Below are 271637 nucleotides of genomic sequence, written 5' to 3' on the forward strand. Positions count from 1 at the left end.
CATTTTTATTGATCAGCGCATTTATTCAGGTATGAATTCCAGATGCAGTATGGATCCATTGGATGGTCAGTAGGTGCCACCCTTGGATATGCTCAAGGTGCCAAAGATAAGCGTGTGATTGCTTGCATTGGTGATGGGAGTTTCCAGGTCAGTCATAATCATAATCTAATGGAAGGTTTTTATATGTGGGCAAGAATTAACTGTCAACAAAAAGAGCTTCCATGCTAGAGAACCTATGGTTTTGTTAACACTGTTGCAGTTACCCCTATAATAGCTGTTTATTGGCCATTTACAACCAGTACTTAGTTTTTGGAACTGTAAAAATGATCTTTCAGAACAAATAGAACCATAAATAGAACCAGAATTAGTACCAAGTAGCCTTATCTCAACTAGTTGGGAATTGAGATTGGCTGGGTGAATCAAAGTATGATCCATCAAGGTCTGATATAATCACCTTTCAATCTAAGGTCAACCCTCTATGAACTAAGACTAACTTTCTAGAAGGCCAGTTGCCGGAGAAAGAGGCATTCACAATGAACCTTGACCAAACCTGTTTGCAGGTATTCTTTCAAACACTAAATTTTAGTGATAAACAATACAAATGCTGAAAAGAGGTTGCAGTTGCTGTTCTCAACATAAGAATGGTGAATAATAATGTATATTTTGCTGGTGTAACTGAAAGCAACATCACTCTGATCCTCATCCCAATTTTGAATCTTTTTTTGATGCTCCAAATATAAGACCTTTCTATTTTCTATTTTAAAAAAATACAGAGTATGATGAGTAAATGATTTCTTTCTATTCAGGTTACAGCTCAGGATGTTTCAACAATGATCCGATGTGGGCAGAGGACCATTATATTCCTCATTAACAATGGAGGATACACAATTGAAGTAGAGATTCATGATGGTCCATACAATGTGATTAAGAACTGGGATTACACTGCTCTCATTAATGCCATACATAATGGTGAAGGGAAGTGCTGGACTGCCAAGGTAAGCATGGGTAACATAATTCTACCATCTTTTATCAACTTGTGCTCCCTGGTATACCTTTTGGTGCACACACCTTTATTTGATCCATTGACACAGTTCTAATTCTTGTATTTTACCTTGTATTACAAAACATACATGGCTCATGTTGCGTATAATCAAAATATACTATTTATTCTGAAAATTAAAAAAAGAAAAATTAAAATAAAATTATTGTGCATAATTGCATAACTATTCATACAAATTTCTTTAAATGATTCAAGAATGGCAACAAATCATTCTATTTTGAGTTTTCATCGACTTTAAAATTCATTCATTTTGCTCACTCAGATTTATTTATTTATTTTTTTCTGCTGTAGTATTCGCCTGCTGCCACTGGCTTCTTAATAATTTTTTTTATGAGATTTTACTACTGAATTTTTTTCTCAAGTTCAAATCATGGAGCCTAATGATTCATAGTTTCTTTGTAAACAATAACCCGCTCATTTTGTTACAAACTTTTAATATTGGGGTAAAACAGGTACGCACTGAGGATGAATTGACAGAAGCAATTGCAACGGCAACAGGAGCACACAAGGATTCTTTATGTTTCATTGAAGTTTTTGTGCACAAAGATGACACCAGCAAGGAACTGCTGGAGTGGGGATCGCGTGTTTCTGCTGCCAACGGCCGTCCTCCAAATCCTCAATAGCACATTGGATTTTCAAGGGTCCAATGCTGCGGCAGGATCAGAAGCTGGAGCAGTGTGAGCTTTGACTGAGAACATGTACTAGAAAACTAGAAATAAAATAGAAGAACGAAGGTGATGTTTCATTTGCATGAGCTTTGTATAAGCCCTGGTGCTGCATGGCACTTTCAAATCAATGTTTAACTGTGAGAAATGGTATGTATCAACCATAAATAAATAAAATGTTTTGACTGTGTTTAGATACTTCTCTTTGGAGCTATATTTTATACATGGTTCAGGTGGATACAAACTACATTGCAAAGACATGTTTGTATCAGGGTAGCTGTGGACAGTTGGATTAGTAAATGGAAACCCTTTGTTTGTTGGTGTTTGTCTGCTGGGTCTTGGATTTTCTTATGGAGTTCTGAAAATTTTGCTTCCATTTTGTAAATGGAGTTGATTCAAGGCTTGAAGGCATGGTGCTTGGGTCTTTCTATCAAATTGTGCCCTTCATTGTTTGAGCTGTTCTTTCCTAAGGATTTCCTGTTGGAACTTCTCATGCATACTTGAACTTTCTGTAAACTGGGGAATGCGAAGAAGAATAAATAAGAGCCCATTATTCTCTTGATTGGTCTTTGGTAAGAGAAGTAGATGAGCATAATAGAGATTATGATAAATTATATGTTATTTCATTGAGAAAAGGAAAGTAAAGTCGAGAAAATAAGTGGAGGAAAATTTTATTTGGCAAACCTTCTTGAATTTTCTTCTCTTGTTGCCAAACAAGCTGTAGGGAACAAACTATTAGGGCCTACTTGGTATAACCGTACCTTTCAATCAAGAATCAGTTTGTTTTTACATGGTGTTTTGATGCGGTATACAACACATTTGGTAGTGGTTTTAAAAAGTACTTATTATCTTAAGACTTAATTTTTTTTTCCTGAAAAGTAGGCATTTGACAAGATTTTAAAAAACATTTTTTGAAAATCTGTGTTTTTTTTAATGAAAAAACACTTTAAAAAATTTAGATCTATAAAAAATATTCGTAAGTGTATCCCATGGTCCTCTCCAAAACACCCCTTTTTCGCTCTTCCTTCCATTTTCCACCGCTCAAAAGATACCTTTTAAACTTTGCAGATCGATTTTGGTTGCCTTAAGGGAGTTTGGTGAGGTCTTTTTTTATCTTTAAGGTAAAAAGTTCAATTCCTATGATCTAACCTGAGAATAAGAAAGGAAAAATGAGAGAACTTTATTTTTGAAAGTTAAAAAAAAATACATAAGCTAGATGATTCTCCCTTTCACTTACAATGCCTATTCAATAAGAGAAAACATAGCATTTCATGTCCATGATCTCAAGAATCAAACCTTATTGATCTATGTAATTGAAACCTCCTAAAATTATAATGGTCAACTAATTCTTAAATGTATTACCCTTAATCATAGGAAGGTATATAACATTCCATTATCCTTGAAAGAACCTTGACCTCTAGGTTTGAAGTGAGGAAAGAGGCGGCTAAGTGGTTCCAAATCTTCTTCCAAATCTTCCCATGAGGTATCCTCTGAAAATGAATTGGACCAGTGAATCAAGAATTGAGTCTTAGGGTAGTTGTTATGTTTGACAACATGATGATCCAAAAATGCAAAAGGTTCAAACAAGACCCATCTGTCTTTATTAATTGGTGGCAGCTCGAGTTATGTAACTAATTGTTAGCCAATCTTCTTTTTTAGGTAGGAAATATAAAAAACAAGGTGAATTTTGTAGGGAAGAGATAGTACTAAATGATAAGCAACAAATTTAACATGAGTGAGAACTTGAAAAGACCCATAAAATTGAGAAGAAAGTTTTTTAGTTTTGTAGAATGCAAGAAAAGATTGTTAGTATGGTTAGAGTCAAAGATACACCATATCCCTCACCTCAAAGGATCTTTTAAAATGATGTTGATCAGCTTGTTGCTTCATACAATGTTGAACTTTCTCTAACTTTTCTTTTAGTACCCACATTATGGCATTGCAATCTTTCAAGTCTTGGTCAACAATTGCCATATTAGAATCGTGGGGGGTATACATTGGTAAAAAAGGAGGAAGTTGACCATAAATTATTTCATCTAGTGTAAGTTTAGAGGTTGTGTGCAAAGGAGTGTTGAACTGCCATTATGCCAAAGCGAGCCAATGTGACTATTTTTTTAGGCGATCACTAGTGATGCAATGGAGATAATTTTCCAAACAACGATTAACAACCTTTGTTTGTCCATTAGATTAAGGGTGATGTGCAAAGCTCATGCACAGTTGAGTGTCTTGCAACTCAAAAAGAGTATTCTAAAAAGTAATAGTGAAAACAGGATCTCTATCACTAACAGTAGTGGTAGGCATGCCATGTGAACGGAAGACATGGTTCATAAAAAGTTTAACAACGTCCTTGGTTGAATAGAGATGACTTAATGTTATAAAGTGAATGTATTTCCTAAGCTAATCAACCACCACAAAAATAACATATTTCCTTATCAAATGAGGAAACCTTTTAATGAAATCCATTGAAATGTCACTCTGATTTCTAGTAGGGATTGGGAGAGGTTGAAGCAAGTTTAGAGAAGCAACATTTTTCAAATTTATTGTGTTAGCACACATCACATTTAGCAACATAATGCTGGGCATTTCCTTTTAATCTTGACCTATAAAACCTCGCTTGATTCGATGATAAGTTTCATGAACCTCAAAATGTCCTCTAATGGGATTGTTATGATGTTCACATAAAATTGCATTTTTTTAGGGAAGAATGAGTGCTTAAGACAAGACGATCTTTATACTTGAGTTGATCATTTGTCCAAGTATAACCATGCTTGAATTGTGGATCAAGTCTAAGTGTGTCAATTAGTGATTGTAGTTAAGAGTCTTGTTGTCACTCTTCCCTTAATGTATTGATCCAAGTAGAAATAGGACTTGATAGAACCATTAGTTATGCACCTAAATATTGTGAACCAATGTTGGAATTTCCTGTAATTTGGGAAAGTGCATCAACTGCTTTGTTCTCATTGTCATTACAATAGACAACTTCAAAGTCATAACTCATTAATTTAGTTAAAAAAAAAAACATTGTTGTGCATAGGCGCTAATGCTTTGTTCTAGCTTATACTTTAAACTCAAATGATTTGTTCGAATTTTAAAATGATGCCAAGCAAGGTAGGAATGCCACTTACAAACTACAAAAACCATTGCCATCAATTCCTTCTTGTACGTGGACATGCCAAAGTTTTTAAGGAATAATGTTTGACTAGAAACTGCAATTGGATGTCTCTCTTGCATCAGGACAACCTTAAGCCCCACACCTAATGTATCATATTCAACAATAAATTCTTTGGAAAAATTAGGCAATGCGAGAATAGGTGCAGATGCCATAGCTTGCTTCAAGGAATTAAATGTAACTTTACTTTCTGTGGACCATTGGAATTGATCCTTCCTAAGGAGCATAATAAGAGGTTGACTAATTTTTCTGTAATCTCGAACAAATTTTCTATAGTAACTTGTGAGTCCAAGAAAGTCTCGCAAACTCTTCAATGTTGTGGGAGTGGGCCATGCAAGCATAGCAACAATTTTTGTTGAATATGTGGAAAGCCCATCTTTAGAAACCAAGTGCCCTAACTATTCCACTTGTGATTGACCAAAGTTGCACCTAGATTTCTTGACAAAGAGCTTATGTTGTTGTAATACTTCTAAGGTGGTAGACAAATGATCCAAATGTTCTTCCTAAGTGCAACTATAAATCAAGATGTCATAAATAAATAAATCGACAAAGATTAGACCAAAATACTTCATTCATTTGACTTTGGAAGGTAGTTAACTCATTTGTTAAGCAAAAAGGCATGACAAAGAATTTATAATAGCCTTCATGAGTGTGAAAGGCTGTCTTGGAAGTGTCTTATGTATTGACTCATATTTGGTGATAGCCAATGCACAAATCCAACTTTGAAAAAACTTGTGCTCCGTTTAGTTTGTTAAGAAATTCATCAATCAACAGTACAAGAAATTTATCCTTAATAGTCTCCTTATTCAAGGTTCGATAATCAATACACGTATGTCAAGTGTTGTTCTTTTTACAGACTAATAGTACTGGGGATGGAAAAAGGCTTACATTTGATCAAATGGTACCAACCAACTACATTTCTCTCACTATATTCTCAATTTCATTTTTTTCGCATAGGGACAACGATAAGGTCAAACATTTATAGGGTGGGCTTTGGGTTTTAATGGGATCATATGGTCATGGGATTGTTGTGGGGGTAAACCATGGGGTTCCATACTAATTTGAAGACATTAAAGTGAGATCAAACATGTATTGTGGTTTATTCATGAAATAATGATATGAGTTAATTTTACTTAAGATGACCAAAAGTATAATTGCTTGCATGTGTAGAAATTGGTGATTTTTTATATCTCCAAGACTCGATTTTAAATAGTATATATATAAATTATTAAAAAATGTTTGTAATTCATACAATAAATTGAAAGTGTGTGTAGTTAATATATGTAATCTTAACATATTCGAAAATCACACGAGCTATTTTCTATTAAAGATAATATAATAATGTCACATGAGGGTAATACTGCATACATTACACATATTAGAGGTTGATATATTAAGATTGGTAGAAGTAAGCATACCATATCAAACTTTTTTTATACTCATAAGTTTCGAAAAAAATGATGAAATTAATATTCAAGAAATAAGATGGGGGTGACAATATAACATATCTATTTACAAAAGCATTACCAACTACAACACTCATGAAGTTCATGTATAATATGAATATACGTAGATTTAAAAATCTCAACATTGATCTACTCATTATTAAGAAAACACAATAATAAGGATATTTAGGCTATTATTTTTTCTTTTGTCTAGATTTTTTCCAATAATATTATTAAAAGAATATTATATAATTATTTTTTCTTGTCATCGAATAAAATAAGTATTACAAATTTGAATGACGAGGCATGGATGACAATATTGTTATCATATATGCATAATTACTGTGCTTGTGTTATCCTTACCTTGTAATTTCTTTTATTTTTCTCTCTTTTATCTAAATGTTATATAATTTGTAATTATATCAAATTTTAACTAATTTAAATAATGTTTTATATTTTTTTTATAATAAATAAAATATTTTCAAAAAAGGATTATTTTCTTAGCACTGCTGTAAGCAACATAGCAATTGACTGGAGTTTGATGGTGAGTAGTCCAAATGTAAGACTCGTAACGAATTTTGTAAGGTGCACCTATTGACAACGGGGTAACAACCGAAGGTCCAAAACAAAAATTCATGAGCCAGGCGCGTGGGAACTACCTACCAAAAACGTCGTCGTTTTGGGTGAAGCCTGCATTTAAGCGGACTTCTCGAAAACCACACCTTTTTCTATTTCCTTTTATTCGCTCCCTCTTTTAAAGATCCCCCAACTTGCCCTGCTTTCCCTTGTCTCTCTAAGTCTATATATTTTCAGGGAGTGAGGGAGCCGATTTCGGAGTCTTCTCAATTTCTGTTTGTTTCTTCTCTCTGTAGCTGAAAATGAAGGCTTCGTTGTTCAGATCTGCAGAAGCTGCTCTAAGGAGGGTCTCATCCCCCTCCGCATCTTCGCATCTACTCCGCCGATCTTACTGCGTGGAATCCAAGCCAGAACGCAAGGTCGCCGTTCTTGGAGCCGCCGGCGGCATTGGACAGCCCCTTGCCCTCCTCATGAAGCTCAATCCTCTTGTCTCCTCGCTCTCTCTCTACGATATCGCTGGTACTCCTGGCGTGGCCGCTGATGTCAGCCACATCAACACTCGTTCCCAAGTATATCTCTCTTTCCCTATGCCCTTTTTGATTGACCTTGTTTCTTTTTAAGGTCTGTTTGCTTTCTGAGAAAAAGTAGGAACGGAAATGGAATTGAAATCTTAGATCCTTTATGCTGTGGTGATCTGAGGCATAAAAAAGATGGTTTTATTAGATTTTTAGTTGAGTGATGTTCTTTATACTCTTACTTTACTCTTTTTGGGCGACATATTTTTCCAGTGACCAAACCGAGACTTAAGCTCGGGCTCCGTTTGGCTGCTGAGAAAATTATTAAGATAGGGAATCTTCAATTTTGAACCTTTCATTTTCGGATCTAAAAGAAGTTACAAAACTATCTACTCAACTGAGTTAGTAAAACTACTACGCTTAGTGGAGTTGATTTATGGTTTTCATTTACGATCCGAATATACGAACATCATAAGACTCAAAATTTCATTTTCTCAGTGATCGTGTTGTGAATTACTGACCCCGATTCAACTTTCTTAATTTTTTTTTCCCCTTTAGGTCGCGGGGTACATGGGCGACGATCAGCTAGGGCAAGCCTTGGAGGGAGCAGATTTGGTGATTATTCCAGCCGGTGTTCCAAGAAAGCCTGGTATGACTCGTGACGATCTGTTCAACATCAATGCCGGAATTGTGAAGTCCTTATGCACTGCCATTGCCAAGTACTGTCCCAATGTGAGTCTCTTCCTCACAGTCATTTTGCCAGGATTTCTTCTTCATGCATTTAAAAATATTTTTTTCCTAATTGATTGGATCAGGCATTGGTTAATATGATAAGCAACCCTGTGAACTCGACTGTGCCAATTGCTGCTGAGGTTTTCAAGAAGGCTGGAACTTATGATGAGAAGAAGCTGTTTGGTGTGACTACACTAGATGTGGTTAGGGCTAAGACCTTCTATGCTGGGAAGGCCAAGGTCCCAGTTGCTGGTATATTAATTTTCTTGCCTTAATGAATTATTTTAGCTCTTCTTGCTTTGAGTTATTGGTTGCTAAGAATGTAGATGACAGGTAAAGACTGATTGTTGGGAAGAATTAGATTCTGGAAATGGCATTGAAAAATCAATATTGCTTTGATGCTCACATCACAATTATGTAGGTGGCTTTTTTACAATAACCCTATAGTTTATGAAACAGGGAAAGACCATTTCTTTTTCAATCTCTGCCCTACCACTTTCAGTGGAATTTGTAAGGGATACTGACCTGTTGATCTCATTTATGTGAATTATTTGATAGTATAGTTATTAGGTCTGCAATTTCCTATGTAAAACAATTCTAGCCAATGCCACTTATCCAAAAAAAAGAAGAAAAAAGAAACTCAAGCCAATGCTTTGAGCACACTTCTCCTGATTCAGCTTCCCATCAAATGAAAGAAACATAAAATTTTGAATGTTAATATTATTTTGAACAAAATTGCACTGTTTGGCTTAGTTACAGTTAGTCCTTCACTTTCTGATAGCTAAGACATCATGCAAAATCAGGTTCAAAATTTTTATTTTCTCCCCCAGCCACCTGTGTTTGGCGACCAAACAATTTTGTAAATAGATTGATTTTCTCTTAACATGTGTTTACTTATCTTGTGTAACTGCAGAGGCCAATGTACCAGTTGTTGGTGGTCACGCAGGCATAACGATCCTTCCACTCTTTTCTCAAGTATGGTTTGTCTTTTTATTTTTCAATGTCCCTTTTTCATTTGGATGAGAAAAAATTGGCATCTTTTGTGAAAATGTCATTGCTAGGTTGGAATTTTAAATGCTATTTTCTTATTTTGGTGAATCATCTTCATAGGCCACACCGAAATCCAACAATTTGTCAGATGAAGATATTGTGGCTCTAACAAAACGAACACAAGATGGAGGGACAGAGGTTGTGGAAGCCAAGGCTGGAAAAGGATCTGCAACCCTCTCAATGGCGTATGTCTGATCAATCTCATTTTACCAGCTGGACTTTTGGGTTTTATTGATTGAGATAATTTAAATGGTTGTTTATCTTGGTGATCTTGTATAGAAGAATATGAATGAGAGATTGGGATTACTCATAAACTTGGTTGGATTGAAATTTACTTAACTGTGTCGCCTGTGGTAGGTTTTTTGATTGAACAATCAAGAATCTCTCTCTCTCTCTCTCTAATATAAGAATAATGAGTTGTTTAGAATTTGATTTCTAAATGTTGGTTTAAAAAGTTGTATGCACTTATCCCTTTGAAACATATCATCATATTTAGCCCCCAAAAGTTGGTGTTTGCATCAACTTATAACTTTAACTGCTGTATGGATTTAGTCTAATATTGAATTTTTCCTCTAGTTTATATTTGCATATAGGTTTTACCCAAAATTCTAGAGGATTATCAGTGCTTCTTGAGCCTTAAGAATTTGTACATGAGAAGGATTCAGTGTGTATTGATGTATTGTTTCTGTTGGGATTCTAAGAAATTATCCTCAATTTAGTTGTGCTTTGAAATCATTTTGTTGTTTTCTTGGTCCTCTCTTTGTTCAAACCTTTGATTCTAGATCATTACTTGACATTTATTGATTGGTTAATAAGGAATCAGGAAGCTGTTTGGCTTATGGTTCTTTCTTTATTGGCCTCTGATATGCATTGAACTTCCTAGGTTGTGTCCTTTATACTTAGGTTTTTTTTTAGTATTTTATTTGCCTATCAAAGAAAAGATTATGAGTTAGATATTGAGGAGGATTATTCATTGTTGGGAATCCCTTAACATAATTCCAATTTGTTGCAAACACAAATGTGGTAAAAGCTAGAAAATATCCCTCAATTGCAAAAATGATAGCAACATAGTACATGATGGTATTTTGTGCCATTATGATAAACTAACATGTGCATTGGAACAGGTTTGCAAGATAGTGCTACCTGTTTATGAGCATTATCTGAATTTGGAAAAAGGAAACATTTATTTATTTTTAGTATGTATAGTATTCTGGTTAATAGTGGATCTAAATTTGGTTCATAAGGTAAGTCAGAGATCTGTTTGCCTTGCCACCTTCTTCTCTGTCTAATGGAGTTTCAGTTTTGAAGAAGAAAGTTCATGGAGGTTGCTTATATTCATATGGAGGTAGAATTATTTTACCTGTATGTTAGAAGAGGCAAATTGATAATATTTTAACACATCAGTAGGCAAGGAGGTATTATTGTTTGAATTGGGCTTTAGGCAAGTAGGTACTGTTGTCGACTTGGGCTTTAGGCAAGAAAGTATTGTTGTTTGAATTTGGCTCTGCAGTCACGTTTATCACCTTTTTTTAGTAATTCCATGTGCCATCACCATATCTATTTTGTTGTTGCGTATCTAAAAATCTAGACATAACTTGTCCATAAAGGTGGGAACTAAGAGTGTGTTCTTTTTTGCAGATATGCTGGAGCAGTCTTTGCAGATGCTTGCTTGAAGGGTCTTAATGGCGTTCCAGATGTAGTTGAATGCTCTTTTGTTCAATCAACCATTGTTCCTGATTTGCCTTACTTTGCCTCTAAGGTGATTACATTGGACTTTGGGGATCATGATGTATATTTTTTCAATTTTATTTTAGCTTTTTAATCTTATCCTCGTGCTCTAGTAATCTGCATGACTGAGTGTATGTCCTTGTAGCTTTTTTTTTACTTTCTTTGTCTGGGAGGTTTATCTTAGTCCATGTTATGACTTTTCATGCTCAATTTATAGTTAAGCATTAAATCACATGGCATGCAGTATGTATATGGAGGATCATACTACAAATGCTAGATCTTAAGATCATGTCTCTTTTAGCTTTGTCTGTTCTGTTTGTGATCAGGTCTCTTTGAGCTTTGTCTAATCTGCTATTTCATCCTTCAATAAGTTCATCAGCTCTTTGTCTCATGTAGTTCCTTATAGCTATTTAAATATCGAGTATCGGAATGGCACTGGTTTCTTGTATTTGTTAATGTTGCAAATGCACTTTGATAGCATTAATCTCTTCATGACTGAAGAATATAATACTTGAGAAAAAAAAGGTCCGGCTCTATGTGCTTTCTGCTAGCTCCCTGTTGTTGACACTCTTTGCAGTTTTTATTTTTATTTTTCTTAATTCTATTAGTTCTGTTATAACTTTAGCTGACTTAGGACAGTGTTGGGTGATTTACAACTTACGGATTATGCTAAGCTGGTTTTCATATCATGTTGCTGCAGGTAAAGCTTGGAAAGAATGGTGTGGAAGAGGTCCTTGGGTTGGGTCCTTTGTCGGACTATGAGAAACAAGGTCTTGAAAGCCTCAAACATGAGCTCAAAGCCTCAATTGAGAAGGGAATCAAATTTGCCACTCAAAGTTAAGTGTTTGAATTGTACAAGGCTTGTGGGTGCCATTATCACAAGCATTTATTTCAGAATTCATCACAGTTTTGTTTGTCACTATTTATGTGTACTTGGGGGAACCATTTGCCTGTTGTAGCTACGGGACCAGCTAAATCTGCTGAGGACTAAGCTTTATTGACTCGAGAGCACAATAATAAGTTTTAGCGGCCATCTTTATTGTGTTCTTGTAATAAAAGTTCATTGCATACTGGATCAACATGATCCTTCATTCAGGTTTATTAATCAATTACTCCACTGGCCACATAGTCTCCAGTGAATCAAAGTGATAGGATGTGAAATGGAACAAGTTCGTTCTTGATTTGTTAAATGAGCATTAGAATTTTTATGTTCAAATAAGAGAAGGACCGATAAAGCGAGGTGTATTAGGCTTTTTCGAGTGAGTATTTGATTTTTCTTAGGATTGTGACATGGATGTGGATAGTGTGGTGTGTGCTGTATTTTTTGTTCTAATGCGACGCCTCCATGTGAACATCAAAATCAGTATCTTTTAACGGTTTCGGCGCTTATTAGTGTCGCAACATCAGCTTCATCACAAAAAGTTAGGCCTTTTTTTTTTTTTTTTTCCCTTAAGTTTTGTAGCTGGGCTACATTAACTTCCAAGGGTTTGTTTATTTCCTTCAAGAACAGTTTTCTAATTTTAAGAGAAAAAAGGAAAAAAGAAAATAAATTTGTTAGAAAATAGAAAATAGTTTTTTGTTCATAATAACTATAAATATGACGTTTAAAAAAAATATTTTTTAGTTGTTTTTACTTATTTTAAAAAATAATTATACAAATATAAATAATAATTAAAAATAAAATATTATACATGAAAATTATTTTAATAACATATTTAAAAACATACTAAGCAAGTTAAAAATATTATAAGTTCCTAAATAGATATTTGTCTTGTAACACAATATTTTTCAAAAATTATTCTTAAAAATTATTTTTTAAAATAATTACCAAATAAAGGTTAAGTTTCCATGTATTGTAGCTATAATTGTCTTTGCAATTTAGGCTTACATTTTCCTGCTATCAGAGGATGAGTCCTCTTGCCTCTTTTTAAAGATTTCTAAATATTTTACGGATCAATCTATTTTTAGTGAAAAATTATTATGAAAATTCATTTAATTAGAGTTTTACAACCTTTGTAAATCAATATATAAATATATAAATTCATAACATTCATTTAGAAAGGGTTGTATTGAAAGTTCTAAAATAAGAACTATTAGCTCAAGGGTTGTATTAATCAAGTTTTAATGATAACAAAAAAAGGCCACTAACAATCCAAATAAAGTCAATCATTTCAGGTTCTATTTAAAGGATTATAGAAAGCTCAAAAAATTATAAAAGAAAATCAATATCTCGAGGGTTTGAATTGCTTTGAAGACTTATGTGACGTATGAATTGTTGTAAGGTTGTCACTTGCTAGTGCACTTGAATTTAGAAATTTTTGTGCACTTAAAGTTTCAAAATCATCATTCTTTGAACTTACAAAGATCATATTTCATTAAAAATTTGGATGATTTAATATTTTTTGATATATCCCTAATCTTATTTATTTCTAAACTTACTTTAAAGGGTTGTGTGAAAGTGAAGATATGTTGCATGAGGTTCTAGGCCTTGAACCAAAATTTTATTTTATTTTATTTTTATTTTTTCTTCACTTTACAATGCAATCAGTTGAGGTAGAGAGGATCCAGTTAGGCTCGAACCGGTTGAGGTGCATTTTATGTATTCTCTTTCTCTCCTAGTATCATATGTTTAGCCAATTGAGTTAGAGTCTTGACCAATCAAGGATCAATCAAACAATTTATTCAATCGATTGAGGTTTTAAACTCTAATAGTTATATAATGATTAGTGAAATGGTTGAATATTTTTTAAGATTTTGGGAATTTCGAGCTAGAAACCTATTAATTGAAGTGTTTAAAAGTATTTATCCATATGAAACTCATTACATTCAATTGCTAAACTATATATATATATATATATATATTTTTTTTTTTTTTCTCATTCAAAGTACTTTCAAGTGCATTCAATTCAAAACTTGCTACTTTCTCAAATGCACCTTCAAGTCCTTTCTAGTTTTCTTTTATATCGAGAGCTTTACTTGCTACTAGTATTAAAGTTTACTTATCCACCTACGTTTGTTCTTGTGAGAAAAGTTTTTTAAATGACTTGGATCACTTGAAGTATTTGTAACGTTCAATAGAACTTTGAAATTTAAGTGTACAAATTGAAGGTTTGTGGTTCAAGTTTTAGAGCTAGTAGATCCCTTACTCGGTTATGAATTTAAAAAGAGTGAATATAAACTATTTATTGAATCGCTATAAAAGAGTTTATACTTCTTATTTTATTTACTTATTTTTGCTTTTTACCTAATCATTATCTACTTCTCAACTTGTCCTTTAATTGATTTTTCCAAAAAAAGGACTAACACCCCATCCCCAATCCGGTGTATAACTAAGTTGAATTAGCTTGTTTTTAAAAACAACAATAAAATAAAGCAAAATAGCCACATAAGATTGAATAGCATTTACCAGTAATAACGTAGCTAAAAACGGTTATAAGGGGCAAATTAAAAAAGAGGGCAAAAAATTAGTTAATTGCATATTTGGATATATTTCCTTTTAAAAAAAAAGTTATTTAAAACACTTTTTAATTATTTTTAAAATTTAAGAAAATAAAAAGATTTTCACTTTATGATATTTAAAAAGAGTTTTTAAATACACAAGATATTTGTATTAAGATATCTTGTATTTTATAAAAGAGTTTCTATTTTTAAAAATAAAATACAAGAAGCGTATTCAAAATGATGATGCCTAAATTAAATTATTCGATGTTTTAGATATTAAAAAAAATCACAAATTTTATCCATTCATTTAAAAAAATTTAAAGAATTTTTCAAGAGAATTAGAAAAATAGTAAGAGATTTATTAGAAAATTTTCAATAATTTTACAACATTTATAACAATTTTTTTTTTTTACATTTTTCTAAAAATTTTAATAATTCTTTTAATCATATTAATTTTTTCTTTAAAAAAAATTATAAATACGTTGAAAAATATGAAGCTTTTGTTAAAGAATTATCTATAATTTGATAATTATCATTCTAATTTCCTCATTATTTAATTAAATATGAAAGTCTAAAATGTTTAAATATTTCAAAATTGATCAAAAACTTCCATTAGAAAAAAAAAAATTTAATAAAACATCAAACACAAAATTAAAAAAATTTGAATTTATTACAAAAAGTTACAAAAAAAGAAAAGAAAAGAATTTCACATAAACTAATGAAAATTAAAAATTTTAAATATAATTTATGGAAGGAAGGAAAAGCATATTAGGATAAAGACAAAAAAAAAAAAAAAAGATAAATAAGAATATTAAATATTTTATTTTTATTAAATTTATTTAAGATTAAATCCTAACATGTATTATATGAATTTGAATAATAAATTTTTTACTACAATTATTTTTTATTTTTAAAAAATTTAAATATAAGTTTAGGGGGTAAATTCTATCAATTTCTCTCTCTTTTAAAAGAAATTCCTAATAAATATTATTAAATATTTTTTTAGGGGGTTTTGAATTGGGTCCACTAAAAGTGGCATTTTTTCAATCACATGACTGTCAACACGTGCCACTCCGACTGGAAGAAAAAAAGGAACCCACAAAAGGCTAGAGTCTAGTCTCTGCACCAAAATCCTAGTGGGAAGACAAGGCTTCAAATTGTAGGTCGTCATGGTTTGGAGATTCATACTTGTCCTCATATTCGCTCACACCCAACAAGTCATTGGTTGCTACGAGTCAATCTTCAGCTTTGGAGATTCTCTGACTGACACCGGAAACCTGCTCCTTGCTTCCCCTGCCCATAACCTTCCGCACTTCGCCAAACCCCCGTATGGAGAAACCTTCTTTCATCGTCCCACCGGAAGATGCTCCGATGGCCGTCTTATAATAGATTTCATCGGTATGTACCTCTGTATTCATGCGTGCTCTTTCCCTTCTCATTTGCCTTTACTACGGTGTTGTTTTATTTTTTTCCAGCTGGGTTTCTTGGTCTTCCATTAATACACCCATATCTTGAAACTACGGATCCTCGCCAGAGTGTGAATTTCGCAATTGTTGGAGCCACGGCGCTCGATGATGAATTTTTTCAAGCAAGAAATATTCATATTCCTTATACCAACATATCTTTGGGAATTCAGTTGGGTTGGTTTAAAGATAAGCTGCTATCTCTTTGCCCCACATTTTCAAGTAAGAGAATTTCTTCCTCCTTTTTTTTTTTGAAAAATATTTTTCTCTTATTACGAAGGGTTTGGAAGATGATAATTCTTTTCAAATACGTGGTGGAGGACATGGACAATCATGACTGGACACGTGCATTAGCGTGGCTGTGGTTTTTCTCGGGAGAATTGTGTTTTGGGCCCAAAAATTGATAAAAGATCCTCATAAATTTCATATTTAAATCCAACACCTAAAGAAAGTCTACAAATTGAAAAGAAGGATATGAAACATTTAATTTTCCGAAAATGCCCTTTATTGTCAAAAAGAAAAAGAAAACAACTAACTTCTCACTCTCTTTCATTCCTTTTTTTTCTCTCTCTTTCATCATTGACCTTATCTTTTTCTCTCACATGTGGGACATGTAAATTAATTATTTTCTAGAAAGGTGTTACTATTTTCATCAATTATTTTTCTCCCAAAAACCATGCCTAATAAATTAAATATTGGTAATCAATGGTTGAAAAGGATTATTACTATATTTTTAAAGTAAAATTTTTTTAAATACCTCATAAAATATTTTTTTTAAACTTATAAATAATTTTTAAACACCTTAAAAAATATTATTATTCTTTTTTATCCAATATATATATAAATATCTTTAAGGTTGTAGACAATTATTTGAATATTTTCTCTATTTTTTGGACAATACATTGATATTGTTTTAATATATTATTTTGTAACATGATCATCTTTTAACTAATGGTGATAATTAATTTTTAATTGAATAATGTATTATAACTTAATAATTTGAAAAATATTCAAATGCCTTTTTAAATCTAAAATAGATGTGGACTTGACATGATTTAAATTATTAAAGTATGATGTCATTAAGTCAAGCAAATGTATCATATTAAGAGATGTGTATGTAAATTATATCATAATTTTCTCTTTTTTTATCTTTTTTCCTCGTACATGATATCTTTTGTATAAAGTTTTGTAGATGAAAAATAATAAAATCTTTTGTTATGTAAAGAGGTATAACAACACATTAAAATTGAAAAGAGAATATAATGGAATACAAATTAGATGAAAATCACTTTAAATAAGGATATAATAGAAAACATATAAATGTAAAAAAAAACAAGTTTAGATGAAATTTAAAATAAAAAATCAAAGAAAATAAATTAAAAGTAATAATATAAAAATCGTAGAATCTTTAAAACTATAATTACAACAAAAAAATTATTTTAAATTAACTTGATAATTTAAATTAATGATTTTTTATATAAAAAAAAATTACAAATGTTACAAAGATAATTTTTTATCCTTTTTAATTCTATTTAAATACGATTTTTTTAATATCTGCTAACATTATGTTTATAAAGGTAAAATAGTAAAAATATATATTTCATTCGGTTTACTTGTAATAAACACTTTAAATGCGATTAATTTTAATTTTATTTCCTATGTTTTAATTTTGGTAGAGAAGATCTAAATGACATAGTTTGGTAAAAAAAAATATTCATAATTTTTCCTCAACAGTTATTATATGTTGTTTATATTGTCTTAATTTATTTGAAACAATGACATTAATGTGTTATCCATTTATATTATTTTGATTTCACAAAAAAAAAAAAAAAAAGGTAATACCTAAATATTATGGTTAATTTTCCTTTATATAGGATGTAAATGTTGTAAGAAAAAATATTGTTAAAACTACTTAAATGAAATATGCAATTACAAATTTTGGATGATGAAATTTAAAATTTCAAATTAAAACAATTTTTAGGTGAATGAATGTGTGGGGGAAAAGTGTTCAATCCTTAGGTGACAAGAAAAAAAAAAGTTCAGAATTGATTAAAATCTTGCATAAAAGATAACCTTATACACCCTTGTATAATTAGTACATTTACCCCATACAGTTAGTACATTGCCTTACACAGTGAGTGGAATACTCTTTTATAGTTAGTGTAACACCCTTATATAATAGTGCAAATTTCATAAACAATTTATGGGTACCAAAAAAAATAAAGAAATGATTCAAAATCAACTAAAATCTTTCACAAATGGTAGCCTTGTACACCCTTGTACACTTAATACATTTCCCTTGTACAGTTAGTGTAACATCATTGTACAATGGTGCAATATATCCCTCTTAAGTTGTGTGTCCACGTAGATATATTAATCTTATTTCTAATGGTTTGGCTAACAAAATGGTGGATGAATTACGATTAAATTTTTTTTCCCCAAACATTATTACTAAGAAAAGTATCGAAATTTTCATGTGAAAGTTAAATAAATTGCATGACGTAGGTATGCAATCTATGGGTGACAAGGAAAATGAAAAAGTGATTCAAAATCGATTAAATTTTTTTATAGATGGTAGTCTTGTACACCCTTGTACACTTAGTACATTTTCCTTGTATACTTAGTACATTTCCCTTGTACAATTAGTGTAATACCATTATACAATATATCTATCCTAAGTAATATGTCCATGTAGGTGTGTTAACCATATTTCTAATAGTTTAACTAATAAAAGGATGGATGAATTAGGGTTAGTTTTTTTTTTTCCTAAACATCATTATTGGGGAAAGTATCGGAATTTTCATATGGGAGTTAAATAAAGTGTATGACATGAGTATGCAATTTGTGGGTGACAAAGAAAATAAAGGAGTGGTTCAAAATAGATTGAAATCTTTTATAAATGGTAATCTTATACACTGTTTGTACACTTAGTATATTTCTCTTATACAGTTAGTAAATACTCTTGTATAGTGACACAAATTTCATATTCCCGTAGTGCATATATGCCTATATTTGTATTAAACATGATTCTAGTAGTTTGATTAAAAAAATGATGAAAAACTTCAATCCAATTTTTTTATGAACATATTACATTTTTGTGGAAAAAATATACAATTGACCAATTCCTTTATTTAATTGTGAACATATTATATTTTAAAAATAAAAAAGAATAATTAATAAATGAAATTTAATTCTTTTTATTATCTTAGTATTAAACAAGGTCTTCAATTTTCATTTTTAAAAATATTTTTCATTTTTTTAATTAAATGTATTTTCAAAAAGAGACAATATAGAAAATTAAAATAATTTTTAAAAATAAAAAAATAATAAAAACTAGAAAAAATATTTTAAAACCAAACTCAAACATAATCTATATAATTTTCAACTACTTGTTTTTATTTAAAATGAGTAAACATATCATTTAACCCTTTTGTATAAGAAAAAAATCAATCTCTACTATACTATGTATTGATATAATCCATTTCTAAATACGAAAACATTTTAGTTGGATATTTAAAATAAAAACTCTTCATCTATCCTCTTTCTCTCTTTTTCTTTTTTCTCATTTCAATAAATTTTCAATTAATTCAAATCATTAAAAAAATTCCTTAATAAACAAATTTGGAACATTCATATAACTTATTACAAAAGTCTATGTTCAAAAAATTATTAAACTATGGAAATAAAAAAATTAAAAAAAAAAAACTTTAAACTTTTCATTTTATAATAATAAAAAAATAAACTTTAAAATACTTTTTAGTATAAAATAAAAAAAATAGTAAATATATTTATTTTAAATAGTGTTTTAATAATTAAATTATTTACTTGTAAAATGTAAAAAATAATTTTTATTCATTTAAATTAATATTTTTTTTAAAAGTATGTTCCAAAATAATTTTTGAATCATTAATATAATTTTTATTTATTTATAATTTAAAAATAGAAAATAATGTTGATTTTTCAATTATTTTTAAAGGAGTTTAAAAAATAATAAAAAATAAAAAAATGCTTAAATAAAGGAGAATTTTATGAATGAGGCATGTAAAGAGTGGTGGTATAAAGACAAAATGATAGGTGTAAGTAAAAAGGGGTATTTTTGTCTATTCCAACCTTATATCCTTACAATCAATTATAGGTGTTTGGAGGATCTTTTATTAATTTTTGGGCCTAGCCGGACCCAAAACACAATTCTCCCTTTTTCAACTCTATGTTGTGGGCCATCGAATAATGTTGATGGATATATGCTTTCCTAATCATAATCATCTATCTTTAATTTTTTTTTTTCCTTTTGATTTTTTTCTTGGGGACAATCATATTTGAAGGTTAGATGGGAGATATTTTTAGGTGGTGATGGTGGTTTGTTGGAGGGATTAGAGCGAGTACAAAGGGTTCCATACCATTTTGTTGTTGAAAGAAAAAAAAAATTTATGTTTTTAATTAATGACAAAACCCTGAACACCGAAACACAAAAATCATAAATTTATGTGGTTCCTGCTGATGATAGCTTCTTTGTCAATCCAATGGTGAATCACAGATTGCAATGAGCTCTTTAACAGCTCTCTGTTTCTTATGGGAGAGATTGGAGGTAATGACTACGGTTATCCATTCTTCCAAGGAAGAAGCTTAGAAGAGATTCGGACATATGTGCCTCCAGTTATTCATGCCATTGCTTCTGCCATCACTGTAAGATGATTGGTTGCATTATGCTTGTTTCTTTTGCTGACCTGTTACTGGAAGAAATTCATGCCATTGCAATGCAGGAGTTGATTGAGCTCGGGGCAGTGACACTCATGGTCCCTGGAAAGCTACCGACTGGATGCTCAGCATCCTACCTAACACTATTCAAGACTCCAAATATTGAAGACTATGACCCTGTAACCGGCTGTTTAAATTGGCTAAACGAGTTTGCTGAGTACCACAATGAACAGCTTAAGACAGAATTGAATCGGATTCGTGAGCTTTATCCTCATACCAACATTATCTATGCAGATTATTACAATGCTGCAATGCGTATCTATCGTTCTCCGAACAAATTTGGTACTTGTGATGTCACGACCCAAATTCCGGGCGACCCAAAATTTGACCCGTGATCCCAGGTCAAAGGTTTGACCCTAAGGGTTCCTCCTATTCCATGTTGGCAGTCAACCAAAACACTCTGGATTTTTTTTTTTTATACATCTCACTAGAATTCTCATAATTTACAATATCCCAAAACTACTCAAAACAACAAGATTAAATAAATATTCATTATAGTCCAAAATAAAAGTTCTCAATTAACAACTTAATCAAATAAAGCTTCATAGCAAATCCATGAGTCATAATTGCTAAAAAAAATCCCCAAAATCCAAAAAGGAACACAATAACAAATAAATGTCACGCTCCACTAGGCCTCTCCAGGAGCATCCTGAAGTCCTCCCTGTCCCACCTGTGGATTCTCAGGAGAGATATCTGCATCTAAAAAGGTGTAACAAGGAAGGGGTGAGCATTTCCACATTGCTCAGTAGGGTGCCTAACACCCAAGGGGTTAAAGGGATTACTAAGTTCAAAGAATACGAAAAGAACACTTCAACACCACAGGAACAATTCAACAGTGTCAATCAAACCACATAGTTTAATATATATAATTTTATACCCAATTTCACAATATTCAACAATTACATGAATGCACATGAACGTGTGACACACAGTCATACAATGCACTATTGTTCTCGGGCTTTCACCGAAGGATACGCGTCCGCACCCAAATACACTCCCCATTCGGAGTCTTCCCGGGGTAAACTTTTGGGTCTTTCACCCTAGGGATCTCTCTCCCTTCTTAATTCGCCTCACACGGGCTTCCACTTCTCATCTTTATTTCATTTTTTTCCATTTCATACACTTTTCACAATCTTCATGATTTTATTTATTTATTTATTTATTTTCACATAACCATGATGCAATGAATGCCACAATTCCAATGTTCCTCAATAATTCAACAATCTCAACATTCCCCAATAATCCAATCAAACAATTTCACACATTACAATTTCCGATAATATCCCAAATAAATATTAAAAAAAAAAAAATTGCATATCAACAATCTTGAGATTTTACCACACTTACAAAATTTTTCAACCATTATAATAATTTCTAATATCCAAAATTAACTAACTATTTACCCTAAACTTTTCGAAAATATTCTAACCAATGCCTAAAAATTCACAAATCATTATATTTAAAATTTATCCCAAATTTTGGAATTTTCCAACCCATCTAATAATTTTTTAACCTTTCAAAACAATTAATTATCAATTAAAATCAATTTCCCGAAATTCCAAAATTTCCAAACAAATTCCAAATATTCTAGAAAAATTCACACAACATCCATAATTCCTAATTAACTCATAATGACAATATCTATAATTTTTTTCCAAGGGAAAAACATAAAAATTTAAGTTTTAGGGTTAGGGTCCCCTACCTCAGATCTGAAAATTTAGCCGTTAAAAACAAAATCAGCCACCGCAGGCTTGTTCGTCTAGTCGAATAGAATACTTCCTCCGAATTTGGGCCGAAACGGAGATCGTTTGGCCGTTCAAACGTCCGATCAAAATTCCGGCAAGTGCCCTAATTTATGAACAGTGCCCTTTTCTCTCTCTCCCGCGTGCTGCACTTTTCCAATTTTCACCCTTTTCCTTTTTTTTTTTCTTTTTCTTTTTACTAACAGCCCAGCCACTTCACATGGCTTTTTAAAAAAAACCACCAGCCCACTTGCTCCAAGCCCAACTCAAAAACTAAGCCCAATCCATTATTATTGTTATTATTTCTTTTCTTTTATTTTCTTTTCTTTTCTTTATTCTAATTGTTTTATTTAATTTCCAATTCATTTTTTTTTTCATTTTAACACACAATTTTATTTATTAACACCAAATAAAAACTAATTTTCTTAATATTATTATTCATCAATTTACTTTAATTAATTAATTTATTTTTCTTAATTAATTCTAATTAATCTTTATTTATTTATTTTTCATTTTTCGTTTTCGTTTTTCGTTCCCGTAAATTTCCAATTTCTAAAATCCTAAGAATTTTCTATCCTAAGGCTGACATGGCATAAAATTTCAACTCGTTTAATTGACCGACGCAATAAAACGAAATTCACCAATCCGAAATTGACACGTGTTCTCCAAACGCTTTTCTTTTTGACTTTTCAACCATCACATAAATTAAGACTTTTCAAACTAAAATTGCTAACGTGACATAAAATACCCGGTCATTACATCCTACCCCCCTAAAAGAAATTTCGTCCGGAAATTTAAACTAGCTTACCTTAAAATTCGTAGAAGAGTTGCGGATAGTGTCGTCTCATTTCTTCCTCAGGTTCCCAAGTGGCTTCTTCTATCCCATGGTGTTGCCACCACACTTTGACTGCAGGAATCACCTTGTTCTTGAACCTATGCTCTCCAACTTCCAGAATTCGTAAAGGTTCCTCCACATAAGATGTATCTTCACTAATCTGAACATTTTGCATGTCCACTACCCAAGTTGGATCTGGAGTACACTTCCTTAGCATCGACACATGGAAAACATCATGCACAAGGGACAACTGTTGAGGCAAAATTAACTTGTATGCCACTGGGCCAACTCTCTTATCAATCTGAAATGGTCCCACAAACCTAGGGGCTAACTTCCCCTTCTTCCCAAATCGAAATATGCCTCTTCGAGGGGACACTTTTACAAACACCCAATCCCCTTCCTCAAACTCCAAGGGCCTTCTCCTTTTATCTGCATAACTTTTCTGTCTATCTTGGGCAGTCTTAAGTTTTTCCTTGATGAGTTGTATCTTCTCTGTAGTCTCTTGGACAATCTCAGGTCCCAATAAACGACTCTCACCCATCTCTATCCAACACAAGGGCGATCTACAAGGTCTCCCATAGAGTGCTTCATAAGGTGCCATGCCAATACTAGATTGGTAACTGTTGTTATAAGCAAACTCTGCCAAAGGTAAGTAATCTGCCCAATTTCCTCCAAAATCCAAAACACAAGCCCTTAACATGTCTTCTAAGATCTGGATCACTCTCTCTGATTGACCATCTGTCTGAGGGTGAAAAGCGGTGCTAAAATTCAGTTGGGTGCCCAAAGCCCTTTGTAAACTCTGCCAAAACTGAGAAGTAAACTTAGGGTCCCTGTCAGACACTATAGATACAGGTATCCCATGCAATCTCACAATCTCCTGTATGTACAACTTAGCCAAAGAGTTCATGGAATCAGTAGTTTTCATGGCTAGAAAATGAGTTGACTTAGTAAGACGGTCCACAATCACCCAAACTCCATTTTTCTTGCTTCTAGTTCTTGGCAACCCTATCACAAAGTCCATAGTAATATTATCCCACTTCCACTCAGGTATAGGTAAAGGTTGCAACAACCCTGCAGGCCTCTGGTGTTCAGCCTTCACTTGCTGACAAATCTGACAGTTAGCTACAAACTGAGCAATATCTCTCTTCATCCCACTCCACCAAAACTGTCTCTTTAAGTCCTGATACATCTTGGTATTCCCAGGGTGGATGGTATACTTCGCCCTATGAGCATCTGCTAGAAGTTCATTTCTCAACTCCACATCTTTTGGCACACACAATCTCCCTTTGAACCTCACACTCCCATCTTCATACATAGACCAATTTTCATCTATTTCACCTGCTACCAACTGGGCTTTAACCTTTTCTAAAAACTCATCATGAACTTGGGCCTCCACTATTCTTTGGATAACCATTGGTCTAGCTGATATGCTGTACAAGCATGGACCACGTCCTTCCTGACTAAGACATAGCTCAAAGTCCTCAATAACTGCATGCATCTCAAACTCTCTCAACCCCAAGTTAGACAACTGGCCATAACTCTTTCTACTCAAGGCATCTGCTACAACATTCGCCTTCCCAGGATGGTAATGAAGGGCAAAATCATAATCTTCCAATGTCTCCATCCATCTCCTCTGCCTAGAGTTCAAATCCTTTTGAGTGAAAATGTATTTCAAACTCTTGTGATCAGAGTACACCTCAAACTTCTCTCCATACAAATAGTGTCTCCAAGTCTTTAGGGCAAACACCACTGCTGCAAGCTCCAAATCATGTGCTGGATAATTCCGTTCATGCTGCTTTAATTGTCTTGAGGCATAAGCTACCACCTTGCCTTGCTGCATTAGCACACACCCTAGCCCCACTGTAGAAGCATCACAATAAATCATAAACAACTCTCCACTAATAGGAGCAGTTAACACTGGAGCAGTGGTCAATTTCCGCTTCAACTCCTGGAAAGCATTCTCACACTCCTCATTCCAATCAAACTTCACCCCTTTTCTAGTCAACCGAGTCATTGGTGCTGCAATTCTAGAGAAGTCTTCCACAAACCTCCTATAATATCCAGCCAACCCCAAGAAACTTCTAACCTCAAATACATTGGTAGGCCTTTGCCACTCCTGTACAGCTTCCACCTTTGAATGGTCTACTGCTATTCCTGCCTCAGAAACCACATGGCCTAAGAAGTTCACTTCAGTAAGCCAAAACTCACTTTTGTCTAACTTCCCATACAACTGATGCCTTCTCAAAGTTCCAAGGGTGGTCACCAAATGCTGCTTATGCTCCTCCAAACTCCTGGAGTAGATCAAAATGTCATCCACAAAGACAATCACAAACCGATCCAAGTAAGCACGAAATACCCTGTTCATTAAATCCATGAAAGCAGCAGGGGCATTAGTTAACCCAAAAGGCATGACTAAGAACTCATAATGCCCATATCTTGTTCTAAAAGCAGTTTTAGAAACATCTTCTTCCCTAACCCTCAATTGATGATACCCAGTTCTCAAGTCAATGTTACTAAAATACTTCGCACCCTTCAACTGATCAAACAAGTCATCTATCCTTGGAAGAGGATACTTGTTCTTCACAGTAACTCTATTCAACTTCCTATAGTCAATACATAATCTTAGTGTACCATCCTTCTTCTTCACAAACAACACTGGGGCTCCCCATGGCGATGTACTTGGACGAATAAAACCCCTACCCAACAATTCATCTAACTGAGTTTTCAATTCTTTCAACTCAAGAGGGGCCATCCTATAAGGGGATACTGAAATAGGATCAGTTCCTGGGTATACTTCAATAGAGAAATCAAACTCTCTATGCGGTGGTAAACCTGGTAACTCATCTGGGAATACATCCTGAAACTTCCTCACCACTGGAATTTCTGTAATGTCCTTCTGGGCTTTCTTCTTACCACGAAGGCAAGCTAGGAAATTTATTGATCCCTTCCTCAACACATACTGATAGCACGGATCGGACTGCGAAAAAGGCAAACTAACACATTTCCCTCCAACAAAACAAACCTCAAATCCCTCTGGCAAACAAAATATTATCCTGCGGCGATGACAATTAATAACCGCTCTATACACTGCCAACCAATCCATTCCCAAAATAACATCATACCCAGTCATATCCAAAATCCTCAAATCCACATTTAGTGCTCTATCTGCCAAGGTAATAACACACCCCTTGCATATTCTATCAACTCTAGAGTTCGTACCCATAGGAGACTCAATAAGTAACAAATTCTCTACCCTTTCCGATTTCAACCCCAATGCATTAACACAAGATGCAGAAATGAAAGAATGAGTTGCACCAGTATCAAACAAAACACGCACCCAAGTACTATATACCAAAATCATACCTTCCACCAAAAGGGCATCCTCATCTGGCTCTGTTGGGGTCAAGGCAAAAACTCTTCCTGCTGCGGGCCTTCCCCTACCTCTAGCATTCGACCCCTGAGAAGAGCGGGTCTGACTCGTGGTAGTTGCCCTGGTTCCCTGCGCTGCTGGGGGCAATTGTGGCATCTGATAGTAAGGCAACTAAAGTTGAGGAGGCTAGAAAGACACTACTGACTGTTGCTGAGAACTTCCCTGAGACTGAGGTCGTGCCTGCTGTGTGCCTCGCAATGGGCAAGCCCTCCATAAATGGTCTCCTGATCCACAACCATAACATACTCTATTAGCAGCCACCCCCTGAGCAATCTGCCCCCCTCCTGCATAGAACGAGGGACGCCTCTCAAACTGCTGAGTCCTCTGCCTCTGCTGTGGCCCCTGAGAACTTTCCCCCATTCTTTGTTTCCCTTTTCTGTCCCCCTTTTGCTCTCGAATTTGGTTGGTTTCGTCAATGTCCTGCTCCACCAACAAAGCCCTCTTAACCAACTCAGAATAATCCCTTATTGCCAGTGGGACTAATCTGTTCCTAATAGCAGGTCTCAACCCCTGCTGGAACCTCCTAGCTTTTTCTCCTTCCTCACTGATCATCCCCAAAGCAAAACGAGACAACTCTGAGAAACGTGACTCATACTCCAGCACTGACATGGTTCCTTGGATGAGGTGCTCAAACTCCATCCTCTTGGCATGCTTAGCCACTTCCCCAAAATACTTGCCTAGGAAGATTCTCTCAAATTCCTCCCAGGTCATAACCTCAGTGTCATACACCCTTTTCATTGATTCCCACCAGAAATCAGCTTTGTCCACAAGCATATATGTTGCCAGACCTACCCTTCTTTCCTCAGGTATGTCCAGTCCCACCAGAATTCTTCTCATCCTCCTCAACCAATGCTCAGCTGCTTCAGCACTGGGCTCTCCATTAAAAGATGGAGGCTGCACCACCATGAACCTCTTCATTGCTTCCATTTGGCTCATTACTGGCCTCTCAGTGCGGCTCCTCCTATGTGAGTGGCCTGAATCCTCATGGCCCTGGGTACCTCCTGCTCTCCTGGAACCCTGGCCTCTCATCAATTCAACAGTTTCTCTCAACTCTCTTCTTACTTCTCGGAGTTCTTCTCTAACTGTCTCCAACTCCTCATTCCTCTCTGATCTTCCTCCTCTGGTCCTTCCCGCCATTTCAAGTTTAACAAACCCTAATTCAATCACATTACTAAGGTGAGCAAAAATAAATTTCACATATACACACTTAGCAACTTCAACAATTATCAAAACTTTCACTTTCATACACTCTCAATACATAATTCAATTAATCATCAACTTGTTGATTAACACATACAAAAATCATAACATTACAACACGCATAAACACCCACAAACATTGATCCCAAGGTATTATTGCAACCTTGGCTCTGATACCACGCTGTCACGACCCAAATTCCGGGCGACCCAAAATTTGACCCGTGATCCCAGGTCAAAGGTTTGACCCTAAGGGTTCCTCCTATTCCATGTTGGCAGTCAACCAAAACACTCTGGATTTTTTTTTTTTTTATACATCTCACTAGAATTCTCATAATTTACAATATCCCAAAACTACTCAAAACAACAAGATTAAATAAATATTCATTATAGTCCAAAATAAAAGTTCTCAATTAACAACTTAATCAAATAAAGCTTCATAGCAAATCCATGAGTCATAATTGCTAAAACAAATCCCCAAAATCCAAAAAGGAACACAATAACAAATAAATGTCACGCTCCACTAGGCCTCTCCAGGAGCATCCTGAAGTCCTCCCTGTCCCACCTGTGGATCCTCAGGAGAGATATCTGCATCTAAAAAGGTGTAACAAGGAAGGGGTGAGCATTTCCACATTGCTCAGTAGGGTGCCTAACACCCAAGGGGTTAAAGGGATTACTAAGTTCAAAGAATACGAAAAGAACACTTCAACACCACAGGAACAATTCAACAGTGTCAATCAAACCACATAGTTTAATATATATAATTTTATACCCAATTTCACAATATTCAACAATTACATGAATGCACATGAACGTGTGACACACAGTCATACAATGCACTATTGTTCTCGGGCTTTCACCGAAGGATACGCGTCCGCACCCAAATACACTCCCCATTCGGAGTCTTCCCGGGGTAAACTTTTGGGTCTTTCACCCTAGGGATCTCTCTCCCTTCTTAATTCGCCTCACACGGGCTTCCACTTCTCATCTCTATTTCATTTTTTTCCATTTCATACACTTTTCACAATCTTCATGATTTTATTTATTTATTTATTTATTTTCACATAACCATGATGCAATGAATGCCACAATTCCAATGTTCCTCAATAATTCAACAATCTCAACATTCCCCAATAATCCAATCAAACAATTTCACACATTACAATTTCCGATAATATCCCAAATAAATATTAAAAAAAAAAAAAAATTGCATATCAACAATCTTGAGATTTTACCACACTTACAAAATTTTTCAACCATTATAATAATTTCTAATATCCAAAATTAACTAACTATTTACCCTAAACTTTTCGAAAATATTCTAACCAATGCCTAAAAATTCACAAATCATTATATTTAAAATTTATCCCAAATTTTGGAATTTTCCAACCCATCTAATAATTTTTTAACCTTTCAAAACAATTAATTATCAATTAAAATCAATTTCCCGAAATTCCAAAATTTCCAAACAAATTCCAAATATTCTAGAAAAATTCACACAACATCCATAATTCCTAATTAACTCATAATGACAATATCTATAATTTTTTTCCAAGGGAAAAACATAAAAATTTAAGTTTTAGGGTTAGGGTCCCCTACCTCAGATCTGAAAATTTAGCCGTTAAAAACAAAATCAGCCACCGCAGGCTTGTTCGTCTAGTCGAATAGAATACTTCCTCCGAATTTGGGCCGAAACGGAGATCGTTTGGCCGTTCAAACGTCCGATCAAAATTCCGGCAAGTGCCCTAATTTATGAACAGTGCCCTTTTCTCTCTCTCTCTCTCCCGCGTGCTGCACTTTTCCAATTTTCACCCTTTTCCTTTTTTTTTTTCTTTTTCTTTTTACTAACAGCCCAGCCCACTTCACATGGCTTTTTAAAAAAAACCACCAGCCCACTTGCTCCAAGCCCAACTCAAAAACTAAGCCCAATCCATTATTATTGTTATTATTTCTTTTCTTTTATTTTCTTTTCTTTTCTTTATTCTAATTGTTTTATTTAATTTCCAATTCATTTTTTTTTTCATTTTAACACACAATTTTATTTATTAACACCAAATAAAAACTAATTTTCTTAATATTATTATTCATCAATTTACTTTAATTAATTAATTTATTTTTCTTAATTAATTCTAATTAATCTTAATTTATTTATTTTTCATTTTTCGTTTTTCGTTCCCGTAAATTTCCAATTTCTAAAATCCTAAGAATTTTCTATCCTAAGGCTGACATGGCATAAAATTTCAACTCGTTTAATTGACCGACGCAATAAAACGAAATTCACCAATCCGAAATTGACACGTGTTCTCCAAACGCTTTTCTATTTGACTTTTCAACCATCACATAAATTAAGACTTTTCAAACTAAAATTGCTAACGTGGCATAAAATACCCGGTCATTACATGCGATCTCTAATATACTGCCTTTGGCCTGGATATATTTGTTGTGGTAGTGTGATGTAGCTACCAGTAGATAGTGCTGGGGTTGAAAGACTGCTGTGTCTCACACTGTGATTATGTAATCTCAGGATTTAAAAGAGGAGCTCTTACAGCATGCTGTGGAGGGGGAGGCCCATACAACTACAATTCATCAGTGGAATGTGGCAATCTACCTGCAACTTCTTGTGATGACCCTTCCTTGTATGTTAGCTGGGACGGTTTGCACCTAACCGAAGCTGCCTATAAATGGATTGCGAATGGGTTGCTTGAAGAACCATACACCTTTCCTCCCCTTAATGCCTCTTGCATTTCTGCAGATTTAAGTACTGCTGGATATTCTAGCGGTATGTAGCCAAGAAAACATAGGTTGTTATTGTTGGGCAATTTACTTCGAATTTCAACATATTCTAGTATTCCTTTTCCTGAATCCTTATCAACATGTGACTAATTTCACCCTTGAGTAGCAGGGCAAGTTTGTTGAAGGTTTCGTCCTTGGTATGAGTTTGAGCAATTCTAACTCCTAGGCAATTAGATAATGATGAAAAAATAAGGTTTTCGGGTTATCTTTTAAAATGCCAAAAAATCTCAATTGGTTGTTTCATTGATTACTTTTCTCACCTCAAGACGTGAATGAAACTATGAATACGAGAATCACTTTATTTACACAGTACAAGTGTCTTGATCTTCATTTTTATGGAAAAAAAAATCAAAAATCAAAAGAGAGGACTTCTATTTTTAAAAAAGAAGAATTGTATTCTTTCTATTCTTCAAGTTTTCATGAAGAGAGAGTAGAAAATATAAAGAGAGTAGAAAACATATTTTTTCTAATATTTTTTTATTTTAATTTTAATAGTGGTAGTTTTAAAACTGTTAGAAATTGTCTCCTAATTTTTTATTTTGTTGGGTCGGATCGAGTTAGCCCACTTGGACACCTAATTAACCCAACTCCAACAGATATAAAGATTAATAAAACACATCTCTCTTGCAACTAAAAGTGACTAACTTATCAATAAATCTAAAATAGATATAAAGATATTGTCTAAAAATTTTATAACACAAAGCCAATGAGAGCTCAAGAAAGAGTTTAAAGGGCTTGATCCGATTCTTCTTTATGGACAAAAAGTTTTGCTTTTCTTCCAAATGGTTTAAAATAAGCATGTAATGGCGGCTCTCCACAACTTCATATGCTTCTTCCCAACAAAAGTCCAATGTCAACTTAATAGTATTTTTCCAAGAGTAACATGCATTAATATTCTTATTTCATTTTAGCACAATAAAGGACATGATTAAGGATGACATTATGATGAAAATTTTTAGTGACCTTCCCACCCCTAATTAGATAGGTGTGGGAATAAATAAATGCGATAAGGATGAGTTTGAGATTTTTTTTTTTAATTTTTTTTTGGGGAGAATTTGAGTATTGTTTTGTCCTTCTTTGATTATGTATATAATTACATTAAAAATATTTTCATTTTCCCATTTTTAACACAAAAAAAGCTACTTTTCAAAAAAATAAGTTATATAAATTATAATATTTATTTATTTATAAAATATATTTATTTTTAATTTATTTAAATATTTTTGAAAATTTTCATATTAAAAAAAAAGAGGGATGGGGTGAGCCAGGTGTAATAATTTCCCATTCCCATGTCACCTAGTTTAAAATTTTTATTGGGATAGGGATGGAAATAAGTTTATGTTAATACAACAAGGTCTTCTCTCACAAGTGTTCCTCCTTACAAAGAATCTCTCTGAATTTTTCCGCTTCTCAAGTACATGTTTCTTGGAATGGTGAACAAGGACATACGTTATACTCCCAAATTACCATTAATTAACATTAGTCTTTCACCCTTTAATTGATAGCAAGCCTTTTAATGAAATTTTCTTTAATTTCCTTCCAAACTTCTCATAACTAAAGAGAAATACCTACCAGAAGACCTAAATTAATAAGAAAGAGCTCCCCCACTTTGCATCCTAATAGATAAGCTAAATCCTCTTAATGAAGGTAACATTTTCGAAAAGTATGGGGGAAGCCATAGAGAAGTCATGTAGGCTAAGGGCCTTATCCTCACCCAAGCTTTAATTTCAAAACCTTGAAGACCCATGATCCTTAGAAAAGGATCTCCCCAAGCACCTTGTCTCCTTGCTTTGAATAGACTTGATACACATCTCATTGATACTAACTCTTCATCCCTTGTTTCTTATAAAGGATCTTTAAAAGCATTTGTCACCTTCTCCTTTAATTTAGATTCTTGTAAGTGCCTTATCCTATTTTGCTTGCTTATAAGGTTCCGTTCGTGTGTTGTCATTTTATGAAAAGTTTTGATATTTTTATCCTCCCACTTGTTGAACTCGTCATCAGCCTTTTAGGGGCTCCACTTTCCTCATTAATAGGATTGCTTCTTTCTTTTTAGGATCCCAATAACCTCTCTTTAGAGCTTTTATCTTAGATGATGAAATTGAATGATCTCTTACACTATGTTTAGTTATTGGAAAGTATTAAAATAAAAAAAATACAAAAAAAATAATTTTTTTATATTTGATTTTCATATGAAAAATAATAAATAAAGTCAAATATAATTAAAATGAATAAGAAATTCATATCTTTCTAAATTATTTAATCTTTATACATAAAAGTTAAATAAATAAAATAAACTTAAAGTAAGGAACTTTCTAACAACCAAACATAGCATTAAAGTCGTACCTCATCCAACAAGAGTGTTGGTGCTCTTCTATATGAACAAAAATAAAATGCTTTGGATACAAAAATTCTCCTATTTACTTCAGAGCTTGGAAAAGTGCTTATTCTTAGGAACAAATAGCGAAAAATATTGTCTGGATAATGCCATTTGGGGCAAATCCAAAAATGGAACTCCATTTATTTGCAAGGTTGTGCTTGTACCCTTTAATGGCTTAACAAATATGAAAGTAAGGAAGCACATGTGAGGGGTACCGTTTGTATTTATATGTAACCGCTCTGCTCTAAAGGGCTGCTGAATCAGTTGGGAGTTGCTTTCCTTTAAAGCTCTACTGCTTCAAGGCCTTCCGATATTTAATCACAAACCAAACTCCACATCTTCCATTGATTCAACACCATTCACTATGAGATTTTCTTTCCTCATCCCCTTCCTTTTCATTCTATGTCGCTTCAGTACTGTGTCAACATGTGACAAGCGGTATGAGTCCATTTTTAGCTTCGGTGACTCTCTAGCCGACACCGGAAATTTCCTTCTCTCTGGGGCCCTTGCTTTTCCGGTCATCAGAGAGCTACCTTACGGAGAAACCTTCTTTAGACATGCAACAGGTCGGTGCTCTGATGGACGTCTGATAGTGGACTTCATAGGTATACCTCTCATCCCCACCTCTCTTGTGGCCTTCTTATTCCCAAATCAATGTCACTCAATTGTATAAGTTGGATATTGTTTAAAATCATACACTTTATTATTACTGAATCACTGATTGACAATACCACTAATGCAAACTTTCCCTTTAATGGGTCTTTTTTCTTGCTCTTCCCCCTTGTAGTTGAATCAAACTTCCAAGCTTCCCAACTTCCAACATTATGAATCTCATATATACACATACAAAACAGACATGCAGGCTAGCTGCATGGCTGACCTCTAACAATTTACAAAAATTTCTCCCTGAAAAGATTAAATTGTGGTGAATGTAGCTGAGGCTTTTGGGATTCCATACCTGCCGCCCTATCTATCACTTGGCAAGGGCAAGTCTTTCCGTCATGGAGTAAATTTTGCTGTTGCTGGAGCTACTGCATTGGACCCAGAATTCTTCTACCACCAAAAACTTGGTCGGATCTTGTGGACAAACAATTCATTGAGCGTCCAGCTTGGCTGGTTTAAGAAGCTAAAACCCTCCATTTGCACCACTAAAAAGGGTAACAATATAAGGCTATCTATATGTAGTACTTCACCTTGGATGTTCCTTTACATGAACATACTTTTCCGATTAACCTCATTTTACTTCTTCACACAGGCTGTGATAATTTCTTCCGGAAATCGATATTTCTGGTGGGAGAGATCGGTGGAAATGATTACAACTACCCATTCTTTGTCGGTGGAAGCATTAAACAAGTTCAAGCTTTAGTGCCTCTGGTTGTTGAAGCAATTACTAAGGCTGCCAGTGTAAGATGAGCATATCGAATTAATGTACCCAACTGTTTGTTCTCTCCCTGTAGCTATTTCACCTGTTTCCATTTTTATTTCTTTCGACTTTCCGGTGCTTGTATCGTGTAATTTGGATTAACCAGGTTCAAGGAACGTGAGGCCTGACAACTTCTTAACTTGTGGGTGATATTTTAGATGTTGATAGAGGAAGGTGCGGTGACGCTTATGGTTCCTGGAAACTTTCCAATTGGGTGCTCGGCGGTGTACCTGACTATATTCCGAAGCCCCAACAAAGCTGATTATGATGAAAATAATGGGTGTTTAAAGGCATTCAATGCTTTCGCTCAGTATCACAACACTCATCTCAAGCTGGCTTTGGATAAACTTGGACTAAAGTACCCGCATGCCAAGATCATATATGCTGACTACTACAATGCTGCTATGCCTCTTTTTCAAGCTCCTCGTTCATTTGGTGAGTTTTGTTTAACATTTTTTTCAAAAGCATTCTCTCATACAATATATAAATGTTATTAATTTTATAAAAAAATTATTTGAAATGTATGATGCAGGATTTTATAATGGGGCCCTAAGAGCTTGTTGTGGTGGAGGTGGACCATACAATTTCAATAATTCAGCAAGGTGTGGTCATATTGGCTCCAAAGCATGCAATGATCCTTCAAGTTATGCAAACTGGGATGGAATTCACTTGACAGAAGGAGCTTACAAGATTATTGCCACTTGTTTGATCAACGTCTCTTTTTCTTCTCCACCTTGAGACAGTTCTCTGAGCTGTGATATAATCACCATGAATAAAATGGTATCTATGTGTGCACTCCATGAAATTGGGATTGCTAAACAGCACACAAGTAGTTCTTACTCTTTATTTGTATGTAACTTGAAGTGAGTTCATTTTCATTCAAAAAACTGCTAGATGAGGTTATGTTCTTCTACGATGAGGTTTTGTTGGATTTACATGAAGGCATGCTTTACCAAATTTGAAGGACATGATATTAAGAAAGCTACTTAACAACTTTGAAGGACATGACATTAAGATATCTCTAGAGGTGAATTAGATCCCAGAAAATAAACAGAGCTGGCCAGTTCGCTAGGTTTTCATTTTTGGCTCTTAACTGGGCTTGAGTTGATCTAGTGGCATCTTTCATTTGGAATTGGACAATCAAGCCCTAAATTAATTGGTTCAATCTCTCAGACCCATTAAAATCTAGGGCTAGTAGGCCAAAATTTCAATCTAAACTAATGTACTTAAGGCAGATCCAACCCATGTGTTGCCTAGTGAGTTGGCCTTTGGGCATGATATCAAGCAAGGCTGAAGGCCAACTAAAACATATGGATTAAAGCCAATTTGATTCGAATTTGCTGCTCTCAACTGGGTTGAGATTTGTTTAGGTGGTGTTTGGTTTTTTATTTAATTTTAAATAGAATTTAAAATTAAATAGCACTTAATAGTGTTAAATATTACGTTATTTGTTTTTTTAATATTTTATTTTTATTAAGTATTAAAAAGTAAAAAAAAAAAAAAAACTAATATGTTACTTTTTCTATTTAAAAAAAATTAAACATTTTTGTTTTTTATATTCAATAAAAAATTTTAAAAATTAAATAATAAGTTGTGAAAAAATAGAAAAACAAATACCTTAAAATCTAAAAACAAATTATTTTTAATAAAAAACTAAAAAAACAAACGTCGTCTTAGGATACCAATGCTTAATAACATCTCAATCATAATGAAAGAAATTCACTGCTATCTTTCAAATTGGCATTATGGTTGGTAGATCTTCAAGTAGTGCTGGATATTTATATTTAGAAATATTTGGTTAAAAGGGATAAAATAATCCCTAAAATCGGAAATTTAACCATTTTCATGTTTTTCTGGAAAAGTAATCTATTTTTAACATAAATACCCTTTCCTATTTTAAATATTTATATGTAGGTTTTAAAAGAAATGGTTATTTTTACAAGAAAATAATAAGGATATTTTTGTCCAAATGATGGAAAAAATGGATGAAATGTTAAATTTCAAAAATTGGGTTTTGAGAGGCCCTTTTAATCAAATAACCCTTATATTTATTCAAAGTCTAGAGCTTAGACCCCTTAATTTATTGGATGATTCTTGTTCAAGCTTTTCTCCGCGGGCTCAGTCAATTGATCTATAAACTAATTAATACTATATGCTATTTTGGAACTTAACTGTTCCAGAATGTGACATTAAATAATATCTGGAGACCTGATTTCCCACAGTATGAATAAGATGAATATTGGTGTATGTGGGCGTATAGTGTAGCATAAATCAAGGGCACTGCACTAACATTCTGGCCTAAAGCATGTGGTTTTAATGTGAGAAAGCCTATGATTTCTTTAGAGGTTTCCCAAATTAATTTCCCTGCCATTGAGATTGATTACTGATTCCTGATACTAGATATGATCATAGAATTATTTAAATAACTACGAAGTTTGTAAATGGGATTGAAATTCCCAAAATTTAGAAGCTATCTATCAGCTCCCCTCGAAGTACTTTTATATGACAAGAACATATTTTCTTAACATAACTTGCAAAAGATGAACACACCATGTTCGATTACCACAAAGTTTCAAATGTCATTAAGATAATGGTTTAATTCTTCTACTTAACTTTGGTACATTTTGCATGATCCACACGTAAACTTATCAATATGGAGTTCAACAAGTTCAGCCTATGAATGTAATAGAAGATTGGTAATGAGCATATGTGGTATACCCTATGCTTTCTTCTCTATTAACCAGTTTGGTAACCCAAGGATGGGATCGCCGTCAGACACAGAGGATCTTACAAATACAAACCTTAATCCTTACGGGTGGCAAAGCTATGACAAGATGATGAACCATATACAGCTATATATTCATACCAAAAAAGCTCATGCATCCTTTGTAATTATCATCGGATTGTTTTTAGTCCTCAATGACGGCAGGAATATTACAGCTACTCCATTCTACAAGGATCTTCTTCTCTATATAAGGTTGTGTCAATGGATTCAAAAGCAATTTTGCCTTCACTGGAAACTCAACATTATGAACATGGAAGACGGAGATAGAGCTGTTGGTAGGAGCTGGAGTTGCCAAGGGGTTGCTTCTGAGGGTGATAGAGGCAAGCGTGATATCTCTCTGGCTCCTCGAGAGAGGCCTAAAAATGAGCAGAGTTGAAGGTGGGTATGGATTCCTTGGAGTCAGAAGATTAGTATATATGGATGTGTTTCCATTGTCCAATGCTTTAGAGAGGTCCTTGAGCCGGCGATCAAGCAGCCATTTCTGCAACTTGGATTTTGCTGATGAAGCAGACAAATTGGAGTGCTTGGAGGAGAAAGGAGAAAGCCAAGATTTGGAGAAACAAGTCCTTGTTCCGAAAGGCGATCAAATAAAGCAGGATGATGCACCAAAAGTAGAGAAACCAAGAGAATCTAGGCTGTCCATCATACTTCTGGATCAAGGATTGTTCACTGTCTACAAGCGCCTTCTTTTGGTTTGCTTGGCATTGAACATCACAGCCTTGGTGTTTGCAGCTACTGGGTACTTTCCATATGCCAAGTGCAATGCAGCCTTGTTTTCCATTGGGAACATACTCGCTTTGAGCCTCTGCCGGAGTGAGGCCTTCTTGCGGGTTGTGTTCTGGCTGGTTGTGAAATTGTTGGGGAAGCCATGAGTTCCTCTTCCTCTCAAAACTGCCACCACATCCTTTCTCCAATCCCATGGAGGAGTTCATAGCGGCTGTGGCATCTCGTCAATAGCTTGGCTTGTGTATGCCCTTGTGCTGACCATTAAAGACAGAGACGACACATCGGTAGAGATCATTGTTGTTGCCTCCACAATCCTCTCTCCTATGCATCACATCGTTGGGTGCATTCCCTCTTGTTCGCCATCTCCATCACAAAGTCTTTGAACGAACTCATCGATTTGCTGGCTGGACTGCTCTAGTACTTCTCTGGGCTTTTATTGTTCTTAAAAACTGCTACAATCCTACTCTCCAAGCCTATGATTTCTGAGTCTCAATGCTGCAGAAAAGTCAGGATTTCTGGTTCACATTGGCCATAACCATGATAATAATCCTTCCATGGGTGACAGTAAGAAAGGTTGCTGTTAGGGTTACTGCTTCTTCAAACCATGCATCCATTATCAAATTTGAGGGAGGTGTCCAAGCTGGCTTATTGGGTAGAATTAGCCCTTCCCCTCTCTCTGGGTGGCATACCTTTGGCATTATATCAGATGGAGAAAATGGTCATATGATGCTTGCTGGTGCGGTAGGTGACTTCACCAAGTCATTGGTCTCAAAACCCCCAAGCCACCTTTGGGTTTGGAAATTGCACTTTGCTGGCCTACCTTATCTTACAAACTTATACCAAAGAGTTCTACTGGTTGCGACTGGTTCTGGCATCTGCGCCTTCCTATCATTCCTCCTACAGCCCTCGTCAGCCAAAGTCTGTCTGTTGTGGTCGGCCAAGGGCATTGAGCAGAACTTCGGAAAGGAAAGTAAGCAGATGGTGAGTGGCTTTCCTATTGAAATGGTTATTGTACATGATACTGCTATATGTGGGCGTCCTAATGTGACAAAGATGAGTGTGGAAACAGCCCAGAGTTGGAAAGCAGAGGTAGTCATCGTCACCAGTAATCCTCAAGGAAGCAGAGACGTTGTTGGTGCCTGTAAGGCTGCTGGACTTCCAGCCTTCGGACCCATATGGGATTCCTAGAATTTTGATGCAGAACCTAAACTATATTGAATCTGGTTCTTCGTATCTTAGTTATTTGTCTCTGCTGACATTCTACAACTAGCATATTATTCTCTGTACGCATTCCTTAGTGGAATGTGCAAAAAAGAATAACTCAAGTAAATAATATCTCCGAAAGGATCATCTACAATTATAAATTGGACTCCAAATGGTTGCTAGTTTCACACGAATAAAATAGTTCTTTTTGTTCCTTTTGGTAGCTGAAGCTATTGAAAGAAAAATCCAATTCTAAAATACAGAGTCAGAATTGACCTCAACCTGACTAGGGCTGTCGCTAGGTTGGAGAAATGTTATTTTAACTCTTTGCCAGATGCATTTGGATTCGGTTCAGATTAACAGGTGAATTAATGTCATTTTTCTAGCTTATGAGACAGCATCTTCCATCCCCATGAGGTGGCGTGAAGATGACCAGTAATCAGTTATGGACATTAGAGATGGCCGTCAGAACATACTTGCAATCCAATTTCATTATCAAACAAAAAGGTCACATTCATAACATAGTTTTCAAACATGTAGACTTTGGTCTGTTAGCGCATTAGACTTGGTGTCTTTCTTCTGTGTCTTGAACACTGAACACTCACATTCCTGACCATATCTTATAAATTTGAGGGTAGGTCGAAAGCCAAATGGAGTTAGGAGTCCCAAATAGGACCAAAGGCAGGAATTCCTGCAGCCTTACAAGCATTGACGACATCCCTGCTCCCTTGAGGATTGCTGGTAACAATCACTACTTGAGCACCCCAATTCTTAGCAGCATCTACGCTCAACTGAGCAACATTGGGTCGACCCGACACGGCAGTGTCATGGACAATGACCTTATCTTTGGGATACCTATTCACCATCTCTTTAATTTCTCTCCCAAAGTTGTGCTCAATCCCCCTAGCCACCCAAACTAAACACACATCAGCTGAACATGGCTGCAAGAGGAATGAGAGAAATACACAAATGCCCGAACCTGTAGCCACCATCATGGCCTTGTCATACATATTGATGAGATAGGGCAGCCCAGCAAAGTGCACCTGCCGAACCCACAAGTGGCTTGGCGGGTCTGAAACCAATGACTTTGTGAAGTCGCCAACAGCTCCAGCAAGCATCATGTGCTCTGTTTTACCATCAGAAATGATGCCGAAGGCATGCCACTCGGACAAAGGGAATGGACTAATCCTTCCCAATATACCCGCTTTCACTCCTCCCTCGAACTTGATAACGGAAGCATGGCCTGAAGGCGCACTGACTTTGACTGGTACTCGTCTCACTGTCACCCATGGAATAATTATAAGTGCGGTGATGGCTAATGTAGACCAGAACTCCTGTCGTTTCATCAGCCTAGAGCCGAGTTGATTGCTGTAGGACTTTGACTTCGGATCGTAAGAGATTGTGAGGAGGACAAAGGCCCAGAGGAGGGCTAGAGCTGTCCATCCAGCAAAACGATGAGTCCTTTCGAATACATTGTGATGGAGATGGCGGACAAGAGGGAAGGCTGCCAAAGAAGAGAGGCAGAGAAGAGCAAGAATGGTGGAGGCCACGCCTATGATCTCGGGGGAAGTGTTTTCTCTGTCCTGAAGTGTGAGTACCAGGGCATATACGAGCCATGCTACGGAAGAGACCCCGCAGCCGCTATGTATCCCACCAAGAGATTGGAGGAGGGATGTGGTAGCAGTCTTGAGTCCGAGAGGCACCCACGACTGTCCCAAGACCTTCACCGCAAGCCAGAAGACGACTCGCAAGAAGGCCTCGCTGCGACACAGTGTCAAAGCAAGAATGTTCCCAATGGAGAAGAGAGCAGCTTTACGCCTTGCATATGGGAAATGCCCGGTGGCTGAAAGAACCAAACCAATAATGTTCAGGATCAGGCAAACCATGAACAGCTGTTTGTAGACTGTGAACAGCCCTTGATCCAGCAATATAATCGAAAGTCTCGACTCTTGCTGTCTCGCAACTTTTGCTGGTTGTTCACGTTTACTAGTGAATGAAACTGGAACTAACTTCTGCTCCTTCTCCTCATGAATATTGCCTTCTTCCACGTCCTTCAAATCATCCTCAAAATCATTTTCATCTATATCAAGATCACAGAAATGGCTGCTCCTTCTGCTCATACTCCTTCCCAAGGAATCCGACGAGCGTACTCTAAAAGGGCTATCCTGATTCCAAGGAAGCCAAAACCTGTTGCTGCCAGAGCGACCATCTACCACCACAGAAGTTGGGACGGCGAATGAGTCTGAATGAGGTTTAATCTCAAAAGCCACGCCTCTGTAGCTTGAAATCCTCGCAACCTTTTCTGGGCTTTTCATAGTTGTCTTCTTAGGAGCAAACAACTATGTCACAAAGTAAAGCGAGGGAAAGAGAGATTCAGCGAGAAGGCTTGTGCCCATGGCAAGTGTGGCTTGGCTTTATAAGCCTCCACAAAAAGAATTGTTGACTTAATCTCAATAGCAATGTGATTCACTTCATATTAGAGAGAAAAAAAAAATGCGATTGGTTATTTGTAGCAAGTGAAAGAATATAAAAGGACAAAGAATATAAAGGAACACGTAATGACAGATAGGACACATAATGGCATGAGGGAGGTGCACAGAATCACACACATGATGAATAGCCCATCCGATAAATATTTTCATAAATGAAAAGTAACTAAGGGAAAGTATAAATGAGAATATAGGACACAATGACAGAAAAAGATGCTCGTAATCAGGTCTATAATGATAAGAACCTATCCAATTAATACTTCCATAAATAAAAGGTAATAAAATATTTTAAGAAAAAAATTAAATAAATAAAAGAGGGACATAAAATGATAGGTCATCGAATAACAAAACACAGAATTGTAGGACATCGAATGAGAGGATATAAGACATAGAATGGTGTATATAGATTCTAAAAATGATATGCACAAAACCACATACATAATTATAAGAATCAACTCCAATCAATATTTCCATAAATTAAGAATAATTAGATATTAATGATATTTAATTCTCTTAATTTAAAAAATAATATTTATTTTCCTTAATTTTAAAATATTTATTATTCTTTTATATATATATATATATATATATATATATATATATATATAATTCACAATACATTCTTGTATAATTTTTTTAAAGTAATAATAAATGCATATAACTTTAATTACCAAATTATCAAACTCTTCATGGTATTAGAGTTTGGGGAGGAGGTTCGAATTCATGCCTTCTCCAAAAGTGGGGTCGACAATCATAAAAAGTTCAACCTGCTCTTACAAATTATGTCTTCCTAAAAAATAATAATAATCATCCTTTTTGTTATAGTTTTCCTTCAATGTTCTTTCTACTTTGATTTCAATCCGGCTAAACACCACAAATCTTCTATTATTGCGAAACCAAATCATCCTCTTAGTTTGTAGTGTTGATGTTCTCCAACATCTCTTAGGTGGAAAAAAAACTTACCGAAGAAATTCATGATGATGAGAGAATAAAAAATCCTATCTTGTAATACCAATTATGGATCAACAATTGATGAATTAATTTGTCATTTCATTAGTTATTGGAACTATAAAATAAAAAAATAAAAAAAATCATTTTTAATATGATCTTTGGTATTAACACGATTATGAGGTATGAACTTCTCTTTAAAAACACTCTCCAGTGTATTTTAAAAATAAAATTTGAAAAGTATGCTGATGACTCCCAAAAATAAAATAAAAAATAAAAAACTCAATCATGATCTTTTGAAGAATATTTAAGAGACTTCAAAATATATGTAATAATCTCGTAACAATGAAAAATCAATTTTAGACCAAGACAAAATTGTCAATTCGCTTATGACTATGGATAAAAGTAAGATTTTTTTTCCCCTTTAGAATACTCTTTTAGCCAATTCATAGTAGTTCTTCAGTGGCATAAACAATCACTTACTACCTAAACGGAGAAAAGAAAATGTTCTTAGAGCATGTACAAGTTTTTGTTTAGACAATACAATCATGGTCAGGATGGTTAAGAAAGTAGAAATTTCAATTTGAGGAGCTAGACAAGGTTTCACTCTTCTTATGTATCGCAATTCTAAAGTAATAATAATAATTTGATATTTTTATCAAGTATCTATCAAAAGATGTCTTTATCATATTTTTGAGACAACCTATGTAACGCCCGAGTTTTTTTTAGGGGTAATTTAGGAAAATATTAATAATAATTTAATTAATTAATTAATTAATTAATTAATTAATTAATTAATTAATTAAAATGAAAGAGGGGTAAAAATGTAATTTTTCAAATAAATACCCTAGGTATAAATTAGAAATTCTATTCTTCCTATTCTTTTTTAATAACATTTCTGTTCACAAAAATTCTAGAGAACTTAAAGTTGGAGTCAGATTTCAGGGTTTGAATAACAGATCTCTATAGGTAAGATTCTAACCCCTAAATTAATATCTTGGATTCATTAATTAATTTCAAACACATTAGATATTTTTTGGAAAATCCAAATTTAGATTAGGGTTAATTTTTTTTTTCTTTAATTCGTTTTAATATCAAAATATTGAAAATTTAAGATTTTGATTTATTGTTGGAAATTGGGAAATCTTAAGTTTTTAGATGAAAAAAAAAAAGATTATTTGAAATATTTCGATTTTAGGCTAGGGTTAATTTATTTAAAAAAATTATAGGTCAAAATATTGAAATTAGGAATATAGGTTGTTCTATTGATAAAAATAGGAAAATTCAAAATTTATTAGATGAATATATTTAAGTAATGAAATTAGAAAAAAAAAATGAAAAGTAATGCGTGTGCACTGGAGGAAGTATTTAAAAAAAAAAAAAAAAAAAAAAAAAAATGAAAAGGAACACATGTGCACTGGAGGAAGTTTTTTTAAAAAAAAGAAAAAAAAAATGAAAAGGAACACGTGTGCACTAGAAGATAGAAGAATGGTGAGAAAAAATAAAAAGTTGTGTGGGAATTGGAAGATAGAGGAATAAGGAAAATAATAACATTAATAATAATAAAAGACATGCATGTGGATGTGAGTGGGTGGATGAAAATAATAATATTAATAATAATAAGAGGCATGTTCGTGGAGTATGTGAGTGGGTGGATGATATGTACATATTTATATATATTACAATGATAATTGTGTGAGTGTTATGGTAGTTGTGTTTGAAAAATATGAAAGTGGTAGAATAAACTATATATAAATAAATAAGGTGAAGTATAAATTAGTTAAATTTATTGTATTATAATTAGATTAATGATAAATATTAAGTTAATAAGTAGCATAAAACACCTATGGAAATGTGATTAGACAGTCCTTGTGATTACAGTAACTTAAGGACTTTTGGATGCATTGCCCGTGCTCACCAAAATGAGGTAAACTAAAGCCTTGAGTTAGGAAGAGTATATTTTTTTGGTTATTCAAACGGAGTGAAAGGGTATAAGCTTTGGTGTCCTACCACTAAGAAATTCTTTATAAGCAAGGATATGGTCTTTAGAGAGTACGAATTTCTAAAGGATGACAGAGAAGTTTCCATTAGTGAAGAAAATGAAGAAGTCAAGGATAAGGTAGAGTTTCATGTGGAATTAGAAGATAATTGGAGGTGTGCACAATCACATTGAGATTGAATAATTGGAGGATTTCCTTGGATGCATGGTGGGATGGATACATTGAAAGGTAGGCGTGAACGTTTTGGGAAGAGTCCTCATTAAGGGAAGTGAGATCATGGCTTCAAATAGGAATCTGGACTGCATATAGATAGAGGAGATCACGGCTGAATGGAGGGTGGGAAAAGGAGATTTATATTGTTAAAAATAAAAAGAAAGGAATGGCCACTTTGTGCACAGCTGTAAGAGGGATTTCTTTATTTTTTTAAGAAGGAAAAGTCAACATGCTTGATCACTTACCAAATAGAACACGGATGCATCTTAGAGAAGTCTCCAAAGTGAGCCACATGCATACACTTTCTATATCCATTAAGAAAAAGGAAACAAGATATTCCATAAAAAAAAAGTGGGCAGTCATATAAAAGAGGAGAACAGAGCAACGGGCAAGGGGGGGTTTTTTTTTTTTATCATTATTTTTGGAGAGAACACGCAAGGAAGGAAGAAACAGATTTTTTTGAAGGAGGAATTTTTTGGCAAGGAGAACACGGAATAGGGATTTTTTTTTAGAGAATACGCAAGAGAGAATTTTCCAAGCAAAAGAGGACACGTAATATTCTTTTTTAAAAGAGAGAGGAACAGAGAATTTTCTAAGATGAGCCACTTTAACGCATCAAAAACGGATTTTTCTTTATAACACAGGTTAGTTTTTGAAAGAGTTTTCATTTTTTTTATTAGATATCTTTTTTTTTTCTTTTTTTAATTCTAATTTAATTTAGTATTAATTTATTTGTTAGTTTAGCTTGAATGAGTTTGTGTGTTTAATTTTGATTCATTATATTAGAAAAAAGAATGATTTGATCCCTATTTAATTTTGATTGATTGCATCAGATTGAAAACATTTGAGTTTTATTTATTCATTTATTCATGCATTTGCTACTCTTTTAATTGTTTGTATTTCATTTATTTATTTATTGATAAAGTTGATCTCATATTTGAAAGTTCATGTTTTTAGTATTCTTTGATTTAATGTGATTCATTTTAATTAGTTTAGATACTTTTATAATTTTAGTTCATTAATAAAATTGATTCTATATTTAAAAGTTCATATCTTTAGTTTATTTTTTATTTAGTTTAATTCATCTATTTAGTTCAAATACATTTATAGTTTTAGTTCATTGATAAAATTGATTCTATGTTTGAAAGTTTTCGTTTTTAGGTTGCTTTAATTTAATTTGATTCATTATAGTTAATTTAGATTTTTATTTGTAGTTTAGTTCATTAATAAAATTGATCCCATGTTTGAAAGTTTCAGTTTTTTTTAGTTTGCTTTGATTTAATAATTTATATTCAGTATTTTAGGTGTTTTTATAGTTTTAGTTTATTAATAAAATTGATTTCATATTTGGAAGTTCATATTTTTAGTATTCTTTGATTTAATTTGGTTCTTTTTAATTAGTTTATGTGTTTTTATAGTTTTATTTATTTATTGATAAAATTGATTCTTTATTTAAAAGTTCATGTTTTTAGTATACTTTGAAGGTGGAAGCTTTGCCTGAAGGAGTTGCCCAGATGGAGAGGGGTGCCTTGGGCTGTGAAGGAGCTTGTGTTGGTGACGGGCTTGGTGCTGCCCATGATGGCTTTGGGCTTGGGTTTGAATTTGGAGCCCAGGCCCAAACCTATGCTGAAGATGGAGCCCAAGGCTCTATTTAATAAATGGATGTGGGCTTAGGCTTATGGGCTTAGGCTTATGGATTTAGGCTTATAGACTGGGCTTGATGAAGATGGGGCTTATTAGTGGGTTTAGGCTTATGGACTTGGGCTTGATGGATGGATATTATTATTATTATTATTATTATTGTTATTATTATTGTTATCATTGTTACAATTATTATTATTGTTATTATCATTATTATTATTATTATTATCATTAATTCAAACTCTCAAAATCTTATTATTATTATCATTAATTCAACTTTTAAAACCTTATTATTATTATTATTATTATTATTATTATTATTAATTCAACTCTCAAAATCTTATTATTATTATTATTATCAATTCAAACTTTCAAAATCTTATTATTATTATTATTATCATTAATTCAAACTCTCAAAATCTTATTATTATTATTATTATTATTATTATAATTAATTCACACTTTCAAAATCTTATTATAATTATTATTATCATTAATTCCAACTTTCGAAATCTTATTATTATTATTATTATTATTATTATTATTATTATTAATTCAAACTTTTAAAACCTTATTACTATCATTATTACAAATTCAACTTTCAAAAGTCTATGGTCTCGCAGTTCAATTTCCTAATGTCCGTTTCTCATTTTCTTTAACAAATTTCAATTTAATTACCAGAGCTCTAATCTTTTAAATTTAATTCCAAATAAACTCCAATAATCCAATTTTCACTCGAATAGTTTTAATCCCATTTCAGTTCCTAAATAATTTTCTAATCTTCTTGATTTTACCTAAGCAATAGTGATTCCTTCATAATTCTAAAATACTGGATTTGTGATATTAGCTCATGAACAATAAATTGGGCTTTGTTGGGGGCCCTATGTTTGATCTCTATTGATTGTCAACTGTTGTGCTTAATATATTTTTCTTAATCTTCATTTTGCACTCCGATATGCATGAGCTATAATTTGTATTCGTTAATTGTGTACTAATCTCATTTCTTGATAGCGCATTGTGGCTCGTGGCCTAGGTACGCATACACTCTTATTCTGATACTTCACTATACATGTTCCGATTCTCATATGTGCATGATCATTCAAGATATTCATTGATTTACTCATCAACTGCCACATCAGCTTCACTTTATCAGTAGAGACCCGACTTTAGGGACTTAGAGGGGTGCTATGGTCTTCACCGTACCTTCACGATAAGTAACCTGACCCTCGAGCCTGATCCGATTTTTCGTAGATCACCTTTTCCAAAACCAAGAGTCGCACTTAGGGTTTTTCTTTCTTATTTTGTTTACCCTTTTAAAAATAAAACAAAAATAAGTGGCGACTCCAAGTCATTTTTAATCAACAAATCAATTTTTCAAATAAAAATCGAGCTCGCCATTCCAGTGGGAAATGCATAAGCCGAAATGCTGGGTCCACACCCCTACATAAGAAAATCTTTTCAAATTTTATTTTTGTTGCCACATTTGACACTTGTTGAAATCATGTCTATCTATTTTTTTAGGAATTATATACAAGATGTATGTGATAATTGATGATTCTGTATACTTTGATCACTTTTGCTATGCTAATTAGATAACGAGCATGCTAGGATTTCTATATTTTATTATTTGTTATCTAACCTCTCATGTTTTATGAAAGCACATTACAAGTTATCTATGATATCCAGATACGTTCCCTAATACCCACTTTCTAAACCCTAGGAATATGATTGTCATTGCGTATTATGCCCATGCTTGCTATTCTGTTTGATTGCCTTGATATATATTTGATGCTTGTTTGATTATCTTTGACAAATACACATGTTGTGTGATGTATCTCTATACTAACTCTTATGTTTTATGATAGCGTTTGAGAAGCAGTCCAGGTATGCACCCTAACTCTCCTTTATTGTAATTTGATCCTATTTGGCATGTTATTTTTTGAAATCACCTTAATCTATCTAGGTATCCCCAATTAATCAATTAATTGTCACATCTCCCCCAATTTAGTCAGTAGAGACTTTTATAGGGCTTAGAGGGGTGCTACCTTTTAAAGGTACCTTCCTAATAAGTAACCTGATCCCCGGACTTAGACTCGGGTTTTTCAAAGACACGTTTTTCCAAAAATTATGGAGTCATTTTTAGGGTTTTATTTCTTGTTTTATTTTCCCTTTAAAATAAAAATAAAATAAGTGATGACTCCAACTTTTTTTTCAAAAATTAATTTTTCACAAATAAATAATAAAAAGAGAGTCTCGTCGATCGAGTGGGGACGCACGTGAAAAATGTGGGTCCATAGCAAGTGGGTGTTTAAAAAGAAAATGAGGATCCTTCATGTAGAATCTAAAAGATTCAAGGCAAGATAGTTGCCAAAGGTTATACACAAAGAGGAGTAGATTTCAATGAAAATTTCTCACCTATGATAAAGCACATTTCCATTTGGGTATTAGTTGCTTTGGTGTCATTTTGGAATCTTAAACTTGAGTAAATGGATGTTAAGATGACATTCTTTCGTGGAGAATTAGTAAATGAAATTTTCATGTAACAACTAAAGGGTTTTTCAGTTAAGAGAAAAGAAAACTAGGTTTATTTGCTCAAGAGATCGTTGTATGGGCTAAAATAGTCCCTAGGCAATGGTATAAATGCTTTGACAAGTTCATGACTAGTGTTGGATACTCAAGGAGTAAGTTTGACAACTATGTATAGATGAGAAGGCTGACAAATGGGAGTTATGTCTATTTGTTATTTTATGCAGATGATATACTATTGGCAAGCAAGAACATAACAAAGGTAACTCATTTGAAGACATAACTACAATTTGAATTTGAGATGAAGGATCTTAGATGTGCTAAAAAGATTTTGGGGATGGAGCTGTACAAGAATAGATCTGTTGGTATTCTGACAATCTCCCAAAGAGATTATATGAAGAAAGTGTTGAAAAGATTTAACATGGATGCTGCAAAGGTGGTCGATACACAAATTCAAGCCCATTCAAACTTTCTTCTAATTTGTCACCAAAAACAGAAGAAGAAATGCAAGATATGGCTAATTTATCATATGCTAATGGCATAGGAAGTATTATGTATGTCATGGTCTGCATGAAACCTAACATAGCCTATGGTATGAGTTTGTTTAGCCATTATATGAGTAATCTTGGAAAGGATCATTGGGAAACCCTAGAATGGATTTTGAGGTATCTCAAGGGTACTGCAAATTTTGGGTTCATATACCAAGGAGAGCATATATCTCAACTGGTTTGGTTGAAGGTTATGTGAATTTAGATTATGCCAAGAACTTGGATAGGAAAAGATCAATAACAAGTTATTTGTTTACAGTGTGTGGCTGTACAGTAAGTTGGAAATCTACATCACAAAATATTGTGACTCTTTCTACCATCAAAGCTGAGTATGTAGCTATTGTAGAAGCCACTAAAGAAGCTTTGTAGTTAAAAGGTCTAGTATCTAAATTAGGAATGAATCAGAAAAGTGCAACAGTTTTCTGTGATAGCCAAAATGCTATTTGTTTGACAAAGAACCAAGGTTTCTATGGGAGGACTAAACACATAGATGTGAGATTGCACTTCTTAAGGATATAATGGAACAAGTACTGATGAATGTCAGGAAAATTTCAACTATGGATAATCCAACGGATATGCTTATAAAACCAATTCCAAAGGTCAAGTTTAAGCAATGCTTAAACTTGATCAATGTTGGATTTCTATGATTGTAACAACAAGAGGTAAAGGGAAATCAATCCGAGCTGAACTTGGTTTTCTTATTTTGGTGCTAAGGTGGAGATTTTTGTGATGTGATACAAAATATATAAGCCAAGCACGTGAGTTAGTCTATTTGTGTGGCAACCCTCTCAGAATAATATATACACATGACAGTTTATTTCTTTTACCTTCCAGCTGGAAGGTTGTTATGTGAGTTTTTAATCGGTATGATGACGGTGTATGCAAGCACACTTCTAAGCCGAAAAGGAGTTGTAAAAGGGTTGTGTGTGTGCTGAAAGGGCTGTGTGTTGTAATTTTCTCAGTTTTTCTCTCAGATGGATTGGTTCTTCTATTGCTCCCCTGGATGTAAGCTTGAACAAGCTGAACCACGTTAAATCTTGTGATGATGCTCTTCATCCTTTGTTTTTCTTCTCATTAGATCATTGATTGTTTGTTTCTTGAGAAGCATTATTTTTCTTGCTGTTTTAATGGAAATGGTTATTGTACGTGATACTGCTGTATGTGGCCGTCCTAATGTGGCAAAGATGAGTGTGGAAACAGCCCAGAGTTGGAAAGCAGAGGTAGTCGTCGTCACCAGTAATCCTCATGGAAGCAGAGACGTTATTGGTGCCTGGAGGGCCGCTGGACTTACAGCCTTTGGACCTATATGGGATTCCTAGAATTTTGTTGCAGAACCTAATCTATATTGAATCTGGTTCTTCCGTATGTTATGTGTGTATCTCTGCTGACATTCTACACGTAGCATGCATCAACTTGTACGGCATTCGCAATAGGCAATAAGAATAACTCTAGTAAATAGTATCGCCGAAAGGATCATCTACGATTATAGATTGGCCTCCAAATGGATGCCCCTTTCACACGAATAAAATAGTTCTTTATGTTCCTTTCGGTGGTTGAAGCTATGGAAGGAAATTGCTCAATTCTAAAATACAGAGAGTCAGAATTGACGTCAACCTCACTACGGCAGTCGTTAGATTGGAGAAATGTTAGTTTAACTCTTTGTCAGTAGCCTTTGGATTTTGTTCAGATATACAGCTGAATTTTATGCTACCTTTCTATCTTATGAGACAGCGTCTTCTTGGTATTGCCCTTCCAATAATGGTTCCTAGCATTCTTCCATCTCCATTAGGTCGAGAAATTAGAGATGTACGTACCTCCGAGAATACTCAAAATCTAATTACATTATTAAATAACAAAGTCACATTCATCACGACATAGTTTTCGAACATGTACACTTGGTCTGGTAGTGTATTAGACTTGGTGTCTTTCTTCTGTATGTCTTGAACACTGGACACACATTCTTGACCATATCTTATAACTTTAGGAGTAGGTTGAAAGCCAAAGAAAATCAAGTATTAATTTATGGTTATGAAGTTAGGAGTCCCAAATAGGACCAAAGGCAGGAATTCCTGCATCCTTACAAGCATTGACTACGTCCCTGCTCCCTTGAGGATTGCTGGTAACAATCACTACTTGAGCACCCCAATTCTTAGCAGTATCTACGCTCAACTGAGCAATATCGGGTCGACCAGACACAGCTGTGTCATGGACAATGACCTTATCTTTGGGATACCTATTCACTATCTCTTTAATTTCCCTTCCAAAGTTGTGCTCAATCCCCTTAGCCACCCAAACTAAACACACGTCAGCTGAACATGGCTGCAAGAGGAATGAGAGAAATACACAAATGCCCGAACCTGTAGCCACCATCATGACCTTGTCATACATGTTGATGAGATAGGGCAGCCCAGCAAAGTGCACCTGCCGAACCCACAAGTGGCTTGGCGGGTCTGAAACCAGTGACTTTGTGAAGTCGCCAACAGCTCCAGCAAGCATCATGTGCTCTGTTTTACCATCAGAAATGATGCCGAAGGCATGCCACTCGGATAAAGGGGATCGACTAATCCTTCCCAATATACCCGCTTTCACTCCTCCCTCGAACTTTATAATGGAGGCATGGCCTGAAGGCGCACTGACTTTGACTGGTACTCGTCTCACTGTCACCCATGGAATAATTATGAGTGCGGTGATGGCTAATGTAGACCAGAACTCCTGTTGTTTCATCAGCCTAGAGCCGAGTTGATTGCTGTAGGACTTTGACTTTGGATCGTAAGAGATTGTGAGGAGGACAAAGGCCCAGAGGAGGGCTAGAGCTATCCATCCAGCAAAACGGTGAGTCCTTTCGAATACATTGTGATGGAGATGGCGGACAAGAGGGAAGGCTGCCAAAGAAGAGAGGCAGAGAAGAGCAAGAATGGTGAAGGCCACGCTTATGATCTCGGGGGAAGTATTTTCTCTGTCCTCAAGTGTGAGTACCAGGGCATATACGAGCCATGCTACGGAAGAGACCCCGCAGCCGCTATGTATCCCACCAAGAGATTGGAGGAGGGATGTGGTAGCAGTCTTGAGTCCGAGAGGCACCCACGACTGTCCCAAGACCTTCACCGCAAGCCAGAAGACGACTCGCAAGAAGGCCTCGCTGCGACACAGTGTCAAAGCAAGAATGTTCCCAATGGAGAAGAGAGCAGCTTTACGCCTTGCATATGGGAAATGCCCGGTGGCTGCAAGAACCAAACCAATAATGTTCAGGAGCAGACAAACCATGAACAGCCGTTTGTAGACTGTGAACGGCCCTTGATCCAGCAATATAATCGAAAGTCTCGACTCTAGCTGTCTCGCAACTGTTGCCGGTTGTTCACGTTTGCTAGTGAATGAAACTGGAACTAGCTTCTGCTCCTTTTCCTCATGAACAGCGCCTTGTTCCAGGTCCTTCAAATCATCCTCAAAATCATTTTCATCTATATCAAGATCACAGAAATGGCTGCTTATTCTGCTCATACTCCTTCCCAAGGAATCCGACGGGTATGCTCTAAAAGAGCCATCCTGATTCCAAGGAAACCAAAACCTGTTGCTACCACAGCGACCATCAACAACCAAAGGAGTTGGGACGGCAAACGGGTCTGAATGAGGTTTAATCTCAAAAGCCACACCTCTGCAACTTGAAAACCTTGGAAACTTTTCTGGGCTTTTCATACTCGTTTTCCTAGGAGCAAACAACTGTCACAAAGTACAGCGAGGGAAAGAGAATGCTTCAGTGAGAAAACTTGTGCCCAGGGTTGGCTTTATAAGCCTTCACGAAGACCCATGAAGTTGACCTGATCATAATGGCAATGTGATTGACTTCATCAACATGAGAGAGAGAGAGAGAGAGAGAGAGAGAGAGACGCAATTGATAGTTGGCCGGTGAATTCTTGTATTTATTTATGTTAGTGTGGAATTAGAGTCATTACCACTGTACCATGGTTATCAACTTATTACTTGTCATGATTTCCTCCACAGGGAAAAAAAGAAGCAGTTTCTCGTAAAGTTACTTTCTTTTATCAATTTTTTATTATAAAATTAAATTTATGATTAGAAGAAATAAAAAATATTTATAAAATATATTATAAAAATAAATTAATATTATATTCATTAGATTTAATAACTAATATCATACTTAAATCATGTATTTCTTATTCTATCCCATTAATAAAATATAGCCTCACTACCCACTGGCTAAGCAAACATAGTCTTAATACCCTTGTGAGCATGGGACACCTATTGTTGCGTCTTGTATTCCTACTACTGAGATGTCGAATTTTGATTTGTAACATTATTATAATTGGATTTTGAGTGGGTCACCTTGGCATTTGTGGGCAGGGGTCATGGGCCACTATAGACCAATATCCGTCTTCTAATATGGCATCAAATCATTATGTTTGAAATGAGGTTGGTATATTATTTTGATTTTTCTATTGGCCTTATCTCAACGATTCAGCATAATAATGACTTGGAAATTTATGTGGACGATGACGTATCATCTAAAATGTTTTTGACATAACATTCGGAATATTTACCAGGACTCAAAAATTGACAGAAAATAAAACCTATAGCAGGCTTCCATTTAGGCCATCCTTGGAAGAGTGGTACGTTCTTAGTGGAGACACGAGAAGAAAAGAAAGAAAGAAGACGGCACACAGCCTCATAATTGGCACACATGCAGACACGGGTGGGCCACGGCTACCCAACTCGTACACCCACGATTGCCCAAGGAATCATCAAATTTCCAGTGCGTTTCTAGACTATATATCTTATTATCCAATCCAACTCTAGATTTTTGACTATCAGCAACTCCACATATCTTTCTTAACTTAAGAATTACGCACCACTGTAGTTTGTCAGACTTGAGCCTGAATTCAAAAGCAACTTGAATTGCAATTGATTAAACTGGACTTTGTTAAAGCTCAAAGCCAATAATTAATTAAATAAGCACTTCCATGGTGGCGCATGTATATTTGCCTTGGATTATTGAACTGATTTCTTAGCAGAAGCACTGAATTGTTCTTCAATGCCTTGGATTAATTCAATGACTTGTAAGGCGAATTCTTACAAGATTAGAAGCATTTACCCATATGTGGAATTATACGGCGGATGTATTAGCTAGAGTTCAAGTAAAGCAAATGTGAATGTAGAGACAATGCCTTATTTGGTGGTGGGCTGGTGTGTATGACTTTTAAAACCTGCGCCAAAATCCAGCTAGCTTTCCTATTTTTGCTTTGTTTTTTTGCCATTGAAGAAGATAGAAATTCACACCACTTTCCCTTTTCTAAGTGCACTATAAAAATTCACATCCTCGGGTTCTAATTGTTTTGGGAAGTTTTGATTTGTGATTGTGAATGTTAATTCTAGTACATTTCAAAATTGTTGTTTTATTAATTTTTGTAAGATTTTAGTACATGTATTAAAAAAAAATCACTAATTTTGACAAAACCCAAATAAGATATAAATTAATTTAAATGTTTTTATAAATAAAAGATAAAATTTTCTTTTAAGGTGGTGATACTCATTTTAAAATATAACATTAATAATTTAAAAAATATAACAAGTGAAAATTTAGTACTAAATTAAATATAAACATTTATAATAAGTAGTATGACCTGAGTGACATACACATGTATAATTCAAACAAATATATTGAAAAAAAAAAGATAAAAAATATTTAAAAATATTGTCAAATACAATTTTAAGCCAAAATAACAAAATTCACTAAAATGACCATGGTTTTAATGAAATTTATCAAAAAAAAAACACTACAAGCAATATTAGTAATTTTATTTGATGTCAAATTTTTGGAATCCACAATCAAAATTGATAATTGATATTTTAAACTCAACTTTCCAAAAGCACAAGAATTAATATTAAGTTATTAACAATTGTAATTCTATATTGACTTCTAAACCAATATTAATAATTGTGACTTTATGAAAAATAATAATAATAATAATAATAACCAAGGTTATTCACGTTTCTGCAAAAAGTAGCACTTTCCATTGTAAGCGTTTTCAAAGGATATTGACCATCTACACCTTGATAGAGCCAACAATTGGGTCCACATTAATTAACACAAAATTGAAACCTCAAAATGGCCCATATGAGGTGGCCATTTTTCTTCCTTTCTTATTCTTCTTCTTCTTCTCTTTTTCTCTCTCTCTCTCTCTCTCTCCAACAAGCACCACTCATTCTATATACATGCACATCCAAATTAGTTAACGCGTTTCATCATGCATGAGATTTGGGGATTCTCATATGACCCAAAATAAGGATCAAATATCCACACATATATGCATATACCCGATTGTCAATGCTTCCTCAATCAAAGACTCAAGGTCAATGCTTTGGAACGAAGGCAAAGTACATGGATTCTCACATGCATTCACATGCATTACGTGTATGAACTTAATTTCATCAAGTTTATATCTCATTTCCTCTTCCAAAATATCGGATAAGGACCTTCCCAAAAAAGATATATATCTTCACACAGAAAAACCATTTAGTTTCAATGTGTTAGGCTTGATGCGTTTGCTTTGTTAATTTATTTGATTGTTTGAGTAATTGTTGTTAGGCAGTCCATGTCTCTAACAAGTTGTGTACTATTGCAAACTTGACCTAGCACTTTTAGAAAAGATGAGCTTTCATATATTTCATTTTGATATCTCTAGATGGATAAAGGTTCTTACTCGGCTTAATGTTAATGACGCCTTCTTGCATGGGGTCACACTACATGAGGAAGATTATATGTCTCTTCCTCCTTGTTATCACCATGAGAGGGAGCCTTTACCTCCAAATGTTGTTTGTCGTTTGCACAAATCGGCATATGGTCTGAAACAAGCATCACAATGGTGGTTTTCCAAGTTTTCTGGTGTGCTCCTTGCCACAGGTTTTAAGCAATCTGCCTCTGACAGTTGATTATTCATCAAGGTGCGTTGATGACATGCATATATTATCATTGTCAGTAACACTTAGTAAGAAGTGGACAGTTTAAAGGTTTTTTCTAAATAATATGTTAGACTCAAAGACTTGGGAAATCTAAAATATTTTTTAGGTTTTGAAGTTGTCAGGTCTTCTAAAGGAATTCCGATTAGTCGGCATCACTATGCTCTAGAACTTTTGTTTGAGGCTGGATATTTTGGGTGAAAAACTCGAAAGACTCCAATAGATCCAAACTTGAAGTTGTTTGATCAAGAAGATGGTGATTTGCTTGATGACACTCTTAGGTACAGAAAGATGAGTGGAAAGCTTTTATATCTTTCAATCACTAGATCAGATTTATCTTATTCAGTAAATCATTCAAGTCAGTTCCTAGCTAATCCTTGAGTTCCTCACCTTCAAGTCGTTTATCATGTTCTAGAGTATATTAAGTAACTAGTTGGCTAAGGCTTATTTTTCAGCATAGTGTCTCGTGTTCAGCTCAAATCTTTTGTTGATGCAAATTAGGTTGCTTGCCTAAACACACGTCAATTGATTAGTGGTTTTTGCATTTTTATAGGAGAGTCTCTAGTTTCTTGAAAATTCAAGAAACAGTAGACCATATCACACTCTTCTTCCAAAGCAAAATATTGGTCCATGGCTAACGTTACTTATGAGTTGATGTAGTTGTTATCTCTACTCAAGGATATGTATATTGAACATCCGCAACCAGCCTTATTATTATGTGATAATCAAGCAGCATTACACATTGCAGCAAATCTCATGTTTCATGAGCGCACGAAGCATATTGGGATAGACTGTCATCTAATACGTGAACAAATTCAAAAGGGCATTTTGAAGACACTACCATCTCAGCATCAAATTGCAAACTTGCTTACAAAGGCCCTTTTCCCAACATAGTTTACTCACCTATTAGGCAAGATGAGAGTTCATAACATACATTCTCCATCTTGAGGGGGAGTATTAAGATAGTTTACTTTACTAATTAGAGTTGATTAGTTATATTTTAGTTGTTTTGGTTATGAGGGATGAGCTAGCATTAGTTACACCATTTTTCATGTTTTGTTCCCGTTTGCCTCCAACCTCCCATACATCTCCTCTATGACGAGCAAATAATAAGAAATGAATCTTCTATGGGTTTTCTCTTGTAATACCATCAAAGCTATGTTTCCACTTGTAACACTTGGATATGGTCAATTTTGGGCTTTAATTATTAAAAATCAATCATTTTTCCACCTATATGTATGGGAGACCTAGTCCAAAGATGATCTCTTCAATTCTTTCTTTATGTTCTTAAATTGTCATCTTCAAAAGATACTTAGTGATGAGGGCACAACTAACAAATAGAATGCAAATCCTATTCAATTTCTAGTTGGTCCAGTTATAAAGGATCAAGCTAAAAAGTTCAAAGAAACTCTCAATTGACTAATTCAAAACATTTGGGTTGAGGTGAATTCATGGAGGCCCAAGAAAGAGGCTCTATATGTTCCACAAGGTTAGATTTTCATGATTCAAGCTTTGAATAATCTAAAAGAATCCCTCAAAGAGATCAGCTTACAAATTAGGATTGAATGAAGTTTCCTAAATTAGTGATTACCCAATTTTTGACTTATCAAGGAGAATCTAAAGCAATCTTTTAAGATTGCTAAATTACCTTTCTTATTTATTATTATATTTTGATTTTTGAATTTTATGAGGAAGTAATAAATTAGAAATTCTCTTGTTTCCTTTTTACTTTGGGATAGGTATGATTTTAGGAAATAGTGGATTTAATTTTCAAAATCCAACTTAGGATATTTTAGTTTCCCTTTTCTAACTATCTATGAATCCTAAGCAAAATATTTGAGGATTTTCTAATTGCCAAATTTGTGGACCTCTTTGTATTTAAATAGTCATCAACTTATTGAAAAATTTTATTCATAATTTTGTGAGAGAAAATTCTTTTTGGTTTTTTTAGAACTCTCTGAATTTATCAGAAAGATTTCCATGACATTCTCCTTCGACTTATCAATCAATCATTCCATAATTAATTGCAGCGTTTTCATTATACCAAGATTTTTGCTTCCATATAAGCAACGAATCACGGTTTCATACAAATCTGTTTTTAGACGATTTTGAAGTCATTCTTAATCCACAAGTTTCTCAATTTCATGGTGTGGATTGTATCACTTAGATTATCATCCTTGTTAGGTTGGCTTATCGTATCAACTGCAAGCCATGCTAGTGCTCATCAATAGGAACGACAAGAGTATAATTAATTAATTGTCATTTGTTTAAATACCTATGTAAGTTTCATAGGTTTCTAATTTGCATTCTATGTGAAAAAAAAAAAAGAGAGAGCATTGATCTAATACAATGCATCAAACAATGTTATTGATGATGAAACTATCTAATAGATGGTCTAAGTAATTTATTTAATTCATTAATTTTATGATTTAAAATATTTAATGATCCAATTAATAAATATAAAAATTCAAGTACATATAAGAACTTCATATTTATGTAGAAGAAACACCTATGAAGTCTCTTAGAATATATATATATATATATATATATATATAGAAAACGACATCTCATACAATAATAATAAAATCCATTAAAGATAAAAGATATTATATATAAGTTTAGTTAATCTAGAAGCATCTATTCCCAACAAATCACCCTGTATAATTTTTCATGTTTCTGATGGAGCACCACATATTTCTTAACAGATATCTCAACCTATGTTGAGGCTAGCAGACATTGTACCTTTCTTTTGTAAAAATTTCTTTCAAAATTGCTACTAGGGCAAAAAGATGGATAGATTCGTGAGCTTATTTTTCAACTTGGAAATTGTTATTTTTATATCAAAACCCTAGGAGAACATTTTGAATAAATTTTTCAAAATTAAACTTACCAAAAAATCCTTTAAAAATATGAAAATGGATTGAAAATATGGTAGGGAGGGTTGAACGTATGAACATCCCAAGGGATGCTTTGGAATATTGGAGAGGAGTTCAAACGTCTCCTAATCAAATTCATATTAATTTTCTAAGAAGCTATCATTGTATTACCAATAAGAAACCTTCACATTGGCATCTTTTCTTCCTGATCAGTTCTACATCACCTGGTTTTTGTCCAAGTGCGCTATCATCAGTGTCACCTATGGCCATTATCTGTATGTAAATGATTCAATGACAGATGAAACCCCAAGAAAAGGTCAGAAGCTCAAAGTCACACACACTCGTGCATCTCTGTCCGACTCTTCATTTAAACAATTACTTTCATGGATAAGAGTAAGAAGCCTAGGCAACCATGAAAAAGACGAGGAATTTTTTTCCCCTTTATTGGTGGTGAAATTCTATCAAGTAAAGGTTCGAATGGTTCAAATCGAAGTGAAGAAAGAGTCCAGATGATAACCTAAACTTTCTATCAGTTAAAAGGTTAATGTCAAAATGACATACATGTGATATGAAAGTTCAATCACTCATTTCCATTCAACGTAATCAGGTGCCTTTGCTTCTATTGGTAATGACAAATTATCACTACATAATGCATAAATTATAAGCGTCTGCAACTGCAAGTGACAAATGATCACTTGACTTTACTCGCTCATAGATTAGATTGGATACTGAAATATAAATTTGGCTGTGCTCAGTTACTTAGCCTTGGCCTCAAAGTTGACCCCAGGTCCGGTCCTGATAGCACAACCTTAGGCCCACGTCTGGCCCCTAAATCATATCAATTGTATGTTTTTATTCTTTAAGAATACATCATATCTGTATTAACTAATGATGGGTTTGCCACTAAAAGAATTAGTTCGGCCACTGCGGGCTTATCTATGGCTAACGTTTCAGTAATATCCAAAACTATGGCCCCAACTGGCCTAAAGATGGACATTGTCCCGCTTCCTGTGATACAAGGGCCAAACCCAGCCTGGCCTGATCATTGAAATTCAGGCCTAACCCACATTTGGGTCGCTCCAAAATCCTGCTTACATGCCTATATTCCAAGGGATTTTGAAGAAAAAAAAAATTGTACTTCTAAAAATATTTTTTACAATATGATCCTTCAAAAACTATTTTCAAATTCATCATGTTTTGAGGCATCAATAAAAAGTTATCCATTGTAGAGACAGTTTCTGTTTTAAGTATTGAAGCTATTTATTTACTTTTTCTCAAATCTACCTGTTCCAAATTTCAAAATATTTTTTTAAATTACAGAAATCTTTAAAATCCCTAAATATTATTGGATCTTTTTAACATGCATGTCAGATGGGTGATGCAAGTGATTTTCCATTTGATTATCATGTAATGATACTATTTTCGAATGAAATAAGCTTTATATCTTTTCAAATCAGATTCAATGACAGAATACATCATGTATCAAAGTTTTCACATCCTGTGGAAAAAGAGTTCTCGTCTTTCATGCAGAGAGTTCCCTAACTTATTAGTTTTTTGGAATACAGTATCCACTGATTTGGTCACTGATTGGCCTTTCCCAAAGTCCAGGGAAAATAGGCTTACACCCTAGTAATCTTTTCCAGACCCACCAGGCTCCCTTGAACTAATGGAAAAATCGCAACCAAACTCCCACTTCATGACCTAAATAACCCAAGCCAGACTCTGCTTGTAATATCTCAGACTTGAAAACACTGCTCAAAACACAAGATCATCTTCCTCATGATCCATCAGCTTCCAAGAACCATCCACCTGCTGAACCATACCCTTGTTCTTCTCACACCTCCATGAAACCGGAACCAGATATTCGTCGTTTAAGGCATCAATAGATTTGTTTACAAGTGCGATATCACGATTAACTTCCAACCTGAATCCTCCTCTACTCCCCTGTGTTCCTGCGACTCCATGCAGGTGTGCCTCCAAGTTATGCCAAGTTGACAGGTTTCCAGGACTCTTCAAGTACTTGGACTTGCGAGTGTCCACTCCTAGCTCTTCTCCCACATCTGAGTAGCCTAGTAATGGGTAGTTTGGGATGATATCCGAGGCGTTGCGGACACGTAGAACTCGAAGATTTTTGAGTGCGGAGAAGAGCTTCAGGAAGTTTGAGTCTCCCACCCTGGGGCTTGCAAATACCACGGCTGTGACTGGACAGCCCTGGTTCAATCCATTGGCAACTATGTCCACTGCATTCAACGTTGCTACTGCTGCACCCAGGCTGTGACCTGTGAGGCTTATGCTGATTTCCTCATTCTTGAACTCTTCCACCAGCCTTCTAACCTCGCCCAGAACCTGAATATATATAGAAAAATCAGTTTTAAGTACTTGCCCTGGAAAGCTAGTGTGTTTCTTTCTTTTGTAATGTAAGATAATGACCTGAATTCCAATTAACCAGGGGTGCAGATGATTGGGTCCAAACTCACCTGGTCTCTGGCGCTGGTCTTACTGAATGACGATAGTGGATCATCAGAAGTGTAGATGGAATACCAGCCTTGGTGCACCTTTGGCTCACCGCCGGCCTCTCCAAGTATTTTTGAAGCTGAAACTAAATTGAATTCAAAATCATTGACCCATTCCAGGGTCTTCACTGTTCCTCTCCAGGCAATCACTATGTCCCTCCTCCCCAATACAGCCTTCCCCTCATCTGTTGCGACCGCAACATAGCCCATCCAGTTTGATTCCTTGCTCCACGCCTCCCTTGATAATGATTTTAATATGAACCCATCAGGGACTTGGATTTCTGATGTGGCATACAAGTACTTTGTCACATAATATTTGAATGGATTTCCTATGTCTATACCAACCTTGGAGAAGAAATCCTTCTTCGCATAGCGGCTACTTCCAGCAAATCTAGAGGCCTTCTCAGAATTGAAGGTGTCATAAGTTGCTTGAGCCATTTCTCCATAGTGAATGATGTATCGACGAAGATCAATGTCTAGAGGATCCAATAGGCCCTCCCAGTTATTCTGCCCACTGAGATGCCTCCATTTTTTCGCTATGCTATCCATCGTCTTGTTCATCCTGAACCATGGCTTTGTCGCAAGTATACCCATATATACTTGGCTTACGAAACGTTAGAATGGTTACAATTTATTGACTCCGCATCCTATTTTGGGTTGCCATACCTTTCTTAAATAACGTGCTTCTCTTCTAGTCATAATCATAACCAGAAGGTCACGTGAAATTGTCAGAATAAACATTTTCTTTTGCTTCTCAAAGTATGTTTCTTAGCATATAAGAAGTACATCCATCTAACAAAGAATAGTTTTGTTGGCAATGAAAAATTAGCATGTGTCAATACATTAATTTGCTATGTCGTTTGATAACTTGGCCAACTTACTAAAGCCATCTCAGAATAGAATATACTAGCATTGCAGTATCTACTTTATAATCTTGGTTTGTGATTGCTGAAAATACAATTAAAGAACATGATTTATGAATAACTCATATAACTTAGTTGGAGAGGCAGATTGATTTCCTCTCCTTATCTAACATTTCCAACTTGTGATGAGTTCTGCTGCCAAGTTTGCTTTGGTAGGAAATTGATGTTCATATTCAGAAATTGCTTTTCCAAATTCTAGAAATTTGTAGAGCCTTGTTGTACCAATAAAAGGGGCCTGGAGGCTGACATTTTCATTTGTCTTCTTGGTTTGCCATGAAGACATGAGAAAAGTGTTGTTTAGAACAATCCAAGAAAGGGAAGAATCTATGTCAAAACTGGTAGTCTTTGCTTTGAAGTTACCAAAAAGAAAAAAAAAGAAGAACGAAGATGCTTGCACGTTGAAGAAGGCAGGTATTGCTTGTTGTTTGGATATTCGGCTGGGTTTTTCAATTTAATTAGGTGATGTTTGGAAATAGCATTAAAATTGTTTGGTGTGCCGCTTTAAATGCAAGGCTATTCTAGTTTGCATTTACTCTTAGCCTGGTTTGTGGGGATTGTTCGTAAAGTTATCATCAAAATGTCAAATCAGGGTTTGAATATCCTCGTTCCTGTTGTTGCACAGAAAAACAGTACTCAGGGTCTGGTTGGTGAGTGGGTAGAGCAATGAATCTAGAAAGCAAAGTCACCTCCAGCTCAAATGACAGGGAAAAAAAAAAAAAAAAGAGGGAAATCCATGTAGGCAAGGCGACTGCCAATGGGTGGATCGGTTTGATGGTCATCTTGGTCCAGCCAGCTGTTTCACTGGCATTAAGCCCATTAGGAAGAGGCCTGAGTGAGGCCCCCTTTTCTAAGGCCTAGAGGAATGGCTTTTAATTCATACTGCGATGCACAAACTGCTTTCAAGTTTCAACCCACGTTGATGTCCCAGACATCCCTTTCCCAAGAGTCATAAATCAAATTCGTAAGTAAGACAAAAACTCAAAAGGGGAACGAAGGCCCTACACATGACTCAACCCGCTACTTTTTCAAGTCTGAGGCCTCACAGGCTTTCTGCTCTAAGTGAGACCTACTCTGGCAGTTTCCCATCATTTTGTAGCTAGGTTCCATAAATTATTTTAGTTAAAGAGAAAATAATAATAATATGCTTAATTATGACAAGTTTGAGAAAAGGAAACATGTAAACGATTTTATTCCATCAAAATGTGTACTAACAATGCAGAGGGTGGTCTTCTGTTTTGTTGGTGGGGGAAAATACATGGGTTGAGACAGATAAATGGTACAACCTTACATGGGTTGGTCCAACCACTTGGTCCCCTACCATTGCAATGTTAGTAAGTGCACAATGAGACAGCGTGACTACCGATCTGAAAAACCATGTCACGGGAGTAGTGGAGATTGGTCACGGCCCCAACAGGAACAAATGGTGATGAAGCCCGGAATAACCCCACCACCACCGACCCTATTTGATCACATTTCTATCTCATTTGTATGTTTCCATCGGCTGTCGGACAAGACAGTCTCCTGAGCTGTCTTGAAAGTTATGTATCCCTGATATAGCAAGTAAACGAACAAGGCTGAAACCATCCTCACATACAACTATTGGGATTTTAATGTAACCCAATCTCGCCTTAAGTTTCACAAACTCTGATAAATATACATATAGTGCAAAAATGTGCGTTGGCTCACTGAGCTGAAGATAAAGACTCTCGTGACTCGTGGATCATCACAAAGGGTGGTGGGAGAGGGCGGCAGCTTCAATGGCCGGACTGCAACAGTTACTGTTCAGGGTGGTCACGGGTTTCATTCCTTATTTGGCTTCGGCTTCTTCTCAACACAAACATGGATCTTATGCCAGGTCATTCTCAGTTTGGGAAATAAATCTCAAGCCCAAGCCTGGTGAGGAAAATTTTGTCCTCAAATGCACCGGCACTAAATTTAAAGACTTGTATATTTTGATCAGATCCCAACATATTGAAACTATAATGGAAATGGATAAAAAATGTTTTAGATAATCACTGTTCTGATCGAGATGTTGTTCTAAGGTTATCAAACAGAGTAATAACTCAAAATGCACAAGCAAATAACATAACGAGAAACTGAAAACTTATTGGAGATAGGCTGAGACATGACAATACATTATCCTTAAAATAGATCAACAATCCTCGAAGATAAACTCAGTGTATTTGGGTATTAGTAGTCTATCTTCATAATTCAACAGCTAATGAATTCAGTCTTGGGTATTGTACTCTGTATGTGAGACGTGTACAGATCGAATTCAAAAATATTCCTCCAAATAAATGTATGAATGCATCAAGGGTGGTAGTGAATATGACTAGAGAAGATTGTTGAGCAGAGAAAAATAAAAAACAAAATCAAAGAGAATAAATTTTGTGTACACAAGGGGGCAACCCCCGTGTTGGATGCGTGTGCCGAGACAAGTTAAAACACTTGAAAAACAACTTGAGACTTACACTCTTCCTTCATATGTTTAGAGGCTAATATGGACAACGCAATCCATATGTAGATGTGGTCCAAATGGACCATCGCAAGGATGTCGCGGTTCTGATTGCTGTTGTCAAGAAAAGTTGCAGCATCCACATTAATTTGGGCTTGTCCAAGTAGCCTTCTCCAATCGATATGATATGGGAAGACCTGTTTAAATCAGAATTTTGGCCCCCTAGCTAATATTGTTATACATCCCATCCAAATCACAAAATTAATGTATGATTTCTTTTTTCTTTTATTAAAGCCGATGGGCAGTCCATGGTGTACCAACAGTTCATTAAAAAAATAGAGCACATCAGTTAACTACTAATGATATTCAAGATTTCATTTTGGAATGTTCAAGTAAATTTGCAAAAATAGAGTTAGCTTGAGGGGCCATCTTACAGTTGGTATTTTGGAAACATTTTCTTTGTTCTTTTGAGGGCTCAACGCAAAAGCTATGGCATTAAAGGGAATCTAGGTTCTGCAAATGAAGGTGGCCCAAGTCGCCACCACCTAGAAAATTGGGTTTGCAGGGTGCACATAAATTAGGGAACTGTATTGTGTACCGTACCTGTGTGTGCCAGCCCTAGGAACTTTAAGATTTAATATATATATTACTCATATTTCTCTAGACCATGTCTTAGAAATGTCAAAGCAGGGCTCAAAGCCCAAGCATATATAAATTCATTACATTTTAATAATTTGGCAGACCCATTTGCGTTGATACTCATACATTATTCCAGATTTCATGTCCTTACTCTCCAGAGTCAAGACATTAGTCATCTGGGGATGAAGATTCAATATCAGCCAGACCATTGTGCAGACCACCTTGGTGTGTGGGAGAAAAAGTAATCAGCCTTTTCCCATTATGTGTAGTTGCTGTCCTCCAGGTATGCATGCCCATCACCCCATTCTTCCTTTTTCTTAAAAAAAAGTACTAGTGGACTGACGTCCTCTGCTTTATGGATGGCCTCTGCTCAGTTTAATCCTAGTGACTCCATGAGTAAAACTCCAAATTTTTCTAAAAATTTAAATTCCCATAATTTGGATTTATGACATGTATCATGCTCTTTAACATCTCCTGACACAAATAAATTATTACCTCTCATCAGATGAAACTGTTATATCATGTTAAACTATCAAGAATTAGGTTCATAATGTGTACTACGCTCTTTAATAGGGTGACATACCAAAATGGTAGCTGAAAATCCAAATCCTATCGTGTGATGGGTCCAGGGCTGATGGGTGTGGCCCTCCTTGAGAGGTGAAAGGCAAAAAGGCAAAATGGCAAAACCTCTAGAGTCCAGACTAACAGGCAAATGTCCATCTCAGTAGATTAAATAAGACCCATGTTGCCATGTACATTTACTCATGCTTCGTTGGCCATGCACGTGCAGTGGCTCCGGCACATTCACGAATAATTTTGGGCATGTAGGCTTTGAAGACGGAGGAAGAGGAGGAGGAGGACCACTCTTCATTTATTCTTTCCTCTAACACCTCCCCTCACATTCCTTTCTTGCTTCTGTAGACCGCTCCTCACATTCATTGCTCTCTTTCACCTCTCTCAAGATTAATTAACATCCCCTTTTTAAGCTTAGGTTACTGTTTTATGCCTGATAAGCCATTCCTAATATTAAAATTTTCATGTCAGTTACTTAATGAAAGACCCATGACATGCCATAAGTTGAGAAAGTGAATAGAAAAAGTTCTGTGCGTTTGTTGAGAAATGGAACAATTATTAGAAAAAAGAAGTGAAAATGCCTCTAAACCGTATCATATTTTGGTCTTCTATGCTAGAGATGGCCAGGCAATCATTTTGCTAGGATTTTGAGTTGGGAAATCTTTCATTTGAAAAATGCCTCCCATGTCATTGTGGCCATATTTTACGTTAGGCTTGGCTCCATTCTTCTTAGATAAATATGAGAAAACATTAGAAAACTTTTTTTCTTGGTAAGGTGGTGTTAACACACTAAATGTTATCCATTTTTAAGAATGAAATATTATGTTTGTTTGGTTTTGAAAATATTTTTGATAGAACAAATGTCTATTTGAAAATTTTAAATATTTTAAACTTATTTTCTATGTTTTAAAAATAACTTTTTTTATATATAGTACTTTATTTTTAATCATTATCTATATTTTAAAAAAATCATTGAAAAAAACAACTGAAAACAAATGAAAATAATCAAAGATGTTATTTAAAAATATCATATTTTTTATTTTAAGAATAGAAAACTATTTTTTTTCTTTTAAGGATAAAAATATGTTTTTATACTTTCAAGGATAGAAAATTGTTTTCTTTTTTTTCATTGTGAAATATATTTTTTTTGTTTGAAAAACAAAAATCTGTTTTCTAAAACGGTTACCAAACACGGTCTAAATAAATTTATAGTCATCTTACATTTATATAGAATTTATTAATATTTTTTTATTTTTAAAAACAAAATATATTCAAGCTAAAACTAAATAAATTTTTTTTTCAACTTTTTGAAGGATAGTTAAACAAAAGCTTTCTAGAACAAAACATATTCCAATTTTGAAAAGCCAAACACTCTTTTTTTCCCCTTTTTTTTTTTTTTTTTTTTGAATCTATTTGATTCATTTTCTACTATTAAAAAAGAGTTTAATATAGAAGTAAAGATAATATTACTTCTAAAAACTATATTTTGACTTTATATATAAAAAAATTCATCTTTAATATAACATTTACCATACCCATACTTCCTTTTTTAAAAATTATAAATTTGACACCCAACTAAAACCAAAAATAGAAAATAATTCAAAACCCGACTATGGTTATCATACTAGGAGAAAAGAGAGAAACAAGCCAAAAAGCAAATATATTTGGGGATATGATGTACAGGTCCCTACGATAAAGGGAGAGCCCACATTTTCCATTGTCATCTTACACTGTTTTTGGGTCAATTATTTTGAGAATATTCTATGCTATTTGAATCAATCTATTATAACAATTGACTTAAAATACAAAAAACCAGACAATAGCCCGTTTTGATAAATTTCTCTTGATGATTCAATAAATACAACTGGTCGGACAAAGCTATTTGAAAACATTGCCCTACAGTCGAGAGATAGAGAGAGTGGAGGGAGGGAGACCATAACCACAAGGGCAAGCAACGTGAGATTGTTCATAAACCAATCTCACGTCAACCTCACACCCAACCCCAACCCCATGCCCTGTTTTCTTTTACCTCTTTTTACTACAGACAAGAGGCCATGAGATCATGAGACCAAAAGGAAAAATAATTGCAGACAAAGAGGGAGTTTTCTCGGTCTGGTAATGGTCACTCCTTGGGTGTGCTACCAATTTTTTTTTTTCTTCTTTTGTAGAGTGAAAGTGATGTTTCAGCCATGAGCCTCCAAGAGGGGAAAACCATCCAACTGCCCCCCCACCCACCTAAAACTTGTAGGGTTGCAGAGTATCTTATTGGTGTGAGCTGCCCCCAATGAGTTGTATGTGTTCTTGATATATATATCTCACCTAAGTCAATTAATTTCCATTATAACGGCACCAATACCCGCAATTATTAGCTTTTAAAAGTGGGAAAAGATGAAATTATTGATTTTATCAACCATCTCAACTTTTCTAGGTGGCCATGTTAGCAACTTAATTTTGAAATTTTGTCAAGGAATGTTTATGCTCTTAATTTTCTTCAATTATTAAGGTTGTTAAAAAAATTATTATGAAGTAGCTAAATAATATTTTTTTTAAATATTTAAATCTTACCTTTTTAATAACGGCTCTCATGTTTAGGTGAAATGATCCTTTCAAATTGATCTTTGGGGTTGCTTCTTAAATAGACATAATCACATCACATGCATATATAGCTTGTGAAAGAAACTAAAAACTTAATGTGTTGATTTAATTTTTACTTCACATAATAGGACTGCCCATTCAAGTTAAAAAGTAGTTTCAGGGCTATGTTTGACTCCCCAATGTATCTTTGGTTATTAATATTTTAAGAGAAAATATAAAAGAAAGAAAATAAAAGAAAAGAGAAAATGAAAAAAATGAAAAATAAATTAAAATTAATAAATGATTTTATTTTTATCTTTTATAGAAAATTAAATAATTCAAAATATGTAAATTTAAAATTAATTTATATATTTTCAAAAACATAAAACTATAAATAATAACAATCATCCAACAGGTCCTAAGTTTTCAATGTTAACTTTGAACGTGTTTGATAAGATGGAAGCGTTTTTCGAACTCTATTTCATGATATTCGAACTTCTGCAACATTTTTCAAAAAATAAATTATTGAATGTTTGAATGTTGAAAATTATTATCATAAAAGGAAAGATATTCAAAAAGTTGATGCATATGCCATGGAAGGCAATGTACCTAGTTTGGGCCCAATTCTATGTGAGCATAAATGGCCACTTGCACCCAAACAAAGAGAAACAAAAATTGAATAGTGTCTCCAAGGTAAAAATAAATTTATTTGATTGTATTCTCATTGTAATGATTAGTTATTTTGAAAATTAATGTAAATTTAACTTGATATATAAAATATAAGAATTCTTATAAATGTTAGATTTATTTATGAACACTAAAGGGGGCAATAAAAATTATTTATGAGCATTGTTGAAAAGAAACACATGCTAACATTTAAAGATATTCCCCTCCATAGTCAAATTGTCCACACAAAATCACTTCACACCTATTCTTTTATTACAACAAATAAGTTGAGCAAAAAATAATAATTTAGCATTAGGATATACTTATGCCAAAGAAAAGCATAATCCTACTATTTTTCCAAATTCTATTTATATTAATTTTATAATTTTATTTTATTTTTTATAGACTGATTAATTAAGGTGAGCAAAAAGATGAATTTTGGAGAAATATTTTTTTATTAAAATTATAGATTCGAAAATATTAAAATCAAAATATTTTATTTGATTGTTTGGTCCGATGAATATGATGTTGTAAACATTTACAAAATTAAAGGCTACTATTCTCTTCTAAGAAGAAAATGGAATGGGTGAGAATTCTTTTACTTAATAACTTAATTTGACTTTAATTTAAATTACTGATTTAAAATTTATTAAGATTATTTAATAAAATTAAGTTAAAATATACTTTAAATTATTAAATTGACATATTTATTTTTATAAATCATAATTAAAGTAAAAAAAACTGAATAACAATTAAAGTTTTGGTATAACAAAGAAGATTATAGACATATTAGTCTAAATTGAGGTAAAAATATAAAATGAAAAAGTAGATTTAAATATAAGTTAATTATTTTTATTTATTATTTAAAATTATTTTTTATTTTAAGTAATATCCTTAAGTTGTTTTATTAAATATATTTAATTTACTTAATGATTTAAATTGGCCTACCAAACATCTCCTTGGACTCATCTTCACTATTAAACTATTCTTAATTATCATTTTAAGGAGAACTAAACTAGTTTAATACAAATTATATTTTTTTAGACAATTAAGAATGGAGAAAAAGAAAAAAGAAAAAAAGAAAAAGACTTAAATGGACTCTTTGACTTCTCATAAAATGAGAATATCGCGAGAAACTGGGTGTCGAGATATCAAGCCGACCGTTAGAGCGAACTTTTCTTAGTTCTAAAGAATTTCTACTTTTCCAAATATTAGTTGAATGACAGTCTCCCCGTCTCCTCAGTAAAGGCCCTAGAAAACTTCCATTCTCCATGAGTCCGGTGGCCCACGAGATCAGACCACCCTCGTTTATGGTAAATGACCCAATTACCCTTCCTCAGCGCGTGAAGTCAAGGTTTTCTTAATGACTGATGCGAGAATTCAACTTTACCTACTCGGGTGCGTACGGTGTTTATACCATTTCAAATCGTTCTTCTTTCCTTTCTCTTTTTCTGGTTTTTCTTTTTGTTTTTAAACTTGATGATTTCTTTTTTCTTTTCTTTTCTTTTTTGTTTTTTTTTTAAACTGGATCCAAGAGAAGAGAAGAGAAGGTCCAAGAGAGAAGAGAAGACCGTTCCTCGTCATATGTGCCCTTTCCCTCCTCTCTCAGTTTTATTTTTTATTTTTATTTTTATTTTTTCTCTCTCGAAATATTCGAAAAATCTCTCACTAACTATACAGCTTGCAGACCTCACAGACAAGGACGTGCGTGGTTTACTCTTATCAGAAACAAGAGGAGTGTAGTCTGTGTAGAGACCAGAGAAGGAGAAGTGAGCGGCTCTGCTTGGAGTGATAATGGTGGCCGGCAAGGTTAAGGTCGCAATGGGGTTGCAGAGGTCGCCCGCCAATAATGCCAAGACGGAGACGCCGCCCAAGCCTCCGTTGCCTTCCCCTAGCTCTGCCAAGGGTCCTCAGAAGCCCGTGTTCTCTCGCTCTTTTGGGGTCTACTTCCCTCGTTCCTCCGCTCAGGTCCAGCCCCGACCGCCTGACGTGACAGAGTTGCTCCGTTTGGTGGAGGAGTTGAGGGAGAGGGAGTCTCGCTTGAAGACTGAGCTCCTTGAGCAGAAGTTGCTTAAGGAGTCTGTGGCGATACTTCCAGTTTTGGAGAATGAGATCACGGCCAAGGAAGGTGAGATTGAAAAGTGCGTGAAGAAAATCGAGGGTTTGGAGGGTGAGAACGAGCGGTTGAGAGGAGAGGTGGAGGAGTTAAAGGTGAAGATGGAGGAGGAGAGGCGAGAGAGCGAAGGGAAGGTGAAGGCGTTGGAGGCGGAGGTGGCGGAACTGAAGAAAGCAGCGTCGGAGCGGAGCAGAGTGGAGTCGAAGGCGTTGTGGACCGAAACAGGGGAGAGCGATGAGCTTTCGTCTTCTCAGCGGTTTCAGGGGCTGATCGATGCGTCCGTGAAATCGAATCTGATCAAGAGCTTGAGGAAAGGAGTCAAGTGTCCGGAAGTTCACGACAATCAGAAGTTTGAAGTTTCAGATTTGAAGAAAGATGAAAGCGAACCAGAAAGGCCGAGACATTCTCGGTGCAACTCCGAAGAAATCGCCGAAACCTCCGAGTCTGTGAGATCTCGAGTTCCTAGGGTTCCAAAACCTCCTCCAAAACCATCATGTTCATCATCATCGTCGTCGTCGTCGTCAACGTCATCAACATCATCATCCACCACAACACCAGAAAACAGAGCTACACCAGAAGCTCCTACTCCACCGCCACCACCACCACCACCCACACTAACAAAAAAATCAGTGCCTCCACCACCACAGCCACCATCAAAAGCCGCCCCACCTCCGCCTCCACCACCTCCAAGAGGACTAAAACCAATGCCAACAAAGGTGAGAAGAGTGCCGGAGGTGGTAGAGTTCTACCACTCCCTAATGCGAAGAGACTCCCGGCGTGATTCAGGAGCCGGAGCCCCGGACGTGCCGGCGAATGCCAACGCCCGCGACATGATCGGAGAAATCGAGAACCGGTCCTCTCACTTGCTGGCAGTAAGTTCCAGTTTCCGGCATAGTTTTACTATTATTCACCAAACTGCCATTGGCTTTATGCCAGTACCCAACCTGACAAGTCCTTTGTCTTTACTGGTGCCCTTACTTTCCCTGTTGGGGTGTATGTGCCTTGGAGGATAAGACACTGTTTAGATTCAAAATAGGCTTGCCATAAAGTTGCAATCTTTTTTCAAATTCAGGTGGCAATTTTGTCATTTCAAGAAATTTCTACATGCCATGGTAGGCAAAGACAAAGTAGTTCTAAAATGTATGAATTAGGACACGATCGTCATCACTAGGAGAAATAGGGTTAGTCTTTGGTAATCTGATACATTTAGTGCCGATTTTTCACAGATCAAAACCGACGTAGAAACACAGGGTGATTTCATAAGGTTTCTGATCAAAGAAGTCGAAAACGCCGCCTTCACAAACATTGAGGATGTGGTGCCATTCGTAAAGTGGCTGGACGATGAACTCTCTTTCTTGGTATGTTTTTTTATTTAATCTGTCAAGACCCAGTTAATGTCACCCTTTTTTTTTTTCCAAATTCTCATGGGGAAATGTTGATTTTGTTGTGTTTAGGTTGATGAAAGGGCGGTGTTGAAACACTTCAATTGGCCGGAGCAAAAAGCCGACGCATTGCGTGAAGCAGCATTTGGGTTTTGTGATCTGAAGAAGCTTGAATCCGAGGCTTCATCTTTTAGGGATGTTGCCCGCCAGCCTTGTGCTCCGGCTCTCAAGAAAATGCAGGCTTTGCTTGAAAAGTATATTACCATTCTCACTACCATGAAAAAACGTGTCTAGTGTTGGCTCGTTTGCTTTTTTTTTTTTTCCTGATGTGTTGGCTGACTTTACTTTTTGATGGGACTAAAACAGGCTTGAACATGGGGTCTACAACCTCTCCCGAATGAGAGAATCTGCTGCAAAGCGGTACAAATTGTTTCAAATTCCAATAGATTGGATTCTCGAAACTGGATTTGTTAGTCAGGTATAATCAATCAGTCCTGCTCTTCAACTTTTTCAAAGCCTTGATGCGTGTGTGAATTTCAATTTCAAAGCCATAGTTAATTAGAAATGTACCCATTACGCATTATTTTGTTAGTTCATGTGGGATTTGTTAGTGAAATCCTACATGCAAAATCTTGTGGGGGGTACCTGAGGGACATTGCTTTTGACACAGTCTACTATGTAACATACTATCCGTTGTGGGTAGTAGCTACTAGCAAGATGACAAAATGATAGAGAGGTTTTGCCTTATTTTCTCTGTGCACGTCTGCACGCGCCCATGTGAACTCCCAGATTTATTTGCTTGTCTGCTTTGGGCAGATGAGTATGGCATAGAATCAGATTCTGATTTTGACCATTTATACATTCTCATGTTATTCAAATTGCAGTGGGATGACAGTAAAATTTTAAAATGCAAGGAGTGAAATTTCTATGAAATAAACTAGTAATAGGACAGAACCTATTGTCGGAGAGCTTTTATGGGGGTATAATGAGCTTGGAACATATTGTCGTTTTCCTCGGTGCGTAAATGGGTTTCTGTGAGTTTAGATTTTCAAGAAAATCCCTTGTGTTTTCAAGCTGTGTTTTCCTTTTGTTTTGATTCAAAACAGATGAAAACTTGGTTAGTAATGGGTGTTGATAAAATTGCAGATCAAGCTGGCATCTGTAAAATTAGCAATGAAATACATGAAGAGAGTATCAGCAGAGCTTGAAACAGTGGGCGGTGGCCCAGAAGAAGAAGAGCTGATAGTTCAAGGCGTAAGGTTTGCATTCAGAGTACATCAGGTAAAATGCTTTCTCATCATACCTTGGAAGATCAACAGTGAATTCACAATCTAATTTTCAGTAACCAAGGGTGTTGTTGTGTGTGTATGTAATCTGGCAGTTTGCGGGAGGTTTTGATGTTGAGACAATGAGAGCATTTCAAGAGCTAAGAGATAAAGCTAGGTCGTGCCATATACAGTGCCAAAACCAGCAACCACAGAAGTTTGTATGCAGGTCCACACCTTGCTAATCTGTAGCAAACTCAGCTCCAGAATTGCTACGAGTTTTTGTTGTAAAGATAAACTATGTCTGTGAATACAATGGCAGACAGCCATTTTGCAATTCAGATTTATTCATCCCCCATCCTCATTTGCATCAAAACTAGACTGTACACTAGCTATGTTAAATGTCCCTTCTTTTAGTAATTTATTACAAAAGGAAACAGTAACGCTTATAACTACTGAAATGTATTTTCCATTGGGACTTGACCAATTTTTTGACTCCGAAGCTTCAATATCCTCCTTGATTATGGATCTCTTTCCATTCCGTTGGGACTTCATTTCTTTCTTCTTATCCCTCTTATTTTTCTTTAAATCGATCATCATAACAAGGAGGTTTTATTTTCATCCTACAACAGTTTAGTCTTATACATTTTGCCCAACTACTACAGCAAGTTACTAGTAATGTCCTACATTGCAGCTGTTTTTTTTTTTTTCAGATATTATCCACTCTAAGTTAAATGATCCTTCCATTGGTTAATTTGTAATGATCCACTCCTCAAATCCGACTAGAAATTTTTAGCCCAAGATTCAAACGGTTCTAAGCTAAACTCTTATAATTTGGACTGAGGCTGGGTTAGTAAAAGTAAAACGCACAAACAAGTATTTTAATGAATTTGGATTGGGTTGGGCTCAACCCTTCCATTTACAGATCCACTAATTTCTATAAGCCCAAAAAGGCAAGTGTTATTTTACGAAGTGGAACAAAGAAATTAGGAAAAAGCAAAAATGGAAATGACATCAAACTGCTTATTCCCAAATCCTCCGTTTCTCGCTTCCACTGACCAAAAATTCGGAAATCGTCCGTGTCCAAACCCACTGCTCCATTTCCAGAACCGTTCTTCTTTCCAGTCGCATCGAATTTCGTTTCCCATCAGAGCTGTAACCGCCATGGAAGCCGAGCAAAGTGGAGGCACTGCCAGTATCGAAAGTGGCTCCGCCCAATCGATGAAGCTGTTGTTTGTAGAAATGGGTGTCGGCTACGATCAACATGGGTGTGTTTTTCTTTACTCAGACTGATTTTTGTATCGAACCCCCGAAATGATGAATTAATTGCATGCAGGCAAGATGTTACTGCTGCAGCTATGCGGGCTTGTAGGGATGCTATCTCCTCCAATTCTATTCCTGCTTTCCGGAGAGGTATTTGATTTTTTGGTTTCAGTGTTCTTGTTCGTTTGGGTATTTATTATGAGGAAATTTGAATGCAAGTGCTTGTTATCCAACGTTTGATTCATGGGATCACACTGAATACCCAAAATTGAGGGCATTATATGCTTTTTTTCTCAACCACAAAGCCTCTCAACTCTTTAGGAACGCTAAATTAGTATTTACGCTAAATGATAATGTTTCAAGCACAGGTTTCAAGGTCAACTCCTTTTCTGGGTAGCATTGTGGTAAATAAATGAAGAAACAATGAGATAAAAACAACCCAGAGAATGTGGTTCATTCAGTCTGGCTAGTTGGAGCATCCCATTCATGGCCCTTTTTTTTAACTCAAGAAGTTTCCTAGCCAAGTTTTGGAGTTTGGGTTCAGAATTTTGGAAATTGCCCTTTAGTCAAACAAAATATAGGTTTTTGGCATATTTTGACACTGTTATTCAAACTAACTCTTTTTTTCTTTAAAAAAAAAAGGGAATAGTTTGAAACCGCTTCTTGAAAATGTGGCTTTTATAGAAATTAGAAGCAGCTTCAAATTGCGGTTTCAAACAAATTTAAAACATAAAAATAAAAGATGACGCATAAGAGAGAAAAGGGGTCATTTTGAACAAATGTTTCAAAATAGACCCCAAATTGGGTTATTTTGAACCCAAACTCTTGGGTTCAAAGTGATGCTTTTTGGGGCCTTTTTGAAACATTTGTTCAAAATGACCCCTTACTTCCACTTCATCTTTTATTGTTATAAATATATATATATTTTTTTAAATTGTTTGAAATCGTATTTTGAAAGTATGGTTTTAGTACAAATTTAGATACTGCATTTTAAAATTGCAGTTTTAGTACACATTCTGAAACTACATTTTGAAATTCTGGTTTTTAATTTCTATAGAAGCTGCATTTTCAAAATGCGTTTTCCAACTAATTTAAAGAAAAAAAATAAAAGAGGGTCAGTTGGAATAATTGTTTCAAAATATGCCCAAAACCTATATTTTGTCTGGCTCCAAAATTCCACGTTTCGTTAGTTAAACAGTTTCGTTAGTTAAACAGACTGGGACACTGACATAATTAAATGTAAGGAAACAAAGTTGTACCCAAGTTAAAATTCTTCCTATGAGCTAAACATAACAGACACATGATTTTTGTTGGTGGATGTAGGATTTTTCAACATTTTATGTGGACAGTTTTGGTTTGTTGAGATTTAATCTGGTGTGACTTTTTTTTTTTTTGTTATAAAATGAGTTTGGTGCAGGATCTATACCTGGTGTTACTTTTGATCAAATGAAACTCCAGATCAAGTTGGGAGTCCCTCGTCCTCTCCAACATTCCCTGGATATTGAGAGGGTCAAGTCTGTCTTCCCATAGTGAGTATTCCTTTGGATGCATGAATTTTGATTGTAGTCTTTTCTATGCTATACTAAGGGAATAAAAGAAAACAGAATTTGAACTCTTTGCGTTGTCTTTGGTTGTGGCAATTCCAGTTTAGGGGCATTCAGATTAAGGTCTAGGTGGGTTGTTAGTTTCATACAAAAAAAAAGGTGTTTTCAGTTTAAGAAGCATCCGGAATCTTTCAATACAATACATCTGCATGGTGATATGTGACAAAGTGGCCAACATATGCAAACATGAGGATGCCAGCTTGTGAAGTTGCATTTGTACCAAATGACCTGGGTTCTAAACTTCATCCTGGTTTTGCTTGTCTGTAGAAAAAGAAATTGCATTAAAAAGGAAGTGGAAAATGTGGATGGAAGAACAAGAACATTGATCATAAAGCTCAAGCTAAAATGGGAGCATACCCTTGTCCAGCTACTAACAACCAATCACTGCTTAGCCACTGAATAAAGTGAGAGAGAAGCGTGTTGGGAGCAGTTATGGGTTGATTAAACATATTTTAGATCATTATTATATGGCAGAAGCCAACTAATGGCTAGGAACCTCCTAATGGTGATCTGAAATATGTTTACTGAATGCAAAGAGTGGGGTCCAGAGAAAATTATGTTTTTTAAGATAATTCTGTTGACCTTTTGGATGGTCTTGAACCCCCTGTTACTTTCCTCTCAGCTCCTGGTTTAAAGGCAGAAGCAAATAAAAGTTCTACAACAGTGCTTCCGCTGTTAAGTGATTCAATACTTTTTTCCCGTAAGTAGAGATTCAAGTTAGACTCTCATAGCAGGCTTAAGTAATATTGTGCCACCACCTTTGGGAACAATATATAGCTAGATGCATTTAGTTGTAGACATGTTAATTTTTTAAGGGATGTGCTTAGTTGAGGTTGTAGATCTTGATATTCTCTTGGTCTTGTTTAGGCCTGCACTTCTGTTATCCATACCTACACCAGTCTAGAAATCTTTCATCACTTGTTCTGCATCTTCTCTAAGTACTAAGAAAACAATTTATCTAATTGTAGGATTTATCTGCAGTGTCATTTCACACAAATTAGATGGATTTATTTCACCATCCCCTTTAGATTCAGAATATGAAATTCTCGTGAGCGCTACTTACTGAGAATTGTGTGATTGATTGCAGTGGGAAGATTATAAACTTCGAAGTTGTAGATGGTGGACTTATATGCTCAAGTGGTGTACAGGTGGAAGAAATGGGAGATAAGAATGATGACTGTTACATAGTTAATGCTGCAGTTTATGTTGGTTATTAGCTTCTGGTTCCTCTCCTACCTCTCAAGAGTTTTGTGAGGTTTGATTTTACTCAGTTTTACCCATTTTGATATAATACACAAGAAACCACTATTTATTCTTTCAAGTTGGAATAGTTAGGCAACTTAGCATATAGTTACTTTGTCATAGTCCCAACATGCTATTTTCTTTCCCTTTACTTTCATTGCAATTTTGACCTCTAATAATCATCTTGGTTAATCATAGTTAAAATTGAATGACATTCTCCTTTATTAATTGGTTCTGCTGATAAAAGGTACCAATTGAGACATGCACGGCTAACAATGAGGTTTCCCATCACAATATTCTTCTGCATGCTTTCTGTGATCTGAATTCATTCTTTTTTATATGCTGTTGAATTAAATAATCTATTCTAGTCCATCATGCCAATGACATTTATTTCTGTATTGCTTTGTAATTCTTCTGTTATGCTTCTATTGTTCATCCTGAGTTTTCTGTTCAAGTTTCACAAGCAAAAGGCAAAAACTTCTGTTTTAATATGGATCTTTTTTATTTTCTTTTAATTTTTTTCCCAGACTGGCATCAGAGCTAGCTAAACTGGTAGCAGAGATGAGTTAGTGGAGCATTGGAGCCATGAGAAGAAACAAGAGGATTTATTTGTACTTTTGAATTCATTTTGTCTTTGTTTCCTTGGCGCCAAATGCAGATCTATTTCTCCAATTGGTGCTGAATGCTACTATTTCCAAATTATGGATGGATTTTTGGATGTGTTATTTTCTCATCAAGGATGATCCCCTTTTGCAACTTCCCACCATTGATTTTCATTTGGACATGATGGAAATTCTTCAATACAATTATGTTTTATAAAAATTGTAAGATGAGGCTATCGTGTCTTCTGTACATCTAAATAAGTTTCTAGTTTAAAAAAACAAAATAAAGGCACTTTAGGTTTTTGTAAGAGCTAATTCTTTTTAATTATTAGTTTTTATTACTTACGGTGATGAATGAGTTGTTAATTATGCAGATATATATATATATAATTTTTTTATATCTTTATAAAAATAGTGTTCAATATTTGCTTCCTTTAGGGAATATACTCATACACTGGTGTCTAATTCATGATTCCAATTTAATGGAGAGACTTTTCCATAATTAGTTGAGTATATGGTTTGCTGACACTTAAGATTCCAAGTATGGCCTTAACAGGTATCTCAGCCAAATGCGAAAACAGAAGGGTTTATTTCAATGGTAACATCCAAAGGAGCATATGATCAAAATTAAACCTGGGAGCATATAGAAGTTGCTGTTATGTCACATCTTCAAGTGGTTTGAAACTTACGCTCTATAAGCTCTATTATTTTACACAAAGTATGCAAGTGAGACTAACAATTCTGATTGGGTGAGTCCAGAACATTACTACATGGATCTGCTTGTGAAAGAAGGGCTTGGGAATGCTCATAAACAGGTGATAGTTTTGATCTTTACAGGTAATGCAACTCTGCCTGGTGTCTGTACATGTATTCCAAGATGAAACCCACCCCCTTTATCTATCTTGCTGATCAAACTGCGGCTACAACTGGTGGGAATAAAGCTGATAACATTGACTTTAGAGGTTAATTCTTATGAAGTGATCTTGTGAAAATATTGGCATACATAAAAAGTAAGATAAGGCAAAGTCATTGTCAGTGCCAGCAGGAAGCTCTTTGTTTTCCTCTTTTGACAAATGATAACTTGCATCTGTTAGTGTGAATACACATGAGGCTAGTTGTATAAAGAAAGGTGCAACTTAGGTGATGTTTATTTTTGTCTTAAATCTGAATAGATCTTAATTCAACCCGAGTGTTAATAGAGTTGAATGCTTAAGTCTTGATGACATGTTTGTTTTATTTAGGATCTGTATGCCATTAAATCAAAACAAGTTGCTATTAAAAAAACAAACACTTATAAAATGTCTTATAGTCTAAAAGCAAGTTGCTTCAAGACTCAAACCAAACAAAACCTTGGTGTTGTTTCAAGTCATCCTGATTGAATTAGCGTTATCACTTCATAAGTTTTAACTAGATCCATGTTTTGTTACACGAAAGAAGATTGATAACCTGCTGATAACATTTATATGTGGCTGAGAAGTTGCTTCAATTTAAGCTCTTTATGTCGCTGTTGTCATTGAACACTTGCTGCTTCAATTTATGCAGTAAGTTGCTTTTTTGCTGGTGTCCTGAATGCTGTGTTTACCTGTATTTGAACTGTCACAAAGAAGTCCTAGACCATCCACATTGGGGCCTCTGTATTTATGTCACTTGATAAACACTTATTATTATTGCACTTGAAAAATTAAATAAATTACAATTGATTCTTTTCTCCCTTTGTTGTCCATTTACGTGAGCAAACATAAGACTTTAAGTACCCCTTCATGTTCCCATGACAAGAGCTGCATATAGGAGCTGATTCCAAGTATCAGGCAATCCAGGAAGGCACCAGTGACTGCAGTCCATGCCCGTACGATCTTCGCCATAAGCGGATGGATGAGCGTCTTTTCTCAATTGTGAGAGTGTTGTAATATCGAGCAGATAGACTGGTTTTCTAATCTTACTCAACACTTGGTTTACAATAGCAGCTGCTGCAGGTGCACCCGCTGGGTAAGTAGGCCCTGATAGTGGTTCTAGCTCTCCATAACAGTTCTTTGATTGCGAATTCCATTCCTTGCCCCTGGTTTCATAGAAGAACTCACATTGTTAGCTAATTGCTTCTTGTTTTGCTATCATTGACATTTTGCAGAAATAATTTAGTGTAAATACAGTTGCAAGCTGGAAAGATTCCGATGTAGAGTGTACGTAGTAGGGAGGAAGCTTACATATAATGGGTGGGAGAAATCCCCTGGAAGAAAACTTTGGTTTTGGAAGGATCAATATTAAGGTCAACCCAGGAGGCCCATGTGCTCAACCCTTTATAAAATGCAGTGAGGCGGTCCATATCTTTATACAATTTGGTTCCTTCGCTCATATAATCCCATCTGCACTTCCATTAAACACTCAAATTAATTTCCTAATTGTTGAAGAGAAAGAGCATAGGAAGAAGATGGATGGTACCGTACCCCTGAGAATTGCCTTTGTGGGTCCACCAGTGCCACGTGTTGAAGATCAGCATGTCCATCTGTTTCCATGTATCCCCTGCTTGGATGGAGTCCAGTTTCAGTACGCGCCCAACCGATTCCCTCACTATGTCTACTAGGTAGGGAGTACGGTACAGACTCACCGATACTGCATACCCCTGCACGCCCATTGCCCAAACATATTCCCTAACCCATTAAGCTCTGTTTGGAAGCATGTGAAATGAAGTAAAACAATAAAATACTATGAAATTTTCCTGTCAATTTCAAGTAATTCTGGTCGATATGTCTCTTTTTTCCTGTTGTCGGTGGTCACGGGCTCACGGGTGAGAAGACTTGAGTGCTCTTTTATTTTCTTCAGAATCATTTGGGAGCATGCTTTTAGTTATTATAATTATTGAAAAATTACTCTAGTTTTGGAATGGTAAGATTTGAAAATAAATAAGCGGAGAGGGTGATGTGCAGGGGGGTACCGTGGTCATGTTCATGTGACATGAATCAATCATATTTTGAGAGGTGCGGAATCTTATAGTCTTAAAGTGTTCACGTGATGAATCAAACCAATAATTGTGTTTGTTGCAACTTGACCACCAAATAAATTACAAACCAGTCATCGGTTCATAAATTGTTTCAGAGCCCCATCCCCGTATAAAATCAACCCCAGAAAAGGCCTAAACATACATGTAAAAGAAAGTAGGGAGTTGGGTTAGGTGTTGCCGTGTTGACAGGCCATGACTGAGTCATGGCCTTAATATGTACGTGGCACTGTGGCAGCTCTGCAAATACACCACCATCTTTCTCACTCTCTGATCGGCGTATATGCCAAATCTATATGTACCCATTAAAAATACCCATAGGCCATGAATAAATTTTTATTTTTAAAAAGAAGGAGGTGTGGATCAAGCACCTCTGCAGCTAAAAGTCTTTGATTGATTTTTTTTTTTTTTTTAATGGTTGAAGATATACCATACAAACCCCTCTTCAATCTTCAATCCAGAAGAGGAGTGCTCCCAAGGATGGAAGAGTATTAAAAGGAGAAAGGAATGTCTGGGTATGCCATTAATTTTTTGAACTCCTTCCAACGATGCTTACAGGACATGGGCTCCGCTTTTTCCAGACACGGTATGATACCAAAATTAAAAGTGAAAAGAGAAATGGACGATTTTAATTATTTATTTATTTATTTATTTATTTATTTATTTATTTATTTATATGCCATCGTTAGCTGCTTTCAAAGAAAATAAGACTTCCCTACCACTGGCAAAAAGGAACCTTCCACCTTCTACCATCCTATGATCAATTAAAAAATCTACTCATTTCTTGAAAATTGGTGTTAAAACTTGTATACAAGGGCGTTACTTCTTTGAAACACACTTTCGAGAAATAATTGCATAGAAAACATTTTTCTTGTTTTGGAAAGCAAACAGGAAACACACACCCCCAGACGTAGAGGAAATATTGGAAGCAGAAAAAGAAGGGTTGGAAAAAGAGTTGCCCGCCCAAAAGCGTTATTAATTAATTAAAAGGAAACGGAAAGAGACAGACAAGCAGATGCAGCATGCAGTGTGAGGTGAGACCGTGAGCGGAGAAGAAGCCAAATGGTTTGATTTTCCAACATAAAAATAAAAGGAGAGGACCAAGGATAAAAACGTCTGAACTCACATCAAATGTCACAGTAGCTAGTCCATCTTTCTTGACGAAGCTTGCCTTGGCGTTTGGCGCCGACTGGTGAATCATACAGACCAGCGATTCCCACTGGTTCAGACTCAGCGAGTCCCCCACAAACATTATCCTCTTCCCCCTCCATCTCCTTAAGAAATCCAACCCATCAAACCTACACCCGCAAAGAAGACTCATATGTCGGTCATTTTGGAATATTTCTACAACGAGGTTTGAGTTTGAGGTGAGAGAGAGTACCTGGGCAAGTCGCAAGAATCTGGTTTCCAGCTGTATTTAAGATACTGCTTATCGGGTCTGCCGTACTTTTGGCAATCAAACTCAGGATCTATGAAGGGACAGTTGGAAGCATCGTAGAATGGATAGGAGGCATCAAACACCCATTTCCCTTGAAACAAGTTACAGCTGCTCACTTGCTTTCTACTCCTCAACCCGCTCACGTTATACACTTGGTGATCCGCCCTTGCCTGTTGCAGCAGCAGAATCAGAAACAGGAGGCCTTGAACAACGAGATGGCACCTCACAGTGCTCACACCCATCTCAATGTTTCTGTGGAAAAGTTGCTGCCTGATTTTGGAGCTTATATAGAAGTACAGAGAGGGAGGGAAAGAGAGAGAGAGAGTATGGGGTTGGGGTTCACATGGTTTGGGTGCGCAAACCTTCATTTTAATTTCTGACGTGAGTTGGGAAATCTTGGATGGATGCGAAGTGGGGTGGTAAGGTGTCGTTTCTTATCAAGTTTCCATGGCATATAGGTACCAATATTTCAATTTCCTGTAATTTGGAGGTCACATTGCCAAGCATAAAATTAATATCTAATGTAAGCACTACCCGACGACTTAATCATTTCCCGGGACCATCCGTTGACATAAATATCATTTTAGATGCTGAACGGTTTAAGACGTCTCTAAAATTACACTTTTGCCTGCCTTCCCATCGTCGACCTTTCCCTTTCTTAGTCATTTCATTTGTAATTTTAGTTGGGTTCTGCTTTTCTTCAGAATGGGGCTACAGCTATGGAAAAGATACTGCTTTTTGTTTGAAGTTTTGATTGAATCCTACTTTTATTTAATGGAAGAGTGGAGAAATTATGGTCTTTTAAACGTTGGTTTTAATTGTGGGGTGTTAGGAAGTTTAGTTGAGTTAATAGATTGTTATTGATTAGTGTCTACCTGCTATGATCTGTTAGATTTGTTAGAATGTAGTTATCACATGTCAGCTCACTATTAGTCCTGTTAATTAGCTAGTTAGTATAATCGTAGTCATTTAAAAACACTCATTTCATATAGTTTTGGATCAATTAGTTATCCAAAGAATTTTCAAAATTCAAAAAATATGCCTTTCTTTTGTTTCTATCATTCTTAACAAGGTATCAAAGCTTAATACTTGGGAGATAAAAAGTTCATGATAACTTCTAAACAAATGTTGTGAGCTCTTCAAAATTTGTTCCAAGGAAAATGTTTGAAAACTATGGTGGTGAAAATTGTTTAATATTCTTCCTAATCAAGGAAATTGTCAAGGTTTCAATGTCACGTAAGCTTTCAAAATTGTGGGATTTTAATTGTCATCCAATTGTCAGAATGTTACATACCTACTTCTATCAACCCTTTCATTCCAACCACCTTTTACTCCTAGTTGGAATAGATGTCTAATCGGTTTTACTACTAGTTGGAATAGATGTCTAATCGGAAAAAGATATGCATGGTAGCTAGCCGAGACCCCGAATGAATCTCCTACACCTATAAATTCAAGATTGATTGTTCAACCTAGTTGCTCAACTTAAAGAGATTCGAATAGTATTGAATGGGAGAGGAACCAACTAATAGTTCTAGATGTCTTACCTATCATACGGAAGACTTTGAATCCAAATATCCTTCATAACTTTAAAATATATCTATATAATTAAGAAAAACTTGTACATATATAGTACATATATAGTGTTACAAACTTTTTCCTTCATTCGATGGTTAAAAGTCACAAATTAACTCATGATTACAGCATTGACAATTTGATAACTAAAACTAATTTCTCCGAGGTCTGATTATATTTGTATGGAAAATTGTTTACACATTCTTTACCATATTAAATTTTTTTTCCATTGAGTACCAATAGCCACAGGGGCCTTAAGGTATGGGATAAGCAAACAAGTTCCCAATGATTTGTAAATTTTAAAATATAAGATTGACTTTTGACAGAAGTTTACCATCTTTTAGTTCAATTACTTAAATATTACACAATCATTATAATATTTCAATTTATAATTTCATTTGCAAGATCCAAAATTTTGAAGACTGAATTCAAAAGGAAATTCAATGTCTTACTTGTTGACTTTTCCTTGGTTTTTGGATATAACAGTAGTTCATAAATTTTGAGTCACTCTCATCCCGGCAATCAATCACTCAAGGGCTCACCTGGATGTTCATGATTCTCCTAATAATTTATTCTACTATATATAGTAACACCCTTGGACTTGGGCCTATGACATTCCATCAAAGCCCACCAGGCCCATTGGGCCCCACTCCATACTTGGTTCCATCTTTCTGGTTGGTAAACCGTTAAAGAAAAAAAAATCCAAATCAAACGCCATTATTTATTTCTAATGAAGTGGCAATGAAACAAAAATGATGATGGTGGTGATGACATACGAGGCAATGGTGAAGTGGCTGGTGCCCACACCATCATCCCGTATTCGAAAAACAAGAGGGAAAAACCACTCACTCGCTATGGGTGGAAAGTGGGAAGTGGAGGTTGGTTGGAAGCACAGAAAATTATTTTCTTTTCAGGAAAGTTGAAAATGAGAAAAACCATGATTGTGAGATGGATTTTGGAATTCCTGGGACTTTTCATCCCAAACTAGAAAACAGCTCATCTTCATAGATTTTTAATAGAAATGGACTATGATATCACAGCTCGTGGACCTCCACCTTAATAAAATTTGTGTCCATAATTCCAAGCCAAGTCCTAATAATTCCAGTCTCTGACACCTAGAATTGCTCTGCAGGCGCTTAGCTGTATGAGGAATTGGAAATTGGCAACTCTTCTTTTCTGTTTTAAAGTCCTCTACGCCTCCATTTCCACTGTTTTAATATTAGAATTTTGTCAACTTCTTGACACCATGTTCAACATTAATTCCGGATTCAAAGGAAATTAAAAAAAAAATCCAATTGTGTTGTGGTGCGAGAATTTTGAAAAAACAAAAAAAATCATTGGATGGTGAAGGAGTAATAGGAGTGTGCTTGATTTTACTCATTCGACTGTCAAATAAAAGATTGAGGTGATGATTATAATCACAACTTGGGTGATTGAATAATGTACTAAGGGCTGCATATCTCAGAAAAGTGGGCTGCCAAACATAAACAGATCCAAGTAGTAGAGGAGTGGGACAAATTACAAACATAATAGCTTGGATTTTGGAGCGCGATGGAGAATCTTGAGAGTTGTGTGAGTCAAACCATGCTCATCTAAAGCCAACTTGGCTGGGTTGGAGGCCTGGAGCCCCACTCCCATGCCTTTATTACAAATCAAAAGTTGCTTATCGCATAAGCATGATCTACACAGTGGGATTCTGTGTCTGTATTTTGTCCACATCATGACAATCATATAACTAACTACCCTCTTATTAAGCATTATTTTCACTTCATTTTTCATGGACTTCTACTTCAAGGCATGCATTGAATAATATTAATGATAATGCTTAATAATGGGTTCCAATCCTTGAGAAGCAGGTTTCAACTCCACATCCACATTATGGTAAAAAAACATAGAGAGAAAATAGAAGAAACATAAGTACACTGCAAGTTTCAAATAAAAAGCAACCAATTTTATTCATTTTTTTTTCTCACATTTTTTATTAATATAAATTTGTTTATATTTTCTTAATTCTTTAATTTCATAAAATACAAAATTTATGTGTAAATCATTGATAATATATCTTAGGAAAATGAGGGTTAATATGAACCAGAAGTAAGATTACACTGGACATTATCTCCTAATTGATATTATTCAAAATACCCCATAATGTTGTATGGCTTTGGCACCATGTCCTCACTCCTCATAACCCATCTATACCCCACTGGTATATATAATGGTGCCATAATGTCCACACAGTAACATGTGGGCTTTTAACTAAATTGAGGATGAATGACTTTGACATTTAAGCCACCCCTATCCATCCCTTCAATATTCTTAGTTATGGTTACTTTGGTGAGAAAAGATTATTATAATTAGTTGGAGCATCTATCTTTTCTTGAACATCCAACAAATGATAAATTAATAGAGCTTTTTTGATTAGTAATGGGGTGTCTGTGAGTTAGGTTACATTGAATGGCAATCAATCATTATCCTAAGTCTTATCCACATTCTAAGCAACTCCTCCATCCATGATTATGCTTTATTATGAAATTTGCATGACTGTTAGCGTTCATGGAATTCTCTATCTAGCCATTGGTTTAAATAGAAAAAGGCATATGTCAAATATGCAAATAAAAGTTGGGGTGCTACAACAATATTGAATTGGTGGTGACATATGAATGTTTATGGATACTATAGTTTTATATTTGACATGTACGGGTCCCATGGTTCTGCACCCGAGTCTTATTTATTTATATTATATTTTTATACTTTGATTTCATTTATTTGTATCATTATCCAATGACTTAGATTTCAACACAAACATCTAATAGTCAAGACAACGAGTTCAATTAATACTATTTCAATACATTAGTATTCTCTTAAAAATAGCGATATATTTGTAACAACTATAAGAAACGCTATCTCAAAAACTTTTTTAACAAAAACAAGTTACAACCTCCATGTACTAGGTGCCATTCATGTTTACATCCAAACCCTAATTAATAAAAGATAGGAGAATGGACTAGGTTCTCCTTCTTTTTTTCTTTTTTTTAATAATTAATTTCTTCTTTGTCTTTTTGAAAATGCTTTTGTGTCTAGCACAAAATGATTCCATTTGGCGAACTTTTGTTTATTATATTAAGTGATGTCCGTTCAAAGATACAAAATTTGCTTTCAATATTGTCAGCCTTTCCTTTAGATGCTGTTTCATTACAAATCAGTTTCTTTGATGCTTATATTTTAAAATAGTTAGTGTGGAATCCGTTTCCTCTGCCTTTCTGTTTGGTCAACTTTTTTCTTGAGAAATAGGGATCCAGAGAAGGGGACTCGTCTGGTTGAGGTCTGATTGGCCCAAAACTGAATCCCAAGGTTGGGCCCATACGACGTAAGAATTGGTTTGGGCCTCAGGTTGATTTTGGGTGTCGTCCTTAGATTGGGCTTTGCCTTTGGGCCGAGTTCAAGATGGCCCGTTTGAAGATGGGGAACAAGGTTGTACGGACACTGGATAAGGCGACGACATGAAAGGAGTGGATTGGTGTTTTGAGGAGGATAACAGAGGTCGGATAGGGGGTAGAGAGAAGAAGAATCAAGTGATAATGGGTTCCATTTCGGTATCATGGGTCTGTTCAAGTAGAGCAGTTCCATCAGCATCTCTGAGCTTACTCGCAGGCTCCAAAAGAAGAAGCCTTGCATCCCTGAATATGAGGAACAACCCAACTTCCCCTGCCCTGCTTCACTGCTCCTTCACTCCCACTGTTTCTCTCTCTTTTCCTTCCTCTTTCTCTGGTAATCCATTTTTCTCCTCTTTTGTTTTTCATGAAGTTCCTAATTGCTGCTTGATCATGTTTGTTTGATTGTTTTGGTTCTTTCTTTTGGTACCATGTTCAAACTCATATGTCGGTGATTTTAGGTGATTTGGGCTGAAATGAATCTGTTTCTTTATTAATTGATTTATTTTTAATCTGTTGTTGAATTTCGTAGATTACTAAAAGGTTGGGGTGTTATTTTCCTAGTCGAAGTGCAGGTTGTGTGCTTGAAAATATTTTCAGATTTGTGGCAATTGGCGTTTGGGAATGTAGGTTCAGGAATCACAAATTATCGTTGCTTTTGTAGCAAAAGACTATGGTTGCTTTCTTGAAAACAATTCTGCATTTTTTTTTTTCAGAGTATGATGGAAAGTGGCTAGTTTTCATTTTTGAAATTGACATTTCAAGGGATTTGGATGGGCATTTAACATTCAATTGCTTGGGCTCATTTTTTTATTTAGAATCCATTTCATAGGGAGAAAAATCTACCTCTATAGTCAATAGTGGTGTGAAAAGGATTTGAACCCTTGTTAAACTTTGTACTAATACTAGAATTTTAGACTTGTCTGTTGCCCTTGTCATTGCTTAGCCATCTGTGGGAAGGGCTTGCTCTCAAATTCAACTCACAAATTGCAGGTTTATCTTTGGGGTTGGACTTGAACTCTAGCGTTGGGGTAAGAAAAGAGAGAGGCCATGGCCTGGTGGTGAGAGCTGGGAAGGCTGCTCTTTGTCAAACTAAGAGAAATAGATCTCGAAAATCTCTGGCCCGGACGCATGGCTTCCGCAGGCGAATGAGAACCACCAGTGGAAGAGCAGTATTGAAGCGTCGACGTGCCAAGGGAAGGAAGGTCCTCTGCACAAAATCCAACCCCAGCAGTGGAAAACGTGCCTAACCATTCACCTTTTTGGACAAATTTCTGTAGGTAAATGTGGCAATTCAATGATGTAACTTATACTGGTTGGTTCATGAGTAGTTTGATCATGTTTCAGGCTTATGCCTAACAAACAGTGCCCCGTCTATTGTTTCATTTGAGAAATATTTTTTTTTTGCTGCATTACTCTGTCTTGGTTATCTTCTACTATTCTATTTCTACGTGATTGTTGCTGGTAGTGTTATTTTCTTTCCATTTTTCCCCTTATTTTAGGGGTAAGCTTTATTGCTATTGCTACTAGTTTCACTTAGGGTTTCCCACTGGACCAGGTGAAGAAGTTGCTAGCTCTAGTGAGCCTTTTTTTTCTTGGAAGTGGCTTACAAACTAATAGTTTGGTTATTTATCAATGGATACTTGATATGTGTAACTGTGTTGTACGCCTATACAATACTAATTTTTATATATAGTGTAATATGGAATTATTCTAAAAACATGTCAATTCATAATATTAGAAGAATGTTAACATTTGAATCATGGAACTAAATGGGTTCTTTTAAAATATTATCAGATTATTAGATATTGAGGGTATTAGTTTGTGTATACTACTCTCTGTTAAGCCAAGACTTGTAAGATTTGGTCCCTCTTGGTTTCTCTTTAGGAAGTTCCTTGTTACTGTAGCCCCTTGAGATATTTTCTTTTTGTAATTGACTAATTTCTCTGCCCTACTGAAAAGTAATGGCCTCCTCTAGCCGCTCTCACTTTGTCTCCATGCCATGTCTCCACCTCCGACTCTCTCTTGACATGCTGCTGTAATTACTCCTGTAATGTAGCATGTGATCAAACAATTCCGCTGGACTGGTGGAGTTCATGTGAATATATGCTATTCCTAACCTCTAAATTTGATTTCCCAATGAATGCCCGTTGTTACATGGAGGTGGAATTTCCAAGTCTTTCTTCTTCCTGTGAATTATGTAAATCCACATATACACCATGTGAAAGCTTCCCCACGTCTTGGTCAGTTCCTGGTTTACATCTTGCAACTAATGCATATGGTGCATATTACATTGTTATTTACTAATTTTATTATTACTTATTCATTTTTGAGCAATTTAATAGTTAGTAATATTAAAACATCAGATACAAATTTGTACCTAGTAAACCCCTTGTAACGGGAGTTCTTATATCAAAAGATACAAACATGAAAGAAAGGAAATAAACAACTGCTGAGTTTGTTGTTTGTTTTCTTCTTCTTCTTTCTTCTTCTTTGTCTTCTTTTTGACATAACATAATGGTATTCTGCAAGATTATCAACATTAAATTAACTATGACAATTTTTTTTTTTTCCAGAATGATAAGGCATTTCACAATTTTACTGAATCAGAAACATTACAACATAACAACATAGCACAAAATGGAAATCTCTTCACTTCAAGTATTTGGTCGAAATTTGAATTTTATTTCTTGTCTTTCCCCTTTTTGTAGTAATTATATATTATTTTCCAAAAAATAACTATGTTTCATGTTTCTAGTCATTTCTTGTTGCCTACTCAATATCGGAAAACCCTAGATGGGTGAGGTTACACTACTTCAATGGGCTTGGCACCCGATTTCTAGCTTCTTTGTGTTAGTGGCACACTTGATCACCCTTTTTCCCATGGAATGCAAATTTACATGTGGTACCTTTTCATGGAATGCAAACTTACATGTGGTACCTTTTCAGTTATATTTCTAGTCAATGGCTTGAACAATTAATTTTTAACCTATGTTTCAGGTGATTTTTTTTTTATTGGTTTTCGCTGTTCATTTATCTTGTCTGAGTTGTGCAAGTCTTTTCCGTTCTGTGCCAAATGATCAAGTGGCCAAGCACACATGAATGCCCAAATAAAACAAACCTCCATCTGCTTCTGAGATTAATTGGCGGGTACATCAGGGTATGTGAAAAGTAGGTCGTTTAGGAGTGAAACTTTTCTAGTGTATATGAGCAATTTAGGGATTCATATACATTTTGATTCTAGCCTCTTGAAGCCCATACCTGTTTCTTCTAGTCAATCATTCAACACCCTGTTGCATTTACATTGCATCCATTTAGTGTGACAGTCCTTGGTGAAGATGCCGCTCCCACCCATGTAGAACTGGAATACATGTCCACTGGTACAAAGTGCAAATGAGGCCAGTTAGCCAGCATAACAGCCTCCGTTAGTGTTGGCAGGTACATCTTCATAGACGTAAGTTGCACAGAAAGGTGCTTTCTTGGTGTTGCAGGTGCCATTACAGGAGTAGCACTGCACAGGCCTTTGTTTTCTACCATGAAGCCTTCCTTGGCATCATCTTTTTGAGTCCTCATGTAGCTAACATCAGCCCATCTCTCACCTCATGAATTCTAGATTATCCAAGACCTAGAGCTTGTCCACATGTAATAACAGCATGGTTCAGGTGAGTTACACAAGTTGAGTAAGGGGAAGATTATTATTCTAGGCTACTGCTGTTGACTGAAATTGGTTGATTGGTAAGTTTTTGACAGTGCCCACCTTGTTATTTGGAGGCACGCCTCTCATCCATTGCTTCAGATGTGATCTGTTACTGCATCTGCTGCAAGCTTGTGGAAATACAAATATGGGCAAGTTCAAATGCTTTAGCTATAAATTAAATGTGATAAGATTTTAGTATTTGCTAGAGTTCACGTTTGGTTTGGATCAAATTAGTTGGAGTTTATAGTTATAGTACTTAGGACAGTGCTTTCAGAAGCCCTTAAATGGCTCCTTTCTCACAATCATACTTACCAAACCAAGAAATCATGGTGGTTGTTGAAGTGACGTTGCAGGCGAAAAGAAAAGCCATGCAGTTCCATTAATGGAGTTCAAGATTGCAGGTAGATTGAGACTGCAATGCAGTCTCATCTACTCCAAGAAAAGAGTAGGAAATCGTATTTTATACCTATACCAAAGAAGATTCACCCACGATTTGCTACTGTTAAGCGGTGGGATAGGAAGCTTGCATAGTAAAGCCACAGAGGCCTGTGGTGGCTTTAACACCTCTTTCCATCCTTGTGTATCCATTCTCGCCCCAGTCAGTGCCCCATGAATTCTTGACTAACCAATGCTTTTTACCATCGGCGCTCCTTCCATACCCATCTGTTGTTACTCCATAATCCAGATCGTTTCCAGACTCTCAAGTGATGATGCCAATTTCATAAAATTGGAAGGCAGATCCCCCAGCATCAATAGCAACAGAAATTGGCTGGTGGGCGACCACCTTCAGCAGTGCCTTCTCGCTGAATTCAGGCATGTTTTCATAATCATTGATCCTGGCTGCTCTGGAGGATTCTTTTTTCTTGTTGCAATGTCCTTCAACTCCCTTGTATAGGTACCTTGCTTCTGAGTTAAGGCCTCTGTTCTGAATAATGAATTTAAAGGCATCATCCATGCAACCACCCTCACAGCCTATGTTACTGCCAAAAATGTCACAGTCTACGAGTTCTTGCTCTGAGAGAGAAATCGACTTGCTGGTTTGGAGCTTGGCAATCCCCTCCATGGCTGCCACTGCAGAAAATGCCCAGCAACCTCCTATATATATATATATATATATATATATATGCATAATATATATAAGTAAATTTTTTCAAAATCCCGTGACAAAAGCTAGTTAGAGAAGGATGGTAAAGGAAAAGGTAAGTAATGATGAGATGCATAAGTTAGTAGCCTAGCAGTGGCTGACCACATTGGAGTTGATTCTTAATATGGGTGACAGTTCTTTTCTTTCTCCAGTCCATGGTAGATGGAATTCTGGTGACATTCTGGTGCCTGAATGATGTTGTTTCCGATCGAAGTCCTAGAGTTGGGGGGAATTTTGAATGTATTACCAGAGGCTCTGAATTCTTCATGGGTCATGTCAGCAAGTGCATTGACACCTAGCTTGTTAGGCATATTCCCTGCAGTGTCGAAAGTTTGAATAAAGTCCACATTGTCCTTGAACATTAAAACGCCTCTCCTCCTCCGCATCATCCTTGTAATTGCGACTGTAACGAGCCATCCATTGCTCATGCCTCTCATACATGGAAGCTTCATGCAGTGGGCGGGAGGTGGCTTCAGAAGCCCAACTCCCCATGCAGCAGCCCAGGTGACTGGGGCTACTATCAACAATTTCTGTAAAAATCATCAAGCTCAAGCATATGGATGCTTATTAAATAATGATATCAATGGAAATATTGATATATATATATATATATATATATATATAAATTATAAATTTTGTAAATTATTAATTATATTTAAATAATTTTGTACCACTTTTGAATACAAAAGAATATTTGTCAATAATATAATCCACCCTAATAATTTAACTTTGAAACTAAATACTAAATATTGATAAAAAAAAGTTATTTAATTGAAGTTGAATACTTGACAACATATTATATTTATAAAATATACTAAAATTTGTTAAAAGAATTATCAAATTGATTAACTATATTAAAAAATTATTTTCAATTATTATAATTAGTATGTTTTAAATATTATATATGTAGTGTCATGAAAACAAATAACTTTGTATTAAGATTAAAATTACTAAAATTCTTATTAATTAACTTATACTCGTTTAGGATAACTTTCTATTTTTTATTTTGACATGACATTGAAACCAAAACCTAAATTACAATTTTCAAAGGGTCATATTCGTACTATTAAAGTTTTATTAAACATGAATGAACTTCTTATACAAATCATAGAGCTTTTACAAGAAACATAATTTATACACATTTAACAATAAAAATTAGAAAACAAATTTTTGTTCATAAAAAGAACATAGTATTTTGATGTGATATCTTTTATTTTATTTTTTTACCTTTTTGATGACTATTTTAAAAAAATAATTATATAAATATAAAAAATGATTAAAAATAAAGTATTATATATAAAAGTCATTTTTAAAATACATTTTAAAAAATAGAAAGTAAATTAAGAACATTTGAAGTTTCAACATATTTTTGTTATACAAAACATTAAAGAATGGTCTTAACTTCTATATTAATCTCTCTCTCTCTCTTTATATATATATATATATATATATATATATATATATATATATAGCTTTTTTCTTTTTTTGAAGTTTAAAATTTCTTTGTCCTATTAGCTAATTTTATTCAAAAAACCCATAACTAAAAAATACTTTAATATGAAAGTTAAGAATATTGTTTCTCAAAAAGAATTATCAAATTGATTGACTATATTAGAAAATTATTTTCAATTATTATAATTAGTATGTTTTAAATAGTATATATGTAGTGTCATGCAAACAAATAACTTTGTATTAAGATTAAAATTACTAAAATTCTTATTAATTAACTTATACTCGTTTAGGATAACTTTCTATTTTTTATTTTGACAGGACATTGAAACCAAAACCTAAATTACAATTTTCAAATGATCATGTTCGTGCTATAGAAGTTTTATTAAACATGAATGAACTTCTTATACAAATCATAAAGCTTTTATAAGAAACATAACTTACACACATTTGACAATAAAAAATTAGAAAACAAATTTTTGTTCATAAAAAGAACATAGTATTTTGATGTGATATCTTTTATTTTATTTTTTGACCTTTTTGATGACTATTTTAAAAAAATAATTATATAAATATAAAAAATGATTAAAAATAAAGTATTATATATAAAAGTCATTTTTAAAATACATTTTAAAAAATAGAAAGTAAATTAAGAACATTTGAAGTTTCAACATATTTTTGTTATACAAAACATTAAAGAATGGTCTTAACTTCTATATTAATCTCTCTCTCTCTTTATATATATATATATATATATAGCTTTTTTTTTTTTTTGAAGTTTAAAATTTCTTTGTCCTATTAGCTAATTTTATTCAAAAAACCCATAACTAAAAAATACTTTAATATGAAAGTTAAGAATATTGTTTCTCAAAAAGAATTATCAAATTGATTGACTATATTAGAAAAGTATTTTCAATTATTATAATTAGTATGTTCTAAATAGTATATATGTAGTGTCATGCAAACAAATAACTTTATATTAAGATTAAAATTACTAAAATTCTTATTAATTAACTTATACTCGTTTAGGATAACTTTCTATTTTTTATTTTGACAACACATTGAAACCAAAACCTAAATTACAATTTTCAAAGGATCATATTCGTACCATAGAAGTTTTATTAAACATGAATGAACTTCTTATACAAATCATAAAGCTTTTATAAGAAACATAACTTACACACATTTGACAATAAAAAATTAGAAAACAAATTTTTGTTCATAAAAAGAACATAGTATTTTGATGTGATACCTTTTATTTTATTTTTTTACCTTTTTGATGACTATTTTAAAAAAATAATTATATAAATATAAAAAATGATTAAAAATAAAGTATTATATATAAAAGTCATTTTTAAAATACATTTTAAAAAATAGAAAGTAAATTAAGAGCACATTGGAGAACGGTTTTCAAAAATTATGTTTTATAACTATTTTCTTAACTTCCATTTTTGTTATATAAAACATAACGGTTTTCAAAAATTATTTTTTATAACTATTTTCTTAACTTCCATATTAATCTCTCTCTCTCTCTCTATATATATATATATAGTATCTTTTCTTCTTTTTTTTAAGTTTAAAATTTCTGTCCTATTAGCTAATTTTATTCAAAAAACCCATAACTAAAAAAAAAACTTTAATATGAAGTTAAGAATATTGTTTCTCAAAGAAGTTTTGTTTTGGCTTATACAAAAAAATAAAAACGAAAATTATATTCAATAAAATTTTTACAATATCAATATTATCATTTAAACTAATGACTTTGATTTCAACTTTTACTCCTTAGTTAAAACTGAAAAATAAAAGCTATCCCATATGGGATATAAAATGACTTCTAAAATTTGTTTACAAAAGATGGTATCTGTTGAGATATTATGATATATTCTAGGAAAGTATATTAGGAAAGTAGTTGCTATTGTTTAGGATTGTTTCCTAAACTCACGATTGAGATATTATGATATATTCTAGGAAAGTATTCTAGGAAAGTAGTTGCTATTGTTTAGGATTGTTTCCTAAACTCACGGTTTTCCCTTAATTAGGTTTGCTTGATGTACTATATATTTACGTGGATGAATATCAATTAGGGTTAAGCTTTGACCCTTTAATCACACTTTACATGGTATCAGAGCGCTGACATGCACACACAATAAAACAATGGCCGGCGACGATGAACAACCACCATTGTCGCCACCTAAAAGGGAGATGAATTCACCTTTTTTGCCCAAACAATGGAAAGCTCTTGCGGGCTTAATTGGTAATGCTCAAGTTCTGGATGACAGGTTGAATGGTAAGTTTGACACGAAGTCATGGATCATTGACACCGGGGCAACTCATCACGTGACCAGTGATTTATCTTGGTTATTTGATACTATAGCGTTGTTTGAGTGTCCGGTTGGCCTTCCTAATGGTGAATCTGTTGTTGCGACCCAATCTGGTTCCGTTCGTTTGTCGAATAACATCACTCTTCAAAACGTTCTTTATGTGCCGAAACTCAATTGCAATTTACTTTCGGTTTCACAATTGACTGATGACTTACATTGTATTGTCCAATTTAACTCTTATATGTGTGCTATACAGGACCACACCAGGGAGCTGATTGGAACGGGAGTTAGGCGAGATGGACTTTACTACTTCGGTGGAGCTGAAGGTGATTCGGTACAACATGTTTTTGTCCACAACGCAGCATCCACTTTGGAGTTGTGGCACAAAAGGATGGGACATCCTTCAGAGAAAGTAGTGAAGTTACTTCCTCCAGTTAGCAATCTTAAGGGTAGTTTAAACAAAGCTTGTGAAATATGTTTTCGTGCTAAGCATCCTAGAGACAAATTTCCTTTAAGTGACAATAAGGCAACTAGAATTTTTGAGAAAATACATTGTGATTTGTGGGGCTCTTATAAACATGTCTCTTCTTGTGGAGCTCGTTATTTTTTAACTATTGTTGATGATTTCTCAAGAGCTGTGTGGATTTATTTGTTGGTCGACAAAACAGAAGTTTTTCGGATGTTTATGTCTTTTATTGCAATGGTAGATCGACAATTTTCTCAAACAGTGAAAGTTGTTCAAAGTGATAATGGTACGGAATTTAAATGCCTACTTGACTATTTTTCTGCAACTGGTATTTTATTCCAAACTTCTTGTGTGGGAACTCCGCAACAAAATGGGAGGGTTGAGAGAAAACACAAGCATATTTTAAATGTGGGGAGGGCATTACGCTTTCAAGCAAATTTGCCTATTTATTTTTGGGGCGAAAGTGTTCTTGCCGCTGCTCACTTAATAAACCGCACTCCCTCTCCTTTGTTACACAATAAAACACCATTTGAAATCCTATTTGGCACCCCTCCTTCATATGCGGCAATTCACACCTTTGGTTGTCTTAGTTTTGCTCATGATCAAAAATCCAAAGGTGACAAATTTGCAAGTAGAAGTAGAAAATGTGTGTTTTTGGGTTACCCGTTTGGAAAGAAGGGGTGGAAGTTGTTTGATTTGGACACCAAGGAATTATTTGTTTCTCGTGATGTCAAGTTTTTTGAGGATGTTTTTCCGTTTGGTAACCCGGGTGCTGTGAATATTATTCCGGAAAACATTGTGCCTACGGTAAATGTTGAAATTGATAGTGATTTTGCTGATTTTGTCGATGATGATGCTGATTTGCCTAACCCACAAGCCCAAACACAAAATCCCGAGGCTTCTTCAACGCCTCTTTCACCTGGGCCGGAAGTTGTTCCCACTGTTGGGCTTGATTCACTTGGACTTGACAATTCAAGCAATGGGCAGTCTGCTCCTATGGGAAAGGGAATGAGGGATAAATTTCCTTCGGTTCTATTATGAGATTTTGTTACTCATACGGTGGTTGCTGAAAGTCCATCTCCCGCCACTCCGTCTCCACATCATCCCTCAGGTACTCCTTATCCCATAGCACATTATATAAATTGTGACAATTTTTCTGTACATTATCGAAAGTTTCTTGCAACTATTATTTCGAGCAATGATCCTAAGTCATTTAAAGAGGCTATGAAAGATGTCGGTTGGCAAAAGTCAATGCATGAGGAGATTCGGGCTTTGGAGGAAAATGGTACGTGGACTCTTGAACCTCTTCCAAAGGGTAAGCGTGCTTTGGGAAGTCAGTGGGTTTACAGAACCAAGTACTTCTCAAACGGTGATATTGAAAGGCTCAAATCCAGATTAGTAGTTTTGGGGAATCATCAAGAAGCTGGTATTGATTATCATGAGACATTTTCTCCAGTTGCCAAAATGACTACGGTGCGTGCTTTCTTGGCTATTGCGGCTTCGAAAAATTGGGAACTTCATCAGATGGATGTTCACAATGCCTTTTTACATGGAGATCTTGAGGAGGAAGTGTATATGAAGCTACCCCCAGGATTTGAGCGTTCCGATCCGAACTTGGTTTGCAGGTTACGAAAATCACTTTATGGGTTGAAACAGGCTCCGAGATGTTGGTTTTCCAAGTTGGTCACGGCTCTTAAAGGATATGGTTTCTTACAATCCTACTCTGATTATTCTCTTTTTACTTACACTACGGGCAATGTTCAAATAAATGTGCTAGTGTATGTCGACGATCTTATTATCTCTGGGAATGATTCCGCTGCTCTTAAGACCTTTAAAGCCTATCTCAGTGATTGTTTTAAGATGAAAGATCTTGGTGTTTTGAAGTATTTCCTCGGAATCGAGGTGGCCAGGAGTTCGGCTGGTTTGTTCTTGTGTCAACGCAAGTACACACTTGACATTGTATCGGAGGCCGGATTACTGGGAGCCAAGCCGTGTGGCTTCCCGATCGAGCAAAATCACAGATTAGGACTCGCAAATGGGGAGCTCTTGTCGAACCCTGAGTCCTATCGCAGATTAGTAGGTCGACTCATTTATCTGGCAGTGACCCGTCCAGATTTGGCCTACTCGGTTCATATATTATCTCAATTTATGCATGAGCCTAGAATTGAGCATTGGGAGGCAGCTTTGAGAGTCGTTCGTTATTTGAAAGGTACTCCGGGTCAGGGTATCTTGTTACGTGCAGATAGTGATCTGTCCCTACAGGGTTGGTGTGATTCTGATTGGGCAGCATGTCCAGTCACTAGACGCTCTTTGTCCGGATGGCTTGTGTTTCTTGGGCAATCTCCTATTTCTTGGAAGACAAAGAAGCAACACACAGTTTCCCGCTCGTCTGCAGAAGCGGAATACCGAGCTATGGCAGCAGTTACTTGTGAGCTCAAATGGTTGTAGGGGTTGCTTCTGAGCCTGGGTGTGCACCACCCAAAGGCAATCAAGCTCTTTTGTGATAGTCAGTCAGCCCTTCATATGGCCAAAAATCCAGTATTTCATGAACGCACCAAACACATTGAGGTTGATTGTCACTTTGTCTGGGATGCGATAACAGATGGTTTGATTGCTCCATCATATGTTCCTACTGTTACACAATTGGCAGATATTTTTACAAAGGCTCTTGGAAAGAAACAATTTGATTATCTTCTTGCCAAGTTGGGCATTTTTGAACCTCATGCTCCAACTTGAGGGAGGGTGTTGAGATATTATGATATATTCTAGGAAAGTATATTAGGAAAGTAGTTGCTATTGTTTAGGATTGTTTCCTAAACTCACGATTGAGATATTATGATATATTCTAGGAAAGTATTCTAGGAAAGTAGTTGCTATTGTTTAGGATTGTTTCCTAAACTCACGGTTTTCCCTTAATTAGGTTTGCTTGATGTACTATATATTTACGTGGATGAATATCAATTAGGGTTAAGTTTTGACCCTTTAATCACACTTTACAGTATCGTTGAATAGACCATAATATTTAAACTTGAACTGAAATTTTTCAGAGCTTGGTTAGAGTAGATTTGCAAATGAAAAGAAAGGTGATAAGTAATTTCATTAATGAATATATATTTGTCCTATTAGCTAATTTTATTCAAAAAACTTACAACTAAAAATACTTTTAGTATGAAAGTTAAGAATATTGCTTATCAAAGAAGCTCTGTTTTGGCTTATACAAAAAGTTTATATATACATAAAATTTGTACGATATGAATATTGTCATTTAAACTAATGACTTTGGTTTCCCCTTTGATTTTGTTAAAAATAAAAAATAAAAGCTATCCCATATGGGCTACAAAATGACTTAAAGCTCATTTACAAAAGATGAGATCCTTCAATAAACCTTATAAAATTTAAACTTAAACTGAAATTTTTCTGAGCTTGATTGGAGTAGACTTGCAGATGAAAAGAAAGGTGATAAGCAGTTTCATTAATGAAGTTGAGGAATGCATATACAAGCCACAACAGTATACAGCCATATATATTTCACACAACCAAGAACAAGTAACAGAGCAGATGCACTCTTGCAAGCAAGGAGAAATAGATGAGAGTGAGGGGGAACCCAAAATGATGATTCACCCATACCCTAATTAAGCAGTTGGATATGATGCTTCCATGGCAATCCCACAAAGACCTTCATCAGCACCAATGTCCCTTTCCATCCATATGTATCCATCCTCGCCCCATCCCGTGCCCCACGAATTCTTAACCAACCAGTATTTGGTACCATCATCGGTTTTCCCATATCCAACTGCAGTAACACCATGGTCCAGCTCAGTTCCACACTGTCCTGTGAACACCCCACTCGAGTAAAACTGGAAGTCGGAGCCACCAGCATCAATGGCAACAGAAACAGGATGCTGGGCCACGGCCTTGAGCAGTGCTGCCTCGCTGTTGGCAGGCACATCTTCATAGTTCTTGATCTTGGCCGCACTGGAGGCTGCCTTTTTCTTGTTGCATGTTGCATCTACTCCCTTGTAAGGGTAGTTTGCTTCAGTTGTGAGGCCTCCGTTGCCTATGATAAATTCAAATGCGCTGTCCATGAGACCACCCCCACACCCCTGATCTTCACCACTTGTGTCGCAGTCTACTAGTTCTTGCTCAGACAACGAGATTAGCTCCCCAGTTTTGAGCTGGGTTACCCCTTCCATAGCTGCCACTGCAGAAAATGCCCAGCAACACCCTTTTTTCGGGGGAGAAGGACAAGTTAGCTAGGAAACAAAGTAAATATACCATTTTACATGAGAAGAAACAAGGAGGATAGTTGGGCCTTACCACATTGGCCTTGGTCCTTAATGGGAGTAACAGCCCCTTTCTTCCTCCAGTCCATGCTAGATGGCACAGCTGCTACATTTTCGTACCTAAATGAAGTAATTTCTGATGACCTTGGACGGGAAGACATATTGTATCCATTGCGAGAGGCCTTGAATTCTTCATTTGTTTGGTCTGCAAATTCGTTTATGCTCAGCTTGTAACGTCGATTCCCAGCACTGTTGACGGATTCTATGTACTCCACATTTTCCTTGAATATCTTGAAACGCCTTTCCTTCTCTGCAATGTCCTTGTATGTGCGCCCATAAAGACCCATCCAGTCCTCATGCCTCTCAGACATAGAAACTTCGTGCAATGTTCGGGACAAGGCTTGAGAAGCCCAAACCCCCATAATTAGCAATGTGATACAGATGATTTTACTTTCTAATGCCATGGTTTAGCAACTGAAGAAAAATCTTGTAATGATGATGTTCTGAATATGATTCTATAAATCCTTCAGAGGCGTAGGTATATATAGAAAATGCAGTTGCTTCCCGGACACACCCTTCTGTCAAACAGCATTCTTACCATGACATGAATTATGCAAATGGAGACAGACCCAATTCCCCAGTTTGTCCGGTAAGATGTCTATGATCTAGACAACCAAGTCTGGTTCCGTACGCCGCTCTGTTGCGCTAGAGTTCACTTCTGTATTATGTCATGGTTACATTATTCTATTAACCTCTGTTTGCAAACATTTTGGACCTTGATAAAATAATAATGAACTTAAATTTGAAGGTCCTATTGTCCTGTGTGATTGTGTTATACGCTTGGTTTTGTTTTCTTCTAGTGCGAGCTGCAAACTTGGAAGTGAGAACCATCCAAAACCCAATTTTCTAGTCAGTTAACTGACCGTACCTTGCTGGGCACGGTAGACGTGACTGATTGTGAAAACAATTCATGCCATCATGTCTATGTAAAATGAGATCACTTGAGTTTGATGGTCTGACAGTACACCTGAAATTAACTTATTGGCTTGAAACCGGTGAAGTGGAAGGGTTGGTTCCATCTTCCAGACAGAAATGTATTTTTAAAGATTAATCCAATCACGTGCCAGATATAATTTTTCAAGTTTTAATATTTATATCATAATTTCATTTATTTGTACCATTGTAATTCAATCTCACTTATTTTTACCCTCGAGGTTCAGATTTAGATCCCATTTATTTATATTTAAATTTCATCAAACATATTCAACAGTCCAAATTTGGATTTCGATGCTGCTACAGTACCTTAGCGTCTTTCATAGGATTTGTTCATCTTAGTGTCTGGGTTTCTCAAACCATGTCTCCAGCACTGCAAGAGGCAACCGTGCAGAGAGACACGAGCATGGAAGAAACCAACCAGGTGACAATAAGGCAGAATTTTGGAAGGCAGTAGCCAAGAATGCTGGTTCATATGGCGTCCAATAACCATGATCCATGATTTAACCTGCTGAGATATAAATTAGCACCTTCTTAGCCACGAGATAACTTATAACTTAAATGCAGGGACATCATCCATGACTCATAATTTCAGGAAAAGGGAAACAAATGCAAATCAAATTTACTTACAGAGAACAATATAATCATGTTTTGAAGTTTGCATATTCAGAATACATAAATACATCTTAAATTCTGCACATGTCATGGTTTCCCTTTCTGCACTCGGGGAAACCGCAACTGCACCATATTTACTGGATTGAAGGGAAAAACTCGAGGAACAAACATACAACACCAAGTATTTCACGGCATTTGAAACACAGAGCAGGGGAACCAGGCTTACCCATTTATCAGTTGATAAAAACCAAATGGGTTATGTCCTCAAATATCCCCTTGAATCAATATCACCTGCTGGATACATGAGGCAGAACAAATCTATCTGAGATTCTGAGAATCCCACGATATTTTCATTTTTTGGAATCACTACAAGATGTGCTAAACATCTCAAAATGGACCTGACATGAAGCAAGATCAGGTGTCATGTGTAATTTCAGCTTGCTAATATTGTTTGTGCTTCCATAGATTCACTGTGCCTCTATAACATTTGTGGTCGTTTGTCTGCCTATCAAATCTGCCAGAGCTCTTATTAATGATTTTGGGTCAAAAATTATACCCATGTCGGGATCACATATTGAATCCACAGTTATCTGCAAGAATCAAACCACATAAGTACCTCATTAGGCATAAATAAGGGTAGCAGTAGTTGCATAACAAGCATGAAAAGTTACAGGACTCCTCCCGAGCTGCCTTCAGAGTTCAAATTGTTAAGATGCTGACTTAACAACGCTACTCTGATGGCGCCAACAATACCATTTCAAAAAGGGTGTCAACCAATAATTTAGCCTCATGAAGGAACTTTTCTTTCTGCAGGTTATTGACGGCAAGGGAAACCAATTATGTCCATGAAATTGAAGAAAAGCTGAAGCCAACAAGTTAGGATTGTCGCATTCCATCAATTGATTGAACAAAAAGGCTTAACTAAATTTTGAATAGAACAAATAAAGAGGCTTAAGTAAAGCAAATCTTGAATAAAACAGCTATTGCGACTTCAATCTTTCTCATAAACACAATCATACCTATATTTTTCAAGACCATTTTAAATTCAAAGTTGAAGTATGGAATTTATAAATACTGTCTCTACAACAACTGCAGATCTTTTGTTTGATGCTAAATCAGATACTCTAAATGAAAGTGGAAGGCATACGCACCACATGAAAGATTCCTTGTGAAGCCAAGCATTGAACATCTACAGGAATTTGACCATCTTTGGGCACTAGAAGAGTATTGATATACTGACTTGGCTGCAAAGAGAGAATGGCTTCCAGTAAATGAGATGTTTCCTTTTTTATCTTTGTGGGTACACTAGGATAACCTTTTACAGTTAAGATTACATATCATAGCATGAAGGTACATTAAAAAAAACCCCCAATGATCCAGAAGAAAGTAATTGCATACATATTTTTCTTTTTCGTAAACTTTTGGTGGAAATATCAAGATTTACAAGAGATGTTTGTTTCTTAAAAGCAACTTCAATAGTAGACTCTCAATCAGAAAAAGAAAAAATAAACAAAGAAAATGAATACATAGAACAAAATTGAAAAGGAAAAACAAGTAAAAAAGGGAATACATTCAAGAAAAAACCCAAAGACAGTGTATCTGAATCATGGTTGAAATTTCATTAAGCAAACTAACACAAGCACAAGAACCCTTTTTTTTTGTTTTTTGGCTTTAGCTGAATAAACTACTAAACACCTTCTAGTAAAATTCCATGTGATATATGAGTTTAAATTCAAACTTCTTACATATCCAAGAAAGGTAATTCAGGATAGAAAACATAAAAACGACAGCAACAGCAATAAAGGTAATTCTGGATAGAAAACCTTTACTTACACAGTGAAGTAAAGGTTGTTAGCATCTTATTAGCTTGAAGGTATATGTCAAAAATATACTTATTTTGGATACTAATTATATAATAACATGACCAATTAACATCAAAATTCATGAGATTTTTGTGTAACATATACATATTCAAAAAGAAAAATAAAAAATTTGCGAAAATTGTTATATTATTCTAGGTAAAACTCATGAGGTTATTGAACGATGCATATTAAAATACAAAAAAGAAAGGAAGAGAGAGAGAGAGAGAGAGAGGATGCCAAAATCAATATTTCCTTCCAGTTTTACCCCTAAGATTATACCATCTAAAAAAAATTAAAAAAAAATTGAAAATAGAAGCCAATATTATTGTTCTGGCAACCATATAGACAGCCCTGACAAACATTCCACAGAAAAAAAATGCAGGGAAAGAACAGTAGATATGCATATAGTTAATTGAACATCAAGTCCGGGTGTAAGCAGCAGATAGCTAATATTGTAAACTACACTAACAAATACATCAGGCAAGGTCAGTGATTAACATCATGGCATGGTTGATTTTCACCACATTCTTACACAAGAAGCTCGTTAGTGCAAGGAGATGGTGCTCAAGTTGTTCAAGAAGAGCAATCCAACTTGATTAAGTAACATGCATGAGATATCAGTATAGACTGACAAGAGGGAAGCCAAAACCTTATTAATGCATTCAAACAATGTTAAAATTGCTGAAAAGTAGTCCAAATAAATCATGAACTTCTAGAAGAAATCAGTGTTCTATGGAATTCATCCTAACATAGACTATATCTGCTAAATCCAGCACTGCAGTTTATAATAGTGCATGCGCTTGACTATTAAAAGATAAATCCAATAGAAATACCATCCCTATTTATAATAGCACTCAGTTCCTTGAGGCAAGATCACTGCATGAGTGTTGAAACGATTCACCTTAATAATCAAGTGCATCAACAGATCTGTTGATCAGGTCTTATGACAACCAATTCTTGACATGTGAAATCTCATCTGTAACTGAATCTATTTACTTACAGGGTTCTTAAGACGATTCTGAGGATCTCCATAAGTTCGATTTAGAGCATCTGTAATGGCAGATACAAATCTAGAAGCAGAGAAGCCACTAGTTTCTCGATCATGTGTACCATTCAACAGAAGTACCTAATATTAAAAAAAAAAAATCAATTCAACATAATATTGTTAAACCCTGCATAATAATAACTATATTAGGTGTCAAGACTACATCCCTGAGCAAACTAGAAGATATCCATACATCCAAAGAATTTCACTGGCACCTAGTAGGGATGCAAACTCCAAATCTTGGACATAGCACATAAATGAGGTAGTAAGACAACTTAATAGCCTATATCATATTCATACGCATGCTTAATTGCTTCAGTTTAAACAAGAAAAAGAAACAGAGAGAGAGAGAGAGAGAGAGAGAGAGAGAGAGAGAGAGAGAGAGAGTACCTTCAAACAAGAGCTTGAAGAGATAATCTCCCCTATGCCAAGTAATACCTATAATGGGACATGATCAATAAGAAGATAGAAGTAGACAAATTTCCCATGTTTCTAATAGAGAAATTTCTGCTGAATGATATATTGTCCTAAACGATAAACAAGAAAAAGAACCATAAGTCATTGCAAGAGAGATGGATTGAGGAAATGGGTTCTAGTCAGCACAAAACAAGAGGATTTAACTAAATCAAACGGATTAATTAAATCAAATTATAAAATCACCATGCAACAAAGTTAGAGACAAATTCATCATGTTCCGACAGCTTCTCAAAATGAAATAACAAAATAAAGTGCCCATGAATGGTCTAGGATGTTACCAGTGATGGGCAAATGGAAGTAAAGAGGGAGCCCATAGCATAAACAATGCAATCTACATTGCTTAACTGGTCCAGCACAGCTGGGTTTGCTGTGGGGAACACCTGTACAATAAAAGTAAAGAAATTACAAAAAGTTTGAAGATATGAACCATAGACATGCACATTTCACATGGTATAAAAATATGCCAATATTGAATATGTGTAAATAATATTTTTCGCCATACTGCAATGGAATAAAAAGTCCATTACCCATTATTAATCCCACCAAAGGAGGGACCTAGGAGGACAGAGTTGGATATGATCCTATCCTCTGGCACTTTTGCAAGAAGTGGCCACTTTCAAGACTCAAGCCTGCACATTTGCGCTTGGCATCCAGAGATGTTTACCACCACACCAGAAAAATGGAATTTAATTCCAAAAGAAGAAAAATGACCACTAATGAAAATAGTAAAAACTGAAATCTTGCAATTGCGTATAACTACTAATGTCTCCAAAGGTAGGTAAAAAAATTTGGGTCAAAGGAGGTTGAACTCAAAAAAAAAAAAAAAAGAACAAAACTAACAGACAAACAAACAAAAACAAAATACTGAACTTTCTAAAGGACAAAGTAAAAAAAAATGAAATCACAAAATTACAGAGTTTCATTAAAATATATAACCACAGTTTTGGGGCTTGCATAAATATGTCCAATAATCACTGTAAAATTTTCAAGAATCAACAATTAGTATCATTGGTAAGGTTTATTACTGCAGTGTATATCAGAACAACTTGCATAGAGATTAGTTTGGGGGTTTATTGTGGATTGGTTTAAGAGTTTAGAAATTTGGAAAAGAGATTGGTTTGACAGTCAATATATTAATTCCGCCAAAACCACAAAGAACAGTTAATAATCATAAATGAAAAGTAGAGAAAGAAAATAATCAAAGAGAGATTTAGAGATCACCCCTTGACAGTTCAATATGTGAATTCGGCCCAAACCGCAAAGAACAGTTCACAATCACTCATGAAAAGTGGAGAAAGAAAACAATTAAGAGGGCCGAGAAATCAACATTGAGAGAGAGAGAGAGTGATTTCCTCCGGATCTTTCATTAACTCCAAAAGTGGTGCAACCATGCTTTTAAAGGAGAGCTTAAAGCTATAAATTTCCAATGAATCCTTCACTAACTCTAAAAGATATAACTATTTCCGTTAAATCAAATAAATCTCAATCATCGAATAAAGCCTAAATGTAAAAAAGCCATTGGTAATTTACTGCTATAGTAGCAATGAAGAGAAACACAACCAAGACTTAAAATTTGGAACTTTAAATAAATAAGCAGTAACAAATATAGGACTCAAAATAAAGGAACTGAATCTGCCTAGCATGTGGCCATCAAGTCTAGTTTTAGCAAAGAAGCTATTTTTTCTCTAACCAATCCATGGTCTAGTATTATCTATATGCTCTTTGAAGACTTTTCTATATTGATTAGACTTATGAAAAAAGAAAAATCCAACAATATTCTATTCCTATATGCATATAAGAAGACCTGGAAAGATTTCTATTTCAGATGAAGAGAACTACACCTGATCTTAAACTGTAAGGCCATCTAACCCCTTATATGAACCTCAATGATTGATTAAAAGAAACTATACTTAGTCCCATAGATATGCTTATTTAGTTCCATAGATATACCTGGAAAGTGAGCACTTGGTATGTTCAATCACAAAAATTGCTTTTGATACATGTATGCAATTCATTGGAAGAAAATTGAAATATCCCTTGCAAATAAAAGAAGTATGAATCATATTATTACACACCAATGACAGAAAACCCTTTTTCAATCTCAGGTCCAAATGGTAATTAACATCAGTCGTCACATTGGATAAGATGAATATCATAGACAGAACTGCTTGTATAGCAGAATAATAGCATATGCCAAATAAAGATATTGGAATAAAATGCAACAATAATATCATCTCTTGTATAACATATGAAGAACCAAGAACCGTATAAAACATCATTCACCTCATGCAACAAATTTCTTCCTTCACTTGACATATAGAACACCCGCTTTATTGCTGAAGGTAGAGGTGGAACTGAAGAGATTTCCTATTCATAAATCCAAAACTCAAATAAATAAGAAAATATTGTATAATGTAAATGTGACAGCAATGCACTTGAATTCAAGGATTTGCATATGAAAAATAGAGTCTAATCCCCTAAAACAAATCCATAATTTGGGAGTTTAACATCTTGAATTTGGATTTCCACAAAATTACTTACATCTCAAAAGAAAATATGATTTTTAACCCAAAAGTTAAGGAAATTGAAGTAATCCTATAACTAGTTATTCTCAATTCAAATCAAGAAGAATTCATATCCCCTCCAGATAACTACATAATTGCCAACGTGCAACCACCATCTTTTTCACATTGTCACCTCAGACATCATAGTTGTTGTGACTATTAATGGAGAAGGGTTTTTTTTTTTGGTGTCCAACAATGGATATTGAATCCAAAAACATGAAAATCAACATCCAAAAAATAATGCTATTGAAGAATAAGGTCATAGTGATCAGATTGAGTACTTGAAACGTTCTATTTCACACTTATTATAGTCATTGTACGACGGTTACACAGCAGACAGGAGAAGCTTTAAGGGGAATGTTGGGAGCCTTTTTCAAAAGCAGTCAAAAGAAATCCAGAGGGAGGATTGAGCCAGGTCATCTTGGAAAGGGTTCTGCTCCAATGACATCAGTTGACAAGAGAAGGCCAAGGAGATTCTTGGGACAGAACAAACATCTTAGACTAAATGAGTCCATTAATGCATTCCGGTAAGAAAAACAAGAATATGGAAGACAAAATGGCGTAGTTTGAGACGGAAAATGATTTAACAAGAAACCAGCAGGGAACATATGCTTCCCCATTATGATGAGGATACATTTGTACCTTGTTTATTGGTTGCATGGATCCACTTGTTGGATGAGATATCTCATTCTGACCACGTATAATAGATCCATCCTAATTGTAAATTTCAAAAAAGAAATAAACATAAATGTAATGATGGAAAAACTCCCAAATCACATGACAGATAAGTATAATGCAACATTTTCTTGAAAACTATATGGTATCATTGGTTGAGTTAAAGATGAGCAAAGATAATGTTAAGTATAGGATCGAAGAGTTTTCATGATTAGTGTCATCACTATTATCCTTATCATCTTAACAAGTAACAAGATGAAAAAAGAGATTTAGGGACACAATATGATGTAACCAATTGTAAATGCAATCCATATTCAAAATAAGCCAATGAAAATAAGGCCAAAACTAACAGTTCAGAGGATTAATTGTAGACATGGAACTACTGTATGTGCCTTTTAGGGAAAAAAACATTAGGTTCAGAATGATTAAAAAAGTCCACTTTTTGGTTAAAAGAAACTTATTCATTATAGTCTTTCAAAGTTATTATTATCATTATCGTTACTATTATTAATGTTATCATCATCGTCGTTGTCGTCATAGTCATCATCATCATCATCATCATCATCATTATTATTATTATCATTTTCTTTAAGCTAGAAAATGGTATCCTAACACAGTTAAGAAATGAATAGAAAATCAGTAAAACATTGAGATCTGACCTACAACCTATAAATTATTAGCTATTAACATGATCTGATCCCATGTAAATCACAGTTAACATTTTGCCTCTGGAAAGATTTGGTTACTGCTTAGATCACTTTTGTTAAAGCAAACTCAATGGTTCAAATGCTAAAGCCTACTTCAAGAGGTTTTTACTATTTTTCAAAGAACAGGTTTCTCCCATTATCTAATTTACCAATACCCAACCTATAAGTTATTGACTGGTGAGGACATTCAATCTACTTGTTCCCTTAGCATGACTGTCTTGCTACTTCTTCAGTATTTAGTACAAAAATGACTTGGAAAAGATGTAGATATGAATTTGAAATCCAATCCATTAATCTATATTTACAGTGGTTACACTATCCTAGTTATATCTTTACACCAATTGTTGAATTACCAATTTTCCTAAAAGTTTAAAAGCTTATAGGATTTGGGCTCAATATGCATATAATGCTCCTTAACACCCTCCCTCATGTGCGACCTTATACCCGCACATGGGGAGATACCGTAGAATTGGTAAAGGAGAGGTGGCTCAAACCCATGACCTCCTGTCAAACCAGACTCTGATACCATGATGAATTACCAAATTTCCTAAAAGTTTACACTTGTAGAAGTTGGGTTCAATATGCATATCATGCTCCCTAATACTAATGAATGTACTAACAAGACAATGGGTAAAATAAGGGGAGGGAAGCCTCCTAAATGTGATACAAAACACACACACACACACATATATATATGGAGAGAGAGAGAGAGATCAAGTCCAACTGCAGTAAAAAACTAAAACAGTCTGCTATATCACCATGTAATTCTCATTCAAGAGCTCAAGACAACGTTCCCCTGTCATAAGAAATGAAAATATCTCTATGACAAGGTAGTATTTGGAAAAAGACATTAATTCCTTGAACAAAAATGAATATATCTCCAAGGCTCCTGCCGAGTAACTCTCCCAACTAATAAAATTGACAGACCAACTTCCACAAAATGTGGCTACAAGCCTCTCCCACTCCATTTAAGACTACCATTCAAAACTAACAATTTTATTAGACAATTATCTCAGAGCCAGCTGGTGTTGAAACTAAAAAGAAAAAAAGGAAAAGAAGTACTCCTTGCACAAGTGTTGTTATGGTTTCCAAAAGTTACCCTAAACATTCCTTTTCTTTATTTTTCACAAGTGTTACTTTCAGTTCAAAATCTCCTCTCACCATTTCCATAAGATTTTTCCTCCTTGTCATGCATTTGAAACATGTTTCTAAATGTTTCAGTTTTCAGAAAGATTGAAATTAATAATCATAATGCAAAACTTTAAAGCATGGTAAGGGTCCTTGAGTTGGACAAAACAAAAAAAGATAAAACCTAGTTCAAAACATTCAGAGCATTTGAATCTATCAAAAAAACAAAAAAAACGTTCAGAGCATTTGAGTATGAAACATGTTTCCTTGAATTTTAAAACATGTTCCAAAACATTTCAGTTCTTGAAAGGAGTGAAATGAATAATTCAAATAAGTTACCTTTTTTCTATTTTGATACATAGAGATGTATTTGACAAAAAATATGTACAAACACCACATCTCATGAACTATCAACCACGTTCTCAATGGTAATAACAATAAATGGACCATAAATATATCATTTGCAAATTGATACTGATGACAAGGTATGTATGCAACCTGATAAAAACTATATCAATTAAACTGATAACCATACCCACAATTCACATCCCAGTGTAAGCCTGTCATTGGTGGAAATTACTGGAAGGATAAGACTTTCTGTGGGAATATCTGAAACACGTGAAAACAAAAATATTGCAGCATCTAAAGAGTCAAAGAATATGCGAGCTCCTGCAAAGAAAAAATTCCCAATGCTGCGAACATGAGGAGAGTCAGTTAAGTCATAACTATAACCCAATCTTGATGATAAGGAATGAGAATATAACAACAATGCATTAGAAATCTGGCTTGACCAAGGAGGAAATAAGAAGCAAGCATAGCATCAAAAGTTAGTGAAATAAGTAATCACATAGTAAAAATATTGTTCAAGGTGTGTTTTATATGAGAATGACTCCTGGAAGACATTTGTGCATATGAAAGTGGAAAAGCTGATGCAAGTGCTTTCTGAGAATCCAAAATAATCTGATTCTCAAAGTTTTCCTATGTCAGTCACAACATAAAAAATAATAAGTACAAAGATTAAGACACTAATCGATTTTCCAAAGGTGAATAAGTAAGCTAAATACCAAACATTTTTTATTCATTTATTGTGACAGGAAGAGTTCCTTCATGTTTGGGCTAAAGAATTTCAACATATCAAGAACTTCATGGCAAAGGTTCCCAAATGGTTTCCTAAGTTTGATAAAAACTAAAATCTCTCCATTGCTGATGTGAGTTTCTGTCCAACTTCTTACAGTTCATCTCTCCTTCAAAATAGAAGAATTATTTTCCACATTAATGACTTACAAAAAAAAAGGATATGATCCAGATGAAGCAATTAATATCGTTACTGGGCATGTTATAGCAAGATTCGTTTTTTTGGGGTAGGGTGGTGGGGGCGCTGGGGGGATAGGCAAGCAAAACATATTAAAGGGGCAAACATTAGCTCCCACAGGGACAATGGCCACAAACAAGGCCAAAAGCTAACAAGTATTTATGAATGCCACAAAACAACAAATGCAATAACCAAAACAGTGGTTCCTGCCCTGTCAGCCAATCTGAAACCGTCTCATCATGAGCCATTGAACCAATGGCATATAAATTCCAATTGATCTTTATTTTTTATTTTTTTTTTATTGATAGATAAAAAAGTAAAATATATTAAAAAAAAGGCCACCAAAAGAGTGACCCACAGTATACAATTGACCTTTATGTACTCTACCATTCACCAAAATTCCAAAAATACTATTTTCATCATAAATAAAAGCTCTGGTCTGATCCAACTAAAAAGACAAAGTACCTGCCATTACTGAAACAAAATGATTCCTTAGACCGTCGAAGAATCTGTATATGTAAAAGGTATAACATATAAATTGCATAAGAAGCAGTGGTTCAAAAAATTAAAAAAAAAAAAAAAAAAAAAGCAATTAAAAATTTGGATTAGAACAACATAATGAGACACAAAAAGGCAGATAAGACAAGGAGGTGTGGGTTGATATGTTGTGGGATTGATACCAATTGTAGCCCAAAGTTGCAATAAGATGCAACATACATTGACAATATGAAGCTCTGCTGAACATATAACAAAAGCAAGTTTTCACGAATCATTATTACTTACAATCCAACACCATTACAGGATTAGCATACCTGATTCTGAAAGTAAGCTAAAAATGATCGAATTGTTTCCCTGTAGGGCTTTGATACCCCTTCCCAAAGAGCATGCTCTCCTTCCACAATCTGATACCTGTCATATCCTCAATGGATCATACTATTACTCAATAAACCCCATCAAAGTAGATACCTATCACATAAAAGAGGAAATTCAAAGTAACCCAATAACTTCATTAGTAGAATTAAATAATATGTCAAATATGATAAATAATAAACGATATCAATACCAAAACTTGACTAACAAAACCTACAATTTTCAAGGTTGAATTTTGTTTTTATCCTAGTTGTACATGGATTTGGGGTTGAGAGCAAGGAGGTGCTTGTTGTTAATGTAGTTAATGTTGCCAGACAATGTTACAGCACATAATACAAAGTAATAAAGAAGAATTACTGTAGAAATATTGTTATTGTACCATTCTAATTTGGCTGCTTGTGCATCAAGAGGCAAGCGATGACCAAGCAATTTGCGCACAGCAAGAGCCTCTGAAGTACTTTGGTCAGACAATCTCAAACATCTTGATCGTATGTCTCCAACTGCTGGGCCACCTAAAACATATCCAACCAGTTATTTTCTCTCATCTTGAGAAAACAGATCCATTCTATAGCATGAAAGGGGCAAAAAGAAAGAAGGAACAAACAAGACTTTGATAAAAGACAAAGGACTTGATATTCCAAGGAAAATGGTACCAAAAACCTAATTATAAAAGGCGAATCCAGTAACAAACTAACAAAATTGACTTGGAAATGGCATTTTCTCATCAAGCAAATATGAGTTGAATATTTACTAGGAACACCATGCATTTAGCTTATTCCAGAGATGCTGATGAAAGAATCAATGTCCTTTCAAAGAGTGGGTATCAAGATAAAATTGCACTGGGATGCTGTGACCCTGAAATTACCCCAACTTTTGGTTCCATGTTTTCGCCACAACACATCCACACCCCCCACATTTGTGTTCAATTTCTAGTAATTACAGATATTTCATAATGCCAAAAAAAAAAAAAGGAAGAAGAAGAAAAAACAATAAAGAAATGAAATCATATACTGATGAAACTTACCAAGCACACGAACGATCTCGGCAGTACTCCCTCCATCATCAGAAACAGGGAGAACATGCGCAACACAAGTTGTTAATTTTTTAAGCTCTTCCACAACACCATTAAAGGCAGTGCCACCTGGAGAAGTTCAAGGTACTGGATAAATCTTTTCACTATTAATAATAGTTGTTCACAACAAACCATTAATTTGATTGGCGACCAAGTTTCTTTTTTCTTCTAGATGGATAACAATGACAATAAAGAGCACAAAAAGGGCACAGCTCAATTACACACAGATATGCATGAGCATAACAGACACAGAAAAGATCAGCTACATCAGATCAAGTAAAGAAAAAAGTAGAAGATCAGCTACGGTATAAAGCATCCAAATAAATTATCCAAAAAAATCCAAAAATGATGATAAATAGAAAGCCAATGAAATAAAGATCTAAGAATAAGGAGCTTTAGTTCATCCATTAGGAGCTCCCTTCCTTCAAACATCTTCTATTCATCACATTCAACAAAATCCACTAACTTACACATTGGAACCACTCTCCTCATCTTCTTCTCAGCAAAAGCTTCATGCAACTGCTAAACATCTCCACTCCAGAACTTGGCATCACTGATCAGACCCAAACAGAAAGAACAGCATCAACCAAAATCCTATCACCACTGGGCAATGCCACAATAAGTGGTCCACTGTCTTCTTTTCCATTGTACACAAATCAAGGAATTTTGTTAATGTTCTATCTCTAGCCAAGTAATTATAATAGTTGTGACAAGCTCCCAAGCAACATTTCCCTTTCATGCCCTTCAAAGCTGCTTCGACCTGCTCTTAAACAAAACTTAAAACACCTTCCCAATCAAGGTCCACCCATCAACACAAATAGATTCAAGCTCTAATCCATCCAGTGAAAGCTCCTACCAACAAACTCCAAGCTCAAGTGCTGAAAGAAGGGGAAATCCTTGCACAGATATCCTCCTATTTAACCTGTCATACTTATCAATTGCTATACTCTGCACATGATTATAACTCCTATTCCAATTGCCAGCCTGTGAAATATTTGATGTTTCTATTACTTACCACAGGCCACAAGGCTCTTGCTTTCTGTCTCCAGCTAGAACCCTTAAACTTTAAACTCTCTCTTTTCTGCACCCCACAACTATTCAAGAGAGGTAAACTTTAAACTCGCTCACCCTCTCCTAAAGAAAAGCTCCCTTCTTTCTCCTACACATCTTGTTTTGTGTAGGCAGAAAAGTTGAAGCTGCTGAAGTCTAGTCAAAAGAATAAAGAAGAGTTTGGTACCAAGTACCTTTTAGTTCAAAGAGCAACCTATGTTTGCATCATTACTGTACACTATGATGTTTCCCTGACATGGAATTGCAACAGAAGAAGAAAAAAATTCAATAACAAGCAATTCTAAGCCCAAACAAATTTTTCCAAATAGACATGTTTAACGTCCTATCATGGAAACCAGGTCATCTAATCTAGAATTTCTAACAAGGGTCTAATTCTGACGTAGTGGTGCCCTCTACAACTCATGCCTTCAGTTGCATGAGTTGTGTGCGTGTGTGTGTGTTTATATAGGCACGGCAGAGTCACAACTATTGTCAATGTTACTACCTAAATTCCAATGGAAAGCATTGAATCATCACCTAAACTAATGAAAAAAAGGAAATAAAAAAATAAAAAATAAAAAAGTCATAATACAATGGGTGATCTTTTGTAATTTATACAAGGGAAAAAATTAAAACAAAAAGAACCACTAGTACTCCTCTTTTCTTGAAGAAGAAAGAAGTTTCTACCAGTAAGAAAATTCAATTTTAAATCTCTTACAGTGGAAGAAGAAGTACATTTGGGCATGGAGGAGTACACATGCATAATGAAGAAGTCCCAACTAAAAATACCTGATAAATTTTAGGTCATATATATATATATTTTTTTATATATAACAATTACTCACAATTAACAACCTAATCAGGCAAGAGGAATACAATGACATTTGCAAGCCAAAGAAGAACCGAATTTTGGAAAGAAGGATAATACGAAAGTTCTCAATCAATTCTTAACATAATCAAACATTTCCACAGCAACAAGGATATGAATAAACAAACAAACAAAAATTATCGGAGGTTAACCAACATTTTGGTCTTCGTAGAAAAAAGAGACCCTCTTTTCATACATTTTCTGCCATTGTTCAGCGGGAAACAAACTGAGCATGAAAAGGAGAGAGGAAGACTGACCTGAGAAGACGAGCAAGGAAGGCTGGGAAGTTGATGGGTCAGGAATAGGGTTAGGGTTAGAAAAGGAGTAGGAATGGGGATGATCGGCAGCCATGGTGAGAGACCTTGGTGCAGAGTGAAAACGGGAGGGAGAAATTGGAAAGTGGAATGGTAGAGCCTTTGAAAACGGGGGACCCAACCCAAGGTCCGCCATGTTCCTTCGATTCCCCCGCGACCCAATCTCCACCTCATTTCCCCACGCTTTTATTTTTATGGTAACCCTTTATATTTTAATCCTAAACACCATTTCTTCCTCTGTTGATGGATTCAAAAATTATAAATTTGGTTTTTTGCAAATTTTTATATTTGATATTGGAATTTGCATCTTAGCTTCTGCTCATTGAAAATGTGTTCATAAATTAAGGAAACAAACTCAAATGTCCTACACCATCTCCATTCTTAAATTATTTGGGTATTTTTAGATTTAATTTTTCTCTGAAACTAACGGCTGAAAATATCCGGGCTAATTTAATAAGAATAGACAAAGAAACACTTGGACTTCATTTCTCTCACTTGGACAAGCAACTCACATCAACCTAACCATAATCCAACCCTGAATCCTGATCTCAAAAGGCTCAAACTAAATGGAAGGAGGTGAAGTAGCCCCTCCTTTTGAAAACACTACCGTTTTTGGAATGCTTTTGGAATTCTTTACAACTAAATATTTTAGTGATGATAAAGCTTATAGAAAGGGGGCATCATCATCGAAATGCTATGGATATGAATGCTTTTGGAATTCTTTACAATTAAATATGTAAAATGAAAAAGGGGTACATCATCATTGAAATGTTAGGAGTCACAAAGTGAGAGGGGGACACATGTAGTTTATCACCTGCACAGGGCTTTTTGTAGGAACAGCTCATGGAATTTGTGGCCCAATAAATCAACAAAGGTCATAAACTAGGGTTAGGATTCTCTCATCCAATAGAAAAGGTATATTTGAAGCACTCATTCACCATTAACATTGTTTCCCTATCAGTTTGTTGAGTTTTTGTCAATATGACTATACTCTTGTCTGAAAATTCAAGTAACAAAACAAAATTTCGTTATGTCCATAAAAGCATTAAAAAGACTCCATCAAGAAAACCCCAATCCACCTTCTCCCACAATTTAAAGCATCCTTAAACCAGTGGTAATTTATCTAGACAAGCACCCACTCAGATTCCCACAAATCATGACCCTTCTGTTGATTGGATCCCGCATCAACATCTCCTGCTTGCAGCTCGTTATCCTCCCCTCTCGCTAACCTTGTCTTCGAAACTTGAGACTCCTGCAGTTTTTTTTTAAAAAAAAATAGATAAGGAAATATGTCATTGTTGATGCAGGTGGAGAGCAAGAGTCCAAAAATTGCATGACATTCCAAGTTCAAGACATTGTAGGAGACCAAAGTTGAGGAACATATACCTTGCAATATCTATGATTTGCTGCCTTACAAGAGGCAGAACAACGTTCATGACTCTCCACTACATTGTAATTTTCATCAAGCTTCAACTTATCGTTTGCCCGGACGGTTGTCATGCTTGGCTCAGCAACATTGGTAATTCCTGCAACAATTTTGAAAGGCAGGAGGTGATGTTATCAATAATTTTGTCCAAAAAAAAACATATAGAGTGCGTGTAATATCATAACAATTGATTTGGAAGCAAGAGGGTTACCAAACAAATAGGGAAAACCCCTAGACAAGTCCAAAATGTTATATAGCTTTCATATTAAAATATTACACAGAAATGATCGTCTGCTGGGTAGATGATTGCTGTCATGCGAATCTGAAAATTTCCAGCTAATGCTTTGTTTAATGTACTAGGTCACTGATATGCTGATAATAAAATTCTGTGACTGCCCAAACTAAAGTAGCTTGCTTTAGTTTCTAGTGGAATGCTGAATTCTGAGAAATGGGCAGCATAGAATTTCTTCAGCAATCTCTTGCAGACACATATTTGCCTCAATATCATACAAGATTACAATTGTAATTTCAATGCTTCTTCAACATTATTGATAGACTCCACCCTAGTCTCATTTTCCATTAAAATCAAGAAATCCCTATAGATACGTATCATGCTTATAATCCACCCACATCACAACCCAATAGAGTTTTCAGGGAAACAAATGCACCAGAAGCTGACGACTGAAGATCTCAGCAGGCATTCAGTATAGATATGCAGTCCACTTGGCTTGCATTTGCAGGGGTCATGATCCATAATCTAATCAGTCCTACTTATTAGATTAAGTGAACAAAATCAGCATCAATTGATGGATTAGAAGTTCATTTTTGTTTTATTATAGGTAATTGAAACACTTGACAATCATTTAATCACATTTTCTGGGATTCTTGCCCTATTGAATGGAATGGCTTCAAAAGACAGCTTCTCACCCTTGCTAAAAGCATGCCTTATTTAAAAAACAGGATGCCTATTGACATCCGAGAACCAGTATTCAAGATGTCCCCATTTTTTTTTAACCAATGGAAAGTTTTGCTGGGACTGGTTCCTCATTATTTTTTTTGCACTCTCAGCATTCTTTTTTGGGTCTCCTTCATTCTTTTTTTTTTTTTCCTTCTGTGGGGTTTCTCTCCTTTTTTCTTCTACTCTGTCAATCCTCTCTTCCACTCTAAAAAATAAACATTTTTTTTCACAAAAAGTTAAACATTAGGGCTGTCAGAAAACTAGTGGTAAACATATTGAAGGTTCTGCCTCTAACAAAGTGACTGATTCCAGTTGGCAAAGATGCAAGAACACACTGAGCACTAAGGATCTGGATATTGAACCAAAACATTTAGTAATAAAAATAAAATGCACTATATTTATCAAAAAATAAAAAAATAAAATGCACTATATTCTAAGTTACAACATAAGAAAGAGTACAATAAAGAAACAAGGAATGTTATGGGGCAGATTTGCAATCCATGCATCTAAAAAAGAGATTATCATTGAGAAACTATGTTTCAATTTAATTTAACATATCAAAACACAGAATAAATGCAACAAAACTGCAGAAGCATAAACAAATTCCATCATCAGATAAAAAGAAGAAGAACAAGAAAAGAAATACATGCCAAGTTACCAATTTCAAGAAGAGAAACAGAAAGCCCTGACTCAGCAAATTTATTGTAGGCCTCAAACCCATCTTGGGAAAGCTTTAATGCAGATACAGTCCCATAGGCTGCAGGGTTGTCTGTGCCAGCATATACAAAAATAAAAAGGGGGAAAGATAGAAGGAAACAAATAAACACACAAATCAGGATAACAAACTTACACACTGTTTCTGCATACAAGGCATCACCAGGGGTAAGATCAATATCCCAACCTTTACACTCGGAAGATTCATTGCAAGTGACAGAACTAGAAGATAGCAGAGCACTTGAAGGATGAGCAATGGCATTTACAAGGTTACTACTTTCCACTGCCTTCCTGAAAAATTTGCACCCTGCAACCTCATCTGAGGTTGGGAGTGACATATCGTCTTGGCTACCCATTGCTTGTTCTGCATGCTGCAGTTCACAGGAAACTGATGTTATGCATGTTCAGAAATTCTTAGGATGAATTTATTTTTCAAAAGGAACTCTAGCTTTTAGTTTTTTAAAATTTTTAAATAGCTGTCTAGAGAATAAAGCATGTCCCACAACTCAGGCAGAAACTTGTGATTCAGTTGAAGTTCAAAAAAATCATATCAAACAAATTAAAATTCAACACTGAATACAAACAATAGATACACAAAAGTTTGCTCTTAACTTTGTAAATTAAAAAGAACACATCAGGCAACAGCATTAACAAACTCACCAGGACATGATCAATGCACCCCACTCAAAAATTAGTAATTTTTCAACAAACTGTCAATAGAATGGAGTGACCTTAAGAGCAAAACATGTGTAAAAGAAAAAAAGAATACCTTGTACATGATATCATCCACCTCCAAGCACATAGCTTCAAACGTTTCGCATATGTTCCTAGCCCAGGCTACACCTTTATCTATGAAATCCATACTAAACAAAAATGACTCTTATGAAATTGGTTTCTTCGATCTCTATTTCCTGAGAGGTAAAACTGAGGATATAATTCTTTTAACTTAAATATAGAGATTCACATATATGTAGTTATTCTGATGAATGCATAGTCAAGATTACATAGTGAATTTGCAAGGTTAGCTGGTGGTGTGTTGCTAGGTTGATATCCATCAGCTTTATAATTGTCTCGTAGAAACATAATGCAATAAGCATACAAATATCAATCCATTCACATGTAACCATTCTATGCAGAGAGTGAATTCATCTAGTACAAGAAGCATTAAAACCCAAATTATGCCAACAGCACCTAAAGACAGTTTATAAAAACTGTTCAAAGTCCCTTAAGATGATTTTTTTCTAAAGCACCCAAATATGGACATGCACAGAGAGGTGGGAAAGGTGGGAAGCATAACATGTAAGCAATGACTTAAAAAAATAAAAAACCATGTAAGCAACAAACAACTTGTTAAAGGTTCTCGATGTATCAAGGCTTTGATCACCATCCAAACATGTTGCCTTAAGCAATCATAACGTGATAAAAGGTAATGAAAAGGTAATAAGCTCCAAAACACATCAGTGGGATATATGGAGAAAAAGGTAATAAACAAAGAGAACAAAAGAAAAAGAAAGAATACCATAATCTATTACATCCAATATTCTGTCATATGGGCATGTAAAGGGATCTTAAGCAATCGTAATGTGATAAGGGTTTAGAATTTACACTTTGAATCCTACAAATCAAATCAAATGTTAACCCATATACTTTGAGAGAAGCCCAAGGAACCAAATTCTGAATGCAATTTTTTAAATCATACGAAGTCCTGATATTTTAGTTAATACAAGATGTCTATGTTCCAACTGAAGTAGTGAACCTCATTCCTCTAATTTCTCAACTTAATTTTGATCTTCTAAATGTTTAAATAGATCATAAGAACATAATTTTTATAACTAATACAGGAATGTCCTCATAAATAGAATGTATAGGGTTTTTCTACCAAACTGTACAGCTTGTCCTCGTAAAAAAATGCATAGGGTTTTTCTACAAAACAGTATAAATCTTCTACCTAGTTCCTGAGAAACAATGTAAAAGGAAAAAATACAAATTTTTATCATTGATGACCCTAAAAGAAACGAGATTTTGAACTAACAAGTGTCTCATAAACACACAGAGGAAAACAACAGAGACCATAGGCCTCAAAGGCTATTTCCTTTTCCCTTTCCTCCATTTTCTTAGCCACCAGACGGAGGCAAGAAGATAAAAAAAAAAAAACCAATGCAAGATTGAAACAGCCCCAAATCATCAACATGCAAAACAGGTTTACACCTATTGCAAACTATCAAACTTTGATCCAGAAAAAGGAAGAGCAAAACATAAAATTCAAAAAATAATCAGTGAAGCAAGAACTGAAAGAGAAGACAAAAGGACAGAAGATACTCAACAATGAAAACCCAGAGGCAAAACAGAAATTTGTGACAATAAGTAAGGGAGGCAAGGTGACGTATAAGTAGAGAAATTCCAAAAGAAGGCAAGCGTCTAAAAATGGAGAGGATTTTCCTTTGTATGTATGTGATTTGATTTTGAGAATGCTTGGATCACTTGGCCATTGGCGGCACCCAACCGGTCTAACGGCCTACTTGCATTGATACAAAACGGACCACCTCCAAATCCGGGCTTCAAGTTCATCCCATTATCGGCATTAATTTTTCTTATATAAATATTAACACTATGTTTGGTACCAGAGAGTTAATTTTTTAAAAATAAAAAATAAAAATTTAAATATATATTTTTTTTTATTTTTTTTCCTATTTATTTGTACTCTAAAAAATAATTAAATATAATTAAAATTAATAAAAATACTTATATATTTTTAATTTTTATTTTTTTTTATCTTTCTATGCTGTTTCTCTCCCCATTTTTCCTTTTTTATTTTTATTTTCTATCAAACTTTCCCGATGCAAACATAACTAAGCCTAACACCAAAGTTAACATATGGATAAACAGGTAATGATAAAAACTTTAATATATATATATATATAAATCACTTTACAATTACACATATCATCCACATGAATTTTGAATTTAATAGAATTCTTATGATCTTATCTCACAAGCCGCATTAGCCTTTTATCTCTAAAAATCCTTCCTTTTTTTTTTAAATAATAATGAAGGACTACCGACTAAGCGGCAAGTCATGATTTTATGAAGTGAATAATTCTTTTTTCTGAGTTGTGAAATTTTAGTGTTTGGTAATTAGTCTTGGAAAGAATTTTCTTTTTTCAACTACATTCAAATTTCACAAAGAATAAATTGAAAAACTAATTTTCATAATCACTCCCAAAAATTATTTTTGAGAACTATTCTAACACTTTCTATGTTATTATAAAACAGGTCCTTGACTTCTCGTGCAATTTATATATATAAAAAAAAAAATATTCCAAAGGATGGGTTCAGGTGTTGTAGCATCTGGATTCAGTTCATCCACTGCTGGCGGTGCCACAAAACTTGGAAAAATCCTTAATTGGCACACAGAGTAGTGCTTGTGAGCTGTGATAGCTGCTTTGTGAGTTGTGGCCTCCAAATTGTCCATTCAATACTGTGAAATGTTGTAAGTGACCAGTCTCAAATATGAAGAATGCATTCTGTCCTCCATTTGATCTTTGTTTATTATAGCTTCTCTACTGGCTATCCAACAAGCTTCAAATGCCCAAAATGTCTTGTGGTGGCATTCCACCAAAATTGACATAAACAGTTGCAAGGGAAACCGCCTCCTGAAACATGGTTAGTCCATCCAAGCCCACCACAACAGAGTATTTATATATACAACAGACAAGAAAACTACTCCCAAATCACTGGATAATCAAAGCAAACAACCAACCAGGATGAGCATGAGCAAAATATGTCGAGTCTAGTACAGAAGAATCCATTCTTAAACAATTTACTGAAATTTGAAAGGCAAACACTTCATTATTCCTATCAAACTCACAGAGAAAGTGGTAAAGACATGCTGGTTAGACAGGCGTTTGGTAACAAAAACAAAAATAATGAACTTGAAAAATGATAAAGAGCCTAAAACAATTCAGCAAGGAGAACAAGAAAAAGAAGACCTCATGGCTTGGCCATGTTAGCGAACTCATGTCACCAAAAGCACCCAAAAGCTGGATCGTGTTCCAAATTCCAAAGTTAACTAGAGTCATCAACATCATACTAACTCATCCATATTACAACCCTCTTTCAACAATAATAACTATCATGGACTTAACTCTCAGAACACGGAAGTGTAACTAACTGTATCACCGTAACCTCTTACCTCTTCTATTATTTTGCAATATTTTCCCTGACTTAACGGCATTCCAGTCAGGGTTTTAAAAATATTGTTATTCCTGTTGCTAAAGGTCTTGAAGAAAGAAAATGCAAGAAATAATGCTGTCACATGAACAGTATATTAATATTTATTCGGTTAAAAACATAAAAAAAAACATCACTATACTTGTAGCAACCTGCTTTCAATATTAGATTCTCAAAGGAACAAACACATCAACTATATGGGTAATTTTTTTGCAATGCCTTTAGATCCACTCAGCTGCTATTTAGAAATAAATAAATAAAATAAAATAAAACAATATGCTTTCAGTATTGGAGTTTCAAACAATAAAAAGTGTCGACTCTTCTGTATCTTTCATTTTTGGTTTCATCCTGTGCTCAGATGGGTGGTAGGTGGTGGTGGGAAGCTACATATCTTAGCACCAAAAGACCCTAGGCCCCTGAGGCCAGAGCAGAAGTACAATAGATCAACTGACAAGAAGCCTTAGATCACTGCTGTAGCAGAACTAGATTTGAAGGTAGGAATTAAAAAAGAGGAAAATTATGAACAAATTAAAACAATTATCTATAATTACAAGAAGGCATCAATTTGGCACAAAATATAGTTTTAATTGCTATTAAATAATCACTACGTAACAAATTACATTATCCAAGCAAAGTTAAGTGACAACATGACAGAAAAATAAGACCAGCCAAACAGACTTCTTCACAGAACTAGACACCAGGAAATTCAGAACTATATAAAGCACATCAATGTAGCATCATTAATTTCAAAACAACACTAGAGTTTTGAAAAATGGTACTACAGCTAGAAGTGGAACAGCAAACACATTGCAAGGATTCATGAAAAACAATTTCCAGTTTCAAATTTATTTTGAGAGGGTAGATAGCTTATCCATGACTAATAGGTCTATGATCCTTATGAAGTTACTGAACCAAAACAATTAAAAAAAAAAAGTGTCAGACAAGTTCAATTCAGGAAGAGGAGTCAGATCTAAACAACACTTTCAAATAAATGGAAGAGGGTTGGATGGATGAGTCCATCTGACTACGCTACCTTAAAGAATTCAATTCCTTCCAAGATTTTTTATGAGGACTCTATCCACTCATATCAAGAGATTGAGTGCATCAGTGAAACTTTATACACTATAAGAATTCTTTTCCTATTAGGCTTTGTTTTTTAAAGGTCTTGAAGCGGTTACTTGTGACTTGAAATCATACAGCCTAAGAATTCTTTTCCTATTTGCAAATCCAACAACATTTAAAGATATTGAATAAGGATACCCATCACAATACCTCGCGTTTTTTCCTTCTTGAGATGATACCTGCGTTCATTATTAAAACTTAGAAAAAACAAATCTTGCAAACAAACTAACAGAAAAAACTTAAAAAAGAAAACTAGAAAGAAAGAAAAAAAAACATAAGGTAATAGTTTTGGCTAAATGCAGGTAAAGCAAAGTATTGAAGTGAGACAGTGATAGAGACCACAAAATATAAAATAAGTACACGTGTAAACAGAACTCTGATGGAAACGGAAAAGACTTGCACAAGGACTCTGTTATGTCATAGATCATAAAATTACATAATAAATAGAGCCAGGACGCCATAACCTTTTTTTCCATAAAATGGGATTTATCCCAACCATCAAATAAAAAGAAACCAACAAAAACATTGGAAAGAAACAATAACCAAAACAACACAGAAGAATAAAAAGACAAGAAAACAGATATTATAAGATGAGGTTGTTATTGATTTTGGAGAAAATTATTTTGGATAAATTTTGATAAGACTAATTTTTTGCATACATGTCTCATTGAAAGTTTATACACCCTAAGAAGAAGCAAAGAAAAAAAATGACTTCAAAGGGCCCCTTGGTATTATGAAAGTTCCATTAAACATCAAATACCATGAGAAGCAATTTTACCCTTACTTCCCACGTGAAGTTCCATCTAAGGTAAGAAAACTGCCCAAATAAAAACAAAAGCTACTGTTATTTAGGTCAAAAGGACTACTTCAGTTGTGACATAAAAGACTTTTACAAGGACTCCATCATTTATACATAATAAGATCGCATGCTTGATTGATAATTCACTTTCTTTGTTTTAAATAATATTTGTATGTATTTAAGAAATAACATAAACAATAAAAAACAAAAGGGAACAAAGAGAGTAAGTTTGAGTTAATATTAGGGCAAATAATTTTGGGTAAATTTTGAAATGAGAAAAGAAACTAAAAAAAAATGCTCTTTAAACAGGTAGATTGTCTCACAATGAAAACATGCATCATAAGATTCAAACTTAACTAAAACTTGATACTACATAAGAATTCTTTTCCTACTAGACTCATATTTCTTATATGAAAGTACCTTGCCATCAAAGCAACCAAGACGCAATAATGACAACAACAATAATGATAACAACAAAATAATAATACTAATAACAATAAGTGAGAGGTAAAATATTTACAAAAAAATTGAAAAACTCGAGGCAAGCACTTTTAGTTAAGTTTTTGTTTTTTTTTCTTCTTTTTTTTTAAAAATTTTATTTTAGAAACAATAAAGTAATATATTAAATAAGGATTAAAAGGTACAAAGGAAGGATAAGAAATCCTCCAAAAATCAAAGAACTAAACAAATGGCACCTCCAAAATACTAAATAAACCTATACATTGTAAGCCAAGTACACAAAACCTCTCATTACTAGCCCACACCTTTGAATCTACACACCAACAACCAATCAAGCTGAATCACATTAAGGGAAATGCCCTTGAAAGTTGTGTAAGATGCCTAAAAGTAAGCAAGGAAATAAATGGTATCCCAAAAAGTCTCTGAAGTCCTCGCCTTATCCTAAAAAGTTTTGGCATTTCTTTCTTGCCACACAACCCAAATCAAAGCGAGACAAGCATTTTGCCACAATACCAATCCTCTACTGGAGTTTCCAAATCTCTTATATGCAATGGTCATCATATCATAAATACTCGTAGAAGGAACCCAGTCCAACTTAGCCAATCTAAATAATCCATGTCACAACCTCATAGTCAAAGAGCAATACAAAATTGATGATTTACCAATTCTCCACACTCCATACACAACATATAGACATCAAGACTAAGGGCTTTGTAGGATCTTCCTAGCTATAGCATGTCGTTGGTGTTCACCTTCTTGTGTGCCACTAACCAAGCAAAGGACTTAACCTTAGGAGGGCAAGCAAAGGACTTAACCTTAGGAGGGTAAGGTTAAGGTTTGGTGGTTGGTCTTTCAAAAGGAGAATTCATTTGGTGAAGTCAACTTTCATTTACTTTGTGAAAGCTAAACTTGGGTTGGATACAAAAACTTGTCCATTCAATAAAATCATGATAGGGGAAGTGATATTAGAGGTCTGCACTAGAATGAGATAACCTTTCAAGAAAAGTCATTATGGGCAAGTGTGAGGGGGCAAAGAGCCCATTTGGGATAACTTCCTATTTTTGGCTTCAATTGGAAGTTGAAGCCAAAGTGACCATTTTTAAAAGGCAATATTGATATTTTAAAAGTTTTATTAAGTACCAAAAAACTCTTTACATGAGCCAAAATAAAGTTTCTATAAGAAGGAACATTTTCCTTAGTTTCATATTAAGATCTCTTTTTAAGCTATTAGTTCTATAAACAAAATTAGTCAAAAAAATAGAGAAGCTTTTATTGAGCTTCAAGAAGAACTTTTAGCTTTTCAGAAGTCAATCCAAATAGGGCCAAAAGGGGAATGATGATAGGAAAAAAAGGTTCACTAACATCTTTGAGGCCATTGGTGGGGCATGGGACAATTTCCTCTCTAGAAAAGGCTAGATATAGTCAATGGAAAGAGGAATAAGTTCTAACATTTAAATCCTTTATTTTCATTATCCTAAGCACTCTCTAAAGAAATTTGAGTTTCTGTTGCTCCTTCTAAAATGTGACTCTTTATTGTGAAAGGCTACAATGGGAAACTTCTAATTATTGATCAACTTATGATTAGGGTATGCCATTGATGAAGTGATGTTGTATGGAGATGACGACTGACATCTTCATTCATTGCAAGTAGGCTAGTAATGAACACTAGTTCAAATTTTGAAGTTACAAAAAACTAGAGATTAAAAATCATCACTAAATAAATAATTACATTCTACACAATATTCTCATAACTTTCACAAGGGCTTTGTATAAATTAGACTTCCAAAATTTACTTTCCTTCTATCTTGAAATGATAATATGTGTTCCAACAAACATTACAATGAAAACAAACGCCAAAATAATAATACACTAAAGAACCAAAAAACCACCCAAAATATTGTGAGGAAAAAAAAAGAAAATGAATAATTAAAGATAGTTATGGGTTTTGGAGCAAATAATGTTGGCTAAATTTCTAACAACGGTAAAAAAGACTAGGACTCAAGTTGCTTGTATTTCATGCATTATGAGACTACATAAATTATCCATATACATCCAAAGAATTCTTTTCCCATTGGCCTTTTAAGGTTCTTGAATATGAATTCAGCCAGCATTACAAGAAATCAATAAATAAATTTATGAAAGTCATAAAAAATTAAAGAAGAGAAAGAAAAAAAAACTTGTAAGGTTACTATGGACTTTGAGGCCAATGATTTTAGCCATATTTGACAAGTAAACAAATAACATCATAATTAAATTATCTATTATATATGTGCAAAATCCTTATACAAAATCAATATTTGGGTTAAAATAAGTAAATAAATAATTTAAAAAAAAAAAAAAAACAGTATGCTCCTCAAATAATTCTTAGCTTCACAAATAAAAGCTCCATGACCAAAATGTAGATTAAAGACATTTCACAAAGACTAAAAGTGATGGGAAGATATTGGGTCCACCACAAGTTGAACAAAGAGAAAAAGTAGGAAAAGGCTTTGATTTTGAAGGAGAAAAAGGGAAAAATACATTTTATCAATATAAAATTTGTGAAGTTCTATTAACATTGTTCTATTAAGTCCCTTTTTTTTTAATTTCACTAAACATATTCTATTAAGTCAAATTATTTTATTAAGTAATGGATAGGACCATTTTTCTATTTTTCACAATTGATAGGGTGGCTTGCTTGAGCATACTCATTCAGTAACCTTGCGAGGGATGTTAAGGATAGGTTAGTGGAAAGAGGTGCAAAGGATGTAAAGTATTCTTGTTCTTCCTTGTGATGTTTCATAGAAGTTCCCTACAAAAGGATGTGTGGGAATTAGGGCACCTCTAAAGGCATCTTAGAGGCTTGTTTTTTTGCCTAGAAAACAGTTGAAATTTTTTTTACAGTTGATCAGCTCATGAGTAGGAGTTGGTCCTTGGTAAATAGAGGCTCTTTGTTCAAGGATACGAAAGAGTTAATGAAGCATATCCTCCATCCTGTAAGGCGCTTATGCTTTAGGGTCTCCTCTCTTTGTTGGGCCTGCAGTAGGCACCTTCAAGGATAATAAGGGAGTTACTTTTAGGCAGAGACAATAAAGGTATGGGAAAGTGGTGCAAAAGGGCATGGAGATTGCCTCTCCTTGGGCATATACTTTGGTGCATTTGGAGGAAGCACAATCACAGAACCTCCAAAAGAAGGTGTGCTCTGACCAGCAACCAAAAATGATTGATCTGGGATTTGTTGGGGGTTTGACATCTTGATCTTTTGTTTTTTTTTTTTTTGGACAGGAGCAGGCAGCCTCGATTCTTTTTCATGTTCCGTTTTTCTTCTTGCCTTGGTAATTGGATGCTCTCAGTGCAAGGAGAGAGTTGGGAATCACATTCTTATCATTGTGATAATCCTCACTTATTTAAGAACCTTTTCTTTTAGCTTGCTATTCATTAGATTCTTCCTAGAAATGTTAAGAGTTTTACTTTGAGAATGGGACAGTCCTGGGGTGGGAAAGAGAGAGAGAAGTGTGTACAGAATCCTCCTCCTGCCAATTCTGGTGCATCTAGAGAGAGCATAATACTGGAATTTTTAGAGAAGAGAAGCGGGAAGATCAGTCACTAAGAAATTTTTCTTGAGTGCTTTTTGGGATTGTTCTCAGATCCTGTGAGGGTTTGATCACTCTAGTTGAATTTTATTAGTAGGTCATGTTTCAGTGTATAGCCTTGGGCACTCTTGGTGTTCCCATGTACTGTCTCTGTACTCATGTTGTGCCCCCTTTTTGTTTGGCACCTTTTTATATATCCTACACTTGCCTGGGGCACTCTTGGTGTACAACAAAGAAAAGGTGTTATCAAACAACCTCTAAATGTATACAATATAAGCCTTTAAAATGAAAAAAGAAAAAAGAAAAACATTGCAAGCATATCCCCCAAAGATTTTGTTTAATTGAGAGGAGAAATGAACCTAAAGTCTAGTTCAATGATTACAAGTAAACAATATCGAAGCAGAAGATTGGTCATAGATCAAAATTCCACTAGTATTTAGCCCTTCTTGCAGCAATATTTTCAATATTTCAAAAACTTTGAAGATTCATAAGAGATATTCTAGAATATATTTCCTTCTCTTTTTTTGATAGGTGACAGGACCTAATGCCCTTAATTTTTCGTTCTCTATTGGCATACATTGGACTACCACCTTGTATAAATTATTCTGGTAATAGCAAAATAGCAATTTGTTATAATTACAACAAAATGAAAACGACAACAATAAAACTACTAACAGTACTACAGAATCATGGGCACATAGGATTGCGCGTGCAGTGCATGTGAGCAGGAAACGAGACTATTAGATCTGTATGATAATATTGAAGAAATCCCTGTAATGAACATGTCTCACAACTGATGCCAAGGTTTCCCATCCCACCCGCACCAATGTCCTATATATCTGTGCGAGCACATATGTGAAGAAACAATTATTACAAGTATAGATCAGGATTGATCCATGGCAAGTATACCACAAAGAGATTTATAGCAGCATGCAAAGCACAAGTATAAACTTAGATTCGGAAGATGAGCATTTATTCTTTAAACAACAAAATAGCCATTTGATCGCAGAAGTACTACATTTTTTACTGAATCTAGAACCTATACTAATACTTAAAATTGCAGTAACAGCCATCATAAAGAAAACCACAACTTTTAAGCCAGAGGAAGTGGAGCAGTTTAAGAAACAAGAGAATAGCCATTTGATCACTCAAGTACTACATTTTTTTCCTTTTTCTTTAAAGTACTGAATCTAGATTCTGTACCAATACTTGTAAATTGCAGTAACAGCCATCACAAAGAACACCACAAGTTTTACAAGCAGAGGAAGTGAAGCAGCAATAAATGTACAGAAGTGAATACAAATCAAACCAAAATTTTCAATCTCTGAATTCATGACATCAAAATAACAACTAAAAGCAGGCTATCGCTTTGCATAGGAAAATGAGATAAAAAGATGAATGACATTTGATTTGCCAAAGAGGTGCACGTTCTACAGTTTTACCTACTTTTTCTCTTTGGAAAACATGCAGGCTATTGCTTATTGATCCCACCTTTCATTCTTTTCTTCTTCTATAGTATACATATGATGGATGCCTTAACATTCCAAAACATAGGCTATTACATAGTTTTCAAAATCAAGGATAGAACAAAAACTATAAACATGAATCCACAAGTGTATGGAAAATGTGAAGTGTAGAAATGTTTGCAACCCAAATAAGAGACTTAATTGGAACCCCTGGCGAAACCAAAAGACAGCATGAGGAAAAAATAGGGTGGAAACTTTAATGAAAGAACAAACGTACCTGTGAAAATGTTTACAAACCGTGGCACAAAAAGCTTGGAAAACATTTTAAAGAACATATATCAGAATTATGCAAAGCACGTTGCTCATGAGTTTTGAAAATGATTCCAATTCAAACTGAAAAATACTTCCAAAAACTTGAAAACGTTGGCAGGCATTTACCCTATGAGTTGCCAATAGCTTAACTTCATCTTGGAAACAAGTTTTGGCAAAAATTTCCCTCCTTGGTCAAGTTTTGTTCAAAACAAGTTATTAAGACTCTTATTTTTTAGATCTTCCAAATAACGGAATTTAAAGAAAATAGGAACTTTCTTTTTAAAATTAAAAGCTCAAAACTTAATGAAAAATTCCCCTCACTCCTCACAACCTCTAAAAAATATATAAATAAATAAATAAAGAACCTTCCCAAATCCTAAATAAGACCCAAATAGCACTATTTATTAATAATTAGTCTAGAGGAACTAAGGTTCTCAAAAATTTTCCTTCTCTTCATTTTCTTTCATAGGCCATAGAGATTCATCCCCATCAAAAAAGGAATCCATTTGATTCTTCTCCAATGTGATACATTTCTTCACTAGCATGTTAAGGTATGACATGGAGTTGAGAGGCTTGTAAAGGTTAATTTTTCAAATCCTAACTCCTAGAGATATGTGATCTCTCATCAAAATAACCAAGATTCTAGCACTTAATGACTAGTAAGGATAATTTTGCCCTTCAATCTAATGATGCAATAAGCCCTTGTACATTGCATGTAAATACCGTACTTCACCTAATCTATAATGATAATGATGGGAATAATAATAGTAGTATTTGCAGTAAAATAATTAATAATAATAACATAATACCAGCCATCATTAAAACAAACTACTAAATGGAGCAAATACCAAAAGTACATGAAGGAAATAAGGCTAATGCTACAAAGAATTTGGGGCATAAAATCCTTGATTCAAAACTCATGCTAAAAAAATGGCAAACAATATTGTAAAAATGTAGCAAATCACAGTGTCTAATGCAAAGCATTTATGCATACAATATGCTAAACAAAAAGTAAACTCATTTCTAATAGGCTTGACCCGGGTGGCAAGGAGTCAGGGTGGAGATTGAAAGGTCCACGTCGGCATGTTTGATTCTTTGGGGGGAGAAAGACACCTGATATAGGTGTGTGTTTTTGTCTTGAAAAAAACACATTAATCCTCGAACATGATCATCCAAAAGTACCTCAGAGGCAACCACAGGTCTACATCATAATAGAAGCCGCCATGAGGCCCGAGAAATAAAACAATATTTCATGGGCACAACCAATGGTGGGGGTGGGGTCAGGGGAGATAGGTAAAAAGGGAATTGCAATGTTTGAAAGGAACGGGTGAAAAACCATTGCAGTGCTCGCAAAAGACAAGCTGGCAAAAATCCATTACCCAAATTAAAGACCACCAATAATCAAAACCAAACACCAAAGTTTTGTACAAGAGCATCTTAAGAAAAGATATCAGCCAAAAACCAACAAAATGACAAACAAGTCGCATGCAAAAGAACTTTGGCGTGAAAACCAATAATCACAGCAACCCAACCGCTTCCTGAAAAGACAAACAACAACTTCTGGCAGCAGTTTTTAGCAGAGCAAGAAATTCGTGAAGCTATACTGACAGAAAAGAAAGAGAAAACGTACCTATGCTGTGAAGACTCACCAGATCTCGGGCCACCGTACTGAGATCCCACACCATAAGCTCCTCCCGTTCCACCAACATATGCACCACCACTACCTAGTGATGGGGGCGCCCGACTCCCAATTGGTGTCAACGCCGGACCACCAATGGAGAAAGGGTGCTGGTGGTGCGGTAAAACCGCCACTCCCCCTTCAACCTGAGGGAAACCCCCATGGGAAGACAGACCTCTGGATCCGCCCTACTGTGAACCAAGCGTTGTTACCGGCTGGAGAGCATCATTTCCAGGGAACCCAATTGAGGTCTGAATTCCACCGACCCCAACATTTGGTGCTGCCCCATGATTTCCTTTTTTCCCTTCGCCTGCATACTTGCAGACGATCTGATGCCCATCAATGTTTTTTCTTGGATGCAAAACTGCTGCTTTTGCCCTTTCCTCTGTCTTGTAACCAAAAAAGGCGAACCCCTTTGATTTTCCTGTATGCTTATCGAACCTAAAAGGACCCTCCTCGATCTCCCCATACGTTGAGAAATGCCTTAAGAGGCACTCCGATGACATTTCTTGGGGAATGCCGGTTATTTAAATTCTCCGCATTTCAACATCCCCTGGCGCCCCAGTCCCTGAGGGCCCACATCTTCCGGCGGCAGCGAGCTGCGTAACGGTCATACGACCGTCGATTTTTTTGCTTGGCTCCTTGAGAGCAAGCAGGGCCCCGTCGACGTGTTTGAAAGTTATGAAACCGTAGCCCCTGTTTAACATGGCATAAAGCAAGAAATAATTGAGGATAGAACATGTCTAACTTAAGAAAACTTGGAATCCGCCATAGAAACTCTCAAAAAAAATTTCTATTGACTATAAATTTAGAACTAAAAGATGAAATATCTTTTTCCATCATTTCTCCCTCCTATTTATTCCAAAACCCTTTAATGTCTTCACAACTTACAACACTTGGAAAATAAGTAACCAAGTATTACAAGTCTCAAATTCGTATGTAATTTAAATATTTTATGATACTAGTTGATTTGACTTCTTTGGGACTAGTTATCGTATGTAAAACAAATAGAAGTCTAATGTCTCACATTGATTGATTATTAAAGTTGGTTGGGTTTTATATGAAGGGTCTCCTCTACCCTCCATTAGCTTAAGCTTCGGAGAGTGTATATAAGTAGCCCCGCATCATTTGATATTTGAGCGAGATTTGGCCTAACTAGTGTTTAAGTCAACTTAAACATGTAAAACATCTTATAAAGTACTCAAGCATTCATCAAAATTTAAGAAGAAAATATACTTTTTATATTAAAATTTATATCTTCTAACTGATTAGTACTTTCCAAATTTTATAAGACTCAATGATCTACTAGATGTTTGCGCATATAATACCAAAAACCTTTTTTCTTTTTAATTATTGGTGTGTAAAATAGAAACATTTTCTTATTATTTTGCCTAAAATTTTAAGCTCTCAAATTTTTTTATGAACTTTGAAAATGCTTTTGATGGAATAGCACAATGGTTAGTCAAATTGCATGCTTCAAACAAATTTGAGATGGATTTAATAAAAGCCATAAGGTGTCATGCCAAAGACATGAAGAAAATTGTAGGTATTAACATTGTAAAGTAGCATTTTTGATTTTTTTTACTTAAATCTACAGAAAACTTAATTTAATTTAACTCTAAATACAACTTAATAATATTAAGTATCAAGTTATTTGTTTTTTCATTATTTTATTTTTATTAAGCATTAAATATTAATAGGGTGAAAGTCATGTTGAGATTATGCTTTGGTTATTTCAAAAAGTTGTTTTTAATATGTAATAAAAGACAAAATATTTTAACTTTTTTATTCCATCAAAAAAAATTTAAAAATTAAAAGCAAAATATTTAAAATCTAAAAGAAAATTACATTCAACATTAAGTTAAAAAACAAACATCATTTAAACTTATTTGAAAAATAACAATGCTTGAAAATTTGTTCTCTTTTTATGATTTGGTAAATTTCAATGTGATACCCCCACGGGTGTAGTTGAAGGATATTTCCACGTACACCACATGTGATCTTCTTTTGCATTTTTTTGTTAATTTAGAATGAACTTGAATAAAAGTTTTAAAAATAAAATGAGAAATTAGGCTCAAGCCTTTGCACTACCTCTTTAGTTTCCTAGTATAGTTTTTTCATCTATCATTTTCAATTTATCCTAAACCAAGGCATAAAGAAATGTGAAAAGTGGCTAATTAAATTACATAAATCATCTAAAAGGAGGAAGGTTGAATTCCAAGACATAAATAGATATGAAAAATGGCTAATTAAATTACGTAAATCATTAATGAGGGAGAGGGGAGGTTGAATTGAGTGTTAAAATATTTTCAAAAAATAATCAACTAAAAACAAAATGTCAAGAGATAATTAATAAGATAGCAGATAAGTAAAGGATAAGGAGAAAAAAAAATGCAAACTTGGTTTAATAATCCATTTACATTCACTCTTCTAAATCTCTTAATCAAACAAAGGTTTCACTAGTTAAGCATGCAACGCAAGTCTTTAAGTTTTACAATTAGATTCATGAGCTCCAATGGTACAATCCTTTCAAGTACTTCACTTACGTGACATGGCTTTTCACTCAAAATAAGTAGATAATAAAGGTTTTAATGTTATCAATCTTAGGTATAAGTCTAACTCACAATACAAAAGAAACTATGATGGATTTGTAAGGTGCACCAAGAAATTTGAAAGTTGGGAATCAATGAGCTTGTAAAAAGAGCTTTGAACGTTAGAAAAGAGAAGTTTTTTTATTGAATGTTATTGTTATTTTGTTCATAAATGTAGTGGAGCTCTTCAATTTATACATTTTCAGCTTAAGAACTAAAAAAATCACAAAAACACCTCAATTGATTAAGTTTCAATTCAACCGATTAACTAGTTGTTTGACTATCAGGGTTTTTAAGGTTAATCAAAGTTTTGATTAACCCTCAATCGATTCTCGATCGGTAAAGGCAAAGTCTCAACCAACTGCACCTCAACTATAGGTTTAGGGTTTAGGGTTGCCTATGCACCTCAACTATAGGTTACACTTAAGAATGCCTAAAAAGATCAAATTTGAGGCCTAAAACTTTCAACAACTTGTGTAATTTTTTTTAAGACCTTTTTGAATAAGTTTAGAAAGAATTTGGCTGAAAATTTGGAATTAAAACAAATATTCATCCAAAATTATATAAAAACAACTATTTTAAGCTAAAGTAAAGATGAAAACTAGCTTTTAAGTACATGAACAAGTTTTAAACCTAAGCACACCAATAAGTACCATCTTATAGATTTTCTTAGAACACTTCAGTTCTTGAAGAAATCTAAGTTTTCATGATGTTGACTTTCTTTAATAATGGCTTGAACTTTCTTTTAGATTTTCCAATTTAAACCTGATAACTTTGCTTAATTTAAACTATTAATTAACTTAATTTTATTTAATAATCATCAAAACTTGATTAGTTAAACTCTTGAGCTAATAACAAAGACTATTAGATGTACTCTCAAAAGCTAAATTGCATCAAGGACAAAATTGAAAGAGACTAAAAATCACGCTTGTTTGGAAATGATTTGATTCCACTTCATTTAATTTTTGTAACAATCCAGCATATGTTTGACAAGTTTACATTTTTAAAAGATTTTGAAAATATATCCGTAGATAGTGTTATATAATCAACATTAGCTTTACTACCTAAAGATGACGAATACAAATTGATAGAATATCCCACTACTTTTCCTATAATTTTTATTATTAGATGTGATGAATACTTATTGATACGTATTAAAATATATATATATATATATATATTTACATGCATTAATCACAAGTTTTAACTAGCATCGTCCACCATATCTAAAGACACATCCGCTAGTGTCTTTTCATTGGGCAGTCCACTTTTAAACTAAACCAAACCACAAGCCCAATCCACATCATTTTTGAAACCCATGGAGCACTTCTAAACGAGGGAATTAAAATATATATATATATTTAAAAAGAGTGGTTGTTTAAAAAATAAATTAAAAAAAGAAGATATTTTTCATCAATTATTTTATTGTTTTCACTAAATTCGTTTTTATATCAAACTTGTATTTTGAAAAGACAAGTTCACTTTTAGTATTGAATTTGATTTTCATCTTAAACTCTTTTTTTGAAAAGACAATTTTATTCTTTATATATATATATTTGAACTTGTCTTTTAAAAAATAAATAAATAAAGCAATAATTTTAAAATTATTTTATGGTATGATTTTTAAAAAAAAAATAAACTACTCCTATAAAAATCCTTCTAAACCAAATATAATCACAATCTAGATGACTTTTACGAATCCTTCCAAGACAAAGCAAGGTTGTTCTTGTTCATCCCCTCTTCTTTACATTGATTCAAGTGGTTGATTTGGGATATACTTGAAAACACAACTAATCATATGTATCACATGTGTGTTTAGGCCTTATTACTTTGTATCAAATTAGATCTTATTGTTTTGTATTTTGGTTTTATTCTTTTACACATTAGTGTCATTACTCGTGTCTAATCATATTTGTATGCACTTTGATTTCATTGCTTATACATCATCCGTTAATATAAAGTTTATTTTACACTTTCACTATTGAGATACAAAGTTTAATACATCATCCACTTTGGGCATAACTTCTTTTATTAATTAATCATATATTTTTAAATTAGTTATTATTTATATAATAGAGAAATAAATTTAGACAGTTGTATAAGAAAATTTTCGTTTAAATTCTTAGTTGGTCTTAAAAAAGAATGATGTAAACCAAGACAATTACACACCTGTTTTTTTCTCCAACAAGAATGATATTGACCCTCCACTTGTGAAAACAGATAGACGTAAGTCACAATCAGTTGGTAATATTTCATTGTTGTATGATTTATGATATGACAAGTTCATTCATATCAGGCCACAATGCCAGTCCACATGACTTGTACAACCCGTCCGTGACAAGACAAGTTCATTCTTGTTGATCCCCTCTTCCTTGTATTGGTATATATTAAGAGTATTCATAATAGATGAATGTCGACTTACAATATAAAGAATGACAAGGCATGATTCTCAAATGTGACATTTTCTCTGATCCCAAAAAAATTTCATAGTTTTCCATATTGGAAAACCAAAAAAAAAGTTATTTTCCATAATGTACAACAAACTAATCCATTGTACAAGAAATGCATGCATTCCAAAAATGAAAGGTGAAAGACCATCCATTCCATGCCTTCCAGTTCTGGGCATTTCTAACGGAAGTTTGAAAATCGTGTGCGCTATGATCTATGAGCCTTCTAGTAAGGCAAGCTCTTAGAACTTGTGCTGATAACCAAGGTCTTGAGCGTGGAAGCAGCGGTTGCAGCATTAGCCCGTCGTGTAATCATCTCCATATTCTTATTTAGACTTTGCTTTACCATCGTCTTCATCAGTTTCTTTCCTTCAAGCGTCTCCCTCTGGTTCATGGGCGAACCCATCACATACCTCCCGGCCTGTGGCCCGGAATGAGGCCCCATTCTTGTTTGCCGCTCGTCTTTGAACCACTGTAATAGTTTTAGTACTCTTTTTTGAGCTAGAGGACTTCCCAATAGGGCCACTTCAAGCATCACAGGGACAATCCCTGCCTTAGCCATTTTTTGTCGTTGTACTGAGCTTTGATGAGCTAGGATCATCAGAATGTATGCAGACAGTTCTTGGCACTTGGGCTTGTCCTCCCATGTCATGATCTCTATCAAACTCTCAGGCACCAATGTACTATTCTCCACTGCCTTTTTCCCCATCATGGTCACAACCAAATTCCCTAGTGTGGCTAGTGCTTTCTCGGAGACTTCCTTTACTGATACCAACCTCAAAAGAGACTGCACCACCCCACCATTGACCAAAGGCCCAGAATTGTCTAACACGGCAGAGAGATTGTACAGAGTGCATATACATGACTCTTTGGTTTCAATGCTTGAACCCGACTCAAGAATGGCCACAAGAAATGGGAGAATTTCGGTTGAATTGAGAGGGAATTGGGTGTTGGTTAGAAAAGATATCGACAGCAGGAGCCGTGCGAATTCATGCATTGTTGACTCATCTATGGTGTCTGTGTTTTGTGGTAGGTTTGATAGGAGTCCTGCTTCCACCATGAGGGCCTTGTTCCTGGAAAAATGAACAGCAATGGAGGAAAGAGTCAATAATGGAATCACAATTTTTTTATCAAACTTTAAATCCAAGAGAAAATAAAGAAAGGGTTTATTATTGCCCATAGATTTCAAGGGGGTTTTGAAAATTGAGCCTCTATTATTGGAGAGTGAAGGTCAACAATATGACATATATATTGAAGTTTGACTAGGAGAGATCAAATGGAATCTGAGCAACTACAATAACAATCTCATGGACGACCCTTGATTATTCTTAATTAAGCTATACATATAAAAAATGAACTCCGTCCCCTAACTTGCTACCACTCTTCCTACCACTGTGGACCTAAGTGGACAGTCAGCGCACTCAGTGGATGTCGCCCAATTTTCTTTAGTTCAATCAGATTTGGTCGTCTTTCAACTCATCACAATTTTGGTGGGCTGCAAAATAGTCTGTTTTAAGGTGGACTGTGTGGGCTGCGCTTTTGGATGTGCCTATTCCCCAAAAGTCAAATTGATACAACCAACTGGCCCACTTTTCAATAATTAATTTGTTTCTATTTTTCCAAATTATGAATATCCTATCTTATGTTATCGTTTTTATGCCTATGTTTAATATCAAATTCGAAATTTTAGATACATGTTTGTGCAGCAAATTTGTTATTCAAATGGGTTCACCTTGGTTTGATTGCTTAAGAACACCTACAAAAGATTATATTATAAAGTTATAATTCAACAAAAATATGTGTGACCCATCTACTATGATTTAAATCATATCACTCTATGAATTATTCAGGAGGTAAGCACGTGGTGCTCACGTGAATTTATCCTACTCTCCGATCAAAATCAGTAGATTAATAAAAAGAAATTGAGATTAACTCAAGAGGATCAAACAACTCACGTGTATGTTCCATTAGCGAGCTCGATCAAAGTCTGAACCGCCAACCTCCGGCGCCCGACGACAGGCGAAACAACCATCGCCACCAAGGGCGGTACAACGCCGAGCTCCGCCAGCGACTTCCTGGTCTTGACATCTTCCTGGGCGAGTCTCCTGATCTCCATAGCGGCAACCTCCTTCTCCTCCCAGCTCCCAAAGTGAAGCCTCTTCACCGATCTCTGCAACCCCAACGACTCCTCCTCCTCCCCCATCCCTTGAATGACCGTCTCGTCCTCGAAGCGGGCAGAGGGAGAAGAGCGTTTGGAGAAAGATTTAGAGCGGAGGAAGCGGCGTATGCGGGTGAAGAACCGGAGCTTAGGGTAGGGAAAGAACCAGGAAGCAGAAGCAGACGCAGAAGCAGAAGAAGAAGAAAAAGAATCAGAGAGGGTTGGTGGTTGTTGAAGAGGAGACATATCGAGATATAGAGATAACAGAAATTGAGAGAAAAGGATGTGGGTTTATTTTGTATATATACAAGTGGGTTTTGGTACTGACTTTTAGGAGAGAGAATCAAAAGAATGGAAACGAGACAAGAAGGAAGACGACTTAGAGGGCGAAGTACTGAGCGAGCAGAGAGGGTGCACATGCAGAGCCCAGCCAGTGTCCTTTTATTCAATTTTTAGCAACTGTGATAGCTACTTGAATTTTACCATCGCCCACTATTGGGTTTCTATTCCCCCTCTGCCTCCACTTCACCACAATTATTACTAAAAGTGCCATCCTGCTTTCATTCAATCACCTGACCAAATTATGGAATCATCCGCCTCTCTTCCCTCATTCACTAATTTTTCCTTTCTTTTTAGATTTTCAGAAATAGAAATTATAAGTTTCGATTTTTTTATCCACTAGTTTTCTCCCATGTTATTTCCAAGATGTTTCAAAAAATTTAGGAAGGGGCTGTTTGTTTTTTTCACTTAATTTTAAAAATGGATAGAATTTAAAATTAAATAATACTTAACCGTAATAAACATAATATTATTTATTTTTGTAATATTTTATTTTTTTTTAAGTATTAAAAAATTTAAATAAAAAATTAATTTATTACTTTTTTATATTAAAAAAATCAAATATTTTGATTTTTTTATTTAATAAAAAAATGATAACAAATCATAAAAAAAATTTAAAGTTTAAAAACAAATTACTTTTAAGAGAAAACTAAAAAAACAAACACAATCGACAAAAAATAAAATAATATATTTTTTATTTTTATCTTTTATTAAATAAAGAAGGATTTTGAAATATATAATTTTGTACATTTTTATTTTTTTCCTCCTTTCAATTCTACTTAATTATTAATATGAAGCCTAATTGGTATCATATTGATTTATTTTATACAAAGAATATCAATCTTTTTGTTAGTAGTACTCTCACCATAAATGTTTTTTAAAAACATCATTTAATATTTCAATATAAATTAAAAATATTTAAATAATATTTTTAGAATATACTATTAATAATAAAAAAAAAAAAGTTATTTTTAGAAGATTTTAAAATGATTTTCAAAAATTTCTCAAACACCTAATATTTTTTTATAAAAAAAATGCTTTTAATCCTTTTTAAAATTAGTTTCAAACTTAAACTCCTGCAATTGAAATCAGATTCTGAATAAAAGGGTATAATTATTTTTCAATGAAAGTTATGATAAAGTTAGGGAAATTGAAAAAGACAGACATCGGAGGAGTACCTAACAATCTGATTTCAAGTGGACAAGTTTCTCGGATGCATCAAAACCTGACGCCCCATGAAGCTTCATTCATTGTTTCCATTTAAGCATACACCACTATCTTCCTTCACGGATTATTTTTCTAAGCCTTGATTTATTTATTCATCATATGGGCAGCATTTATGGCACGTGACACAAGCTTCAGAAAACCCTCATTTATTTTGTAAATAGATCTACTCCATAATGCCAAACCCTACACGGCTAATTTGTAATTCATATAATAAAAATAAAAATAAAAATATTTTTATTCTTTTAAAAATTATAATTTCTTTTTTAATTTTGAAACCTATATAAGTTCCTAAAATTTGTAAGAAAATATTATAATGTGCTCCAATTGCCGCATGATTGATTTATGCCAGTTTAAAATAATTTGAAGTTTAAGTCACGGTTGTTAATGGCAAAATTCTCCTGCTACAATAGTTGTCACCAACAACGGAATCTCGATCAATGCATTATAATAATTCCTCCTTCCTCCTGCAAAAAAGATGTGCAGATGGGTTGTTCGGACACACCCTCTAATGATCAAGTTAGTATTTTGGAAGCTGTTGGAAAATAGGGTTTTCCTTTGGGAGTGTTGCTTCGTGATTTTCGTCAAGAATGTTTATCCCTTAGTAGGATGTTTATCCCTTACCTCCCTGAGAGTTTTATATACGAGTCAGAAAGTATCCTTTGGGAGTGTTGCTCCGTGATTTTCGTCAAGGATGTTTATCTCTTAGTAGGATGTTTATCCCTTACCTCCCTAAGAGTCTCCTTAGAGTTTATATATGAGTCAGAAAGTATGGCACTATTGTGCTAGCAGGTCTCATCGTCATGATTGCGGCTCATAAGGTGGCGAAGTAATCATGACGTTTCTAGTGCGAGGTGACGGCTGTCAAGAAGGTATTTAGGTGGTGGATGTCGCCTCAATTTATGACTTTAAATAACGGGGATGCATCAGGAGACTTGAGAAGACTTGGGAATGTCTTGTCGAATATATCTTGCATTAAAAATGAGTGACAATTTAAGAGATTTGGTCGTCAGTATTGTCAGAGTTATCTTTTTTATTGTGGGCGGAAATGGATCCGACGAATCGCAAGTATCTGACGAGCCAAACTATCCGGGAAATCTGAATCGTTGGCCACGGATGTTATTCGGATAAGCGTTACCAAAGGATTCGGACATGTTTGCCCGGGGAAGTTGAGTCGTTCTCCTCTCCCATCCGGCGGCAGGCGCCGGATGTGAAATATTCGAAGAAGGTGGAACATCGGCCGGATAGAATTGCGGCTGTGAGATATCCGAAGAAAGTGGGATGTCGGTTAGACAGAATTGCAGCTGTGAGACATCCGGGTGGAATGAGCGATAATTTCCGTCCGGGTGGAATGAGTTATGCCACACGTCGCAAGGGAGGTCGTCTGCGTGGCCAAGAGAGAGGGACCCACATGGCACTTTTTAGGGAGGATCCCACAACGGTCATAATTTTTAGGCTTAATTCTCTTATTAGACAATTAATAATATCAAATTGTAGTTTTAAAACTTTCGAAGAGTACCCTTTATTGGGATTGGGATGACATTAGTAGCTAGTGCAGCACTTTCACACCTAGGCACCAACAACAACCCAAATTGGCCTCTCTTTTTGTCCAAAATTTGGGTGGGATTGCATAAAGAGGGGATGGGAGTTGCTTACATGGCACATCCACGTCATAATCCACTACAAGTCTACAATATCGCCGTACATGTAAGCCATCAGCATCCATTTGTACCACGTGTAAAACAGTCACCAGAATTAAGCATATACCTTGTGGTTGACGATACAAGAAGGGAATGAACCCAAAAAACGAAAGCATATGGTGCTTGTATGAGGTGTACCACACCCACATGATCAAGCATTCATCTTTTTATCTCTATTTTACCTCTTTCATTTGCCATCTGTTGATAATTGAGTGGTCTTTCAAATTCCCTATCTTCATTGAATCCAATCCCCACTTGCTCCAACCCTTTGAAGTACGTTGATTTCGGCCAGTGTTTTCAAATTTATATGATAATCAGACAAGCATTGTGCTTCCTACCACTTTATATCTTAATTTAGTATTTAAATTGTGAATTATATCAACACATTTAGTAGTCTCTTTGTTTAGAAGGAAAAAGTTGTATGTCTAAAATAATATCTAATAAAACTTATGTAGTAAATCTTTGAATTAATTGTTTTACTATTTAATTTTTCGTTTCAAGTCGTAAATAGAATCATAGTAAAATAAAAAAAATCATTTCATTTCACAATATAAAAACTTTTCATATTTTTTTTTTACAAAAACTTTTTGTTCTAGAGTTATCTCATTCTTTTTTTTTTTTAGAAAAAGAAAATTCCTAAAAATTTCTCCTCTTTATCTCTTATTTGGTTGGATCGGATTTAGTCAATCCAACTTAACATCCATCAAATTCCAACAACTTATATATAAATCATATCTAAAATTCACATATTTTTCATGTAAGTACCAATTTTTAATGGTAACTTTTAACATAAAATCTTCTTAAAAATATGGGCAAATTTTGCCCTTATCTAAAGGTGCGTAAAGCTTACATATGGCAAAGGTATGTGTGAAGGTATTCAATGAACCCTCAGCCCACTTGGTAGGATCTCGAAGGATTTCGTGACTCCAATTAAATTATTCTAATAATCAAATTCCCTTAGTCATCCAAGAATCAGAGGTGAACAGTAAATTCGAATAAAGGAGTAATTTGTAAAATTGACCCATGGAGGAAGGGCAAATGATACTTAATTACTCATGGGAAAGGTGACAAGGAAGGATGAAAGACTGCAACGAAGGGGTAAGAAACTTGATGCATATTTGACCAAATGAATAGCTTTAACCATGTGCTGTCTGAGTGCCCAGGGCTGAAGCTTCCGGTTTCAATCCGTATTCTGTCAAGGACTTTCCCATGTACACGTATGTCACCTTTTCAAAAAGAATTCTTCCTTTTTATTTGTCAATAATTGGAAAAGACAAGCAGCCGGCTGCATGGACTTCAGAAAAAAATTGTTTATGTTCTCTCTCTCTCACACACACACAACCTAGGGGCCTTACATGATCTTTTTCAAGGCTCTCAACAGGGCCACTAGAGTCATGTGCCAAGTCGCAGAATCCGAGTATTGACACTTGGTATGCTTATAACTCCACTTAATGATCTCCCAAAACACGTGGGATAATGATAAGTGATTTTTATTTCGAAAAAAGGACCCCAAAAAAGAGAGAAAGGTCGGGGCTCAAAATGGGGATTCCACTAATGAAGAAGCGTATGAGAGGTGGAAGTAGTCTTGCAAAAATGAATGCCCCAATGCCCCCACTGCTCCATTATGATGGGTTTTGAGACCAGAGACGCCAAAAATCAAAACCCCATATTGCACCAAAGCGAGGGTAAGTGAGTGCACGCTCTTCCTTCATTGGAATGCCATGTGGGTATGCCCTACAAGAAGGTAAGTAACTGGATGGAGGCTAAAAAGTGAAAAGGCCACTTGATAGTGGTACGACTCTTGACTCCTCTGCTTGATGAGAATTTAAATTTCATAGGATCACATGTTGACAAATTAAGCATGCATTTTTCAGCAAAATTCAACCCGTTACCTTGGTTCGTGCTTTGGGAAGCCATTTCTGCTACCTTTGATGTCCAATAATCTGCTTTCCGGGTGCGTGATGCTCCGAGGATGAACGATCAATGAGCTCTTCCCTTTAATCCCCAAAATTCAGTCCAAAGTGGAGTGTGTGAGTGTGTTTGCGGGAGAGCTCTCAAAAAGAAGAAAGGATGCTCTCTAAAAAATGCAAACACCTCTCTCTCTATATATATATACAAATAAATACATATATATATATATTGCACATTACACACTTTAGTTGGACGACTTGACTTAATGGGCCAGTCAAGTGAATTAGGGTGAGCCCATAAAAAATCAAGCAACAATTTGTGTCCAGTCCCATTATGGACCACAATGCAAAAACATAAATTAACACTGATTTATGATATTATCAAATTAATTATGTAAGTCCACACATAAAATTCCAACAATTCTCCCACTTGGACTACATAATCAAACATCACAACATATACATAATCATAAATCAATGTCCCATAGAATCTCATCAGAAATAAATAATCAAAAGCAATCATATATGCTTCATTGCTTGATTCATAGGGAAATGTACAATAATAGCAATCCTTTCAACAATAACATAGTATTACAATACCAAAAATGGCTCCCACTAACTTAATACAACCTAGGCTTCCAACAACCCCATTTGAGATACATGTTCTTGAAACGCAATTATGGGTAAGCCTTTTGTTAATGGATCCGCCAACATACTTTTTGTGGACATGTGTTCAATATCAATAAGAGACTCTGCCACTTTCTCCTTAACAAAATAGAACTTTACATCAATATGTTTGGAGCGAGAAATACTCCTAGTGTTCTTAGAGAAAGCAACAGCTGCGGAATTATCACAAAATAATTTCAGCGGTCTAGAAATGGAGTCAACAACTCCTAAAGCTGAAACAAAATTCCGCATCCACATAGCATGACAACAAGCCTCATAACATGCCACATACTCTGCCTCCATAGTTGAGGATGCTGTAAGTGTCTGCTTGACACTTTTCCAAGATACAGCTCCTCCTGCCATCATAAAAATATAGCCCGTAGTGGATTTCTTATCATCTATGCAGCCAGCAAAATCAGCATCACAAAACCCAACTACATCAAGTAAGCTGGTGCGCTGATATGTCAACATTAAGTCCTTAGTTCCTTGCAAATACCTAAGGACCTTCTTAGCTGCTTTCCAATGTTGACTCCCAGGATTGCTCAAGTACCTTCCCAACATGCCCACAACAAAAGCAATATCAGGGCGTGTACATACTTGAGCATACATAAGGCTGCCCACCACAGATGAATAAGGAATGGTCTTCATTTCCTCTCTCTCATCATCATTTTGAGGACACTGAGCCTTTGAAAATTTATCACCCTTCACAATTGGCGCTTTAGTAGATTTACAGTTGTGCATATTGAACCTCTTCAATATCCTTTCAATATAGGCTCTTTGAGACAATTTAAGCACTCCATTAGCCCTATCACGAAGAATCTTTATGCCCAAGACATAAGAAGCCTCACCAAGATCCTTCATGTCAAAATGGGTTGACAACATGTGCTTTGTCTCAATCAACAAGTCAGGATCATTTGATGCGAGTAGTATATCATCAACATATAAAACAAGAAATATGTAACTACTCCCACTGACCCTCAAATATATGCATCTATCAACTGTATTTTCTTTAAAGCCATTTTGGGTGATAATCTTATCAAACTTCAGATACCACTGCCTCGAAGCCTGTTTAAGACCATAAATGGACTTATTGAGCTTGCAAACTAAATCTTCCTTTCCAACTTCTACAAAACCAATAGGTTGCTCCATATACACCTCCTCATCCAAATCACCATTCAAGAAAGCTGTCTTGACATCCATCTGATGTAGCTCCAAGTCAAAATGAGCTACTATGGCCATAATCACTCTAAAAGAGTCCTTGGTCGACACAGGTGAGAAGGTTTCTTTGAAATCAATTCCTTCTCTTTGACTATAACCTTTAACCACAAGTCTAGCTTTATATCTCTCTATTTTCCCGCTAGAATCACGTTTGGTCTTAAAGACCCACTTGCACCCAACTGGTTTACAACCATGAGGCAATTCAACCAAGTCCCAAACACCATTCATATACATAGAATTCATTTCATCATCCATGGCTTCTTTCCAAGATATGAAATGAGGACAATGAATTGCTTCTTGGTAAGTGACTGGATCAAAAGCATCATAACTATCATACTCATGCTCCTGTAAATAAACCATATAATCATCTGAAATAGCCGGCCTACGAACCCTCTGTGATCTTCTCAAAGGAACCTCATTAACAACTGTATCATCTACAGGAAGGTCGGATTCCACTTGATCACCATGTTCTCCTTGATTAGTGGCTGGCTGTTGGATAATAGGAACATCCATATTTGGAACATGAGATGTAGGAAAAGGAATCACAACATGCTCTTCTCCAAAAGGTATCTCACGAGGCACAAAATTTGGATCAACATTAACTTCATCCTCAAAATATACAGCCCTGTCTGATTCAATGATCCTGGTGGTATGAGATGGACAATAGAATCTGGAACCCCTTGATCCAATGCAATAGCCAACAAAGAAACCACTAATGGTTTTAGGATCAAGTTTCTTTGACTGTGGGTTATAGGGCCTAACCTCAGCCTTACATCCCCAAACATGGAAATGGTGAAGGCTGGGTTTCTTTCCTGACCATAGCTCATAAGGTGTCTTAGGCACAGACTTACTGGGCACTTGATTCAAAATATATGCCGCAGTCCTTAAGGCTTCACCCCATAGAAATTCTGGTAAAGAGGAATTGGACAACATGCACCTCACCATATCTAACAATGTGCGATTCCTCCTTTCTGCAACCCCATTCTGTTGAGGAGTGCCTGGCAATGTATATTTCGCATCAATGCCACATTCCAACAGAAACTTAGCAAATGGTCCAGGATTCCGTCCAGTCTCATCATATCTCCCATAATACTCGCCACCTCTATCAGACTTCACAGCTTTAATGGGCTTTCCCAACTGCAACTCCACCTTAGCCTTAAAGGCTTTGAACACATTCAGGGAGTCAGATTTCTCATGGATTAGTTCAACATAACCAAATCTAGAGAAATCATCAATAAAAGTGATGAAATATTTATAACCCCCTAAAGCAGTTGGTGACAAAGGACCACATATATCTGTGTGGATCAAGTCTAAAATACTTTCACACCTATCAATCTTCTCCTTTCTGGTCTTTGCTGTCATCTTCCCCTTTAAGCAAACAACACAAGTCTCGAAGTCTGAGAAATCAAGATTAGAAAGCACACCATCTTTCACCAATCTCTCTAATCTTTGCCTAGAAATATGACCTAGACGTTTGTGCCACAACATGGAAGAACTCAAATTCATTCTAGCACGCTTGCAACATAAAAAATCAAGCAACAATTTGTGTCCAGTCCCATTATGGACCACAATGCAAAAACATAAATTAACACTGATTTATGATATTATCAAATTAATTATGTAAGTCCACACATAAAATTCCAACACTGCTCTTATCCTATTTGTGACCCCAAAGCTGGAAGCTTCACCTGAGGCCCCCCAACCCCAACACGTTCTTCAGGGCAAGTTGAAGCCCCAAGATGTACAGCTTCTGTTTAGACACTGAAAAATGTCAATGTAACCTGCTTGATTTTGACATCATTGAGATCGGCTTGATCAGATTTTTTTTGTTAGGAAATCTGCAAATTTTCCATTATCAAAGAAAAAGGAGATCGAACAGGGGTTGAATAATAGAATGTAGGCAACTTTTTTAGGCTGCCAACTTATGCCTAACGTTAGTTGAAATGATAGGTCAGATATTTTGGCCCCTGACTAGCTCCACCAGTGACCAGACCAGGGTTTTAATTTCTCTGCGTTGAATTTCATCCACTAGAAAATTTCAAATTTCGTATCCCTTTTTGTTTTCGGTTTTATTATGACATTTGGATTGTCGCTCCATCTCCACCAGACACTTGAATCCGATGTTTGTTTTAATCAAGACACCCATCCGCATACCATCTACTCAAAAGGGGAAAATTTTTCGTTTCCTTTTCGTCCTCCTTCCCTACCTAATTATACATTTTCCTATGTGGCCCTTTTCCTTCGTGGACTTCGTGTAAATAAAAGCTAAAATATTGCAAATGCCCAACCTAATTTATGCAATTAGAATATTTATTGAGATAATTATTTTATATGATAAATATGGAGTATTATACATTTATACCGTCAACTTTTTCTTTATAAATTTGGATTGAAAATATGTTAAGAAAAATCACCAATTTCTAGTCATTATCATGCATTTGCATTTGAAACTATTTTTGAAATCTTAAACCAACCAAGCACGTGAAGAAAGTAATATGGTGATGGGAGGGTGGAAACCACCCATTGCCAAGTTGCGGTAAATGATTTGAGTGGCAATGGAGCAGCACTTGCAGGATCACAAAAGGAGATGACATGATGATACTTCATCTAAGTTTTTGCAGTATATTTGGATTTAGCAGGGCAAATTATCATTGTTCTGAATGCTTCTTGAGCTCCATGCAATGACCCATTTTGGCTTTCTTATATGAGATATGACAACGGGGATTCATTGAAAAGAGTCGGAATTTGTCGCTCTCCATGTATTGGGAAAGCTTTGTTCAAAAAATGCTAAAAAACATAAGTTTGTAATGCACAGCTTAGATAAAAAATTGAGAGTTGCACCAGCCGGGAATCGAACCCGGGTCTGTACCGTGGCAGGGTACTATTCTACCACTAGACCACTGGTGCGGACATGTCATGAGTTTGCAAATATTTTATAAAAAGATTAAATTTAAGAGTTGCACACCCTGGAGTTCAGTTCGGATTAGCTTCGACTAAATAGAGTTTAACCACCAGCTTGATTCCTTTGATCAATTTTTGGTTTGAAACTAAATTTGGATTCTTTTGCATTTCTGAATTCTACAAATCTTTGCACAAATCGACATGAGATTTCTCAAAGTTACCAAAATGACACACATGTGGCTATTGGGCCCTGGATACAACTAGCAATGCGGCCCATGGAGACTCAGTGCAGCACAGCTTATTGTTTAGTCTTAGATTTTGTATTTTATATCTAGATAAGTATGTATCTATCCAAAATAAATACATACAATAATCTTTTTGTATTTGGCTCAATCCTTTTTTTTAATAAAAGATTGGGCCTGAGTTTAATTGCAATTCAATTTAGGAGACGAACAATAATTATTGGATTACAAAGTATCCATTGCTAGGAATTCAAATTTGATTTCCTTCCATACTTCACAAGCAGCAACTAGTTCAGGACTCCATTTGCTAGCTGCATGGATAATTTCATTACCCTCATAAGCAAAATGACGTCCCTCATTACGAGCTTGTACACATGCTTCAAGAGCTACTCCATTAGCTACGGCACCTGGTGCATTTCCCCAAATGGGAAAGAAAGCCTCCACAGCCCATGCACAATGATCGTCAAAAGCGATTTGAGTCTATTTCTAGACTCCGGAATAACTTTCAAAAATATATTTTAATTGTTTTCAATTTTTTTTTTATAAAAATTATTTTAAAAAATAAGTATGTTAATATAAATAATAATTCAAAATAAAATATTTTAAAATATAAAAAATAGGTTAATAACATTTCTCATTCCTTTTATTCTTAAAAACATAAAAAATAAGAAAAATAAAATATTTTTTAAAAAACATTCTCTAACAGGCTTATAACTCCCACAATCAATCAGAGATTGTAGTCATTAAAAACATGTATAAATGACATTATAATTTGGATTCCATCCCTTGAAAAATACATCAATGAGAATAAAAGATCCATAAATACGTTAACCGACACTAACAATTAGTATCTCCATGATACATGATTAGTATGCTCAATTGCTATGTCATACACAGAGCACCTGAATCAATTTTCAGGGAATCTTTCAAACACTACTGAAGTCTAAAGATCAAGCCCAGAAAGAATATCAATTAGGGGTTTGCTTTCCTACTTTGGTTTTTGTACAATTGAAGAGAATTGGACCAGTTGCAGCTTAGCTATTTCAAAAGAAATACCTTAGATTTCTACACAATCATCATCATCAGCATCCGTGTCATTATCCCAGTCCAATTTGAACGAGCTTGCCGATTTCATCAGCTCTGTTAATCCAGTGAGATCTTCCAGATAGGTTGGATGGTTGATTGCTTGGAGGATAAAGTCCATTCCTCTTTTCCGGTACTCTGACACCACCTGAACAGTTCATTGTGATGGGAATTCATAACCATATTGGAAAGAAAATAAAACAGGGAGATTATATTGAGACAAGCAATCTCACACAGATCATTACAACAAGTATCATTTAAAAAGATTTTTCAACATGTTACTTTTATAATTATACGTATTCAATGTTTGACATACCAACATATTAATCCTTGGAAATAAAAATGTAATGCTCCTACAGTCTTCCTATGAATTTATACATAATATATATTTTCTATAGCTAATGTCTTTTTCTTTCTGGTTATTGCATGGGATCTAAATTGGAACCTCCCCCATCCCCACTACATCTCCTTTCCACTGAACTTCTATCTTGTTATACAAGCTTTTTCTGTCTACACTTCCAATACCAACAGGAGTACAATCATTTTTTTTATTTTGCTGGTGGCAGGAGAGGGTGAAGCAATATGGACTGCCCGAGAATCATAAATTGGATAATCCTGGTATGCAAACATAGGACACCACTTTGTCATTCTCTTCTCTGTCTCATATTGGACATTGCATCATAAGATACACTTAAAATGGCAGCCAGATAAACATGTTTAGCACCTAGATAATGAAACATATGATGAACAAAATGGCAGCCACGACAGTAGTGAAGGTATAGAATAATTAAACAAACATAAAGTCAAAAGCAGCTTGCAAAGAAAGCCAAGGACAACATTGGTAAATAGTAATACATTAAGTTGCAACATATAAGCGCTTGCTAAATCACTGATTTAGGGCATTATGGATCATATGAACTTACAGTATCACAACAAGCTGTGCAACTATTTGAGGAATGACCCACAAGTGTCATCTGAGAAAACTGAGCAAGGGAACCTCGAATTTGATGGGGTAAAATACCCAGTGGTTGCTCATTGATTCCATTGCTGCTAGAGTTTGCAATATCGCCTTCTGCAAATATCCTACACATGCATGGTTGGACACAAGATCACACAAATTACATAAAGAACCCAAAAAAAATGATCAAACAACAAGGCTTTGTCACATAATTATCAAGGATTTACCCATGAGGATGATGTAGGATTCCTACTAAAAGCTCTACAGCAAGAGCCGAAGCAATAGGAGCAAGCCCTGGACGTGTAACAGTGCATTGCTGGTCCAAAGTTCGGTTGGAAGTTGACTGCACAAAGAATATAAGCAATCAGGATGATACATGATGCCAAACTTCTTACCCTCAGACTCCTTCATAACTTTTGTGGAAGTATATTTTGTCAAACCATGTTGAATTACATTCCCCTCTCATGCATGTCATGTATCAAATACCATATTGGCTATATATCCTTAGTCATCTAATCCATAATCTCATATTTTAGTTTAAAGAACAAAAACAAAAATGCTTAAATTAGAGATAAATTAACAATATCCACTCAACTCAATATTTGGTATGCATGACAGGCATAAGAGGGACATCTTACACAATAATAGGCTTCACAAAACATAAACCCCACAAAAAGTTATTAAGGGGTTTAAGAATAAGTTGCTCTATCCCAGTTGTGGCTGGATGTTGGCTCCATCCATCCATCTATCTATCTATCTATATAATCAAACCAATTTCACTTAAGACAATTACATCAACTGGGGCAACCACATCATTGCAGAAGTAACAACCCAATCTCTGCCCTCCATCACTGTCAGTTGGAGAAAATTTGCTCATATCAGCAGATAAAGCATTCATAGCTTCAGCTCTATTGTCAATGGTAGAGCTAAGAGGACCAGCTCCATGACGCATAACCAAGAAGCTATCAAACCCTAAAGCTGCAGTAATTGTCATCTGCATAGGAAAAAAAATGACACAAAATTAAGATACTTTCTCAAAGAATCAACAGTACAACTATTCAGGCCAGACACATGAGAATCATGCTTGATTAAAACTTGACCCAAGCTTGAATGAATCAAGAGTGCAGTGCCAAAAATAAAATTTTGAATGAAGTGAGATTAAAGGGATCAACCTTGTTAGCATTGGCACAAAGAAGTGTTGGAAGCCATCGACTTTCCCTTGTATCAGTCAGCAAGAAAACTGCATCATGAGATTCAATCAATTCACAAAGGCATCTACAATCATCCAGCACACTTTCCTCTTCTTGGCTAGGAACTGGATGCCCAGGCATTGGGATTGCCATCACAACACCTTCTGCTTCCTAATAAAAGCAACAGCAAAAATACATAGTTTGAGATATCCACCTTTTGCTTACTTGTCCCTAGCTCATAAAGGCATGATGAGTAAAATCAATTACCACAGCTGGAAATATTCGCTTTAGACTATTGACTGCTGCTAAGGCTTTAAACTCACCACCATTAAGGCAGTCATCCAATGTATATAGGGACTGCCTCAATGGATTAGACATAGCCACTTTACCATTATCCAGTAGTGTAATTTTTCTGACACCCCAAGCCTGCAAAATTAAATAGTTTTTCATCAGCCAAGAAATAGAATCAGAAAATTCAGTCACATCTTCTCAAGCACTCACCATAAGCATGCGCGCAACCTGGCATCCGAGGGTACCTGCTCCTAAGAGAAGACACTTCATGGTGGACAAGATATTTAGGTTTAGAGATGGCAAGGCACGCCATCTCATTAGTTTTAAATTCAAATCTGCGGCAGATATTGCCAACCTGTAAACATTGTCAGAAAACGCTGAGGTACAAAAATGTATTAATGCTATTACAGACCATATAATCAAAAGTCTGATAACATACCTAGTTGGATCCATGGATTTAGCAAGGCTAATACACCTGTATACTTTCTTCCCTCTGTTAAGCTCCCATCCCACCACATTAGGAACATGCAGCTCATCCCTCCATTCTAAGAGAACATTGTTCACAAATTTAGCAAAGTAGGGTCATAAAAACCAGTTCTGGCAATTAAAAATGAGAAACCAACAAACAGAGCAGAACTGTTACCCAATTTCTGCGGCTCTACCTTGGGGAGCCGAAATCTGTGCTTCACCAACAAGGGATAACCCCAGATCCGCGAATCCACGGTTCTCTCGATAACATAAAAACTGAACCTTTTTTATATTCCATCTTGAATAAATCAGTACAAGGAAGTTGCGAAGAGGCCAACCGGGATTTTTTGGAAGATGACATGGGTCATAAAAACCAAACAGCAACTGCCAGTACAATGTATAATAGCTTTTAGAAACAGGCATCTAGAACTTCTACATTTTGATAATTTATCCCAGATGTTGATCAATTTAACAGTCTACAAGAATTGCCTTATCAAATTGAAAAAGCAAGCATAAGCATTCTAAAGAATGATAAAGGTCATGCAGACAGACCTTATGGCCATCCTCTTGACAGGCTTCCCAGTCTTTTAGATGCCTAATGGTAGCACGTGAGTTTGAAGCTATACTGACTAGAAAGAATGGCACATCTGCAGTAGAGTCATATGATTTAGAAATTGGGAGTGAAATACAGAAAGTAAAGTCATAATAGCCAAGGACAAAGTTACCAGCTGTTGAGCTTGAGTTACGCCACTCATTACAGGCTGCTGACACCGACTCTGCCTATATGTTGCCACAATAATGTGAAAATTAAGAAAAAATAGTATTAAAAGGTTAGTTATTATATTTCCAACAACTCTATTATCTAAGCACCTCTTCTAGGCTGAACCACTGTGAAGCTGGCTTCAAATCAACCAAGGTTGCTGGAGGATCAAGCACCAAAGCAGGGAAAGCAAACCAGTAATGGAAGCTCCATTTTTTTAGATCCGCAAATGAGATAAGAAGGAACCTTGAGAGTACAGAACAGTCCTCCTCTGCTCTTCCAGAATGAATGTCATTCCAAATCTAATTGTCAATCAAAAGTAAGCTAATGATGTGAGATATGTGTTTCCATTTAAGCTTTGTTTGTTTGTTCACAAATGAAGGAAAAGATACACAAATAAAAAGCAATTCAGAGCCAATTTCCAAGTGTCTTGATTCCAGAGACCCAAACAAGGAAAAAGGAAAAAAGACAAAAACAACTTGTATCATTTTTATTAACCCATAAACAGAAAATAAAGACTACAAATATGCTCACTTTCTTCTTTCCGCAGTTTTCCCACCCTTTAAAAGAACCTGGGTCAATCGATTTTAACCTACTTGCAACTTTCTAGGATGATTGCAAGATAGAACTGGTCATCAGTGCAACAATGCATCCTCAATATAAACTATAAGAAATCAAGAATAGAACCCATTTGATTAAGATATATCATATACCTTCTCTGCTTCAGCCTTTAGCAAACTTTGTTTATCAAGGGCATGGAAGCTCTCCAATGTATTTGTGTTATAAAGGATGCCTGGAACAGAGCATCTATTCCTGTTCCCACGACTTATCGGCGGAGTTGATGATTGCTCACTTGGTTCAGGAGGCAATGATTCAGCAAGAAGAGTTAAATGATTTGATACTTGAGAATGTGAGCATGGGGCATAGAAACCTGTCACAAAGTCAGTCCACAGCTCACTACATCAAATAACATCAAGGCCCTCTTGCGTAGAACCCACAGTTCCGCAAAAAACAACATAAGTTTAGGGATCAAGTTCCAATCTTAATTAGGATAATTTCACCCCATAGTACAATGTTTGAATAGTTTGATTCACATTTATGCTCCATTTTTTATTTTATTTTTGCTCAGAAAAAAGGTAGGAAAAGAAAAGAAATTGCAAATTTGAAGATTTCTCAGAATTTGGGACCCAAAGAACAACCTGCACTCAATTAAACCTGATTCAGCTATTTCAATTACTTATAATGAATGACATTCAATAATTGGTCCTCCCTCTCCAAACTTTCTGAGCAACCAAACTGATCACTGTAGATACAAGAGAAGGTCTAAACAATAGAAAGAAAAAAAAAAACTCAACTACAACGTTCCCTAAGGATCCCTCACCCAGATGCAAGATACTTCTAAAGTTGCATTGCTTTTGGGATGTAGGATTGGGATGAGGGGGAATAAACTTTCCTAAAAAATTGAATTCTGGCGTTCACAATGGAGGAAAAAAAATGTAAATTGTAATGTAGAGATTTATCCTTTGTTTTTACAACAACAGTGGCAAAAGGTACCAATAGAAATTCCTTCCTATGTAAATTCTTCCTACTGCCCAACAAGAGGAAACAACTTAAATCAATTCATTTTTCCTTCCCATTCCATTAATTCAATTTCGTTCACCGAGTAAACAGAACATTAGAATTCCATAAATTATTGAGAACGACCATCATGAGCTAATTAATAAGGCAAACAAAGTAAATTTTTCCAAGGATAAAGAAACCCTAACCGGTGATTGAAATTGGGGAATCATCAATGCCCAGTTTGTTGAGTTTCAAGGACGATAATCTATGCCAGAAACCCTCATCAACAGAACTTTGAAAGGGCGCAAATTGAAGTACGGCACCGCTCTCCTGCCCCGCCATACCTGCTATTATGATTCAAGTAAATTAAAGGTATAGGCAAAGCACAGAAAAACACACATTGTTTAAGTCAGAATCAATCAAATCCTGCATGCAACCGAGCTATTCTAAACACGAATCAATCAAAACATCACATGAAACATAGTATTTCGATCAAAAAATTTACAAAAAGGCAAAAACCTTAATCTGAACGAACCTCAGCAAAATCAAATTCAACCCAAAACAGAGATACCAGGAAGGGGAAACAAAGTACGTTGAAGAAAGAGAGTCAAAATTCCAGAGGAAGAAAGAGAGTCAAAATTCCAGAGGAAGAAAGAGACTAAAAAAACAAACAAATTCCATCCTGATTTAACCAAAATTTTCTCAACAAAAAAAAAAGGTGGGGGGGGGAAGGCAAAATCATACACAAGAAAGACTTCAACTTTATCGCTCTCTGCGTCACAAAAGATGGTACGGTCTGTGAGAAAAGAAATCCGAGTCTGATCGGGTCGGATCTGATTCCTCTCTCTCTCTCTCCCCCACCTCCGGTATTGCAAATTTGCAATTTGGGCGAGACGATGAAAGTGAACGAGCCTCCTCGATTTCTTAGAATTGGTTTTTCTCTTATTTTTATTTATTTATTTATTTTTTGTCTTCTGCGGTTACAATTACAAAGGTCTTAGTAGCTTTTACAATTTTTTTAGGGTACAAATCTCACTGAGATTTAAGCAACACAATGGAATTTGTGGAGTTTTGTGATTCTTACGGGATTGAAATTGAATAACTTAACATTCTTCTACAATCCGTTTTTTTCTAAATCAAAAGCTTTTTTTTAAAGTTCAATAGAAGCTTTTTTTTTTGTTTTTTTTTTTTAAATACTTGAATATAAATGTTAAGATAAATATTATGTTTTAGAAAATTTTATTTTAAATTATATACAAAGTTATTTCATGTTTTACAAAATAATAATATTATTTTTTTAAAAATTGTGATTCTGATATTAATTTCATCATCGAATTAAAATTAAAAAAAAATAGATAATTACTCAAATAATATCTTAATATTTTAATTTAAATCATTATATATATTCAAATAAAATAATTTCATATTACAAGTTAAAAGTTAAAAATAAATAAATAAATATAACTATTAAATCAAATAATTCATTCATTCTCAATCTCAAATACTTGTTCTCCTATTTTACTTACATATTAATTTTTTTTATTATTATTATTTTAAACCATAAACTTTTTTAACAAAATTAGAATAGACATAGAAAAATTTATTGAGTTTAAAAAAAAGCTTTTAAATTTTAAGATGAACTAAATAGCACATACCATTTATTTTTTGTTATAAATATTTATAATTATTTTACATCTATAATACTTTTAATATATATATATATTAAGATAAATTTATCAATTGAAAGCAAATATTAATTACAATTAATGAAAGTAAATATTAATTAATATTAATAAAAATAAATATATTAATTTAGCAATAAAAAAAACTATACTAACTTTAGCAAACAACTAAAACCCAAGTGATTAAATGATTAGTATTGAGTTTTACTAACCTCAACTTTTAATGTTTGCTACAATGTTTCATGCATTTTCTTCCATGGCTCTTCTCAGAAGTTGAATTTTTCCTATTGTAACTTTTAAGTGACAACAACACAATCATAATGGAATGATCGAATAGAAGAAAATTGCAGAAAGCACGTTGGATTATGGAGCCATGAAAATTCATTTATGATACATTTAAATGGCATGCACATGGGAGAATGTTTTCCACGCATACATTCATGTTCATGTTTGCAGCTGCAGATACTCCTGCATTTTATCATCATTCATCAGCCCACAGGCCGTGTTTTGTAACATATTACACTTACAAACTAGATATATTGCATAGTCATTCGGGATATACAGATACAGGATCACCATATGTATATATAGAGAGAGAATTCACCACCCCAAGATCTATGCTTTCAGGAAGACGAGCTCAAAGAATCAAAAAAGGAAACCCTTCGCCTCTTGTTTGGATGTGGTGTTCTGGGCGAGAATTCTGCTGTCACAGAAACTTTGTCTAGGACAGAACTGAGGGCCTGATGGACAGAACTTGCAAGAAGCCGGTGTGCCTCAGAATCATTGCTCTTGTGTTTTTTGCAGCTTGTGAAAATAAACATGCTTTTCATCCGCCCTCCCAAACTGGAGATTTCTGCCTTCACTGTAGTTATATTGAGGGTATCAAGGGCTTGTCTTATATCAGAGAGAAGCCGAGGGCTGTAATCGCAACAGACAGATGCCATGAAATAAGAAGTTCCATCTCCTGTTCCATCATCATGTGGTTCTACTCTTACTTCATCAACTTCCATTGGAAGCAGTAAACCTTTACTGGCTTCTGCAGCATTCTTCTTCAGTTCTTTCACTTGCTGGATAACTTCGGCAAGCAATGTAGCTTTGTCCATCTACGACCAACAAGTCAACCTCAGTTAAATAAATAGGATATTGAGGAACAAACAAAAATCACTTAATCATTTTTGTTCATGCATGAAATAGGAATTATTCATTCAGATTATCAAACTGAGAAAACAAATTTAAAAGAACTGAGGAATTGATGAGAAAATAGACTCAGCAAAAGCAGTTCTAGGAAGAATATATTTATAAGACCCCACCCTTTTTCTGTTTAACACTTAGACCAGAGAATTCCTCCGATGGAAAAGGTTTAGGCAAGAATTATGTGAATTTTAGTTTTCAGTTGAAACATCTAAAGATGATATTGACTGTAAAGAAACAAGATCGAAAAGTTGATATACTCTACTGTTATAGCTTTTAAATAACCATATTGTCACATAAGATTGGTTAATGTCATAATATTCAAGTTCAAAGTTCATAATAATTCTATTGTAATAAGAAAACGGTTAAAATTCATAAACCACAGCGTGTTTTATTTAATGATAAGGGCACCAGCACAACAGCAGGGTGTTCAGATTACCATATGATTATGGTGGCTATAGGAAAGGAAAGCAAATTCACACACAAAAGAAAACGAAGAAATGAAAAAGAAACAACCTCAGTTAGGAAGTGAATACCTTTTCCAAATTTATTTCTTCCATTTCAGTTAGATCATGACATGCTCAACCCTTAGTATTGGCTAAGTCAACTCAAGTCCAGAGCATAAGGAATTGGCTCATGTTCAGGAGTGCTGACACTATATGAACACATGGCCAGTCAGGCAAAATGAATACTCGATGACTCCTTTGTGTCAGTCCACTTCTCAAGCATCTTCTTTCTTTTCTTTTCATTATTATTATTATTATTTTAATTAGTTGTTAAATTTATTTTATACAAGTCAACTTTTCAAGCTTGCAGTATCAGAAGATAAAAGTAGCTATAAAAGAAAATTATGATAATCTTTTAAAAAAAAAGGTTTGGAAATGCAATGGAATACATCTGTTTGTTGCTTATGCTCCCAACCATAATATTTAGTCACGCATGCATACACACACATGTAAATATAGTTAACCAAGACACATCGAAGCTATATATAAATATCTCAAAATGGGATACGTAGCAGAACGGCTGGTGTGGTGCTCCACCATCCAATAATAATCACTAGCAATCACTTTCAATTACATACACAGTCTTGTACCGACTGCAACCTTTGACAATGAAACAAGCATTTAATAAATTAGCAATAACTCTCATGGGCACACTTGTCGAACTTCTCTAAGGACATCCAATAAAATAGTAGGTTGGACTTATCATGAAATGGACCTTAGCTTTCTTTATTATAGGTGCTTTTGACTAAGGCAAAAACATTAATTAAGACCTCAGGAATTTCTATGCCATCTACAAGCCGTCTCTTTTCTGTTCTTCCGTGCCTTAAACTAGCGCGCGCACAAACACGTTTACCAGCTCTTGCCTTCTATTTGATAACAAAATACCTCTTTTATACTTCCTTTCAATCTAGGCCTCATGGGCTAGCCTGAATAAGTAATGAAAAATATAGAACCTAACTACATTTATTCACAACACCAAGCTAATCGCAAGCAAAGCACATTAAATCTTCCTGATATCATAGAATTTCTTTATTTCTTCAAGAAAAATCACCCAGAACAAATTATTGCAACCCCCTAAATTTGGAAGCCTACCATAATGTGGAGGTAATTCATGCTTAGTGTTTGAATAAGAACAAAATGAAAGGCAGAAAAAAAAAAATGTTGCCTCTGCCCTGCAATCCTCTCATAATTTGTCAACATCTCTTAAATTCCCATTTGGTTGTTGGGGAAATTGAAGAAAAGAAGAAGAAAATATAATTTTGAATATGATGTTTTATGTTGTCACGACATCACATAAGTGCTAAAAATATACAACCAATTTCAACTAAGCCAAATAGTTCTTAGCTCCTAACACTTCCAAGAAACTTCTCAAGCATGACCTTTTCTCACCTTTTCCTCATTCTTTCCAAATCAAGTAATTTGAAAAGCTAATTTTGCAAGAAATAATTAGTCTTAAAAGCACTTCAAAATAAAACCAGAAAACATAAAAGATTTAGCAAACTCTCCGAATAGACCACTCTGCTCCATGTTAACTTTCTTCATTCTGCAATTGATTTTAGAAATCCTGAGGAATATATTCAAGGGAAAAAAAAACTGGATAAACAGTTCAAGAATGATTAAACATACTGCAACAATAACAATTAGGACTGCTGCCATTCTTTATGTCACAATACTAAGCAATTATTCAGTAGATAACACCCAAAAAAACAAAAACAGTAATATCAACCAAAAGTTCTCCAAACTAATACTAAGTTTCAAAGATGGTTTCAGAAACTATGGTCTTAAATCTCTGTCAATAAGTTGATATCTCAAATATCTACCAAGTAACTGGAAATATTTTATCAGACTTTCACTCAAGATTCTGTTTTTTCCCAAATGGATATTTCTCCATTTTCAGAAACTTCATAAGGCGGTTCATGGTTGATATCAGTAATCTATTTCTTGCCAAAAACCTATATGCACTTAAAAAATGATGCAACAAGTAAATTAAAAAAGGCAAACACAAGATTGACAGCGACTATAATATCAACAATTATTGATCATAACCTACATGGAAAATAAATAACCTTTTCAGTGCATGGCACGAAGCCGCGAAGCGTGGAGAGATGACCATTGATTCTCTCTCTTCTTCTCCTCTCCGCCTCGCTATGATTCTTCAAGGCCGCCATAGCCTTCGCCTCCGACACCCCCTTTTTCACCGCTCTCACCGGAGCTTTCACGAGCTCTCTTTTCTCAGAATCCAACACTAAAGACCCACCCCGCAAAACCCCACCATACCCTCCTTTATTCTGCGAAAACGGGTCGTACACTTGAAAAAAATCGGACCCATGTGAAGAGCGTGAGTTCCAGGAGCTCGAATCCATAGTTTGGGATTAACCTGACCCGAAAAAGCTCAAACCGGGAGGTCGAGTCGTGGGTGCGAACCAGAAGGAGAGTGTGCGGAAACGGAGCTTGCGTTGACGATCTTTGGTGCTGAGTACGGTGCGTGCGGTTATGGTCAGGGACATACCTTCCATTACGTAAGAAGACAAGAGTGTTAGGAAGCGAGATCAGTGAGAGAACATCCACATTTTCTTCTTTATGGTCTTGAATTGGAGCATTTCGAGATTGGAAAACAGAGACGTTTTTGGTGGATGGAGGCAAAATCTGCCAGACCCGGCTGGAGAATCGATGAATATTCAAAGAAACGAATCAAAACCCTAGGAATTTGTAAAACGGACAAAGGCAGTGAGAGAGGCTTTGGAAGAGAGTCTCGAGAAGAGGATGTGTGTGTGTGTGAGAGACCTGTGGAGGCGTTCCGGCTATTATATCTTCTGGTGCAGCATGTGTCAAAAGACCAAAATACCCCTGTTCTCTTGCTTCCACTTTAAGGCCACGTTTGGACCATTCCTAACAACAATTTCTTTATTGGTATGTATGATAAAATCTACATCAGCATATGGAGTGAAGATAAAAGCAAAAATAAAATTTATGAACAAAACAAAACTATTATTTTTAGATGATATTGATTTGAGATTGGAGATGTATTGTTTGAGGTAGGCCAAAAGACAAACAAAAATGGCAGAAAGTCAAGTGAGGATATGGCCCATGGCTTTACAAGGGCCAATTGGCTTCTCCCCATCTCAGCTTTTCATCAATATCAAGATTCCATCCAACCATTAACAAAGACAAACAAAACTTTGCTACTTGTTTATTGGAAGACTTGGCTTTAGTTGGGTGCGGAAGTCTTCCCTTTTTATATGTCTCGGAAGTGGTCACTGCTTTCCACAATGGCGCTTTCTCTTATGCAAAATTAAGATTTTTTAAAATTTGGAGGATTGTCCGGATTCAATTCACTAAGCATTCCTTATTAGTCTATTAGTCTTTTGGTTTTTAAACCCACTCTGTTCATGCATCTCTCTCTCTCCTTTGGGTTGTGACATTTTTTAATAGAGGGTAAGAAGAATAAAATGAAGACACCAAATGAAAAAATAAATTTAAAACTATCAGCATATTGTATCTGTTTTTAAAAATTGCGATTATTCTAAAAAATGTTTTTAATTTTTCTAACATTTAAATGTTAAAAATGTTTAAAATATTTTTTATAATCACTCTCAAATGCACTCTTTAAAATATATTTAGTAGTGATTTTATGAAGAGATTCTAATCTTTTTAATACTAAATATTTTTTATCTTTCAGGTATTAAAAATGATAAAAACATTTCATTGAATAATTATCGAACACACTATAAATCAGATAACTATAAGTGTTTTTTAACTTAGAGCACATTTGGTCATGTGATTTAAAACTATTTTTTTATTTTTAAAATTTTTTAATACTATTTGACTTTTGTTCTTTTGGATACAAATTTAAAAACAGAGAGAAATAAATAACAAATTTTGGAAAACAAAAGTTATTTTCACTGATTTTTTTTAAAAAAAAGGAAAACATGGATTTGTTTTATCATGTTTTCTAAACTTAATTTTAAAAATTGTTCTTTATTATTTGACTTTAAAATAAATTTTAGAAAATATGGTAAAATAAAGTCTTAGTTTGATAATTTTTTTATTTTTAAAAAAACCAGTTTCTTAAAAAAAAAATCTAAAAATATAACATTTATGATAAGATATTTAAATTATTTTTATTTATTTATTGGAAATTGTTTTTAAAAGTAATTGTATAGACATGAAAAGTCATCATAAATAAATTATTAGGATAAAAATAATTTTAAAGAAATATTTAAAAACATAAAAAAATAATAATAATAAATTAAGAATAATTCAAATTCTTAAACCATACTTTTATTTTATAAAACATAAACTATTTTTGGAAAGTTTTCAAAAACTATTTGAAAAAACGTTTTCGGAGAGACTATTTGAATGTTTTAAAAATAAAAATAAAAAAAAAGATAGGTTTTATTTGACTTCAAACTTATTGGTTTTAAAAATTGTTTTTAAGTTGAGACCCATTATTAAATATTTTTAGTAACGAATTTTTTATTTAAGAACTTATTTAAGAAAAAGTAGCATTTTTACCTTACAATAAGCACAAGTGGTTACAACAAAACCACAAATCACTTAGGAAATCACGCATCAAACATATTTTTCATATTATATGTTATTTTGTATAATATTTTTAAAATTAAAAAAAAATTAAGAAAAATCAAATTTATTAAAATAATTTGATTTTAGAAATATCTTGAAAAAGTATCATTGTACATTAATCAATCATGCCTCACATTTTATTTTTAATCAGGCTGACTATACGCAAAAGTTTTAATATTTTATTCATCCTTACTTATTCCGACTTTTGATTAATTTTATACAATAATTATAAGCCGGTGGCGGTATGATGTCACATCCATTATCAAACACCACATAAAATAAATAAAAAATAAATAAATTATTTATTTTCTTTTATTTAATCAACTAAAACTATATTAGTGACGCTAAATGTCACATCTTTGTTTCTTTCTTCCTCCTTTATCATTCAACCACCCATCCAAAATCACATTAGTTAGCATTAACAATCAATCTTATCACTACTTTTAGAAAGTTTGTCTTTTCTATACTTCACACGTTTATAATTTTAACAAAAATAAATTGCATGACCGGGTAAAACTTAATTTTAGGTGACCGACTAACTATATAGATATTATCTACTTTAAATTCAAAAGTTTTCACAGTTTTAAAACTCATTTACAATATTAAAAGGAGTTCATACTTATATAATGCTAATAAACATTTTCCCTTATCGGATTTATTCTCATTCAACGTAGGACACCACAAACACTTGCCTATTTAAATACAACATCGTTGTATTCCACGAAATTGTTGGATCAAACAAACAAACAAACAAACCCTCGCATTGGGGATCTACTCTAACATCATTTATGATGATTTGTATAAAGCTATATAAATATTGTTTACTTTATACCCAAAGTGGCATCCACGATTTTAAAATTCATCTAAGGATTAAAAAAATTCATACTTACATAACGTAAAAAACTTTTTTTCCTATCCAATGTAAAACATTACAAATAGTAATGTAAGAAACATAAACACATATAATATCTAAAACTTATTTATTAATTAAGAAGAATTAGATTTTGTATATGATTATATAATTAATATATAACCAAACATGTGTATAATTCAATTTATTTAAAAATAAAAATAAAATCAATTTGTTAAAAAAATTAAAGAATATAATTAAGTTAATTAATGAAATTATTAAATAGATCAATTAGGTTAATTTAGATCAAATTCATGTAATGAAAGTTGATCTAAAAACTATGTATTCATTAAACGAGTCATATAAGTTGATATGAATTTGATTTAAACTCAAATTGATGGAAAATATATTAAGTTTGAATCATATTGACTAATTGTATCTAACTTTGTCACCCTTAATCATTTAAAATAAGTTAGTAGATCAAATTTTAAACCAATTCATAAAAAATAATTTAATGTAGGTTAATCTAAAATCAAACATTAAAACAAAAATATATATTTAAATTCCATACAACATATGTGACTAAATGAACCAACTCTTATACAAATTCAATCCATAAAGTTTAACACCATCCAACTCAACTTGATATCACATAGGACTCGACTACATTGAAGAACAATTACAAGTGTTAATGTGCCACAAGGTGGGGATTTAAAAACACATAATGTTTTGAAAAAATAAAAAAAAAGTTAAAAATTTGTTTTTAAATTTATGATATATTTTAAAATATTAATAAGAAATTAATTTTGAAGATATAATTTTAAAATTTATATTAAAATTGTTGTTTTGAAAAATCATATTTAATATACTTAGAGCCCGTTTGGTAGTGATTCTAGTGGAAGTATTTTTATTTGAAGTGTTTCTGTGAAAAACACTTTTATGATAATCAGAAAAAATGATTCTAATGATTCTAAAGTGTTTTTGATAATATATTGTATAAATATAAAAACACTTTTAATATTAATAAATTACCAAAAAGGACATACAATTTTAATTAAAAAAAGTGGTATGATAAACAAAAAAAACTTTTTATTAATGAAAAAACATCTAAATCACTAAAAAAATAACATTGAATAAAAGATAATTTTAAAATTAAAACAATATATGATTACCTATTAATTTCTAAAAAAAAAAAAAGACTTTTCTAATTAAAAATAATAATTTTTTTTATCACTATACTAAAATTTTAAAAAATATTTACAAAAAACATCTAAATCAATAAATAAATAAAAAAACATTGAATAAAAGATAATTTTAAAAGTAAAACAATATATGACCACCTATTAATTTCTAAAAAAAAAAAAGATTTTTCTAATTGATTTATCACTGGGGGGCATTTTTGGAATATTTCAAAAAAATTGAAGTGTTTTAAAAAAAAAACACCTGTCAAGTGATTCTTTAAAAATCACTTCAAGTGTTTTTCCAGATTTTTAAAAGTGTTTTTTAAAATTTGCCAAACACTTTATTTTCATCCCAAAAACACTTTTAAGTGTTTTTAAAGGTAGAAACACTTTTCAAAATCACTACCAAACGGGCTCTTAATTCTATTGAAGTTGGCAACCAAGTCGAGACAAAAGGTTTTTTTTGTTTTCTTTCTCACTTAAAAGCACGTGGCTGAAATCCCACAAAGCTGGGTCCATTCCAAACTAAAACTACGTCGTTTCAAATCCCTTAGCGCTGAACGACGCCGTTCTAACTCAAACGTTCCTTCGTATCAACCACCTTCTGCAACCCCTACTCGACAAAAACTTGGCTTTTGTACTGGCGTTCATCACTGCGCGTTGATGGCGGCGACCACCTCCTTTACCCCTGGAGTGTCTGCTCCGGCACCGCTGTCTTCTTCACCACCATGTAAGGCGTTCTCCAAAACCCTAGGATTTAAGCTAGGGTCCTCACCGTCGTCTTCGACCACCCTGAAACCCCTCATTTCACGTGCTCCCGCCAATGGACGTCCCTCTCTCTCAGTTCGCATGGTCTCACTTCCGTCTGTTCTCCCCACGACGTCGCTCGATTTCGAAACCTCCGTCTTCAAGAAGGAGAAGATCGCTCTGGCTGGTCACGACGAGGTAAATTCGAAACGTTTGCTCTCTCCATTTGGTTACCGAGAAAACGTGGAAACAGGAAGGTAAATGAGATCTGTTCCAATTCGTCTTTCCCTTTTCCTGCATTTCTTCAGCAAAGGAACGATGTATAACTTTTCTTTTCGATGCTAGTGATCTTTATATTCTGTTTTTTCTTTGTCAGTACATTGTCAGAGGAGGGCGTGATTTATTTCATCTGTTGCCTGATGCATTCAAGGGGATCAAACAGATTGGAGTTATTGGTCGGGGTTCTCAGGTTGATCTAATTTCTTTTGTGCCATCATTCTGTCTACACTTATGGGATTGTTCTGATTCTTCTGAATTTTGTCGGTGATGTTCTGTTGTGAATCCTGAATTATGTGCTATCAAGATGTTTTGAAATTGGTGGATTCTTCATCTCAATATCTGTAGATCAATCATTGAGATTCTGCTTGTTGGTTTGGTTGATTTTGTGTGCCACGAGTATGGTCAAGCAATTGTTCTCATGTCTTAAGATTTTGTTTATACTTTACTTTTGAAATATTTACATTTCACTTTTGTCTTCTTTCTACTCACATCATTACCCTTTTTTTTTATAGGGTCCAGCCCAAGTTCAGAACCTGAGGGATTCTCTTGCAGAAGCTAAATCGGATATTGTGGTCAAGGTGAGTTTCTCTTCTTACTTGTTTGTTGTATTTTAGACATTCTAAGTGGTTTATCAGTCAATTGAGTGGCTCTCTTATGCTGTTGGTTTTTGGTAATACAGATTGGATTAAGGAAGGGTTCTCGGTCTTTAGCTGAAGCTCGTGCAGCTGGATTCACTGAAGAGAATGGAACTCTGGGTGATATATGGGAAACCATTGCTGGCAGTAATCTTGTGTTGTTATTGATTTCTGATTCAGCACAGGTTGGTAGATTGTGGAAAGTCCTGCATTGCTCTTTTCTTGTTTTGGTAGCACATGATTTGGTTCGTCAGTCTTAGTCCTTTTGGTTGGTTGAGGGCCTCATGCAATGTTTAGAAAGGAATACAAATGATCAATGGTGGTGGTAGCATTAGTAACATTCACTATTGCCATGTCATGGGTGCAATGTGGATCATGTACATGATATATGGTTGATACATTAGATCATTTGCTCCAAAAAGAAAAAAAAATAGTAGGATAAGGAAGTTGATTTTGAAAATTCTGTAAACTAACATATTCTTAAGATAGATTTGAAAATATCTTTGAGGCAAACCAATGGAGTCTTCCTCTGAGTGTTTTATCTTTTTTCGTGTCAAGATTTCATTCTGATATGCATTGGATAATGGAAAAAGTAACTGCATGAAACAGAGGAGAATAGAGAGCTGCCACTTTTGAACATAGCTCCGATGGTGAGTGGATTAATGGGGTTACTAGTATACTATTAAAAGGGCAACAGAGTAAATTAGGTTCAATTATTCAAATGGATAAGAACCTTCATTTATTGAACAAAAGAATTCCCCTTTCATTTGGGGACTGCACTCACATGAGTTGAGAGAAATATTTGTCAAAGTCTAATAAAGATTTTGCTTCTTCACAAATATTTCTTGATGTTGGCAGATGGCATGTTTTTTATTTCGTTAAGTATCAAACAGTACAATTAGCAAAGCCATTAGAGAACAAACTGACCCAAAAAGATGAAGTTGCATATATACTAAATAAAGAAGGAAAAATTTTGGGGTCATGCTTGAGTGTGTGGGATGGAGGGAGACCAAATTAGTTAGCCTAATATCAGACACCAAAAAAACTGACATAGAGCGATTGGTTTCATCTTGATTAAATCAAAGAGAATGATATGGAAGGTAGGGAATTATTTGGAATTGATTCTTGAGATGCCACCAAGAGTCTGGGTCTGGGGATTAGCTTACAAGGCAGGCTTGCCAACATGGATGTAATGTTTTTTAACCAGGGTGAATCATCGTCAACTGAGATATCTCAATTGTGTTATGCCATTGAGGTGGGCATTTTTTTTTTCTGTTGAAATTTAATTTATACTTTCATAGACAGTGGGTAGGGGGTGCTAATGATCCTCCCTTTTAGCATCTCTCTTCAATATCCTCCTCAGCATAACATGCGTATGATGGTAAGTAAAATTCCTTTTTCCTATAAAAGGAAAGAAGTGTACTCTGTTAATTAACATTCCCTTTGCCTATAATATATGTACTGTGTTAAGTAAAACTCCTTTTGCCTATTAAATTTTTTTTATGATGTTAATTATTAGGTCAATACTTGTAGAAATCAATTAAAGGCGATAAACAAAAGAAACTTCAAACCTGGAGGAATTTTCATGAAGCTTGGTTTTGTTTTTCTTGGAGCTGGAAGCCATCCAATTGGTTAATCCCTTTTTTTTTTTTTTTTTTTTCACTTTACATTACTCAACAGAGAACAAAGACTTGGGAGTTTTATACTTATCCGTTATTACAGGTCTTAAATTGATACAACTCAATAAAGGCTTATCTGAGCTATTTACAGGTTGAGGCTTTAGTGTATATGATTTGTTGGCTTCAAATGAATCTGTTCCGTGTTGTGAATTGTAACTTTTCAGCAAATAAAGTTAAGTTTCATATTGCTTGTGGCTGAATCTCTAATGAGCTTTTCTTGCACATGATGCAAGGGCATTTTACCACATTCCATTTTAATTCTCTAATTCTATGCATTTCCATTACGATGGTTTTGAATTTCCTCCTGTGCTTAAAGATTTTGAGAACACAGTCCATTAACATGTTCATTTCAATGGTCTATTTCTAGATGTCTTGAGCTATTTTGGTGGTTCTGAGTTTCCTTCTTTGCTGCAGGCTGATAACTATGAGAAGGTCTTCTCCCACATGAAACCAAACAGCATGCTTGGACTTTCCCATGATTTTCTTCTTGGACATTTACAGTCTCTGGGGCTTGATTTTCCTGAAAACATCAGTGTAATTACTGTATGTCCCAAGGGAATGGGGCCTTCTGTGAGAAGACTGTATGTTCAGGGCAAAGAGGTAAATGGTGCAGGAATCGATTCCAGTTTTGCTGTTCATCAGGTACTTCTCTCAAACCTGCATTTTATCTTTCTATTTTGATGAGACTTATTTAGTCAGATTTTAATTATGGAATTTATAAAACAAGTTTCATATTGAATATTTGGTTTTTTTAATTATTGAGCAGGATGTTGATGGTAGAGCTACTGATGTTGCCTTGGGATGGTCAGTTGCCCTTGGTTCTCCTTTTACATTTGCCACTACATTAGAGTACGAGTATCAGAGTGACATTTTTGGGGAGCGGGGTGAGCTCAGTCGTCTTCTATATATATATATATTGATTTTAAATTTTTAGTTTTCTTAATTTTTTTTTTAGTTTTACTTCATCATTTTTAATGGTGTCTTGTTACTTCTTTAACCGGTAGGGATTCTACTTGGTGCTGTTCATGGAGTTGTGGAGTCCTTGTTTAGAAGGTATACCGAGAATGGAATGAATGAAGATCTGGCTTAAAAGAACACTGTTGAGTGCATTACAGGAATAATATCAAAGAACATCTCTGCAAAGGTTACATTCTTGTCTTTTGGTCTGTGGTGTGTGTAACCTGTTTTACTTGCACTTTTGGTAGTATGGAGACTTGTAAATTTTTCTTGCTTTGGTGTTTCAATAGGGCATGCTGGCTGTATGCAACTCCTTGTCAGAGGATGGGAAAAAAGAATTTGAGATTGCATATAGTGCCTCATTTTATCGTTGTATGGACATCCTGTATGAGTGTTATGAAGATGTTGCTAGTGGGAGTGAGATTCGTAGTGTTGTGTTGGCTGGGCGACGATTTTATGTACGTTGGTCCCCATGAATTGCTACCTTTCTGATTGCACATCAAAAGATTTATCTTGTAGAGATTTATAGTGCTTTATTTTTGCCTGTTCATTAATGAAAAGATGTTATTAATGAGAAGTTCTGATTGCACCCTGTTAACAGAAGGAGGGCCTGCCAGCTTTTCCAATGGGTAAAGATTGATCAAACACGAATGTGGAAAGTTGGTGAGCATGTTTGAAAGGCTCGGCCTAAAGGTGACTTAGGTCCATTATATCCTTTCACTGCTGGGGTTTTTGTGGCACTAATGATGGCTCAGGTAATAACTCCCATCTCTTTTGGCTGCTTTCAATAGCTTATCATGTTTCCCAGACTGGTGGCTACACAAAAGCACATAATTTCTTTCCAGTCTTTTTGTATTTTTCTAAAATTATAAAAATCCAGATTGAGGTCTTGAGGAGAAAGGGGCATTCATACTCAGAAATCATCAATGAAAGTCTGATTGAATCCGTTGATTCTCTGAATCCCTTTATGCATGCCCGGGGAGTCTCATTCATGGTTGATAACTGTTCGACAACGGCACGGTTGGGATCAGGAAAATGGGCCCCACGCTTCGACTACATTATCACCCAACAGGCTTTAGTGGCAGTGGACATGGGCGCCTCTGTCAACCAGGATCTTATTAGCAACTTCTTGTCTGATCCGGTTCATGGAGCCATTGAAGTCTGTGCTCAATTGAGATCAACTGTTGATATTTCAGTGCCTCCAGATGCAGATTTTGTTCGCCCAGAGTTGCGGCAGTCCAGTAGTTGATAGGACTTGGAAGATTTAGTTTAGCTGCATGGGAACTTTTCTCTTAGGATGGAGTGTTAGGCTGTTAGCCATCCAAATTTTATCTTGTCCTGCAGGGCTAGTTTCTTGTTGGTTGTTCGAAGCATGAGCATCTACTTTCATTTGTCTTTTGTCTTTTAAGAACATCTCAGTTCAAAATGTGCCTTTTGCCCTTAATATTATTATTTCCCATTTCTATCGAAATTCACGTACTGATGTTTCAAATGGAAAAAAAATGGAAAACTACATTTCCTCAGTTCACTACAAGCAGGTGAGGCTTGAGAGTGAGACATACAGATTGGCGGTAAAATCAGGCTGAAGGTGGACCTCATCTGTATTCATCACATGGAAGGATTGAACTCCTCTGTTAATTTTTTAATTAGATGTAAATATACTATCTTTGCAATCTACATTTGCCTTTTGTAAACCTAAACCCTAACCCTCCCTATGGTCTCTGAGAGAAAAGGCAGGGAAAAATGCAAAAATCACACATTCGATATCTTATTGTAGTCCGTCTTCCTTGGCTTTCTCAGCAACCAAACAGATGGTAAGTTTTTCTCAGGAGATGCCACGGATCAATCCTTTGTTGCTGAATGATATTGTTGAATCTGTGGTCACTATATCAAACGGCAGATTTAGGTTATGTTTGTACCTAAAAAGTTCCATAGGAAATAGGAATGAAAGGAAATTGAGGGGAAAAAAAAAAGTAGAAAATAAAAAAATAAATTTAAGGCTATGTTTGGTTCCAGAAAATGCAAGAAAAAGAAAATTGGGAAGAAAGAAACAGTTAAAGAAATGAATATAATTTATTTTTTACTTGTTTGATTATTAATGAAAAATTAAATTCATTTTCTTTTATTTGGAGGGCTAAGAAATTACTTTTACAGTTTACATCAATTTGTAAGCTAAGAAATTACTTTTATATTTTACATCAAATAATTTTTATTTATTTAATTTTCATAAATAAGAATTAAGTAATTTAAAAATATATGATTTTTAAAAAAATTTAATTTTTTTTCATAATAAAATTAAACATAAAAATTAAGAATTATAGACCTTTAAGAATTAATGAAGAAAAAGAAACACTAACACGCTCCCTGTTGCAAGATTTAGAGCTAAATAGCAATGTAAAATCTTCAAAGGTTTGAAGGCTTGGAGGGCTTCTCCTTTGGTCTTTTTGAGCATATAAAGGAAATTTTGGCAAGAAAATTATTATTGACCTTTTTTGGCGAGGTTTTAGAACCTAATGTCAAAATATTAATTATTTGTTGCAAACCTAGTTTTCTGGGCAAACAAACAGCCTCCAGATGGAGGCCTCCGGCTCCTGCAAAGGTTGCAAAAAGGAGGCTTTGATTCGGGACGATGTAACGGGCTCGTTGGTGTGCTCATCTTGTGGACTCGTCCAACCTTTCGACAACTATGATCCCCAATTGGGTGGCCTCAATGGTCCTCAAGGTACATTCGTCCGTGTTGGCACAACGGGCACCGGCAGCTCCTTGAACTACAAGGACAAGAAAATCTTTGAAGCCCAGAAACTCATCGATGACTTGCTTTTCAAGTTAGGGTTTTCGAGTGAGAAGTCGAATGAGGTCAGGACAATGGTTGCCACCATTACTGAAGGAGAGTTCGGTCAAGGCGACTGGCTTCCTGTCCTTGTTGGTGCTTGCTCGTATGTTGTAAGGCGGCAGAGCAATCGAGCATTGTCTATTGCTGAAGTGGGGTCGGTGATTGGTTCCGATGTTTATGAGCTAGGGCAAATGATTCGCCGCGTTGTTGAATTTTTGAATTTGAAATTGCCGGATATTGACATTGTGAATTCCTTGGAATTGGCGTTTGGACAATGTGGGAGTTTGAATAGGGTTTCCAAGGATAAGGTGAATAAAATGCTTAAACAAGGGACATTTTTGGTGCAATGTGCAGTGAAGTGGTTTTTGACAACGGGGCGGAGGCCGCTGCCAATGATTGCAGCCATTTTAATGTTTGTTGCAGAATTGAATCAAGTCGATGTTCGGATTGAGAATATAGCAAATGAAATTCATGCTGGAGTGGCTACAACTAGGTTGAGGTATAAAGAACTTTCAGAGGCTCTTGTGAAAGTTGCCCAAGCATTGCCCTGGGGGAAGGATGTTTCCACTAAGAATATAATCAAGAATGCACCTTTTGTGATTCAGTATATGGAGATGAAGTCGAGGTTGCTGCCTGGGAAAAGGAGGGAGAATTTGGAGAGTGGCGGATTTGATTTGGACGGTGTTGTTAGTGATTGTTTGAACAAAGAATTTGACTATATACCACAAGGTTATGACATGGAAAATGACTCTCAGTATTTTGAGGCAGACAGTGAGAGTGGGTTGGACATTGATAACTCAGACAAGCTCAAGCTTTCGCATGAATGCTTATCTGTGATTTATTCCAGGTTTTTGAATGAGGATTCTCGAGTTAACCCTGTTGGAGAGAATGGTGGGGATCACAGCAGAAAAAGGAGGAGAGAGTATGATCCTCCTGCAATGAATGAGTGGTGGAATGGAAAATCAAATATGAGTAAAAAGCTTTTGCTTGAGCAGATATTGGAGAAAGATGTAGGATTGGATGCTTTGCCTCCATCTTTTGTTTCTGGATGCTTGGCATATGAACAGAGGAGAGAAAAGATAAATGCTGCTAAGTTGCGCATCAGTAAGATTATGTATCCATCAAAGGCTAATATGGGTGACACGGAAGAGTTTTCCTCCGAGGAACATCTACATGCTAAGAAGAAAAGGAGGAAAACAAAAAAAAATGGAATTGATTGGGAGGATTTTGTTATTGAAACCCTTCTCCTTCATCATGTTAAAGAGGATGAAATTGAGAAGGGGCACTACAATACCCTATTGGATCTGCATGTTTTCAACTCTGGGTGTTTGTGAGAGGTTCCAGTGCCAATGAAATAGTGCTTAAGACATTCTCGAGTCAGCAATGACATGACTGGAGGGACGGTTTCAACATATTTCGAATCGTGCATCAACAAGAAAGACATTGCTTTCTTTTTTTGTTAAGAAAAAAAAAATCCTAAAACACATATGATACAAAAAAATTGTGATTATCTAGTGTTACCATCATTTGGCTCTATAGACGTCTTCTCTACAATAATCTACTACCTATCTTTTTTAGCTTTTCCTTGGCAAATTGATCTGTTCTTCTTCCTTTTCAATCCCTACACCATTGATTTGGTTGCTGATACAACAAGAGGGAATGAAGAAAAGAATAAAACAGCAAAAGAAAAGTTTGAATTTTATATTTTCTATTGTTTTGGCTTCCAAAAATTCTACCGTCATATAGTTTTATCAGGGTCAATTGAAGGAAAACTTCTTTTCTCTGGCCTCTACATATATGAGGGCTCTAAGGTTCAGCTGTCATTTCTTTTCTTTCCCCTCCTTTTCTCAGCAATGAAACCTGATTTTTTTTCTTTTATTGGTCTAATCAAACAGAGCATGAACATATTTGCAGTTGGTGCTTTTTGTTGGACAAACATTTGATTCAAGTGAGGTTTTTTACCCAGAATAGGTAAGTAGTGTTAATTTATGCTGTCCTCTTTTATGGGAGTATTTCTTAACTCAAACTTACCTGGATACCGGTATAAGGTTCAGACACATTCCAAATGCACCAAAAGTAGCTGATTCATGTATTGAAGTTGTATAGTTGGTTTTTCTTATAACAAACGGATTTAACTTTTCTACTAGGCTCAATAACTGGATGTCCTTGATGATATTGTAAAGCATGTGAACCTCTTTCTTCATGAGGTTGAAGGCACAGAGGTTGATTACCATGTATAGGTTAACATATGGAAGCTGTGATCAACCTCTTAAGCAAGCTAGATTTGCAGTCGAACAGTTGAAGATCATTAGACTGGTTTGCAAGGGGATGATTATTACTTTTCCTGTTTCCCTGGTACTTTTCCATGCCCTCTTTTCTTCTCCATTGTTATTGCAAAGTGAAGCTAATGAGTCTGACAAATGGTTGCCCTAAATTCCTAATCTAATTTGTAATGTTTTACTTCATTGCCTTTTGATTTGAAAAGATTGCATTATTGAGGAGATGAATGCTGTTATAGAAAGATGTTAGTCATGCATTTATGCAATATAATTTTGATTTATCTTGCCTTCCCTTGTGCATGCAGTATTAATGTTTAATTGCACTGTATATGTGTTTCCCATAAGTCAGCATTTTGAGCACATCTTGTTTTGTGAGATTTTATGAATCTTAAGGATCATGGTTTTACCTTATTATGAAATTTGAGTCAAAAGAATGCTTTATGGACTAGTGATTAGTGTTGTTTATGTTGAAGTTGCCCCATGGACAAGGACCTTAGTAAGAGATTCCACATTGGCCAATGATATATTAGGGAATATGGTTGTACATAGAAAGAATGGCAAAAGGGGATTTGACAGTGTGAGTGAGGTTGTGTTGAATTGAGAATCTTCTGTTAGTCTTTCGGCTGAATGTATTTTAAGAAATTGAGATTCTGTTCGGTGTGTGGACCAGTGGATCTGGGATAACTTTTTGCGTTTTGTTTGACTTCATTTTCAGATGTGGTTTTTCAGAGAATTCTTGTTTTTGTGGAGAAAGAAAGGTAAAAAATAGCTTTGAGCTTGGGAGGAGACATGATATCAATATGATTTAACACAAAATCTGGCTGCAGATAGAATGGAATGGCAGAACATGGTTAGTATAACTGACCGTTGATTAGTGACTCCAAATAGAGTTTTATGACAATGTTAGAACAAAGGTTTTTCAGACAAGACTCTGAATAATCAAGTGGAACCTTATGGAGCTTAGTTTAGGGACATACACTGCCTATAGCATTCCAACTTTACAATTCTGCTGCAGGTTTCAGGTTTAGTTTTTCTAATGGAGGCTCCAGAACTGATCCTGGAATTCCTATAGATGCATCGAGAGGGATGAATCATTATTAACTAGCTTTTCTCATTCTCAATTTTGGATCAAGAAATATATGGAGAAATAAATAGATACTGGATTCTTCTTGTTTCCAATTTCTCTGAAAGACTATAGATAAATTATTTCCTTTAATGTTCTGTACTGCATAAAGTCCTTTGTTTCTGCAAGGCAAGATTGTCCATAGTTGTTTTATCAGTTACATGGGCAACAAACCCCTTCCATTAAAGGATACCTTAAACCACTAAATCTTTATTTCGTCAAAGCCCTTTGAGAAATCCCTCTAAAACACACACCCTTCAATACGAAAGTAATTGAACAATGGATGAAATCCACCCTGAAAAACATAGATAGAAAGAAAAGGATAGTTAGCTATTATGGAGCTGTTTCCAACTCCTGGTGGACCATGGAGTACTAAATACTCCAAATGTGTTTACTGGCCGGCAGCAAACGCCTCGGCTGGGAAGGTCTTGGTGATGCCAGCGAGGCTCTTGAAGTGAATTTTGGGACTATCAACAGTTATGTCATTGACCGGAGGCCAGAGCATGAGCTCCTTGGCCTTCACTCCCTTGAGCTTCTTGATATGCTTCTTGTCAATATAACCTCTTATTTCAGTGTCATAACTCACAAGCTTGCTAATCATCTTGAAGTTGTGTTCCACCTTCTTCTTTTGCAGGATCCACATGTAGCCGGTGCTCCTAACAAATCCTACTTCAATCACGTCTACAAGGGGGAGAAGTCCCAGGGGGAGTCCAAACTCCTCAAGAAGTGCAACTGCCATTCTCATCCCCTCTTCATGGCCAGTCTTGACAATTCCTCCTTCCTTCTCTGCCATGATCGATGGTATTCTGTAAGTTCCTTTTGAATTGCTACTCTGGAGTAAACAACTAGACTCTTTATATTGGGCAACCACACACACAAGACATATTAAATTGGACCAAACGAAGTGATTAGCATTGAATTAACCACCACTTCTGGCAGTTCACTTTGGAATGACCCTCATCTTTGTCTAGAGCCTTGTGTTTTAAGCGTCTGCAACTACATGAAATTATCTTTATTCTTTTCTCCATGCAATGAAGCATCTCGCTATAGGAAATTCAAAAGAAAATCAAATATAATTAAAATTAATTAAAATTTATATATATATTTTTTATGGAGGAAAATAAATAAAATGAATTTGAAAAAATATATAAAAATAATTTATTGAATTTAAATCAATTTTTTTTATTTCTTCACTTTTTTTTTTAAATATTTTTCCTTTCATTTTCCCTTAGACTTTTTCAGGAGCTACACATAACGTAATACTATGCATGGTTTTTGGAAAATTGAAGAAAAATATCGAGGAAATAAAATAGAATGAAAGATAAAAAATTAAAAATTAAAAACAATGCATTATTTTTATATATTTGTTCAAATGAATTTAACTAATTAATTTTAATTATATTTTGGATTTTTTATGATAAGTTAAATATATAAAACAAAAGTCGTTTTCTTTAATATTTTCTTAGCAGAAAAAACATTGGAGGTGGGAAACGGGCAGGTTTTTTAGAGTCCTCCATTGGTTTCTCCTCGGATATACGGCTCTATGCATTTTCAAATATCCCCATTGGTATCATCTCCTCAGATATACTATTGAAGGCAGCAATCTGATATGGTTTTATTTAATCCAAATCATAGAAAATATATATTCATATTCACTCCTTAATAAGCTTTCTCAGCTTTGTTAAAGAAGGGATTTCTGATCTATAATCAAAGTGGTCCTGTGAAAGGTGAGCATCAAAAGAACAATTCCAAAAAGAAAAAGAAATTTTGAGCCATAGAATCTCTTTCTGGAGAAGTTGACTTCAAATGCTTTTCAGGTTTGAGATTTCAAATAATTGTATAGTAAATAAATATTTTTCGTATCCCAAAGGAGAGTGTATAATTGTTCTTTTCTTTTGTTACTAATAATCTAATATCATCCATTAATTGCTTCAATGGACATTTCTTTATGGGTAAAGGGGATGTTAAGATTAGGGGTGACAAAGTTTGATAAGATTCGCTTAGACGACTTGAATCCAATATATTTATCATGGGTTTTGATTGAATATAATTGAGTTTGGGTCAAATTTGTATTCACCTATATACTCTATTCAATAAATAAGTAGTTTTTGGGTCAATTTATATAACACTAATTTAATTTGAATTGACTTATTTAATAATCTTGTTAATTATATAATTATCACTTCAAATTATTTAATGATGTTTAACTTAATTTAAATTTATTTTTAAATAAATATGTTAATTGAATTATAAACAGTTAAAACATAATCTTATGGATTTATACCAGATTTAACTTAATTTTATTATTAAATGAGTTATACAATATGTTATATATTTAATAATTAAGTGATATTTGAGTTTGTGTTTTAACATGATGATTATTCATGTCGGGTTTAGGTTGATCCATGTGGTAGAACGTCTAGGTTCTGGTAAGACATAAACAAGACCCCTTTAGAGGAATTGCCATTCCTAGCTAAGGCATCACTTGATATGGGATTTAAGACACGCTCTGGAGTCTGAATGGAATTTTTGGGAAGTGATGTGAATAGGGTAGTGACTAGTGAGTATACCACATTTCGCCATCATATCAATTTCAACTTGCCTTTGTAGATTTGTATGTCCCTCTGCAATATTTTCTTTATCTAAATTTCCTTTTCTCTAAACCCTCTCCACTCTACAATAAAAAAACGTGCTACTTCTGCTGTGGTCTAGAGTCTAGACAAGTTCTTCTTTCCTTTTGGTAATTAATTTTGACTTTATTAAATTAATAGCATTGTGTCTCCTCTCTCTCCGTTAAAATTGGGAAGAAAAAAAAAACCCTTAAATCAACCGCTGACTTGAGTCCTCCTTTCAGCCTTAGGATGAGTTTCTCTGAAATGAGAGAGATGGATACTTTTACAAAAACAACGTTTGGGAAAGTACTTTGAAGGAGGCCTCTCAAAAATATGTTAATTATTATTATTTTTTGGCTGAAAACTCCTTTCCAGAACTTTCTTTCTTTGTCTCTCTCCTTTGACAATTCTCATTGGCAACAGAAATGCAACATTGAATTAATAAGCTGGGTGTGGGTCTGTTTGGCATCATTAGCTTGCATTAATGGAGTCAACATCATATGAATTACCCAGCACCCTACCCCGCCAACGACCGACATCAAGGCCGGCCTCCATTCAATATTATATAATTCACCATTTTACGTATCTTAATATTATATTACATATATTTGAGCGTTTTGTTGAGTGAGTGAAGCAAATGCTTAACCCTGTAAAGCCAGCAAGTTGTTGGGCTGTGGTCCGTTATACCTTCTAAGCAGCTTCTATGTGCTTTCCAGTTATGAGGTCCTCCACACGTTTTGTCCCTTGGAAATCAAGCAAGCTACAGAAGATGAAAGGCTTAAGAAAAGTAATTGCGGCAGGACCATTTCAATGAAGTATTCTTTCTTATCACCTTCCTTCTCTTTATTTGCTGCGCTTTCTTTTTGAAGAGGATATTCACTACCACCCTTCTTCCTTATAAATATACTCATGCACTCCCTACACATTAATTCATATCCTCCCTAACCTCAAGACAGAAGCCTCAGTCCCCGGTTCCCAACATGACGGTGAGGCCTCTTCTCTCATTCTCTCTCCTCTCTTCTGTCTCTCTTCTATCCATCTCTATCAATGTATACAGCAAATGAGAGAAATAAGCCAAGGAGTTGGTTATGTTGAGAGAAAAATACTTGAATATTTTTATGGGTTCTGAAGATGATCTTGTCCTAACTATATATGATTATGTTGATGTCTCTATATATACTTTTCTTTTGGCTTACCAAAACTATATCATGCTTGAACTGTTTCTCTATTTTTGATTTCAGATAGTAGAGATGAGAGTGCACATGGATTGTGCAGGGTGTGAGAGCAAGATAAGGAAAGCTCTTCAAAAACTTGATGGTATGTATATTTTCTTTTTAATTTTCTCACCTTCATTATTTTAGATGGCACAGATCTTAACCAATATCACCTTCCATGGATCTTCATAAAAATATCTGAAATGAGTCGCATTTCATTGATTTCTAAAAAGAGCTTAATTGGTTTGTGGATTTGGAATGAATACCAGGAATTGATGATATAGACGTGGACATGGCCATGCAGAAGGTGACTGTAATGGGATGGGCAGACCAGAAGAAGGTTCTCAAAGCAGTGAGGAAGACCGGAAGAAAGGCCGAACTATGGCCGTTTCCTTACAACCCAGAGTACTACAACTATACCGATCAGTTCTATCAGAACTATTATCATCATCATCATCGTCGTCGCTTTCCATTCGCATACAGTGACTCTCGGCCGTCTTCTTCATACAACTACTACAAGCACGGCTACAATGGCCATGATCATGGTTACTATCATCAGCCCATCCATTCAACCGTCATTGATGCAAGGGCTGAAGCGATGTTCAGTGATGAAAACCCCAACGCTTGCTCTATAATGTGATGACGTATTAAGACATTGTCTTCTCTGTATATCCGTTCTTTAGAATATTTCTTTTCATGAGTGTACGTGATATGATGTTGTAAAGATGCTTGATGGAAGAACTGTAAATTTTGCTTTTCAATTTGGATTCTTGTTTCATTTCCAAATAGAAGAGTTTGTCATTAGATTCTTTGATAAATATTATGATTTTGTGCAATTACGTGTGGTACGGAAACATATACTAGAAAGCAACCTTGCATGCGTCGGAGGGGCAGGGTCAAAATTATACAAAGATAAGGGTCTGAATTCAAAAAATAAAAACCCAGGGAGCTTTCCAGCTGTCCAGGCCAGTTGGCAAAAAGATGGCGCCGCAACACAAGGAAGGGAAAATATGACTAGGAAAAAGGAAAAGGGCAAAACTCCTTCGACTACTGCAACAATTGGGCGGGTTGACCCGACCCAATCCTATGTGCGGATGGATTTGAGTAACTATTTTTAATACTTGAGTTGAATGAGTAATGCTTACAATTTGAATCTAACCCAAGCCCATTTAATACGATTATAATATTTACAATATATAGTTTTCTAAATAATAATATTTTTTAAAATTTTAAAAAATATCAAATTATAATTATATCATATCTTTTTTAATTTTCTAAAAATGTATAATTTTTTTTATTAACTTGTTATTTTTGAAATTTTGTCTTATTTATTATTTAAATTTTAATAAAATATAAAGATTTAAGAAAAAATTATGGGCGGATTTTGAATTATATAATACAATCAACTTGACTTTAATTTTGACTAACTTGATTTTAATATAATCAACTCAGATACAATAAGAAATTTGTAAAATGAGATTTGGTTAGAATATTAATTATCTTAAGATAAAAGTTAAATTCATTATTAATTTTTTTTAATTTAAGTTGGACTTGGGTTGACCATCAAACCTGCCCAATCCACTCTAGGAACAACTTTACCTTCAAATATAGTGATTGAAAATATTTTTCAATGCCAAATTGCCAATGTTGATGAAAACTTTTACAAAAACAATTTTTGGAAAGAATCTACAATAGATAATATTATTATTAATTTATATTTAAATTATTTTTAATAAAATTTATAAATACATCCACCAAAACTTTTTTTTGCATCCACCAATTTGTACATCCATCTAAAAATTAAAAATCTATTAATACATTTGCCCAAGATTTTAAAACCCTAACTACAAATAGCATAAAATATGAAAATCATTATATAACCTGTATTTTCTCTTCAATATGGGAGGTGGTTGGTGATGACGTACGGATGACAGGATCAAGGATATGTACTTCAACAAACCATCCTCCAGGCCCATGAAAATTAATCTCACCCAGATTCCCACATCGATAAATAAACAACCATTTTAGTAAAAGAATAACGTCAGACTTCATATATTATATTCTCTTATCCTATTTTTCTCAAAAAGTTAAAAATTGAAACATTAATGGATTCATTGAATTGAACCGATTAATAAAATTTGATATCCTTAATTTTGTGGGTCGAGTAAGTGACAAAAAAGGGTCCAGTTCCAGTGATGCTTAATAATTCAGGATGAATTTGTCCTGTAGGCGCGGCCGTAGATTTTCCTAATCTATCATCTCTAGCGACACACAAGTGTCGTCATCATCATCTTCTCCTCCCAGTTCCCAATTCCCGATTCCCGATTCCCAAAGCCCTAATGAAGAGCATGGAAGGTGGAACCAAGTCCTAAAGATAGGGAGAGAGGCATCTTCGCGAAAGTCCAAGGCTGACTGAAATTAGAATCAGCCAGGGCATGGGGGCTGAGTTTAGGATAACGAAGATCATGGTGCCCATGCTGACCTAAGACCCGAATTCATCTCTCTCTTGTCTGTTTTGGTTGGTGGGTTTTTTTCTTATATATATGGCAACGGCGTCTCTTATTCACGCTCGTTGCTGTTACTCTCCGAGGCTTCGTCTAAAAAATGGAGGGCATGGACATGGACATGTAGGATCCTCCTCTCATTCTTCTTCTTCGTCATCCTCTTCGCCTCCTTCCTCTTCGGATTCTTGTTCCTCCTTTAATCATCGTCAGGGTTTGACCTTCTCTGGTATATTTCTTTCTTTCTATCTTTCTTTCTTTCTTTTCATTTGACTTAATTGTTGGCGTTTTTGTTTGTCTTTTTTGTTTGTTTTTTTCCCTTTTCGCTGATTGTTTGGGTTGTGATCGGAATTTGATTTAGGAAATGAAATTCCATGCCATTTTCAGATGATTCTCCGTTTGGTTTCTGGGAAAAGAAGTGAATACTTGGAAACCTTTTTTTTTCCCTTTTGGTTTCGCACTAGGTTCAGTGTAGTTTGCCAGTCCTAATTAGCGAATAATCGAAGGCAGTGTTTGAAATCTCCGCGAAAATTTGAGGGCAAATTTGATACTTTAACATGATAATTCAGAACTGCAAATGCCATGTTGAATTCTCGGTAAGAGTTTCTTACTCCAACTGAAATTTATTTTTAATTTCCCTTTAATTTTTACTTAGCTCAAATTTCTCTAAACGGGGCATTGTGGGAAATACAACAGAATTTAGAATTGGTTCTACATCCTGTATTTGGGCATGTTGGCAGAAGCAAAGAATCGCTATTCCATGACTTTTCAATCTCAAATCCCTATTAGAAGGCAGTTATTTTCAGCAATAGTTACCTGTGCTTGCTGCCACTAATTTGTGGTAATAATTTGAGAAAGCTAGTAATTGCTGTCTGGTGCAAATCGTCAATTAATAGTGTTAAAGAGAATTCCACTGCATTGGCGGGAGGAAGGGATTCTTTTGGGGTACCTGCCAGGGTAGCCCGGAAGTGTGGTCCCAGTAAGTGGCACATGGTTTTGGGTTGGGTTCAAATCCTGCTACTGATGATACCTTGAATTTACCCGGTGTTGGTTCTTGTAAGGGGTCAACACCTTGAGGATTGAGTCCCCATGGAGAGTTCTAAGGGCTTGGCTATGGAAGGTTACTCAGTTATAAAAAAAGGGAAAAAAAAGAAGAGAAAAGAAAAAAAAGGATTCTTTTGGGGGTGCAGTGGTTGGGGGTTGGTGAAGGGAGGGGCTAAGCTGCTTTAGCAAGTAGTCTAATGGTGTGGATCCGTGCTTGTTGCCTGAATAATAAAAAACAAAGGGTTAGGGAATTACTTATGAGTTCATGGCATCCATTGTAACATCCAGACAGTGCCTCATTTAGGCTTTTATATTAAAGGAGTTGGAGTTTGTGAGTTTTGGATTATGCTAAAGTTATGAAAGATATGGAAAGTTTGAAGTTCTGGAAACAGAAACACATCATTATTACAATCCAAAACATTCCAGAACTATATGGAGTTTGTCTAATAAGTTGATATTGCAATGATTACAGAGTTTCTGTTGGGATGACATGGTAGAGGTGCGGATAAGTGGGGTAAGAAGGTTTGGAGAATGACCTTTCTATGTTTGTTTTGGTGCATTTTGATATAGCATAATGGCAGAATTTGTATCCCCCTGTGTATGTAGGATGCTCCCATTTTGTTAAGCACTGTTTAATATATCTTCTGTTTGTCTATCACAAAAAGGAAAAAAAAAATGTATGAACAAAATCTTTCATCCATCAATTTCAGATAAAAACATTGAAAAGGATCGGATATAACTCCTGTTGACATCCAAAACTGTTGCTAGCTATGATCTCTGAAACAGACATGGTTGATGTTCTCTCGCTTGGACTCTGAATGACCAATCATTAACTCACAATATTCAGACATGGGCAAACTAAATGTGTGCTCTGAATTTACTTAACTATGTTAATTATGTATTCACATACAGAAGAATCATAGAATAAAGAAAATATGATAGTAGTAACCTTATAATATTTTCCACAAAAAAAAAAAAAAAAGCACTCTTGTGCTTCTGCACATTTTTTTAAGTAAATAGAAGTGAACACTTCTATAAAAGTTGACATATGTCTCTAGTGTCATAAACATCTGGAATGCCATTTACTTAAGTATTGTTTGCTTGAAAGTGTCCAAACAACTGCATATTATTTTATTTCTTTGCTCATGTTTTAGATATATTATTCTATGATAGTTTAAGCATGTGAACACACACTAGCTTTCTTTTAAATTGCCTTTTTCCCTTCAGTGGAGGGTGTTTTATAAACTTGTGCAAGCATATTTTTCCTTTGGGTGCATCTTGTCTGCTTTGTCTGTATTTGGGTGATGCTGCTTTAAATGTCTGTCTAAACATACACATATTCTTACTTATCAATTAGAAAAAAACTAAATATATACATATATGTTGTGCAGGCATAAACAGTACTTGGAAGCATAAAAGCCTCAGAGCTCAAGCTATGAGTACCACTCAAGGGAATGCTGCATCACCCAGGGGCTTTATGCATGGGAAGTATGAACCTGATCATCTCCTTGTCCTTGTTCATGGCATCTTGGCTAGGTATATTCTCAGGAAAAGCAATTCACAGAGTAGTATGTCCCCAAATTAGAAAAAAGGAATTGTCATCATAAGGGTAAAATAAAGGAAAAGAAAATATAGTTTTGTGTTTGTGTTTTAAACATTTTTGAGCTTCTGTTGCCATTATCTTTCCTAAATTGCCTTCTATCAGCCATTTTATTATTTATTGTTACTTGAAATATTATGTTTCTGTTGGTTAGAGGCTCTAAAAGCCATTCCCTTTCACTAATGCAGCCCAAGTGATTGGACATATGCAGAAGCAGAGTTGAAAAAGCGTCTGGGAAGAAACTTTTTAATTTATGGTATGTTCGTCTTAATATTTTCAGTGTTTCTCCTTTATTCCCTTTCCATTTGATAAATTATCAGATATGAGAAAATGTTGGCATATTATCAATTGGTGGTAAAGTAGTAGAGAAGTTATTCAGAACACTGCCAAGAAGAGCAAGAATGAAGCCAATTGAAGAATGAATTGGTGTGTAATAGTTCTAGTTCTAATAGGGAGTGATATAGATGGAAAAGGATAAAGATTGAATTAGTGTGAGAAGAGCTATAATCCTATTCTATTACTGAAGAAATTATCAAGATAGACAATGACATAACAAAATTTGTATTGATGAAACTGTGTTCCCATTTGACAGAGCTTTTTAATTGCCTAAACATTCTTTCTGACTAACAAAGTGCTTTAGTGCATAAGTTACACACTAGAGCACTATTAAAGTATAGTGTTTTGAGACCAAAAACTTTTCTTTTGTAAAACTAGGGATGGGATGCTTTTGAAGAAGAGCTTCTAGGAAGAGGTTTCGAATTTCAAGTATGTTTACATTTTTAAAAGCAACCTCTTCTCTGTGTAGATTTGTTTTCAGTGTAGCACTGGGTTAGAAGCTTTAGTTACACTAGGTGAACACTAAATAGTTAGAAATAGGTTCTATGGATGATTTTTGTTAGCGTAGATGTGAACATTTTTTTTTTTTTTCCGAATTTTCTGACGTGTATGTGTGGATTGGATACATTTTGCGAGTTTTGAAAGACTTAAGACTATTTTGATTTGCGCAGTAAGTTCATCTAATACTTACACTAAAACCTTCGGTGGGATTGATGGAGCTGGAAAACGATTAGCGGATGAAGTAAGTCTTGGAATATTTGTGTGTGTGAAAACCTCTGATTTACATTTGGTATAGCCTGTGGCTGCATTTAGTAATGACCTAATTCTGTTACATCATCAATGACTTTTGCCGTAAACAGGTTACGCAAGTTGTGCAAAAGACACAGAGCTTAAAAAGGATCTCCTTTTTAGCCCATTCCCTTGGTGGTTTGTTTGCAAGATATGCAATTGCTGTCCTGTATACACCAAACACTTCAAGCATTAGTCAATCTGATGATCTTAAGAATTCTAAGAAAGAAAATTCACAATCATCATGCTCTTCAAGACGAGGTATGATTGCTGGATTGGAGCCAATCAATTTTATTACCTTGGCAACTCCACATCTAGGGGTGAGAGGGAAAAAGCAGGTCTGTTCCAATGGGTATAGCTTATATTGTTGATATTATTATATAACAGTTAACCAAAATTTATGTCAATCGTGATGTGTTGGTGCATCTTCTGATCAAAGTTATCCACATACTTCATGTTCTGCCATGGATGGATCTGATTATTTTGTTGCACTTTAGCATGGTTCTGATGGAGATGTTAAAGTTACATGTTCATATTTCCTCTTGGCCATCATGGCCTTTTTCTTTTTAATACATTACAAGCTGACCAGTGTCTGAGTATTTAGAAATATAGGAGTGAAAACATATCTAAGGGTAGAACTTCTGAACCTTTTCAGGTGAAAAGTATAGTTGTCTGCCCATGTGTTTAGTTTGATATTATTGGTTATGGCAAAATCTTCCTTTTATGTACTTGGTTGGTAGCTCAACTGAAGTAGTATTGGTTCAGATCCAAGTGTTTCAACTGAGAGGCAGACCTGTGGATGCTGATATCTTAGACTGAAACACTTGAAGGTCTGATTCTAAATTAGACTTTTACAGTTTCCAGCAACTGAGGCTTGAAATCCACAAGCTATGGGTTTAGAATACAAAGGTCTAAGTCTAAAGAAGGGGAAAAGAAAGAAATTATCATTTTTTTTTCTTTTTTAAATTTTTTGGGTTGTTGGGTTGTTGGAGTTCTTCCATTGGACACGGGCTTGGGATATTTTGTTAAACTTATGGGGATTTGATTAGCTGTGGCAGATGTATCCAGGATCAGGTTATATAAGCATTTCATGTTAAACTAGCATTGAAGGTTGTTGAGCTGTAAATAGAATAGGAGAATTATTTTCCTATTATGTTAGTTTCCTATTTCTGTAAATAGATAGTTTTATTAGTTTTATATTTCTATAAATAGATAGTTTTATGATTTAGGAATAAGTTAGTTTCCTATTATGTCTCTTGTTTCCTATTTGTTCTCTTGTAATTTCCTATATAAACTGTGTATAGTCAATCTAATAGACAGAAATTATTATTTTTCATCTCATATTTCGTGTCAAAGGTTGAAGAACTGTGCAAAAGTTAAAACGAGCAAAGTCTTCCGCGTGTTAAATAGATTGTCTTTAATAGCCTAGTAGTTGAGACAATGAGGAAACTAGCCCTACAATTAAAAGTTCTCATTAAAATGTGGTTGGAAGTTCTTTTATGAAAAAAATTAGTGTTTTTTTGTTTCTAGAAACTAATGAATAATTGATTTCTGCTATCACATAATTTTCAAGGGAAGCGAACCTCCTCTAGTTCCCAGAGAATCCTAGCTTCTACATCTGGATCTCAAGACCTAGGTCTGGGTTAAATCTTTTTTGATGAATAAACAACAATATATTAAAAATAAAAGGCACATCAAGGAAGTGCCCCAAAGCGCACAGGAAGTATACAAAGGAGGCTAAAGAATGCCTAAAAAAGAAGTAGGGATCAACAAAAAAAACCACCCCCTCAATCAGAGTCCAACCAATCTACAAAATCACAATAGAAGGGGGGCCGGAGACTAAAAACCCCTTAGCCCATGCCCACAAGTTAAAAAGGAAAAAAGATTTACACCATTGAATCAAATGATCTTCATTTTCAAAAGCCCTACTATTTCTTTCTTTCCGAACTATTCAAAAAAGGCACAAGGGAACTGATAGCCATACTTTCTTCCTCTTCTTTCCCACACAAGATCCAAGCCACCCCAACAAGGGAACTGATAGCCATACTTTCTTCCTCTTCTTTCCCACACAAGATCCAAGCCACCCTAATAACGCCTCTCTAAGGATGGAAGCATCCACGACACCCCAAACAGGGAAAATAGCAAGTTTCATAAGCTCCTTGCCAACTCATAATGCAAGAGGATGTGATCAATAGACTCTTCCTCTAAAAGACACAAGTAATATCTATTAGCCAAAGGCCACCATCTCCTCTGAATCCGATCTAAGGTTAATACCTTTTTCCACGTAACCTCCTAAGCAAAAAAACTCACCTTCGGCGACACCTAAGAGTTTCAAATTACTCTTGCAAGAAAATCCCCTTGTCTTTCCGATTCCAAAGCCTTATAGAGAGACTTGATAGAAAATCTACCGTCCTTTGACTTTGTCCAAACTACTTGATCTTCCACATCACTACACACCCTCTTTCCTTGCAATCTCAGGAAAAAAAGCTCCACATTGAACACCTCCCAATCGTTAAGCCACTTGGAGAACCGAGGAACCCACACTCCCCCTTTAGAGTGGTTCGACACATCCTCCACCCAAGCCTTCTTAGACAAGGAAATAGAAAATAAGAAGGGAAAAGAAGTATACAAAGGAAAATCTCCACACCACCTGTCCTTCCAAAATCTAACTCTCCTCCCATTCCCCACAGAATAAACCATATTGCTGCCTATCACATCCCAATCTCTCTTGATGGCTTTCCACAAACCAACCCCAAAACTTCCTCTCACTTCACAAGACTGCCATCCACCCTTTTCTTCCCTATACTTCCCACGGATAACTTGCCTCCACAAAGCCTTCCTTTTCACTGCAAAATGCCAACTCCATTTGCATGGAAGAGCCTTATTCAACAACGCCAAATTCCTCACACCCAAACCACCCTTTCATTTATTTGAACAAACAATAGACCAATCTACTAAATGGGGCTTCCTCTCAAGGGCCCCACCTCCCCATAGAAAATCCCTTTGGATCCACTCCAACCTCAATCTCACTCTCAATAGATAAGCATACTGGATAGAGTGCTCCGGATCAAGGTAAGTCTACCCCTTTTGGAAATATATTGCCTTTTCCAAATCGGAAGTCTTTTCCTTATCCTCTCCTCTACACCATCCCAAACTGCCACATCCTTGAAACAAGCACCCAAAGGAAGACCCAAGTAAGAAGATGAGAGTGTGCTAGAGGTTTGGGTTAAATATTTGCTTTCTACTTATCAATGCTTTGGCTTTTGCCAAAATCATTTTGTTCCCTTTTAACAAATTGTTTGTTACATCTTCGAGTTTTCAAAATATTTGGTAAGGCCTAGACTCAGATTGAACAAATTGCCAACTCCTACAGTTCTTGTTCTCAATCCTCTTTTTTCATTTTTTCCCAATCTAAAATAATTTTTTTAAGGGATCATTTCAAGCAATAGGGAATGATGTAACATAAATACCATCTATTTGTTAACTAATCACCTCAAAGCATTAGTAAATTCTATTTCTTCACATTAGAGTATTTACCCCAAGGCCAGCATGGTATGCTTTTAATAGACTCATTTGTTTGACACGATTCCATTATATATGTTCCATTAGATAGTGGGACTTAAATGAATGATACCAACATTTTTCATTGTCAATTTCAATTCATCAGGTTTCTCATACATGATGGAATTAGATGATTAATTACATGTGAACATCATCCATGAAGTACCCCCAAACATGTACAAACTGACAAAGCAAAAAGAGTTCTGATCTGTTTATAATGAAATGAATAAGCTTGTCATTAGTTTTTGCTGAACTCCCAAACCAGAAAAGACAGCATAGCTAGCTTTTAACAAGAGGACTGTGTAAATAGGTGGAGTTCATGGCTTTCCAGAATCTTATCAAAAAGGAAGAAATAATATGAATTATACCTTCTTGTAGAACCAAAGATGCAATTTCATTGATTGGTTTTGATATTTGTTTAGGTTGTGTTTGAATTAAAATTATAGCAGTATCATAACATCGCTATTTGCCATTCCAAAAAATTTTGTTTATCCAGGTCTGAGAATTTTTTTCATGATAATTGAAAAATGGTTATAGGTCCCCAAAGTGAGTAATGGAATTACCCCCTCTGCATGTAAGATTTGATTTTCACGCATTGTAATCATATATGTTAGTTTCTAAGTCTCTATTATTTATTTCATGCATTTATAATTTTTATTTATCATGTTTCTAATCATCTGATCCATGATCTGTTATAGATAGTAACTTCATTCTTAACTAATATTGTAAATAAAATTTTATATTTGCTTTCAGAATTAGTACTTATATGAAATTTTAGACTTATGCTTGGTATGTTTCTATATTCATAGCACATATTGTGTTGCTTTCAAACTCTGCTTGTGACCCTTGCTTATGCTTGTGCTCATGCTTCTTCAATTTCATAGATTATACATTTATGAAGGAAGAATTTATGATTTTTAAGAATGGCTAATTGGTAAATTGGAATGCAACGTCACAATTAAGTTATTTTATTGTTTGTGATTGTTTTCCAGCTTCCATTTCTACTGGGGGTTCCCATCTTAGAAAAAATTGCTGCACCAATTGCTCCTATTTTTGCTGGTCGAACTGGAAGTCAGCTATTTCTCACTGATGGTAAACCCAACAAACCACCTCTTCTTCTGAGGATGGCATCCAACTGTGAAGATGGAAAATTTATGTGAGGAAGGCTCTTTATGATTCATTACTATAAAATAATCATCTTAGCCAATTTATTTAATATCTTTAATGTGTTTTTGTTTGTCTTGCAGAGCTGCTCTGGGCGCATTTAGCTGTCGCATTCTTTATGCTAATGTCTCTTACGATCGTATCCACTATATATGTATATATTATTATCATAATTATCTGGTCATTTAAAATATTTGTCTGGTTGTTCTCTCTTGCTTTGGAGGACTGGTTTCCTCAACACTATCCAGATATGGTTGGATGGCGCACATCCTCTATTCGTAGGGAGACAGAACTTGTTAAGGTGATTTGGTGATTTCTCTTATTGAACCATGCCATATTCTGATATATTTCTCATTGCATTGCTCTAGGTGTGAGCCTTTGATTAAAGGAGGGATTAATGAAAGATCAGATTGGGTTGTCGGTGGAAGTGAATCCACACCATGACAAAGCCTTAAATCTGGGGTGAAGGTTTTGAGACTGATCAATAATATGGGAATAGTTTTCAGCTGTATAGAACAGTGGACAAGTAATGATGAGTGGTTAATTTTGTCCTTCCATAAAATTCATGAACTCTTTATGTTCATGTAAACATTTTAGTTTTAAGTAGGACCAGCTTCCTGCATATCTTCCTAAGGAAGCAGTGACTTCTGTTGACAGTTTTTAGCCTATCAATGTCTTTAACCCATAGTGACACCATGTGTATAAGCACTGTAACAACTAACATCTTCTATACCTTGCAAGTGGTGTGCTGAGTAGGGCCTAAGTCTGTTGGATCTCAGTAACCAGTAATTTTAACTTTTCATGCAGCATTGTTTCTTTGCCCTGGTTAGAGCAGAAGGGAAAAGAACAATTCACATAGCTGACTGAATAATTGGGATTAAGGATTTGTCGTTCTTCTTTCTTATTTGCTGTTTCTAAACCTGGAAGGAGCAGTGATTGAATTATTGAACGAAACCTAAATGGTTGATATATAATTATCGAACCAGGAGTATGTTGTAAGTTTCTGTAACATTTTGACATTTCCTATTTTGCAGCCCCCTCGCCGTTCTTTGGATGGTTACAAGCATGTTGTAGATGTGGAGTATTGTCCACCAGTTTTGTCTGATGGTCCCCATTTTCCTCCAGAAGCAGCCAAAGCAAAGGAGGCAGCACAAAATGCTCCCAGCACACAAAGTACAGTAGAATATCATGAAATTTTGGAAGGTTAATATCTTTGCCCAGAGATATGATGATCCAAAAATTATCAGTGAATCTTTAATTGCTGCCCCATGACAAACAAGAGTGACAGTTTCAGTTTGCCAACAGAGGAAATGATACATGGCTTACAACAGCTAGGATGGAAAAAAGTTGACGTCAGCTTTCATTCAGCATTCTGGCCCTTCTTCGCCCATAACAACATTCATGTACTAATCACTGAATTTTCTGTTCTCATTTTTGAATATTTATTCCTCTATTTCAATCAATAACTTTATTATTGTTATCACAATTCAGGTGAAAAATGAATGGCTCTACAATGCTGGTGTGGGAGTGGTTGCTCATGTTGCTGAAAGCCTGAAGCAACAAGAATCTTCTACATTCATTGCTGCTAACTTATAGCAAAGTGTGAGTGCCTATACAGCTGAAACATGTTTGTACAATGATGCAATATAACAATTCATAATTTTATTTATCTTGGTCATTGATAAAATCTCTCTCTCATGATGTTGGCTTACCAAATGATTTACTCTTTTGCTAGAAAGTTGGAACTGCATCACCTCTTTTTTAATGCATGATGAAGCATTTGTCTTACTAAGTTTACGTTTTTCTGCCAGAAGGGCCTCTTTTGTGTCATTGTGTCTACAACATGTATGTATACTTTTCACTGAAGTGCCTTTTGTGCACACATACAGATTTAGAATAAATCACACATTCACATATTTTTGTTTGTATCTCTCTCACAGACTTGTGTGTTATGTATACCATAAATTGTAGAATAAAAATTTAATTTTGTTTATGAAGAAAAGAAGGTTGAACTTCGTTTGTTTGCTCCTTAATTTCTTGTATGACTTCCAGAGTGTTGGCATAGTGCTGTAAAATCTGTCTTTGCTTGGGGCTGAAGCATTTTGTTTTGGTTAAAGCATGGAGTGGTTACTCCTAGGTTATGGTTCCATGCTATGTCTGATTTCAGCCTATTTCAGGCAGTCATGACTCATGACATTTCATGTAATTTCTGTTGGCCAAATATTGCTTGCTTACTTGCTAAAATGGTTTGAAGGGATTTGGTGCCATGAAAGAGGAAGGGGGACAGAGCCTGTTTGGATTCTTTGTTGGAACTCTGTTGGATGGGAAATGGCTGCTCACTGTCACCAGCATTAGCTATTTCCTTGAGCTCCTCTTTATCCACATTTCCAGGAGAGGAATAAAAGATTTGGTGCAAGTGCAACTTAGTTGCTATCAGAGCCTGGTCTTCAAAAACTTGCTACTGAAGATTTTTGTGCGTATTCTGTATCTATACATTGGGCTATAATCAGTCTGCTTAACAAAAGTTGGAACACAGTAGTCCAACATGATGGCTCAAATTCTTGAAGGAAGGAAGGAGTTAAAAAGTAATTCTCCTGCAAAGTGACCAATAAAGTTACAATTTATTGCATCTTCCCCTTGACTTTCCATAGTATTCTATTTGTCACATTTCTCATGATTTGTTTTCATGACATGGCCCTTTACCAATCGAAGTTTCTTGATGGGAAATCTTTAAGAAATCATTTGTCTATTAGTGGATTTGAAATTCTCAAGGGCCATCAGACTCTCCCTTCATCTTTGACCAGGGGGTCTAAACCCAACTACTTCTGAATGTACAGAAGATCAAGATTTGCAAATCTTGATCCATTAAAGTACCACCAAACCCATACTTGTGCTGTGGTTGTGAACTATACAAGTTACTTTTACTAATTTGCCACAGCATAAAAATTAATAGGACATTATTATTCAACTACCATTTGCTAAACAACATTGTTGTATTGGCATTACATGATGAAGTTATGATGGATTTTACCTATCTATATATTCTCACCTATAAATATGCACACATTTATTTACATTCTAATGAATGTTTATATGCACCCATGTTTAGAGAATCACCTTACTACTTGAATAATAATGTCCTATTAATTTTTATGTCTCCATTGAAAGATTATACATTTTCATTAATAATTGATTTTAGCTCCATTTAATAGGATGCCTCCATTGAATTCCGAGAAATGAGAAGATTTTTTTTTAAAAAAAAAAAAATTTAAGAAAAGTTTTTATACTTATTTGATTAATTTTATTAAAATAATCTTAATTATAGAAGGTCAAATCTGAAAAGGCAGATTTCAATGGAAGCAAGAATCTCATTTTGCCTCACCTGGACTTAATTCATTATTCTTTCTATGTTTGTCTCAATTACAACAATTCTCATACTCAATCCATTTTCATCCATTCCTTTTTCCTTTCATCTTGCTAATTGATATGACAAGGAATGGAACCCGGTTGTTCTTTTTTGGTTAATTGAGCTAAAATTATGTGATTAAATTTTTAGTACATTTTAGTAAGTTGAAGTTTATAATTTTTATAAAGTAATATTAGTAATATTTTTTTTATTAAATATAAAAGATTTTTTTTATATAAGATAAAATAAAACTTTTGTAAGCTTTATAAGATAATTTTTTTTTAAAATTTCTATATTAATCTTTTTAAAAATTTATAAGCTTGAATAAAGTTACCCAAATTAGTATAAAAACTGTAATTAGATTTAGAAGAATTTCTTAGAATTGGATAGGCATGTTGAAGCTAAATTTTGATACACTCGTTTTGGTGAGACGATCTTTCCAAGTGGTGGGGGTGGGTTCCTTGTCGTTTTTGTGATGATGACATGATAAGACTCTATTTGTGACCATTGAATTTTCAAACCTACCACCAATGGGAGCGAGGCCCATGCCACTATGCTACATAATTTTAGATTCTTACCATTTGGCACTTTTGCTTTCGGTATTTTTGTGCTCTCACATTTGGCATACCCATTCACACAATCTTCCAAGGGAACCCCCAAATTTCGAAATTTTGGAGAAAATGTTTTTACCAAAATGGAGTAGTACAAGTTTTCTAGTAAAGAATGGAAACTAAAATTTGGAAAAAGGAAGAAGAGAGAGAAGTTTCCCAAGATCTATCTATGTAAGAGTAGGTGAGTACTGCATGACAGTTGTTGTCACGTTGCGGGACATAAATTCCAAAATTTTTCTTTTATGGAAAAAGCCTAAAAACATGGCGACTCTCCCAATAATGGTTCATAACAATGAAGATGCAAACCAACCCATCACATGACCATTATGGAGAATCGGAGATTTCTCAAATTTAAAAATAAAAAAAATTAAAATCATATGGTTTTAATAATTTGAATAAAAAAGGGAATTTGTATTCAGAAGCTTGTAGCTGCCGTACTCCCATCGGTGGGAAGTGTAAGTGAGGTGGCAAAGGTGCGCGCGTGTGATTACGAGTCCCCGCCCATTCTTTTTTCTTCTGCTGCCGATCCTACCATTTTGAATACCATACACACATACTGATCCCACAGGGAGAGAGGGGAAGCAGAAAAGCTAATCTCTGAGAGATCGGTGATGGCATCCTCCAAAGACCGCGACACCTTCGTCTACGTCGCCAAGCTCGCCGAGCAAGCCGAGCGCTATGACGGTTTCCCTCTCTCTTTCTCCTGTTTGTGGATCTCGGATTACCCCACTCTCACTGTTAGAGTTAGGGTTTCCAATTATCTGATCACTACCTGAATTTTACTCTGTTTTTTTTTTTTTGGTAGAAATGGTGGATTCCATGAAGAAAGTGGCGAAGCTGGACGTGGAATTGACCGTGGAGGAGCGGAACCTGCTCTCGGTTGGCTTTAAGAACGTGATCGGCGCTCGGAGGGCTTCCTGGAGGATTCTTTCATCGATCGAGCAGAAGGAGGAAGCTAAAGGGAACGATCAGAATGCGAAGCGGATCAAGGAGTACAGGCAAAAGGTAGAATCGGAGCTTTCCGGAATTTGCAGTGAAATTATGACTGTTATTGATGAGCATCTCATTCCATCTTCTTCGGCCGGTGAATCTACCGTTTTTTACTACAAAATGTGAGTATTTTTGGTTCTGACGTGATTTATGCTCTAGTTTGGGAGATTTTTAGGGTTTGGGTTCGTGTGTGGTTGCAGGAAAGGCGACTATTATCGGTATTTGGCGGAGTTTAAGTCTGGCAACGAGAAGAAAGAGGCTGCTGATCAGTCACTGAAAGCTTATCAGGTATGTGTTGTTTGATGCTGTGAGGGTGTAATTTATAAGTTCTTGGTTGATGCATGTATAAAATTGCAAGAACGAGATTTTATTTTCTGTGTGGCTTGGGTTGCTTCAAATGCTATAATTCTTGGTATATTATCACCTTATAATGGTTCGATTTACTGGGGCAAAAAGTTATTGCTTGTAGAAACTTTGATCGATTTGGGAACCTTATTTGATCAATTGTTCTGTGCATACGACTCTCTGTGTTTTTATTTTAAGAGGCGTTGACCATACATGTGTCCTTGCTGAGAACCTATTATTGTGCAAGTTCTGGGTGAGAGAGATTATATTTATTCATTTTCTTTTTAAGTTACACGAGTATATGAAGTGCAAGAGAGGTGCATGACATGGATACCAGATCTGTGTTGGACATGACACTTTTAGACCCGCTCCTAGGAGGTCTCACTTATCAAGGAAGAGATGAATGCGGCCTTAAATCTGTTTACTAGTTTCTGGGACGCATAGTAATTTGTTCATGTGTCGCATGGATAATGAGTGAACTTTCCATGTTCTTCCTTTATTCCATCATAAGGTGTGACACTTGGACAACTGAGGGGTTTGTGCATGTCTTTGATGATTCCAACAGGTAGACACACCTTCTAAGCTGCATATGATGAGTACCCTTGTAACACAGATGTCCTTTCTTGATTTTCCTTCTTTTCAACCCTGCTAGATCCTCTTTTCTATAGGCCTTGCTAGATCCTTTTTGTCTTCATTACACACTTATCATGTAAATATCAGTTTTTTGGACAATGGGAAAGGGACAAGAGGATAAGAAGGTTCTGGATCATCGCCTGCTGACAGGTTTTTGGTACTAGATGTGTGTGATTGTTTAATAAATTTGTGGGTGTCAACTATCTTTGTTGTACTATGAAATGCTAAATAGCTCTCCGAGTTCCAGAATTAGTTTTGTCAAGTTGAGTTATTTGAAATATTCATCCATTTGTGTGATTGGGTTTGCAGACAGCTTCTACGACAGCAGAGGCTGATTTATCTCCCACACATCCCATTCGACTGGGTTTGGCCTTGAACTTCTCTGTTTTTTACTATGAAATTATGAACTCCCCTGAAAGGTATTCCTATCGTAATCTTCAGAGAAAGTTCTGTAATAGTCCCTTTTTTGTGTCTTTTGATTTTTTGTCCATTTGAAACTGTTTACATGGTAACTTATTTCCCAGGGCCTGCCACCTCGCAAAGCAAGCTTTTGATGAAGCTATCTCAGAGTTGGATACTCTGAATGAGGAGTCTTACAAGGATAGCACATTGATTATGCAACTTCTGAGGGACAACCTCACCTTGTGGACTACTGACATCCCAGGGGATGATGGTAAATAACAAATTCTTCCAAGAATATATGCATAGAATTAAACCAAATTATGATAGTTGAAGGATTGATTTTTTCGTAATGAGATATACAATCTGCTTGATTGTCTTTCTACTGCACCTGTTGTATTCTTAGACAGCCTTTTGTGTTTGATCAACTAGAAGCAGAACCTGAAGCCAAAGTCATAATTTTAAAGGGACAATATTGTTATTGACAAAGTTTTATTAAATACAAAATAACTCCCTGCATAAGACAAAAAGTGACTACGAGAAATAACATCTTTTTGCTTCCATCTTAAGCTTTTATTTTTTTTAGGCCAAAATCATTTTTAAAAAAGAGGGTTTTTGACTTCTTAGAATCCAATCAAAACCAGGCCTTAATCCTGCTCTTTATTTTTTGCTTTCTCTCTGTCAAAATACATTGATTTTATTGTTTGTGCATAAAGAGTTTGTTGGTTTCTGCATATATAACGTGATATGCTTATTCTCTAGTCTTATTCACTTTCTTTGGAGGGTTTGCACATTGCAATATTTGATTGCTGAATCATGGGATCATATTTGAGTTAAAAGCTTTGGATTTGTACTTCATTTCATTGTTAAGTGTGCAGGTTAGAATCTGACAGACGGAGTATCGTGTAAAAGATTTCAGATTTGAAGACATGGTAGGAAATATAAATTTAAATGGCAGAGCACTAATAAGTTAGCTGAAAAAGTTTAGATGATATGATATTTCATGGTTCGCTTCTAATGAATTGCATTGTATATTTATGAGAAAATGCTTCAACAATATTGTCATTCATCAAGAAACATTGCCAAAGACATAAAGGTCTGCAAGTGCAAGATATCACATCAGGATGTGCGAGTAGTAAAAGGACTTTGAGGTCTACTGTGCTGAAAGCTTTAATTGCGTCTTAAGTTTCTAGTTTTCTTATTCAGTTTCTAGGTGGAAGGTTTGACATAATAGAAATCCTAATTGAGCGAAGTTACACTATTGCCTAGACTTAAAATGGTGAACTTTGGAAGGGTAACATGTTTTTCTACACCATCATTTGATTATGTTTCCAAGTTCGTGAAGTTTATGCAATTTGCTGGTATTGCAAATTAGAATGCTGTCTCTGTCATTGCATCTGTGTTACTATTCTTGTATAAAATAGTATCATATATTCCATTTTATATCCACTCATCTATGAGTAACTTTTTTCACTAGTGGTGCAAGGAATGGGGTACTATATGTTTTAATTGTGTATACTGGTGTTTATGTTATTTGGTCATTATTTTTATTAAGCAGAAGAGAGCTGGAAGCTGGAAACCTCTGCTAGGGCTGGTGGGAATGAAAACGCAGAGGTAACTTTGGTTTTTGAAGTTTGTGGTGGTTTATATCTTTGGGTTTTTGACTTTTGTTCACATGGATTTCCATTATAATTTTCTTGCAGTGAAGCAGACGATAACCTGGGATATATTGCATGTAATGGGGAGAGTATTTGATGCCTGAATAATCCTTGGGTTATTTTGTAGTTCTGAAGAGTGTCAAATTTATATCCTTCCATTCCAATTGCGTGTATTGTTTTGATAGTTGTATGATGTTGAACATTTCTAAACCATTTGCTTCCCTGAAGCCCCTCTCCCCTCCCCATCACTGTAGCCTTTTGTTCAATGAAAATTTTATTTACTGTTTCTCTCTTTCCCCACCACCCTTTTTTTTTTTTTTTGTCTCAACCCAGATCTTCTTTCATTGTTTTTCAAAGTTTCAAATTGTATTTATTTTTATTTTTTTTAACTCTAGGTCCCTGCCTCCCCCTTGGTTAAGCTTGCTCATGGTTTCTATATTTGGATGCTCTACCTTGACTTAATTGGTATATAAATTCTTCTATTAAAAAATAGGGCGAGCGATCGTATTGCTGCCACAACTGCTAAACCAGTCCCATATAAAATTAAGGAAAATGATAAGTTGCTATAGTTTGCCCTACTATTTTCTCAAATGAAAATCTAACCTTTATTAATTTTTACTTATGAAAAGGTTTCTTTTAGAAAACATAGCTTTTAGAACATTAGGAAATGATTGAAGCCTTCAAATCGGTGCAAATACTAAGCTTACCTAGGATCATAAAGTTGTGGTGTGGTTGGGAGCTTATTAGAGATGGGATTTTGTTTTTCTCACTTAAGTTTGGATTCAAATGGTAGATGTCTATTTTGTTTTCAGCAACTTTTGATGAGGAAATACTTGATTTCTAATTTTAATTTCTATTTTATAATCCGTAATTCTTTAAGCTGGATATTTGTCTTTTGATAAAAATCTGTAGTCTGAACAGCCATGTGTACCGTAGAAGCTGTGCAATTTTCTAGTTAACAATGAGTGTGTTTCAAAATTTTATACAAATTTTCCACCCAAGTCAATTCAAAATTAAAGAAGTTCCCAGTGAATTTGTTAAGAGGAGCAAATTAAAGAAGCCTTGCAGCAAGATTAGGCAGCACTTGTGGAGAAGAAAGAAAATTTACTGGACTATCTCTAATCCTCCAGCTTCGCGCACTCATAAGTGCGCACGCCTTACACGTTTATAAGTGTTCCCATTCGAAATTTTTTTTTTTTTTTAAATTATTTATTAAGTGTTTTGGAAAAACAGTATAAGTAAGATTTTAACATTTTAAAAACGTTTTTGAGTTTTTATTTTTATTTTTGTTGAAAGTGTTTTTTGAAACTTAGGATGCTTGAAGGGACGGCCCTCAATCCCAGGCATTTAAAAAATCTCATCCCACAAAATAATGTGATGGGTAGTGGGGAAACATCAAACATACGACAAGCGAATCGTTCCACTTTCCTGGATAAACCAAACTTCCGTGGTCTCTATTGGGTGGCTAATGGCTAATGGCTAATTGGCTATACATACTGCTACAAAGGATGCGCACTATTGCCTACGAGAATAAGTGGATGGACTAAAGCAGAGAAAGTGACACCTGAAGAAAATATTTTTAAAGGTACTAGATATTTATTAGAAAAATATTTTCATTTTTATCTTTAAACTATTTTGACCCTTAATATTTTGATGTCGTAATGAATTATACGTTTAAAAATTAAAATATTCCTCACCTTCAAACACACTTTACAATTAAAAGACTAACATTTAAATATAATTTACAAATATTGAAATTAGTTTCCCACCATGTAATTCATCATTTATAATATAATTTATCCATACAAATTAGAAAATTTGTGGTTTGAATTTATAAGTGATATGTAAAATAAAAGATAGTTGTTTTCCTATATGATAAATTTCACAATATAAAACAAAATTTAATTTTTATTTTTTAAAAATAGTTAACTGAAATAATTTAAAAATAAAATTGAAGACAAAGGTCGAAATAGTTTTTTAATTATTAGTATATAAACATAATTTACATATTTTTTTTTCTAAATATTATTATTTAAAAATAATATAAAATCATTTATTGATAATATTATTATCTATAAATAATATATATCCACATTAATTAATAATTATTTTTATATATTCAAAATATTATTAAATATAAGAAAACATGGAAAAATGAAATCATTTATTCATTTTTGTTTTTAAGAATCTAAATATTATTAAAAGTAAAAAATATAAAAATAAAAATAGCAAAATTGAAAGACAGAGGAACAATTTGCCGAGTTTGTAGGTGTTAATTATGGAAAAGGGCAGGAAAGAAAAGAACGGGTCAAATCAAAATTTGGAGCCATGAGAAAGGGAGAGAGATAATAACCTCACAAAACATAACCGCGAGAAACAAATGAACTAACAACCTCCCTACAGCCCTTATAAAAAACACCCCCTCTCTCTTCGTCCTCGATACCAGTCATCTCTGCATTAACTCTCCATCCCAACACATACAGCAACAATGGCAAGGTCTCTTCAGGCTGTTATCTTCTTGGCCGCTGCCCTTTGCTTTTTCTCCTTCCAGGCCTCCGTCCGTGCCGAACCCCACTTCTTTGTTAAGGGCCAGGTCTACTGTGACACCTGTCGCATCCAGTTTATAACTAGAGTCAGCGAATACGTGCCTGGTACGTCTTCGAATTATATCATTATATGTTTCATACTTCTCAAAACTCCTCTCGTATATATTATATATTGGTGTGATTGAATGCAGGTGCCAAGGTGCGGCTGGAGTGCAGAGACCGTGAAGGTGGAAGCGTAACATACAGCATTGATGGCGAAACCGATGAGACCGGTTCATACAGGCTTCCGGTGGAAGGAGAGCATGAGGAGGAGGTGTGCGAGGTTCAGCTAATCAAGAGCAGCAAGCCCGAGTGCTCGGAGATTAGCCGCGGCGTGTTTGCGAGGAGGAGTGCAAGAATCAGCCTGGCTTCCAACAATGGCATGGCCTCTTCAGATCGTCTGGCTAATCCTCTTGGCTTCTTGAAGCAGGAATCTCTTTCCGAGTGCCCTGAAGTCCTCAAGGAGCTTGGCATCCTCCCCACAGGATTGATATAAACAAAGTGATCCAAGAATCACAACTTGCTTGCTAAATAAACATTGGGTTTTTCTTTTTTGCTTTTTTCCTTGATCCAAAAGAATGTATTAATGAGGGTGGGGTTTTAATTTGCTGGCTTTGTGGGTGCATATGGAAATTAAATACTACGCTTGGTGGGGTCTTGGATTATTGGTTTGGAATAGTTTGGTGTCTGTTTCATTATGTAATGAACTCATGATTGAGGCAGTGAAGTTACATACTTAAATGTAATGCAATCCAGTTAATTATAAGCAGTTCTAATATTGTTCTTGGGTTGATGTGCTGTTTGGTTGAGTGTTTCATCGTCAGCCATTTATCCATAATTGCACTTAGGTCGATCGTAGCTACAATCGTAAATGTTAGTGGAATTAATCAACTCTGGTTTCCAACATTTACCTACAAGACACAATCTGCTACTGAGAAACAACTAGTACTAATGAAATCATGATTTACAATCCTAAAATGTCGCACCATATTTGTGGCATTGTGTCCATGCGTGTGTTAACAAGTTGGAGAAAGTCACACTTCCCCATTTAAGGTGTTTTTAAAGCATTTGCCATTTTCACAGGAGGAGACATCATAAATGCCTCCATATGCATCATGGTTTCTATAATCAAAGAAAATCCTAAAAAGAATCAATCCTCCACTTACGAACCCCTTTGCAAGGCATCAACGCATCCATTTTGAAGGAAAAATCTCAACTTGATGAAATCTCACACTTGAATTTTTCCCCTAAAATTAACCACCTGTATGGTTGCTGTGTGTGTACACTTGAATTCGTGTACTGTTCTCACCCTCCCATCACTAGCCTATATATAGCACCGACATTCTACTCAATCTCGCAAGCATTCCCATTCATCTCTTTATCTTGATTATGACATGTCATCCGACATGTTATAGACATTCTTAATTCGATCGGTACAAAGTGTCATCGTATGAAACCTTACTCTTGTGTCAATATAGTCAAAGCACCTCATTTATGTTCTCATATATTTGATACATTGAAATAAATTACACATGTGTTGGTCTTTGGTATGTTTTTCCGTCTATTACTCCACTTACCTTGTCCTAAAGGCAAACGCGTTACATTTAAGCTAGCCGAAACCCAGTCTTTCCAATTGCCAGATTTTGAATTATATTCTCTCTCCCATGTCCTAAATGCTTGATTAATTGCATGATCACATTGACTAACCTTCTTGGATGGACTGGCAATAATTGTCTTGAGGGTGATAAAGAAAAAGAAAGGAAGAGGGAGAGAGAGAGAGAGAGGGTCAGTTAGGGTGAAAATATTTGCAAGATGATAAGCCCGCGGCATATTCTATATATTCACATTCTTTACCTTTTAGAGACATCCCTTATTGATTGTTTTTCTATTTTCAAATATTTTTGTTGGCATTAAATTATGCATATGATTATTATAATAAAAGGTCAAGGGCAGGAACCTTGCAGAAAGTTCGGCACACTATTCAGAACGCTGGAGCTTTGGATCAAAAGGCGGGGATTTCTGGGTGGAAGACATTGAACCTTCCTCTTCCAAATTGAGCCATGGCGTGTCCGAGGGACCAGAAGCCTTTTCATCTCCTGAAAGATGTATTAATAGCCATGATATATGTAGGCAATCATGTGGATGATGTATAAAGCCTTGCCTTTTCAATCTTTGGTTTTATGCTTCTGTACAATTGTTAATATCTAACATCATGAACTTAAAAGAAGAAGATTCTACTCTTACGGGTATAGTCTATAGATACATCAATTTTAATTTCTATAAAAATTTGTTCAATCGGATTATCAATTTCCCATCTGATTTTATACATGTACTTGGGTAAGTTCTGCAAGGAGTACTTACCACTCCTACATGAAAAGACCAGACACAGTAACATATACAGCTTCAACCCTTCTTCCAGATTGGTTTGATTATAATTAATCAGTATATAGTATATAGTCTATCACCATCGATGGTTTGAATGATCTCCATGGCCTCAAATTCATTATAATTGGATCAGACCCTCCCTGATCCATATTTTTTTTTTTGTTTGTGGCCAAGGACATGGGTATCTTCAATATGTATATAGACATCTCTCAACAGCTGAATAGAGAAATCATATATCTTGAATATGCACTGCAACACCAGATAATACTTATCATCCACTTGATTGAATTGGATTCCATATATATATATATATATATTACACTATAATAATATCTAATTGAAATAAAGCCGGCCTGTATGTACACCCTTAACCACCACTACCCAACATTTCTGGTTTTTTTTTTTTTTTTTTCAACTAGTATATATTTAGAATTAATAAAAAGAAGAAGATAAAGATCAACAAGTTTGACCTCCCGATGAGCTGCTCCTACGCCTCTTAGCCGGGAAAGCATGCCGGAAACCACCCATGTGCCACTCCTCGACCACAACGCCTTCGAGGTCAAACTGGTGCACCCCAGCTGAAGCATCAAACAAGCAACTCTCCAAGAACCCGGCCACACCACGACAGGGCGGCTTACTTTTCCGGCGACCAGCTCCGACGGGCACGTTCCTCAGGGCTCCACCGGCGGTCCAGTACCTCTGGCAACCCTTGCAGAAGTGACGAGGCTGGTTAACATTATAATTATTGAAGTAACAAAATTTGGTCTCCATGCTCTTGCATCTTGGGCATGGTATGATCTTTTCAGGCCTCTTTTCTTCCTTGTGATCACCTTTGTTATTCGCTTCCTCCTTTACCTCTCCCCCATGCAACGCAATCGTTGCCCCAAACAGCTTGATTCCTGGCGCATCCTGGGCGGCATGGACCTGGTTTGCCATGATAGAAAGGGATGGAATTTCTCAGAGGAGATAGGAAATTTTCATGGTTGAAGGAAAGAGGCCAAGAAACCAATGGTATTTATAGGGGATGATAACAACAAAAGCGCCCAAAACCACAAACACACATAAACATAACACAAAATTATACATGTGACAGCCGCCAGGAACCAGGTAGGTAGCGTGAAAAAGGTGATGCTGAGCTTTTTGTACACATCACTACTCCATATAAGCAAAGCACCCTTTACTAGTGTTGGAAAGTCCCTCTAATTGTGGGTCCAAAGCCAGTTAGGTTGCGTACTGAGCCATGGAGGTGTGTGGGTGGGACATGGGAGAGCATAAAGAGATAAAGCTAAAGCTAAAACCTTATTATTATTATTATTGATATTATTATTGTTTTTGTTTTTTCAATCAAACATCTCCATCCATTTACTTTCTATGGACTATAATGCCACATCGTATACCTCCAAAAACTGAATTGTTACAGGGAAGCTCTCTGGAAGTTACATGTTGGCCATGGTGATGGGCATGCTCTGATGCATGTGTGTGAACTCTATCCGGTTAATTAGGTGAAATTTGGGGTGGTTTCAAGCACCCATCTTTTTCAACGCCCATCAATTCAATAAATTGTTTAATTGCTCCACTTTTTCTCCAACTTCTTTCACTTTTCCAAGGCCTGTTTGATAGCCAATGTAACTTTTGATTTAAGTCTTCTTTAGAATAAGTTCAAGGAGATCAAGAGGGTTTTGGGGGGTTTTTTTTACCCAAAATATCTTTAGTACTTATCGCAACTTTATTACTTTTTGTTCTTTAAAACTTTTTTATCCTAAAGTTTTTGATAAATTCCATAAAAGCATAATTATATTATACCCAATAGAGTCTTATTAATTAATATATATATATATATAGAGAGAGAGAGAGAGAGAGAATTTATCATGCTATTTTGGATTTATTCTATATTTTTTCTTTTCTTCTCTGATAAGGGTTTTCAAAACTAGCGATATATAACAAGAAAAATGAATAGCGTAAAAGCAAAGGCTGAATCTGTGATCTGTGAGTCAATTCCTCCCATCATTAAAATGAAGGGTTACCATGATTGATGAAAAGAAAACAGCACATGCCTCCAAACAGATTTTATATCCAATCACATTTCATGGGTGACCTAGCTTGTTCCCCGCAGGCGACACAATCACTCACACACACATCTACATAATTAGAAAAAAATAATTATAATAATAAATAAAAAAAAGCATGTGGGTTAGACAAAGAAATTGTGAAATAATGAAGAATGGTGAAGGGCATATTGATCCCAAAAGTTGGATGCTCCTAAATGTAATGCTCTTCCTCTTTTGCTTCAACTCATCTTTTCAGGGTTTCTCATTTCTGTGGATTTGAAGACAACTTTGTCGTTTCCAAAAAAACTAGGGGTGTTGTGGGGTTCGGGTGGCTTTCAGTTGTTGTTGTGAGGAAAAAGCAGGTCTTGATAAGGTGTTATTTGCTTTAATAAAGGAATCTTATAATAAATCAACCCAAAAGCAGCCTCATTTCCAACACCTTTTCCAATATTTTATGTAGACAAAGAAGAATTTTCGTTCCTTTTTCTCGGAAAAGAGATGCACTTTTCTTTAGGGGTGCTTTTTGGAGTCTCTTTTGAATTAATTTTTTTAAAGTAATCTTCTACTTGATAAAAGGGACCTTTCCCTTTTCTATTGCATTTCAAAACCCCAAACTACCCTCTCAAGTTTCAATCTCATCTCATTTTGTTCACACCATTTATTAGTATTGACTTTGATCCAAGATATCTATCTTCTATGCATGTGGAAGGAAATTTCAGTGAATAGAAGGGACTTTTGACTAACTTATACAAGTGATATCATAAAAAAAATAAGATACAAAAAAAGAATTAAAAAATTGAGTTAATTTTTTAAGAAAATTAAAAGCTTTTTATTTTGATTCCATGAATGTTTTGATTTATATTTGAATAAAGAACTCAAAACAAAAACCAATAAAATGTTGCTTGTCTAAAAAGTTTTATTTTGATTTAAATGAGAAGTTATTTAATATTTACTAAAATTTTTATTGTATGAATATTATTCTTAGATTTCAGTTTGGTTTTCAACATATAATTAAAAATAAAAACAAAATGTTATCTTAAAAGAGACGGGTGATGCTTGTTTTTTTTATTGAATAGAAAAAATAAAAACATTTTATGTTTTCTATTTAATTAAAAATAATCTGTTAATATCAATCAATATAATTAAATTAATTGATAATAATTTTATTTTAATTATAAGTTACTTTAATTAAATAGAAGAAATTAAATATTTTCACTTTTTTATTTATTTAAAAAACAAATATCAATTATTTTATTTTTATAAAAAAACCTTTTATTACTTTAAAAAATAAATAAAATTTTATTTATATGCCATTTGACACCTCAAAAAGTAGGGGGGTACCCTTGTATTTCCACAATGAGCTCACCCACTCCTTTAAAAAGGGCCATGGGGCAAAGAAAATTGGGGCACCCCAATCACACCCCTACAATAATATACCATCATATTAAAAAACTAATAATAATAAAAGATGCAATGGGTGGGTTGGAAAGATCAAGGAGCATGTTGCTTGCTGTTGTGGCCCATCTATCAACTTGCCTTTTCTTTTTTAAATTAAAGAAAGTTTTCTCTTTCTTCCCTATTTTATTTTTAATTAGTGCAAGTTGGAAATTTGCTTCGCCGGTTTGAAAAGAGATTAATATAAATATTTTAGAGATATGGTTGAGATAGAGCCGTCTATGTTCCAGATGCATGCATTATACGTGGCTATTTAGTTTGCTGTTGGTGGGAGAAAAGTGTTTGGCTTTTCTCAGAGGTGTAACAAATTTTTAAAAATGAAATCTATATTTGTCGAATTCCATATCAATATAAATGTAGAGAAGGAAAATAATATGAAAATTACAGTAAAACATAGATGATTCGATGACGCTATTTGACATTATTTGATTGACGATGTCTTTATTATTTATTATTATAATTTTATCTGAAAAGATGTTTGAGGGAATCGAATAAAGAATTATAAATGGAATAAGAGTATATATTTGATATCATTTGATTAATGACGTCTTTTAATATTTATTGTTATAATCTTATTTGGAAAGATACTTAGGAAAATCAAATAGGGAATTGCTTCTACTTGCTCGTGTCCGGCCCATTCTAGAATCATACCCTCGGTGGATTGGAAAGTGAGATAAACATTTAACATTTGTTTGAAATGAAAACAAATGAAATGAGGACGTGTAAATTTATTGAATACTTGATTGTTGCCGTCCAATGATTTGTTGAAGTTTAAGGACGAAGGAATTCAGATTTTATATAAGTGAGGAAGCTACGACACGTTTTCACCCCGTGGGCTTTGGCAAAACCCAAATGAAGAAGAAAGGAAGGCGTGGTTAGGGACTGACTTAGAAATTCATTGTATTACGTTGTTTGTGAGACAGCTGGCTGGCTAACAAAATGTATCAATGACCATTTCTAGGAAGATTCCAGAAGGCTGTAAGTTGATTTCCTCTCATCCTCGTTTTTTAAATGTATTTTCATTTCCATTTCAAATTCGAATTAAGGTAGGTAGGACGGGATAGAGTGGTCAAGAATGGAAAACATTTCAAAATTTTTTATTATTTCATTTTTTTAATTTTTTTAATTATATATAACATACAGATAAATAAAAAAAATTTCATAACATTTTTATAAGAAGTAAAACTTTTACAATCTTTTTTTTTTTACGTATTAAAAAAACAAATTATATCACATATAATATTTATGATGAGGCGAGGCAATATCCACACTTGAGCTCAAAAAATAACTTTTTAAAACCATTTTTAAAGTTAGTTTTTTTTTTAATGTTTTCTAAAATAAAAGTTTGTCTAAAGTGTTCTTAATTTATTTTTTGTGTTTTGAAAAATAATTTTTATTTACAGTACTTTTTTTAAATCATTTTTTATGTTTATATAATTATTTTTAAAAAATAAATAAAAATAATTAAAATAGATTTTTTTTCAAAAAAAATACCATATTTAGAAAATATATTTCTATAAAAAATTTACTAAAATGTGTTTTGTACTCCCAAAAAAACAGATGTCAAATTGAGTTTAAAATTGTCATACTCATCCCAACCTATTTGTATTTCTTTTGAACTTGTCCTATTAGCAAATAAGCAAAAAGCAGGATTATAAAAATAAGTTATCTCATTATCATTTCTAGTTAACTTGTCATAGAAGTAGTATTTAACCAAAGTCTTTATGTTTTTGTTTTTTTTTCTTGGGGTAGAATTTTCTTTCCTCGAGATGCTTTAAAGGATTGCTTTTGAAGATCTAGAAGCTTTCAATGGTAGCTTCTACCTATTTCAACAAGAGAGAACCTTGTGTCCGTGTTTAAGTTTACTTCTCAAAAGTGAAATTACTTTTTTAAACTCAATAAGAGTCTTTTTTAAACTCAATAAGAGTTAAAGTAAGGGTGATATTGATATTATAAAAGTTTTATCAAATATAAAATAATTTTTGTATGGACTAAAATGGAATTTATACAATAAATAATATTTTTTTGACTTTTATATTAAACTCATTTTTAAGTTAAACTTCTTTAAATAAATAAGTCAATAGTATATAAAAACTCTTCTTGAATTTAAAAAAAGAGCTTTTAACTTCTTAAAAGTCGATTCAAACATGTGTTGTTTAACTTTTGAGAAGCTAAAATCTTTTTTAAAACTTAATAAAATTATTATTATTATTATTATTATTAATTAAAAAAGAGTTCAAAGCATTTGATTAATAGTTCATTGATGGGAAGAACCAAAATGGACCTACAAATAGAAAAACTCTTGGTCACGCTTTCTATTCTCACAATTCTGTGAAGGTATTTCCATAATCATCATTAAGAAGTGAGTAGGAAAGTGAAGGTGAAGGGTGAAAGAGTTCAAGATGGTTACTCGAAGAACTTTAAATCATATTAAAGTTAGCGGTGTGAATCATGATATGATTTCTTCTTTATATCCTAAATGTTATTTTTAAAGTTTGATATTAAACACTAAATTAAATATTTTCTTTTATATTATTTTTGTTAGTCACCAAAGTGGTCAAACTAGAAAATATATACATATCAATATTTATTTATTTTTTATTATAAAGTGATAATCAACCCAAAAGATGATTATGGTTTGATAAACAAAAACATAACGAAATAATAAGTTAATGCAACTATGTTAATATTGGATTTATACCCAAAAGTAGAGAATGATATTAATTAATTACATTAATTTATAAGTTTTCTCATTTAGTTAGTAAATCAATGGCACGTACTAGACTTGACCCAAAAGAGGGACTGCAGTGATGCAATGTTTACTCTTCACAACACGGTAATGGATTATGCAAAATTCTGGATTATGTTTTATAATTAACTCATACCATAATTGATTTAGTGAGAATGTTTCTTTATTTTGGTAGTGACATCATCTTCACTCTCTAGGCATTTGTCTAGGATTCCAAAATTAAGCGGTTCTAACTTTTCAGGTTGGAATGAACAAATTTTTATTACCTTGAGTTGCCTTAACTTAGATTTGGCTCTCCATGTTGAGAAATCTTCTATGTCATCTAATGACAATACGTCTAATGTAAAGACAATTTATGAAAAATTGGAATATTCTAATTAAATAAGTCTCATGATCATAAAAAGTAAAATTGTTGTATCATATAATATAAATAAGTCCCATTAAAGGAAGGAATAATAAAGAAGGGTAAAAAGTTTGGACAATCAGATAATAAAGAAAATGAAAGAAGTATAAGCATTATTTCTATAAATAAAAAATGACACATGAAGGACAGGTCAAGAGAAAGAATTGGTTTGAAAATAAATGTGACAATTTATCTCTTATGTTTTGAAACCAAATTAGTTCATGTTCCTTCTAATGCATGATGGTTAGATCAAGGTGCCATAATTTATGTTTCACATTCTAAGCAAGGATTCCTTACAAATCAAAGTCTAAGTTAAGGAGAAAAATGTATAGAAATGTGGGACTGATTGAAATCTAAAGTCGTAGCTATTGGAACTTACAAACTTATTTTGTATACCTCACATATTTTGTACCCACATGATACCTTTTGTCCTATTTTCGAAAGCCTCATTTCTTTGTTAGAACTTGATTTGAAAGGATATGTTTTCAATTTTGGAAACCAATCTCTCCACCTTTCTAGAAATCTAATAAATATGTTATTAAATTTAAACTCATTTATTTTATTTTTCTTAATTTTATAATTTTGAAGGTTTACAAAAGATTATTAAATTTAGATTTATTAAAGATTATAAACTTTAACAAGATGACTTTTGACTTAATATTAAAATAGGTTTTGAATAAACAATGAAATTATGTTACACTTCTTTTTTTTTTTTGTAAGATGTAACTTTTAAAAATTTATTATTTATATAGTAAAGAATCAGACGAAAAAATCAATATCATACAAGTTATGAGAAAATTCCACAAATTTTGGGTTCATTTCATCTAATCATGTCCCCTTTTTCCATACTTCTATGAAATTTGCATTGAAGATCGACTTTAAATTCCCATCCTTTGCAAGGCTGAGAAACCAAGGCACAGCGGTAGGCAATTCAGAAAATTTTGATACGAGGAGTAACGGAAATTCTCAGGCAATTACCAAAAAAGGAATTTTCTCAGGCATTATGCATAGATTACAGCCTCATAAACATAGGGTACACCATGGTGGACTCGATATCCTAACTGAGCGTTTAGAGCAACATAAATTGAAGAATTGAAGAAATAATTGCATTAAGATACAGGATATGCCCTACAAATTAATTACACAAAGGAACCCAAATTATTCACATATATATTAACAAAGCCTCATCAAACTTTCACCAAATCCAAAACTACAATCGTTACAGCTTCTCATGGGCTTGCCATAATCACATCCAGAGAAAATCAAGTGTCACTCCAGTTATCATCGTCTTCTCCATCATCACTTCCAACAGCCTGACAAAAATTTTCAGTTGGAAAACTGATCGGTGGAGAGCATAACAAGAGAATGGGAAAGAGAAAATGGAAAACATAAAGAAAGAGCACATGTAGATAACCTGGCGGATTGCATTTGCCTTTTCCAGAATTGCCGTGACTGAGACATTAGTAGCGGGTGTTGGCATAACCGTCAGCCTTGGAGTCGCTGTGCGTCGCAGGCTAAACGACTGGGATAACATAATGTAGGTAAAAACACATGTGAGCGACCAAAAATGAACTTTCTCATCATCATCACTACTATAAAGGTACAGGCTCTACCTCAAAATACAACCAGTACAGTTTGATACTTATGATTGGGAGGGCAAACTTACACATGGTGAAAGTATAAAGCTTTATCTTGGGCAGGAGGATCTTATTCACTCAAGATCAGTTCTGCTGGAATTTTATATCTAAACTATTGGTCTCCCTTTTTTAGGCAAAACAGCACAAACTTCTGTGTGAAATTTTGACAGTTATGCACAATGTGGTATTACTGGAGGAGACATACAGTTGGTGAACAATCTCAATATCATGAATGCAGTAAAATCATATTGAGACCACAAAGCAACTAATTTGCTTACACCTGAAGTCAATCCATGCAAGGCAGAAAAAAATGGGGAGGATATTGTCAAGAGAATTTGAGCCAGATTAACAAAGAAGAGATGTGCTTCACATAAAACTTTTGTGTGACTTGCATGTCACTGAACTTAAAAAGGGGAAATTACTTCAACACAGCAAGACAATCAATTTCTTTTGATGCAGATGAAACTAAAGGAGAGCTAAATTGGATGACTCTGACATACGCATAAAATATCTCTGAAAACACAGGTGACTATGGTCCTTGGAAAAGGTTCTGAACTGAGTAACTAAATCTAAAAAACACAGATGATACTAGTGAGCTAACATCTGAAAGCTCATCTCATCACTACGACTCCATTGTGGAGAAAGATTCATGACGTCAACCCTAAACCAGTAATGACAAAGCAATAATTATGATGAAGATATTATGGAAGCTTATTGTTTCTCCTGTACCACTGCCTTCTAAATTAGTTTAGGTGAAAAAAGTAAGCTGTTTGTATGGCTTCATCTTCACCAAATTACCATAAGAGGTGAAATGATTTCCTCCACTGTAATTTCAAAATTGTATACAAAAGAAAAAGGTCTTGGTGCATGACTCCTAATGCTGAAAAATTAAAAGGCTTATGCTTGTCAACAGTATATTTTAGAACAATTATCCCATGGTAGTTGAGGCCATCATGTGCATGGCATGTACACCACTTTAGGTTATAAATTACAAAGACTCCATCTTCAAGTAACACCTATTTGATCCATTCACACAATCAAATACACATTGATTTGCCAATGAAATCTGAAAACAAGTTGATTGTTCTAATGATGCTTGATTAAAGTATACTAAGCTCTAATCAACATACAAGCAATGGAAGAGTAGTGAATTGGAGAGGAAAATAAATCCAGGCAGGCAATCTCATACATTTTGATGTGGGTAAATGACAGATATTTATACAATTCTGCTTTAAATAAAAATGAAGTGTCTTTTTATCAATGGTGGGCCACTAGTGTAAGGTTTTCTTTAATTATTTTATACATAATGCATATTGATTTTATAGAAATTAGAAATTTGTAAAATTTCCCTTTGAATATAAGTACTCCAATATTTTTTATTCACAGGGAACTACTATGAGATCTTCTTCATCATCATGCCATGTGGTATAAATATAGATTTAGATATCAGTCTAACAGCATAACAGGAAGTAGCAGAGAATCATGAATACAACCCATGGAAGATGTCTCAATAGAAGGGAAAAAGTTGAGCCACAGACATGCAGCTAACTTCAAGAAATTTAAAAATCACAGCTTCCTCCTTGTAACTTGTAAGGATGCCCACATTTTTAAGTTAAAATACTTTTCAAATGATTTATGGGCACATGTAACCTTTAAATACTTTTCAAATCATATATGGGCACATGTAACCTTTTTTATTTTAAACAAGCCCCATAAATACTGCTGCCTCATGTTCACTAGGATTACAGAAAGCTAGTAAATAAAAAGAAGATGGATACTCACTTTTGTTCTGATTTGCTCAAGGAAATCTTCCCTTTCATCCATCTTCTTGCCATTTGCAGCCTCATTCACTTCTTTCTGCCCATTTGACTTCTGCCTGTCCTGCTTCTGCAACCAAAGGATTCATTCTCAGCAACTAGGCAGTTCCCATTTCACACTGTGTTCCATCTGATGAGTGAGAAACAGAGAAAGAAAACTACCTCAATCACATTGCTTTTTGGTTTACATGCATTGGCCTCCACATTTTGTTGTTGCCTAGCTAGGACTGGTTCACTGTGCTGGGAATCCGTAGATTCCAAGAGCTTCAGATCAAACAAATGATCTAAAGCTTCTGATATGACATATTGTTTTTCTTCTGCCATATCTGAGTCAGGTTTCAAAGCTCGCCATTGAAGTGGCGGCAGAGGTGGTGGCGGTGGCATAGACTCCTTAGGATATTGTACTTCCAGCAAAACTCTTGGATCAGAATCATCTTTTATTTCTTGTTTAAGTAAAGGATTCACAGCATCAAAACTTGGAAGATCAAGTAAAAGACCAGACTGAGAAGGTTCCACACCATTTGCAATGTGTCCAGAGTCTGCACGAATGGTTCCATGGGCTACTCCCTCAAGCTCCTGAGAACTTGAAACAGATTCTGTTGATGAGATCCTGCATAAGGCATCATATAGCTCGTGATCCTTGTTTATCAGAGTTTCACCACATTCCCACTGCTCAGAGTTTGACTCAGAGTGATGGCTAAGACAATCATCAGACATACAAGGAGATGACCGACAGAACGTGTCATCATCAGAGTCGAAATCAATGTCATGCAAAGGAGTAGCAGGATCTGGAACCAATTGAAATGAAGGAAACATATCTCTGATGCTTTCATTACAGTGACTACCATCAGGAAATTTAAGTTTCAATTTGGAAGTCTCGAAGCCATTTATGGGGTGGAAAGATATTTTCATCTGTTCAAGGGGTGGTGAAGAAGAAAGTGAATTTATTGGAGATTCACGGCCAAACTGCTTTTTGAAGTCAGTCTCAGGATAAGTTTGATATGAAACACTTTGGTGCCCACTTGTCTCCTCAAATGCACTACTTTTTGCAGAGCTAGCTGGTTCAGATTTTTCATCCTGGACAAGGGATACATTTCTTTGAAATCCATTTATGAGTAATGCGTGACCAAGTCCAAACCCTCTAGATGAGTTTTCATTGTTCTCTTTATTGGTTTCAATAGATCCGGTTTCATCTGGGACAACTGGCAGTTCAGTTCTAGGTGTCACAGGACCAGCAACATTCAAACCCTGCTCATGGGCATGACCAAACCTAGCACTCTGATGAGAATCACTAAGTTTTTCAGGTTTGGTATCTAAACCAGCCGATGAAAATCCCCAAGATTTCCTCTTTATGGAGACACCATCTTCTTGATCACCAGGGCGTGATGTAGAGCATTTAGAAGCCAGATCCTTTTCAATACATACAGAGTTCTCAACCAACCTATCAAGTTTCCCTGATCGTGGATCACCAGTCTGCATAACAGAGCAAGTTGAAGGACGAGAATCCGGATTTACAGCATTTGACACACTGAAGTCTGGAGGTTTTGAGGGCTCAAGACCTAACAGGCCACCATTTGTCCAAAACTTAACCGAATGAACACTGGAAACATCAGCAGAAGATTCTTGAGACTCACAAAAACTGCTTCTGACCTTATCATCTGTTGGCCCCTGAGAATTAGAAATTGGGGATGTGGAGGATGACAGATTGCTAATGACAGACTCCCTTTTTGAACCATCAAGAAAATCAGCACTTGCCTCAATGACTGGTGAGCTCTCAGAAGGAGGAGATTTGCCAGCTATTAGTGTTGGCTGTTCATGGACCAAACACACTGAAGGAACTGAATTGGGTGAATTCAAGGACATGCCTTGGTTTGAGGAACTGTGGGATGCGGTGCAAGATTCAAGATCAGATGGATGATGTTCTGACCCAAGCGTCTTATTATCTCTATCTTCTGTTCCTTCATTATTAAAGTGGGAGGAGTATTGCTCCACTTCTCGTTTCGTTTGGCAATCAAAATCATTTTCAGATTCTGAATCAATGGTGTTAAGCGCGTCCATGTAATTATCTGTTTCACTTTCTATTTCATCAATCTGGTTCCCTCCCGAGATTGATTTAGGAGAATTTTCATCAACAAGCAGTATGTCCATTTCGTCAACATTTCTAATGCTAACAGGGTCATCAACAAGTAGTATGTCCATTTCGTCAACATTTCTAATGCTAACAGGGGCCCTCTCCTGTGTTTCAAGGTTACAGATTGTTGGGAGCATCTCTGAAGCCTCATCCCCATCAGACTCCTGACCCTTAGGCTCCACTATTTCTGTCTTTTCATCCCAGGTAACACAAGATGAACTACAGCCAGTTTGCTTCTGTGGTGAATTGTGTGGAAAACCATTTTCTAGAAGTTTGGTCTGTCCATCTGGTGAGGCTGAATCAAAGGTATCGTGACTCTGCATCTTCAAACCAGAGGATGATCCCTTAGGTTGCTGTTCTTCAGGTTGAATGGGGGAGCTTAGATGGAAAACACATTCTATATAGCCTGACCCAGTTCTTGAATCAAAAGAATTTGAATGGTCTCCGAGATCAGATTTCAATGCCATGTCAACTGTGGAGACAGTTCGAGAGGGAGAAGTTTGCCCACGAACATTTGCAGAAGTATATTGCACTCTGCATATTCAAATTCATATTACATGTAATTGCTTCAAACTGAAAATATTACCAGTGTATAAGTCAAACTACTAAAATTTAAGAAGTCTCCAGGAAAACATTATCACCAACCAGTTTCTACACCAATACATTACATGTTATGAATAAAGTACCTGCCACTGCGATTCGAAATTGATGCACTGCGAGATAATTCTCCATTCCTCTGCAATGATCTTTTCTTCTGCCCATTTATGCATGTTCCATCATTAAGGCAAAATTTCAATTAGCAACAGCACTGAGGTGATAATTGAGTTTGCCAAATGCTATATTTATATAGTGTGGAATAATATATAAATAATAGAAAACATAAATTAAACCAATTATTTTGAGAATTTATGCCATAGTTATGTCTGCATACCAATAAAGAATTAAAACAGTGTGGTTGGGCTTTTCATCACGCAGGCAAGTACCTTTATTTTGCGAGCCTTATCTCTTTGGGCCTTTTCAGCATTTGCTTCATCAGAGCCAACTGAGGCTCTCCTAAAGAAGGTTGGATCTGAATATCGCTTTAAGCAGGATCCCAGGCCACCAGTATCAAATCTGAAAGCAAAGCAGAAGGTTAAGCATCCAACAGATCAGGAAGATGGGAATTTAAACTGCAATCATTAACCATACTTGTCCAGCAAGTGCAAACGTGGAGGATCACGACATTCTTCATAGGAATCCATGATAAATCGTGGCAAGTCATGGTAGATGAAATGATTTTGTTCATTTGGAATACTGGCATGCCAGTTGGAACCTGCAAAGCCACTGCTTTCTATAAAGGATCTGAATTGTTTCTAAGATCAAAGCAGAGTTATGGGAAACATGAGAAAGAAAAACATTGTGAAACAACTTCAGCATTGACATCCATGCTGTATTATTACAATCATCACTTGAAACCAATCCATGTATTGGCACCATGACACGCTTATCACATGCAAAAATGAATCTATTAAGTTGTTGATAATTTTAAAGATTCAAACTTTACACTAACAGATCCTAATGAATCAGCCAAGTGATCACACACATGGACCAAATGTGATAACTTGCAGGTAGATGGATTGGCACCATCACACATCATCATTCCAATAGGACTGCGAGATGCCATAAACAAAGAAATTTGTCCCAACAGACCTGAATCAGCTTCTCCAATTTATTTATTACAGATCTCATGTATTCAGTTTATTTGTCCACCAGATTGGGCAGTACACTTAAACTAAACACACACCAAAATATATACTCACATACATATGGTTACTCACTCTTGAATCAATTTCAACCTTATGGTATTATAAATATGGCTGCTCTCACACTAAGCTTTGGCTACTTGGGTCAGAACATTCATCCCAGTCCAGTTGGTGGTAGAATAAATGCAGAAAGATTATCAAGAACCAATAAGTTTTAGCAAATGTCTAGAGTGGATCCTTATGAATTAGAAAAATCATAAAATAACTTGAGGATCAGTGCAGGGTAGATTACTCTGAATTAGAAAAGGTTGCAGGAGAGAAAAGGTGACTGATCTGAATCCACTCAAATTTTGATAATGAGTTCAAGCTCAGATGAGTTTGAGTCCATAAGTAAATTAAAAATAAGCATGGAAAAGATACCAAGTTCTCGGTTGATCAAGAAAATTTTCTGCAGTTAGCTGGGCTCCAATTTGTATCGATTTCACACAAGCTGGAGTAATGTTTATTCATTTAAAGGTGTTCATAAACATGTCTAGAAATATTAGAAACATTAGAGTAAAGCACAGGTACCAGAGCCGTACCAGCAGTGTAAGCAAAATGTATGTGGCTTCTTTGGGCCAGTATGGACTTCTCAAGTAGAGGGAGTGCAGCTTCAATTTGTTGTACACGAACCAACAATTTATGACTTCTAGAAGCTGTAGTTGTCACTTGCTCCTGTAAGCCATGAAAAACCTCTGCAGCAAATCTACATCATTTCAAAAATATCGTCTCAGTGATGAAATTGTATAAGCATTAATCTGTATAGAAACGACAGGGAAAGACGAGCCCCATAATAGGTATTTTATCACATACAAATTCCTAATACCCTAAAAAGTTGATACTACACTATGGCAATAATTCTTCATAGGGAAGACAATGAAATTTTCCTCCATTTGATGAGTTCAATACAAAGTCACCTCACTGTATTTGTGTTGAACAACCAATTTTTCTAAAAACTTAACTTGTAGGATTTGGGCCCATAATATATATCATGCACTCCAACTAACTGTATTTGAACCATGAACCTAAGCATGATTATCCACAAAGATATATAGCTGACGGCTAGAACAAACCACTAAAAGGAAAGTGTGAAAACTTAGATTTTCACTTTCTTACATGTAAAGGGAGAAAATTTTCAGCTGAGAATCAAATATCCAAATTTCACCTTGTTATGCTTAAGGACTTAACCATCTCATCTAAAAACCAATTGGCTTTTAGATGAGATAGTTAAGTCCTTGGTCCTAACAAGTGGTATCAAAGCTAGGTTATGAGTTTGAGTTACAGGAGCTCCAAATTGGGGAAGAGATTATCAGACATGCAACAATGTTGCTCCACAGTTGGAAAATGACTCCAGGATGGGTGTGTAAGGCTAGAGATGGTTGGGTCCCGCCATAAGCCTTGAGATGAGTAAAAGTCTTAGGAGAGAGGTGTTGTGGGATCGTCATGCCCCACTGTAGCCTCTGGATAGTTAAGCCCCAATATGATTGTGTGCATATGATGTCAAACCATATAAAGAGGATTAACTTGATCTCATTAATAGCTAATTGATTTTCAGTTGAGATGACTAAATCCTTTGTTCCTAACTTCATAACTGAACATATGGGACAAAAAAAAAATAATTCTAGGAAAACCAAATTCAAGTTCTAGGAGGAAAGTCATACTTTCCATTTAGAACAATAATGCCTATAAGCATGATATGGTATAGCACATGTATGTGGCAAACATTCACTGAGCTGCATTTGGCCATCCATTAAGCACTATAAACAACAATCTGCCACCGAAAAAAAAGAAAAAGAAAATCAACCAAGCCCCACCTGCAAATTAGCCGGTTTACACATTTATGCAGCCTTGCAGATTAGCCAAAAATATCCACAAACAAGGAACCTTTCTAATGGAGTGCATGCATGTGTTTGCCTTCGATTGTACCATTTACTCATTTTTAATTGAAACATAAAAAGAAATAAAGAAAGAAAGAAAAGAAGATGGTGCAATACAACCCCTTGATCGATGCTTTTATATGGTATACCAAATTATACAAAGTAGGACACAGAAGATGGTGTATCGTGGATTTCAAATAATGCAAAATACCTAATTCCAGGACACCTGTTAATCATAGTAGAGGCAAACAAAAAGGTTGGTGAGGGCAATAAAATAGAAAAATGTTTTGGCCCTCTCATCCTAAGCTATCCAAGTATGGGTACACTTGACAAGTATAGATGTAACTAAGTTCCAATATTCTGTCATAAGGCAATTCTATGTTCAAAGGAAATCTAAAAATTCATCAATTAAGGACAACCTGGTCAAAAAACCATTGCCCCCTCCTGTTCCCACCCATCATGACACCACCATAAATCTGAAATACTTCATCACCACAAAAGCCACCACCTCTACCATTCTTTAAACACAAAGACCATATTTTCCATCTTTATCAAATAGCACCAATTATCAAAAAAAGCCATGCCATACAACCAGCACACTACTGTTGATGTATTACCAATACCTGCCATCACTACATCATCCATTTCTACACCATGACAATGCCACAACACTATAACATAACCAGAAGCATAGCACTGCCACCTAGCTGACCCACTTCCGATTTCCACACCACCATCACCTTTTGATACCATGAAGAAGCTAATTTCCATTGCCAACTCAGTTCATCAATGAAACTTTAAAATACTCTCAAGCCAAAGCACTGGTAAACTAATCAAATCCAAGTAGCAACAAATGCAAGCACGGGGTTATTTTTAAGCACTCATATGTACTAAGGCAAGCTTGATTAACCCTCTCAAAGTACTAAGTTTGAGTTCTTATCATACCATGGTACAAGAAACCCACTACCAATAATCCATCAAAACCTCAATGTCACCAGCTTAGGATCAAGCAGACACACTTCCATAACCAAGTTCTAACACTCTGCATATCTAGTAGCCCAAGTTGTGCCACCTTTAGATCCAAATTTTCCATCGCCTTTGGTTGTCTCTAAATTTCCTATGTTGCTTGCCCTTCATATGAAAATTTATATAACTTTTCTTCTTTTCTAAAGAGGGATGGAAGTTGACATTCCAATTTTCTTTTATTCAATCAAATCTTGGATTTATATGACAAGCCCAATTTTAAGTTATGTTATGATTTCTATACTGTTGCACTCTTTATGCGCTTTTATTAATACAATCTCTTACTTGTCAAAAAAAAAAAAATTTATGTTATGATTTCTTCTTGAATACTAATTTTTTTAAAGTCGGAATTCTAGTTCCTCCAAGTAGACCTTTCCACTTCTAACCTTAGGAAAGAGTGAAAGAGTGAAAGAGAAAACATCTTTGGATTAAAAAGGGAGAAGTTTAATAAATACTAGTAGGAATAGAAGTTGTCATATTAAATAAAATGGCCTCCACAAGGCAAAAACTGGTCCTCAAAGAGTGTTTTGCCACCAAAATGAATGGATGTCTGAGAAAATTTGCAGCTGTTAAAAGCCCAGGCACAATGATGCATCAACAACACAATTGACAACATCAAAATCTTAGGCCAAAATTTATAATGGATCAAAATTCATATAATGATTCATTGTTAAAAGAAAAAAATTTCAGCTGTACTTTTAAGCTTAGGAGATAGACCATGCACAAGCCTCATACAACTCATTATTGGTGACAAAAGTCAACATAAGCTAATGCATCATGATATGCAAAAAATGTTTAAAGACATTTTAAAAAGGAAAAAATGCAAATAAATTAGAAAATGTACAAAAAAGACAAAGTCACATCATATAATATGATCAAACATCACCAAATCCACTAAGAACCTTTTATAAGCTGCCACAAATATGATTTTAATATTATATTTTAGAAACAAGCCCAAAGCCCCATAGCTAGTATAAAATACACAACATTCTGGTTTACTCTCTGAAGAGTCTTTCATCATGATCACTAACAACTATACTAAGGTCCCAAATAGAAAACAAGCAGCAAACAAAATAGCATCTTAGATGGTGAAAACAGATGACCAATCCTAAAATAGACAAGCAAAAGTATTGAAATTCAGCTAATGACTTGAAAATAGAGGAACTCATATTCATCACAGTCAATAGTCAGTAAAACTTATAATTTTTTTAATTAAAAACAGAAATTCATTGTATGAATTAGAATGTTCAGAAAAAGATGAGTTGTCCTTCAAATACATCATAGAGTCTGAACAAACGAAGAGAGTAAAACTACAACCAAAAACTCGAATCCAGGACAAAACAACAGCCAAAATGGAAAACTGGAGAAACTAAAGCTACAACTCAAGGAGGCAAAGGATCCTCTGCAAAGAAATCTAACTGTGTTCCTATGCACTTAACTTCCAGTGCCTATTTTAAATGTAAGACACTCAAATTAGTATTTATATTATTTTTCATAGAGTTGCAGGAACATGTACGAAGAAGTTTAAATTTTAGGCTTATGTTGGGCCTTCTTTGATGTCTGGTATGGTTGAAAAGGCCAAAAAGTTACATGCAAAAATCACAAATAAAATTTGCAGCATCAATAGCAATTGCCTCAATGCATCCTTCATATAATTTATGACCATGTTATAGTATCTTGGACATGTAAACCGTAGAGCATCCACTATATAGTCTACATATCCAAGATCCTATAACATAGTCATCAACCAGCAATTACAATCACCACTTAATGTTGCTTTATGGCATCAATTTGAAGACGATAGTTATACCACATATCAAGCTTCGTAGCCACTTAATTTTGCTTTTTGACGTTAAGATGAAGATTATAATTATACAACATGTTAAGTTAAGTTGCCACGTAATCTTGCTTTATGACGTCAAGTTGAAGATGATAGTTAAAGCACATATTAAGTTTAGTGGTTTGATTGGAGAGAAAACTGAGAATGAAGGATAAAAAAAATAATGATATTTTAAATCTTATGCTTTATGCTGTTTTTGTATCCAAATAATGAAATCCCACTTCTTCCAAGCCTAATACTCGTTCTTAGCCTGGTTAATCCGATGCTTCTATTGTCCCATAACCCAGATTAGGAAAATTCTGAAATTTCAAATTCAAATTTCTTTTCGCCTCCTGCATTTTCTTCACTAACAAACAGAGTTCTCTACATAAAAGGGGGTAGGGACTCATGAAAAGACCATTTGCCTGAAGGATTCCACATACTATACGACCTGTTTGTTTAGCACTTTAAAAACACTTTTCTTGCTTTTAAGAGCTAGAATAACAGCAAATTCCAATTTCAAGAGCAAGAAAGGCATTTCCAAAATTCTAATCATAATTGCTTTCGTTTTTCCCCTTCTTGTTTTACTTACTTCTCTCCTTGTCACGAACTCAAGCAAATTCACGCATCGCCTTCAATGAACTCAACACTCAGAACTAAAAATCACTAAACCACACAAGAAAGGAAAGGGAAAGGGAAAAAGAGGGAAAAAAAAAAAAACAACATTCTAGGAGTACCTTTCCAGCTTCCAAAAGCAGAAATAACACAAGCTTCCCTTCTCAAATCAAGAAAATTACTCTTCTAAAACACATCCATAACTCTTCAAAACTAAAAATCAATATTCGAGAAGTACATTTCCAGCTTCCAGAAGCAAAAGCCACAACATTAAAAAGAAAACGATTCTTTTGCTTCTCAAATCAAGAAAACCACTTCCAAAACACATCGAAAAATCAAGCAAAAAGAAAAAGAAAAACATACTCGGCGAGATCGCCTAGCTGACGCAAGATCCCGACAAGACCGGCGACAGCAACGCCGTCAAGAACGGCCTTCGGATCTTCTCTATTCGCATCGCCGTACAGTTCATGCAATCCCAATCCGTACTCGTTTCTAACCTCAACCCTCACCAACGGCATCTCTCCTCCTCCACTTTCTCTCTCTAAATTGCTGAAAGCATAACCACGGTTTTATGGAGGAATAAATTAAAGGAATGAATGAATGAATGGAAAATAAATGAAAGGGGTGGTGATGGTACTGAATTAGAGAGAGAAAGTGGGTGGTTGGATGGGAGCAGCTTAACTGCAATGAGAGAGTAGCAGGGGAGTATAGCTACTGCCTCCTGGCCCCCTCTCCAATCTGGTATTATACGGATGAGCCCTGGAAGAAGACATTGCCAACTCTGCAAGGCATCCTTCCACCCATCATCATTATTCATTCTCACTGGGATGAACGGCCCTTAAAGTACTCTTTTGTCCTCGGTCTTCTCTCATAATGACTTGCGTGCCCATGGATTACGGTATGAAATGACGGATATAACCTTCTCACACTATAGTTAATGCTGTCATATCCCTTTCATTTTACACGGATACCCGAAAGACAGGTGTCATTTTCCCTGAATAGAAGGTACGTGGTTCCCACGCCTTTCTAATGTCTTATTTTTTTGGCAAAATAAAACAGACTTCAATATTGTTATTAGCAATAAAATAATAAGCTCATAGCCATAGGGATTGCTTTCTTCCTAATTCATGCCACCTCAGATTTCCAAACAAGCTTATTTGTTAATTAAGTTAATTAACGTCTTATTTTTAGCTATTATTCCATTTTGGCATCATTAGAATCATTAAATTTCATGAAGATAAAATAGTAAATTAAGTATTAATCAGTTGGTTTCTTTGTTTTTATGTTATATCTATTTTCATTAAATTGCTACCCTCTAACCTTATTAAAAAAGGTTGTTAGAATTTACCATAACATTAGTTACCTATCCACTTAATTAAATTAAGTCACTTTATTTCAATTAATTCTCATATTTGTAAGGCAAAATTTTTCTATCTCATGGCATCCTTATTATATGATGTTAAAGTCGTGTATCTCAAAGAATTAAGGACTAGTTTTCAAAAAGATATTGAAAATAGTTTTTAAAAATTATTATCTAATTTTTGTAGAGCAAAATTTTATTTAAAAGCCTAAAATATTTTAAATATTTTAAAATATGTTTTAAAAATAATTTTTATATTTTGTATTTTATTTTAATAATTCTATAATTATTTTTTAAAATAATTCTTAAAAAATAATTAAAATATATTATCTAAAAACATTATATTTATATTTTTAAGAACAAAAAATAAAAGACGATTTTTTATTATTAAATGTGTTTTCTATATGTTTTGGTTTTAGATAACAGAAAATTATTATAAAAAATAGTTTTAAACACATCCTAAAATTATTTGATTAATTAAATATGAAGAAATCAAGATTTTCATGTTTGATTCATCCTAACAAATAAAAAGAAAATAATTAAATATAATAAATTCTTTAAAAAACCATGCTTTTTCAAAATTTCATTCTTTACGTAAAAGCGAAAAGGGGAAAAATTAAAACCTTTTATTTTCCTTATATCACAAACATATGGCTGCATTAAGCTCTTAGCCCACACAAAGTACACATGTCTAGAAAATGAAAAAAAATAAAAAAATAAATATAATAATGCCGACAGGCATGATGGGAAGAAATATGGAAAATATAATGTCAATTTATTCATTCAGATCTAAGAAGAGAGACATTTTAATAAGATTTATAAAGATTATATTTTCAAAATTGGAACGATTTAGTTCTGACATCTGAGGGGTCACAAAGGATGATGTCAGGGATCAAATCACAATAGGAGAAACTTTCGATAAAAATAATAAAGTTGGTCGCCTAATACTAGGCTGGTTCACCTAAAGTTTAAAGAATTGACCATTATGACATTCATTATTTAATTAACTAACAAGTAGATGAAAAATAAACAATGCAAAGACTTTGGGAAAAAAAAAAAATTAATTCACATTTTCTAGACAAGTCCACAGTAGGTAGAGAGTGGAGTAAGTCAGATCTTCAGATTAGAGAAATTTTAATGCGTTACTAGTATGATTCCTATTATGAAGGTCATTTAAAAAAAATTAAGTTATAAAATTAATATATGGTTGATATTCGAAGCTTAAAATAAAATGCATTTGAAAAATGAAATTGTACAAACTAAACACTGATTGAGCTTCTAGGTTTGCATGGCATCATTTGACGAAAAAGTGGAAATGCTTTAAGGGGCAGAGCCCCAATGGCAAAAAAGAAAGTGGAAAGTAAAATAAATGGAGTGTCAGTGCCAAATTGAATGGACCATCCCTGAAATCAGCACTGTGGTCCAAGCTTCCATATCTCCCACAACAGCTAGTCAGCTCTCCTTAGTGAACTTGTTACCTGATTATCTATGTAAAGAGAGTAAATTCAGGCATCATTATGCTGTGGATGAAGGAAAACGTTGAGGTATCCGTCCGAATAGTATTTATTGGAGTTGGGTTTGGATGTACAAGTACAAAGACAGATCGATCCGATAAGTAAAAAATGGAATAATAGTTTCTGAAAGTTAAAATGGTAAAAAATGTAATTTAAGACACTTGTACTTTTGAAAAATATTGGTTATCTTATTCATACTTTTATTTACAACGGGAGGAAAAAAAAAATTGATGAGTGACAATCAATTAAAATCCCTGGACATATCGTGAAATAACCTAAACCCTTATTCTTCGTCATCATCAAATTTATTTATTTTTTGATAAATTGAATAAATATATAAATAATAAAATTAACATATAAAAAAATATGATAAAGTTGGATATAAAATGTATATTATAGTTGGTTCCACTTTTAAGATATATATTGAGTCTATACTCTTACAAGGCCATGTGTAGAGAAATGCACTATTTATATTATTTTATAGTTTAATGAAGTAATGAAGATAAATTTTGATGTTAAAAATACAAAAAATTATGGAGGAGTGGGGCAAAATTCTAGATGCCTTGATAAATGCATTTAAAAAAATTGTGACTAAAAAATAAAAGATGCCATGGCAAGGTAGGTATGGGGCATGTGCTCATTAGTACGAAGAATATCACAACATATAAAAATGTGATTAATGTCTAGAACTTTGTTAGGTAGATTATCTTGACATCTAATAATCTTAATAGATCAATAATAACATCTAAATGTGCAAATATTATGACATGATTAGTCAAAATTAAGATATTAAGAATGTGATTAGAATAAAAAAAATTATAAAAAGGTACCTATATAATGGGTAAAAATTTTGCCCAAGAAACATCTTCATATTTGTATGTAATGAGTAATTATTGGGGCTTTATTTATTTATTGCTTTAAAATAAAATAAAATAAAATAAAATAAAATAATCTTAAAGAGATCATTAGATTTGAACGGAATTATATAATGGGAAGGTGAGGCTTCCATGTCAGTCAGTAGAGCTGACTGGGGCGCAATATGTTAGTTGTTAGGTTTGGCATTGGTTTGACCTGGTGGGGAAATCTTGGCTAGCTTTCACTTCACCCAAAATGAATACTAAACTATATAACTTAACTATCAAAATCATCAACTGATAGTTACGTTTCGTGAACTGGTTAGCTGAGGCCGTCCCAATCTCAATCGTGGCCTTCTTCTAGATTCTCTCTTAAGTTTGTTTTATTAAAATCTATGCTCATAATTCATATTAGTTATCAAATTCCAATGTCTAGTATATTAAAAAATACAAAAGCAAAAAAAAAGAGATTGTAGAATGAAAATATAAATAATAAAATTAAAATATAAAAAAATAGGATAAATGCCGATAGATGATATAAGGCAATGAAACCTAAATACACATTTGATATATAATTAGTTGGATTTTAAATAGTAAGTTATTTTGGATCGGATTTTGATTGTCTTATTTAAAAATAACCTTATCTATTAAATTAAATCTAACTTATGGGAACAAAGGCCGAGTCTCTAGAAGCTAATCCAGAGATAACCCTCCTTTTGGCTTGAGGTACCTTTTCCCAACTTACAATAATATTAGGAAGGAGGATCCTTGGTTTAGCCTAACAAACTCGACACCAAACAAACTCAACACCAACTTTATATATTATACAAAAAAATCAAGAGTGTTTAGTGTTTGATACTAAATAGCAGCTCCTGATAAATTGCCCGATTATGCATGATCACAAACAGACACAAATGGAATGCTTGAGGAAGTCACTTACTTTAATGAGCTTGAAAAACCATTGGATTGGACTTTGACTCTCTTATTTGAAAACCATTGTCAGGCTTAAGAGCGATATTCAATATGGAGCTTTTGTGCCCTGAACCCATAACTCTGACTGTGATACTAATTATTGGATTGAAATTTAACTATCTCATCTGAAAACTAATTATAATTAGTGAAGGTAAACTAAACTTTTTATGACATTCCATATTATATCCCACAGACTTGTTTTAAAAGTCATAATTTGGGTGACTTATCCTCTAATTTAAGAGTAGTATTGTTGTGCTTAGCAAGTTAAGTTTGATTTCCCAAAACCAATAAGAAAAAAAAATTAAGAAAAATTATTTAATCATATATATATATATATATATATATAATTAAAATTAGTTTGAAATTTATATATTTTAAAATTATTTAATACTTGTATTTAAGAGTTAAAACAAATAAAATGTATTTAAAGTAGAATATAAAAATAATTAATTGAGTATAAATCTATTTTTTATTTTTTTTCACATTTTTTCTCATTTATTTTTTCTTTCTGATTTCTTTTCCTTCCATTTCCCCGCAACATAAATAATTTGAAGAAGATGGATGCTGATCTCTAGTTTCTATCCAGAGAATCCTAAATCAGAAATATGGAGCCAAAATTACATCATTTTAACTTGCGCCTTATGCAGACTATGATAAGAAGCGTTACCATTTGTTGGATTTCCAGTTCAATTACGAGTCACTAACAGCACTTAATGCTAGAAAAGAGTGGCAGACCAGGCACGTGATTCCATCAAAGCATGCTGTCATGATAGTTTTAAACATTTGAATCAAATCTTAAAAGCTTTGCCTTTTAATAAACGGCATTAAAATATATGTGATGATTGGTCCAAGACACTGCATCTTCCCCACGCACCCTTTATTTCTGAATTGAATACTATGTTTTCGGGACGTAGCCGTTGTATATTTAAGGTGTCAGGTAGCAGAGTGGCACTTTGGGTTGAAGTTCGAAACACCATCAATATTGCTAGGCAGTTGGCACTGCCCTTGCTGGCTTTGTTTATTCTGTCTTCCAATAGTTTTTCACAACTCGATCTGTTTTTAACATGATCCTAAATTTATCATAGGGAAAAAGAGAAAGCTTTCCCTCGTTTCGAATGGTTCTTAAAAAGAGACTAGCTAGTGGTTAATAATTTAAAGCCATCTATAAATCTATTTCATGTACTATCTTGTAATGTTAGTAGTTGAGATTCAAACTATTTGAGTATCAAATACCATATTAACATGATCGATCTTATTAGAAACCCCTACTCCATGAGACTTATGGTTTTCCGAGACATTTGCAAACTTTGTGAATAACTAATATAATGATATCATGCAAACAAAAAGCCCCTTGATACCTTCATTAGTCACCTAAGTGTGGGAGCAAAGTCAACTTAACATGTCATGCAATTAAGATGCATGATTCAAATGTGGGGTAGTTCTATCATTGATATCAAATGACTTAAAAGGTAATGAGACATGTCATTTGTTGAGCAATGGATAAGGGATTATCGATGTTATAACAATGTATCCCTTTGACGTACTTAATGCAATGTCACCATCACTGAATATGATAAGAACCCAAGTTATAATGACAACATGAAAGGAACCACACCTATAATTAAGGAAAATGTAATCATTGTCGACATGCGTATCAATTAGAAATTATAAGGATAAGTCGGACGCCTAATGACTTAGGGACCATTACTTGCCTATCCATGACCCTTATTAAACCCCTTCCCCCCTTTATAAATACCACAAAATGTCTTATAAGGAGGGAGGTTTTTTTTTTTCTTGGCTTATACTTATCCATTTCCTACTTATTCTTAGGAAATACCATTGTTGACTTTGAAGTTGAAGGAGTTGTAATCGTTTTAGTCTCCTCATTTTAATTAATGGTATTTTTATTGTTCTTGTGTAAACCAAGTCTTTCAATTCGTGCTCTTTTTGTGTGGCGCTTCCCCATTGGTGGAAGCTGGACATAATAAATCAATGTCATTTGTGGGAAACTAATAAAAAAACGTACTACTAAGCACCATGTTGTGATGAAACAAGTAGGAGATCACTTGCAGAGGACCTATTGCATTTTGTGCAAGTACATAAGTAAATAACAATAATAGAGAGCATAATGAGAAAGAAAAGTGAATGGATAAAGAGAAGATCGGAAGAGTTGGCATGAGAAATGAACTAGTTTAAAAGAATGTGTGACTTTAGGTTCAATTAAATGAAATCAATAACATCCCATCCCCCAATACTCGAGGAGGGTTATATACAAGATAATAAGTAGTGGGAAAAGAACAAAATAGGGAGGGTTATAGAGGCGAAGTCAACTACTTGACACATGACACTACCAAGATGCATGACAATTTGAATATGGCTTAGGATATGTGACATACCTTCTTTTAAGTGATACCTTTAAAGGGGTCGATGGTATGGATCGGTTGGAATCATAGTATTTTATCCTCTTGATGTATTTAAATTGTATAGGGACTCCAAGTTAGAATTACGATGTGAGAAGGATCATACCCAAAATTAAGGAAAATGAAATCATAATCGACAAATGATGCATTTCCACTTGGGGCAAAACACCCTTTTTTTTAAAGGTTTTTGGTTTCTTATCTTGATTACGATGGTATATCTACGCTCTATTTTGTTGCTATGATGCATATAATTCTTCCAATCATTTAATTAAGCAATTGCATCATTTACCCTACTTGCACTTAACCACATACAACTCAGTTTCCATCATCTGACCATTATTCAAATAATCTGAGTTCAGACTTTTGAACTCTTGTGGATAATCAAATAAAGTATATTACTTTAGAGGAAGACTTACAATTTCCAAGCTAGTTGAGGTATTTTAAACTCATATTTAGACTTCATATGATTGTGGTGAACCAAACCCACAAAATAGGGCATGGACTTTTTTTTTTTGGGGACATTTTCGTGCTATAATTGATTTATATTGAAAATTTTTAAATTTTTATAGAACTCTTAGGTTGATACAACCCGAAGCATTGCCCCTGCTAACCTATGCTCGAGCCCTTACCTTGTCTCTTTATGTAGGTCAGTCTGGCTATGAAAGCATTCGCTCGCCCAAGTAGTTTTCCTACTGCCTACGGGTAGGTAGGTTACTTGGGCTACCGCCCACTTCAATAAATACTCTATATAAGATAGACTCCTTCCTTTGCTACGTTGAAAAAAGGATAGATAAAATAAAATGAAATAGATGAGACGAACAGATAGACTGAACTTGGAAGCAGGTCCACCAACTTGTCCTTGTAGATATATTAAAGACAACTTGGACATGATCAATCACTCAGTCCTTACTCCTTTCTCACTTTGAACTGTGGACTATATTTATATACTCATAGTGTTAAGGCCCATCGAAGTCTGCACAATCTTAACCTTATGTCTGACTTTCATTAAAATTGAGGATTCTATCTGTGGGCCAAGACTGTCCTCTCATGAACATTTCATGCGACCTTGTAATAGTTAAAAGTTAAAACAAACAACTTTTAGGTTATTTGTTTTTTTTTTTAGCTTTTTATAATTTGATTTCAAACTTTAAGTTATTTATTTTTTTATTTTTTCATAATTTATTATAAATAATTTATAAAATAAAAAAAATTAAAATATTTAATTTTTTCTAAATTAAAAAAATAATATATTAAATTTTCTTTATTTTTTAATATTTAATATAAATAAAATATTACAAAAATAAACAATCTAATACTTAATATTATTAAACATTAAAATTATATTTATAGTTAAGTAAAAGAACAAACACCACTTTTATCAACCGGCAACCAATTGGCACGGTTTTGACGGAATCCAAGGCTAGTTTATTATTTTGTTTTGACCTTAACCAGATTTGAAGCTCAAATAATGCTTTAATTTAAGAGATGGAGAGAGATTTGAGTGGAATGCTCAACAATTTGATAAGACAGAAATGAATTTGTTTTTTATAGAGACTCAAGTGATTTTTTTTTGCTAATAATTCATTAGATCCTAAACCCGTCGAAGGGATGAGTTTGTTTTATATAAAAGTTAAATAATTTAAAAATATATTTGTTTCTAATTAATTTTAATTATATTTGATTTTTTATATATATTTTTTTCTTTCTTTAATTATTATTTTTTGAATTAAACCTAATGTTAATAGTAAGAAATTTTAGTAACTATAAACCAATGGTAAGATCCATTTTGTTGATCTAAGTGATAATCCTTAAATCATTCATTTACCAAATATTTAATATTTCACTATAATCTTCTCTCTTTGTGTCAACAAACATTGGAAATTCGCACACACAAACAAGTGTGTAATAAAAAGAAATCTCAATTAGCATAATTATTTTCACACTAAGAGCTTGAAAAGGAATGATCACCATACAAGTTTTGTCAGGCCGAAATTTCCTTTCCAAACACGTCAGGTAACTTCAAAACTAACTTTGACCCCTGAAATGGTGCCAAAAATAGCTCAAAAGACGATTAACTTGCACTCGACAATATGAATTTGGAGAAAAAAAAAATAGCAACTTTGACTTGAGGTTTGAAAGTTATTGGCACTTTGAAGTAACAGTGAGCATAAAAAGATATTATTGTACAAGACTTTGATGCGAAAAAGAGAATGCAGTACTGATTGGCTGCAGAGAATAATCCATCATCAAATGTTCTATCTTATTAAATATAAAAAATGAGCAAATATTTTAGAACTTGAAGCCTATCTTCAATTTAAGGGATTTATCAATGGGTTTTTTTTTTAATTTTAATACTAAGGTTATTTTTGGTTCCAAAAAATACTAAAAAAAGAAAAAAAATATTAAGAAAATTTGTTTTTTCCTGTTTAGTTTTATTATTGGAAATTGCAAAAGAAAATAAAATATAATTAAAGTTAGTCAAAATTTTATTTATTTTTAAATTATTTAATCTTGTTATAACGAAGATAAATAAATAAAATGAGTTTAAAAAAACATATAAAAATAATTTATTGAATTTTTTGTTTTCAATTTTTCTTTCCCAAACTTTTTTTTTTTTTTTTTTTTTGTCTTTCGCATTTTCCCTCAAATTTTTTAGGAACCAAACATATTCTAAAACAATGCAGTAATCTTAAAACCATTGATTTTTTATCCTTCTAAGGTATAAACGCTTTATGTTTTCTTCTATCTTTAATTAATTAATTAATTTTTCAAAAGGATGCTTTCATATGATATGAATATAAACATACAAACTAATCAAAAACGTCATATTTCCTATTTTAGAGAGGCGGAGGTTATTTTTTGAATATGGAATGTTATTTTACTTTTTGCTTAGTCAAATAAACTTAAAACACTTCCATTTTCCCAAAACCCCCACATTCTCCCCACATTAGCCAACAAAAAATTTGGTGTTGCATCTGCAGTTTGTGTCATGAAATGTAGAGGTTTTAACTTACCTGGTCTGTGATTGTGCAAGAGCTTTGGATAATGGATTCTGTGGGTCTAACACAAGACTGGGTTTGACTTGATCCCAAAGTAGGATATGATATTGGGCCGAGGCCTAGTCATTGGCTCTTCAACTCGGTCACAGACCCACAATTTATGAGCTTTCATTTAGCTTTGTTGGGTCTGCTGTCTGCCTTTACAAGCCCAGCATGTGAACCTAAAGGCATCAGATATCTCATTTTCATGGCCTACCCTAGTTTCCAACTTTCTAATACATTCAATCTGGACTTACCAGGTAAAGAGGTGGTTACAAAATATAGAAATTTCTACCTTCAATCACTACCAATTATCCAAAAGAGTTGTAAAAATGATGATAAAAATAAGGGTTTGATTCATCCTACAAAGGGAGATAAAAACTTTTTCGATTTCAATTTGAATGTGAACATATCTGGACCATATAGGCACACCTTCAAATTAATCTTAGGTCGTTTTTAGCTTCGGTTATAATTCAACAATGTCTTAAATTCTTAATTGGTATATATATATATATATTTTTATAATAAATATATGATGTTTTAAAATTCAAATTTGTGAAGGTATATTGTATGTAAATTATTTTATTACTATATTTTTATATTAATAAATTTGGAATAAAGCTTTTGCTGAGACAACAATCATCCGTGGATTAACCACAAACAAAAGCAATGTAGAAAAAGAAAAACCCTTGGAAAATTGTAGAGAGGAGAGGAGGAGGACCCCGACCCCCAAGACAAGTTGTAACACCAGTGACTTTGAATGATACGGGACGTCAGTGACCAGAAGGTTGCACTGAGAGACAGATGGGGGGGAGAGGTTGGGCCCATTCACGTGGAATCTTGAGTCTTTATCATAGGAAATCAAATGCATACGTAATAAAGTGTGACTGAGTTACAGTGCCATTCATCTCGTTCCTGTTAAATATCTGCGTCAACTTCATATATTCCTTTAGTAAAGTGATCAAGATACAATGTATCGTTCATAAATTGCTTTCTTTTTTCTTTTTTTCCTTTTTTTTTTCTATTTACTTTTTCTGTTGATTGACCCAACACTACCAAACTTTCTTTAACTTCTTGGATTATTTGAGATTTTCCAAAATAGTACACACAAATTCTTCGTCCCAAGTGTAAAACCATTTCTAAAGGTCATCACGAGTCTATTCTTAGATTCTATTGGATCTTAGATATGAAGTTTTTGAATGAGACCATTGGTCTTTACTTCATTGATTTTACCACTATTTGATGTGCATTGAATCGGGCTAATGCTAAAATTTTCAATCATGTTATTATTATTTGAATCATGAAACGTTAATTACGGATGTTTGATGGTGTAAAATTTATGTTGTGTTATCACGCATTAGATAGAGGAATATTTTTTTTAATATTATATACATGTATACGTGTTTTAAAGTCGTGAATATGAATGACAACGGGATGGGTATGAGATGGACCACCCTTACCCCATTTCCGTCTTGGTTATATATTTTTTTTCCCATCCCCGTTCCAAACCCAGGGCGAGGCGAGTTGGTGTCCCCCATGCCCATTTACAAAAGAGCTGATAATCCCATCCCAGTCCCAAATGTGTTTTCGGGAATTATGCTTTTACAGAACATGGGTTTCTGAAATTCCAATAAACGCTATTTGGGTTATTATATTTAAGCTATAAAGAACCTCTTTCAAAATGATTCATTCTTTAGCGACACCTATGTTGTGTTGTCTCCTCATCCACATTTAATCAAGCATTTGTTGTGTAACAAAATTGCAAATTGCACATACGAGAACAAAATGCACAGATCTACAAATAAATAACTCAAAAAAAAATCTTAAATCCATAAATTAAAATCAGAAAATATGAAAAACAAGACATTTCTAACAATGCCTCAAAACTTAGGGTTTTCTTACTTGGAAATAAGGAATCCATAGAAACCCTAATAATTTATTATATACGAATTTGGTATTCTGGTTTTCAGAGCAAAAACTGTGCTTTTAGGGTGAAACGGAAATAAGCAATTTAGGAAGAAATGAGAAAACGAAAGCCCTCTTACGAGCAAAAGAACCCTGAGCAATTTAGGAAGAAATGAGAACGAAAGTCTTCTTACTCTCTTACGAGCGAAAGAACGTTGAAACTTTAGGAAGAAATGATTATATATGGAAGACTTTTTGGGTATTTTGTAATGACATAAGAGTAAATTGGTAATTCACATACGAGGCAGGGCGGAAATTGCAAAACTCATCCCCGCCCTGAACCCGATTTGGGTTTTTATATATTCCCCAAACCCGTTCTATACCCGAATAGGATATCCCCATACTTGTCCCAATAGGGGCGGGTGATCCGAATTACCTGTAAAATTGTCATTCCTAGTCATGAAAGTCCATTTGAATAAAAAATGGATAATATTTATATGGTTGAATGTGGATTGTTATAAATAGTAACAGAACCGACCCTTGACCTCGATGAAATTTGTTTGACTCCGTGAGGGATGTTTATCTGGTTAATCTCATATCCCATTATATACAATGAGGATGTTGTGTCTATATAGAGGAGAGTTTATGATATTCTACATTGGATATGAGAGAAAGTGGAGCCTTTTTATTTTTGTAGAAGCATTTTAAAGCCGTGAGACCTATTTGGAGTGAAAGTGAACAATATCTACATAATTAGGTGTGAATCATTACATATGTGATATGTTATTTAGTATGAGGTGAAGTTTCTCGTATCTTCTAAAATTTCTAACAATGGAATTGTTTTTATCTCAAGTTTACCTATTGAAAATACTAACAAATACCATGAGAAGATTAAAAGAAAAATTATCTTTTTATATTTGACATTTTCTTTACCTTGCCAAAACCTTTTAACCCTAATTCTATTTTCATCTTATTTCTATATGCGAGTTCAAAATCTTAGTCTTAACTCCATTTTAAGGCAATTTCTTTGGTGCAATTTCTTTTTGCATATGTGCATTGATGAAGATAGAAATGTAGAATAGGGAAGAGTAGAAAAAATTTGTTTAAGGGAGAGCAATGTAGGATATGTGATAGATCTTTTTATTTTTTATTTTAGTTCAGATAGTGAATGGAGTTCTTCCATTTCTATTCACTGGTACTGATCATTGATAGTAGAAAAATTGTTTTTCGTCCCAATCCATGATCTGAATGAGTCGCACATACACCCTAGTACATGTTTCTCAGCACTGAGGACATTCCTGAAGAGGGAGGGATTTCGTGATATTTCTGATTGGCTGCTTTGTGTTTCTTATCTAGGATATATTTTTTCTTTACATTCATGCCTTTTGGAAAGAGCAGCTAAATCAAGTTCTTCTTTAGGTGAAGGAAGTATGATTGCTTTACCAATAGTTGAGACCTAATCAGGAGAAGTTTTGGCTTATATTCCCACGAATATAATTTCCATTACAGATGGACAAATATTCTTATTCGTCGATTTATTCAATGTTGGAATCAGGTCAACTATTAATATGAGGGGCAAAGTAGAAAAATTATATTTTAAGAGGAGTAGTGTGATATCACGATGTAAATTTGGTTTAATTTCATTTTTTATTTTTTTAATCTAAAAATTTGGTTTTTGAGAGGGGGCATTTGGGCAGAGCCAATGCATATATCATATTTTTTGACCTTGGAAGTCTTAATATTTACATGGCTTAGTGTATAAAGACACTTTTGGATTTTTTCAATTCTTAAGCTTGTGCTCCTATGGTGGTTAAGAGAATTTGTTTCTTGTAAGAAAATCAGATGTTCCTATAGACCATGTCAATTATTAAAGATATTTTTCTTGACTTGAACCGTAAGACGGGGAAAATTTGAGAGTGGAAACCCTCATATGTAAGATTTACATCAATCACGCTTTCTCCCAACTCCATTTGGAGTCAAAGACCTTGTCTCCTCGATCAGTGTTGGTTTAAGCAGTACTAGAGGGAATCATCAAACAATTGTTTTGATGCAGTTTGAATGTAGTGATGTGACATTCCTTTCAGATTTTGTATGGTGCTTCAATTTTTTATTATCAAAGACATTAAGTTGTAAATTTGTAATGCTTGAGGTTGACTTTAGCACTCGTAGAGCAACCGAGCAAGTGGGCTGTAGTGATGGTTGGTAGAACTTGAATTAGAGCTTTGGTATGGAGGTGTAGCACGTGGAGGTTGACTCACTTGTTTGCAAATACCATCTTCGGGCGCATAATTTACTTTTGATCGTGGTGGCTGGTGAGTGCCAAACACTATGCATGCCGTGTTACAGCTTTAATGACCTTTTTGGTAATTAATTTTAAAAGCGGTTTTAAAAAATAATTTTTAAGAATATTTTTTAACAATAATTTTTAATATTTTATAAAATTAAAATCTATTTAAAAAATTGAAATATTTTAAATTTAATGTAATGTTTTTAAATAAATTTTATATTTAACGTTTTTCTTTTAATGATCCTTTATATTTATATAATTACTTTTTAAAATATTTTTTTTAAAATAACTAAAAACAATGAAAAAATATTCCCTAAAAATATAATATTTTCTATTTTTAAAATCAAAAAACCAAAAAATAGTTTTCTAGTTACTAAATATGTGTTTTTTTTTTGTTATGAAAAATGGAAACATGTTTTCAAAAACAATTGTAAAAAAAAACTTAAGGACATGATTGAGAACTAATTTTGAGAATATTTTTCTGTTGTTAAGAATAAAAAATATAAAAAATGCGTTTGATAACTAAAAATTATTTTTTATTTGTTGTTATTAAAAATATAAAATATAGTATTTAAAAAAAATATTTTTTAATTATTTTTTATTATTTTATGAAGGTTGTTTTAAATAATTATATAAATATAAAAAATGATTAAAAATAAAATATTAGTTGTAAAAATTATTTTTAAAATATTAAAAATAGATTAAACATATTTTAATTTTTCAAATAGATAATCATATTTTGAAACTCTAATTTTTAACTGTAGAAACGGGGTTTCAAAACATGATTTCAAATTAATTTTAAAAAGTAAAAAAATATTATTTTAAACATTAATTTAATTTCAATAAAATATATAAAGTATTGATTAATTTGATGTGAAAAAGGGTGGAAATTTTGATTAATTGAAAATCGGTCAATATCGTCAAAATATATTGGTGATATACAGCTTTTCACGGATGTTTGAATATTTTCATCAATTTTTGCAATAGGAGCCAATATTTCTTGATATTTTTTTTTTTAACATTTCTTTGTTTTAATACAAAAGATAAAATATTAAAATAATATTTTAATAAAAAAAATGAATTTTAAGCATTTTATTATCAAATTTTATTGAACTAATTATTAAAAATTATTATAATAATATTGTTAATAAATATAAATAATTAAATATTAAAAACTTCAAATTGAAAACATAGGAGGGAGAGTAGCAACGAGAGTGCTCCAGCCTCCAGTGTTCCTTAAACAAAATAAATAAATAAATAAAATAAAATAAAATAAAATTTTCATGACTGTGCATGGTGATGGAGAAACCCATGGCTTAACCTTGGTTATTTCCAAGTTCCAACACCTCTGACTTAATCATGGTAATAATGATTGTCATTTTTCCCTTTTCTTAAAGGAAAAGGTTAAAAAAGGAACACAAATAAACATGGCCCCATGGCTGTGTCTCTCTCCATGGTACCGCAACTTCAGAAATGGTAAAAGAAGAGACATAAAGACCAGGCAAAAAAAAGAAACATAATTTGGATGAATCAAGTGGATTACACTTAGGATCAATTTACATTAGGATTTTGAATTAAAAGCCATCAAAAGTAATTATTTTCCAAAAATGCTCAATGTCGGGCCAATGCACTACCTCTTAATCAGAAGAGAAGAGAATAATTCCTAAATTATCATGAACTTTGTAATTAAAGTAGAACTCAAAGAAAGAAGTATAATCCAGCCTTGCCAGTATTGAAGGAGTTGGCAAGAGCATCTCACTTATTCGTGGTTAGGCGAGAGAGCATGGCCCAAAATGAAACAAGGGATCAAAAGAATAATGACTGGGGGAAGGAAAATATCACATCACCCTTCATCAGTTGTTGAATACATTCATGAATTAGGTTCATAAATTTGTTTGGTACGATATTGGACATGGGTATAAGCTGGAAAAGAGAAGCATCATGGACCAGTTTTGTCCAACCACAAAGAATGAATTGGTGGGGTATACCCTCCCTCTATGAGTGACGCCAATCCAAAATATACCCAATCCATGAGGGGGGGCCATTCCTGCTAACAGATACTTTAGGAAGAAAGAAGGCACTCATCTAGGACTTTGGGTGGACAATTTGGGCTTGTCTTTTTATTTGGCATGTCCTTGGACCAGTGGAATGCTATAAAAGGAACCATCACACACCATTTAAATATACAAATAATGTGACTTATATGATCATGTGATTATTTTTTATTAGTTGCCATCTTATAATGTGACATGAAAAATGATTTTTTTATTATTGTAAAAAGTATCATTAAAGATATGCATAAACTTACAAAAATCTCTCTATTTAAGTTATTTTAAATAAGGGTTTAATTGCGATGCAAAAATATATATATTTTTTATACATATTAAAGTATTAAAAAGATATCACCAATCAGGTGGTATCATATATACATCTTAGATCATATAGTTTGTATTTCTATACATTAATTTCATTGATTTGTAACTTTGTTCGATAATCTAAATTTCATCATATATATATATATATATATTCAATAATTTAAATATTTTATTTGGTAAATATCATTATAATAAATTAATATTTTCTTTTAATACGAGCGAATGAGGAGTATCTTTATTATATTAAAGAAGCACATAATCTATTATTCAAAATATGAATGTCACATATGGAGAATGATGAAATGCATGGGATGATGGTGATCAAATGGAATGATTTGGAGAGGTATTGGCCATCATCATCATCACAATAAAAAACTAAGATTAAAAAAATAGTGGCGATTCTTCTTTTTATCATACAAGAAACATCTGGTCCTACCCCCCACGTGTGATGCTGTAACACATCACAAAACTTTAGGGAAATAGTCCACCCAAAATCTTCTCGATATCTTAATATGGACGCAAGTGTGCATCTCATGTTGGGATGGATCAGTGTGTCAGTCCCCATTATCCGTTGATCTTTGGGGTGATTCAACAATCAAATGGAAACTAAAACAACCCACCCTCCCATCTTAAAAAGTAAGAGGGTCTCATTCCTTCTTACATTTTCTGCACATTGGCTTCCTAAAGTCTTTCAAACTTGTGGTCTGCATCTTATTTTCTAGTCTGAATCTTATGATAAGGACCTTCTTGTGATTATTAAGGATTGTTTTATTTCAACAAATGTACAATTCGAAGAGGATAAGATTGACACAAGATTTGATAAGCATGATTTAAATGGTTGAATTTAGTGAGGAGATAAGATCATGATTGCTTTGAGAATCATAAATTAGCGCCAAGTGTAGCTTATTTAGTACTAGGAATCTTTTTTTCCCCACCCTTAAGCAAAAAGCTTTATTGTGCTCTAAATTTATGGTATAGATACCTTAGATGCAATTGCAGACATATTTTAAATGTAAAGAAAATGACTTTTTTGAGATTTTCTTTTAAAAAAGTATTGTTTTTAAAATAAATTTAACGGGTTTTTAAGTGTTTTTTTATATTGTTTTAAACAACAATTAAAAATATGAAAAATATTTGAACAAATTTTATAAAAGTTCATAAGTAAATTCATGGCATAAAATTTTATTCTTGTTTTTTAAAAAGATTATTTTAAAAGTATTTTCAAATACACCCTTACGTGGCTTACCAATCATAAGTTATACTAGGGAAAGGATTTGATTTATAATTCTTAAGCACAGAATTAGAAAAAGTCAATTTAGTTGGACATAATAAATGTGGAATACGTGGATCATATGAAACATTTCTTCCAAAAAAAAAAATAGAAGCCAAATATTAATTCCAAAAATTTAGTAGCACCTCCATGGTAGTTGGTAGACTTTGGTAGTGGCTTAAATATGTGTATATAAAACAATGGGCAACTGCAGATGAAACATAATCTTTTCTTCTCGGTCCTCCAGATCCACACTGAGATTCGGATCCCACAGCATTAAGTGGTATATCTAATCCATGACCAGGATGGTACTTGCTTATGAACAAAATCAAAGGTGGACCCTCTTTGCATTCAATTGTGTCTTTGAATGAAAGCCTCGGAATTTATGTGAATATTGTACAACCTACTTGGCTTAAATGTGAAAGCCTGTAAATTGTCTAGGAGTCATGTACCAGTACTACGAGTACACTGACTTAACATAAAGAAATAAGGGAAAATATATATAGATATATATATATATTAGCTTCATGTTTGGTAGCTGAGAAAGTTTTCTCTTTTCTTTTATCTTTTTCTCTGTCTTCTTGGAAACACCTGAGGAGGCATAAAGAATAATGATACGAAACAATAGCAAAGGGATAAAAATTAAAACAATGAAACATATAAAGGGCAACAAATAGTCCGACAAGGAGTACCTTCATTTTGAGAATCACTCTTGCTTCCAGTGTGTTTTGCTTTGGAATCAGACTATCATGTTGTTTGCACTGTTGATGATTCCAATTCTTCCGGGAAATGGTTTCTTTTCCTTGATTTTTTCTTACTCAATTAGTTAATTAACTAATGAGAATCTTTTGTTACTAATAATAGAATCATCACCTACTACTACTTTATTTTTCACCAAGGAAAAGTTAGAAGCTTCATAAAATACAAATGGTAATTAAAAAATCTCATCACTTTTTGCATCTTTCCCACCCGATTATGCTTACCATCTATCTAACTAACAAGTTGCAAACCAAATTTATAAGGCAAGTTCTATCATTGATAATTCATCACTCATTACAATTTATACAAAAAGTTTTTGGAATTATATATATATATATATATATATATATATGTCTCTTTTAATTTAATAGATATGTTTTAAAAGTTTTAAGGGTTTTTTTTATTCAAAGTGAACAATATTTATTTGGTTAGGACTGGATATCATTATAAATTGTATTAATATGATATTTCACATCAAATAGAAAAAAAAAATTCTTAACACTATATAAGCACAAGTTCTTAACATTGCAAAAAAAATTTTAAAGTTGTGAGAACTTTTTTGTGTTCAAAACAGACAATATGTATTCGGTTGAGTGTAAGTTATTATAAATAGTATAAGAGCTGATCTTTGACTTCGGTGTGAGAGTTTGTTTAGTCCTATGTGGGGTATTTGTCTATTTGATCTTGTAATCCCAAAAGACACAATGAAAATGTTGTGTCCAAGGAAAACGATGTGTTTGCATGAGGGTATTTGTAATATCTTCTATCAAATAGAGAAAAAAGTTTATAACATTATTTAAGTATGAATCTCTCTTAACTTTATAGATGCATTTTAAAACCGTAAGGACCTTATTGAATCTAAAATGGATATTAATATTTACATGGTTGAGTGTGGATCGTTATAATTAAATCTAATCTCTAATCTTGATATAAGAATTTATTTGGCTATGTTGTGCCTGCATGAAGAAGATGATTGTGTATACAAATATGAACTTCTTTTAGCCATGTAAACACATTTTCAAATTATGAGGACCTTTTGGGTCCGGATGAGATAATATCCATATGATTGGGAGTGAGTCGATTATATGATTGCATTATCATAAACTCATATATTTTAAACCCCTTGAATATTTAGGTTGAAAACTCGTATATTTTAAAGCCCTTGAATGTTTAGGTTGAAGGGTTTCCTTGTTGATGCCAGTGGATTTCCAATCATCAAAACTGAAAGCTAGAGATTGAAGGATGTGGATACCTAATGTCTTGAACAATGACATATTATTAGGTGGAAAGTGGATTTCCCTTTCAATATTTCATGTCAAACTATATGACAAAAAGATGAATGTGGAATGGGCGCCACTGATAAAGGGTTTCATGCATCATGATATATCATGCATAGCATCACTATTTGCAATTTCTTAAAAAGAAAAATTAAACACATTTAGTGCGGACCAACAAATTCATTAATTATAATTAACGACAGATGAAACAAAATCTTTTCTAAGGTTGTTAATTTTAGAATCTAGCCACATGGATGGTTCATAAAAAATTTATTTGTTTTGGTACAAATAACTGGCCCACGAGGGTAACTTCCAAAAAATGTACATGGGTGAATGAAATACAAATAAATTCGAGTTTTACATAGGCAAGCAACTAGGCTAGCTTAATGGTTGGGTGAAAGCACATTTAGAATGATAAGTATTCCCTTTGTCCCAGAATATACGATTTTAATTTATGCCTAAACATGAATTAGCATATCATTGGAATAAATATTTAGCTGTCAAATGTTGTTAGATGCGTTGATTTATTCTGGTAAAGCATGGGGGTCACCAAGAGCCACCTTGGTTACTGGTACATGTAAAAAGGCACTGTCCAAACTCCAAACACCATAATGATATTATCAGAGACATAAAATGAAGGTTGGACCCATCTTTTAAAAGACACATGTCCCTCGATTTTGCGTCAATCCTTTCTTTTCACTGTCTTCTATTCTTTCAGCTTTTGATCAATTATTTTCCTAGTTTCTCATCATCACTCGTATGCTTAATTCTTCTATTTTCTGCCTTTGAAATAAAGAAATACTCTTAGCATCTCATGAGATTGAGGGACAACTTTAGAGTACTTGCTCATAGTATTATATCAAGGTAAAATATTAGAGTCAAATTTACAATAATTTTATAAAGTGTTTTTAACTTAAAAATTATTTTTTTTTTTACAAAAAAAATTAAATATTTGATGAAATTTAGGAAATACTTTTAAAAATTGAAAAATCATGTTTTTTTCGAGAAACACTTTATAGGTGATTCTCTTTAAAAATATTAAATTTTTTTTTATTAAAAACACTATCAAATACAGTTAAAGTGCGTTTGGTAAGGATTTTAAGAAGTGTTTCTAATACTTTCTAAAATCATTGTTAAACACACTTTAACATCTTTAATACTTAAAAAATAAAAAATTTCAAATGTAAAAAAAAGTTAAAAACACTTCCTAAAATCATTACTAAATACACTCTTTCGAGTGCGTTTGATAGTGATTTTAGATAATGTTTTTAATATTTATAACATTTAAATGATAAAAATTTTTGAGTGTTAAAAAAATTAGAAGCGTTTTTCAAAATTGTTGCCAAAAAAGCTATTCGTTTTGATGCTATTTATAATCACTTATTCCCTTTGATATGAATTAGTTCTAGGCCTAATAGTAATATCTTCTGTGGAAGAAATTCATAATATTATATATACAATGAACTTATTTTAATTATGTAGATATATTTTAAAATTATGATGACCTATTAGGTTTATGATGAATGACATTTATATGAAGGACATCAAATCGTTACCTAATAATATTAAAGTCAATCCTAGCTTAAGTATGAGATTTTAAGGGAGTAAATTGTAATATAATTTTAAAAAATTATATATATTTTTAATAATTTATTCCTTATAAAAATATAAAGAAAATTGAGAAAATAGTGGACACAAAATTTGGGCCAAGTTTTCCATCTCTCTATTTTTTTCCTTTTTGAATTTAGGTGGACATGAAAATGTGTTAGCTTTGCTATTAGAAAAAAAAAAAAAAAAAAGAAAAGATATTAATTTTTTACACAACCAAAAAATTAATCTGTCTAATCTATATTTTACTTTAATTTTTTTTTCATTTTATTATTATTAATAACTGCATAGCATTCAAGTGATAATATATAGTGGAAATATATCAAATACCAGTTAATTAGGCTCCATGTCCACTTCAACTAAATAGATGCAGAAAAAGTAAGAATAGTTGCTTTCTCTATAGTTGTACCTTTGGACGAAATTATGAAAGTTATAGTCTCCCTCGTACAATCATCTCATGCATAGGAACTTGCTTTTAATTTTATTGCAGAGGTTTAAATGATCATTTAGGACATGCATGCATGCATGCATACATGTCCCAAATGCATGGTCATGAATACTTGTCCTTGCATGTATGCATGCATGCATACATATGGACCCAAGGATCATAGAGCTTAAAATTTACTAAGCAGGGTTCAAGCCTCAAGGGCATATTTGATAATATGTGTTTTTGGTGCCCATTCAAGCAAAATTTTGGAAAGTAAGAAAGACAAAGACATCAACCATAAAAACATCAGCAACAGCACAAGGATATTATTCTGTATTATTGAATATTATTACTTTATCAGTGGGGATGATGATGATGGTAATAATTTTTCTTAGAAAATCTTCATTGGAAGTAATTAAAAACTTGCCTTATTATGATGGTAATTTTTTTTTAATAGGAGTCAATTTTTCTAGACTTAATATTTGTGGATCCCAAAGTTTTTCCCTAAAGTCAAATATTATAACCTTTTATTAAAATATGTAAATAAATGAATTGATTGTAGGTAAGTTAAAGAGTCCAATTTTGTAACATGATGTTAAATGTATGTAAATGATGTTTTACATAATTGAGTTGGGTGCCCGAGTTAGCTTCAATCATAAATCCTAACTCTAACGACAACAAGGAATGAGAGTGTGAGGCAATTTTAAGATCATTGTGGAACTCGGATCTTGACTCACTGGGTTGGTGAAATGGGGTGATGATGTGAATGAAAATGAGAATGATTGATTTTGTAGATGATGGTATGAAAAATTGATCAAAGGAAACATTTTAAAAGTATAGTTGATTAAATAGTGTAATTAAAAAGAGGAAATAAATTAAAAATGAAAGAGAGGAAGAAAAAGCGGAACAAAAGCACCTTGAACGGGCCCATTTCATGTCTCCTCAGTAGACCCAAGATGTGATCTTCATCTTTCTCCACTGCACTGCCTCTTAGTTTTATTTCACCTCCTCCCCCCTTTTTCCTTATCTATTTCTTGCCAAAAATACACAAGAATTCTTCTCAGAAAACCATGTCGAATGACAGAAAGAGAGATTCTGCGGAAGGGTCGTCGCGATCCACCGGTGAACCGCAGCAGCAGCCGCAGCCCTTGAGCCGATACGAGTCGCAGAAACGTAGAGACTGGAACACTTTTGGGCAGTACTTGAAGAATCAGAGACCCCCAGTTTCACTGGCGCAGTGCAGCTGCAACCATGTACTTGAATTCCTTAGGTATCTGGATCAGTTCGGAAAGACCAAGGTTCATTTGCACGGCTGCGTCTTCTTTGGACAGCCAGACCCCCCAGCTCCATGCACCTGCCCTCTCAGGCAAGCTTGGGGAAGCCTTGACGCCCTCATCGGACGTCTCAGAGCTGCGTACGAAGAGCACGGCGGCTCTCCGGAGACCAACCCTTTCGGCAATGGAGCTATTCGTGTTTACCTGCGTGAAGTGAGGGACTGCCAGTCCAAGGCTAGGGGAATTCCATACAAGAAGAAAAAGAAGAAGAAGAATCAAATCAAGCCAAACAACGAGGCCAAATCTTCCAAGCAGTCCGCTTAAACACCTTATGGCTTCTTCACATACATGGTAAATTCTCCCATCCAAATTTGGGTTATACAGTGACTATATATTTATAATATATATTCTAGAGTACTAGGCTGAATCCAGCTTCATGAATTGATGGATGACAATAATAGAATAACAGATCCGATCACATGGATGATTACCTGAACAAAGCGATCAATGACAGATATGGCCTAACAGATTGTCAATTAATAGACAGGTTTTTATACAAGGACCGAATCAATTAATGATCAAACTCAATTTTTTTTTTATTTTTTGGTATCCCACTTCCTTCATGGGAAACCCTAAACACACAACTCGAAAACCCTAATTGACATGACCAGGTTTTAGATTGCGAACCAGGCCTCAGTTAGGAAGTGCAGATAAGTAACTTTACCTTAAACATGGATCCTTTACCCTTGGAAACATTAGATACCATGATAATTGTTGGGAGAATAGTGTCTCTCTCTCATATCATGCAAAAACACTGTTTATGTGGTTTCCTAATTTAATATTTCTCACATACATGTTCACTTTTCACTTGTTTTGGCCCTTTTGGGATTCTGCACGATTTTCTGCCCCCCATGGATGGCCATGTGATATATCATACTTTGCATGTGATTTATATTGATTTATACGCAAATTCACGCCCAAATTAATTTCCATTTATGACTCCTCATGCTCTTTCATTTCTATACATTTCTTTTCTCAGTATTATTAAATTAAACCACCTACACAGATGTCTTTGCATCATCTTAAATACAAGGTGCTCAAAAACCCTAAATGTGTGTTCGATTTGCTGTTGCTGATACATCCATTTGCTCAGATGTTTTATTATATGGTGAATTCATTTGCTGCTCTTGTCGGATACACTGGAACATAAAAAACTCTTAAATTTGTATAGAATTCCCGGCAACATAGTACTGTTATTTCATGTGCTTGCATTATATTTGTCATCGGTTGTGTTGTATTTGATTGTCTTTTTGTTTGCATTAGATGTTGTGGTAATTGAAGTGGGTTAACTTATTTCTAATTATATTTTGCATTGCATTGGATTGGATTGGATTGGATTGGATTTGCAGTTAGAGGTATAGATCAGAAGCCTCCTACTTCGCATTCAGAATCTCCTAAGCAATTGTCTCCAGTTTCTCTTTTCCCTTAGAAAATATAATCTTAATTATTTTTATAAATGTGTAAGCTTTTGTATTCCTATAATTCTAGCTCAGATGGGAACAAGTTACGAGGGCAAACAAAAGAGCTAAAAAACTTTGGAAGCTCCAAAGAGGGGCTGTGAAGATAATTGACCACAATGCCATTGATTCGTTTTTCTCTTAAGCATGTCCAATAATATTTACAATTGTCATCATATTTATAGGGAAATAAATAGAATAGTAGATTGCTTAATTAGGAAAGATATTTATAATTTAAAATCAATCATTTAGTGGTCAATTTTTTTTTAAAATGTTACAAAGTTTAGTTTTAAAGATCATTATGATTCATTTTTCAATCGAATTTATAAGTATCCTGTTTCGTAATCTCCCTTCATATAAAAAAAAAATACAACAAAAAAGAAGAAGTTGAATTGATTATGAACCTTCCAAAGAAATCTTCAATAAGCACTTGATAAAGTGCTTCTTAAGCCCCAGTTCCAATTTTGGTCAAAAGTCTCCTACCCATGCTCCTCCACTATCTCAATTTCTATGGTACGAAATGGTTGCCATGCAAACATACCCCCTTTTCGGCCCATTGAAAAAAAGGACGTGTATATATGTAATATTTTTTTTAATCTATTTAATGATTGAGATTGATTCTCAACCATCCAATGGTTGAAATTTGATGGGGGTTTGGCATATAATTCGGTACCATAGATTTGTAGAACGCGAAATCCAACTTTTGTTGATTAAATCCTAAGTTTACAAGCCTTTTTTAGGTTCTCTTTTCACATTTTATAACCATCAAGTTTTACCGGATTATACATTGGCCTCTCATAACAACGTTAGGGCAAAAGTTCCACTGCTCTACATCCTTCGATACAATTAGTTTCATGATCCAGATTGCTTGAGAGTGAAGAAAATAAGGAAGGAAATACAACCACACAAACACAAAGTGATTTATTCACGTTCATTGGCTATTTGACATAACAAGAATCCCTATTGATTTTATGTGGGGGTTTTAAGGTTTTGTTTGGAAGGTGAAAACAGTAGATTCTGATAAAGATTGACATGCGCTCTTTGGTTAGCATTTTTTTATTTTTTTTATTTTTTATTTCCATCCAGCTGGTATCTGCATGGCTTTATCAGTGAGAGCTTGGAACTTGGCTTCATTCTTTCTTCTTTAACGAGGAGGGCATCCTTAATATAAAATTCTTTCCTACATTTTAGACTTGGCCATCTATGTTAACATTAAACACTCCGACGAGAGATTTATGAAGAATAATTTTAAGACTAGGCTACGTAATGAATACTTATAATAAGATTATTAGTGCTCCTTTAATGTTGGAAACCTTGAAAGAAAATACGACGAAAAGAAAATTGATGAAAAAATGGAAAGAAAGTGTGCAAAATATATATAGTTTTTAATTAGGTTCTCACATTGTTTGATTTGAGTTTCCTTTAAATCAAGCTCTACATATTTATCATATGCCCATTATTTTCTTCAATTTGAGTAATATTTTGACCTTGGCTCCTTTGCAAAGATGACTACAACTTAATTTTTAGAAGAACAAACTCAATCGATGTGTTTATTTTTTCCATGAAAAATCATATTCATAGTCCGTATGATTATCAAGTTATCAAAAAGTTAATTCTTTTGTAAGAACGAACTTTTTAGGTATGCTTCAAATTGAAAATCATTCTAAACAACCATCCTGCTTAAACAATACTACTAGCAAATGTAATATACTTCTATTATTAACAAAGCAACCACTTGTTTTTTAATATATAATATAATATACTCAACTTTTATTGTTATCGAAACAATCATTTGTTTAAACTTCCAAACCGAGATAAAATGTATAACTTAAGTACTTTTCCTCTTCTCCTCGTCGTCTGTCCAAACATTATCTATATATTGTTACTATATACATAAAAAATATCACCTTTACCTTTATGGTATTTTTAGTTTCAAGAAAATATTAAGAGAAATGATTTTTTAAATATTTGGTTTATCATAAAAATACAAAAATTAGTTAAAAATATATACATTTTAAAATTATTTAATCTTTATATAAAAGAGGAAAAATAAGTAAAATAAATTTAAAAAGTCATATGAAATTAATTTACTAATTTTAAATTGATTTTTTGTTTTCCTCAACTTCTTTTTTTCTTCTTTATTTCCCTAATTTTTTTCTCTCAAATTTTTCAAGAACTAAATATAGGGTTCATGCATTGCAAGATAAATTTTGTTGCTTGCAAGTGAGAATCATGAATTTTATTATAAGCCTAATTCCAACATAATATTTACTATTATAGAAGTCAAACAATATAAACTCCTAATTTTTTTTTAATTTTTTATTTATTTTTAACTTGTAAGATTAACTAACTCATTCATGTTACCTTTTCCTAATTTAGTTCTTTTTGCAACTCAAGTTTAAATAGAATCATATGATTCTATATTGACTTTTTTAAGAATATCACTTGCATACTGCTTTTAAAATATAAAGAAATTAATCTTTTTCATTTGAATTACTTCAATCTTAAGTAAAGAAGACATAAATCTCATGTTGTCATTTAAAAATAACTAATCATTTTAAAGAAAAAAATTATTCCAACATTTTCAAATTATCTTTAGTAATAATTAATCATCTACATATAAACACTCAATAAGATTGTCATTTCAAAATATAGATTTGACATATAAAGTGTGTTCACAAATATGTCATCTTTGAAATTCATTCTTAACGAAATAAGACTAAATTTGTGTGTGATGATTTTTGCATCTGTTTCAATCAACACAAGACCTTTTTTAGCTTATGAAACTTTTTTTCTTCTCTTTTTTCCATATATGCAATCGATTACCTCCTCTTCTAGTTTGTCATTCAAGAAAGCTTATTCAATATCCATTCAAAAAAATTTCCAATGGTTTTGTATCGGATGAGACATGAGTATAACTTGGCTTTTACTTATAAAGCTTGGCTATTAATCTTTCTTTGAAGTGTTCAACTTCTCTATTAGGCAACTATTTGGTTGTATACCATTTGATACTAATCAACTTCTTGAATTGTTATGCATTTTATTTTTCAAATGCCATAGTTTAAGCCAACAATCACCATGAGTAGTTCTCTCATAACTTAACGGATCACAATCTACAAATAGAAGAAATTTATCAATTCTTCATTTATTAGGTCATTGTTATCACCAATCACACAATCTTTAGAGTGTGCAAGTAATTTGTGTTGATGTTGATGTTAATGTTGTGAACAACTTCATGATTATATAGGACATAATCATAATTGGTGCATTTGTAGATTACACATTTTAACAAAAAGGAGCCAAGGAACCAACCTCTTAGCAACAAGTAACTTTAGATTTCTAGGATTTAAATCCCCAAAAATTTAGTGTCACAACCAATTTTTATCATGAATTGTAGAATTAGAGCTATAAAAAGGTAAATTTTCACAATTATATTGAATGAAAACACGTGATTTTGTGCCATCATTTTTATTACTATTTGTCTTTTTAATCATCAATGCATATGCTCATATAAGATACCTTTTCTCTAAAATATGCCTCATGCTTAAGATGTTATGATTAAGACTTGGAACTCATGATACATTGGAGATATAATTTTTGGATCAATACTTTAATCTAATGGAAATCTTTCTTTTGTCCTAAACCGATATCCTTCAAAATTGAAAGTTTAATCTAACTTAGAAAATATCCTTCCTACCACACATTGAGATTATTATACCATGTATCTAAAAATAATGTACTTTTTTTTTTTTTCTTCTACAATACTATATGTTAATAATAAGGTCTCTAAATTTTTACCATTATCTTTTATAGCATTAGCTTTAAAAGTTCTTGTATGTGATCTTCTAGCTCCATTTTTAGACTTGTAATGACAATATTTTTTTTGTTTTTAAAACATTGAATATGAGAGTTATTATTTCTTTTAGGCCTAATTTGGAATTTTCTTCTCTTCCATTGGACGATCCTTTGACATTTCTTATTTAATTCAGTTTGCATTGCATTGCCTTATTATTTCATCTAAACATTGGTCATGGCTTAGCTTATAAAGAAACCATTAATTCATCCAATGTATGATAACCAAATCATGCACACACATGAATAAAAAATAAAGAGAAGCACAAGTTTTTAATGTGGTTCAACGATCAGTGTGATCTCTAAATCTATAGAATGTACCAATACTCAACAATTTACTAATCACAGAAAAAAAAAAAGTACAATCGTGAAATTCTAAAAATAAAATAAAATAATAATAACTCTCAATTACGATTATATTCTCTAAAAAACAAAACCCTAAAACATAAAATGATTAAATATATAATAGAGGCAAATTCATCATTCATCATATAAAGAAAAAAATTTATCCAATGGGTGCTACCTTTTTCAACTCTTGCATGCTAACTGAGTAGCTCAATCCTTGCGAACTCAGTAGGGAGCTCAACCTCGATATCCAAAGCAAAGCGTAATAAAACTGATTTAGACTTCACAATCCTACAATGTCATGGTACTGAAATTATTTGATTCTTTAACTTTTGTGGCCTTATACTCATATTGGGTGGTAAAACCTTGAATATATATATATATATATTTTAATTTCACAACTTGAAAATGTATAAAATTTTCCCTATTAGATTTCATTTGATTGACAAGAGCCAATGTTTACAAAAAAAAAAAAAAATCTTTTGGTTTTTTTCATCTAAAAAGGCTTAAATTCCCTTTCCAAACCCTATGCTCAAACTTTCTTTACCTTCTTTACTCCTTTGTGGGTATTCAACAAGATGTCTCATGAATATTTTGTTGTAGTGTGTTCACAATCTTTTAGAAACTAGGCAATCCTATCAATTAATAGATGTAAGGGCATGCCTTCAAATTTTTCTGTCTAGAATATACCAATTTCTTTTATGCTAGTAGAAGATGTACTTCTTCCTTGGGTAACATAGATTCTTTGTCTATAACTCATTATACATATTAATACTCTTAGATTTGTTAAAATTCAAAATATTTTTTGCATCAAACTTAAAAATTGAGATTAGATTGAATTATTGTTGATTGTTTGCATATTTAATCGACATGCTCTAATGCCATATGTGAATAACCAAAAAAAGACCTTTAACATAAGCAAATTTTCTCACACACAAAAGTAAAAAAGATGAGATGTCAAAGGAAGCTATGATGAGGAAAAATAAATAATCATAGGGGAAAAATATTATCACTTTTACTTTCTATCATTTTTCAATACATGTGTACATGTATATATACATATATTTTTATATATTTTTTCCCAAAATAAGTTAAATTCTAAAGTAATTCCACTTTTAAAGTTATTTTTGTTAGGGAGATTGAACAACTTCATTGGCACATGAAATTGCTTCTTTTGTTTTTTGTCATTTTCTATCATATAATGAATTGTTTAATTTGTCTGTGTAAGATTTTGAATTCTAAGAAAATAACAACATAAAAAGATCGATTAAATAAATTATTAGAATTTAAGAAAACATAATCTTAATTTAATTAGGAATACCAAAAAGGTGAAAGAAAACAATTATACATTAGCATGGATATATATATATATCTATTTATTATTATTTTTTCTCATTCTTTTCTGTTTTTGGTAATTTCTATTCAAGATCGGCCCTTGGGGAGGGGGGAGGGTGGTAGAATAATAATTACAAAATAAAAAACTTGAAAGAATCAAATTTACAAAACTTAGTGAAAATGGCTTCTTTTGAGAATACTTAGGGGAGGGAGGGGGAAATAGGCATTTATTGATTTAGGTAATTGACTAATTTGCCCAATGACAAAAGATTATCAATCATTCAACATTGTATGTCTACCTTCTTGATGAAATATCTAATTTAATCAATAATAGAGATTAATGATTCCTCAACAATGAAGAATCCAAATTCAATGCAACAATCTCAACAATGATCAAATTTAATCAACTGTTGTATATGCTTAACCAATTTCCATATTCATTAATTCAAGTCATTAGGACAAAAGAATGAAACACTAATATAACATGAAAAGCATCATAGGAAGTGAAAAAGGACAAGCCATAGGATACAAAAATTTACTAATATATCGCTAGAATGAGTATAAGAGATTTACCTATCAAAATGTTTAATCCTCCCGTAAACATACTTGTTTATTACTCCTTATTCTTCAATCCATTTGTGCTTTACTCTTTCCTTTCCCTTGATAGCTCTAAAAAGTCACTCCAAATTGTGATTTGAACTGCATGTCCTTGAAATCATTTCAAGGATCCTTTTGATTTGATAAATTTTAAACTATGTATAAGAGAGTGTGGTTGAATGTCTTCAGGAACTTATATTTTTAAAATAGGATGGATCAATGTGGTCAAATTGCTAACCTAGTCTTTTTTTTAGTCCAATTCTATGTCTAATTGTGTTTATAGTTTGGCTTAGTCATGAATGGTCAACTTAATGTTCGAACCAAGAAAATGGATAAATTAATGTCTAAGCTTGGGATAACCAGCCAATACATAGATATAGATATACATGGTATAACATTTCATTTTAATTTAGAAGTAGATTTTTTTTTTTGGTTATTTTTAATTATATATCATTATTTTTAGTTTTACTAATATACAAATTATGTATTTATGATATACGTTATTACTCCGTGCCTATATGATGCTTTGGCTCTTTGGATGGCATGTAGTCCTAAGAAGTAACAAACGCCTAAAACCAATCATACAATTGAGCATGAGCATAAAAATTGCTACTTGATATTATGATGCTATGACATATCATGAATTGAATGGAGCAAAGGGGAAAAGACATTACAAAAAACAAAGTACATAATTAAATTAATCAAAAGTTCCAAAAGAAATTACAAAGAAAGACAAAGTTGTTTGATCTCTTGTAAGCATGTGGTATATGAAACATATATTTGATGGATCTAAGATAAGTATAATCATGTTTTTTATTTACTTGATCATAAAAGTGAGATGTTCAACTAATACTTAGTATTTGCACCTTGTTTTTTCATGTGATTCTATGTGTCATAATTTGCTTATTAATAGTGCATTGGAGGCACAATCATGTGCACATGTGCATTAAAAATGTATGTGTATGAGAATCACGGGTACATGGGAAAGATATAAGATTAACTTGATTGAATTTGAGTTTCAAATATTGGTTACTAAAAGTGTCTTTATTATTCCCTAAAACAATTTAGGGTTTATTAGGTAATTATTTTTATAAATAAAAACAGTTTTTTAATAATTTGTTTAAAAAAAAATGATTTTTAAAAATATATTTGAGATATTATTAAGCATTTTTTTGTAGAGTATTCTAAACAATAATTAAAAACATGGTATAGATTGCATTACATTATGAATTAATGCATGTTGTGTTTATGAAAAATAAGTTTAAAAAAATCATTTTTTAAGATTAAGTTTTCAAACAAAATTTTATTCATGATTATAACATCAAATTATTTTTAATTTTCAAAAACTAATTTTTGAAAGCCCGGATAAACAAATAATAAACTTTTTTTTTCTTTTAAAATTTTGATAGTATGTTTCTTATATAGTATATGTCATTAATTTTTTTATATAAAAAAAAATGCAAGTAATATTTTTATAAATATTCTTAATTTTGCTAAAATGTCATGGATTGTAAATATAATAGGTTTGATAATATAGAAGTGAAGGTAATGTTTTCTAAGGAAAAACCGCATAATAGTTTTAGGATTTGGGATTAGGGTGAAAGACTGACGGAAAGGAAAAATGGGATATGGGACATGTCTTTGAATCCTGCATTATTCTCTCTCCCTCTTGCCCTTTTTTAGTGGTATTATTTGTCATATACCCCCTTTTTCGTACGTGGGTTTAATATTATTGTATATCAAGTGGGCTAATGTTTGCGATAACCGTACAAGTATTATATGAGTATAGAGCATCGCCTTGTCTAATTCCATTAGAAGGAAAGAACTAAAATGAATCATTGAGGAGGAACAAAAATAATTAGTACAGGCTGGGGTAGGACACGATGCATAACCCAACCCATCAACCATCTGTTCCTGATAGGATGACCCAGTTTTCTGAGGAAGTCCCATTCGATAATTTACGTTATTTTCTGTATGCGTGTCTAGTTTTATTACCACTAGCTAGCTAGTACATGATCCACATCTTTCTTTCCCAGATTATTACTTTTCTAGGGCTGATCTTGTGAATCTAATTTCAGACATCAAAATTTAGAAACAATTTCAATTAGTTGATGGATTATGAAGAATACAGATTGTACTAGCAACTTCCATTCATATTCCAAATGGTGATCATTTACTTCTGCATTCTTTTGTGTTGCAAACTTTGAAATTACTACTGCTTTACAAAATGTGTTGCTTGGATGCACAAATGAGAATGACCTTTTACCCCAACTGAGAGACTCAATGATCCAAAAAGCAATGGTAGATTAAATAAGGGGCCCAAGTTTTAACTCATCTCAAAATTTATGCTCCTGTTTTAACAAGCCAAACACTGGAGAGATGAGCTAGAGAATTTGGCCATTAGGTCCTACTATATCATGAGAAAGAAAGAAAAAAAAAACATAGTAGGCCATTAGGTCCTACTATAGCATGAAAAGAAAAGAAAAACATAGTGTACTAGCATGCTGATTGATATGTGTTTTCCTTTGTTGAAAAATAGTAAAGGAGCACAAAAGGAAACGGAAAGAGATTGAAGCCATCACAAAAACAATGGCGCAGTACTATTGAACCACCTTAATTTTCCTTTGATTATAGACTGCTCTATGCACTTAGGTAGGTTGTGCCATTGGCTGCATTAGATCTAGTATGTCTAGTAGCAAGAATGGTGTTGATGAAGTGGGGGACAAACCATTTCTTGAACCATAATACCCGTTCGATCTTTGGATATTTTATACGTGCTACAATATTTCATGTCACATGTTGCTATTACATTAATTCTGATGCCTTACATAAAATTGTTATCGAGCCATGAATCTAGATGCCCTAACAGAGTTGAAATATTTTCTCGAGAAAACTGCATTTGATGGTGGTGGTACTGCAAACATTCTTAATTTTATGTCATTTTCTCATCTTTAGCACAATTTCCTTTTCTACTTGAAGTAAAAACTACAATAGTTAACATTTGTATTCGTAAATTGTTTATTGCAGGATCATGCAACACCGGAAGTCTGAATCTGTCTCAGAATGTGGCTCTCTCTTTACAAATAGTTATAAGATAAACATCTAGTTCTAAGCTATATATTGTGGCAAGATGGTCTGCCTATTCCACATTTTGATTGCAATTAATTACCAGCTTGTAAGTCATCACATTCTAAACTTTTTTAAAGAACAGGAGCGATATATCTCAGATGTATTACTTCTTTAATGCACAAAGGGTAGGCTTTCTCTTCCCATACTGGGTATTTGCATTGAACCCACTTAGTCGAACTTCTAGCAGGCATGCAGTACTTTCAATTATTAGCCAAACTTTGTTATCTAGATGGTACTTGGATCTCAACGTGGTGGACATTGTATGGGATCTGTGTTTGTACAGAAGTAAAATGAATAAGGAACAGTTGATAATATCTATATATTATGTAGATAAAATTAAAGAAATTAAATATCTCTTCTTCTTCTTCTTCTGTTAATAGTAAATATAGTTTGAATTAACAAAGAAACAAAATTTTTGATCCACATGATTCTCATATTATATGTGATGTCGCATGTCGAAAAAGGAAAAAAGTTTCAGAGACTATATATATACATATATATTCTTATAGATACGTTTTAAAATTATAAGGGTTATTAGGCTAATAGTGGATAATATATAGATTGTTAGGAGTGGGTTGTTATAAATGGTATCAAAGTTAATTTCCAATCCCCTTGTGTAAGGGCTTGTTAGACTTCGGTGTAAGGGTTTGTTTGATCCCATAAAAGATGTATGTCTGTTTATTCTCATAATCTTATAGAATACAACACAATGAGAATATTGTATTTACACGAAGATGATTGTGATATTCCACATCAATATTATATATGTATGAATTTCTCTTAACTTTGTAAACACATTTTAAAGTCATGGGGGGTTCTTTAGGCTCACAATTAATAATATCTATATAGTTAGAAACAGGTTGTTACATTATCAGTCAAATCTTGGGGTTATATAAAAGTTCTATGATATACTTATGAAGCATGTTTCATGAACTGAATTCTAATATTTCTTCCGGGAAGATTTGTCTTTGCAGGTTATCTTTGAGAAGCTATTTTAATTATTGCGTCAAATATTTATTTTAATTATTGAGATGACCAAGTATCATTCGTTGTTGTATGGATCTTTCAAGTTTCCATATGTATGTGTTTCTCTTCTGCTATGCTAATAATTAGGATGAGGAGCCCTTGAAAATTCTTCACTGCTTGAAGACATGTAGCAGGCCAGTTTTCTGAACGGTGAGGCTGATATTTGGCTTGCCTCAAATAGCTCCTCCTGAACCCACCATTACTGGGAGTAGTAAGCCAGCATTAATGGAACTCTAGGCTCATCTGTGACAAATATTCCAGAGAAATCTAGAAAACCCTATTAGCTAGCCTCATAATCGTCCACCACCTTCTATACTACGAAGAAAAATCCTCAATGGTGGTATGAGGGTTCAACCCATTGGTGAAACATCCTAGAACGCATGGCATATGGTGACCTCTCCTGGTCTCCTTGATGGTAATTAATACTGCCTCTACAGTACAGTGCTCCATCATATATCTTTTCTTCATCCTGTAATCTAATCTTAATTACATGTAGTTTAACCATGCACAGACCTACACCTTCTTAGAATATATGACACTATAGGCAAGCATCTTCAGTAGAAAACGCTGCTCTAGAATGAATAAGTTGTCATATGATCTGAGTCTTTTTTTTTTTTTTCTCTTTTTCTTTCCTACCTTCATCTAGAATAAGGATGAAAATATCGATAATTATAGATATATCGATATTTCAATTTTAGAGATATATCGGAGATATATTGACGGATATTTAAAAAAAAAAAAATCTTTAACCTAAAATTAATCAAAATTTATGAAAATGTAAAAAAAAAACCCTCATAAAAATATAATTAGAAGTATAACAAACATTTTAAAGTTATTTTATTAAAGAATTTAATATATGTATAATATGATTTATTATATTTGATAATAATATTATATGCATCAATAAAAAATATGTATTTTATAAGTATACGTTTATTATTAAATTATATCAAATATTATTTCATAATAATATTATAATATATCTAATTTTAAAATATATTTAATATTAAATTTATTATCCACTTAATTTAATTATATTAATTGGCATAAAATAATCGATAATATATGTATAATTTTTTAATATTTAATTAATCTATTAATTAATTTATTTTCAAAAATATTCTTTTGTGTTAACTTTTAATATATATGTTGGTAGATCGGAAGGTTGGTCGTTTTCATCAACTCCCATTGTGTTTGTCGTAGGCGCTTAAGTGAATGAACTATAATGTTAGGGTATGCATCCCTAAGGGTGTCGTTATGGCAGGGGATTGTTGGCTGGGCAGAGAGAGGACGTTTTTTTTTACAAAAATTTCGTTGAAAAATCATCGATAAATTGGAGAAATATCGATTAATGAAAAAATCGGCAATTTATCACCTCCAATCGATATATCACTAATATATCGACGATTTTTTGGTGATATTAACTAAAATTTCTCATCTCCGATATATCACCATGATTTATCATGTCGAAACCTTCCAATACGTGATATATCGGCAATATATCGCTGATATATCACGACATTTTTATCCTTGATCTTTGATCTGGAAGAGACTCTCTCAATAGACAGTTGTAGGTTTTATCCATTAATTTCATCTGTGCACTATAGTCAAGCAGGTTATATATATATATATATACACACTCCGAACGGTTCCATTTTTTTAGTGGTATTTAACATGAACCAATCTAATTACCCATATAGCGCTGGAGAATAATTCAAGACTTCAAACTTCTTCGGCCCTAGTCCTCTTCCTCCTTGACAAGCAAACAGCCTCACTGAGCCACTCTTATTAAAGTCTGAACCAGCTTACAAGAAATTATGGACACTGGAGTCCAATAATCTTGATGATCTTCTTAGGAGAATTTACAGAACCAGCTTCCCCACTATCCTTGAAGGCTAAAAGCACTAACCTCACTTGTTGCCAAGACTTGATTTTGACAAAAATTTTATTTAGCAGAAGGTAATTTTGCTATGTCACTGATTGGCACCATACACAACACATGATGTGGGCTGTTGGATTGTATGATAAAATGTAAATCTTTACTTATGATTAAATACATGAAACCAAAATACAATGGATTAATAATTTCGTGTCTAGAAAATAATATTATGAAAGATCAGCCACTGACATTGGACTTATAATTAATCCTCATTATGACAAAGAACATTTTTTTAAAACGTAATGAATTTTACATTTTAATATTTTTAGTGGTAAAAAAAAACATTAATTTATGCTCTTTTTTTGTAAATATTAAACGTGTTGGACCATTCTAATTCTCCTTTTAATTCTTAAAAATGAAAAGTAAAAATATACTTCATAATTATACAAGTAATATAAAAAATGTTAATAATTTTCCTATTACCTTTTGGTGAATTTAGACAAATTTTTAACAACAAATAATTTTTACTTCAAAGTAAAAGGTAAATTTAGATAGATTTTAATCTTCACAAATAAGACATTGATATTATTGATTTGATATTGAAAGAAAATAATGAACCATTTTTACTTCAAAGTTTGTTTTAAAAAATTTGAAAATTAAAGACTTTTGGATTCCATTTATTTTATTTTTCTATAATAAATTTTTAAAAAAAAATTAAACATGATTTTTAAATTTATTTTTAGTTTTAAATTATGAAGTAAAAGTTCGAAACAAAAAGGCTTTTTTAAGGAAGATGACGTGAGCCGTGGCTATGCTCACTACAGGTTTTGGTGATGCCAAATAAACGCCTAAGAGAACTTTAAATTAGTCTTGGTAGCAACGCATCCACGTTGTAACTAAACCCTTAATTTACAATTCATACTTAAACAAGGATGGCTAATGGTTAGCTCAGCCGGATATGGCTGTTTCCCGAGAAAATTATGAGGGAAAAGGTTCTGCAGCTCCACGGAGCGGCATGAGATGGTTTATCTGGCCATGATTATTTCTTCAAAGGAAAAAAAAATGGATGCTCTGTTACTATGGCTTACCGGTTAAATTTGGGATTTAAAAGTAGGAAAAAAAAGGGGGGGAGTGGGGAAGAGTAATTTAGGAATCTGAAAAATAGGAGAGCAATTAGGTATTGCTGAAATGATGTTATCATTTCGAATGCACCAACTTTTCCAAGAAAAAATAGAGACGACAATGTATAGAGATATAAGGTTGAGCAAAAAAAAAATGGCCCAACCCAAAATAACACGAGCAGCCACATTTCTTAAGAATGAAGTGGGTGTGCATGGATAAGGATTGTATTTTGATTTAATCTTTTGATAACTTCCAATTTCTCTTCTAACAAATTTTAAATACGAAAAGAAAAATGACCCACCATCTACTGGGACTGTAATGATCTAGACAACTACAGCAACCCATATTAACTCACAAGCCCACTGAATTGGAAAGGAAAGGACCATTTGATTGTTCATCTGCTGAACCTGGTCATGGCATCTGGGAGACGAGACAGAAAAACAAGAATTCTGTCATTATAGATCTAACGAGGATTCTTTTTTATAGGTGAAACAGGAAGTACTGTACCGGAGGAGGAGGAGGAGGAGAGAAACGACAATCCTGATATCCTTAAACAAAGACATCTGAACAAAAGGCCCCCTATCTTTAAATCAAAGCACACGAGAAAATAAACCCAAAAACTAAAAACCAGATTTCTTTGTTTCTGCAGTGGGCCCACCATAGAGGAAAAGATATTAAAATCCACCAATACAAGCCAACGAGGGTCAAAAATTCAAACCCAATGCTTCTATTGCACAACACTTCTTGACACGCCTATCTTTTTTCCTTTTTTTTTTTTTGACAGGCAGACACCCCCATGTACAAGGAGAAAAAACGGTTCAAAACACCATAGTCTTCCTGGGTAATGTCTGAGTTGGGATATTAATGACCGGAACATTCAAGGACAACAGCAATAAATTTTATAAAATTTGTGTCATAACAATGAAGATTGCCCTTTTTCTTTTTAAAAAAAAAATTAGGATAAACAATAAAATAGACTAAACAACCCCCTCCCAAATGAGGCACAATCCATGTACACAAGAAATATATAGACAGCAAAACCTTCCCAAATGAGGCACAACCCATGAACACGACAAGTATAGATAACACCACCTTTCCAAATGAGGCACTTACCCAAATACACAAGTAGTATATAGATAGCACCCGAAAGTGAGAAGAAGAAAAAGAGAAAAGAGAAAATGCTAAGGCTACCCCTAATCCAAGCCCAAGCCATCAACAAAATCCAAAGAGAAATTTCACAAGCCCCAAAGGAACCCTGGACCAGGTCAAGAGGGGACTTGAGAAAAGATTCTTTCAATTTCTGATCTGCAAAGAAATCAGTTACAATGAGATGCTTAATGTGGAATCAGTGACATGCATATACAAAATTTAAAATTTGGGATTTATAAGTAGCATCTTCATCATCAATAGGAAATGAATGATATTGTGTATTAGGTTCCAACACCGAACCCTAGTGGTGTTCAAAAACTAAAATCTTCTGAGCAAATCTAACCTTGAATATGGCAAGAAAAGTCGAACTAGAAAACCAAGTTCCAAATTAAGAGGGTATTAACATTAAAAATCAAGGACAATTAGACCAACCTCAGGCATCACTCTGAGTATGGCAACGAGTTAACAAAGGGAACTGCTCATTATAAATAACAAGTAAAAAGGAAAAAAAAAAAAGAGTAAAGGCAAGAACAAAGGAATGTATATGATTCAGTAGAATACTAACAACCTTGTCCGCCGCTGATTTGCTGATGTGAGCACTATCACTGTTACCATATTTCCCATCTCACAAACTCAGCAGCACCTCTATGTACTTTGTAGGGATAAATATGAAAATCCAGTTGATATTCGCAAGCTTTTCTTCCACAGGGCTAGCTATAAATGTCTGTAAAAAGGAACAACAAATCTGTTCTAAAACATCAATTCTGAAGGCAAACTGGTTTTCAGCAATGCAAGCCAACTGTAAATGTAGCCAAAAAAAAAATGACAGTGCTCACAACCACATTCAGTGGTCCATCTATTTAGTTCTATTTATAATAGTTTTAATCGCTTCTAGAACAGATAACAACCATATATTCTAGAGGTATAATTCTAATTCACTTGATGAAAAGGGATTTGAAACAAAAAAAAAAAAAACTGCAGTAATCATGTCTCCAATCTCCCCTGAAATTGGGCAAATATCATCCAAATTTTATCTAACAAACAAAAAATTAAGCTTATGAACCCACTGTAGGGCTTATTAAGTTTGTCAACCTCTGCCAGCATATGGAAATGGAAAGATATGTATAAAGAAGGATAGAGAAAATTGAACATGCAGCAACCCAAACTATATCAGAAACGGCAAGATTACAATTCTTAGGCAGCTTTCTTGAGCCTAACACCAAGCTGAATCGATCATGAGTTACTAGTACCATATTACATGCCTTTATTCACAGCTTATGAAGCCACCAAGGAGTAAGGCCTCCAGAATTGTAGAGAAGACTGAAGTTGTTCACAGCTTCAGAATCTGGATAGAGGACCAACAGATTAGCAAAACTTTTACATTAGTGATAAGCACCAAATACAGGCAATGGAACCAGCCTCCTATATGCCTGGTCTTCAACACCAAAGAATGCAAACCAGATCTTGATGAACTCCATTAAGCATCTAGATAAATGCCAAATTAAATAGAAAACTGCAGCAAAACTGCCTCTGGGACTAAAACACGGAGAGGAAAAAAAAAACTATTTCCATGAATTGCAAGTCTAACAAGAACTTTCCTCAAATGCTCATCCTCGGATCAACCTAAGCATTCAATAGATAACCTTGAAGTCCTTCGAACTCCATCTCCATTAAGTGAGAAGAATCCTTGCAAGAAAACAGTGCAAAGTCATCCTCAAAATATTCCCTGATCAATTTACACCTCCACACTGACAAGACTAATTATTGAACCCTTTCAAATACATCTCCTTGATAAAGCAAACATTTTTTCTTCTGATGGGTGAATTAAATTCCGTAAGTTACTTCTGAATAAATATCATGGCAAGCCAAACCCTGTGAAGTGATTGAACAGCGTCTTGTGAAACCACCAGAAGTTGATAGCAATTGAACAACCACAGACAAAACTCCCAGCCATTTATCAAATGATTCTCAAACTGAATGCCTTAAAGACGTACCTCATGGTCACACTAAATTCTTTACTTAAAAAACTTTGGGGATGGTGGGGTTAAAACTTCATAATCAACACTGCCCAAAACCCCATCAAATAACTAAACATAAGATCAGACTGGGGATAGCATAAATGTACTGAATAGCATCATCTCAAAAGGTTACGCAATGATGCCATCTTGCTAAACCATGAACAGCTTCTAATTCACTTGGATGATCTGAATAGAAAATTTAACATCCTGCCACAGCAATGATTATTTGAAGGGCGAAACAATGCAAGAGGAAATATCTTTACCAACTAACAGTTTTGGAGCAACTAACAAACTGCAATTTGGCAGCCCCACACCCCCAAAACTTTTCAACTTACAAAATTATGTAAAATGGAAGAATCTATCTAGTGAAAATTAATAAACAATTTCAGCCTAAAAGAAAAGTACTTGTTGGATTCAAACAATTAATAATAAAAAAGTTGATAATTCTTAGAGTAAAAAATAAATAAAAATAAAATAAAAGATGCAGATTATGTATAAGATTGAACAACAGCTTTAGCTCAATGACTCTAGGCAACCATACTTCCCCAGGTCTCAAATCAATTACGTTAACAACCAATTCAATCTCATACACAAATCAATACAGGAAGAAAATGCAAAATGATCATCGAATTCTCTCACCATTCAAACCCGACCTCTTGGCTCGCTTGATCTTCTCAAGCTGAACCTGGGTGTCCATGAACATCTTCATCCTCTGAAACTCCACATCCTTCGCAAACTGCATTCGCTGCTTCTCCAATTCAAACATCTGCTTCTGCTTCTCTGCCTCCACTTTCTCATATATTTCCCCAAACCTCTCTATTGCCCGCGCCAACTGCCTCATCCCATCTACGTCCCCGCTGCGCTCAGCGCTCCACCTCGACTCTTCTTCCTCCTCTTCCTCGTCCTCGTCCTCGTCCACTGCCTCTGCCGCTGCCGCCGCTGCAACGGCCGAATAGTTGCGGCGAAAATACGAATCATCAACAGCCGGCATCGGGCGTTTCTGCGGCAGAGCCCCAACGGACGCCGATGGGGCTGCCGGAGAAGGCGTCTTCCAGTAGGGCAAAGGAAGGGCTAATGGCGGAGAAGCCGAGGAAGGCTTCTTTGCGGACAAGGTGGGTCCGATTAGGGCATCCAAGCGGGAAAAGAAAGGCCAGGAACTGGTTAGGGCTCCATTGGAAGTGGTAACCCTAGCTTTCTCGATCTTGTACTTTTTCTTAATGGTGTCGATACGGTTCTTGCATTGAACATCCGTCCGGCGAGCCTTCTTCACATGGCCATGACGTGCGTTAACGGCATCAGCCACCTCCTGCCAGTCCTTCTGACGGAGGTTACCGCGATTGAGTTCTATGTAACGGCGGCCCCAGGCGTCGACAAGAGTGGAAGTGGCGTCCTCGCTCCAGCAATCCTCGCGAAAGGGGGCTGAACGCTGAGGGGCGGTGGAGGGGGGGAGAGAATCGGTGAGGTCACCCATCGTCGTTGATGGAGGTGGGTCGGTGAAACAGAGATAGATGTAGAGATGTGGTTGTGGGTTTGGGTTTGTGGTAGATAGGGATGGGTTTTAGGGGCAAATACGGAACAAGGAGAAGAAGTTGCGTCGGTGTGAGGGAGAACATGAGCGGCGATGATGCGCCGGCTGTTGACAGACGCGTGAGCCGCATGTGTAGGAAGGTACGGTGAGGTCGCCGGGGGCGAAAGCGCGTGGAGGTTACGTTGGCATGGTTAACTTGCGTCGGGAATTGGGGAGCCCACTCGGCTCGGCTTGGAGAGGCTTGGGCTTGGACCATTACGGACTGACTGTTTAATTTCCAATTTTAGGAGTCATGTTGATGGCGTTGTTATTGGTGACTTAGTATTTAGAAATTAGAACATATGCTGTTCCGTTTGACGCAAGAAGAGGCTCCGGTTTGCAAACTCTGTCTTTGCAGAACCGTATGCGGGCACTGCAGAGGAACGCGTGAATGTTGGGAGAGTGGCGAGCGGCGAGTGGAGTGTCTCATGTGAGACTCCTCGCTTTTTATGGATAGGGTTAAAACAGTTTGGGTTGGATTTTTCTGCTAACCCGCCTTGTCGCCCTCCCCCACCCTACCCCCCTCTTTTTTTTTTCCTTATTTTCTTATTCCTCACTATTTTGTCTTTATTCGCTTCTACAAAAATTGAAGATTTTCTTGCATAGTGGCATAATTTGCGTAATAAAATTATTATATAATCATAATCTCAAATAATTGATCATATTTATAAAATCAAATAAAATTGGACATTTGGAGCACTCAACCAGAGAGGCAGAGTGTCATCTGATGCCAAAGCGTTGACCTCCACATCCCCAAGATGCCGATAGGAAAAACTAATAAATAGTGGATCGAGTGCAAGTCTTTTATTTCGCCCTTAAAAGGCATTCAAGGTAAAATAATTCGAGTGAGGGGCAGCGCGCGGGCTCATGATTTGAAAAAGGGGCTAAGCAGGGAGCCCTTCTCTGTTCTTCCCACAACCGTGACAAAGTTAGGATTGGACCAAAGAAAGACACGATGGAAGGGCCAGACTCCTTCTTCCCACAAAATTTCAAACGAGGGACTATTGTACCTTAAGCGACAAAGAATGGCAGTACGAGATAGAAAACAATAGCTTTTTTTATTAAAATAAATAAATAAAATAAAATAAAATATCTTCTCAAAATTATTTTTAAAGAATAATTTTGAAATAAGCGTAAAATTCTGAAAAGAATAAAAATAAAAGTTGACAAAGAGATCCCCCAATTTGTGAGTCAATCCTCATATGATGTTGTGAAAGAAATTGAAACATTGAGTCAACTCCAGAGCGTTACAGTGAGGTGAAGAATGGCCGCATCTGATCTGCTCCTTGATACAGTTTTTCAACCTATATCCATGCCTTGAATCTCGCCGTGTATGTGCTTTGATACATATCTATCTACTAGATATAAAGGAACCAAATAATTAAAGCACCCATTTCAATTCATCCCCCACATCTCTTTCTGTTGCATTATCAGAGTATGTATCGTTTCCTTATATTGCAAATTTTGCAACATTTGTACAAAAGTTTCCAATGGAGGTATGGTTGATTGGATCTTCCATTTTCCATAACCAGCACCTACCTCATATCTACTAACGCCGCGTCCCAACTGCCCTCGAAACCCACCCCCACCAACAACCCACGATGGGGTGCTCAGATCTCAATTCCATGTTTCCCTTGGGTCTCTTCCTTGTCCACCACCTACAATGCTGTCAAATAGCCAAGCAGTTTCAAACATAGTGTACATAATGTGGATTCATCATGATGAGTCTCCTTCGTCGTACTATTTAGTCCTCTTTCTTACGATTTGTTGTGGATCTTAAGGATAAGTTATATTTTGGAACCAAAAGCACCAAATCCATCACTCAATATATTATGTGGTCTACATCAGAGTTGCATGACATGCATAATTCTAATACATACCATGAAAGTTTTATGATAAATAAGTTGCCATCCTATTTGAAATTAGTTTATAAAAAATGTTTATCTATTTAATCTCATAATCTCATAACACAATATATATATATATATATATATATATATATATATTTATATATATATATATAAAGGTCATTTTTTAGACTCAAAGCGAATAATATTTATACGATTTGGAACCGATGATTGTACAAAATTTTAATTTTTCAAGACAAGAAGGAACGTTTCTTCTAACTTGTGAGCAAATCTAATTGTAATATAATAATATTATAAGTTAATAACTTTCTTATTGATTGAATATATATATAACAAATTCGGAACACCTCAAAATGATAATCTTAATTTAAGAATTGTCTATATAAAAAATTAAATAAGTAAAATGATTTTTAAATAGGATATAAAAATAATTTATTAATTTTAAATTTATTCTTTATTTTTTTTTCATTTTTTCTTTCCTTTTATTAATTTTCTCTATTTTGTTTCTCTCATGTTATTTCTCAAACTTTCCAAAAACCCTACATAATCTAAGGATTTTTTATTTGTTTTATTTCTCTTTAAAATTCATCCAATCAAAATAAGTTTAATTTAAAGGAAACCCTTCTCCTCCAACCATCCAAACAAGATTTTTAAGGATTAGAAATTTGTATTCTATTTTTAATTTTCAACCATTCAAAGTTTAAGGTTTCATTACTTCAAGTCGTAAATATTAATACCGATCCAGTATCCTTATAGTTTCATATATATTATTTTCCTTTTTTCATATTTGTATTGCATATCAAAATTATTCCTTACCTTGTTTCTTACCTTTCTTCATTTCTTATTTGAAATAGTTTTTAAAATAAATAAGTGTCACTTCTTGATATAAAATTTTCTCTAACCACCGATAAATTATCATGTTGAAGTGGAATTTAAAAGTTTCTAATGATTCCTATATACTCCCAAATTCTCTTCATTCTAAACAAAAAGGTCATTTTTCAAAGGTATTGTTAATCAAAGTTCATCCACAACCACAATGAAGAAGAAGTCCATTAATATAGGCCATCAATATTCAAAAGAACAATCGATTGAAAGATCACTCTAGAAAATCTTGAAGATGGTGGGGACTAAGTACTAAGTACTTGTAGATTTTCCATTTTAAAGATTCTATTTAATGGGTCTACAACTTCTTATCTCAATCTCCAAGTCCTTGACATCATCAATCCCCCCAATCCAACAAGCTCAAAAGT

General features: G+C 34.3%; 29 protein-coding genes, 2 long non-coding RNA genes, 1 other non-coding gene and 2 pseudogenes across 62 annotated transcripts in view; 17 read left to right on the forward strand and 17 right to left on the reverse strand.

Annotated features, from left to right (window-relative positions):
• Positions 1 to 1923, forward strand: part of LOC100242845 (pyruvate decarboxylase-2-like) — a 10225-nt gene extending 8302 nt beyond the window's left edge. The window contains exons 5-7 of the mRNA XM_002275450.5: positions 30 to 147; positions 807 to 995; positions 1513 to 1923. Of these exons, the coding sequence (XP_002275486.1) occupies positions 30 to 147; positions 807 to 995; positions 1513 to 1683 (478 nt within the window). The 3' untranslated portion in view covers positions 1684 to 1923. The remainder of the gene's footprint in view (positions 1 to 29; positions 148 to 806; positions 996 to 1512) is intronic.
• A 5218-nt stretch (positions 1924 to 7141) lies between these two features.
• On the forward strand, positions 7142 to 12130 carry MDH (malate dehydrogenase). Its single transcript, NM_001281166.1, is given in 7 exon segments — positions 7142 to 7484; positions 7989 to 8162; positions 8246 to 8414; positions 9076 to 9137; positions 9273 to 9397; positions 10851 to 10971; positions 11641 to 12130. Coding segments are annotated over 7 exon segments (1059 nt in total). The 5' UTR covers positions 7142 to 7217; the 3' UTR covers positions 11782 to 12130.
• A 3293-nt stretch (positions 12131 to 15423) lies between these two features.
• Positions 15424 to 30719, forward strand: LOC100266953 (GDSL esterase/lipase At1g28580). The gene is made up of 5 exons (XM_002267225.5): positions 15424 to 15779; positions 15857 to 16066; positions 20379 to 20527; positions 20605 to 20881; positions 30327 to 30719. Exons 1-5 carry the CDS (start codon positions 15551 to 15553, stop codon positions 30587 to 30589), a joined length of 1128 nt encoding a protein of 375 aa, XP_002267261.1. The 5' UTR covers positions 15424 to 15550; the 3' UTR covers positions 30590 to 30719.
• Positions 30720 to 33244: 2525 nt separating this feature from the next.
• On the forward strand, positions 33245 to 35311 carry LOC100244631 (GDSL esterase/lipase At5g45910). The gene is made up of 5 exons (XM_002267186.5): positions 33245 to 33580; positions 33911 to 34132; positions 34231 to 34379; positions 34557 to 34833; positions 34931 to 35311. Exons 1-5 carry the CDS (start codon positions 33340 to 33342, stop codon positions 35134 to 35136), a joined length of 1095 nt encoding a protein of 364 aa, XP_002267222.2. The 5' UTR covers positions 33245 to 33339; the 3' UTR covers positions 35137 to 35311.
• A 2288-nt stretch (positions 35312 to 37599) lies between these two features.
• Positions 37600 to 39445, forward strand: LOC109121497 (adenylate-forming reductase 06235-like; annotated as a pseudogene).
• A 140-nt stretch (positions 39446 to 39585) lies between these two features.
• LOC100253275 (adenylate-forming reductase 06235) lies at positions 39586 to 41607 on the reverse strand. Its single transcript, XM_010657193.3, has one exon. The coding sequence runs from the start codon at positions 41425 to 41427 to the stop codon at positions 39769 to 39771; it is 1659 nt and encodes a 552-aa protein (XP_010655495.1). The 5' UTR covers positions 41428 to 41607; the 3' UTR covers positions 39586 to 39768.
• A 3578-nt stretch (positions 41608 to 45185) lies between these two features.
• Positions 45186 to 46638, forward strand: LOC132254489 (uncharacterized). The gene is made up of 2 exons (XR_009466775.1): positions 45186 to 45406; positions 46235 to 46638. It is a non-coding gene; the product is annotated as an uncharacterized LOC132254489 (long non-coding RNA).
• Positions 46639 to 51287: 4649 nt separating this feature from the next.
• Positions 51288 to 53224, reverse strand: LOC100265219 (adenylate-forming reductase 06235-like). The gene has a single exon (XM_019222460.2). The coding sequence runs from the start codon at positions 53168 to 53170 to the stop codon at positions 51512 to 51514; it is 1659 nt and encodes a 552-aa protein (XP_019078005.1). The 5' UTR covers positions 53171 to 53224; the 3' UTR covers positions 51288 to 51511.
• Positions 53225 to 60744: 7520 nt separating this feature from the next.
• LOC100242927 (phospholipase A1-IIgamma) lies at positions 60745 to 62588 on the reverse strand. The gene is made up of 2 exons (XM_002266946.4): positions 61803 to 62588; positions 60745 to 61671 (listed from the first exon to the last, which is right to left on the reverse strand). Exons 1-2 carry the CDS (start codon positions 62430 to 62432, stop codon positions 61081 to 61083), a joined length of 1221 nt encoding a protein of 406 aa, XP_002266982.2. The 5' UTR covers positions 62433 to 62588; the 3' UTR covers positions 60745 to 61080.
• An 8545-nt stretch (positions 62589 to 71133) lies between these two features.
• LOC100248051 (protein CHUP1, chloroplastic) lies at positions 71134 to 74789 on the forward strand. Of its 2 annotated transcripts, XM_010657195.3 has the most exons (7): positions 71134 to 71254; positions 71356 to 72656; positions 73011 to 73142; positions 73239 to 73420; positions 73533 to 73644; positions 74313 to 74447; positions 74548 to 74789. In XM_010657195.3, exons 2-7 carry the CDS (start codon positions 71463 to 71465, stop codon positions 74674 to 74676), a joined length of 1884 nt encoding a protein of 627 aa, XP_010655497.1. In that variant the 5' UTR covers positions 71134 to 71254; positions 71356 to 71462; the 3' UTR covers positions 74677 to 74789. The 2 variants fall into 2 exon arrangements, with proteins under 2 accessions (XP_010655497.1, XP_002266934.1); XM_002266898.4 differs by having other exon boundaries at positions 71145 to 72656.
• A 617-nt stretch (positions 74790 to 75406) lies between these two features.
• Positions 75407 to 79301, forward strand: LOC100253185 (uncharacterized). The gene is made up of 5 exons (XM_002266856.5): positions 75407 to 75699; positions 75768 to 75844; positions 77112 to 77223; positions 78386 to 78553; positions 79068 to 79301. The coding sequence occupies exons 1-4, from the start codon at positions 75434 to 75436 to the stop codon at positions 78513 to 78515; spliced, it is 585 nt and encodes a 194-aa protein (XP_002266892.1). The 5' UTR covers positions 75407 to 75433; the 3' UTR covers positions 78516 to 78553; positions 79068 to 79301.
• Positions 79302 to 80779: 1478 nt separating this feature from the next.
• LOC100258410 (protein trichome birefringence-like 38) lies at positions 80780 to 84020 on the reverse strand. The gene is made up of 5 exons (XM_002274628.4): positions 83516 to 84020; positions 83261 to 83432; positions 81584 to 81759; positions 81344 to 81502; positions 80780 to 81198 (listed from the first exon to the last, which is right to left on the reverse strand). The coding sequence occupies exons 1-5, from the start codon at positions 83938 to 83940 to the stop codon at positions 80901 to 80903; spliced, it is 1230 nt and encodes a 409-aa protein (XP_002274664.1). The 5' UTR covers positions 83941 to 84020; the 3' UTR covers positions 80780 to 80900.
• Positions 84021 to 88378: 4358 nt separating this feature from the next.
• Positions 88379 to 89987, forward strand: LOC100258321 (large ribosomal subunit protein bL34c). The gene is made up of 2 exons (XM_002274601.4): positions 88379 to 88912; positions 89569 to 89987. The coding sequence occupies exons 1-2, from the start codon at positions 88645 to 88647 to the stop codon at positions 89823 to 89825; spliced, it is 525 nt and encodes a 174-aa protein (XP_002274637.4). The 5' UTR covers positions 88379 to 88644; the 3' UTR covers positions 89826 to 89987.
• Positions 89988 to 92774: 2787 nt separating this feature from the next.
• LOC100263549 (senescence-specific cysteine protease SAG39) lies at positions 92775 to 93908 on the reverse strand. Its single transcript, XM_019222679.2, is given in 4 exon segments — positions 92775 to 93367; positions 93519 to 93624; positions 93626 to 93779; positions 93781 to 93908. Coding segments are annotated over 4 exon segments (981 nt in total).
• A 7189-nt stretch (positions 93909 to 101097) lies between these two features.
• Positions 101098 to 102885, reverse strand: LOC100246411 (senescence-specific cysteine protease SAG39). The gene is made up of 2 exons (XM_002274187.4): positions 101970 to 102885; positions 101098 to 101877 (listed from the first exon to the last, which is right to left on the reverse strand). The coding sequence occupies exons 1-2, from the start codon at positions 102397 to 102399 to the stop codon at positions 101285 to 101287; spliced, it is 1023 nt and encodes a 340-aa protein (XP_002274223.1). The 5' UTR covers positions 102400 to 102885; the 3' UTR covers positions 101098 to 101284.
• Positions 102886 to 103175: 290 nt separating this feature from the next.
• On the reverse strand, positions 103176 to 117623 carry LOC100241283 (uncharacterized protein YNL011C). 3 transcript variants are annotated; one of them, XR_009466703.1, is made up of 14 exons: positions 117431 to 117623; positions 115208 to 115324; positions 114563 to 114695; positions 114126 to 114222; positions 113779 to 113822; positions 112537 to 112693; positions 110134 to 110205; positions 109211 to 109294; positions 107206 to 107307; positions 106841 to 106888; positions 106406 to 106531; positions 104695 to 104787; positions 103559 to 104133; positions 103176 to 103439 (listed from the first exon to the last, which is right to left on the reverse strand). XR_009466703.1 is itself a non-coding variant. In XM_002274225.4 (13 exons), the coding sequence occupies exons 1-13, from the start codon at positions 117621 to 117623 to the stop codon at positions 104011 to 104013; spliced, it is 1389 nt and encodes a 462-aa protein (XP_002274261.1). In that variant the 3' UTR covers positions 103518 to 104010. The 3 variants fall into 3 exon arrangements, 2 of the variants coding, with proteins under 2 accessions (XP_002274261.1, XP_010655498.1); XM_002274225.4 differs by lacking the exon at positions 103176 to 103439 and having other exon boundaries at positions 103518 to 104133; XM_010657196.3 differs by lacking the exons at positions 103176 to 103439; positions 110134 to 110205 and having other exon boundaries at positions 103518 to 104133.
• On the forward strand, positions 117575 to 119445 carry LOC132254437 (uncharacterized). Its single transcript, XR_009466704.1, has 2 exons — positions 117575 to 117684; positions 118795 to 119445. It is a non-coding gene; the product is annotated as an uncharacterized LOC132254437 (long non-coding RNA).
• LOC100241184 (uncharacterized) lies at positions 118382 to 134955 on the reverse strand. Of its 4 annotated transcripts, none has more exons than XM_059740041.1 (6): positions 134195 to 134955; positions 121355 to 126116; positions 120722 to 120956; positions 120530 to 120640; positions 118874 to 119013; positions 118382 to 118739 (listed from the first exon to the last, which is right to left on the reverse strand). In XM_059740041.1, the coding sequence occupies exons 2-6, from the start codon at positions 121445 to 121447 to the stop codon at positions 118611 to 118613; spliced, it is 708 nt and encodes a 235-aa protein (XP_059596024.1). In that variant the 5' UTR covers positions 121448 to 126116; positions 134195 to 134955; the 3' UTR covers positions 118382 to 118610. The 4 variants fall into 4 exon arrangements, with proteins under 4 accessions (XP_059596024.1, XP_010655503.1, XP_010655502.1 ...); XM_010657201.3 differs by lacking the exon at positions 134195 to 134955 and having other exon boundaries at positions 121355 to 121496; positions 122910 to 123153; XM_010657200.3 differs by lacking the exon at positions 134195 to 134955 and having other exon boundaries at positions 121355 to 121496; positions 121590 to 122903.
• On the reverse strand, positions 133996 to 134729 carry LOC109123333 (UBP1-associated protein 2C-like). The gene is made up of 3 exons (XM_059740428.1): positions 134436 to 134729; positions 134176 to 134369; positions 133996 to 134083 (listed from the first exon to the last, which is right to left on the reverse strand). The coding sequence occupies exons 1-3, from the start codon at positions 134727 to 134729 to the stop codon at positions 133996 to 133998; spliced, it is 576 nt and encodes a 191-aa protein (XP_059596411.1).
• A 4305-nt stretch (positions 134956 to 139260) lies between the features above and the next one.
• Positions 139261 to 141853, reverse strand: LOC100246305 (U-box domain-containing protein 7). The gene is made up of 2 exons (XM_002266690.4): positions 141217 to 141853; positions 139261 to 140334 (listed from the first exon to the last, which is right to left on the reverse strand). Exons 1-2 carry the CDS (start codon positions 141663 to 141665, stop codon positions 139488 to 139490), a joined length of 1296 nt encoding a protein of 431 aa, XP_002266726.1. The 5' UTR covers positions 141666 to 141853; the 3' UTR covers positions 139261 to 139487.
• A 9459-nt stretch (positions 141854 to 151312) lies between these two features.
• Positions 151313 to 151383, reverse strand: TRNAG-GCC (transfer RNA glycine (anticodon GCC)). The gene has a single exon. It is a non-coding gene; the product is annotated as a tRNA-Gly (tRNA).
• A 1038-nt stretch (positions 151384 to 152421) lies between these two features.
• LOC100251554 (ubiquitin-like modifier-activating enzyme atg7) lies at positions 152422 to 158873 on the reverse strand. 3 transcript variants are annotated; one of them, XM_002273866.5, is made up of 15 exons: positions 158674 to 158873; positions 158136 to 158273; positions 157083 to 157300; positions 156480 to 156671; positions 156335 to 156389; positions 156162 to 156256; positions 155804 to 155993; positions 155581 to 155686; positions 155352 to 155496; positions 155118 to 155276; positions 154833 to 155021; positions 154454 to 154654; positions 153888 to 154003; positions 153626 to 153785; positions 152422 to 152850 (listed from the first exon to the last, which is right to left on the reverse strand). In XM_002273866.5, exons 2-15 carry the CDS (start codon positions 158269 to 158271, stop codon positions 152677 to 152679), a joined length of 2136 nt encoding a protein of 711 aa, XP_002273902.2. In that variant the 5' UTR covers positions 158272 to 158273; positions 158674 to 158873; the 3' UTR covers positions 152422 to 152676. The 3 variants fall into 3 exon arrangements, with proteins under 3 accessions (XP_002273902.2, XP_010655504.1, XP_010655505.1); XM_010657202.3 differs by having other exon boundaries at positions 158136 to 158276; XM_010657203.3 differs by lacking the exon at positions 158674 to 158873 and adding an exon at positions 158465 to 158658.
• A 1082-nt stretch (positions 158874 to 159955) lies between these two features.
• LOC100256680 (transcription factor bHLH106) lies at positions 159956 to 164106 on the reverse strand. The gene is made up of 2 exons (XM_002273798.5): positions 163375 to 164106; positions 159956 to 160714 (listed from the first exon to the last, which is right to left on the reverse strand). The coding sequence occupies exons 1-2, from the start codon at positions 163669 to 163671 to the stop codon at positions 160235 to 160237; spliced, it is 777 nt and encodes a 258-aa protein (XP_002273834.1). The 5' UTR covers positions 163672 to 164106; the 3' UTR covers positions 159956 to 160234.
• A 4377-nt stretch (positions 164107 to 168483) lies between these two features.
• Positions 168484 to 173748, forward strand: LOC100256587 (ketol-acid reductoisomerase, chloroplastic-like; annotated as a pseudogene).
• A 1046-nt stretch (positions 173749 to 174794) lies between these two features.
• Positions 174795 to 176387, forward strand: LOC100261683 (plant-specific TFIIB-related protein PTF2). Its single transcript, XM_002266566.4, has one exon. It carries the CDS (start codon positions 174795 to 174797, stop codon positions 176385 to 176387), a length of 1593 nt encoding a protein of 530 aa, XP_002266602.1.
• Positions 176388 to 178776: 2389 nt separating this feature from the next.
• Positions 178777 to 179248, reverse strand: LOC100261780 (uncharacterized). The gene has a single exon (XM_010657204.3). It carries the CDS (start codon positions 179246 to 179248, stop codon positions 178847 to 178849), a length of 402 nt encoding a protein of 133 aa, XP_010655506.1. The 3' UTR covers positions 178777 to 178846.
• On the forward strand, positions 179119 to 183114 carry LOC100266966 (heavy metal-associated isoprenylated plant protein 28). Its single transcript, XM_002273705.5, has 4 exons — positions 179119 to 179263; positions 181784 to 182053; positions 182309 to 182384; positions 182551 to 183114. Exons 2-4 carry the CDS (start codon positions 182048 to 182050, stop codon positions 182919 to 182921), a joined length of 453 nt encoding a protein of 150 aa, XP_002273741.2. The 5' UTR covers positions 179119 to 179263; positions 181784 to 182047; the 3' UTR covers positions 182922 to 183114.
• Positions 183115 to 184390: 1276 nt separating this feature from the next.
• LOC100266871 (putative lipase C4A8.10) lies at positions 184391 to 195905 on the forward strand. 12 transcript variants are annotated; one of them, XM_059740042.1, is made up of 13 exons: positions 184895 to 185011; positions 185170 to 185378; positions 186299 to 186340; positions 187218 to 187362; positions 187615 to 187682; positions 188434 to 188504; positions 188623 to 188889; positions 193105 to 193268; positions 193360 to 193415; positions 193525 to 193577; positions 194311 to 194479; positions 194582 to 194679; positions 194768 to 195291. In XM_059740042.1, exons 4-13 carry the CDS (start codon positions 187262 to 187264, stop codon positions 194870 to 194872), a joined length of 1152 nt encoding a protein of 383 aa, XP_059596025.1. In that variant the 5' UTR covers positions 184895 to 185011; positions 185170 to 185378; positions 186299 to 186340; positions 187218 to 187261; the 3' UTR covers positions 194873 to 195291. The 12 variants fall into 12 exon arrangements, 10 of the variants coding, with proteins under 10 accessions (XP_010655507.1, XP_010655508.1, XP_010655509.1 ...); XR_786729.3 differs by lacking the exons at positions 185170 to 185378; positions 186299 to 186340 and adding an exon at positions 195531 to 195905 and having other exon boundaries at positions 184391 to 185011; positions 194768 to 195121; XM_010657205.3 differs by lacking the exons at positions 185170 to 185378; positions 186299 to 186340 and adding an exon at positions 195531 to 195905 and having other exon boundaries at positions 184391 to 185011; positions 194768 to 194878.
• A 1679-nt stretch (positions 195906 to 197584) lies between these two features.
• Positions 197585 to 201604, forward strand: LOC100244643 (14-3-3-like protein B). Of its 3 annotated transcripts, none has more exons than XM_002273339.5 (7): positions 197585 to 197977; positions 198099 to 198405; positions 198484 to 198571; positions 199571 to 199680; positions 199786 to 199934; positions 201219 to 201274; positions 201364 to 201604. In XM_002273339.5, exons 1-7 carry the CDS (start codon positions 197905 to 197907, stop codon positions 201364 to 201366), a joined length of 786 nt encoding a protein of 261 aa, XP_002273375.2. In that variant the 5' UTR covers positions 197585 to 197904; the 3' UTR covers positions 201367 to 201604. The 3 variants fall into 3 exon arrangements, with proteins under 3 accessions (XP_002273375.2, XP_010655514.1, XP_019078148.1); XM_010657212.3 differs by having other exon boundaries at positions 197616 to 197977; positions 201216 to 201274; XM_019222603.2 differs by lacking the exon at positions 201364 to 201604 and having other exon boundaries at positions 197625 to 197977; positions 200539 to 201267.
• A 2127-nt stretch (positions 201605 to 203731) lies between these two features.
• Positions 203732 to 204688, forward strand: LOC100249790 (olee1-like protein). The gene is made up of 2 exons (XM_002273258.4): positions 203732 to 203969; positions 204056 to 204688. The coding sequence occupies exons 1-2, from the start codon at positions 203807 to 203809 to the stop codon at positions 204397 to 204399; spliced, it is 507 nt and encodes a 168-aa protein (XP_002273294.1). The 5' UTR covers positions 203732 to 203806; the 3' UTR covers positions 204400 to 204688.
• Positions 204689 to 206538: 1850 nt separating this feature from the next.
• LOC100244549 (dof zinc finger protein DOF1.5) lies at positions 206539 to 207321 on the reverse strand. The gene has a single exon (XM_002266486.5). It carries the CDS (start codon positions 207222 to 207224, stop codon positions 206745 to 206747), a length of 480 nt encoding a protein of 159 aa, XP_002266522.2. The 5' UTR covers positions 207225 to 207321; the 3' UTR covers positions 206539 to 206744.
• Positions 207322 to 213917: 6596 nt separating this feature from the next.
• LOC100249697 (protein SCAR3) lies at positions 213918 to 226459 on the reverse strand. Of its 4 annotated transcripts, none has more exons than XM_019222604.2 (10): positions 226326 to 226442; positions 226007 to 226192; positions 220852 to 221015; positions 219717 to 219840; positions 219512 to 219641; positions 219215 to 219282; positions 216560 to 219062; positions 216363 to 216467; positions 214358 to 214465; positions 213918 to 214256 (listed from the first exon to the last, which is right to left on the reverse strand). In XM_019222604.2, the coding sequence occupies exons 2-10, from the start codon at positions 226159 to 226161 to the stop codon at positions 214206 to 214208; spliced, it is 3408 nt and encodes a 1135-aa protein (XP_019078149.1). In that variant the 5' UTR covers positions 226162 to 226192; positions 226326 to 226442; the 3' UTR covers positions 213918 to 214205. The 4 variants fall into 4 exon arrangements, with proteins under 4 accessions (XP_019078149.1, XP_010655516.1, XP_010655517.1 ...); XM_010657214.2 differs by having other exon boundaries at positions 226281 to 226436; XM_010657215.3 differs by having other exon boundaries at positions 219215 to 219279; positions 226007 to 226459.
• Positions 226460 to 248516: 22057 nt separating this feature from the next.
• Positions 248517 to 259899, forward strand: LOC100254926 (protein LIGHT-DEPENDENT SHORT HYPOCOTYLS 10). Its single transcript, XM_010657217.3, has 2 exons — positions 248517 to 249334; positions 259657 to 259899. Exon 1 carries the CDS (start codon positions 248780 to 248782, stop codon positions 249305 to 249307), a length of 528 nt encoding a protein of 175 aa, XP_010655519.1. The 5' UTR covers positions 248517 to 248779; the 3' UTR covers positions 249308 to 249334; positions 259657 to 259899.
• Positions 259900 to 264713: 4814 nt separating this feature from the next.
• LOC100260025 (trihelix transcription factor ENAP1) lies at positions 264714 to 268939 on the reverse strand. 7 transcript variants are annotated; one of them, XR_002031053.2, is made up of 3 exons: positions 267592 to 268938; positions 265503 to 265679; positions 264714 to 265090 (listed from the first exon to the last, which is right to left on the reverse strand). XR_002031053.2 is itself a non-coding variant. In XM_010657222.3 (2 exons), the coding sequence occupies exons 1-2, from the start codon at positions 268421 to 268423 to the stop codon at positions 265645 to 265647; spliced, it is 867 nt and encodes a 288-aa protein (XP_010655524.1). In that variant the 5' UTR covers positions 268424 to 268938; the 3' UTR covers positions 265316 to 265644. The 7 variants fall into 7 exon arrangements, 5 of the variants coding, with proteins under 5 accessions (XP_010655524.1, XP_010655523.1, XP_010655525.1 ...); XR_009466727.1 differs by having other exon boundaries at positions 265503 to 265658; positions 267592 to 268936; XM_010657222.3 differs by lacking the exon at positions 264714 to 265090 and having other exon boundaries at positions 265316 to 265679.
• Positions 268940 to 271637: the final 2698 nt, after the last annotated feature.

This window comes from Vitis vinifera, chromosome 10, assembly GCF_030704535.1.
Source record: "Vitis vinifera cultivar Pinot Noir 40024 chromosome 10, ASM3070453v1".
NCBI lineage: Eukaryota > Viridiplantae > Streptophyta > Magnoliopsida > Vitales > Vitaceae > Vitis > Vitis vinifera.

What these genes read in the sequence shown, in the direction of transcription:
- LOC100266953 (XM_002267225.5), top strand. Translation starts at nt 15,551, where the DNA reads ATGGTTTGGAGATTCATACTTGTCCTCATATTCGCTCACACCCAACAA. An exon ending in TCTTATAATAGATTTCATCG is followed by an intron (nt 15,780 to 15,856) that starts GTATGTACCTCT and finishes ATTTTTTTCCAG; the next exon opens with CTGGGTTTCTTGGTCTTCCA. An exon ending in CCATTGCTTCTGCCATCACT is followed by an intron (nt 20,528 to 20,604) that starts GTAAGATGATTG and finishes ATTGCAATGCAG; the next exon opens with GAGTTGATTGAGCTCGGGGC.
- LOC100244631 (XM_002267186.5), top strand. Translation starts at nt 33,340, where the DNA reads ATGAGATTTTCTTTCCTCATCCCCTTCCTTTTCATTCTATGTCGCTTC. An exon ending in TCTGATAGTGGACTTCATAG is followed by an intron (nt 33,581 to 33,910) that starts GTATACCTCTCA and finishes TGGTGAATGTAG; the next exon opens with CTGAGGCTTTTGGGATTCCA. An exon ending in CATTTGCACCACTAAAAAGG is followed by an intron (nt 34,133 to 34,230) that starts GTAACAATATAA and finishes TTCTTCACACAG; the next exon opens with GCTGTGATAATTTCTTCCGG.
- LOC100253275 (XM_010657193.3), bottom strand. Translation starts at nt 41,427, where the DNA reads ATGAAAAGCCCAGAAAAGGTTGCGAGGATTTCAAGCTACAGAGGCGTG.
- LOC100265219 (XM_019222460.2), bottom strand. Translation starts at nt 53,170, where the DNA reads ATGAAAAGCCCAGAAAAGTTTCCAAGGTTTTCAAGTTGCAGAGGTGTG.
- LOC100242927 (XM_002266946.4), bottom strand. Translation starts at nt 62,432, where the DNA reads ATGGGTATACTTGCGACAAAGCCATGGTTCAGGATGAACAAGACGATG. An exon ending in AGACCAGCGCCAGAGACCAG is followed by an intron (nt 61,672 to 61,802) that starts GTGAGTTTGGAC and finishes ATATATATTCAG; the next exon opens with GTTCTGGGCGAGGTTAGAAG.
- LOC100248051 (XM_010657195.3), top strand. Translation starts at nt 71,463, where the DNA reads ATGGTGGCCGGCAAGGTTAAGGTCGCAATGGGGTTGCAGAGGTCGCCC. An exon ending in GGTCCTCTCACTTGCTGGCA is followed by an intron (nt 72,657 to 73,010) that starts GTAAGTTCCAGT and finishes GATTTTTCACAG; the next exon opens with ATCAAAACCGACGTAGAAAC. An exon ending in ATGCAGGCTTTGCTTGAAAA is followed by an intron (nt 73,421 to 73,532) that starts GTATATTACCAT and finishes GGACTAAAACAG; the next exon opens with GCTTGAACATGGGGTCTACA.
- LOC100253185 (XM_002266856.5), top strand. Translation starts at nt 75,434, where the DNA reads ATGGAAATGACATCAAACTGCTTATTCCCAAATCCTCCGTTTCTCGCT. An exon ending in GTCGGCTACGATCAACATGG is followed by an intron (nt 75,700 to 75,767) that starts GTGTGTTTTTCT and finishes AATTGCATGCAG; the next exon opens with GCAAGATGTTACTGCTGCAG. An exon ending in GTCAAGTCTGTCTTCCCATA is followed by an intron (nt 77,224 to 78,385) that starts GTGAGTATTCCT and finishes GATTGATTGCAG; the next exon opens with TGGGAAGATTATAAACTTCG.
- LOC100258410 (XM_002274628.4), bottom strand. Translation starts at nt 83,940, where the DNA reads ATGAAGGTTTGCGCACCCAAACCATGTGAACCCCAACCCCATACTCTC. An exon ending in GATTCTTGCGACTTGCCCAG is followed by an intron (nt 83,433 to 83,515) that starts GTACTCTCTCTC and finishes TTGCGGGTGTAG; the next exon opens with GTTTGATGGGTTGGATTTCT. An exon ending in ATTTCTCCCACCCATTATAT is followed by an intron (nt 81,199 to 81,343) that starts GTAAGCTTCCTC and finishes CTATGAAACCAG; the next exon opens with GGGCAAGGAATGGAATTCGC.
- LOC100258321 (XM_002274601.4), top strand. Translation starts at nt 88,645, where the DNA reads ATGAAAGGAGTGGATTGGTGTTTTGAGGAGGATAACAGAGGTCGGATA. An exon ending in TTTTCCTTCCTCTTTCTCTG is followed by an intron (nt 88,913 to 89,568) that starts GTAATCCATTTT and finishes CACAAATTGCAG; the next exon opens with GTTTATCTTTGGGGTTGGAC.
- LOC100246411 (XM_002274187.4), bottom strand. Translation starts at nt 102,399, where the DNA reads ATGGCATTAGAAAGTAAAATCATCTGTATCACATTGCTAATTATGGGG. An exon ending in TAAGGACCAAGGCCAATGTG is followed by an intron (nt 101,878 to 101,969) that starts GTAAGGCCCAAC and finishes CCCCGAAAAAAG; the next exon opens with GGTGTTGCTGGGCATTTTCT.
- LOC100241283 (XM_002274225.4), bottom strand. Translation starts at nt 117,623, where the DNA reads ATGGCGGACCTTGGGTTGGGTCCCCCGTTTTCAAAGGCTCTACCATTC. An exon ending in CGAGATCGTTCGTGTGCTTG is followed by an intron (nt 114,696 to 115,207) that starts GTAAGTTTCATC and finishes GATATGTTTTAG; the next exon opens with GTGGCCCAGCAGTTGGAGAC. An exon ending in CTTCAAGCTCTTGTTTGAAG is followed by an intron (nt 106,532 to 106,840) that starts GTACTCTCTCTC and finishes TTTTAATATTAG; the next exon opens with GTACTTCTGTTGAATGGTAC.
- LOC100241184 (XM_059740041.1), bottom strand. Translation starts at nt 121,447, where the DNA reads ATGGATTTCATAGATAAAGGTGTAGCCTGGGCTAGGAACATATGCGAA. An exon ending in CTTGTATGCAGAAACAGTGT is followed by an intron (nt 120,641 to 120,721) that starts GTAAGTTTGTTA and finishes ATGCTGGCACAG; the next exon opens with ACAACCCTGCAGCCTATGGG. An exon ending in CAAATCATAGATATTGCAAG is followed by an intron (nt 118,740 to 118,873) that starts GTATATGTTCCT and finishes AAAAAACTGCAG; the next exon opens with GAGTCTCAAGTTTCGAAGAC.
- LOC109123333 (XM_059740428.1), bottom strand. Translation starts at nt 134,729, where the DNA reads ATGTCATCGGAGTGCCTCTTAAGGCATTTCTCAACGTATGGGGAGATC. An exon ending in GAAATGATGCTCTCCAGCCG is followed by an intron (nt 134,370 to 134,435) that starts GTAACAACGCTT and finishes GGTTTCCCTCAG; the next exon opens with GTTGAAGGGGGAGTGGCGGT. An exon ending in GGTGAGTCTTCACAGCATAG is followed by an intron (nt 134,084 to 134,175) that starts GTACGTTTTCTC and finishes TTGTCTTTTCAG; the next exon opens with GAAGCGGTTGGGTTGCTGTG.
- LOC100246305 (XM_002266690.4), bottom strand. Translation starts at nt 141,665, where the DNA reads ATGTCTCCTCTTCAACAACCACCAACCCTCTCTGATTCTTTTTCTTCT. An exon ending in CTCGCTAATGGAACATACAC is followed by an intron (nt 140,335 to 141,216) that starts GTGAGTTGTTTG and finishes TCATTTTTCCAG; the next exon opens with GAACAAGGCCCTCATGGTGG.
- LOC100251554 (XM_002273866.5), bottom strand. Translation starts at nt 158,271, where the DNA reads ATGGCGGGGCAGGAGAGCGGTGCCGTACTTCAATTTGCGCCCTTTCAA. An exon ending in TTCCCCAATTTCAATCACCG is followed by an intron (nt 157,301 to 158,135) that starts GTTAGGGTTTCT and finishes ACTTTGTGACAG; the next exon opens with GTTTCTATGCCCCATGCTCA. An exon ending in AGGTTGCGCGCATGCTTATG is followed by an intron (nt 155,277 to 155,351) that starts GTGAGTGCTTGA and finishes TTAATTTTGCAG; the next exon opens with GCTTGGGGTGTCAGAAAAAT.
- LOC100256680 (XM_002273798.5), bottom strand. Translation starts at nt 163,671, where the DNA reads ATGGATTCGAGCTCCTGGAACTCACGCTCTTCACATGGGTCCGATTTT. An exon ending in TCGTGCCATGCACTGAAAAG is followed by an intron (nt 160,715 to 163,374) that starts GTTATTTATTTT and finishes TGTTGGTCGTAG; the next exon opens with ATGGACAAAGCTACATTGCT.
- LOC100261683 (XM_002266566.4), top strand. Translation starts at nt 174,795, where the DNA reads ATGGAGGCCTCCGGCTCCTGCAAAGGTTGCAAAAAGGAGGCTTTGATT.
- LOC100261780 (XM_010657204.3), bottom strand. Translation starts at nt 179,248, where the DNA reads ATGGCAGAGAAGGAAGGAGGAATTGTCAAGACTGGCCATGAAGAGGGG.
- LOC100266966 (XM_002273705.5), top strand. An exon ending in AGCTCTTCAAAAACTTGATG is followed by an intron (nt 182,385 to 182,550) that starts GTATGTATATTT and finishes AATGAATACCAG; the next exon opens with GAATTGATGATATAGACGTG.
- LOC100266871 (XM_010657205.3), top strand. Translation starts at nt 184,825, where the DNA reads ATGGCAACGGCGTCTCTTATTCACGCTCGTTGCTGTTACTCTCCGAGG. An exon ending in GTTCATGGCATCTTGGCTAG is followed by an intron (nt 187,363 to 187,614) that starts GTATATTCTCAG and finishes TCACTAATGCAG; the next exon opens with CCCAAGTGATTGGACATATG. An exon ending in GGGTGAGAGGGAAAAAGCAG is followed by an intron (nt 188,890 to 193,104) that starts GTCTGTTCCAAT and finishes ATTGTTTTCCAG; the next exon opens with CTTCCATTTCTACTGGGGGT.
- LOC100244643 (XM_010657212.3), top strand. Translation starts at nt 197,905, where the DNA reads ATGGCATCCTCCAAAGACCGCGACACCTTCGTCTACGTCGCCAAGCTC. An exon ending in GCAAGCCGAGCGCTATGACG is followed by an intron (nt 197,978 to 198,098) that starts GTTTCCCTCTCT and finishes TTTTTTTGGTAG; the next exon opens with AAATGGTGGATTCCATGAAG. An exon ending in ACCGTTTTTTACTACAAAAT is followed by an intron (nt 198,406 to 198,483) that starts GTGAGTATTTTT and finishes GTGTGGTTGCAG; the next exon opens with GAAAGGCGACTATTATCGGT.
- LOC100249790 (XM_002273258.4), top strand. Translation starts at nt 203,807, where the DNA reads ATGGCAAGGTCTCTTCAGGCTGTTATCTTCTTGGCCGCTGCCCTTTGC. An exon ending in AGTCAGCGAATACGTGCCTG is followed by an intron (nt 203,970 to 204,055) that starts GTACGTCTTCGA and finishes GATTGAATGCAG; the next exon opens with GTGCCAAGGTGCGGCTGGAG.
- LOC100244549 (XM_002266486.5), bottom strand. Translation starts at nt 207,224, where the DNA reads ATGGCAAACCAGGTCCATGCCGCCCAGGATGCGCCAGGAATCAAGCTG.
- LOC100249697 (XM_059740044.1), bottom strand. Translation starts at nt 226,161, where the DNA reads ATGCCGTTGGTGAGGGTTGAGGTTAGAAACGAGTACGGATTGGGATTG. An exon ending in CAGCTAGGCGATCTCGCCGA is followed by an intron (nt 221,016 to 226,006) that starts GTATGTTTTTCT and finishes GAAATGATGTAG; the next exon opens with ATTTGCTGCAGAGGTTTTTC. An exon ending in TTGAGCAAATCAGAACAAAA is followed by an intron (nt 214,466 to 216,362) that starts GTGAGTATCCAT and finishes ATGTTATCCCAG; the next exon opens with TCGTTTAGCCTGCGACGCAC.
- LOC100254926 (XM_010657217.3), top strand. Translation starts at nt 248,780, where the DNA reads ATGTCGAATGACAGAAAGAGAGATTCTGCGGAAGGGTCGTCGCGATCC.
- LOC100260025 (XM_010657219.3), bottom strand. Translation starts at nt 268,423, where the DNA reads ATGGGTGACCTCACCGATTCTCTCCCCCCCTCCACCGCCCCTCAGCGT. An exon ending in CAAGAGGTCGGGTTTGAATG is followed by an intron (nt 266,280 to 267,591) that starts GTGAGAGAATTC and finishes TCCTCTATCCAG; the next exon opens with ATTCTGAAGCTGTGAACAAC.